Source organism: Mya arenaria, chromosome 4 (assembly GCF_026914265.1).
Source record: "Mya arenaria isolate MELC-2E11 chromosome 4, ASM2691426v1".
In the NCBI taxonomy this organism is placed as follows: Eukaryota; Metazoa; Mollusca; class Bivalvia; order Myida; family Myidae; genus Mya; species Mya arenaria.
Genome location: NC_069125.1, coordinates 56486323 through 56774680, shown reverse-complemented (window position 1 = coordinate 56774680; position 288358 = coordinate 56486323). Strand labels below are relative to the sequence as shown.

The 288358-nt window shown below is 35.3% G+C and overlaps 10 protein-coding genes and 1 long non-coding RNA gene across 32 annotated transcripts; 5 read left to right on the top strand and 6 right to left on the bottom strand.

Moving 5' to 3' along the window:
* The first annotated feature begins 34070 nt into the window (after window positions 1-34070).
* On the top strand, window positions 34071-42577 carry LOC128232694 (leucine-rich repeat-containing protein 47-like). The gene is made up of 5 exons (XM_052946394.1): window positions 34071-35054; window positions 35243-35359; window positions 35618-35736; window positions 36721-36823; window positions 40449-42577. The coding sequence occupies exons 1-5, from the start codon at window positions 34077-34079 to the stop codon at window positions 40797-40799; spliced, it is 1668 nt and encodes a 555-aa protein (XP_052802354.1). The 5' UTR covers window positions 34071-34076; the 3' UTR covers window positions 40800-42577.
* Window positions 42578-48738: 6161 nt separating this feature from the next.
* On the top strand, window positions 48739-76734 carry LOC128230931 (serine-rich adhesin for platelets-like). The gene is made up of 14 exons (XM_052943359.1): window positions 48739-48796; window positions 49480-49602; window positions 49851-50002; window positions 51061-51208; window positions 51473-51924; window positions 55558-55686; window positions 56084-56271; window positions 56798-56927; window positions 57598-57752; window positions 58102-58238; window positions 59372-59494; window positions 59718-59887; window positions 61239-61410; window positions 61651-76734. The coding sequence occupies exons 1-14, from the start codon at window positions 48739-48741 to the stop codon at window positions 75387-75389; spliced, it is 15876 nt and encodes a 5291-aa protein (XP_052799319.1). The 3' UTR covers window positions 75390-76734.
* A 1717-nt stretch (window positions 76735-78451) lies between these two features.
* LOC128232206 (uncharacterized) lies at window positions 78452-86760 on the bottom strand. Of its 5 annotated transcripts, none has more exons than XM_052945623.1 (2): window positions 86657-86760; window positions 78452-82120 (listed from the first exon to the last, which is right to left on the bottom strand). In XM_052945623.1, the coding sequence occupies exon 2, from the start codon at window positions 82114-82116 to the stop codon at window positions 79366-79368; it is 2751 nt and encodes a 916-aa protein (XP_052801583.1). In that variant the 5' UTR covers window positions 82117-82120; window positions 86657-86760; the 3' UTR covers window positions 78452-79365. The 5 variants fall into 5 exon arrangements, with proteins under 5 accessions (XP_052801583.1, XP_052801581.1, XP_052801580.1 ...); XM_052945621.1 differs by lacking the exon at window positions 86657-86760 and adding an exon at window positions 83642-83759; XM_052945620.1 differs by lacking the exon at window positions 86657-86760 and adding an exon at window positions 83450-83729.
* Window positions 86761-92898: 6138 nt separating this feature from the next.
* Window positions 92899-102173, bottom strand: LOC128231250 (uncharacterized). 3 transcript variants are annotated; one of them, XM_052943811.1, is made up of 2 exons: window positions 102105-102153; window positions 92899-96480 (listed from the first exon to the last, which is right to left on the bottom strand). In XM_052943811.1, exons 1-2 carry the CDS (start codon window positions 102116-102118, stop codon window positions 93717-93719), a joined length of 2778 nt encoding a protein of 925 aa, XP_052799771.1. In that variant the 5' UTR covers window positions 102119-102153; the 3' UTR covers window positions 92899-93716. The 3 variants fall into 3 exon arrangements, with proteins under 3 accessions (XP_052799771.1, XP_052799772.1, XP_052799773.1); XM_052943812.1 differs by having other exon boundaries at window positions 92900-96480; window positions 101967-102173; XM_052943813.1 differs by lacking the exon at window positions 102105-102153 and adding an exon at window positions 101440-101555 and having other exon boundaries at window positions 92900-96480.
* A 100-nt stretch (window positions 102174-102273) lies between these two features.
* Window positions 102274-120325, bottom strand: LOC128231249 (inactive hydroxysteroid dehydrogenase-like protein 1). Of its 7 annotated transcripts, none has more exons than XM_052943809.1 (10): window positions 120110-120325; window positions 119216-119338; window positions 117537-117647; window positions 115779-115837; window positions 115251-115295; window positions 113565-113599; window positions 112958-113039; window positions 112422-112649; window positions 109713-111572; window positions 102274-107322 (listed from the first exon to the last, which is right to left on the bottom strand). In XM_052943809.1, exons 1-9 carry the CDS (start codon window positions 120318-120320, stop codon window positions 111396-111398), a joined length of 1071 nt encoding a protein of 356 aa, XP_052799769.1. In that variant the 5' UTR covers window positions 120321-120325; the 3' UTR covers window positions 102274-107322; window positions 109713-111395. The 7 variants fall into 7 exon arrangements, with proteins under 7 accessions (XP_052799769.1, XP_052799770.1, XP_052799768.1 ...); XM_052943810.1 differs by lacking the exon at window positions 119216-119338 and adding an exon at window positions 119052-119174; XM_052943808.1 differs by lacking the exons at window positions 112422-112649; window positions 112958-113039; window positions 113565-113599; ... (3 more) ...; window positions 119216-119338; window positions 120110-120325 and having other exon boundaries at window positions 102274-105244; window positions 105814-107322; window positions 109713-111384.
* A 1855-nt stretch (window positions 120326-122180) lies between these two features.
* On the top strand, window positions 122181-146889 carry LOC128232965 (uncharacterized). The gene is made up of 21 exons (XM_052946782.1): window positions 122181-122498; window positions 123134-123300; window positions 124296-124388; window positions 125031-126464; window positions 132915-133025; window positions 134173-134301; window positions 134618-134749; window positions 134958-135018; window positions 135319-135449; window positions 135821-135943; window positions 137339-137485; window positions 137655-137786; window positions 139908-140033; window positions 140196-140262; window positions 140380-140532; window positions 140884-141022; window positions 141265-142756; window positions 143535-143663; window positions 144299-144558; window positions 144758-144973; window positions 145277-146889. The coding sequence occupies exons 4-21, from the start codon at window positions 126443-126445 to the stop codon at window positions 145487-145489; spliced, it is 3783 nt and encodes a 1260-aa protein (XP_052802742.1). The 5' UTR covers window positions 122181-122498; window positions 123134-123300; window positions 124296-124388; window positions 125031-126442; the 3' UTR covers window positions 145490-146889.
* A 1539-nt stretch (window positions 146890-148428) lies between these two features.
* LOC128231511 (acyl-CoA synthetase short-chain family member 3, mitochondrial-like) lies at window positions 148429-170172 on the bottom strand. Of its 2 annotated transcripts, XM_052944441.1 has the most exons (18): window positions 169860-170172; window positions 164952-165096; window positions 164341-164529; window positions 163722-163853; window positions 163324-163467; window positions 162995-163075; window positions 162433-162528; window positions 160251-160361; window positions 160033-160076; window positions 159764-159867; window positions 159477-159572; window positions 155985-156051; window positions 155298-155379; window positions 154683-154805; window positions 153816-153915; window positions 152591-152766; window positions 151945-152032; window positions 148429-150334 (listed from the first exon to the last, which is right to left on the bottom strand). In XM_052944441.1, exons 1-17 carry the CDS (start codon window positions 170132-170134, stop codon window positions 151946-151948), a joined length of 2052 nt encoding a protein of 683 aa, XP_052800401.1. In that variant the 5' UTR covers window positions 170135-170172; the 3' UTR covers window positions 148429-150334; window position 151945. The 2 variants fall into 2 exon arrangements, with proteins under 2 accessions (XP_052800401.1, XP_052800400.1); XM_052944440.1 differs by lacking the exon at window positions 151945-152032.
* Window positions 170173-170186: 14 nt separating this feature from the next.
* Window positions 170187-177655, top strand: LOC128231510 (RING finger protein 141-like). Its single transcript, XM_052944439.1, has 6 exons — window positions 170187-170305; window positions 173533-173699; window positions 175123-175231; window positions 175618-175781; window positions 176108-176221; window positions 176736-177655. Exons 2-6 carry the CDS (start codon window positions 173533-173535, stop codon window positions 176899-176901), a joined length of 720 nt encoding a protein of 239 aa, XP_052800399.1. The 5' UTR covers window positions 170187-170305; the 3' UTR covers window positions 176902-177655.
* A 138-nt stretch (window positions 177656-177793) lies between these two features.
* LOC128230930 (uncharacterized) lies at window positions 177794-192504 on the bottom strand. The gene is made up of 12 exons (XM_052943358.1): window positions 192428-192504; window positions 191796-191911; window positions 190988-191123; window positions 190514-190622; window positions 181753-181974; window positions 181099-181211; window positions 180694-180820; window positions 180356-180474; window positions 179459-179679; window positions 178854-178997; window positions 178405-178566; window positions 177794-178278 (listed from the first exon to the last, which is right to left on the bottom strand). The coding sequence occupies exons 1-12, from the start codon at window positions 192502-192504 to the stop codon at window positions 178151-178153; spliced, it is 1674 nt and encodes a 557-aa protein (XP_052799318.1). The 3' UTR covers window positions 177794-178150.
* Window positions 192505-194361: 1857 nt separating this feature from the next.
* On the top strand, window positions 194362-284416 carry LOC128231129 (protein cycle-like). 8 transcript variants are annotated; one of them, XM_052943554.1, is made up of 20 exons: window positions 206365-206409; window positions 207420-207863; window positions 210057-210164; window positions 231264-231489; window positions 232000-232071; window positions 233939-233983; window positions 234696-234853; window positions 236201-236280; window positions 240029-240121; window positions 248501-248618; window positions 249261-249431; window positions 249965-250241; window positions 261443-261549; window positions 262922-263072; window positions 266535-266623; window positions 271445-271553; window positions 272271-272331; window positions 273583-273628; window positions 274116-274208; window positions 279497-284416. In XM_052943554.1, the coding sequence occupies exons 3-20, from the start codon at window positions 210158-210160 to the stop codon at window positions 279682-279684; spliced, it is 2091 nt and encodes a 696-aa protein (XP_052799514.1). In that variant the 5' UTR covers window positions 206365-206409; window positions 207420-207863; window positions 210057-210157; the 3' UTR covers window positions 279685-284416. The 8 variants fall into 8 exon arrangements, with proteins under 8 accessions (XP_052799508.1, XP_052799513.1, XP_052799514.1 ...); XM_052943549.1 differs by lacking the exon at window positions 210057-210164; XM_052943552.1 differs by lacking the exons at window positions 206365-206409; window positions 210057-210164 and adding an exon at window positions 206615-206712.
* Window positions 219505-230506, bottom strand: LOC128231130 (uncharacterized). Of its 2 annotated transcripts, none has more exons than XR_008260295.1 (6): window positions 229973-230500; window positions 226018-226112; window positions 225423-225553; window positions 224850-224957; window positions 220239-220282; window positions 219505-219551 (listed from the first exon to the last, which is right to left on the bottom strand). It is a non-coding gene; the product is annotated as an uncharacterized LOC128231130 (long non-coding RNA). The 2 variants fall into 2 exon arrangements; XR_008260296.1 differs by lacking the exon at window positions 219505-219551 and adding an exon at window positions 221135-221227 and having other exon boundaries at window positions 220248-220282; window positions 229973-230506.
* Window positions 284417-288358: the final 3942 nt, after the last annotated feature.

Sequence of the window (288358 nt, the reverse complement as noted above, 5' to 3'; positions counted from 1 at the left end):
TGTTCATTATTTAAAATACCTTGACACTGTTAATGTGTACTTCTCACAAATTTTAAGGATAAGCCACTGTATCCAAGTACGATATGCCAATAGTTTGCGCATTGTATCACCTTTGGTTGTGAAATATGGGCTTTTGGAAACAAGAAAAGAAATTTGAATGAGTTAATTTCAAGTTTTAAAAGCCATACTGCATGTTTATCAGTCCATACGATGAAACTTGTCGGTATACTGTACGATATACAAGAAAAAAGATGTGTATTAAAGAATTTTCTAATTAAGTTAGTATATTGAAAACGTTGCTGGATACAGCTGTTTTTTAATATGTTTGGATACATTCTAACAGTGTCGATTTGAAATCTTCTTTCAAAATTCTCTTTGTATTTCGAAATATCGAATTCCTTTAACTAAACTGATACTTCCGTCTCTCCAGTTACGTATTCGGTATAACAGGTCGTTATGTTAACAATAAAGTTACTTATATCCAATGACATTGCACCATTTGAATAATGATAGTTTAAAAGTTGAATTTTATTTCATTTGTGTTCTTAAATTATTTGTCGATCTACGTAGAAATTGGTGAAATAGAAAATACTTAATAAGGCATAATGGCATAATATATAATTATCATATATGTGTTTGATAGTCCATCCTCGTTGTTCATATATATGAATTTAAGCTCAATATAAATTCAGTATTAGAATTACTGTTTTTATTGCTACTATTATAAAGAATTTAGTTTTTATTTCATACCAGTCATGTTACCATTGTTTGTATGATTATATTGTATAACAATTACTATTAAGAGAAAAACCTATGTATTTAAATCACTGAATGAAGGTGTTGTATCTTCAATATTGCATTTTTCTGAAACCAGGTGGTTACTAAATTTTGCTCGCAAATAATGATAATCACTCTAAACCAGTTCATTCCGCAAAATGTAAAACCATAATGACTAATGCCGGCAATTGAACGTTATGTAAATGCACGTGGATCGAAAACCAACATGACTCTTTGATAGTGTGTAAAATTTACTTGAGTTGTGATCAGGCATAGACAAACAATGATACGGTAAGTACTACCTAGTATCTATCATATTGTGATGAACATATACAACTTTTTTTTCTGACGTTTGAAAATATACATATAAGTATTTGTTTCTCGTTTTTCAGGTTATATATATAAGTTCAAACAAACTTACGCATTTCACTAATGACAAATAATGTTATTGAAGGTAGAAAAGCCATTTGTTTCCATTTAGTTCACTATTGTTCAACAATATCCGAACATAATCTTTTTAAACTATTTAGAAAGTTTTAGATTTAATCTGATTCCTTTTAATTCAGTTCCAATTTGTCGCCATGTTTTGGCATGTTGTTTCAAAAGTTCAGACTTTTCTTTATGTCTTTTTAAGTACAAATGGCTAAAATGGTATTATTTTTAGTGAAGTGTAATCCTAAAAGTGTACGAACGACAGACATAAATTATCTCGTAAGCCATTTTCTTTACACCATTTTAGTTTGGGTAAAACCCATGCAAGTAAACAAATTTAAAAATTCTCAAACTCCAATGCTTCCAGCTATGTTTGATTTTATTTTCTAGATTTAAGAACGAATATAATCGATCTTTGCTACACTATGAGTTGCTTTGTTACAAAATGAATTATTTGTTTCACTTTGTTTTACAGGTAGATGTAATATAATATATTGATTTGATGGTTCCAAATTGCAATATTTTTTCAGCTTTCAGTTTTTACTGGCGGGTAAAATTTGTCAGTTTGTTCATATAATCCTCAATATGCATGATTATAATATTCTGAGCCGTAAAAATGTTGCCAATTTTGAAATTTTAATATGCTTAGGCTCATTTTCACCCATATATGCTCATTTTACTTAGTGATATGTTATAATACGTTTATGGTATTTTAAATAAATGCTCAGTTTCAATCAACGCGATGTGTTTGTTTTTCCCTGCATTCATATGAATTCAACTTGGTCTATGACCTTGCGACCTTGACCACCGACATAACATCAACATACATACGTATTATACATACCACTCTTTTATTCAATGTTCGTGACATGGCAATATTAAGTATAAATGTCAAATACACAAGCATGCAATTACAAGGTTGTCGGGGCAAAAGTATTAGAAATCATAAGAATATTTCTAAATATGTCTGCAGTGGGTGAAAAGCAGTCTTCTTTTATTTTTCTCTAAACACAGAGAATATTTGATATTTTCCACATTAGAAGGTAACTATTTCAGAAACTTATATTTGTTTATTTGAGTCTTCATAGTTTAACATTTTCAAAATCATATTTCAAAAAAAAGTAATGTTGTTTTTTGTTGTTGGGTTTTTTGTGTTTTTTTTGTTTGTTTTTTTATGTACGAGATGTTTGATCAAAAAGCAGGTATTCGTAGAAAAATGTTTTTGCACTAAATCTTAATTCTTATATAAATAACATCTGGGAGTTTTGAGTAGTTCATAGGGATTAATTTCTTATAACAATAAATATTGTGCATGACAACAAATAATGAAATTCGTAATCGATATTTCTTTAGTAATTATATTTCCTTAGATAAGACTAATATTTGTGTATCTTTCTGTTTTTACTAGACACTTAATGTGAAATCGTAAATTAGAGCCAAGGATGGATCACAAAAAGGTAAAAACTGATCATACCATTTTATTTACATCCATATATACGTGTATCTGATTTCAGTAATGTGAACTTTCAACTAGTTTGGTATCCTTTAAAAGGTCGCATAGTGCAGAGGACGAATATGTAAATATTTTTCCGGATAAAAATATTCCTACCTTTAAACACTTTCGATTTCAGTCGAAATAAAGTTTAAAAACACAAACTGCAATACTTATATCTGTTATATTGGTATATCAGAATTGCATTGTGTCGTCAGGTAATGATATAAAAATCTTATTTGTACATGGGATACCTTTATGCCTAAATGACGTCTGCACAATCAAACTCTTGAACAGTTAATAATTCCGTAGTCGCTTATAACCATCAACCTATGATTACTGATATTCAGTAAATTACACATACTTGTATTCGACATAAGCAGAAACAAGAAAGGTTTACTTCTTTTACTCATGTTTAGACAAAAAAAAACATGTTGGTATGCATGCAAGAAGGAGGCTCTGTTTAAACAAATTACTGAAATCAACGGTTTTTTCTAGGTTTAACTCTTATTTAATGCAAAATGGAGACATTGACTTTTTGATTTGATATAAATTGTCAAACTCAGTTTTGTAAGTGTATTTATTTGCCTTTAAATCAAATTGTTTATCATTCGTTTTATTTTTTATTTTTACGTTCTCAATGCCATTTCAGAGTTGTGATCGTCTTAGATTATTCCTGTTTTGCTGAAACAGAACTTAAAGGAAAAATTAACGGAACAATGCATTTGTATATATCTTCTAAATAGAAACATATCAATGCATTTCCATCAAGAAAATTTCAGCTGAGATACTCTGTATCCATAACATGGCAACACTCAGGGACAGATTACGTCATAGATTTTGATCCAAGCAAAACGGCAATTTATATTTTATATTAACATCAACTCCTTTAAGATATTTCTTGTCTCATAGAAACTATTTTATTACGACCGACGCTGGACATTTTTTCTCATGTGTATGATTTACATAACAAACTAATTCCTCTGAAGCCGATTCTCGAAATGAGTTTTCTTGCAATGATTGTTTTCACCCTCTCTATTAATTTTTCGTATAAAAGGGAATGGTAGCGCCATCGATTGTACAGAATTGACCCTTTTGCTTAAGTATTGCTGATTTGTTTTCCATAATTTATTATCATGACCCTTACAAGCACATGTCAGTTATTTTATAAACGAAATATGAGACACACAAATCAATACTTAAATAGATCAGTCACACAAAGAAGCAGATGCTAATCAATTTTAGAATAAAGAACTAGATGCGCAATTTGTGAAAAAAATTGTTAACCAATTACAGGTACATCCCGTTCTGTTCAAAGATCAGATAGGACATGCAAATATTAACAAAATCAAAGTTGAAGTTAAAACATATGTTGGCGCATTTACTACACGGAGGAGCAAGAACACTATTCAATAGCAGTATACAAACAGCAAATTGCCATCTTCTTCAGAATGTAATTTCATTATTGCGCATTTACAAAGGCAACCTGGTATATTTCAAGCTTATGGCTTATAGGGACAGTCAAAGCGATTATCCGTTATTGTTTTCTAAGCATGCAATTTTTAAACATCATAAGCTATTAAAATGACAATATATAGGCTTTTCTTCGACCTGGAATTATTGAATAAACTGTTGAATTGTATGGCCATATAAATCCAAAAACGTAAAGTGGAACCAAAATGATTTATTTTTTAGATTGATAGGAAAATAATTACATGCAACAACAAGGAAGATGTCAAAATTGATTCGGATCTAAAAAGAACCGAACGGCTCTCTTACCGTCATGCAATTTGATTGTTATCAGTATCCAGTATAAATAATGTTACAAAACCTTAATGTTTGAATCAAATAATTCCCACTGATGACAATTTATGATGTTGGCTGTTATCAAAGAAGTAGCCAGTTATCACAACGGTTGTTTGAAGTTATACAATTTTTATACCAAATTTCATACTTCTTTTTAAGACATATACTGTATATACTGTGTATACTGTATATCAATGGTTAGAACGCGTACGAGATATGCTCTATTTGACCTTCGAACGTTTTACATAAATGTATTTCAACTTCACATGGTCGACTATTTTAAACATTGTTATTGTAAGATTATTAGAAAATGGAATTAACTTGATTATTTCCTGGAAGTACAATATGTATTTTTTCTGACACATTGGTTTTATGCGATCTAACACAAGGCATCCCTGATGGACAGCAACATTAATAAGCTGCAAAAGTTGTTTGTCATGACGCCCTAACGTCTAACTCTCTGAAAAGAACAGGCATACTTGGTATTGAAGGAGAAAACGAGAGGTCAGCCAGGGCAGTCGATAATTATGTGTTTGAAGCTTGTTTTCCTAGTAAAGAGACCAGTGGTGCCTTATTAAAGAAACATTTCAAGTAAAAAGTGTACCTTTCAATTAAAATCAATCATTTCCTTCACTGTTTTATTTCAATAAAAATGTGATATGCTGAATTTATATTCTGAAATTAAAATATAAAACATTCAGCTTAAAAAAATTAAAACACCCTTTAATGCATTATTTTTAGAAAATAAATATAGCATTTTCAAAACTTAAAATATTTTAAAATATTCTTAAGATGCTTCAGTAATACGGCCGTTGGCAGCTGGGCTGGAGTGTTAAATCTTTTTTGTAAATAAACTGACTTTCTTCTTTTTTTAAACTCGCTTTCGGATCGCATGATAAAAGTACTCTATATGTGGTCCATAATCTCCTTTAGGTTACCCCATATAAGGTTGGTATTTTTTGTAGAATTTAAGGTGTACCTTAAACTTTAATTTCAGTAAACTTTATCACGCACAAAAAAACTGAAGGCAATTAGTTTAATAGTTCCCAATGTTGTCGACTTAAGGTTTGTAAATAACAATGTTATAATGTGTTTTATAAAAATATTTTGACCGTGCCCTTTACATCAACATTCTTTTAATCGCGTAGAATTATCCATTAAAATATTTCTAAAATGTTGCGCGTTGTTTCACGTGATGTGACTTACCGAGGACGAAGAAGATTTCCAGTCTTAAAACGCGGAAACGCATGTGTGTTTTGCAAAAATTATAAAATTATAATGGATATCGCGGAAACACATGTGAGTTTGATTTGTGGTCACCAAGCCGGATAAGTTGTTTTTCTCCCGGGTATTCCGGTCCTAACAAAACAAGACCACACTCTCGCGTAAAATCGTTCCAAAGCGAGTGATTAATATAATGTTGTAATAACTTGTTTCACAATCGTTGTTAAATATATAAGTTTAAACTAAATAATGAAAATTCAATTATTCTCACGATGTCTCGACTGATCGATGTTCTTTGTGAAAGTGCATAGAACTGAATGATTTGATAAATGCGTCTATAGTGTATCGAGGTGCTAATGCCACAACAATATATCACTTGGCATATGCTGAAGTAAATGGTGTTACCAACTAAGCTAAATACTTTTGACATCGGCACTTCTAAGACATCAACGTAAATTTAAAAACAAGTATCTATTTACTAAGATGTCCTATCTGACAGTGATTGATTGCAAATTTTTCACAACCGTCAAATTTACGTCTTTGCACTAGTAACCATTGCCCAAGGAGATAAAATCACCACGGTATTACACCTGCAAATATCTAAAAGAATATAGGCTAGGTGAGCAATCATAAAACATACTGTTATCAGTTGAAAGATCACCATTTAGCAGCAGTTTCTTGGATTAAAAACATAATGAAGATAAAAGCCTTATTACCAAGAATTTAATTGTTGTCATCAAACAGGTGCTATACTTAAGAGGAAGAGATGATTGGTACTAGATTGTCTCATTCTGTTTTGCTAAGAGACCAATCAGTATACAGGTGTCCATATAGAAAGGATTCAAAAACATGTGAATTGTATTCACCATGGCGCATGAACGCTTTTCGTTTAACGATTTTAAGCAAATGGCAGTAAGTTACGCTTTTCAAAAAGAAATTATAAGCAACGAAATAGCACATAACATTTTTTTTTTATCGAAGACCAATTCTTTTTAATATAATTGACTGTTGACTGATTCATCTTGCATAAGACTTATTAAGCGTTATATGTGAGGGGTTTTTTTGGTCACCACGCCGGACAATTGGATTTCCTGCGGGAACTCCGTTTTCCCCCACAACACAAGACCACACTCAAGCATAACATCGTGCAAACGAGAGTTATACATATAATAATGTAATTACTTGTTTCATAAACGTTTCATAAACGTTGTAAACAAAATAAGTTTAAACTAGCATATATGTGTATTTAAACTCAATCTTAACTTAAGAATGAGAAGTACTTTTTGTATTCATACCATTATCAAGAAAATAGTTCCAAATTCATACCAATACTGTATTATTATCATTGTACGTATGTCTAAATCGTATAACAATTTATATTATGAGAAACAGATAAATAGCTAAATTATTCAATGGATGTGATGTATCTTAAATAGTATAAGGCATCAAGGTTCGAGGCCGCATTTTTTCCGAAAGCAAATGGTTAATAGGAATTGCTCTCAACTTAAGGCAATGACTCCAAACCTGATCGTTCCGCAAAATTATAAAGCAATCATGACCAATGCCGGCAATGGAATGTGACTTAAGAACACATGGATCGAAAACGAAAATGGCAGGCACTAGCACTTTCACTTTGATAGTGTGTACTTGGTTTGTGATCAGTCACACATACCAAGAAGTGTTCGCATTGTGATGAACATGAACTACTTTTTTCTAATGTTTTGATATAAATCCATATATATATATATATATATATATATACGTATTTGTTTTGGTTTGTTTAGTTTGGATGTTAGACCAACAAACTTACGTTATTGACATTACAGCATCTGAAGACTTGTTTTCAATGTCTGCTAATTTTATTGAATGTAAAAAAGACTTTTTTTCCAATCAGTTCACACTTTTTGGCTCAAATCCGTAAATTATGTTTTTAAGCTATCAACAAAATATTTTTAGAATTAAATTGATACGTTTTAATAAAGTGCCACTACTTTTCCAATAGTTAAGACTTTTCTTAATGTCTCTTTAAGTACAAATGTTTAAAAAGTGTTTTATACATGAACATAAAAAAATGTATGACTTGTACAAATAACTATTATTTTTAGTGGAGTTAAAGTGAACGAGAATTGACGAAAGAGATAAATTATCTTGTCAGCCATTCATTTTACATCATCTTTAGCGTGTGTACAACCCATGTAAGTTACTTACTAAAGTTAAAAACACTCATAAGCCTCTTCCTATAATTTAAATTATTTAAGCTAGAGAATGAATTTAATCGATCTACATCTGTGCTGAACTATGTATTGTTTTTACATATAAAATGATTTGTTTCAGTTTGTTTTACAGGCAAATGCAATATAATATATTGATTTGTTGATTCCAAATTGCTATATATTTAGTCTTGTCTGTTTGGTACAAATTGGTCGATTTTTTCATAAATTACTAAATCTGCGTAATTTAAATATTCTTAGGCGTAAAAATGTTGCCAATATTGTTACATTACTATGCATAGGCTGATTTTATCACCTAGATATGTGAATTTCCCTCAGTGATATCTTATAACATTATTCTATGGTATGTTAAATAAATGCTCATTTTTCATTCATGTGTTGTTTTACCTTTTATTCATATGAATTCATTATTGTCTCTGACTTTGCGACCTTGACCTTGGACAAAACATAAATAAACTACACATCAAGTCAATGTACGTGATATGGCAATGTTAAGTATAAGTGTCAACTAAACAAGAAGGCAATAAAAACGTTGTGGGGGCGCATAACATAGTCGTAACTGCATGTAAATGTGAATGATCAGCAGCATATTCCTTTAGTATCTGCAGTCAGGCATTTATCTAGAACACAGAGAATATTTTATAATTTCAAAATTTGAAGGTATCCATTTTCAGAAAGTTACGTATATCTATTTGGGTCTTAATGGTTTAACATTTTCAAAGCGTATTTTACAAAAGTTATGATTTTAATTTATTTAAGAGATATTTGATGAAAAGGTGAAGTTTTCTTAGAAATTTTAAAGTTTTTCTTTGCATTACATCTCTATTCTTATAACTTTCGGATGGTTATAGTAGTTCAAAAGGATGAGTTTCTTTTAACAGTTCTAGGCATGACAAATATAATGAAATTCGTTACCGATATCTCTATTATGGTAATCACATTTCTTAAGATGAGATCAATATGTGTGTATCTTCTTGTGTTACTGGAAACCTATTGTGAAATCTTGAAGAGCCTCTCGTGGATCACAAAAACTGGAACGAACTTTTAAATGAAACATACTTGCATTGTGTCACCCGATTATGATATTAAAAGCTTTTTGTACTTTGGGTACCTTTATACCTAAATGGCATCAGCCATTGAACAAGGAATACTTCCCAAGAAGCTTATAACCATTTACCTATGAGTACTGTTTATCATAATAGTACACATTATATTATTCGACATTAGCAGAATCAAAAAATGTCTCCGTAATTGCGCTAAATTCTTTTACCTATGTTTGGATAAAAAATATTTAAGTTTTCAATTTGGTGGCACTGCTTTAGCAAATTACTATTCAACGGCTGTTTTCCTCATTCTCGGTTTAACTCTCATGTTATGAGTAAAGGAGACATTGACTTTCTGGTTTAATTTAAATTGCCAAACTCAGTTTTTTTAGTATATTAGCTTTTCAATTGACTTTTGCCATACTCTTATTTTCTGTTTGCACTTATATTGCATATGTAATTAAACACGTTCTAAATTTCGGAATGCCATTTCAGATTTGTAATCCTCAAAGATCATGCCTGTTTTGCTGTAACAGAAGTAAAAGGAAACTATAACCGAACAATTCATTTATATATTACTTCTTCATAGAAACATTCGCAATGTATACCTATTTGCACCAAAAAAAGCTGATATATTGTATCCTTTACATGGCACAAACGGATGGACATATTACGTCATCGATTTCTGATCAACGGATAATGTCAAACGGTGATTAATATAAACATCAATTGATTTAAGATGTTTCTTTCCTCATAGCAAATATTGAATTACGACCAACGCTGTTCATCTTTTTCTCATGTGGATCCTTTACATACCAAACTAATTCCGCTGAAGCCGATTCTTGAAATCAGTTTTCTTGCAATAATTGTTTTCACCCTCTCTATTCATTTCTCCTACAGAATGGATTGATAGCGCCATCGATTGCTCAGAAATGACCCATTTGTTCAAGAATGTACCTTTTCACATCAGGCAATTTTAAAACATCAAGTGAAAAAAATACAAATTATTCTCTCTAACCAAGAATTATTGAATAAAGTGTTGAATAACTCTGAATTATATGTAAATATAAAAAAGTAATGTTAAATCAAAACGCACAAATTTAATTTATACGAAAACATGTGCTCTTACGGTCATTTAAATCAAACTCCAAGACTAAAACTTATGTAACAAATTATTACCGTTTGAATCAACTGATACTCTGATAGCTATGAAAACGATGGCAGTTATTGAAGAAGTAGCCTATCATCACAGCGGTTGTTTAAAGTAATACATTTGTTTACAAAATATCATTCTACTTTTTTGTGACAGTCAATTAATATCTATCAGAGAGATATGCTTTATTTATTTATTTTGACATGTTTTTCCACGGAACGTTCAGAACATCCAGTATGAACAAAGTAAATTCAATCCATTTATTATGTTCGACAAACTTACACATCGTACTTGTTAAATTATAAGTAAATGAGATCATTTTGATTATTTCCTGGAAACACAAAATGGCTTTTTCTAACACATTGGTTTTATGCGATATAGCACAATTCATCCGTGATGGACAGCAACATTAATACGTTGCAAAGGTTGTTGTTATGACGCCCTAATGTCTAAATCTCTGAATAGAACAGGCACACTTGCTATTGAAGGAGAAAAGAGAAGTCAGCCGGGGCAGTCGATACGAAATTGTTTCTTATACGTCGCTTTGAATTCTTTGTAGCGCTTTTGTCGATAACAAGAAACCTTTGACTTTAAACTTGTTTTGTTACTTGTTTTCCTAGTGAAGAGACCAGTGGTGCCGTATTAAAGAAGCATCATAAGTTCAAAGTGTACCTTTTCCCTACAATGAACTGTTTCCTTTACTATTATATTCAACTGATAGTAAGTGCTATGCTTGATATTAATTCTGAAATTAAAGTATAAAAACTTAAGATTATAAAAAATAAAAAAACACCCCTTTTATAGCATTCAATTGTAGCAGAATTATAACAATTCGAAACTTAAATATACATGTATATAGAGAGATGTTTCTGTAATACGGTCCTAGTGGGTAGGCAGTTGTGTTTTTAAACAAACTTTTTTTTTTTTCTCCTTTCGTAAAACTTGAAATCGGATCGAATGATATTCGTACTCAATCTGTTGTCCATAATACCATTTTGGTAACCCCATATAAGTTTGTATTATTTGTTGAATTTTAGGATTTAAGAATAACATATATAAATATTTACCAAAAGCTTGTTTAATACAAGCTAACTTTTTAGCAAAAAAAGATCATTTCAGTTGAAATATAGAGAAAACTAATAGCCCTCTCCTAAACAATCAAGTACTTCTTGGTAATTAAATCTATTTATGTTACAAAAATTATAAATATACCTGGTTCCCATTTGGATTGATTTGATCGCTGGTAAACCGGTTTAACCATCAATGACCCTATGTTTGCCTTGATGTTTCCTATGTGTTCATACGTGTTGTCTTCTTTTTGTTCCCTGTTGTTGTTCGATTTTTATCTTTGTGCCATTAATGGTCATTTGAAAGTGTAACTTTGAAAACATGTCAAGCACGTCAAATTGTATGTAAAAGCACATTGTTTTAGTTTTATTCACATAAGTATTGGTAATAATATAAGTATATTTAATGTGTTTTCAGGGCGAATGGACACTTCCGACGCGAGGTCAGAACGCGGCTTGCTGAGTTACCAGTCCGACAACGGGCCATATGGTTGGATTTATTGAGCCGAACCAAAATACACGTACACGAGAATTACATTTTTCATGCGTACCTACAACATTATTTTTAGTCAACTTCATTACGCGAATTATATTGAAATAAACCGAGCCCTTTACGATACCATTTTTTAATCGCGTACCATTAAGATATTTCTGTGAAATAGCGCGTTATTTCACGTGATTTGTCTTACCCGTGGATGAGAAGACAGAGATTCCCAAACCGTAAATTGCAGAAACGCATGTGAGTTATGCAATAATGATAACAAATCAATTATTTCCATGGTCATTACTATGTCTGCTCGATGTAGTTTGTATCAGCGCATAGAACTGAATAATTTTATAAATGCGTTTAGAGTATACCGAGGTGTTAATACCACAACAATTTTTGTCTTGTTAAATGCTGAAGTAAATGGTGTTACCTTCTACGCTAAATGCTTTTACCCTCGGCACTTCTAATGCACCAACGTCAATTTGAAAACAAGTTATCTTGCTACAAGATGTCCCTGCAAAAAGTGTTTGATTTCAAATTTTCCACAGCCGTCAAATTTACGTCTAAGCACTTGTAAGTATTGCCAAAAGAGAAATAATCGTCAGTAAAATCAAGTAGCAGCTGTAATTTAATCATTACTATGACATAAATTAGATAGACAACATATGGTATAGCACATAGAAACAACACTAAAATAATACAGGTGTACTAGATGATCTTAAAATATCTAAAATCAACAACAATTATTCTCGCAAATCAACTGATTAGCAGCTGCTTCTTGGAGTAAAAACAGGCACAAGATATACAATGTATATATAGAGAGAGAAAAAAACAGTATCAACAAGGAATACAAATGCTGTCAATGTTTAAACAGATGTAACACTTCAAAGCACAGTTGAATGATACTTGGACTAAATAACCTGATTCATTTTCACAAAAAGGCCCTTCCTTATGCATGTGAACATATAGCAAGCAATAAAAATAAAATATCAATTTTATTCATCATGGCACATTCGCGCTTTTAGTGGAATCATTTAAATCAAATGACATTGTGTCAGGCTTTTAAAGATGCACTCTTACTCCCCGGTAAAATTTACCGCAATAAAATGTTGTTTTAATATTCCAAAAAGGATGAATAAATGTCGAAAACAATGGTTCTTATGACGGATACCGAGTTTTATTTGAAAGAAATGAGCATTAAACACGGTATTTCTACCTTATGACACTAAAGCAGACCACAGTAAATCTTTTGGCATTCGCAAATCATTTAATATTTTTGCACTTTCTTCTATTAAATACGCGGATACAATCTTGTTATCAGTAGTTAATATTTTCAATAAAATCATTATTTAGTAAGTAGTGAAAGGTTTTGCAGTCAAAATTGATGTATGTAATATATATGTATGTATTGATTTTGAATAAGAGTGTCACTTTAAGAGAGAAATCATAAGCAGCGAGACAGCCATTAACAATTATTAATCTAAGGCCACTTTTAAATCTAGCATCTTACTTTAGCATTAAGCGTAAGTATTTTCCAACATATGTGACCATAGTTAAAATTAAGACCCTTTCGTCCCCAGTCTGCTATTTTAGGACGTTACGCAATCTTATCGAAGGTATTTTTCTCACATTTTCGTATTAATATAATTCAGAATTTTCTTAACACTTTCGGCTTTGGTCAATATATTTGTTTAGAATCACGGACAAATAAGCAATTACTAGATGCACTAAGCATCAAGAACACTTCTTATCAAACATCTGCCTGTTAGCGAAAGGTGTTGACCAAAAACGATATTTCAAAATATACACACTAATCTATAAAGCATTAACATAAACATATGAATCGTGAAGCTTTGTGCTGCAATGTTGACTTTTTCCGATATAAGCAAGCATTGTACTTATAGTATAACAAGTGTAGTCTCAGTGGCTAACACCTCGTCTGTCACCAAAAACGATTCTTCAAAATATCTACACTTAACCTATAAAGCAATAACATTTTAATTTGACAACTTTTACTGCAATGTTGACTTATTCCGATATAAGCAAGCATTGTGCTTATAGAGTTACATGTGTTATTAATATAAATATGTTTAATGTTAAATATTTGATATAATAACTTCAACCCGCAGCCAATATGGCTTTACGAATATCAGATGTGGTAGTGTTTGCAGCTTTCATACTTACCAATAAGTGAAACTTGAAATAATTACGCAGCGGTGGTAATTACTGAAACCACATTCCCTTGTATGCTATGTCACCGGGGATGAGCAAAAAAGTCACGTGACCACAAATGCAAACGCCAGTAGTATTTTGGCTCGATTGATCGTCAATCAAGGTAAGTTTCTTATCGATATTTTTGTTATACGAAAAAGTTCGTTCAAATGACATAGCGCAAAAAAGAATGCATTGTTTTGTCTTTCGATCGGTGTATTGGTCACCATTCATGTCTGCATAGTTTCCGAGAACACTTCGATACAAATTGTGTCCATGAATGCAAACGCACGTAGGTAGTGTTTTAATGTCACATACTTTGATAAATTGCCACATTTTATTCAAATGTTTGTTTTTCAGTTGTTCAATAATTGTTTTTAATTGCTTTATGAATACTTTGTGCGATGCAATATGTACAAAAATGCATTTTCTGAAGTATTTCAAATTTGGCAAACGTACGTAGTCTACCTAAAATGGCAAACGCACGTAGGCATCTTATATAATAATAATAATGAGTTATCGTATATGTCGAAAGCTTTTAAAACGTTTTATTCTTTCTATATCCATAACTATTGCAGTAAGATTTTTGAATTTATATTTAATTATTATTATGATCATAATGCTTATGGTCATATGCATAAGGGAAAGTAAAACGCTTTATGTCGTTTTACTTAGCTAGATAAGCCATCTTTTAAGATTTCAATAAGCGTTTGTTTGCACGAGACGTTTTTTTATGAAAATGCCTTTACAGATGATATTCTTTTAACAAACTACAATTTGTGTAAAATACTTTGCGATGTAAATCAAGTGGCGCTTAATTAATGAATGACAGTGTCTGTTTCAGTGATGTCATTTGTTTGCCACGTTTGTGGGAATGCGTTGAAAACGACATGGGGGCTGAAATTGCGTGAGCGCCGCCATGACGGTGTAAAAGCATTTACATGCTGTTAGAAACAGTTGTACACCATGGAGAGCTTGACGCGGCATATGTAAGTGTATTCTAGTATTCTGTTTTATTCTATATTATTCTATAATTAAGCAATTATCTACCAGTCACAAGCTCAGGCGTTTTTATTAAAGGTTACCAAAATATTGCAATTACAAGTATTTTAATTGCATACTTTTAAAGGCATACATGTATTTATACAGGTGCACCACACATGGATCCAATAAGCAGTTTCTGTGCCCGAAATGCATGCAGGAGGTCACCACACATACGTACCTGAAAAGGCATTGGCAAGGAGAAGATGGCACGACAAGTTATACGTGCGACATGTGTGGGATTTCAATGGAGGAGAAATAGACCTGAAGGCCCATATGGACGGCCATACTGGCGAGAAATCATACCAGTGCGCTGAATGTGGGAAATGTTATCGGCATAGAAGTAGATTGTGCAAGCAAATGTTATTAAACACACCAAATAAAACATCAACTTTTAGATAATAAGTATCTTTCATGGCCGAGAGTGCAAGGTTCATCCCAACCCGAACATAGAGTGTATTGCGGAAGCGGGGTTTACCGTGTTTCCGCAAAACACACTGCGAGAGGGGTGGGATAAACCTTACACGAGCGGCGATGATCCTGGAAAAACCAGGAAATCTTTTGTACGAAGTGAATATAATGCGCGTATAGATTTGTAATAATTCGTGGTTGTTATGGATATGCGTGCAGTGATTCAGATTATGTTTATGTTATGATTAAATATTTATAGTTCTAAAAAGAGGACAGCGTTATTTCTTGAATGGAGCGCGAAAACTTTTCTATTGCTCCATTTGAAGCGAGAGATAATCAATTTTGATTTTTAAAATTGCCACGAGACAATGTTTCCATGATGCTACAGACGACAGTCGTCTACAAGGGAGGTAATTGTGTGATGACGATTGAAAAAAAATGAATTCCATACGGGTACTTGTTTTATCTTGGCCCTTGCCAAATTTTTAGGTCAACTTATCTGATGTGGAAGAAAGTAGAATCTCAGGCAGATCATAACAAAAGTATTGTTTATTAATTAATCGTTATGTTATTTGATTACTTATCTTTGATTTTATCTGATTATCTGTGATCGCTTTTATTGTCAATCATTTTATCCAATGTATAAAACTAATCTAAGATATACAGTTATAGAATAAATGAAGAACATTTCCATTATAATGTCTTTATTTCTGTAAAACAGCACTAATACATACAGTTCAAAGAGTATTTTCAGTGATATAAACATTGTTCCGGGTAGAGCATACATTGTCATTGTATCATCGCAATATCATTTTATGGTTATCATTATCACAATATCTGTCATTAACAATTATCATGACAGTATTATCATCACAACATAAAGAATGGTTAAATAAACGGTTCATTAAAAATGTTTAAATTATGTTCAAATGAAACGTTTATCCCCATGCGATCTGTTACAAGCATCTTAGAATCGTTGCGTCTGGCCCGCTCCCAGCACACACCAATGGTTCCCTTCTGGAATGCATTTCTGTTTATCAAAACAGTCCCGTACTGTGCTGTACTCCGACTCTTTGTATCAAACGTGTGGTTCCTGAAATGTGACATTACAACAGCTGTTCTAAATGTTCGAGATAAACATTTAACAAGCATTGTTAAGTTAGTTAAGTTTGTATACCACCGGTATGGCCGGATGAGAGTTTGTTCGAGAACTCATATTTCCCACAACACTCCCGCATAATATCGTGTCAATGTTTGTTACGTATCATAAATTTATAAAACTTTCATTATGATGGATATTTAATAATAAAGCGGATAAATATCTTCAATATCTTGAACACATTTTCAGTTTTTAAAGGCTAACGAAATATTCGTTTGCTCCTTATTATAAGATGCCTACGTGCGTTTGCCATTTTAAGTAGACTACGTTCGTTTGCCAAATTTGAAATACTTCAGAAAATGCATTTTTGTACATATTGCATCGCACAAAGTATTCATAAAGCAATTAAAAACAATTATTGAACAACTGAAAAACAAACATTTGAATAAAATGTGGCAATTTATCAAAGTATGTGACATTAAAACACTACCTACGTGCGTTTGCATTCATGGACACAATTTGTATCGAAGTGTTCTCGGAAACTATGCAGACATGAATGGTGACCAATACACCGATCGAAAGACAAAACAATGCATTCTTTTTTGCGCTATGTCATTTGAACGAACTCTCGCGTATAACAAAAATATCGGTAAGAAACTTACCTTGATTGACGATCAATCGAGCCAAAATACTACTGGCGTTTGCATTTGTGGTCACGTGACTTTTTTTTGCTCATCCCCGGTGTATGTCATCTGCCCATTTCACCCACACCTAAAATGAGTATGAGTATTGTTTCTTTTTTCAATACATTGCATCTAGGTCAAGATAGAAACGAATGGTAAGATATGGGGGGGGGCAATTATATTCCCGATGAGATGATGAGGAAAGCAATGCCGAGGTTTAAATCCATTTTCTTGCTGAATTCTTAAGGACGATGTGGTTCCGTGTATCAACGCTGTGTTACTTTAGTACTCATTCCATACTCCGACAAAACGCAAAAAAAGTGTACTGACCGTTGTTGCTTTTTTTGCTTTCAAAATGAAGTTCTTACACAATTGATATAACTCGCATGATCTGTATAACTATATACACCGTAAAGACAGAGTATATCGCCCTTAGTAGTTTCCGGTAAATGTCATGATAGAAAGCATTAGGCACCGGAGATTCCGTTTTGACCCCGGGGTAATATTCTTTTCTATACAACTATAAATGGATGTTTTAAGGATGAAAAAAGATATCACTCTGTGTAAATGCCTATCACAGTTTCCGGCACAACGGCCTACATTCGGTAGACATTTTGTCTTGAAAGACTGCTGAATGAAATGGAGTTATCATATATAATTATTTTAACACGCACATCCTGTATATCTAATCCATTTTGACAGTATCTCGCCATTGGTAATTCCGGTACAAGAAATCATTAAGCCCGAGAAATTCCGTGTTGACCCCATGAGGTAGGATGACCACACATTGTTTCTCGTCATATATTTCTAATTGATTAATTTATAAATTAGAAAATAATTAGTTTAATCCAAGGACATATAACACCCTAGTTTCACCAGATATGGTTCATAAAATGTTTCTTATTTCCAAAACGACTCAGAAATATATATTGATACATCGTTTTCCTTACACATTCCACTTGCCTTTTACGTTAGCCCCCTGGTTTGTATTGTGTCTTGCATCTGTTTGCCAAACGCCATATCTTATAGATAATGGTATTTTAAAATGAATGTAATGTATGCAGCTGAAAGGCAGCACAACCTCTATAAAAGTATATTTTATGGTATGTGGATCATTCGCCTTTTACAACACGAGTGCGTTTGAAAACGCTGTAAAGTCTTATCCAATACACGAATAGTCACAATACGTATATGTTTATTGTGCGCATAATAAAATGCATGAGCATTATGCAAAAAAGATCAAAGCTGTGTCCCATGAACTATTAATATTGACTGGAAAGGAAGTTCCCAAAGAATTGTCTGCACATTATCTTCGTGGGCATGTATCGCATATAGTCAACACATATAATAATGGTAAAATATAAAACTTTGCTAAGCATTTATATCAGTAATACCAGAGGTATTGCTTTTTTGTCCAAATTAGTGTAACATTTTACATATCCATTGTTCGGTTTTAGCCTGCTCGTTGGTCGTCGTCGTCAAAATGTAGGTTTTTAATGCTCACGCAGTTTCTTTTTCTAACAAACTTTCCCGAAACTTAGCATGTGTGTCTCTGTATAAAATGTGAGTGAAGTTATGGGCAATCTCACGTCTAAAGGTAGATGACTCGGCTAGAGGAAAACTATTCTAACAGTGCGAAATATTATAATGTATATATGAAGTGAAATACTTTTTAAGTGTGAAATGGTACAGTGTATGTGCATACATGTGTGCTAGCTTATGTGCAAGCGAACGTGAGTGCTAGCGTTCGTGCGGGCGGGATAACACTAAACGTGAAAATTTAAACGCGGGGTCACGGATTTAAATATACTGCCAAGCATAGACGAAAGTTTGAATACCTCACAGATCTAAGTGCATGTATTTACATTTTTGAGCAGACGTCAAAAACAGCTGGCTCCTAAGCATAAGATTAAGGCGGAAGGTTTCTCGAATTAGCGGGCGACATTATTTGCGACGGGTGTTTGATATTGCAAATATGTTAAGAATGCAACAAATGTACTTTATTAAATATTCACGTTGTTTTTCTCGTTAAATTACCAAACTATTGTCAGCGATTCTGTTCGCTGCTTATGTTATGACTATTTTTATGTTTGTGCTTGGTGTTAATACTAACAGCCTGCCGAAGATCTTTCGTTTAAATGCCTATTATTTGAAAAGTACCATATGCATGTATTAAAACATTTGCTGCTGAGAAGCATGGGTCGCCTCTTTCTTTTATAAATAAGGCTAGAATGTAAATGAAAAGATCATTAGGAACATTTTAACTGATGCATTGATATAATCGAAGTAGGTAAAGTTATGGTATTATAATTATCACTTAAATGCATTATTCACGAATGGTACCATATTAATACATAAATAAACAATTTAACGACAGATGAAACAAGGTTTGACCTGAAACGTATATCTATCCATAAAGAAATAATATACATGTATGTAAACAGTTAATCGCTTAAAATAACACCACTAAAATGTCGACTTCTTTCTGTTTAACGGACAGATCGTCAGCTTTGAAACATTTTCATAAATTTACATAATCAGAACAACCCTTGACTATGTTTCTACCTGCCGTAAGGTCATCGGAAGGATATCCTGCAAATTGTTCCTAAATGTCATCAAGGATAACGAATTTCTCCCATACTGGAGGAAGCAGAGCTTCTGAACCGTTAATGCGTTTTCGGATTGCATGACGCTTTCCAGATCACTTTCTTCTGGGTGCACTCTTTGAGTTGCCACCAAAATAACGGTAAATGGCAACATCCACGCGCGTAGCTTCGACATTGATTTGGTTGAATGCCGACAGCAATAACACATGTGCTTATAAGTTTGACATGTTGGTGGTTTTCCAAGTGCTTGGATTAACATATCCTCATCTTTCATTGTCAGGTCGCTTTATCGGAGTCGGGTAGTTGCGGTAGTGTTTAAACACCTAAATCAGGCGTTATTTCATTCAGGATGTGAGAATTTATTGCCATTTCATGTACTTACAAATATTGTTGTCAAACAATTCAGCAGTTTGGACAGATCGTCTTAAGAAACCCCGTTATAACAATTTCTTTTCAGCACTTATTAGATAAGAAATGTTCTACTTATCGAGTTTAACTTTCGTATACAAATTAGAAAATATCTTTAATTTTACGTTTTTAATTGGTGCCAAAAATCTGCGCTTTTTTCATATTTAGTACGGCAACTGAATTTTTCCAACATATTGATAACTCCTTAATTCATATGACACCAGATCAGAATCGATTTCGTCTGTAGCAACTTCCTCGGTTTTTCATTCATCAGATGTGTCTGCTGTTCCGTTGTATGATGTTTGGTCGCATACATCAAGAGAAACAATGAGTTTAATTTGCTATTTCACCAGATTTGTTCCCAACGTTGATACACGTACGATGACACTACACCTTATCATCGTTTGTTTCTTTTTCGTCATCGAGTATTCCAAAACAAGTAAGTGTATTGTTAGAAACATGCGGTTGTCAGACTCAAAAGATACAGAACCCGGTTGGGGGACTAACCGTAGTTATACCTATTTTGCTCATAATTGTTCATCCAATCTGTAGCTTGATATGCATGAGCTTCATTTAACGTATTCTTATTTCTCTTTGCTACGACGTTCCCAGCCATAAAGTCATTGTAAACTCCAGGCGCGGTTTGTGGCAGTGCTTTTATATCTGAAAGTTACTTTTTAGTCCCTACCGTGCGTAGTTGGCATGGTCATTAAAAGGTAACCAGGGCAACCTTGTAACAAAGCCCTAACGTGAATTAGCCTGGCATCTAATAAGTTGCCTTAATTAAGCTTAAAGATGCACTCTCATTCCAAGTTAAGATTAATAAAATTGTTTTAATTTATCAAAAAGGTCGAATACACGTCGAAACAATGGTTCTTATGTAGGAGTTTAATTTGAAAGGAATGAGTCTAAAACACGGTTTTTCTACCGAATGAGACTATAGAAGACCACAGTAAATCTTTTAGCATTCACCAAATATTTAGCATTCAACAAATATTTAATATTGTTTGCACTTTCTGCTATTGAATACACAGTTACAATCTTGTTATCAGTAAATAAAAATCGAAATATGCGCAAAAACTGGGAAAGATGCAGTCGTCAGCACTGTGATACATCGGTTAGTAAGATTCAATCTGTTATACACAACGATTTCAATTTTATGCAAGTTTTTTGACAAATCTTTCTGGAAATTGTACCATCTGGTGTCTAGTCCCTTTAATGTTTTTAATGTTTGGTACGTATGTCGAACTTTTCGCAATATAAGGTGTAGTGGGTCGTAAACTATTAGTAAACGGTGTTATTTTGCGTGTTAATTGGCCAATTGTCTACGGACTACATAAGAAATTTGGTTATGGCATATTCGAAATTAACTGGAGCTGTCTACCACGTAAACCACAGTAAGTGTTAAAATTGCGTTGGTATATTTATCTGTATTTTATAAAATATATTAATTGAAAAACCATAATGCGCTGTTTTGAAAGGCGGAAAAACAGATGAGACAGCAACATGATGAATGAGAAATGATGTATTATTGGCTCGTATTGACGATTCTAGGCTTGTTTTGAGGAAAAATTGTATTGGGATTTTTGCACCATCTGGCGTCTAGTCCCATTAACAAAGGGTAACGTTTCTTACCAGAAAAAGCTAGTTGAACGTAACCACTTTGTATTTAATAGAATGACAAAATCCGGTGTTGGAAGACATATAATGCCCTGAAAATGTAAACAAAATAGTAGATCAAGTAAATCCAGCACATTCCGCCTGTTTATGAAACAAACCATTCAGCTATAAAACTATAAAAGGTATCGAATGGTTTGAGATAGAATAACCATGCATTGATTCACGATCAAGAGTCAATTAAAAGAAATAAAGCAACGTATGTAACAATAAGTAGGGGCTTCCAAATTGGAGTTATTGCCCTGATTGTACAAGAGTAGTTAATTGTAGTAGAATGCAACAATGAGTTGGAATTCCTTCATTTAAATGCGACCTTGTATTTACACCGACAGTGCATAGACGGTATTTCTAGATAAATTACGTTTATCCTAACTCATATGAATAGCTTTAAAAAATACCCCGCTTAATTTCATCGACCATATTTCAGAAACTTTCTTTATATTTGTTTATGATATTACTTACTGCTTTATCTTTAAAACAGCATAATTATTGATAATAACAACCAACTGTATACTTTCAACCTGTGTTTGTTTCTATATATTGACATACTTTAAATGAATAGCTTGTTATACATTTAATTATTATATCTATAACATTCCTTACAATACAGCCTGGTAATAAGATGTTGCATTTACATGTACATGCATTACTTTGTATAATTTAGTATTCATGTGATACCTATAAGGTCATTATGTTAAAAGATCAACTGTTTCACAGAAGGATGTGTTCATACAAAAGGTATTTCCGCTAGATCTCTCTTCTCGCACATCTTTCTTTTTAACTTCTAGTATTTTATGTTTCCACTTAAAAATTCGTTATACTTTAGATATGACTATTATTTCTTTGGTTATAAAAATACTTTTGCTTGGTATTTAACGTGACGTTCTAGGAGAGGGTCGTACTTTATGTTAGCAAAACTTGTGGCCAAATCCCGCTGCATGTTTGATTTCAAATATTGTGAAAAAATCTATATTTAGATTATCACTGTAATATTTTTTTCCTGCATTAAAACATAATTAAATAACAATGTTATTAATGCAAAAATGGTCTGTGACTTATTTCTTACTAATTAAGTTTCCAGAAACTTCGGATATAAGCAAGAGCAAAAAAATTTCACAACTTTGAGGAAAGAAATAATAGAAGGATGTCTAAAAACTATTTTTCATGCAACGGCTCCAAAATTAGATCTGGTGTAAAATACAATCATTCACATCTTGAAAAGCAGTACAGATGTTTTCCGGAGAGACTTATTAGGAGAACATAATTTCAAACATATTTCGAAATCAGTAACTCCTGTCCTCTAGATTTTGCGACGTTGGAAATAATTGCGCAACTGTAATAAGCAACGGCTATTATTGAAAAGTGGCTGCAATTATTTAGACATTTTTCATCATTTACACAGAGTGATATGTCGGCTAAACAACTAAATAAAAACTGCGCTTACAGCTTTCTTGTTATCTAAGACGAGTGTTATTTATTCCACGAACAATGATTATTCTAGATGTGCTATTTGTACAGCATTGCACCGCTGGAACAGATTCGGTCCATACCGATCAGAGACAGTTGTGATTGGTTCTGCAAACAGCAGCACTGCTCTTTGAAAGAGATTACGGTGAACAAATTGAAACGTATGCCTAGCCGATAGCAATGCAACCTGTTGAACGTGTGATCTCCACACAATTATAATAAGGCTCAAGGAAAGTAACTTTATGAATGTACAGCATGTGCAAGGGTACTCTGTTATGCTCTGTTATTCTGTTATGAGTTGCGTAAATGCTTAAATTCACCACTTTGCCAAGCATTATGTCATGTAGCATAAATACACACATAGTGACTTCTGTGTTTTCGATGACCGTTTACGGTGGTGACCCTACGTCAGTTAATATTTGTAAACGATAACATTGCCGTTTTAGTGAATTAAGTTTATTTAAGTTCGATTGTGAACCGACCATCACGCTTAAACTGTGTCTTGGAAGAGAGGCAAGAAGAACGACCCCTTGGTGGGGATCGAACCCACAAATTCTTAGGTAAGAGAAAGGCAACTATGCCACTAGACAACTCTGTTAAATGTGCTGCTTTTCGTTCATGGGTGTTTGTCCGTTTGTCTTTTTTGTGTTCGATCATTGTGTCTTTAATTAAACAAGATTAGTTTCGGTAAATTTGCTTTATTTGTCACCCTAATTTCAATTTTAGTATTGAGAATCGGCTGAAAACGTGTGTTAACTGCTCTTTAGTACGTGATATCAGAAACAAAAAACAAATACTGATATATGTAAATAAAAATAAAATGTCTAAATTTCATTACCGGAGGATTCAGATGAACTTCTTGTTTATAACACACGGCTTTGTGGATGTGTGGAAAAAGTCAATATGAAGCGTGATGCCTAAAGAGACCAATAATTTTAGCATGGAGGAGAAGCATTCAACAGTCCCTGAAACTCAAATGATACAAATGTATTCAAAGTACGTCTGAAGGCGAGTCATACCTTGATGTCATCAATACACGAAAATAGACATTCTGATGCATACTTAAGATCTAGTCACAATTTACTTGAAATAGAAAGCGGTAAGTAGTTCTTCAAATTTCCTCGAAAAGTCAGATATTGCAAAATGTATAATTTAGATCAGGTTGAGACCGAACTTCACATTACACTTAATATTTGGCCAACATGTATTGATATAACATACATTATTATGTCCACAAAAATGTGTTAAAATTCAAATAATCATGAAATTTATGAATACATGTTTAGTTGCTTTATTTATATCCAGTATCACAAAGTGAACATAAACGATAAGTTTAAATGTTTAGCTGTTGAAAATACCTGAAAAGCCCCGATACAAGTTAAGAACTACTAACTGTTACATGTTGAGTACATAACTTCGAATATGCATATTAGACTGAATTGTCGAAAAAAATTACATATTTAAGTTTGAGTAATGTAATGAAGCAGACAAATAAATGTCGTTGAGAAACCAATGACATTCTTTTCTATGGCAAAACTATTCTATTATCACTGCGTTCATTCTAATTTATATTCCTTTTTATGTAAATCTGGCCATCGCAATAAAAAGAGAAAGTCTATTTTAACCAGATCAACATTTCTGGAAGAGGAACTTTTCAATTGGTGCTCTTGAGATCGTTAACCTAATAATTTTGGAAACTCAAAGACGACAAGCTCAATGGCGAGTAATATGCATACCTCTATTGTTGCGCAAATATCATCAGACATCTTTAGACGACATACAAGTCATAATATGCATAGTGTTGTGAATGCAATGACTGAAGTAATAGGAACTGGAGTCACCGCTTTTGGCACTAAAGGTTTTTTCCTAGATTTTTGCAGTGCTTCGAAATCGTATAATTATTATTTTTTTTCAATTGGTTTGCTCAACAATTGACTGATAAAGATCTACAATAATTTATTAAATCTAAGTTTTAAGACAAATTTGGTTTAAACAGTATTTATTTAAAAAAAACATTTTGAAGATATACAAAGTTTACGCATAATCAAAGGATAAACAATGGTAATAGTACGTGAAAAATAGACAAGTGATACACACATAACAAAACACAGGTTTGATTAGCATAAAATGAAAATAGAGGTAACTGCTTGCCTACGGAATATTATCATTAAATGAGAATTGTTGGCTTTTTACGAAATTATCACACTATACATGGCCAATACCGTCCATATAAATCTCATGTATTCATTTTGGGGCCAAAAAAGATTATTTGTAGTATTGACTTTGGTCATATTTTATGTCTCTAAATGGTACCAAAATAGCATGGGCTTATTACCAATTTCATACTTTTATATGGCATGAAAAAAATATTAATCACTCACCAAGACATACATCGTCTTCATCTCTTTTTTCAAAATGGTTTATGTTAGAGTTAGATCCAGACTTAAAACCTAAATGTTTAGTTAAAAAAATGTCATTCCAAAATACAAATGGAATAAGAGGATGAAGCAGACATAAGGCTGTCGTAGAAATGTCAACACTAATAAAATATACAACAAATATAATTTCAGTAGACTCCATAGAGAGAACTGTAATTACTAAGGATTATTCAGATAAAAGGAAGAAAGTGGGTTCATCTTTATGTTGCATACTCAAACCCGCTAATACTATTGACACCAAAATGACAAATGTAAAACGTACTTTAAGAGTACTACACAAACATAGAACGGTCGTTGATCGCTTGAATCCCGAAACGATACGACTAGGTTCAAAAGCTTAAGAGTCACGAGAGATACTTGTCCCTCATTTGACTTCCTTTATTTTGACACAATATACTTAACAGTTTAACAAGTCCATGTAGGCGCATCTGCTACCGTTCTGGGATATTTGTGTACATGTTATACGTGTATTACTAGTAGTTAAATCTGATATACTATTAGTATCTGAAAAGCTTACAAGCCTTGTTATGTCTCATAAGAGTTCAAATACATGATCTAAGAGTTGGGTTTATATATTCGTACATTCGCTACTTTGCCACTTAGTTTAAAGATCATAATACTCATAAGCAACATTATGTCTTGTTGCTTAAAATGTCATTTCATTTTATTTTCAGCTTTCTTAGTTTTTCGTTGTATTTACCGTTGCTGATTACGAACAGTGTATCGTTTTATGTGTGCCATTCTTTTAAAATTGGCAAAGTGCAGATTGAAAGTTGTCTTAGGGATCACTATGAAAACAGTAATAACTCTTTGGGTACAATCGTCTTTAGTCATCAGGGTTATGGTTAAGTCAAAAGTGCATATGTGCACACATTCATTAATGCGTTTGTAACAAACAGTGATCCGAATAATTCAACCACTGTTCGAAATATTCTACACTGATGGAGCTAAGCATTATTGCACATTTGGAGGGCATATTGTTTATGATATGTTTCAAAAGTCAAAAACATTAGACTTTTAAGCAATATACAACTGAAGATGAATCGGCTGAAGATATTTTGAAAATTGGTTTGCAGACGATATCAATTATTGTTTGCGTTTCTGTCATTTCAAGTTTGGCTTTAGTTTTGAAACAAAGTGGCACTCAACTTTTTATGTCTAACTTCAGACTGTATTTCTAAAATATATTCATCTTCTGTGCATTTTGAATCACTTAGCAATTTACTAAGTAGTTAGAACATTTTCTAACTACAGAGACTCCCCTGAAGCCAAAAACCTGTCGTGATAAATAATAAGTACTTATATGAAAGCTATAGGGGCTAGCCCAGCAGCTATAAACATGATGAGATTAATAATCAAAATAAGTAATTGAAAGCTACAATGATTAGACGTACTGTGATGTATTATCAATATAATAAAAAGGCCAGAGACAAGCGTGACAGTCAAAAAAGTGCTTGACAAATGATAAAAATAGTAGAATAAAGCCACACAGAAAAAAGCGTGCTGTACAGAGACTAACCCGGCATCCAAAAGGGGCTGTGATAAAATATTAACATAATAAAATATCAGCTACAGAGACTAACTCGACAGCCAAAATGTGCGGTCCGAAATTAACAAAATAGTAACATAAAAACAATAGAGACTATCCCGGAAGTCAAATGTTTAAAAACAACCTTGTATTACGAATACGAATAGAAAAATCAGCAAGAGAAACACATGCCACGCAGCTTAGATAAATTTACAAAGAATCGTTCAAGAATCGTATCATATTCGTTAAAAATCATCGCCCACAGTGGGCTGCAACATTAATACAATGTTAATGAGTATTGAGGGGAAATGTTTCTGCAAATGCCAGCGTAAAAAGTGTTTTATGTGAATAAATGCTTTTGAATTGAATGTCCTGACAGAACGCAATAACAAACAATCGACGACCAATTCTGCCTATCACACACACACACACATTGCAATGATGGACAAACGAGTAACATTTGATTACGAGTGAGTATACAAAACTTATAATGGAACCAAGCAGCGTGAATAGTGATGTTGGCATTTGCCCGAATAAGACACATCGCACCAAATAATCTGGTCAGAACTCAGGCCTTGTCCATTGCGCTGAACAAGCACTCCTCCGTCATTCACATAACGAGATGTAAGTCAATAGCTTCCACCATACATAAGGGTTTAATATCATTTCCAAGATCGGGCGCTGTATTCGGAGGAAAAATATGGACCGACAAGCATGCTACAAACGATTTGAGTATATATAGTTACATGTAAGCATGATATGATATTACAGCTTAGGTCCTTCCACCACCAAGAACTGGAAATTATATATTTGGATGACGGGGGTTTTGGTCCTCACCCAAGTAAGATCTAGCCATTTGTCTTCCGAAATGATGCATTTGGTGTTTTTATTAAATTTTTTCTCACATATTGTCTTAATGAAACTTTGACAGTTTTAGAATGTTGAAAGGTTTAGGAAAAAGAACTTCATGATTACAAATGAAAATAAATACTGGCTTCATCTTTCCATGTAAAGCGAGGATATTTTTTAGCTGTACCTTCTAAATAACTGATCGAAGTTATGAAAAGACATTATAGCCCAGGCCGGATCATGCTAAATGGTAAATGTCTGATGAAACTGATAATATCCTTATCTTAGAGACCATTATCCCATTACCAAAATAATTGTGTTCTCAAATTCAATTTTCAGGGAAATCTAACAAAGCCAAAGAGATTTTATATATGTATTTTTATGCTGGTAGTATTTAAATTGAGTCGACAAATCTGAGAAATAAGCAGTGATGTAATTTGTTATATAGATTGATGCGGTGTTTTTTCTTGGTCTGCTATTAAAGGGACCAGACACCAGATGACACATTTCCAAGAAAAAAGAAAGTTGTCAAAAACCTACATAAAATTGATACTGTTGTGTACAACGAATTGAATCTTATTTACTGATGTATCACATTGCCTATGTATGACAAATACAGCTTTCACAGATTTTGAGCATTTTTCTATTACGAAACATACTGGGTTTTCTTCCACGAAAATTCAAATAAGTTTTTAAAAAGCGTCTGTTTATTAACCTCTACTCATCACGTGACTTTCATTACTTAATATACACAATTCATGGCTTACCGGGAAAAGGGAAGCGGAATATTTCTGTGAAAAAACGTAGTCGCAGAGCCAGACAAAACAATATCGGTGATGAAATTGATCGATAGAAACTTAAGAAACATGCTAACGCTGCTGAAAATGACAGCGAGCTGCAAAAACGTTTATTGACAAGTGGATGGAACGATTACATGACTGCCAATGTTTGGAAAAAAATCCGCGCTCTTTTAAACTGGGAATCCATTATGCGCTATTTTAAAACTCAGCTAAGACAGCGACATGATTGTTGCATTTATTCTTTTAATCATGTAAAATAATGTATTATCGGCCTAAAAACAGCTTGCATTGACAATACTAGGCGTGTTTTGGGGAATAATATATTTGCCAAAACGGGACCATCTGGTGTCTTGTCCCTTTAAATCATGTCTTGGGTCATCGGGTAGAGTTGTTTTAACTGATTTAGAAGTAGAGGTAGAAAATAATAGCATATGATTTTAGTTTTCGGACAAAATAGGCGTAGCTCTTTTTGAAGCACTTATGATACTAAAAATGTTGAAGCGAAACATCAATGACGCGGCTGAATATGTTGAAGAGGGATTGAAACCATCCGCCTTTTCGGATATTGTACTGAAAATCGAGAGCCATCCGACTGTTCATCTAATGTGCTGAAAGTCACCATGTGCTGAGAGTCATTAGCCTCCCGACTGTTGACATAATCTGCTGAATGTTGGGTTCTTTATATCGAAAAATCGTGCTAAACTAATTGGCGCGAATGTTGATGCGAAACATCAATGACGCGGCTGAATATGTTGAAGTGGGAGTATATGTATATACTTATATATACCCTCATTCAAATTATGATAAATATATATATTGTTAACTTTCTTATTGGTGATTGAAATAAGCAGGGATGACACAAATTAATAGATGACATATTTAACCACCAGAGCGTCATGTAGTGAGAAACACGTTAAAGACAAAATAAAACTTGTATCACGGGGATTCACCCCACCACCCAAATGGCAGCCAATTAGTTCTTTCAGAGGTAAATGTCTTCGGGACATTTTAGGAGATATGTTAAAAATAGTACATTCACGTTAGGTTGATATGTAGGCGCAGTCTTGGAGTTAATAAAAGTCTTCCAATGCCCTGTAATGGCTGCATAATGGCTTTATGTGCGAACTCGCCTGGAATAAACCGGCTGTTTTAGTAATCCTAACATTGCGGTAATTCACAGACTTGTACCTTGTGATTCGTATCGTTAAAAATTTCCGAAAGAAATGCGCGTGAATATGTGGCGATTTATCAAGCGCAGTGCCTTCCTCTTACAAGGGGGAACAGCCACTGCTCTGATTAGCGAAGAGTCTAAATAAAATGTTTGAAGATTACCGTTATAGCCGTTTGGCTAACATTTTTTAATAAATCGATTGCTTATATATTCAAAGACATCAAAATGGTTCCGACATCTATGCGCGTGGATATTAAGCGATTTTTCAAGCACGTTTTCCCCTTCATAAAGGGAAATAGTCTCAGACCAGTGACCATTTCAAATAAAAAAGGCAATGCATGCCTAGCATAAGTTTGTATAGTCTGGCTAACATTTCTTTATATAAACATGTCATCATAGTATCGATCGCTAATCTATTCAATGACATCTATACGATTCCTTTCCAACAATGTTTAGTAAGTAAAGGTGAAAAAATGTTTTTGATAAATTTCAATAGAAAATTGCAAAATTGACCGCGACACTGAAAGAAAGATACACTGTGTGATAATATTTTCAGAACTTTACAGATTTCCATACGGTTTGTTCTTCTTGTAGCACTATGAACAGATTAATATAGTTCACATTGATTTTAAGATACGCACTTATTAGGTTTTTTCGAAGTGGGAACAAAACGTTTGATGCCCTATCAGTGCAACATAAAAAGGTGTATTAACAAAGGCTTTTGAGTTGCATAAATAATGGGGACAGATGAATTAAATTGAATTCATCTTCTAATACATAACATGAAATGTTCTATCATAATATTGTATTGCAATTTGTTTGTGCCGACCATCGGCAGTTCCATATTTCTTTTACTTACACCTGACAGATAATGATAAAATTTATAATATTCAAAAATACTCCATTACCCAGTTTTGTATTAAAAAAAAACACATCAGTTACTCCTTGTTTGAATGAAAAGATGAATAAATTAACTTCTGTGGGTTTTTCGTGTAGTTTTTGTTTTTTTTAATTTTTGATTATCGTTAAATTAATAACAACACATTTATTGCATTTCAACATATCTTACCGTCTCCATTATTATCTTCATCCAATATTTAATTACGCCCGTTTAGCTAATCATGTTTTTTAGCTCACCATGTACAAAACAATTCCTAGTTTGTGTTCTAGCTCATAATAAATCTTTACAAAATTCCATATGTACCCTTTCTAATTGTAAACTATTCTGTAATCCCCATACGTCCAGGCCATAGCTTAGAATAGGGAAAATGGGTTCATCGAATAGGTCTAATATATGCTTAACAAACATAGTATATTACTTAATTGAACAACTGTTAAGTTTAAGTTTCAACATTGCTTGAAAAGAAGCCTGGTAATGTATCAAAATTGGTGGGAAATGACCCACCTGGTGTAAAAACAATACCTAGATAAGTTAATTTATACAAAAACCTTAAATTTCTTCTCAACCTTCTTCCCTTTTAAAAAGTATGACTTTCGTTGTAACAGATGCTACAAAATTATTCTAACAGTTAAAATTCTTTCTCTGATCCTGCCTCTGATTCATAACATTACATAATCGTGTCGTCATATAATAATAACAACAACAACAACAACATCTCTTCAATATCAATTAAACACATGGAAAATAGAAAAGTAGGTAGTGATTCTCCATGTCGTACCCCATGAAAACATTCAAAGTCTTCAGTATAAGTTGAAATCCACTTTTTCACCACGGTAGAACGCATTATTCCATCCTTCTGTACATACATGTACTTGAGGCTGTATATAGTACAGAATGGCCTGATCTAAAGCCATGCTGATAAGAGCTTACCAAGTGTTTGTTTTCTATATGATCCACAGTCCGTTCCTTATTATTTTTCAATTATTGTACAACCAATCGGTGTAAAACAGATATGATGGTAATTTTCTGCAATTTTTTCTCTCACATGCTTTGGTTACTGGTGCCTCGTTCGGTTTGATCTCAAGTTTGCCATGTTCTATTGAGAGCGTTAATAGTGATGTCAAAGTTGAGTAACTGTTTTTGTTGTAAATATATATGAAGATGCTTCACAAGAGTTTATATTTTAAATTTAAAGAAAATTGATCAAATTGACGAAGTGAACAAAAATCGAAAAATATACGGAAATCGAAGTGAAATCCAAATTATGGTTAAGCAACTATTTTTTATTGTACAATTATTTAAATATTTGAATTAGCTTCATAAAGGGTTTATAACATAACATATTTTTATTAAGAATTAAGCATATGTAGCTTACATCATTTAGATGTAAATAAAACACAAATGTACACATACAAAAAAATGGCATACAACACCATTACCAAAAAAAAATGCATTTTATCTCATATAATTACACGAGAGAAGGAAATGATAAAATATTCTATTGCACAATGTTAATAATAGTATATCTTAATTATGAGGCTTTAATAATATATACAGCTATTTTATGCAGGAGCTGTTAACTCTTTACATTTAGTAGTTTAACAAATTTGAACATGCTAGGCCTGTTTGTATAATAAGGAGGGATATAGTCTCTCCTTAAGTCACTATACACATCACATACAATAATAAAATGATAGTCATCTTCAATATCGTTCCTGTTACGTAATTCACATTTTCTATACTTTCTAGGTATTCGTGTGTATTTGCCCCTTTCAATACTTAGCATATGTGAGGACAACCTCATTTTAAAAAAAAGGTTGTCTGTGGTTAAAGTTGTCTAACACTGCTAAATAATCACTTGTTTCAAAGATAGTCTTTATTTCACGATACAACGATAATCCGCTTGACGTGTTAACTGTTCCCTCCATTGGGTTATATACATGTCTTAAAACCTTAAAGCTGCACTCTCACAGATTTACCGTTTTTACAACTTGGTTTTTTTTGTCCAGGAATGAGCAAATTTTTGTGTAAATATCTGCAAACCAATGATATAAGATTGCTGACAAAAGATCAGACGGCTGATTGTCATATTTCCGTTCAAAAATCAATGTTTTATGCCTTAAACCGTTACTAACGGTTTAAGAAAAATGCAAAAAAAACATCAATTTTTGAACTTAATTATAAAAATCTGCGATTTATTTTTTTGTCAGCAGTCTTAAATAACTGGTTTCCATGCATTTTCGCAAAAATTGGCTCGTTCCAAGACAAAAATTAAAAAAAAAATGTCAAAACGTTCAACCTGTGAGAGTGCAGCTTTAATCTAAATTGAGCAATAAAGCATTTAACATTGATTACCGAGTCCCTAAATAACCACACATCATTAAAACCAGTCTGCCGCAGCATGTCTTTAATATTTGATATTTTACTTAATATTTATAGTTCAAATTTTAATTAAATTGTTCCAAACTGGAACAAAGTTAAAAAAAAAAAACGAAAAATGTACGGAAATGGAAATTAAATCCACAGTTTTGAGAAGTGAAATCAACTCGTAACTCTTTGATTTTTCACGTTTGTAATGTTCATGTATTTTCAAATGTTAATACAATTGATAAAAAAATTATATATGGAAATTATAGAAACTTTTCGCAAAATGTATGGGAATCGACATGAAATCTAATTTTGGAGAAGAGAAATGAAATTAGTCGAAATTGATGATGTTAAAGAAACTTTTCGAAAAACGTACGGAAATCGAAGTGAAATCAAACTTAACCTGTATTGCCACACACCCCAATTTATATTTTTGTATTGACTTGACTTAATATAAGGTCTAATTCATGTCTTATTCCGTTGTAGTTTCCATTGTGGTAATGTCATTTCCTTTTTGCTTGGTTTTAACTCTCGGTCTACTGATTGCAATTGTAACAATACATATTACTTTTATTATAATGTATGAGATAGTTTGTGCGCCGTGTTAGTTGTAAGGGGAGCTCACTGCATCTAAGTTTGACATTTCCTTATTTCAATTTTTCTTTGGGTTAATGTTTAAAGTACTCTTTAACAAGAAGATATCCAACATGGCCGCATGGGAAGAAATTTCACAAGCTGTGAGCGAAAATCGACGTGAATTAGTCTTACAAGGGGCAACATTTTCAAAACGAATTGAAAAATCTGGTTTAGATGAAAGATTGTATTCGTTGTCATGCCTAAATCACCTCGAAATATCTGGCACGACGTTGTCAACGCTGAAATCTGATATAGAGAAACTGACAGGTCTAACATCCCTTGTGTTGTGCAATAACCACATCACCAGTCTCCCGTCATCTGTGGGCAAATTGACCAAATTAAAACTGCTAAATGTCTCCAACAACCAACTCGAAGAAATTCCTGATGAAATAGGTCAGCTAACAGAGCTTGACACTCTCAACCTAAGCATGAATAAATTAACAGAAATTCCTTCTGTTAGTTCAATGAGAAATCTGCATGTCATAAACATTTCAAGTAATAAGCTAACAAGTCTACCAGAGGGCATTTTTGACCCAGAGTTGGTTCATTTGAGTCACATAATAGCAAGTGACAATGAAATCACCGATCTGCCTGTTGAAGTAGACAATTTACCTCATTTGAATGTGCTGGACTTGTCAAATAACAAGTTAACAGATGCACCTACATCACTCAGTGTTTGCCCAAAATTAAAAGAATTGAATTTGAAAGGAAACAAATTTAAAGATAGAAGATTTGGAAAAATGATTGAACAATGTCAGACCAAATCTGTGCTTGAATATCTTCACAATATATGGAAAAAGGAAAACCAGAAAGCAAATAAATCTGGTGGTAAAGATAAAGAAAAGAAGAAGAAAAAGAAGGGCAAGAAAGTTGATGATATTGAAGTCATTAAAAACATGATGAATATCTTGAAGTTTCATGCAGATTCTGGAATAGTTGTCACAGTGAACCCATCTGTACTTGCTGTCCGACAGTACATTGTCTGCTGTGTTGTGCGAGACCTGGACTTATCTGGAACTGGAAAGCTAAAGAGCTTTATAACTCAACAGGTATTTTCTTCTTTTATATTGGTATACAATATTTAAAAAATATAGGTACCTAACATAATGATTATCATCTCATAAATAGTCTCATAAGCTTTAGTTAAAGTTAACATATGTTCCCACCTAACATAATGTCTTGTATCATTAACAAATCTGCCTTGGCGTTTAAACAGGTTCCTATTATATGTTTACAGACAAAGTTGCATGATACCGTCTGTCAGAAGCGCCAAGCTGGAACGATTGCCACACATGATTTGAAGAACGTCAAAATGCCTTTGACATATAATGCTAGGTCTCCACAAATTCTACAGGTACTGTAGTTGATTACACATGAGCATGTAGAACATGTATGTTGCATAAACTGCATTGATACATGTATTTTGCCATTGACCAATAGATGATCCCAATGAATTTGACTTTGCATTACATTTGACAAACATCTCTTGTTACATAACCCCATACATAAACCATGAAAAATCATTTTGAAAGAAAAAAATACAAGCATATTTGAAGTATTTACAAAAAATATATAACTGTTTTTACATCTGTATTTTGTTTTTATTCTGTAGATAGTGCCCCTGTTTCATCAAAAAGAAGTAAGCGGAGAGAAACTGTTTGAGGATTTACGACGTGAGGCTGAGCAAATGAGGAAGGAGAAAAAGCGTCACAACTTTTCAGGAATTCACAAGTATGAGACATTAACCTTTCACAACCTCTCATCTCAGCTAAGGGCTTTTCCATTTAAACATATAACCCGCGGGGGAAAGGCACGTTCAAAATATACCACTCCCCTACGGAAGCAATTTTACCCTTTCGGGGTCCAAATAAGTGAAAAAAGACACCCACCCATTTACTTTTAAAATAATTGCCCTCTCCCCGGGGATATATGTTTTACTGGAATAGCCCTAAAGATACCTTTGGTGTCGATACTTAAATTGACATTGCTTTGGTATTGAACTATTTTTTGTCAGTATAACAGAGTATTTACGGCAGAATGCCTCTCAATAAGATGGCATTAATTAGAGGCAAAGAGCTACTTAGCTATATGAAGAAATTATTAAGATATGTGAATTTTGAATTTTAGTCGCAATAATTGAGAAAAAGATACCGACAAACTTTATACTTAATATGATTGGTAAAAAGGAGATTTATTGCTTTAAAGTAACAAAAGACAATAGGCTAATAACAAAGTTATTATAATGTACAACAGGTCTTTTCATGAGGCTTATTTCTGAAATTGTGACTTGAATAATTTTTAACTTAAAAAAAATGCAATTTGTTACAATGAAAAGCATAACATCTGGGCTTGCTGAAGTCATAGTTATAGTTGTTGCTTTAAAAGTTTTAATATATTAAATCCAGTGGAATTTTTTATTAATTTACCAAAAACCAGGAAGTGGATACAGCTATGATTAAGCGAATACTGATGGGCAAGTCACAGGCTTTCGACTCGGCATACTGTGTAGGTGATGGATAATTTTCACAAGCATAGTCAATGTCTGACTTTGATATCAAATTTACAGGATTTTAAACTTTGCTGAATATAGGGAAACGATTCCTATTGAGTGTGCACGGTTTGCAAAAAGTTGTGCGCCCATTGCATCTAATAGGACAGTATTGTATCATGTGTGCTAAACGTGTGTTTTATAACATTCCTTTTTGAATATTTCAGGTACCTCGAGTTGCTGGCAGACAAGACCGAGTACCCCTGTCTGGTGGATTCAGAAGGCACAGTTATCTCTTTCCCTCCCATCACAAACAGTGACAAAACAAAGGTAGCCTGCTCTTTTCAAACCAGTTTTGTTGGGAGGCCCCTTTGATAGGGGAAAATTAACATCGTGGCAAAAAGGGGAAAAAACTAACACAATTCATATAATGTACAGCTTTTTCTTCAAACCTTCTATTCAACAAACTGATCTACTTATTCATGAACGACACTAAATTGCTACATGTGCTAAATGTAAAGGGGTCGTTGCTCCTCCAAAAAAATATTTTTAACAATTTTTTTTACCTTGGGAGGGGGGGGATATTCTTCAGGTCGGCCCCAAAAAGGGCTGAAAAAACACTGAACTAAAAGGACTGTGAATCATTGTGTGTTCTCCAAATCAAGTAGAACTGTGTTTGAGTCTGGTATAGAAGTTGTACATCAACAAATAGCTTGCTTAAAAAGCTTTTTTAACCAAGTAGTGTTAGGGCGGGCAGGCGGCCGGGTGGCGTCAAACTCACCTATGAAACTGAATAATTTCAGTAATGGTTGACATATCTTGACCAAACCCGCGGTCTGTAACTAAATATAGAAAAAACTGTTGAAACTGAATAACTTAAGTTAGGGTTGAGTTATCTTAACCAAACTTTGTCTATAGGAAGAGTATATGGATACCTTTCATGTGATTGCGTTTGGGGTCTCTAGGGTCAAGGTCACTGTTACTAAAAATAGAAAAACGGTTGAAACTCAATAACTTTAGTTAGGGTCCACATATCTTGACCAAACTTGGTATAAAGGAAGAGTTTATAGGGACCTTTTATTGGATTGTGTTTGGGGTCCATAGGGTCAAGGTCACTGTTACTAAAAATAGAAAAAACAGTTTAACTGAATAACTTTAGTCAGGGTCCACATATCTTGACCAAACTTGGTATAAAGGAAGAGTTTATGGAAACCTGTCATGGGATTGTGTTTGGGATACCTAGGATCAAGGTCACTGTTACTTAAAGTAGAAGAATGGTTGAAACTGAATAACTTTAGTCAGGGTTCACATATCTTGACCAAACTGGGTCAATAGGAAGAGTTTATGGATACCTTTCATGGGGTTGCGTTGGGGTCCCTATAGTCAAGGCCAACTTGCCCAAGGTCACTTTACTAAAGATAGAAAAACTGTTGAAACTGAAGGACGAGTTTATGGAAACCTGTCATGGGATTGTGTTTGGGATACCTAGGATCAAGGTCACTGTTACTTAAAGTAGAAGAATGGTTGAAACTGAATAACTTTAGTCAGGGTTCACATATCTTGACCAAACTGGGTCTATTGGAAGAGTTTATGGATACCTTACATGGGGTTGCGTTGGGGTCCCTAGAGTTGAGGCCAACTTGTCCAAGGTCACTTTACTAAAGATAGAAAAACGGTTGAAACGGAATAACTTTAGTTAGGGTTGACATATCTTGTTTGAAGTATGCATTGCAATGTGTCACATGATCAGTGTAACATTTTGACAAAAAAGAGGATTTATGTAAGCAAAAAGAATACAGCCCTCATAGCTGATACCAATTGAAGGTATCTAGATCAATTGTTTTAATCAGTAGTAAGTAAAAAAAGTCTGGTATTGTCATAACCATGTTGTTGGGATTGTTGTGTAGGAACATTAACCTTTGACATCACTTAAATGTTTTTTTACAATTCGCCCATGTGTGTGAAGTCCTTTAACTTAGGCTTTAGTTATGATTCAGTGATGCCCATTCATCGGCAGAAAACTGGCAAGGGTTGGCATTCTCGTTTAGACTTTAGATGTCCATTGATGTGATAAAACTTAAAGTTTAAGTAAGGAAGATACCATTTATGAATATTACTTTATGTTATCCTATCCAATGTTTGCAATGGGACATATTTTTTTTAAGAAATTGATAGATTGGGAACTTAAGATTGTTATTTTGACTGTATATACTGTAAGTAACTGACACTCAATACTGGTCCATACTGCGTGCTTGCTTGCAGAACTGTTAGAACACATCTTTCACTGATAAAGAATTTTTGAACATTTGTTTTTCATCTGGGCATGATTGTATTAGTTTGACAGCAAAACCTTGCATGGAGGAAGCATATATATTAGTATTTTTCCTTGGATTGTCAGGTTTTGTTCTCTAAAATAATTGGAGCCATTGTTGATAAAGATTGATAGTCAAACATATATCAATGTTGTTCCCATTCCCATTGTGGGCCAAAAAGTTTGGCCATGTTCTTCTTTGTCCTCCTGATTAATGCCTCAATAAATATTTTCATGAATGGGGCAAGGATCGGTCCTCAACTGGTCTTCTACTCACAAAATGAAAACTTAGCGAATCATGGGAACATTCGTGATATCATCTTGAATGTACAAAATACATATAGTCTTTATAGATAAGGAAATACTGTAAATGTTTTGAACTATTAAAATAACTTCACAAGGCCTTCTAGATGGGGACTGATGGATGCAAACGTGGGACAGTAACAGGCTGACAGCCATGCTTAAATCATCCACTTCACAATGAACCTATTATTTGTGTTTATTTCTATCACCATGTTCTCCTGTTTGTTGCCATCTAAACATCTCTTACTGCATGTCCATGATTACTTTTCTTATTCACCTCTTTATGCAGACTAAAGTTATTTGGAACGAAATATGTAAAAAGTTAAAAGTATATTACAGGGTGACATGGCCACAAAATATGTGAACACATTTTATATATACTGTCTTGCAAAACTTAATGTATGGGTAATTCCTAAGAAGTACTCTAAGGCCGTGTTTTATTAAAGATCTTAGTGATAACAAAACCTGAAACCTGTGCAACACAGCTTGTAACTTATGAAATCTGAAACATGTGCATCTTAGCATGTAACTTGCACAATCTGAAACCTGTGAATTACATTTTGTAGCTTACAAAATGTAAAACCTGTACATCACAGCTGGCATCAAGGTGATGTCTTTCAGTTCCTTGACTCTGTTTTCAACTTCAAAAAGGGAAAAATGCCAATTCAAACAAATATGTGGCAAAATAACGAAGCTATTGCACTTAGATAATTTCATTTTACAACTTCAACCTTTATGGCAATGGGCCCCAACAGAGAAGGTCATCACTCTCAGGTTCAATATTGAACCTCATCTGTTATAAAGTTCATCTGACTGTAAAATCTTTACTTACTGATAGAGTTCTCTACTCAGGAATATATAAAAATGTGATTCTTTTTCTTCTACTAAGTTAATGAAGTCATACATGTGATTTCCCCAGGCATGTTTACACTTTCTTCCCGCTTTTTGTTGAACATAGGTCTTCTGTTTATCATGGTAATTGTTATGGTAATCCCCTCTCTGAGGTATTCCTGTCAGATAACCTAAAAGTGATCTCCTTATCTGAGGACATTGTTAAGAACAAAAACATAAATTCAAAGGAGATCCCAAAGAATGATCTTATATTCAATTAATTACTGACATTGAAAAAAAATAATGCTCTTTGCATATTGAAACGAATGGAAAAACTTACTGCACCAAAAAAAATAAGGACAGGCTGAAGGGAAATAACAATATTACTGATTTTATTTTAATTTATTTGGAAGTTTTACCACTATAATTATGCTACACTTAGTTAGGTCACTTTATTAACCATATCCATTCCATCTCCTTTGTTAAGCGGATGTTTCACCTGTATTTCAGATATCAATAAATACGACTGATATCCTGGTGGAGGTAACTAGTTCTACCAGTCTCGACACATGCAAGAAGATCATGGATGAAGTCCTTTACAAGATGCTTGAGCTGGGGCTGGGCAAGGACAGGGGAGACGATATGCCAACAGGAGCAGCCAAGGGTAATGACTCAGACAGTGACAGTGATGAAGGAGTTGTCTTCACTGAGGGCGGACAGGGTGAGGGGAAGAAGTCTCCGCGTAAGCTCCTGGTGGAGCAGGTTAAGGTTGTGGACCTGGATGGAGGGTTAAAGGTCCTCTACCCATCACGCACAGACCTTCCCCTGGAGACAATAGATGTTATACGTAACTTTGATTAGGAATGTTTATTGAACTTTCCTGTTTGAAAAGAAAAAACAAGAGAACTGCATGTACATTAACGGCAATAACTCTGTACTTCTTTTTTACCCCTTGTCAAACAGTATTTTTTTGATATGTTAATGTTCCTTTTAAAATTAATTAGTAAACATTGTGCTATTATTAACAAATTTGAAGGAAATCTGGAAAGAAAACCTATCAATGATTGCTATGGCAACAGTCTTTAATTATGCATAAGTTATACTTACTATCAATTTTATGAATGGTATTTGTGAACTAGTTTTTTCGGCCTGTGTGATTGTATTTTTCCCATCTACATTGTATATGCATACTCCAACAATACTACATATTGCTCCCAGATAAATAATATGATATAAACATCGACTCCCTTGAGGGGGGCGGTGCACCTTGCCAACCCGAGGGAACACAATCAACCGCAGCTTTGAAAAAGGTTAACATTGTTTGTCTAGGTTGACAAAATGCACTGTACCCCTCGAGAAAGTCAATATTGATTTTTTTTATGGAACAATTCCAAGATAAATAACCCTAATACTTCAGATTTTTTATGAAAGACTAAACTTTATAAATATTCATATATACATGTATTTTATAAAAACTTGTATATATATCTTCATTAAATTGTTCACAACAAATCTCCAAATGTGAAAGTCAGAACATAAACCACCTTAACAGTTATGATATTAATATACATATGTTCTAAAAACTTAAGAAATAAATATATTGTTTTTTGTAAAAAAAACTGCAAAGAGTCCAGGGTGATATGGACTTGATATCACCCATATTCCTACTACTAATGACATCAAGGGGGCAACATTGCAGAGGGAAACAGCAAACTAGTTGCCCACTGTAGTACACTATGTATGTCATAGAACATCCAGGAGATTAATTGTTAACTATCTTAATTTTTTGTGTCTAACATTCAAAAAAATTTAAATGCAAATATCTCATAAAGAGTAAAAATAGTAACGTACAATAATACTCTTCTGGTTTCAAACAATGACTATGGTTAACAGCTGAAGGAATGAGTTATTTCTCTTATGCCAATATAGCTTCATTACTTGTATTGTCACTTTATTGTGTGTATTGCATGTAATATCATGGTTGTAAGTGCCTATTTCTTCTTAATGGATTGAATTGTTCAGTGATAGTATTTTGATGTTATGTACCCAAAAAATGCTTCATGAATATTGAGTCACTTTGTAATGAATATTGAGTCACTTTGTAATAGATCTATAACACATGGACATGTAGTTTGAAATAACTTACAATATTTTCTCATTTTCCTTATGTATGTTACTCCAGTTGTTCTCTTTATTCCATTTCAATGCAATATTATCACCCTTGTTTGTTCGAATGGGAATTTATGCGGATTCCTTTTATTAGGAATTAATGACTTCCACCAAATACTTTTATTACCATAAAAGGACGTTGATTAATGAAATTGTTAGATGTTTCTCTGTTTTCATTTGTATGGGTTGAAAAGTTCATGCCTAATTGTAATTAAATGAAAAAAAAATCTGATATTTGCCTCTAATTTGGTGGCTATATTTAGAAACATCTGTTATTTGCCTCTAATTTGGTGGCTAGATTTAGAAACATCTGTTATTAGCCTCTAATTGGGTGGCTAGATTAAGAAACAACTCATAGAATCAGTTTGTTTTTGCACTTGAGACTGAAGTAAACTTTAAAGAAAGGTAAATTTGCATTCATGTTGTAAACAACAATGCCTGACTTTTGAATAAAATGGGAAGGAAGAAAACTTGTTACTTTGCTTTAAAACATTCCATTTACTATTTACTTACCAATATAATACCAGTAAATTCATATCTAGTCTTATAACACAAAGTTTGGTACAAAGTTGACCGATATAATATCTCACTGGAATGGTTCCCAACAGATCTCGATTTGTAGTCTGTTGTTAGTTTTATGACATAGCATTGTCCGCTTCTGAAATTTAAACAATGTTGAGCTAATGGTCACCAAACTTGTCACTACAGTTTAAAGCATAACTTTTCTGCGAACTTTAAAATCCAGCCAGATCACTATGTCAATCCCTTATCAAAAGTTTATCAAATTAACTTAGTCCGGGCTTTACCGTGAGTGGGCATTATGATTGGAATGTAGCTCAATAAGAAGTGTGGGAGTATGTATATGTCATGTATATGAAGGTATCAATCTTTAAACGAGTTTTAAGTCGAGATTGCATTAGGAACCTGGCCTTCGGTCTAGATCTATAGAAATAAATATTTCTGGGTTGAATATTTGTCATATTGGAAAAAGCACATTTGCTGACAGGCAGCAAGCAGCTGCCCGCGCAAATCTGTATTATGTTGCTCGAAATTGCAACGCGTTGGTCTTTCAAGTCTAAATGCCACTAATACTCCTATAATAGAACTATCTTAAGAGCTACTTGAAAGTGACTCGCTCATGTTTTTAGACCAAAAATTAGTTTTCCCGGTAATGCATCCGAAAACACTTATTAGCTCGACTATTCGAAGAATAGGTGGGCTATACTACTTGCCCCAGCGTCGGCGTCCGGTTAAAGTTTTAGGGCAAGTTGGGATTTTCACTTATAAGCCCAATACCCTACATTCAATTGACTTAATACTTCACGCAGTTGTTCAGGGCCATCACATGATGAGGTTAGATAACTCCATATTATTCTTTACACAGATTATGGCCCCTTTGACTATGGACCTTAGGTTAAAGTTTTAGGGCAAGTTGGAATATTTATTAATAACTTCTATATCCTTTGTTCAATTGACTTAATACTTCACACAGTTGTTCAGGACCATCACACAATGAGGTTACATAACTCCATATTATCCTAAATACAAGTTATGGCCCCTGATTGACTAAGGTTAAAGTTTTAGGGCAGGTTAAAGTTTTAGGGCAAGTTGGGATTTTCACTTAAAACACCAATACCATTCATTCAATTGACTTAATACTTCACACAGATGTTCAGAGCCATCACATAATGAGGTTAGATAACTCCATATTATCTTTTATACAAATTATGGCCCCTGATTGACTATGGAACTTAGGTTAAAGTTTTAGGGCAGGTTGGGATATTGTTTAATAACTTCTATACCCTTCATTCAATTGACTTAATACTTCACACAATTGTTCAGGACCATCACCCAATGAGGTTACATAACTCCATATCCTTAATACAAGTTATGGCCCCTGATTGACTTAGGTTAAAGTTTTAGGCAAGTAAAAGTTAAGGGCAAGTTGGGATTTTAATAAAAAAAACTTCTATACTGTTCATTAAATGCACTTTATAAAATTCAAAATTATTAACGACCATCTTACAACAAGAAACAGAACTCCGTTTTAAGCCTAAACACAAATTATGGCCCTTGAATAGTTTTTTATCTTTGATTTTTTTAATTTCCTTTGAAAGGCATATTTGTATATTCTTAACCACATTATCATAATGGGAAATCAAGTTATTTGAATGACTTGCGTCATTGTTTTGGCGGGCTGGTGGGAGGGCAGCATTAAAGTCGAATAATTTTAGTTAGGTTTGACAAAAAGAGACCAAACTTGGTATTATTACATCGTTATTGTATTCTACGTCAAAGCGGCGTAGTAGAGCGCGCTGTCTTACGACGGCTCTTGTTTTAATATTATTATACTCTATGATATCGAAATTGCAGAAAGAAATACAGATATACCATAAAAATGTATTTTGGTGTTAGTGGGGTTCAAACCCACGCCGGTCAAGTCAAGGAAAAAAGAAGAAAACAGCCGGCTAGTCCACACAGCCACTCGGACTTTTACAAAAGTGGTGGATATGTTGACCTGTTAACGATACATTGATAAAATCACGTGATAATGTCAGTCAACCGACCACGCAACACCACAGCCATAATTAATTTTCAATCGCATTACTAACGCTAATGAAAATTGTGGTCTTGAAAAAAATATTTGAGCAAATATCAACATTTGCTGAAGGTTCCAGCTTTTGGTATTTTGTTTTAACACTCCTTATGATTTGCCACACTTTATTTTGTGATTGAAAAAAAAAATCATTTGTAAACCATGAGCGAGTTTCTTTAAAGTACTTGGTGATTCCATACATGAAAAAATAAATTTAAAATATGTCAAAAGGAGTAAATAAACTGTTGGATATCTAAATACACCGTGTGGAGCGTTTTCATCACCATTAACAATTTGCACTTTTTAACAGAAAATACGATAAGGCTTTAAATAAATTATTCATACATCTGGTATTGCTTTATATTCTAGATCTTTTTTTAAATAAATGGAAACAGCTATCAGATTTTCTGTTACTAAGAATAACCAGGCCATGTATTGAAAATGTTGTTATCCCCCGCCGAATCGAACGTTTCGGGAGGGGGATATTGTTTTGGCGCTGTCCGTCCGTCCGTCCGTCCGGAACCATATCTTGGTAGGCATTGATCAGAAAATGTTCAAACTTGATCAAATCCCCACCACTTATAAAAGTGGGTCACATGGATTCAAAATATAGGTCACTAGGTCAAATCTTAGATAAATCTTTGGAACAAACTAGAGGCATTATACATGTTCAAATATTCATGAAACTTAATCAAAATGTTTTCCTTGATGAACTCTTGGACGTATATAAAACTTGGTCACATATGATCGAAAATTAGGTCACTAGGTCAAATCTTCTCAGGAACCTTTTCATGGTAGTGATTGGTAGGATTATGTTCATACATGTATGGGTGAACACATGATAATAATTCTAAACAAACTCAAACTTATATCCAACGTTCATAACGGTCCATTTCTCTGCAGCCATAGTACATGTTAATATAGGAATATTCCAGCTACTTTTCATTTCCAATCCATGAACTTTGCCCAATCAGGCGGGGGATATCAATTCAGCGAATTTGTTTGTTTTTTAAATATTGTAATAACAGTAATATATCTTAACTTAGCATACATATGATGCTATATATTTATAGTAATATTGCTTTATTTAAAAAGCTCTTATTCATATTTAGTAGCTCTTAGTAGATGAAAGCGGCTTTAAGCAGGACCTGTGATATGGTCAATCAAATAAAATCAATCAATGTAGATAATATGTGTTTATTATTATCATGTAACGTTTAAGGGTAATGAACTATTTGAAATCTACTGTTAAATAACTATGTCACTTACATTTTCTTTCAGTGCACTTAATATCTTCAGTATAAGAGTATTTAGCAGCAATTAACAACAAGTGTTTTACCGGGCTTCCGGTCCTTCCAAGTTTGATATTCCGTGTCAAGATGTATTAGGAATCAGAGAGGTCATCGTGCCACTGATGGCTAAGTCTGTGAAACAATGGTTTTCTGTGGGAGTAATAGAACTCTATTTTATACATAATTATTTGTATTTCGGTTTATTTGATAGATCTATACACACGTGAAAAGGTTATATTCATCAAAATGTCACGTATCAGGATATTTTACTTCATTCTGGAATGACGGTAAAGTTGGAAGGTAGTTGGTAGTTGGTAGTTGGGGATTCGAATAATCAACTACTTACCAGTTGCCAGTTGGGGATTCAAATATTCAACTACCTGCTAGTTGCCAGTTGGGGATTCGACAAACACTGTTTTAATTCACTTTTATTGGTATATTCGCCAGTCGGATATTCGACCATTTCCAGTCGATTATTCGCGAATGTTCAACTGCAAACCAGTCAGTAGTTGGGTATTCAGTTTATGTCTTTATGTATGGTTTTAAAGGTCACATATGGGAAAATTAATCGCCAAATGTTTCTGTATACATGTACACATATGTTTCTTTGCGACAAACACTGTTTTAGTTTACTTTTATTCGTATATTCGCCAGTCGGATATTCGACCATTTCCGGTCGATTATAGAATGTTCAACTGCAAACCAGTCAGTAGTTGGGGATTCAATTTATGTCTTTATGTATGGTATTAAAGGTCACATATGGGAAAATTAATCGCCAAATGTTTCTTTATGCATAAACACATATGTTTCTTTGCGACAAACACTGTTTTAATTTACTTTTATTCGTATATTCGCCAGTCGGATATTCGACCATTTCCAGTCGATTATTCGCGAATGTTAAACTGCAAACCAGTCAGTAGTTGGGGATTCAGATTATGTCTATATGTATGGTTTTAAAGGTCACATATGGGAAAATGAATCGCCAAATGTTTCTGTATGCATGTACACATATGTATCTTTGTGACAAACACTGTTTTAATTTACTTTTATTCGTATATTCGCCAGTCGAATATTCGACCATTTCCAGTCGATTATTTGCGAATGTTTAACTGCAAACCAGTCAGTAGTTGGGGATTCAGATTATGTCTATATGTATGGTTTTAAAGGTCACATATGGGAAAATTAATCGCCAAATGTTTCTTTTTGTATGAACACATATGTATCTTTGCGGCAAACACTGTTTTAATTTACTTTCATTCGTATATTCGCCATTCGGATATGATAATTTTCCCATATGTGACCTGTGGTTTCCCCTGTGGTTGTTTTACACAGGGACTCTTAGATTCAACATATCAGCACCTTATTAATAGACACATAATCGTGAATCATAATGGTGAAAACCCGTATAAAACCCTGTTCATGCAGCGCTACCAGCGCTTTGATGTTCCATGGCGTGATAAACAGCCAAAAACGTGGCTCTGCATCATACATTCTGGTGTCTGTGCATTATACAACACACGCTACCTAGTGCTTACTGCCTATATACTCGTACATATAACACAGTAATGACCTTGCTTGTCTTTTCGAGGCGTGATAAAGGTAAGTTTAAACGTCCAGGACGCAAAGGCGAGTGGGAGAACTCGTGGCAAAAGTGGATTACCGTTGTACAGAACGCCCACGACCTATTGGTAACGTTGAAAAATGCATACTGTCTACATAAACCTTTGTCCTGTTAGGGCGAGGTTAAGGTAAAGAAAGATTAACATTGCAAGGACAGTACAACACGCACTATGTATTAACTTCCTTATGTATGCTATTTGTCTTGTTAGTGCGTGGTAAAGGTCAAGATAGACGTACATGATCAGGACAGCGATAGCGAGTACGTAACTTTTTTGTATATCAAAGACACTAAATATCTTCAGATGTGTTGTTTATCTCATTGTTTGTAACCAAAATGGTTTTAAACAACATTTAAGTGACAAACAATGATTCAGATGCCTGTGGTTTTGCACACAGACTTAGTTTGAAGTTTGAAGAGCTCATATCATGTAATTCATTCTGTTTTCGTGAGTAATACAATTATTCACTTTTCAATTTTCTTTCAAAAGCCCAAACAAACAACACAAAACTAGGATTAAGGTGTTAGTATTATTGGCAGCAATTTTTGAGATAAGGTATATTATGGCAGCAATTTTCACATTTGAAAGATAAATACAGTCGAACCCCGTTGGCTCGAACTCGCTTGACTCGAACTCCTTGTTGGCTCGAACTAGATGTTGAGGAACAATTTTTTGGACTTGAATGTTAACAATCCCGCTTGACTCGAATTTTCCGAGGGTCGTTGTATTTTCGCCGTTCCCTGGGAGTTCGAGCCAACGGGGTTCGACTGTAGATTGAATATGTGTCTTCCTGGTTTGTCGTCTTGATAACGTCTCCAGACTTTCCGTATGTTGAGCCGGCGCCTGTCGCATTCGCTCCCTTTTGGAATCCGATAAGGAGTTATAGCTGACCTCTTTCGACACCGGTGCGGTGTTATTCCGATACCGAAGCGATACTATATTTAAATCTGAATAAAACTATCAGATATGTTTTGCATTGTAACTAATCTTAAGTCACCAAAACTGCGTTGCAAGACACGTACGTGATTATGTAAAGATAACTGAAAAAATATTTCTGGAAATAAATGTTAGCATAAAGCATCTAGGCATCTTTAATAGCCTTGAAGATATAAGAAACAACCACAATGGGAGCGTGTTCTAGCTATCACGTTGCCATTAAAACCTCGAGTGGCGGTCCAGGTGGTGTGTCAGTTTATTTATACTCGCTTTGCCCATTCGGCGAGTGCTCCGTTAAGATTGTTAGTCATTTTAGGTTTTTGGAGCATAGTGCACAGACAGAATGTAACCCTGGTTAGAGCTGCCCTGGTTCTTTAACGTGCACCAGTGTATAGAACTGTCACACGGGACCCCCATTTAACGTCATTCCCGGAAGACGATTAGTATATTTTAGTGATGCGACGGGGAATCGAACCTGCGACCCCTGGATTGATAGCAAGCGTGTTACCACTAAACCACGGACACGCCCCGTAAGCTCCTTATAAACGGAGCTTAAAACACTGAGCACGAGAAAATTTCCCGCGTAAAACATTTCTCGCCGTAACCAAACCGGTTTCTTTAACAATACAGTAGAATAAGAAATAATTTTGAAACGCGAATAATATTATTTAGTAGGAACAGAGGTTGTGTGTTCTATCCCCAACCGGGATACTTTCCCAACGCCCCTCAAAATGGACACTATGCAGTATTGGTTTTTAACCAGAAAAGGGAATCAACGTTATATAAGCTATCAGCTTTCCTATAAATCGCGGTAAAATAAATTAGTATGCACTAGTAGTAACAGGTTCTTACATGGTTTAATGGACGACGATCCTATTTTTTTTAAATTTATAACAAGAAAAAATAAAATCCACCCACTTCCCCCTCAGGCTGGCCGGGGGTCGACTGCCTTACGAACATCGACGACTGCGTGGGTCACCGCTGTGCATATGGAGCCACGTGCTTGGACGGCCACAACTTCTACAGCTGCCTCTGTCCTCCGGGCAGAACAGGTAAGGAGCGGATTTTGTATCAGTGTTTTACAGCTTCACTTCTTGAATAAACAGTTATTTTAGGGATAAATACGGTATAGATTTGTGGTTGATAAAACTGAGTAACATTTTTACAACTATGTGAAAATATACTTTATGGACTTGTTTATGCTACTGTTTTGTCCAGAACCAATTTGTCAATCTGGTAATATATCTAGAAGTGTTTCATCGAAGGAACTTCTAATTTGCATGATTAACATGCCAAGCAGAGATAAACGATTGTGCGAGCACCCCGTACAAAAACGGTGGCCAGTGCAGGGATGCATCAAACAGCTTCCGGTGCGAGTGTCCGCCAGGGTTCGCTGGCCTACTTTGCGAGGTTGAGCTGGACGAGTGCCGCTCCGGACCCTGTCTGAATAAGGTTTGGTTGTTTTTGCTCAATACAAAAAAACATTGTTGTCGTGTTTGGTTACCTTTAAACGGAGCTAGAACGTTAAAAGGTTGGCGCAGTTATATTAAGGCAATACAAAAAAATCATGCGGACTAGAAAGGATATCTATAATGCTTGGTCTTCAAAAAATCATCAGTACCCGGAGGAAACTCACTTGTCCGGCTTGATGATCACAAACCAAATTCACATGAGCCCAGGCCGGGAATCGAGCCCGAGTCGCCTAGGTGAGAAGCGAGTGCACTAACCACTGCGCTAGCCAACAACTAGCAAACGCCCCCGTCATCATCGTCCACATATTTCGCGATATTTGACTTGTACAGGTTGACTTTTTCATCCTAGTGAATTTGAACATGCAATCGTTTGCATACCTGTCGGAAGGTTAAAACAATGTGTTTGAGATAAATACCTTTGTCCGGTCGGAGAAGATATTCTCTGTTATTCCCTGGCCGGAAAACTTCATTCTCCGGCAGGAAAACTCTTCACGCAATTGTCAATCGAAATAATATCCAAACATTGCTGTGTTTCACCTAATTCACAATTCATAGAAGAGAAGTTTGTCAACCAAAGTTAACGGTTTATGATTAATCAACACTATGCAGATGAGAAATTAATTACTACGAACACTTCTTATCTTAAACATTTACTTGATTTATACATCGACCGATGTCAAATCTACTGATTCATATTTTTACAATATCGATTGAAATGTATCTCATTTTCGTGTTTGCCTCTAAAATTGTGACCCTACTTACCGTTTATGTCCATTGGCAACTCGTTGGCACTACAACGAGACACGTTTGAACAATCACACACTGTTGCAGCTCCGATGAGTGCGCGCCGTCATCATGGAAATTGAAACGTCTTCTTCTTGTACCTTGTTTACATAATACCAATTAACAACGACGAATATTACTACATGTATATCTAAGTTATTCAAATGGGGTATCTGTTGAAAAAGTCAATGCTATTTTAAGCATTCCTATTAGTTTGTTTGATAAAGATAAAACAATTCTTAAACATGTTTTCAGGGATTATGCCAAGACGGAATCGCGTCCTTCAAATGCCACTGTCCGAGTGGTTTCTATGGCGACCGTTGCCAGTATGACGTGAACGAGTGTCTGAGTAACCCGTGCGTGGAGGCGAATGGTTGCATTAACCTGCCCGGGGACTACATCTGTCCGTGCAGCCCGGGATATACAGGATAATAGCAATACAAATTGGAAATGTAGTTTCACATCGTCAGATGGCTTGAGTGGATGTCATGGACGTCTTATGTGTAACGAGATTGGAGTTTCGATATTGATATGGTCAGACACGGCTGAAATATGTTAAAGCGTTCGTTAATTGAAAATACAATAAGTGTATGATTGAAACTACTCATATAACTCTTGTGATATAAATCAAAATTAAGTTTTACACAAAGACTTAATTTCGTTTCAGGCCAAAACTGTGACGTGAATATCAACGAGTGTTCGAGCGATCCTTGTCAGAACAATGGCTGGTGTATTGACGAGCCTGGGTCCTTCACGTGTCTCTGCGAATTCGGGTTTGCCGGCCCGCTCTGCGAGGAAAGTATCGACAACTGCCAACCGAACTACTGCACCAACGGGTCTACATGCGAGAATACGGAGGATAGATTCGTCTGCCACTGTACGAATAAGACCAAGGGATTCTTATGTGACCAGGACAGAGATGAGTGCGTCGTTCACTCTGACATCTGCGGAGAGAACGGGAAGTGTGTGAACAGTGTGGGAGATTTTACATGCGCATGTGTTGCTGGGTATGAAGGCGGTCTTTGTGAACGGGAAATTGATGAATGTGAGCTTGTTGACGAGCCTTGTTTAAATGAGGGAACATGTGTGGATCTTATCGGTGAATATGAGTGTCTTTGCGTAGATGGTTTCACTGGTTCTAATTGCTCTGTGGAAATCAGTGATGTGAAATAGACCCTCGCGAATACGGAGGAACGTGCGTTGATCTGCTAAGCGGGTTCAGTTGTACATGCCCAGAAGAATATTCTGGTAAAAGATGTGAAACCATTCTAACCACGTCGAAATCAGCAGAGATTGGTACACCTACAAAATCTGTGTCGGTACAAAATTGTAAAAATTTGAAACGGTGTGAAAAAACGATTTTTCACCGTTAATGTTTGACCGCTTATACTTGATAAGGGCACTTGAGAAGATATTTGTGAAGAGAATTTAATCATATTCTTATGTTGTTAAGAAAATGTTGTTGTTTTGATTTTTGTAAATAAATTTTGCTTATGATTCTGTTATTCGTTTTAGCTCGACATTCGAATAATAAGGCGGGCTTTACTACTTGCCCCGGCGTCGGTGTCGGCGTCGTCATCGGCGTCTGGTTAAAGTTTTAGGGAAAGTTGAGAATTTCACTTATAACTCCAACACCCTTCATTCGATTCACTTAATACTTCACCCAGTTGTTCAGGGTGAGGTTAGATAATTCGTTATTACCATTTATACGGAACTATGGGACTATGAAACTTAGGTTAAAGTTTTAGGGCAGCTTGGGATATTTTATTTATTTTTAACTTCTTTCTCCTTCATTCAAATGACTTGATACTTCACACAGTTGTTCAGGACCATCACACAAAGAGGTAACATAACTCCATATTATCCTTAATACCAGTTATGGCCCCTGATTGACTGAGGAACTAAGGTTAAAGTTTAAGGGCAGGTTAACGTTTTAAAGCATGTTGGGTTTTTCACTTATTACTCAAATACTCTTCATTCAATCAACTTAATACTTCACACAGTTGTTAAAGGCCATCACATAATTAGGTTAGATAACTCCATATTATCTTTTATACAAATGATGGCCCCTGATTGACTTTGGAACTTTAGTTAAAGTTTTAGGGCAGGTTGGGATATTTATTAATAACTTTTTTATTCTTCATTCAATTGACTTTATACTTCACACAGTTGTTCGGGACTATCACACAATGAGGTTACATAACTCCATATTATCCTTAATACAAGTTATGGCTCCTGATTGACTTAGGAACTTAGGTTAAATTTTAAGGGCATGTTAAAGGTTTAGGGCATGTTGGGATTTTATAAAAAAACTTCTATATCCTTTATTTAATCAACTTAATACTTCGCACAATGATTGACGAGCATCTTACAACAAGGTTACATAACTCCATTTTTACCCTAAATACAAATTATGGCCCTTGATTGGCGTTTTTTTTATTTAATTATTTTGTTTCTTTTGACTGGCACATAGTTTTTTTAGTAATTCCACCAATCAAATATAGAGCATCTAATTATTAATCCAATTACTTAATATAACTAAATAATATTCTCTTTTTGGACAAGTTTTTTTTTGGGGGGGGGGGGGGGTGATGATAGATCAGCCAGCCGGCCACACTTAAATTGGTGTAGACATCATGCGGTATTTTTTAAGTATTTCACAGTCACTTTATAAAAATGGTTCCACACTGTAGCATTGTACGTGTGAGTTAGTTTGGTTCTTTAAGGTTATCTTTCCTGTTTGTTTCATTCCTACATGGAATTGAAGCGTGTCAGTTGTAAATTATTTCATTTTCTTATGATGTGACAACCTCTTAGTGTTTGTCTGTGTTGTAAAACTATCTTATTTGTTCTTTTTTACACTAAGAACTATTTCTATAAGCAGATAAACAAAACTTCATTTCTGATGAAGATTGGTGATTTATTTAGTATACATTTGATTTCAGAGTTTGGACAAGAAAAACATCTACTTCAACAATCATGGTAACAAAATAAAACAAAATTCCTACTTTAAAGAAATACAATGTACTACTAGTCACTCGCCTCACCTCTCTTATTCATATTTAATCATTCATTCAGTGTTTTAAATTGAGTTACTTAAAATATCTCAAGGAAAATGGGATAAAAGGTGTGCATTAAGATTATTGACTTTTCCCTCAATACACCTAAATACATTTAAATATTCTGTAAAACACAAGTGTATTGTTTATCTTTTTATAGCCACGTGGTTGCTGAAGATCTAGATGACCGTTAAGGACAAAAATGCTTCTCAAAGAATAGTCTGTCTGAAATTTTATACCGCCTCCAGAGAGTGGAAGATGTCTTTAAGTAAGAAGAGATTCTAAGCGTTTATAGTTCTGACTCCTCCAAAATGCTTCTCTGTAGTCAATGAGTCAGGGTTTACCTTGGAGTTGTTAAATACTCATTGCAAAATATCCAGACATAATATATTTCACCATTTTTGTCTCATCTTCAAAATCTTTGAATGCATAAACTATATCGAATTGATGACTACATATAGAGTTGTGTATCTGTCAAATGATTGTTAACTTGCATTTTGCATACCTTCAATGAAATTGCAAATAGGCAACCATTAAGTAGTAGATTTAATCATTATGCACCAGTCAATTGTAACCACGGCCCACCCAGGTCCGGGGAATAGCGGGGACTTTGACCTTCGGTCCAGCCAACCCCGGGTAAAATCCCCGCCCTGCGGAGACGAACTGATGGTAAAATCCCCGCCAAATGCCCCCGCACCCCAGGGACCCTAGGTAAGGCCCATTCCCCGCTATATTTAGCGCGAAGACAAAGCCACCGCATTCACCCGGCACTGCGGGGCCACCTGAAAGGTAAAAACACGGCTCATTTCCACGGCTATCCCCGGTATACCCCGGACCTTGGGGGGTGGGGGCGTGGTTACAATTGACTGATGCATTAAGAATTTTAACTTCCGCGCGTGTTTAAAGGTCCGCCTACTGCCACTTATCCGATACACACTCCCTGCGCCAGATTTTGCGTTGACAATGTATCAACCAATGAGGTTGTATTCTAAGTCAGTTAGATGAGTTGAAGTGATTTTTAAATGATATTAAGAATGACTCGTTCGCTACGCTCACTTCGCCAATTCTTAATCATTAAGAATTCGCATCATGTTATCTAACTATTACGTAGATAGTAGTTTCATTCTGTTAGAAACATTGCTTTTATGTTATTTGCAGATTCCGATGTGCCATTGATATACCCTGGTGGTGTGCTGAAAACTTTGTTTTAAATATTGTAATAACAGTAATATATCATTACTTTACATATATATATCATGTTTTATATATTTTCATTATAATTATATTTCTTAGTGCTTTAATGAGCTCTTATACATATCAAGTAGCTATAAGTAGATGGAAGCGGCTTTTAGCGGGAACCGGCGTGGGCGCATTCAATGTGTTACGTTGTTTAAAATGTTGTTCTGAAATAATCAACTGTGCAAAGTACAGTTATATCATGTAACGTTTAAGGATAATGAACTATTGTAAAATCTACAAGAGTTAAAAAAAAAGTATGTCACTTACATTTTCTTTCAGTGTACTTAATATCTTCAGTATAAGAGTATTAGCAGCAATTAACTACAAGTGTTTTACCGGGCTTCCGTTCCTTCCAAATTTGATATTCCGTGTCAAGATGTATTAGGAATCAGAGAGGTCATCGTGCCACTGATGGCTAAGTCTGTGAAACAATGGTTTTCTGTGGGAGTAATAGAACTCTATTTTATACATACTTATTTGTATTTCGGTTAATTTGATAAATATATACACACGTGAAAGGGTTATATTCATCAAAATGTCACGTATCAGGATATTTTACTTCATTCTGGAGCTTTCTACGACGGTAATCATTGTTTTTATTGAACATTACCTTTTCCGTTCGTTGTTAGTTTAAAGATTTTCATTTCCAGCAATTATGGTTATGAAAAATAAAGAATTTGCAAATGACTCTCGATCAATCATTGTGTTAATGCTTTAAATTGCGAACATTTGTCAATATTTTGTCTGGTAACCCTTCTGCACTCAGAGATTAACCCAGAAACTACATATATATAAACAACATTACGCTGTTCACAAATTATTCACAGGGCTCTTTTTAAGAGAGTGGGCGTGTTGACGTCCGTTTTTATTTTCCTTTTAACGCAACGTATTTAACTTCAAAAATCGATCTGAAGATATAATTTAAAACCGAACATGTACAAATCAATGGCTTTAACTTGTAACCTCCGAACTAACGATAGATTCTTACGGGAGTGGACGCATCGGGCTACATTGAGGTGAAGTTCCGGAAGTTTCAGAATTATGAGGGCCGGCAGTTCGACGGAAGCTGCTGTAACAAGGGGAGCTTCTGGGGCTGGGGCTCTAGCGATGACACGTGCGAGAACGAATGTGACCACACCTTTGTCGTATGCATGGGGAACGCTACACAGTACGTCATTACTATTAGCATTCAAATACAAATCATCGCATTCTTACTTGTTACTTACGTTAGTAGAACAAAACAAATATAACATTTTTCTCTGCAATAAACGAAGCTTAAATAATTGTTCATGTGTTCAAGTTTCAAGTTTACTCAAAGAACTCAGTTCATGATAACATGACAGCATGAGTTTATGAGACAAAGAAATACATTAATAAGAAACGAGGCTATTTTAGAAGAGAAAAAAATCCAAAAAACATGCAATATACACATATGCAAAGCAAAATTTAATGGAAGAGACAAGAAATGTTTGTAGCAATGAACGCAGTGTTTCAATGATCATTACGGAAATACGAGTTTACTTTCTACATATAAGTCTGTCGTATGATGCGCCTTTTTTATGTAAATTATGCAACTGCTCGAGAAAAACAACAGTTAAAAGTTTTCATTTTAAGATGTTTCTTCGTTTGTGACATTTGTTTTAAGAGCATGGGCGAACAAGTAAATGTTTGTACAAATACTGCTTTAACGTTAGGTCAAGCAGTATGACGTCATGCGAGTATGGCGTGCGGAAATTCGTGGAAGTTGGCGGTAACCGGATTGTATTTGACGGCCACGTCGGCGACAGCGACAACCCCGTCAAGTTCCCCTTCGGAGTATGGCCGGTGAGCGATAATTACCTCTAGAAGGAAAATGAATACCCACATACAACAGTGTTGTTGGCGTTTTTCTCGATAGCGGGAAAATGACGGTCGGCACAAAGAAATAAGTTTAGTTTATATAATTAGTTATAAAATACTAAAATACAAGTAAGGCCAATATAATGTTGCGTAACATTTCACATTATACCACAGACACCTGAGTGCATGATGCAGATTCGCATTTTTAGCCGTTTATCACGAGATTAGACATACAACAACACCTCAACATGCTTCCATGACAACTTTTCATATACTATCATAGTTAAATTTCTTCTTGAGTTATACTATAGTATGGTATCACTCAAGAGGATATTTTGTTTTGCTAGTATTAATGACTGCTGGTCTTGTCGAGGCGTGGTAACGGTAAATAGTAACGTCCAGGTGGGCAAAGCCAAGTGGGAACTCATGGGGAAAGTGGAATACCGTTATAACGCCCACAATTTAATGGTAACGTTGAAGACTGCATACCGTCCACATGTACCTTTGTCCTGTTAGGATGAGGTAAGGATAAAGAAAGATTAACATTGCTAGGACGGAGAGAGCGAAGCCGAAGACTTGTATGCAGCTTACGAGGAGTATCAGTACAGCATGTACGATATATAAACTTCTTTATGTATGCTATCTGTCTTGTAAGGGCGTGGTAAAGGTCAAGATAGACGTACGTGATCAGGACAGCGATAGCGAGTACGACTACGTAGATCACGTCGAGTACCAGTACAACACACACGACCTCCGCCGTGAGATTGACGCACCCGTTCATGACATCGTCCTTAAGGGAACCAGGACAAGGTATATCATCATTCTGAACCTTATTGGTGATCATGTTGTTCGATAATTCAATGTCAAGGCCCTTTCCGGCAACATTTACCTCTGCGGACAAGCAGTCTAGTAAAGAATAAAAGTTGTAGGCTCCAGATGGTAGACGTTTTGGGTTCGATCCATGTCTGATTGCTACTGGGGGGTTTCAAAACTTCTCAACGTGTAACTTGTTTCTTTCTATGCCTGATTTTGAGCTGAGAAATTAGTGTAACATATTTAGACTAACAACATTTATACTTCACAACTAGCTAACGATATCAAAAAACGTACAAGCGACTCCTCAATATCTAATTACCATCTAATTGCATGTACATGGCAGGTTTGACATGGAACTGAAGGTGTTCTGCGAGACAAACTACTACGGCCCGGCCTGTGACCTTTACTGCCGGGAAACAGACGATGATACAGGCCACTTCCGCTGTGATCCGGCTTCCGGAGACAAGATCTGCAAGCTTGGTCTGTAGAATGTTTAAAATGGCTACTGTTGTGCATTATTAATTGCACTGTATAGTGCATATAAATCCTCATCAAAATGACCGTTATTTATAGCTCCGGAATCACTTTGAAACCTTTTATAAAATATGTCTTGTTTTGCACACCGACTAAGTTTGAGGTTTGAAGAGCTCGTTTGACCATGTTACTCACTCTGTTTTCATAAGTAAAACAAAATTATTCACTTATCAAAATTATTTCCAACGCCCAAACAAACAACCAACACAACACTAGGATTAAGGTGTATTATTGGCAGCAATTTTTGAGATAAGGTGTATTATGGCAGCATTTTTCACATTTGAAAGATAAATAGATTGAATCCGTGTCTTCTTGGTTTGTCGTCTTGATAACGTCTCCAGACCTTTCGTATGTACTTGAGCCGGCTCCTGTCGCATCCGGTCCGTTCGGAATCCGATACGGAGTTAAATCTGACCCCTTCCGATACCGGAACGGTGTTATTCCGATACTGAAACGATACTTTATTCAAATCTGAATATATTTATCGGAAATGTTTTGCATTGTAACCAATCTTAAGTCACTAAAACTGCATTGCAAGAAGCGTACGTGATTCTGGAATATATGTTAGCATAAAGTATCTAAGCATCTTGAATAGCCTTGAAGATATAATAAGCAATCACAATGGGAGGGTGGGTGGGGCGACTAGCTATCACGCTGCCAATAAAATCTCGAGTGGTGGTCCACGCCCCGTAAGCTCCTTATAAACGGAGCTTAAAACACTGAGCACGAGAACATTTCCCGCGTAAATATTTTCCGCCGTAACCAAACCGGTTTCTTTAACAATACAATAGAATAAGAAATAATTTTGAAACGCGAATAATATTATTTAGTAGGAACAGAGGTTGTGTGTTCTATCCCCAACCGGGATACTTTCCCAACGCCCCTCAAAATGGACACTATGCAGTATTGGTTTTTAACCAGAAAAGGGAATCAAGGTGATATAAACTATCCGCTTTCGTATCAATCGCGGAATCAAGTATGCGCTAGTAGTTACAGTTTCTTACATGGTTTGATTGACGACGATCCTATTTTTAAAATTCATAACAAGAAAAAATAAAATCCACCCACTCCCCCCTCAGGCTGGACAGGGGTCGACTGCCTTACGAACATCGACGACTGCGTGGGTCACCGCTGTGCATATGGAGCCACGTGCTTGGACGGACACAACTTCTACAGCTGCCTCTGTCCTCCGGGCAGAACAGGTAAGGAGCGGATTATGTATCAGTGCTTTACAGATTCAGTTATTGAATAAACAGTTATTTTGGGGATAAATACGGTATAAAGTTGTGGTTTATTAAAAATTTAGTTACATTTTTCCAAACACGTGAAAATATACTTTATGGACTATGTCACTGTTTTGTCCAGAACCAATTCATCAATCAGGTAATATATCTAGAAGTGTTTCGTCGAACTTCTAATTTGCAGGATTTACATGCCAAGCAGAAATAAACGAGTGTGCGAGCATCCCGTGCAAAAACGGTGGCCAGTGCAGGGATGCATCAAACAGCTTCCGGTGCGAGTGTCCGCCAGGGTTCGCTGGCCTACTTTGCGAGGTTGAGCTGGACGAGTGCCGCTCCGGACCCTGTCTGAATAAGGTTTGGTTGTTTTTGTTCAATACAAAAAAACAAAAACGTTAAAAGGTTGGCGCAGTTATATTAAGGCAATACAAAAAAAACATGCGGACTAGAAGAGATATTTATAATGCTTGGTCTTCAAAAAATCATCAGTATCCGGAGGACACTCACTTGTCCGGCTTGATGATCACAAACCAAATTCACATGCGCCCAGGCCGGGAATCGAGCCTGAGTCGCATAGGTGAGAAGCGAGTGCGCTAACCACTGCGCTATCCAACAACTATCAAACTCCCGTCATCATCGTCCACATATTTCGCGACATCTGACTTGTGTATGCTAGAAGGTATCTTATTCTTATTTGTGGGTGGTCCAAAACAACGCACATGTTGACTTGTTCATCCTAGTGAATTTAAATATGCAATCGTTTGCGTACCTGCCGGAAGGTTAAAACAAAGTGTGTGAGATAAATAATATCTTGGTGGACTATATATCCTCCGGCCGGAAACACCTTTGTCCGGCCTGAGAAAATATTCTCTGGTATTCTCTGGCCGGAAAACTTCATTATCCGGCAGGAAAAGTCTTCACGCATTTGTTATTCGAAATAATATCCAAACATTGCTGTGTTCCACCTAATTCACAATTCATAGACAGTCTATGATAATTAATCTGAGAAGTTTGTCAACCAAAGTTTACGGTTTATGATTTAATCAACACTATGCAGATGGGAAATGTATAACTACGAACACTTCTTATATTTAATATTTACTTGATTTATACATTGACCGATGTCAAATCTACTGGTTCATAAAAATGGCGTTTTTAGCAAGTAATGCAATTTCTAGACAATCAGATTTTGGTTTTCGGTCAAAACGTTTACATTTAACACAACACATATTCAATTTCACGTCATCTTTTATTCACGAACGCTGTCATTTGCGGAAAATTGTTAGTCCGAAACAGCGCTATTCCGAAGTAATTTGTTGGGTCCCTACGATTTCAGATTAATGGTTTTCAACTGTATGTATGTAACTTCATTCCCCATTTTTCGAGTATAATCCTGTGATACGGAAAAAAAAGAAACCATACTCACCGTTTATGTCCATTGTCAACTCGTTGGCACTACAACGAGACACGTTTGAACAATCACACACTATTGCGGCTCCGATGAGTGCCCGTCGTCACCATGGAAATTGAAACGTCTTCTTCTTGTACCTTGTTAACTTTAACCTATAATACCAATTAACAATGAATGACGAATATTGCTATATCTAAGTTATTCAATTGGGGTATATGTTGAAAAAGTCAACGCTATTTTGAGCATTCCTATTATTTTGTTTGATAAAGATAAAACAATTCTTAAACATTTTTCCAGGGAGTATGCCAAGACGGAATCGCGTCCTTCAAATGCCTCTGTCCGAGTGGTTTCTATGGCGACCGTTGCCAGCATGACGTGAACGAGTGTCTGAGTAACCCGTGCGTGGAGGCGAATGGTTGCATTAACCTGCCCGGGGACTACATCTGTCCGTGCAGGCCGGGATATACAGGTTAATAGCAATACAAATTGGAAATGTAGTTTCACATCGTCAGATGGCTTCAGTGGATGTCATGGACGTCTTATGTGTAACGAGATTGGAGTTTCGATATTGATATGGTCAGACACGGCTGAAATATGTTAAAGCGTTCGTTAATTGAAAATACAATAAGTGTATGATTGAAGCTACTCATATAACTCTTGTGATATCAACCAAAATTAAGTTTTACACAAAGTCTTAATTTCGTTTCAGGCAAAAACTGTGACGTGAATATCGACGAGTGTTTGAGCGATCCTTGTCAGAACAATGGCTGGTGTATTGACGAGCCTGGGTCCTTCACGTGTCTCTGCGACTTCGGGTTTACCGGTCCGCTCTGCGAGGAAAGTATCGATAACTGCCAACCGAACTACTGCACCAACGGGTCTACATGCGAGAATACGGAGGATAGATTCGTCTGCCACTGTACGAATAAGACAAAAGGATTCTTATGTGACCAGGACATAGATGAGTGCGTCGTTCACTCTGACATCTGCGGAGAAAACGGGAAGTGTGTGAACAGTGTAGGAGATTTTACATGCACATGTGAAGTTGGGTATGAAGGCGGTCTTTGTGAACGGGAAATTGATGAATGTGAGCTTGTTGAAGAGCCTTGTTTAAATGAGGGAACATGTGTGGATCTTATCGGTGAATATGAGTGTCTTTGCGTAGATGGTTTCACTGGTTCTAATTGCTCTGTGGAAATCAATGAATGTGAAAGTTACCTTTGTGAAAACGGAGGAACGTGTGTTGATCTTCTTAGTGGGTTCAGCTGTACATGCCCAGAAGAATATTCTGGTAAAAGATGTGAAACCTTTCTTACCACGTCAAAATCAGCAGAGATTGGTACATCAACAACATCAACAACACCAACAAAACCACCAACAACAACAACACCACCAACAACAAAACCAACAACAACAACACCAACACCATCAACAAAATCAACACCAACAACAACATCCACAACAACACCAGCAACAACACCAACACCATCAACAACACCAACAACAACATTAACAACACAATCAGCAACAACACCATCAACAACAACATCAAGAGCAACACCACAAACAACAACACCATCAACAACAACCCCACCAACAACAACACAACCACCACCACCACCAACAACAACAACAACTTCAACAACATCAACACCAACAATAATATCCACAACAACACCGTCAACAACAGCAACAACAACAACACCAACACCATCAACAATGCAAACAACACCAACAACAACATTAACAACAACACCAACAACAACAACACCATCAACAACAACACCAACAACAACAACACCAAAAACAACAACACCAACAACAACAGCAACAACAACAACACCATCAACAACATCAACACCAACAACAACATCTACAACAACACCATCAACACCAGCAACAACAACAACAACAACACCATCAACAACATCAACACCAACAACAACACCGTCAACAACAGCAACAACAACATTAACAACACCATCAACAATACAAACAACACCAACAACAACATTAACAACACCATCAACAACAACACCAAAAACAACTACAACAATATCAAAAACATCAACACCAACAACAACATCCACAACAACACCATCAACAACAACACCATCCACAACAACACCATCTACAACAGCAACAACAACAACACAAACACCATCAAAAACATCAACACCAACAACAACATCCACAACAACACCATCAACACCAGCAACAACAACAACACCAACAACACCAACAACAATAACAACAACAACAACAACAACATTTACAACAACAACAACAACATCAACAACCACACCATCAACAACATCAACAATAGCAACAACACCAACAAAAACAACATCAACAACACCAACAACAACATCTACAAAAATACCAACAACCACATCGACAACAACAACACCAACAACAACAAGGACAACACCGTCGTCGTCATCATTATCACCACCATCATCATACTCTGGAGAACCGGCATCATTGTCTTTGACTTTTTCCACTTTTGCAATAACTCTTTCATCACCACTTGAAAATACGTTGCATACGTCAATATCCGATAAGTTATCAGCTCAAACATCTGAAAAATTGCCTTTGAAAGTCTTCACAACGACGCCAACATCGAAAACAGTCGCAGACATGTCTGAACAGGAAAAGGCGAGCACTGAATCTGCATCCACCCAATCAGGAACTCAATTAACTTCTTTAAAACCAGTATTGATCACAGACAATATTTTTACTATCAGTGAAATTGCCACAGCCTTCCATGATATTCAATCTTCAACTGATGCGTCCACAGATGAACGTACTACATACACTGTCGGAGACGCAGTCACAGTCACTGACTTACACGACATAAAAGAGATAACATCTGCTGACGACTGGCCCAGTGGCGAGATTATTGTAACGACCGTCTCTCCAGACAGTCAGTATATATCGAGTAGTGTTAGAGAGCACGACCTCGTGTCATCTGGGGATGTCCATGATGATCAATTTACACAGAAGGATATAAAATCAAGTAAAGAAACGAATACGGTGTCGACTAAAGGCATGTCGAGTGGTGACTTCAGTGGCTTTGATGTGTTGGAAGAGGAAAGTTCAGGGCATGAATATCACTACACTGAAAAAAAACATGCGACCACCCAGTTTCAAACATATAATGTTGAAGATACAACACCATTCACTCACTTACTTAACGTTACAGATTATTCATCTGGTGACGAATTCCCCACTGTTAAAATGCCATCAACTACTTCTTCCTCAGATAGTCATTTGATATCAAGTGGTGAGAAAGATGTTTTTTCTAAGTTTACAGAGTATGGCATGGAATTATCTGCCGAGTCGTCTAAAGACATCCCGGACAAACAATCAGCACATGATAAAGAATCAAGCGAAGAAACGGAGTTAGGGTCGACTTCCTTCTCAGGTGACACATTTTCAATCATTGATTTCGAGTCGATATCATCTGGTGATGTCACGTCTAGCGGTGACTCCAGTGGCTTTGATGTGTTCGAAGAGGAAAGTTCAGGGCATAAATATCACTACACTGAAAAAAAACATGCGACCACCCAGTTCCAAACATATAATGTTGAAGATACAACAACATTCACTCACTTACTTAACGTTACAGATTATTCATCTGGTGACGAATTCCCCACTGTTAAAATGTCATCAACTACTTCTTCCTCAGATAGTCATTTGATATCAAGTGGTGAGAAAGATGTTTTTTCTAAGTTTACAGAGTATGGCATGGAATCATCTGCCGAGTCGTCTAAAGACATCCCGGACAAACAATCAGCACATGATAAAGAATCAAGCGAAGAAACGGAGTTTGGGTCGACTTCCTTCTCAGGTGACACATTTTCAATCATTGATTTCGAGTCGATATCATCTGGTGATATCATGTCTAGCGGTGACTCCAGTGGCTTTGATGTGTTCGAAGAGGAAAGTTCAGGGCATAAATATCACTACACTGAAAAAAAACATGCGACCACCCAGTTCCAAACATATAATGTTGAAGATACAACAACATTCACTCACTTACTTAACGTTATAGATTATTCATCTGGTGACGAATTGCCCACTGTCAAAATGCCATCAACTACTTCTTCCTCATATAGTCAGTTGATATCAAGTGGTAAGAAAGATGTTTTTTCTAAGTTTACAGAGTATGGTATGGAATCATCTGCCGAGTCGTCTAAAGACATCCCGGACAAACAATCAGCACATGATAAAGAATCAAGCGAAGAAACGGAGTTAGGGTCGACTTCCTTCTCAGGTGACACATTTTCAATCATTGATTTCGAGTCGATATCATCTGGTGATGTCACGTCTAGCGGTGACTCCAGTGGCTTTGATGTGTTCGAAGAGGAAAGTTCAGGGCATAAATATCACTACACTGAAAAAAAACATGCGACCACCCAGTTCCAAACATATAATGTTGAAGATACAACAACATTCACTCACTTACTTAACGTTACAGATTATTCATCTGGTGACGAATTCCCCACTGTTAAAATGCCATCAACTTCTTCTTCTTCAGATAGTCATTTGATATCAAGTGGTGAGAAAGATGTTTTTTCTAAGTTTACAGAGTATGGTATGGAATCATCTGCCGAGTCGTCTAAAGACATCCCGGACAAACAATCAGCACATGATAAAGAATCAAGCGAAGAAACGGAGTTAGGGTCGACTTCCTTCTCAGGTGACACATTTTCAATCATTGATTTCGAGTCGATATCATCTGGTGATGTCATGTCTAGCGGTGACTCCAGTGGCTTTGATGTGTTAAAAGAGGAAAGTTCAGGGCATGAATATCACTACACTGAAAAAAAACATGCGACCACCCAGTTTCAAACATATAATGTTGAAGATACAACAGCATTCACTCACTTACTTAACGTTACAGATTATTCATCTGGTGACGAATTGCCCACTGTCAAAATGCCATCAACTACTTCTTCCTCATATAGTCAGTTGATATCAAGTGGTGAGAAAGATGTTTTTTCTAAGTTTACAGAGTATGGCATGGAATCATCTGCCGAGTCGTCTAAAGACATCCCGGACAAACAATCAGCACATGATAAAGAATCAAGCGAAGAAACGGAGTTAGGGTCGACTTCCTTCTCAGGTGACACATTTTCAATCATTGATTTCGAGTCGATATCATCTGGTGATGTCATGTCTAGCGGTGACTCCAGTGGCTTTGATGTGTTAAAAGAGGAAAGTTCAGGGCATGAATATCACTACACTGAAAAAAAACATGCGACCACCCAGTTTCAAACATATAATGTTGAAGATACAACAGCATTCACTCACTTACTTAACGTTACAGATTATTCATCTGGTGACGAATTGCCCACTGTCAAAATGCCATCAACTACTTCTTCCTCATATAGTCAGTTGATATCAAGTGGTGAGAAAGATGTGTTTTCTAAGTTTACAGAGTATGGCATGGAATCATCTGCCGAGTCGTCTAAAGACATCCCGGACAAACAATCAGCACATGATAAAGAATCAAGCAAAGAAACGGAGTTAGGGTCGACTTCCTTCTCAGGTGACACATTTTCAATCATTGATTTCGAGTCGATATCATCTGGTGATGTCATGACTAGTGGTGACTTCAGTGGCCTCGAATCATCCGACGAGAGGAGGTCGGGAGATACATATCACTACACACAAGTAATGATTGAATCAACTACACCAACAGATGAAATGATCACAAAGCCTCAAACGTATAGTGTTGGAGATTCAGCAACATTCCCTGATTTACTTGACGTAACGGACTATTTATCGGGTGATGTTTGGTCCAGTGGTCAGACACCCACTTCATTAGACAGTCAGATCATAACCAGTAGTGATGCAGATGTCATGTCTCGGGAAAAGGAATATATCATGGCATCTTCAGGAGATGCATACGGAGATATCACATATGAACAAATCACAAAGGATTTACTTTCACACGAAGCAACGGAGTACGGCGGCCATGATACATCCGGACAAGAAAGCTCAGAGGATGAATATCGCTTCATAGAACAAATTTACACATCTACAAAGAAACCAAAGGATGACAAAGAGTATGGCCCCGTATCATCAGGGGAAGCAAACAGAGACATTTCAGATAAACATTATACAAAGCAGGATAGTGTGTCAAGCGGGGAAACGGATTCGAGGTTAACTGAAGACTCGCCACCTACCTCCTCTGGCGATATGATGCAAAGCATCGACATTGCGTCTGGTGATATAATGTCTAGTGGTCACTTCGAGGGTCTTGTTGAACCCGAAGAGGAAAGTTCAGGAGATGTATATCAACTTACCGAGCAAATGTATATAGCAACTAAGAAACCAAGTGATAAAATGAGCACAGAATTCTTTGCAATTGTTGTCGGGGACACTACCTTAAGTAGTGAATCATTTGAAACAACATATTATTCAGCTGGTGACGATTGGTCTAGTGGTGAGATACCGGTATCTCCAGATAGTAAGGTAACTTCAAGTAATAAAAGAGAAGATTCGTCAGGGGAAAAGGAGAGAGGTATCTTTTCATCTCGAGAAGAATCTGTAGACACCATGGAAACACATTCTTCACAGAAAGATATTGAATCAAGCGAAGAACTAGATAACGAACTGTCTACTGGTTATATGCTACCAATAACCGCAACCGAACCTTATCCATCCGTTTATATTTTTTCAAGTGGTGAATATAGTGGCCTTGATGTCCTCGGAGAAGAAATCAAAGGTAATGAATATCAATATACAGAAGAAATATTCCCATCTCGTAGACACCCGTACACACAATCCATGGATGACATTGATAACAGTAAAGATGCTACTACTTCAATGAAATGGTCGACATTATCAACAAAACTTTTGGTGAATCCTGATGTTGAATCGGTTAGCCATGGCATGCTTGTTTCAACTGGTGGTGGAATGAAATACGTCGTTACAACATCCGGCGATAATATACAAACATATACAACGGAGGGATTCAGCGAACCAGAAGTCAAACAAAACACATACACTGATTCCACGGAATCGATAGAAATGTCTGGTGATATTGCTGCAATAATCGAAATTCTATCAGGCGATGGTATTTCTAGCGGTGACTCGGAAGATGTATCTTCTATTCAGCCTGACCATACGTTTAGCGGTTCATGGAAAATGTTTACGGAAGTTTGGTCAGATGAATTTGATGTCGTTAAAGGTCTTTCTAGTGGAAATATGGAACGGACAACTATATCCACATTAACTAAACATCCGTTTCATTCTGCAACTGGATCTAGTATTGCTACGAAAGGGTATGAAGTAACTGATAAAATAACATCGGGCGAGGATTTGACAGAATTCATTTATTCTGGTGACAGCACATATGGCGAAACTAAAGACAGCGACAGTAGTGATGAAGATTCCGATAAAAGTTTGACGAATGAGCAGAATGCAGTGGACTCATATAGCGGCGAAATGCATGTTGGTTTCCCTGAAACGAGTAAAGTTAAAGATGCGCTGGAAGCGAAGAAAGATAAGGACAAATATGTTCCCGATCATATTCATCCGTCAGGCATGAGCGCTAGTGGAGATGAAACGCTATCGATTTCAGAGTCTAGTGGACTTCATAAAATGGTTGAATCGTCAGGGGAAATAATAAATGTGGTCGAATCAACTACTGTATCGAAAAGTGGTATTGCAGGTGGAGCAATGGAAACATCCTCTGATTTTCTTGTGAAACAGTTTCAAACTGAAAAATTATCAACGATATCTTATTCATCTACAAGCAAAAGGGAAGACATTTTTCAATCCGGTGATTTCATTTCACGTCCAACATATATTGGACATGGTGAAAAAGATGTGAGTTCGAACAGAAATAAGTCCGCCATTGACAAAACAAAAACCGACAGCTGGTATGTCACAGTAGGTCAAGTCAAAGTGGATAATAAGGACCAAAACATAACTTACACGGAATATAATTTAGTTGATCCGGACGAGGAAACTTTAATTGACATTTCAAAAGAAAGTAACAGTCCAATGTCTTCAACACAGACACCAAGTGAACCAGTTTCATTTACTGAAACAACAAATAGAATGCAATCGTTTATAACTGCCGAAGTATCCGATGATCTATCCGAAAGTGGTTATATTCTACTAACTGTCCCCTCCTTTTCAGAAACTCAAAGCGATACGACTCCTTCTACGGCTATACACAAATATGATCAAAATGAAACTACTTCTTTGGAGAACGATACCTCATGGACCACATATACAAACTCATCAGTTTCATCACTTGGAACAACAATTAAACCGACAGTTGAAACAGATTCACCTCTGTATATTAAGTTAACATCTAAAACGACCAAAGCATCAACACATGACCTAGATATCACAACAAAACCCGGAATGTCTGAATCAGTAACAACAAGTAAGCAGTCAACAATAAGTGATATCCATGCGTTTGAAAGTACATATGAATCTTTCTCGGTGTCAGAAATGCATATTAAACAGTCGACCGAACCATACACAGATTACTTGGGAGAATCAACAATTGTTGTTAAACCGACTACTGAGGAAACTAAACAAACGAAGGAGGTGCCTATTGAAGAAGTTAAACGGTTACGTCCATTGTCTCCATGGATGGCAGCGCGTAAACATTTAGGTAGACGAAAACCATCGAAAAAGGAACAACATAAACAATCTTCAACTACAACAGTAACACCGACCTTCTCAACTGTCAAGAGCAGCCAAAACGCTAAGATCACGATAGAACATATGGTCACTTTAACTCCATCCGATAAGGATGTAAGTACTTCGAATGGGATGCCTGTTAGCACAAATAAAAATACAGAGTCAAACGACATTATTCATTCCATAGTCACGACGTATCAACCTGGAAAGCAAGAAACGAGTTTACCGTTTTATTCAACAGATAAAAGTAATCAACCGAATATCACTCATAATATTGAAACAAAAGAAACTACTTTCGAATCCGTATCACTCAGCTCATTTGACAAAGCATCTAACACATCGCAAGGTATCAATTTACCAAGTACGGAAAGAAATATTGTGCTAGAGCAAACAACTTTGCCATTGTCTGTAGTATATGCCACTACATTCAATGTATTGACAAAGAGTAGCACTTCAGCGCAAACAGATGTCAGCACTGATAAAAGCATTCTTTTCAACGCGTATGACGATGAAAATGTCACTGAGGTCTTTACTACAGATTTCATGAAAAACAGCTCGGTTGTCTTTGATAAAAATGATACTTCTAGTTTACAAACTATTTTAAGTAACAAGACAGTCCAAAGTTTCAATAATTTCACGTTCTTGACAGCTATAGGTGGTTATGAAAATGATACTGATAGCTTTGTTATATTGCTATCAAAATTAATTTCATTTTCTCCTAATACATCGACAGATGGGTTCAATGAATGTGCATCTGCGCCACCTCTGATAACTGAACCCCCTTTTGACTTTGAATTTAACGAACAAGATTTTGAACCATCAGCTCGATACGTTATATCTCTTTTACGATGTTTGGCGGAAAAACAACAAACAAGTAGGGAAACAAGTTCGCTTTCGTCTACAAAACATGTTACAGAAATCTTAACGGTTCGAAATTATTCGGATACCACAGAAACTAAAAATCCATACACATCTGCGGTTACAACGCTAATTTCAGGAACTATTTATCCTAACATAAACATTACAAATGATCAAAGAACGAGTAAGAACATATCTGGCAGTTCAAGCAAGGAAACCTTAACGCCGCCGACTTCAACTTATGCAGACACACCTGGCACCGAAGAGATTACATACTCAAGTATACATGAAACTTCAAACACGACTAAAAATAATCTTTTCACGACGGAATTAATACCAGCATCCATTGATAGCACAAGGGATTTACAGACAAGCCAGACACAAGTGTCGACTACTTCATCTAGCACAATAGAAATACAGATAAGCCACAAACAAGTGTCGACTGTTTCATCAAGCACAAGAGATATTCAAACGAGCCAAACACGAGTATCGACTCCTTCATCTAGCACAATAGAAATACAGACGAGCCAGGCACAAGTATCGACTCCTTCATCTAGCACAAGGGAAATACAGACAAGCAAATCACAAGTATCGTCTCCTTCATCAAGTACAATGGAAATACAGACAAACCAACCACAAGACTTAGTGTCGACTCCTTCATCTACCACAAGGAAAATACAGACAAGCCAAACACAAGTGTTGACTCCTTCATCAAGCATAATGGAAATACAGACAAGTCAAACACAAGTGTCGACTCCTTCATCAAGTACAATGGAAATACAGACAAGTCAAACACAAGTGTCGACTCCTTCATCAAGCACAATGGAAATACAGACAAGTCAAACACAAGTGTCGACTCCTTCCTCAAGTACAATGGAAATACAGACAAGTCAAACACAAGTGTCGACTCCTTCATCAAGCACAATGGAAATACAGACAAGTCAAACACAAGTGTCGACTCCTTCATCAAGTACAATGGAAATACAGACAAGTCAAACACAAGTGTCGACTCCTTCATCAAGCACAATGGAAATACAGACAAGTCAAACACAAGTGTCGACTCCTTCATCAAGCACAATGGAAATACAGACAAGTCAAACACAAGTATCGACTCCTTCATCAAGCACATTGGAAATACAGACAAGTCAAACACAAGTGTCGACTCCTTCATCAAGTACAATGAAAATACAGACAAGCCAAACACAAGTGTCGACTCCTTCATCTAGCACAAGAGAAATTCAGATAAGCCACAAACAAGTGTCGACTCCTTCATCAAGCACAAGGGAAATTCAGACGAGCCAAACACAAGTATCGACTCCTTCATCAAGCACAATAGAAATACAGACAGGCCAGACGCAAGTATCGACTTCTTCATCTAGCACAAGGGAAATACTGACAAACAAAACACAAGTATCGTCTCCTTCATCAAGTACTATGGAAATACAGACAAACCAACAACAAGTGTCGACTTCTTCATCAAGTACAAGGGAAATACAGACAAACCAACCACAAGCGTCGACTCCTTTATCTACCACAAGGGAAATACAGACAAGCCAGACACAAATGTCGACTCCTTCGTCTAACACAATGGAAATACAGACTAGCCACCAAACACAAGTGTCGACTCCTTTATCTAGCACATCGGAAATACAGACAAGCCAAACAAAAGTATCATACCCTTCGTCTAGAACAAGGGGAATACAGACAAACCAACCACAAGTGTCGACTTCTTCATCTAGCATAAGGGAAAAACAGACAAGCAAAACACAAGTATCGTCTCCTTCATCAAGTACAATGGAAATACAGACAAACCAAACGCAAGTGTTGACCCCTTCATCAAGTACAATGGAAGTGCAGAAAAGCCAAACACAAGTGTCGACTCCTTCATCTAGCACAATAGAAATACAGATAAGCCACAAACAAGTGTCGACTCCTTCATCAAGCACAAGGGAAATACAGACAAGCCAAACACAAATGTCGACCTCTTCATCTAGCACAAGGGAAATACAGACAAACCAACCACACGCGTCGACTCTTTCATCTGCCACAAGGGAAATACAGACAAGCCAGACACAAATGTCGACCTCTTCATCTAGCAAAAGGGAAATACAGACAAACCAAACACAAGTGTCAACTCCTTCATCTAGCACATCGGAAATACAGACAAATCAAACACAAGTGTCAGCTCCTTCATCAAGCACAAGGGAAATACAGACAAGCCAATTACAATCATCGACTCTTTCATCAACGGAAAAGGAAAACGTAAATCAAACATACATAGAAAGTAAGTTACTGCTTTTGTCTGCGACAAAGCTTACTAATAAAACGACGCCAATGACAATAACTGTCGGAGATTCGACATTTACATCATCGTCTGAAATTATTAAACGTGATGAACTTTCTACAACTCCGGTAATTCAACCAAAGATTTCAACCATTTCTACACTATATAACAAAATAACAATGAACTCAACTCACTCACGGGTCGGTGATGCTACCAGTCCTCAATATCTAGAAATCACAAATGGCGACCAAAGAAAAAAGCAAACAAGCACAACTTCAATGCACCCAACTATTTTTACGCAATACAATGATTCATATTCAAAAGTAACTTATAAACAACAAACGCCAATAGAAAATAAAAAAGTAAATGCAACTGAACATTATATGTTCACACTGGAGCTGATACCAACATCCATTAATCTCACAGAGGAAAAACAGACGATCCAAGCTCAGTCATCGACTATATCATCAACGGAAAAGCAACACACAGTACCAATAACTGTATCTCCCGAAGACAACACCTCTGATGAGGTTTCTACACCACAAATGAAAATTCCATCTACGACTATAAATACGGTACATGATAAAACAACGATGCCTTATTGGAAATCAACAGAGCTGCAAGTCGCTGACAGTACCAGTCTACCATATATAGAAATGACAACTGATGTTCGGGCTAAAGAGCAAACAGAATCTTCCTCAACGCATCCAACTAATAATACACACGGCCATACGACGTATTCAACATTAATGCCCAAGCAACAAAAGACAATTGCATCAAAAGAATCCCATACTTCAAACAAAACTACAACAGTCCTAAGAGATGTATTCGTGACGTCAGATAAAACTGTAAAAGTTGATGATTTTAATTCAGTTTCTACAACATCTAGTAATATTAGTTACCAGCCTTATGTTACACGTGAAAATACCCCGAAATTCACTACTGAGAAAACTTATAAAACGACGACTTATTCAAGCGCAGTATCTACTGCGAAAAGTGTACAAGAGAAAGAAAAAGCATCAGGCATCGACGGCATGAAGACGAGACCTGACTTGTTTAAAAATACACATACGACGACCAGCTTACGTTCAACAATTACCGATGTATCTTCGAGAGCATCACCTACACAACATCCTGAAACACATATGACTTCCGTTGTTGACTGGATCACAGGTGAACCAGATAAGATGCAGAAGGAAACAACATTGTATGGCACTGAAGGTAAATATTCCACCTCTAAAGAAACCGAACTGTTCCATGGGTTTACAATTAACCCAATAGAGCATACCATTGACGATTACGAATGGGTTGACTTTATTCGAGATGATTACACTCGACGACCGCCTGAAGAGATATCTACAACAAGTTATGTAACTGACTGGCTGACACTTATACAAACTGATTTTTCAACAGCCATCAGCCATGAAACAGAAACAACAAGACTACATCAAAGTGATAAGTCGTCAACAACAGACATCGGGACGGAATTGATGAAAGAAAAGGACGCATCGCGTACTTCGCCATCAACAGCCAACAAATACACATCAGATGAACTTTTGAAATTTTCAAAATTTGTATCCCAAACTGCAAATGAAAGAAGCGTATCAAGTACCACTCCTCGTGAGAAAACATCTCTCGATGTTCATCAGAAAGATGACAAAAGGAATACGCCAGACACTACAACTGCTTACTATTTGTTTACATCTTCTTCTAGGCTTCCTCAAAATACAACACATATGGACGTAACGAATGTCACAGCAAACAGAACGGATGCCTCCAGTGTATATCGTTTAAATACATCACTCAGTATTGCTACCACAAATGAAAATCCACAGCGGCTGTCTACTACTTTGCCGACGACAAGAACACTAAGTACAACATTTCTGTTGTTATCAAAAGCCACAAGTAAACACTATGTAGACTGGAATTATACTAGTAAACCGTTTAAACCAATTATAACAGTAGAGAATATCACAGCGTATCAAACGAAACATGTTGATGCTAAGTATCGTATTTCAACAACGTCATCGCCTAAAGAAGCCGAGCGAACCACAGCTGAAATAATCACCGAGGTTGGGTACCCGCATATAAGGCATAGTCAAGATCTGTTGTCGAACAATACATATCCACATCCGCGCAAAGAACAGTTTGAGTATGCCCATAATGCCAGTTTAACACATGGTAAAGCAACACTGTCAATTCAAAAAATCAAAGTAACCGTGTACAAAACATACGAGTATGGAAAACGTGTCGTTTTGCAAACGTATCAAAGAGTAAAGGATATTTCAACACAAGTTATTGTTACAACGTACACGAGATCCAGGGAACTTTTGCAGAAAGCTTTGAAGAGAGTTGAAGCATTATGGCAGTATTGTAAAGATGGTGTTGATCATTATATCGTGAAGCCGTTGTTAAATGCACAAGTGTTTATAAAAGAGAGGTTCAACAATGCCTATTATCAACTATCCAAACTGTTCGAGCGTGGACAAATAATTCTAGAAAACACAGTTGACAATGTTAGTGAAGAATCCAATACATACTTTGAAACATTGACAGATTATTACACGGGTGTTTACAGGCAATATTCGTCAGAGTTAAGAAATATATTTGATTCATTGAAAGTTCCTTAGAACCTTACTATTATCCTTGATATTCTCCATTAACAGAAGAGAACATGAATGCAAATCGGGCTAACAACGAAATACGATGAACAAAATCGGGTCAAATATTACTCTGCAGGGTCGTAACTAGACCACTTTGAGTGTACAGTCACCAAACTAGGAGGGTCCGGAGGCATGACATTCACTGGCCCCACACAACTAGTACCAAACGATTATTGACAGGAAAACTTGGCATAAAATAAAACTGCAAATCGTCTGTGTTTGGGGTAATTGTTGTTCATTCTTTAGGAAAAAAGCAATATCATGTACAAGCCCGGACCTTTTAGTCTAACGGAAGAAACGCCACTAATTTCAAGTAAATCTTATAGTTTGTCTTAATGTTTTTTTGTATTCATGTATTCGTTTATCACTACTACATTATGTATTTTAATTTGTTACAATGCAGTGTCTTTGTCTGGTAAAAAGTGCGTGTGGATACTTGTAATTAGGGTACCTACCTTAGGTATGTTTGCATAGTACAAAACTTAACTAGAATAACTAATTGTTTATAATGATCTACAAAAGATTGCGAATTTTGGTAAAGAATGTGCTTGATAGGTTGTATATTATAATGGGCATATATAAGGAAAAAACGTAAATGCTTAATTTGTTTTTGTATTGTAACATAAATATTTTAATGGTGAACAGAATAGTTGTCCAAACGATTCTTTATTGTTTACACATCTCTTTTTTAATTCTATCTTATCATGTAAGCTTAAACAGCCGCTAACTGTAATAGATACTACGTGCACACGCAGAGGGCAGAGCGATCTATGAAAATTAGACGACCATAACAAGTCACGTAGACAGACATGAAAAAAGTTGAATTCACCGATACATCTCGAGGGGTGAAAGAAAAAAGGTTCTATCTTTTTCGTTATTTAATGTCACTTAGAACATTTTCGCTTACATCCCTCGATCTGCTCTACATGATATGGAGCTACAGTAAATGGGTTAAATCCTCCATTGTTATTGGCCAACAAATAAATTCAAACGCCAAATTCTTGCAGTGCATTAATAACATAAATTAAATTTGATTATAAATAATAGCATACCATAGAACGTGAGGTTACTATATGCATTTGGATATAGCTGATGTATAAATGACTACAATATTGGTTGAGTAACCAACGATCATGAAAGCATTGCATTTTTATTTTCCTGTGTTATATTGTTTTGAGTAATTGCATATTATTTAGAATAACTTATATTACTGTATATTCATGAAATGTACAATAATCGAATAACGTGTTCATCAACTTGGTGTAAAAAGATGTTTTGCATGCATGTCTATCACTATTAGTCTAAATAAATTGTCTGTTTCGTTATGTTACTTTCTTTTGAAATATCACAGCTCGTCAAACATTTGAAATCCAATTTATCGAAACTACACCGACAAGGTCAGTAGCAAAAAGTGCCTCAGCTTAATTTAGCAAATAAGCAACAAACGTGCGTGGCTAGGAGACAAACGCGAATCGAACAACGACCAAACTAAGCAGCGCACAACGTAGCTGCATTACTGTCGGCAGTGTCCGCGTCTGCATGTGCATTGGAGGTGTTTCGGTTAAACAAGAGTGGCATTGGAACCACACAATAGCAAAAGAAATGTTGAAACCTGTTTAACATGTAAAGGTGTGGTAATAATACAACGGTAACTACAGGGATAAGCCCATTAGTTTAAAATTACACAAAGACCTGTTTAACGGCACCATACTAGGGCCTGACAGACATTTAACGAGACGCAGGGTATAAACAACGTAGAAAAATACTTATGCACACATTCATCAGACTATCTTTATCAATTATCCTTATTAAATAAGAATAGACCATGTGCTAAATAATACACAATTGATGATTCTATCAGAACAAGTTTTTATCAATTGTTTTAAATTAGTATACATTGTAGTCGTTATATGTTGCTCCGGCTCGATTCATACATTTGTGTAATACAATGGGAAAATGACATTTCATGATATGGACTCATCAGTTTACATTGGCTTAATTGAATAAAAGCTATATGTCGTTAGATCAAAGTTTTGCCGATTTATATTTAGAAAGATAATGGGCCTAAAAGAGGTTGGACATGACCAGCAGATGACGCCTACATACATGTTTTACAGACATCTGTTGTGCTATATTAATGTATATCCGTCCGACAAGGTCCAATAGGGGAAATTAGTTCACGTAACTATAAAAACTGTGATGTCTCTTGATATTTGATAAACCAATCTAAACAGAACTTCCAAAAGAAGTTTACCCGGGTGTTTTTTAGCTAAAGATATATCACTATGCAAGAAAACACTCTCAAAAGCATCCCTTATGTACATGTGTATACCATGTTTGTCATTGATATGTATATATTATAAAACAAGCACACTTTCTTACAAATATGTGAACTCGTGCACTTAAGTGGAAAAGGTTGGTCCAGCGAATATTATTTGGAAAATGCAGTTTATGTATATGTAACCTTTCGAAATAACACTTAATGCATCAACTTTTGAGTTTGAATGTACATTCGTAAACAAATAAGTTCTGTGTATTTTTCTCACTTTGCATAGCTAATTCAACAACGTAAGTACTGACAATGATGTCTGAGATATGAAGTAATGTTATCTATTGTCATGTTTTATACCAATAGTTTTGTTAGGCAGGACCTGTCATATTGGTATTATCTAGATATTTTCTAATGCCATCACCAAATTATGTATAATATAACCCCTTGAAAATAATTTAGAAGCCAGGAAGGAGAAAATTACCATCATCATTAAGTTAAGTATATAGTCGAAGCTAAAGATTCATGTAGTTCCCAAAATGAGGATGTGTTACAACGATGAATGTCATCTTAATCGTTACACAGCAGTCAGAAAAGTAGAACGGTCTTTCCTGGATGATTGGAGGGGTTGGGGGGGGGGGGGGCAACCAGACTCCGTGTGCCTCCCATTGGTTCGTTTGCAATCAGCCAAAAAGGAAGTTCAATGTTTCGAATAAGACTAGCATCCTATCCAATATGAATCAGAACAGAACTGAACAGAGCAGAAATAACAGTTTATTAGACTGAAACAGCTGTACATCGTCTCAATACATAAAGTTAAGCATATATTGATGTCGCATGTGTATACATATGGTAAACTAAAGAAACAAAATACTGGTATACAAATAAAGTAAACTACATAATCAATAGGCAAAAGATAAAATAAAGATCATTGTTAGTGTTATTATTACTTCTTAACCTTGTAAATGAGGGAGATTATCATAACTAATTTACTTTCAGTTGTGCTATTAATAGTTGAATTGTTTAGAACAAATGCCTATTTCATATATAATAAGCTCGTTCTTATCACATAATGTCAGTAATTTATGGAACTTAAAGACAGATGGATACAATTGTATGATCGTTTTAAATAAGTTTTATCTAGTGGTAGACAACATCGACATCTACATCTAAAATGCAATACATCTTCCATGTATCATTTATTACTGCATAAACAATAACGTTCGTAACGTGGTATAGTATTATGTGTGAATTCTTCTTATTGAATTCCTAAAGAATGAACAAAAACTTTAACAAAAGTTTAACAAAAGTTTAACAAAGTATTAACGTATAATCCTTGGTACTAAATTTAAATGCATTATAACAGCATTTAAATTAACAGCATCGGGGTTGTCAAAAGTATGCAAACCCACAATCATTTAATATCTTATGAACATCCAATACCCAGTTAATATTGCCTTTATCATAATCATTAAGTGTCCGGTTATGCACAGATCGCAAAACAATAAAACAAATCAATAAAAACAAAACAATAGAAAAGGGTTATGACTTTCAAGTGCAGTATATTTATATGATTTTAAATAAAAATATAGTTTCCTTTGCAACAAAACATACTACATTTTTTCAAAATAATGAAAAACAAGTTCATCGACAAATGAATATAAAATATTTATGTCAATACATATCGATATAATTGGACTCATGCCTCTCACTTTTTTTGGTTTCCTCACTGATATCTATCATCAAATCAACTATTTCCGACCGTTCCGTTGTTAGGACTTCGTTATCTACTAAGATAGCAGTTGGTTTAAATTCTTCGCATGATTTTAATTCAATGTCAAAGATCGGCCAGGATTCCTTGTAACTCTTTACGACTTCGTTGAGACAAATTTTGAAATGAATGTCACTGATATCAACTTCCGTTATCGAATGGGCTTTAATAAGGAATTTCTTCAACATAAACGGTAAAAATCCTCCTGCGACTGTTGCTAAAAGCTTGTTTGTTGCTGTCACATTGTACGCGTCATCAAATGCCAGAACAACCAACAAAACGAAAAGTAAGAAAATAATGATAGATCCAAACTCTACAAAAGCGTATAAATACTTAAGTAGGATATCACCAGGCACATTGTAGTACGGCATTTTACACGAATCAAAGAAAAACCGGCTCGGGATCATTGGCTGATCTTTCCTTGTGAGAAAGAGTAATAGGTGAGATGTAGTCCATTGGGGTATACCGTCTTCCACTTCAATACTGAGTACCCCTTTTGGTGAAGTTTTGTTTTCAACTGTGTTGTCTTGTCCTTCATATGCTTCATTGGAAGTGAAGTCTTGAAGCGGCATTTTAAATGCCAGGTTTTCTTGTTTCTCTTCGCTTTTCCGTACTTCCTCTTCTATTTCTTCCTTCAGCAATCCAGCGACAACTGAATGCATCGTCTCATTGAATTTCAAGTACGTTTGGGTTACAGTTCCGAAACTGTCATTGGCGTAGAAAAATAAAAGTAGAATGAGAGAAACGTACGTTAATGTCAACGACGCATGCAAAACCAGGCCCATGAGCGTATACACAACTACTTCGACCAAAAAGGATATCAGTTCGGATATAAGAAAAACAACGGAACATAAGGAAATCAAACAAAGCATAATGGTCATAACTTGCACAGCTCTTTTTAAAGGTGATTTCATTATAAGTCTATCTTTGTCTAAAGATTCCATTGAAGAAAGAACATCAAACTCTAAGGCAGATCGTATGCGAAGTGAACACGCACATGATGAGAAGCAACTGACGTTTGGACAAAGATATACTGCAAACTGTGCCAATAACCTACACGCAATGTTCAGTGTCGGTACCATATAAAATGCAAGCAGGCTAAATATCAAAGGCACCGATAAAGGGATCACGACAAGTCCTACACATAGGCCAATACCACCAAAGGATGTACAAGGCTTCAAGAGGTTTTTAACTAACCAGCCAAATACATACATCTTTTCTCCATCAGCCATGTCACTGAAACACTTTCTCATGACAAATTGTAAACGTTCTTTGGCTCGTTTTCTAATGATGCCGTATGTGAGAGATTCAAATATCAGCAAGCAGTAGATTGCGAGGAATAAAACGTGAATCGGAGTAAGGTATAAGGTAACACTGCCTGGAAAATAGAATTCAAGGTTACGTTCATCTGCGTCAGTTTTTCTATCATTCAATTCCTCGTGTTCATATTCAAAATAAACATACATTCTTAATAACCAAGGAAGTGCTAAGCAGAATATGACCATCACTTTCATCACTTCCTTTAACAAACGATACCAGGAACAACTTTTCTTTGTACATGCCACTGCACTGCAGACATCAGCTTTACAACAGTCTTCCGCTGACGAACGGTATCGGATTTCACATCTCACGAAGGATTCGTACAATGCTTTAATTAGACTAACGGGTGCGTAATCTTCTGGAAGCAGCCTATCACTTTTCACGCGCAAAAGAAGTTTATCTATTATCAGTGTGTATGGAGCTTCCGGCCGAAGGCTACTGAGCGCGTCCTCAAACTTAGGCATGTGTTTTAATTTCTTCGAACTTATCGTTGTTATTTGTTTGGCATTGGCTTCTTGACTTTTGTACAAATCTGGAGTCCTGGTCCGGATTACTTTGAGTTCTCTTGGATCAATTTTATGCACAAATGGTTTTGCAAAGTTTCGTAGACGGTATAATGATTGTGGAACAAACCTCGGGCTGTATAGGGCGATCAGTATTTTAAGAACTGTTACAGAAACCATCAAAATTGTTAACCAGATGTCCGACTCTAGGTAATGACAAGTGAGATACGCGTTTGCACCGCGACTACAACAAATATATTTATATCTGGCAGTGCCCGAATCATTCAACACATGTAAGTTGCAAACATTTTCTGACGCCGCCATTTCGACTGCTTCTGTGATACTTTTGTTCTGAAAATCGTTCATCACAAGTTCACGAAGCAATGTTTCTACGTCTGTGAGTGACGTATTTTGTAAGCAATCTACAGGATGTTCCTGTATACGGACGTCAAGTGTGACCACTCCGAGTTCAAGTGTAGTAAGAGAAAGAATATCATAATCGTGGCGTAAGAGCAGCAATCCAGTTCCGTGGCGACCAGTTGTCCTTACCCAGTAAAGTAGTTTGTAGGCATCACTTTTGTTCTTCCCTTCCCATTTGTGATCACTATTGTCCAGTTTTAAATGGTATTTAATCAGCTTTGTTCCCGAGCTAATTGCGTCTTTTATGTCTGCCACCACCTTTTCATCTTTCGAAAATATTTGACATCGTACCGGTGCGTTTGTTGTGTTAGGAAAAATTGTAGACACATTGCCTTCTGGAAGAAGCTCCACTTCATGTAGCATTGAGATTAAAAGTAAAGTGTAAATAAAGCGGTGTTCTTTTACATCCATCTTTCTGGAAAAAGAGAACAATGACTTCAAAAACTCTCAATAAAAAGTGTCCATTCCTGTTGGAAAAGACCGTTCAAACCGATCGTAGTCCCATGCTCATTAGCCCAACAATCTAGATTGCGCTCATGTGCCTACCTTTTGTAATGCGATCATGTGTCTATCTTTTTCAATACGGCTATATGCCTACCTTTCGCAATGCGATCATGTATCCATCTTTCTCAATACGGTTATGTGCCTACCTTTCGCAATCCGATCATATGCCTACCTTGATTATTTGCCTACCATTTCCAATACGGTTATGTGCCTACCTTTTTCGATGAGATCATGTACCTACCTTTTTAGATGCAATCATGTACCTACCTTTCTAGATGCAATCATGTACCCACCTTTCTAGATGCAATCATGTACCTACCTTTCTAGATGCAATCATGTACCCACCTTTTTAGATGCAATCATGTACCTACCTTTCTAGATGCAATCATGTACCCACCTTTTTAGATGCAATCATGTACCCACCTTTTTCGATGCAATCATGTACCCACCTTTCTAGATGCAATCATGTACCCACCTTTTTAGATGCAATCATGTACCTACCTTTCTAGATGCAATCATGTACCCAACTTTCTAGATGCAATCATGTACCTACCTTTTTAGATGCAATCATGTACCCAACTTTCTAGATGCAATCATGTACCCAACTTTCTAGATGCAATCATGTACCTACCTTTTTAGATGCAATCATGTACCTACCTTTCTAGATGCAATCATGTACCCACCTTTTTCGATGCAATCATGTACCCACCTTTCTAGATGCAATCATGTACCCACCTTTTTAGATGCAATCATGTACCTACCTTTCTAGATGCAATCATGTGCCTACCTTTCTCAGTGCTATCATGTGCCCTCCTTTCTCAATACGCTTATGTGACTTCATTTCTGAATACGACTTTGTGCCAACATTTCTCAGTACGATTATGTGCCTACTTTCTCGATGAGATCAGTTGCCTACCTTTCTCGATGAGATCAGTTGCCTACCTTTCTCGATGAGATCATTAACCGATCTTTCTCGATAAAATCGTGTGTCTACCTTTCTCGATGAGATCATGAGCTTACCTTTCTCGAGGGAATCGTGTGTCTACCTTTCTCGATGCGATTATTTCCTACCTTTTTTGGTGTTTTTTACTCCGCATTGATAAAGTTTAGAAAACTTGAGAAATACTTCATTTTCATTCGACACAAAATATTTTTGTTCACTTAACATATTTAAGTATTGACACTTTTCGTTCATGTTAAGCACTTCCCATATTGTTTAATGTTACATAACAACCCTTACATATCGATCCCTCAGTGGTCCAGTGGTTCCTTTTCTTGGAATCAATGCAGCTGCGACACTAAATCTTTACTATTGCTTCTTTTTTTATTTTAGATTTTTGGTTTGTTTGTTTTGAATCCAGAAGTTTTAAAGTTTAATATTTCATAACTTTTATGTCATAGATTAAAGGTCTTTAGATATTGAGGTTACAACCTTAAAACTGCCGTTGAAAACACAGAGACTATCCCTGTTTGTTACAGCAACTTCAAACTTAAACTTTCAAACGCTGCAACATATATATGCCTTTTACTCCAACAATTTTAAGTGGCAGCACCGGATTAAATTTGTAAAGGAAAAACAACAAAACACTTAAACTGAACTTCGTTCAAGTGATGTATGGCCTTGTGGATATTTAGTTATGTGATGAAAATATGTCTCAAATATAGTTTGTTTACTAGATGAATTGTATGCCCCTCAAATTTAAAACTGAAGGTTAGAGTCACATTTCACCGCACCTCAAAATTACAATGCTTCGTTTTAAAACAACACAATCAACAAGTATTGCAAATACTTAACGAGTATATGGAATAAATAGCATTTTTGTAAACTAGGCAGAGCCATCCTTTCCAAACATTAACTAACCATTTGGAATGATTCAGTTTTTTTCCAACAACAATCATAGTTTTAGTGTGTCATTAAGTTAACCATGCTTAGATAGCGATTTACAAAATACATGTATACTCTCGGTGGATCACCGTACACAGGATTTAGTAGTCCTGGCGAGACGTAAACAACGCGATATGTCTACAACAGGAAGAATCAGACTTGAACCAGAATTATATAATGTATCGCCAGTCCGTTCGCCTATTTGTCCAGTATGTTGTTCTGACTGTGTCACATGTACAACACTAACTGCTTTTTCTAGGATATAAATGAAAATTCATAGAAACGTTAGCATAAACTACTCAGTTCATCAGATAAAAGGTCAAAGCCCACTTTGGGAGTATATGTAACTTATCCACTACTGTTTTTCTTAGATATATGTGACAAATGAGTGTTTTATAAAGTGTTAACTTTCAACACCCGTTTGCATTCAGGTTAAAGTGTACCTGTGTCCCTGCTGTGTCGAGGCAACAATGTAACCATTCACCATGGATTGATTCCCAACCAAACAATTAAAGTAAAACGCATCTATTTGAAAGTGACCCTTCAGACATGGAATATTTTGCTCACATGATATTGATTTGATAAGCCAGTTCTGGCAAAAGTTTGATTTTGCATTTAAGAACTTCATTTAAAGATGCACTCTTTCTCCCAAATAAGACTTACAACAATTCATGCTTTTGTTTTAATATTGCAAAACGGATGAATAAATGTCGAAAACAATGGTTCTTACGAAGGAAACCAAGTTTAATTTGAAAACAATGCGCATAAACATTCTACCTTACGGGACTAAAGTAGACCACAGTTTATCTTTTAGCACTCGTCAATCATTTAATATGTTTGCGTATTCAGCTATTAAAACACAGTTATAATCTTATAATCAGTAATTAAAATTTTCCATAAATGCATTATTTAGTTAATTATCAAAGGTTTATATGTCAAAATTGATGTTTTACAAGTGTTTGTATTGATTTTGAATAAGAGTCTTTAAGATTAGTTATTGTTGTTTCTTTCCACGGCGATATTCAACATATCAGGGATAAACATTCCTGATAACCACTTGTGCTAGTAATTATAACAGGTATTATCGCATCTACAGATGACGTAAAATCTTTATACAGCTTAATTGACGAAAGAAGTCAAATGGTATCACAAAGACGATGCACATGGAACCTATAGTTTGTGCCTTGTTAGTGGGGTGAATTATCTAAATTCGGCGTAGTTTAAAATCCACTATTTTAAAATAATGGTTTCATGTAGTTTATACTCATCATGCATCACCCAACCAGGGCAAACGATGGCGAGAATTGCATCGTCATGTTCTGACATTGCCAGTAAAGTGAAACCGCACTCCAATTTCAGACGTTATATTTTTTTCTCAAAAATAGATAAGATTAGAATGCCAAATATCAACCCAGTGATTAGAATATCCTTGTCAATACCACAACTATCACCAATACATATAACGTCTATGCACCGTACAGTTTCTGCGTTAAAATATCTATACTCAGAACATTACAACTGCGAATTTAAACGAGAAATTCTGGAATGTTACTTAGTCGTTCTTAAAATGCCCTGTATCAGAGGAACTTGACTATCAGATAAAGAAACTCCTCGATTCTTGATTATGTTTTTTAACGTTAACAACCCAAATTTTATTAAAACCTGTCTTCTTCAGTAGGCTATCTACTTCACCACTAGTTGTGGTGTAATGTTTTAAAGTCATGCACCACAGTTGTGTTGATGTCTGTACACTTGGACATGTTTATACTCGATATACTGATACTTCATTGTATCAAACTTAACATACTTACAACGAAAACAGGTAAAACCCTTACTGTAACTGGGAAAATGACAATGCTTACGTCTCATAAGGGCTACTATATCCGATGTACGGTGATCCACCGGTATATGTGTCTATAGCTATAATAAGTAAAGGCAGTGTATTTAGGTAAAATAATGTAAATACTACTCAAATTCGTATACTAATATAAGCAATTATTATAAAAACGGCAAAACTTTCTTGCCTTCGCAATCTGTATTTCAGTCATAACACAACGTCATTTAGCAGTCAAAAAATATAGATATTACATGCCTGATGGGGTGTTAGTAAAATCGTCACCTTGAAGAAATATTGTCGACGGGCGAAGCAATAAAAGGGAACAATACGTTGTTAATACAAAATGAAATTTAAAACCAAGAAAAACTTTCAATTATCAATTTATCACAATGAACAAGAGAACGTTTTCGTCTGTAACTTCAAGGAACTAAAATATCAATGAACGCGCACGCCAATCGTAATAACTCGGCCATCTCCGGCAGGCTTCGATTCAATTCCTGAAGGATACTGGCCGAGGTGTTCCGATTGTGCGCACGCGTGCTGTGTCAGGTAATTTCCGTGTATTTACGTACCGGGGGACAGTATTTATTTACCTCTGGACATAAGTATATTTTGACAGTACCGATATCTACCGATACGGTATGGGAACTTTTGCACTGAGGAGGTAATTGAGGTATAATAATATTTAATACAATATTGTCTGTAAATAATAAACAAACACTTACAATTGTCATTGTTAACACACTATATCCTTAAATTGTTTATACATCGGGTATGTAAATGGGAATAAATTACAATACAAATTTAACGCATATAAACAATATCTTTGTGGTCACAATAAACAATGGCCATCTAGAGGAAACTGGTCATTATCACAAGCTGTCATTAGGCCACAACAAATTGATCATTTGTTCGTCGGATTTGCCGCACATAAAATTCGAAAAACGAAAACAAAAAACAAAAAACTTTTTTTTGCGCCCGCACATATTATTTTGCCGCGCGAATTTTTTTTTTGTATACTTCTCAATTTCCCCTATTTTCTGAATTTCTTTTACTTAAAATTTAAACCTGCAATGTCGACTTCGTCTTTTTTGAAGGTATTTCTATGCTTTACATTCTTCGCGAGCAAAGTTTCCTCGTGTCAGGACAAAATCAGGTCCGGGTAACCGCAAAACAGCTGATATATGTGGACAGTCTTTTTTAACGGGCATATTTTGCAGGATGCACCGTTGTATTCATTTCCGGTATTAATTTTCAGTTTACTAGTAAGGTGGAGGTTATATGGGAGACGTTTTCTCATTATTCAATGATAGAGGGGATTCAAAAATGGATAATGTCGTAAAATGACTTATTTGCTACATAATGGTTTAAAGCTGTCTATGGGTATAAAATAACTATATGGGAAGCAGTTTTGATATATCTTGGCCGTAATTACTAATATGATTACTATATTGAAACGAAGTGTTGACTATATGGGAGTCAGTTTTGGTAAAAAAGAAAATCCTTACTATATGGGAACCAGTTTTGGTAACTCAACGAATATATAATCATATAACATAAGACAGTTGATAAAAAGGATTCAGTGTTTGTTAAATGCAATTTATGGGTATATAATTACTATAAGAGAGTCAGTTTTGGTTAAATGCATTTTATGGGTATACAATTACTATATGGGAGTCAATTACTATAAGGGAGTCAGTTTTGGTGAACTGCAATTTATGGGTATACAATTACTATATGGGAGTCAGTTTTGGTTAACTGCAATTTATGGGTATACAATTACTATATGGGAGTCAGTTTTGGTTAACTGCAATTTATGGGTATACGATTACTATATGGGAGTCAGTTTTGGTGAACTGCAATTTATGGGTATACAATTACTATATGGGAGTCAGTTTTGGTTAACTGCAATTTATGGGTATACAATTACTATATGGGAGTCAGTTTTGGTTAACTGCAATTTATGGGTATACGATTACTATATGGGAGTCAGTTTTGGTGAACTGCAATTTATGGTTATACAATTACTATATGGGAGTCAGTTTTGGTGAACTGCAATTTATGAGTATACGATTACTATAAGGGGGTCAGTTTTGGTTAACTGCAATTTATGAGTATACGATTACTATAAGGGAGTCAGTATTGGTTAACTGCAATTTATGAGTATACGATTACTATAAGGGAGTCAGTTTTGGTTAACTGCAATTTATATGTATACGATTACTATATGGGAGTCAGTTTTGGTTAACTGCAATTTATGGGTATACAATTACTATATGGGAGTCAGTTTTGGTTAACTGCAATTTATATGTATACGATTACTATATGGGAGTCAGTTTTGGTTAACTGCAATTTATGGGTATACAATTACTATAAGGGAGTCAGTTTTGGTTAACTGCAATTTATGGGTATACAATTGTATACCCATAAATTGCAGTTCACCAAAAATGACTCCCTTATAGTAATTGTATACCTGTAAATTGCATTAAAAACCAAAACTGACTCCCATATAGTAATTGTATACCCATAAATTGCAGTTCACCAAAACTGGCTCCCATATAGCAATCGTATACCCATAAATTGCAGTTCACCAAAACTGACTCCCATATAGTAATCGTATACATATAAATTGCAGTTAACCAAAACTGACTCCCATATAGTAATTAAAGACCCATAAATTGCATTTAACCAAAACTGACTCCCATATAGTAATTGTATACCCATTAATTGCATTTATCCAAAACTGACTCCCATATAGTAATCGTATACCCATAAATTGCATTTAACCAAAACTGAATCAACTGTCTGGTGTAATATGACTTTATAATATTTTTTGAGTTATCAAAACTGAATCCCATATAGTATAGAGACTATACGGGGGTCATTTGAAAGTCATTTTCATTTTTTGTTTATTTATTTTTTATAAAATCTTTAGCCTAATTGAAGTGTGCAATTGACTAAAATGGTTCAAGTTTCGGTTTATCGCCTTATCTGCCAAAATATATAATTGGATACAATTTGGATAACTATAACCTTTGTTATCAAATGAAGGCATTTAGTTTAAAGTAAGAGCATATTCAATAATTATAACTCCACAACAGCCATCGTACTATTATAATATTAACTATAGCAGTCCTATCGGAAAGTGATTGCAAATACCGGGTACCGGTAACCGTGCTTTTGCACCGCCCTTCAGAACGATTTACGTTAACCAAAATCGAATCCCCTAAATATTCGATTTCGTTTCCCATATAACACATACCTACTAGTAATAAAGTTTTCGTAACGTAAAATACACGTTTTAAGTGAAAATCAGTGTCATAGTCAATGGATTATAGTCTTCAGTAAACAATAGCAGTTTCACTGCGTCGAAGGCAATAATTATCTATATGTGTTTTAATAATTCATTGTTTTGTACTCAAAATTTAGTGGTAAATAATAACTAAATCTGATTTTGAGTGCAAAACTTCTATTCAAATACACGCCGGACACACGACTTACAACCATTGAACATGTTCTCGTGAGTTTGTTTTTTTTAATTCTAAAATGCATTTCTCAGTATTCATATACTCAAGTGTTATTAGCTAAAGAACTTCAGCGAACACGTTATATATTACCTTTTTGGAAGTGTTTAATGTGTTGTAAACATAAAAAAATATCAACATTAAAGTTATGGAAGCCAGAACTAAAGTGTTATCAACAGATAAAAAAGTAGGACTTGTAAATGTTTTAGAAACAGTCTGTATTTACACATACAGTATTATAATAACATCAGTAAAACCAGAAAATACAACCTTTTATAAATATAATGACTGTTTTAATTTTCTAAATTCTTTGTTCTTATGCACCATTCAATTGTAGTACGGAATGAATACAATAGTTTTTCTTTTTGGTCTTCGAATAATTGCATGCTACTGTGAGGAATGCTGTCTTTACAATTGTATCCACAATTAAATTGCTGATGCAATGAATGTTTATAGTAAAGCACTGGATCTTATTGCATTTGTTAAATATTGAGACAGATTAACATGTGATACAATCAAAACCTTTTAATTATAACTGAGAACCTTTTTTTTGCAATTAAAAAGCATTTATTATCATAGTTGTATGATAAATTTGGTAAGAATTATATATACATTTTATTTTTTTTAATTTTTCGCTTTTCGCTCGCCTCTGATTTGCCTTAAATTAAAAAAAAAGTTTGTTTTTTTTCGCTCGCTCGCTCCTACTTTTTTTTGGCAAAATCCGTAGAACAAATGATCAATTTGTTGTGGCCTTATGTTGTTTTATGTAGTCCAAGGCACTTCTCATCAGTTCCGGTATTTATGAGTTAAAGTTGTTAAACAGGACAATAATACAGATGAATATCTATAAGTATGTACATCACTCTGCACTGTTATTCTAGATAATAAATAATGATTATATTATATTTCAACGTCAAAAACAAAAATAAAGAAGTAGACGAAGAAGTAGAAGAAGAAGAAGAAGAAGAAGAAGAAGAAGAAGAAGAAGAAGAAAGAGAAGAAAGTATATTCAATCATTATAACAAACAATACATGTATGAAGTAGGTCAATTTTATGAAATATGCATTGTCTTATTATCTGAACCTTCTATTCATATTTACTGCACAATTCTCAATGATTTTTAAGCAATTTAGCATGTATATCAGACCTTTACGTATAGGTGCGTGCGTGCGTGCGTGCGTGCGTGCGTTCGACCGTACGTACGACACCATCATGACTTATTAGAAAGGGAAATGGTGAAACTTTTCATCGTTACTATACCACGTAAAAATTAGTCTAATATATTTTATGGATAAATGTTGTTTAAGTATTCATGTAACTGCAAAGTGGAAATAGTAGTTTATTTAAAGGTCTTATCTTTAACAAACCCCAGTTGATCATTTTGGCCTTATTTTATTTATTTTTTAATATTGTTAAATGTTATGCTTATGCTTTTGTTATACTACCAAATATACACTGCATGAATTGAATCGAATCAAGCAAAACAAAATAAATAGTGATAGTACTTTTCATTGTTAGTCGACTAGTCGAGGCAAAAATTTCATGATAAAGAACATGCATGTATGTGTATTGATATAATCAAGTCTGGAATCCAGTGTGTTCTTTCCTTATTAGATTGTTTTTTAAACAAACTGTTCGAGTATAATTAAAAGACATCCTGATTTGAAGGGAACTCTTGGCAACAAATTGTGTTTACCACTTGTAAATTACGTTCAATCAAGATAACTCCTAAATGGCAATAGGAATATGGATGTTGCAAGGATAATGTCGTGGAATAATACTTAAGGTTAACAGACAATGAAAGAGAGTCAGACCAGTTACATTATCTCTGAAACTGCTCGAGACTCTTAAACATATACTCAAAGATTCATTGAGGCAAATATATACATTACACGATGTACATTTATGCTTTACATGTATAATATACAGCTGTAAAAAACATTTTAAGCAGTACAGCAGTATAGCACATGTACAGTACAAGGACAACATTCCTTCACAAGCTCCGTTTACAACTGAAAAACATGCAATGGTACATAATGAATGGCTAAGGTTATACAGTACCTTATTATGTTTTTCATTGGATAACTTTACTTAATATATGGTTCTGAAGCGAGTGTAAGTGAATTACGATGTATTCGTACATGGTTCTCTGTAAAAAAACATAAGCATTGTATCATTCTCATCTTACTTTGTTGGCATGATTCTTTGTACGCAAAATCTTTATAAATTGTGCGATTTGCCGCTACCACGAAATCAATGTTCAGCACATTATGTTTACAGTAGGACAATAACATGAATAGGAAAGTAGTCATTATTAATGTTATAATGCCACCCTTAAAAGAAGTTAGGCTAAAAAAATCACTTGTCTGTCTGTTCGTCGGTAGACCAGCCCTTGTCCGCTTGATAACAAGAGAAATCTTGGGGTTAAGAGTGGTTGGTCATGACCAGCAGATGACGACTTTGTGGTCAGGAGGTAAATGCCACGGTTGTGATGAACTTAGCACAAAAAGTTTATACAAAAAATGTTCTCAAACTTGAAAGTGAAGTTTGCCTTCATTACCTGAAGATGATCCCTTTTGAGTTTTACTGAGACCTTGAAGTCGAAAACCTTGCCAGGTAAATATAGAGATAATTCTAAATCATACGGTCCTCAGGCTTGAATTAACATATCGAGTATCACTTCAATTGACCTTAAACAGTTTCTGTATTATTAACATTGCCATTATTCTTATCTATATATCTACCATATGTAATATGCCCAAACGTGTAGGCATATTGGTCATAACCTTAAATTACTCAACAGACATGTAATGCGAAATGACAAACTGGCTGCCATTTGGGGAGTGGGGGATACATGTTTTACAGACATATCTTGTGCTCTAATGTATATCCTTCCGAAAAGGGTAAAATTGGGCATTTGTCATGCACGTGTCTGTGACAGCCCTTACTTCTCTTAAAATTAGATACACAAATTTAGAAAGCACTTACGAAAGAAAGTTATCTGGTGCATATTCTATAAATATGTGTATATTATCAGCTTCAAGTTTTAAATCAATTTTGTTGTTAATCAATTCTTGAACTGGCATTTGGGTATTTTCTAGGTGTTTTGTTATGTAATCATAAAATTACGTGTAATATACCCATTGACTATTGATTTAACTTGAAATGAGTTATCTTCATCATTAAATAAAGTTAATAGGCTATGAAACAATGATGAATATTATCACAAACGTAACACAATCGACATAAGAGAAGAGATGAGTAAGGGGGTGGAGGTGGACCAGGCTCGTTATGTGCGTCACCTTGTTCGGTTACGATCAGCCACAAAGGGGGCTCAAAGACTTGTCGTAAATTATCATCCTATACAATGATAAACAGAATGGTTCTATCGAATAAGCATAATCATCTTTTATTTCTTATTATTTCCGAACGATCATTATGATTTATAAATGTTTATTGTAAAAGAAACATGTAAATAAAGTGTTATGATATATCAACAAAATCTAAATTACCAACACAAAAACCGCCCTATAGAAAAAATAGAAACAAGGAAGCATATAAAATTGCTTATAGGAAAAGGAATTAAATGTTGTGATTTAAACGTTATATGTGTGTACCTGTGCATAAACTTTAGTTAAAATGAACGACAGTCAAGGTTAACCATTTGTTTGAAAAATATTTACCCTCTGCAAAGGGAAATGTGCTCTCACCTTGTCTAAATTCAAGATGTTTATTCTTCTGCGAAATTAAAAAAAAAAGAGTTATGACCAGGGGCTGATTTCTCGAAAATTCCTAAGCCTAACAGACTTAAGTAGTTTATTCTGATTTGCAAAATTTCTTGCTTTAACCTGATAAATTAACTGAGTTTTCCGTGATAATCAGATAAATAACTTCAATTAACTATAAAAATACTTTCAAAAAAAGTAAATATTTCACAAATTATAGAAGAGCAAAAATAGTGAGCTTAGCTTAATCGTGATATAAAGTAGTTTCGAGAAATCGGCCTCAGTGCAGTAGAAAATGACTGTAGTAAATAAATCAAGATTTTCGAAAGCTAAACATTTTCAATTTTCAAAAAAGCAGCTCACAGTTTCCTTTGCAACAAAACATTGATTATGACAGTAAAATATTTCTGTTAACATAACTCGAAGTGAATCATTGTAAGATTATATACCATACACGATACATTTGTTCTTACAAAAGCACATGAATGCGCACGGTGATGGGTAAGTGTTTATACATCAATCGAAACCATATGCATCACATTTCGATATAATTAGATCCATGACTCTCCCCTTGTTTTGCTTCTTCACTGATATCAATGATCAAATCAAATCTTTCGGATCGTTCCGTTGTTTGTACTTCGTTATCAGCTACTGTAGCAATTGGTTTTAAATCCTTAGGATTTCGTTCGCATGAGGTTAATTCAATGTCAAAGATCGGCCAGTATTCCTTATAATTTTTAACGACTTCATTGAGACACATTTTAAAATGAATGTCACTGGTATCAACTTCTGAAATTGAATGGGCTTTAATAAGGAATTTCTTTAACATAAAAGGTATGAATCCACCTGCGACTGTTGCTAGAAGCTTGTTTGTTGCTGAAACGTTGTACGCGTCACCAAATGCCAGAACAACCACCAAAACAAAAAGTAAGAAAATAATGACAGATCCAAACTCTACAGCAGCGTGTAAATACTTGAGTAAGATATCACCAGGCACATTGTAGTACGGCATTTTACACGAATCAAAGTAAAACCGGCTCGGGATCATTGGCTGATCCTTCCTTGTGAGAAAGAGTAATATGTGAGATGTAGTCCATTGGGGTATACCGTCTTTCACTTCAATATTGTGTCCCCCTTTTGCTGAAGTTTTGTTTTCAATTCTGTTGTCTTGTCCTTCATATGCTTCATTCGAAGTAAAATCTTGAAGCGGCATCCTAAAGGCCAGGTTTTCTTGTTTCTCTTCACTTTTCCGTACCTCCTTTTCTATTTCTTCTTTCAGCAATACAGTGACAACTGAATGCATCGTCTCATTGAATTTCAAGTACGTTTGGGTTACCGTTCCAAAACTGTCATTTGCGTAGAAAAATAAAATTAAAATGAGGGAAACGTACGTTAATGTCAACGACGCATGCAAAACCAGGCCCATGAGCGTATACACAACTACTTCAACCAAAAAGGATATCAGTTCGGATATAAGAAAAACAACGGAACATAAGGAAATCAAACAAAGCATAATGGTCATAACTTGCACAGCTCTTTTTAAAGGTGATTTCATTATAAGTCTATCTTTGTCTAAAGATTCCATTGAAGAAAGAACATCAAATTCTAAGGCAGATCGTATGCGTTTTGAACACGCCCATGAAGAGAAGCAGCTGACATTCGGACAAAGATATACTGCAAACTGTGCCAATAATCTGCACGCAATGTTCAGTGTCGGTACCATATAAAATGCAAGCAGGCTAAATATCAAAGGCACCGATAAAGGGATCACGACAAGTCCTACACATAGGCCAATACCACCAAAGGATGTACAAGGCTTCAGGAGGTTTTTAACTAACCAGCCAAATACATACATCTTTTCTCCATCAGCCATGTCACTGAAACACTTTCTCATGACAAATTTGAAACGCTCTTTGGCTCGTTTTCTAATGATGCCGTATGTGAGAGATTCAAATATCAGCAAGCAGTAGATTGCGAGGAATAAAACGTGAATCGGAGTAAGGTATAAGGTAACACTGCCTGGAAAATAGAATTCAAGGTTTCGCTCATTTGCATCAGTCTTTCTGTCATTCAATTCCTCATGTTCATACTCAAAATAAACATACATTCTTAACAGCCAAGGAAGTGCCAAGAAAAATATGATCACTGCTTTCATCATTTCCTTCAACAAACGATACCAGGAACAACTTTTCTTCGTACATGTTATGGCACTGCATACGTCAACGTTACAACAGTCTTCGACTGACGAACGATTACGGATTTCACATTTCACGAAGGATTCGTACAATGCTTTTATAAGACCTACTGGTGCGTAATCTTCTGGAAGCAGCCTATCACTCTTCACGCGCAAAAGGAGTTTTTCAAACGTCAGTGTGTATGGAGCCTCCGGACGAAGGCTTCTAAGCATGTCCTCAAACTTAGGCATATATTTAAATTTCTTAGACTTTATCGTTGTAATTTGTTCACCATTTGCGTCTGCAATTTTATACAAATCCGGAGTCCTGGTCCGAACTACTTTAATTTTCATGGGATCAATTGTATGCACAAATGGTTTTGCAAAATTTCGTAGACGGTATAATGATTGTGGAACAAATCTCGGACTGTATAAGGCAATCAGTATTTTAAGAACTGTTATAGAAACCATTAAAATGGTAAACCAGATGTCCGACTCCAAGAAATCGCAAGTGAGAATCGAGTTTGCACCGCGACTACAACAAATGTATTTATATCTGGCCGTACCCGAATCATTAAACACATGCAAGTTGCAAACATTTTCAGACGCCGCCATCTCGATTGCTTCTCCGGTGCTTTTGTTCTGAAAATCATTCATCACAAGTTCACGAAATAAAGTTTCTATGCCTGTGAGTGACGTATTTTGTAAGCAATCTGCAGGATGTTCCTGTATACGGACATCAAATGTGACCACTCCGAGTTCAAGTGTAGTAAGAGAAAGAATATCATAATCGTGGCGTAAGAGCAGCAATCCAGTTCCGTGGCGACCAGTTGTCCTTACCCAATATAATAGTTTGTAGGCATCACTTTTGTTTTTCCCTTCCCATTTGTTATCATCATTGTCTAGTTTTAAATGATACTTAATCATCTTCGTTCCCGAGTCAAGTGCGTCTTTTATGTCTGCCGCGACTTTTTCATCTTTCGAATATATTTGACACAGTACCGGTGCGTTTGTTGTGTTAGGAAAAACTGTAGAGACATTGCCTTCTGGAAGAAGCTCCACTCCATGCAGTAATGAGATTAGAAATAACGTGCGAATAAGGCGGTGTTCTTTCCAATCCATCTTTCTGAAAAGAAGAGAACAATAACTCTCAATTAAAAGTGTCAGTTCATGTTGGAAAGACCATTCAAACCGATTGCAGTCACATGCTCATTATCCCAACAATCTAGATTGCGATCATGATCCTACCTTTCTCAATGCGACCATGTTCCTACCTTTTTCGATGCGATTATCTTCCTAGCTACTTGATGCGATCATGTGCCTACCTTTCTCACTGCAATCATGTAATTAGCTTATCATTCTCTATGCGTAAATGTTCGTACCTATTCTGGTTCGCTCATTTGCCTATCTTTTCCGGGGCGATTACTCGTCTACCTGAAATGAATCAATCATGTTTCTACCTTTCTCGGTGCCATCATATACCTACGTTTTCTGGTGCGATCATGTGCCTTACTTTCTCGATGCCACCATATTCCTATATTTTATGGTGAAATCATGTGCCTATCTTTCTCGATGCCACAATATTCCTACATTTTCTTGTGCAATCATGTGCCTACCTTTCTCGATGCCACCATATTCCTACATTTTCTGACGCAATCATGTGCCTACCTTTCTCGATGCCACCGTATTCCAACGTTTTCTGGTGCGATCATTTGCCTACCTTTCTCGATGCCACCATATTCCTACATTTTCTGGTGCGATCATTTGCCTTCCTTTCTCGATACCACCATATTCCTACATTTTCTGGTGCAATCATGTGCCTACCTTTCTCGATGCCACCATATTCCTACATTTTCTGGTGCAATCATGTTCTTACCTTTCTCGATGCCACCATATTCCTACGTTTTCTGGTGAAATCACGTGCCTACCTTTCTCGGTGCAACCATATTCCTACATTTCCAGGTGCAATCATGTGCCTGCCTTTCTCGATACCACCATATTCCTACATTTTCTGGTGCAATCATGTACCTACCTTTCTCGATGCCACCATATTCCTACGTTTTCTGGTGAAATCATATTTCTTCCTTTCTCGATGCCACCATATTCCTACATTTTCTGGTGCAATCATTTGCCTACCTTTCTCGATGCCACCATATTCCTACATTTTCAGGTGCAATCATGTACCTACCATTCTCGATGCCACCATATTCCTACGTTTTCTGGTGAAATCATGTTTCTTCCTTTCTCGATGCCACCATATTCCTACATTTTCTGGTGCAATCATTTGCTTAACTCCTTGATGCCAACGTATTCCTTCATTTTCTTGTGCAATCATTTGCTTAACTCCTTGATGCCACCGTATTCCTTCATTTTCTGGTGCGATCATTTGCCTACCTTTCTCGATGTCAACATATTCCTACGTTTTCTGGTGCGATCATGTGCCTACCTTTCTCGGTGCCACCATATTCCTACATTTTCTGGTGTTATCATGTGCCTACCTTTCTCGATGCCACCATATTCCTACATTTTCTGGTGCGATCATTTGCCTACCGTTCTCGATGCCACCATATTCCTACATTTTCTGGTGCAATCACGTGGCTACCTTTGTCGATGCCACAATATTCCTACATTTTCTGGTGCGATCATTTGCCTACCTTTCTCGATGCCACCATATTCCTACATTTTCTGGTGCAATCATTTTCCTACCTTTCTCGATGCCACCATATTCCTATATTTTCTGGTGCGATCATTTGCCTACCTTTCTCGATGCCACCATATTCCTACATTTTCTGGTGCAATCATGTGCCTACCTTTCTCGATGCCATCATATTCCTACATTTTCTGGTGCAATCATTTGCCATCCTTTCTCGATGCCACCATATTCCTACATTTTCTGGTGCAATCATGTTCCTACCTTTCTCGATGCCACCATATTCCTACGTTTTCTGGTGAAATCACGTGCCTACCTTTCTCGGTGCCACCATATTCTTACATTTCCAGGTGCAATCATGTGCCTACCTTTCTCGATGCCACCATATTCCTACATTTTCAGGTGAAACCATGTACCTACCTTTCTCGATGCCACCATATTCCCACATTTTCTGGTGCAATCATGTGCCTACCTTTCTCGATGCCACCATATTCCCACATTTTCTGGTGCAATCATGTGCCTACCTTTCTCGATGCCACCATATTCCTACATTTTCTGGTGCAATCATGTGCCTACCTTTCTCGATGCCATCATATTCCTACATTTTCTGGTGCAATCATTTGCCATCCTTTCTCGATGCCACCATATTCCTACATTTTCTGGTGCAATCATGTTCCTACCTTTCTCGATGCCACCATATTCCTACGTTTTCTGGTGAAATCACGTGCCTACCTTTCTCGGTGCCACCATATTCTTACATTTCCAGGTGCAATCATGTGCCTACCTTTCTCGATGCCACCATATTCCTACATTTTCAGGTGAAACCATGTACCTACCTTTCTCGATGCCACCATATTCCCACATTTTCTGGTGCAATCATGTGCCTACCTTTCTCGATGCCACCATATTCCCACATTTTCTGGTGCAATCATGTGCCTACCTTTCTCGATGCCACCATATTCCCACATTTTCTGGTGAAACCATGTACCTACCTTTCTCGATGCCACCATATTCCTACATTTTCTGGTGCAATCATGTGCCTACCTTTCTCGATGCCACCATATTCCTACATTTTCTGGTACAATCATTTGCCTACCTTTCTCGATGCCACCATAATACTACATTTTCTGGTACAATCATGTCCCTACCATTCGCGATGCGATCATTTGGTTAACTTTATCCCTGCAATCATTTACCTACATTTATCGATGAGATCATGTGCCAACCTTTCACAATGCAATTTCTTCTTATTTTTCTCGGTGCTATCTAGTTCCTACCATTCTCGATGCCATCATGTGCCTACACTTTCAGTTACTACTATGTGCCTACCTATATTGGTGCAATTGTGGCCTACCCTTTTCGATGTTATCATGTTCCTACCCTTCTCGATGCGATAATGTGCCTACTTTTCTCGATGCCATCATGTGCTTACATTTTCTGTTGCTATAATGTTTCTACCTTTATTGGTGCAATTATGTTTCTACCTTTCTCGATGCGATCATGTGCCTACTTTTACTGTACGATCATGTTTCTACTATAACCGATGCGACCATGTGCATACAATTATTGATGCGATCATGTGGCTATCTTTCTCAGTGTGGGCATGTGCCTACCTTTGTCGATGCAGTCATGTGTCTACCTGTTCTGGTCCGATCATGTTTCTACTATTACCGATGCATGTTCATATTATTATTGATGCGGTCATGTGTCTACCTGTTCTGGTCCGATCATGTTTCTACTATTACCGATGCATGTTCATATTATTATTGATGCGATCATGTGTCTACCTTTCTTATTGTGGGCATGTGCTTACCTTTGTCGATGCGGTCATGTGTCTACCTTTCTTATTGTGGGCATGTGCCTACCTTTGTCGATGCGGTCATGTGTCTACCTTTCTTATTGTGGGCATGTGCCTACCTTTGACGATGCGGTCATGTGTCTACCTTTCTTATTGTGGGCATGTGCCTACCTTTGTCGATGCGGTCATGTGTCTACCTTTCTTATTGTGGGCATGTGCCTACCTTTGTCGATGCGGTCATGTGTCTACCTTTCTTATTGTGGGCATGTGCCTACCTTTGACGATGCGGTCATGTGTCTACCTTTCTTATTGTGGGCATGTGCCTACCTTTGTCGATGCGGTCATGTGTCTACCTTTCTTATTGTGGGCATGTGCCTACCTTTGTCGATGCGGTCATGTGTCTACCTTTCTTATTGTGGGCATGTGCCTACCTTTGTCGATGCGGTCATGTGTCTACCTTTCTTATTGTGGGCATGTGCCTACCTTTGTCGATGCAGTCATGTGTCTATCTGTTCTGGTCCGATCATGTTTCTACTATTACCGATGCATGTTCATATTATTATTGATGCGATCATGTGTCTACCTTTCTTATTGTGGGCATGTGCTTACCTTTGTCGATGCGGTCATGTGTCTACCTTTCTTATTGTGGGCATGTGCCTACCTTTGTCGATGCGGTCATGTGTCTACCTTTCTTATTGTGGGCATGTGCCTACCTTTGTCGATGCGGTCATGTGTCTACCTTTCTTATTGTGGGCATGTGCTTACCTTTGTCGATGCGGTCATGTGTCTACCTTTCTTATTGTGGGCATGTGCCTACCTTTGACGATGCGGTCATGTGTCTACCTTTCTTATTGTGGGCATGTGCCTACCTTTGTCGATGCAGTCATGTGTCTATCTGTTCTGGTCCGATCATGTTTCTACTATTACCGATGCATGTTCATATTATTATTGATGCGATCATGTGTCTACCTTTCTTATTGTGGGCATGTGCTTACCTTTGTCGATGCGATCATGTGTCTACCTTTCTTATTGTGGGCATGTGCTTACCTTTGTCGATGCGGTCATGTGTCTACCTTTCTTATTGTGGGCATGTGCCTACCTTTGTCGATGCGGTCATGTGTCTACCTTTCTTATTGTGGGCATGTGCCTACCTTTGTCGATGCGGTCATGTGTCTACCTTTCTTATTGTGGGCATGTGCTTACCTTTGTCGATGCGGTCATGTGTCTACCTTTCTTATTGTGGGCATGTGCCTACCTTTGACGATGCGGTCATGTGTCTACCTTTCTTATTGTGGGCATGTGCTTACCTTTGTCGATGCAGTCATGTGTCTATCTGTTCTGGTCCGATCATGTTTCTACTATTACCGATGCATGTTCATATTATTATTGATGCGATCATGTGGCTATCTTTCTCAGTGTGGGCATGTGCTTACCTTTGTCGATGCAGTCATGTGTCTATCTGTTCTGGTCCGATCATGTTTCTACTATTACCGATGCATGTTCATATTATTATTGATGCGATCATGTGTCTACCTTTCTCATTGTGGGCATGTGCTTACCTTTGTCGATGCAGTCATGTGTCTATCTGTTCTGGTGCGAGAACGTGCCAACCTTTCTTGAGACAATCATTATCTTACCTTTCTCATTTCATCATGTGCCTCCATTATCTGTAGCTAGTATAGGTCTTTCCCGATGTTTAAGTCGTATTTATAGTAGTTCCAGTGACTTATAAAAGTTTTTAATGTTTTTAGTTGACGAAAAACACAAATAATGACCAAACCTCAATTTCTTTATACACTGCTCAGCGATATCCAATGGCCACATAAGAATAAATGTTACACCACTCAAATTAAGTATCAAGCTGCTGTTTGCCGTCAGCTTGAGAAGCCTAAACATGTAAACGCTGATTATTAACATAGAAATCAGAGAACAACAAGGTGTTTTGTCCATCAGTAGTATATATATATAGTTAAAATGGTTTTGTCGGATTTACTTTAAATATTATACACTATTTTAAAAGCCAATCTGAAAACTAATAGAGAATATCGCTCTATAATGGCAAATGTATAAACTTGGAAACAATCAAGGTAATATTTAGAAGTCATTTTTTTTCAAAAGCAGTCTTTACAACGGAATAACAAAGGACATAACACATCATCCTTACATCAGTAGGGAAGCGCTGTCATAATATTAAAAGCGATTAACGTTATCTCAACAGTGTTTTGTAGCAAGCTGCAGCTGCTGCACATATGGCACAAACAATTATTTATTCGCTTATCAGCGCTATTCAATAACATTTTACCTTTCTGCGGTCATTTTAATTGTTTCCAGACTAACATATCCAAATCTTAAGCAAGAATATACACAGGTAAGCCTTACCTTGATGTTTATATAAATGTCCGCATATATTCACCATCTTAACTTGCATTAATTTCCATGACAATGTTGAAAGAATTGACCAGGAAACTGAAACCAGGCATTATCTTTAATGAAAATCAAAATTTTACTTTGCATAAGAAACAAATAGTATTTATTTTCCTATTTTAGGTTGAACACATTTAGTTAGATTTATATGACATAGATTGTGAAGCTACGCTGCAGAAGATCACCTTCTTCCGTGTTTAAACATATCCAAACAACCAAAAAAGGGTCATTTCCTTAAGTGATTATCTCTTAAGACACGTTTTCCATAAAAAGAATCTATAAAAAAAAAACTTGAACTTCTTTATAGATTAACGTAGGGAAATTTCCGAGATACCTTAAACGGTCGTAATGGCTGTTCAGTCATAAACTTGTGGAAAAAATCACAGTTGAGTCATTAAATCAACTTGATCATTCTTATTTAAATTTAAGTTCGCTCTCTTGCATTGTTGTGCCCCGGCAACCAAATGGGACAATTGTTATTGACAACGTTGTGGTTTAGGCTAAAAAAGCCCTATGTACATGCATCTTTACGTCCTTACAGTATTATTTCAGTTTTAACAAGAGCAGTGTGCTAGTATATCTAATATAAATTATGTGTGCAATGTCGATTGAGTAACTATTCAGACTAAGTAAGATGGCATGAATTAAAATCTTAATGATTAAGAATAGCTGGCGTGAGCGTAGCGAACGAGCCCTTCTTAACCATAAAGATTTTAATTCAGGTCATCTTACTGACGTAGAATACATCCTCATCGGCTGACTCATTGTCAACGCAAAATCTGACGCAAGGTTTGTGTATCGGATTTGCAATGTCAATGTATGTTGTATTCTAAAGCTGTTTAGAATACAACTTACATTTTCGCTACGCTTACTCCGCGCGTTCTTAATCATTAAAATGTTACTTCATGTCATCTAACTATTACATAGTTATAGCAATTGTTTAATGTTCAAATGTAACATGTATTTTGTTTAAAAGTAAAGCCACGGCTATAAAATACGGCTATACTTCTGGCACCAAAATGGAGGGCTCTACAATTATTCAACAAACCATTTGTTGCCCTCATATTTTTTAATTGATTTAGAGCTCTCTGCAATTGATATGAAGAGCTCTATAATACAATTAATGAGAGCAACAATTGAATTGTTGTTAGCAATAATAATATAATGATAGCAAAATATAATATGAGACCTCCTCAAATCAATTAAAGAGGTCTTCACTTGTTTTAAAGATGTCTTAAAATCATTTGAAGAGGTCTCTAATTATTTGAAGAGCTGTTGGAATATTTGAGTTCATGTACATTTGGCGTTACATTCCTACAGCTGGATATCTAAAAGGTACCGTTTTTATAGCTTAAGCTGCACTTTTAAATGCAGTTGTAGCTTTAAATTTTCCGCTCTAGCTATATTTTATGTATTACATTTGTTGATTGTATTATTTCGAGCCACTCGGTATGCCACACTTTAACAAGAGTATTTTGAGACATGCAGTTAATACAGATTGTATATAATGATGTACTTTTAAATTATAAAACAACGAGAGCACTGGAAACATAAGTTAATCCTCGCATGCAGTGTATACTTGGTCAAGGGTCATTACTTAGAGATTGGCTACAGTCAGCGAACTTGCTCTCCATAATTATGTTTCTTTGTATAAATAGGTATAATAAACAATAACTACGTGTTGAAGCAAAAATACTCAATACAAAATATACAAGCAAACAATGCTTACATTTATACAAAACTCTTATATCATACATCAGACAATAATATTACTAGAACAGTTATCAGTTATGTTTAAAAATGTTAAATGTATACCACAATGCGATATTTTACTTGGTACTTAGAAAACAATTCATGTAACTTAATAAGCATGCAGATAAAAACATTTTTGCGTTTAAGGGGACCTAATACCTCCTTTTATGGGCATTCATTTATTCAGCACTTTTGCCATTTCTACAAACATTTCATTTATTACAGTTTCCAAAAAAAATAATGTTAAGTTACCTAATTTAAACACACTGTTAGTTATCAAAAGCAAACATTCATTGAAATATACATAAAAAAGTATTCCATATACACCTTAGCAGTAATCTCAATACAAATTGAAGCTGCCTTATATGTTTTATGGCAGCCGTTTCAGATTGTCATAAAAAAAATCTACGATTTAAAGAAGTCACACAATGTCTTCATCTTTATAGTCTTCATGGTCAAGCATTGAAACCGAGCCGACATCCTTATTGAAGCCGTATTTAACCCGGCGATTGTCTGCGGTGTCGACATTGTCTATTCTGACTACGTGTCTTTCCTCACTTATATCAATAATCAGGTCAACTCTTACCGATGTATTAATTGCTTGCTCTTCATTTTTCCCAACGGTTTCTTCGCTTCTGGTTTTTGGTTTAATGTCCTCCGAATCCAATTCACATGATTTTACTTCAATGTCAAAGATCGGCCAAGATTCCTTGTAACTTTTGACGAGCTCATTCAAACAAATTTTAAAATGAATATCGCTTGTATCAACCTCAGCTACAGTATGTGTTTTAATCAAAATCCTTTTCAACATAAACGGTATAAATCCTCCTGCGACTGTTGCTAGAAGCTTGTTTGTGGCTGACACATTGTACGCGTCTCCAAATGCTAACACAACGACCAAAACGAAAAGCAAGAAAATAATAACAACTCCAAATTCCATTGCTGCAAACAAGTATTTAAGTAAAAGCTCACCAGGCACATTGTAGTACGGCATTTTACACGATTCAAAGAAAAACCGTCGTGGAATCATTGGCTGGTCCTTCCTGGTAAGAAAGAGTAGAAGGTGAGATGTAGTCCATTGGGGTATACCGTCAATTACTTCGATATTGAGTCCCCTTTTTGGTGAAGGTTTTTGTTCAACGTTGTTATCTTGTCCTGCATTTGTTTCTGTGGAAGTGAAATCTTGCAGCGGCATTTTAAATGCTAGATTTTCTTGTTTCTCTTCGCTTTTCCGTACCTCCTTTTCTGTCTCTTCTTTAAGTAATCCTGTGACAACAGAATGCATTGTCTCATTGAATTTCAAGTAAGTTTGGGTAACCGTTCCAAAACAGTCACTTGCGTAGAAAAACAAAATTAAAAGCAGGGAAACGTACGTTAATGTCAACGACGCATGCAAAACCAGGCCCATGAGTGTATACACAACGACTTCAACAAAAAAGGATATCAGTTCGGTTATAAGAAAAACTACGGACCATAATGAAATCAAACATAGTATGATTATCAGAACTTGAATTGCTCTTTTAGCCGGCGATTTCAGTACGTGTCTGTCCTTTTCTAAATCTTCCATTGATGATATTGCTTCAATTTGCAAAGCTGATTTAAATCGCTGTAAACATACACAGGATGACAAACACCTGCAGTTTGGACAAAGATAAAGAAACAGATGCGCTAACAGCCTACAGGATATGTTCAGTGTCGGTAGCATGTAAAATGCTAACAAAAAGAAGATAATTGGCGAAAATAGAGCAAACATGAAAAGTCCAACACATATTCCGAAACCACCAAAATGGGTACAGGGCTTCAGAAGATTTTTCATTAGCCAACCGAATACGTACATCTTCTCTTTATCCGCCATATCGCAGAAGCACTTCCTTAAGACGAATTTGAACCGCTCTCTGGCTTGCTTTCGAATGACACCGTACGTGAACGACTCAATGATAAGTAGGCAATACATTGTGAGAAACAACACGTGCAGTGGTGTCAAGTATGAAGTAAAATTGCCTGGAAAATAGAATTTCAGGTTTCGTTCATGTGCGTCCTTTCGTCTGTAGTTTAATTCGTCTTGTTCATATATAAAATACACATATGTCCTCATCAACCAGGGAAGTGCAAGACACAATATGATCAACACTTTCATCTGTTCTTTCAACAAACGATACCAGGAACACATTTTCTTTGTACATGCCACTGCACTGCAGACATCAGCTTTACAACAGTCTTCCACTGACGAACGGTTACGGATTTCACATTTCACGAAGGATTCGTACAATGCTTTTATAAGACCTACTGGTGCGTAATCTTCTGGAAGCAGTCTATCACTTTTCACGCGCAAAAGAAGCTTTTCTAACGTCACTGTATACGGAACCTCCGGGCGAAGGCTACTGAGGGTATCCTCAATCTTGGGCATAAGCCTGAATTTTTTAGACTTTATCGTTGTAACTTGTTCAGCGTTGGAGTCTGGAAGTTTGAACCGATCTGGTGTCCTGGTCCGAACAACTTTGATTCTCATTGGATCAAGTTTATGCACAAACGGTTTAGCAAAGTTTTGTAAACGATATAATGACTGTGGTACGAAACGCGGGCTGTATAAGACAATTAAAATTTTCAGAATGGTAATTGAAACCATCAGAATAGATAGCCAGATGTCCGACTCTAGAAAATGACAAGTGAGGTACCGGCTTGAGTCTCGGCTACAGCACATATATCTATAACGGGCTGTGCCAGAGTCATTAAACACATGCAAGTTGCACACATTGTCTGTGACCGCAAGCTCCAAAACCTCTCCGGAACTTTTGTTCTGAAAGTCGTTCATCACAAGTTCACGGAATAACTCTTCTATGTCTGTTAGGGACAGATTAGTTAAGCAGTTGACAGGATGTTCCTGTATAAGAACGTTCATTGTAATTACACCAAGTTCGAGTGTCGTCAGTGAAAGAATGTCATAATCATGGCGTAAGAGCAAGAGTCCGGTGCCGTGACGACCAGTTGTTCTCACCCAGTATAATAGCTTATACGCGTCACTTTTGTTCTTCCCTTCAAACGTATTGTCCCCATTTTCAAGCTTTAAATGATACTTGATCATCTTCGTATCGGAGCCTAGTGCGCTTTGTATGTCTCCAACCACGTGCTCATGTTGCGGCACGACCTTGCATTGCTTTAGTGTAGAAGACGAGACTCTGTTGACGGGGATTGCCACGGGTTGGACCGGCTCGTCAGGTGAGCTTGTAACGGTTGACACATTTTCCACAGGTGAGAGTGTCACTGTCTTCGTCATCACGATCAATAACAAAAGGCGGAATATAATGGTTATCGTGCCCGTAGTTGTCTTTGATGCCATTATTTTCCTGAAAAGATACATAAAATTCAAAACATAGTAACTCCTTTTATTGATCAACGATCTTAGTATCGTGTTCCCGTAAAATGTAACCTATTTTTCATAGCCGGTAGTGTATTAATGTCACCTACAACCTGCTTTATGTAAAAATATTTGATTTAAGGCAAGACACTAAACCGTACCTTTGTCAAATAAATCCTTGAATGCGATCGATTTAATTCCAAATCATGATTTAGATTTATATCATTAAATCACTGGCGCCTCAGTTAATACGTGAACGCAAGACCTTATAATCCACAGTTGTTACATCATGTTGTAACTATAATGCTAGCTTAAAACAGTGCACTGAATTTAACATTTTTAAATATGGAAGTTCGCTTCGGTAAAGCTGTAGTACGCGTTGGCTATTCAAGCGATATATACATATATATATGTAAGTCATTAAATAAATTAAATAAATATAATGAACGAAACATTTAACGCTCCACTAGCACAGTCTGTGAAAAGTGTATACATGTTTGAGTTAAGATACAAACTATAAGTGTACTCACATTGGTTTAAAGCGCGGTTTATAAACTTACCAACTAAATGTATACAACATTCAAAAACGATTTTTTTAGAAATAAACTTATCATATTGACCCAGTACAACGTGCTGTGCGTTTCATTTTGTATGCCATGAACTGTGTAATAGTTAGTGTTTATTTTTGATCTTCAAAGCAAGTCGACAGGCCGGGCACAACCCTACACCGACTAATTGGTTAGAAAATCAAAAATAAATGCTTACTTTTTTACGTATTCAGTGGGAGATACCAAAAATGCCTTTATATTAACCAGTGTGCATGGAAATATGGCTGTAGTTTTCGTTACTAAATTGAAATTTGGCGTCATCAGGTAATTTCAGGAAAGTCAGCAAATGGTAAATTAAGTGTGACACGGTACGTTAAACGACACATTATTATATTTGATTCAAGTGCCATGAAGATATCAACTTCCAAGTGAATGCCCTACTTCTTAATACTTCGTGGGGTTAATGCAATAAGGTACCAAAACATTCTATAGTGGTTGAATGTCGGGTTAGTACATTATGGCATTAACTCGACGGTATTGCTATGAAGGAGTTATTATTACAAAGGTTTTATTACAGGCGCTTGTAATTGATGTTATCAAGTGCTATTATACATGCGTTCTCATTATACACCAATTTGAAATACAAGTATTACAGTATATTCATATAATATTCTAGATTATGTAAAACTTCATGTAATTTATTACCCTACCAATTTATTTCTAGTGGCCTAAAATTACAGCTATTTTTTATGGCGCAATAAAATGGTATTAAAATTTAATACAAAAGGGTAAACCAACACAAGAAATGCAAGTCACCTAAATCCTTTCAAGCAGTACTTTCGGTTTTGGTCTTGTAAATGTGTTTATGTCTACGAATAAAGAAACCATTATCGGTTGCATTTGTCTCATAAACCCTTCTGTCTGACGTCAACACGTTCACAAATATGCTTACCATAAACATAAACATTTAACATCTTTCCCTAAAAAAAAATATGATCATGAATTGTGTGTATAGTATTACTCGCAAGTGAACAGTCAAGTCCTCGTCCAGTAATCAAGAAGTCCCGGTATCGAATGTAACTACGTGAATAAAACTCTTTTTTCTTGAAACTGGCTTTGAAAACATACACAAGGACTGCGTGTTAAAATGCAAATATCTGTATGAGCTGGACACTTCAAACTTTCAAATGCTGCAACACGTAATTGCCTATTACACACAGCATTGAAAGTGTCATCGCCCCATTTGGTTTCAGACGGGAAACCAAGAACGCAATAAGTTGTGTTTACATTTGAAGTGAGCTTCGTGCAAGTGCTAAGTTTTGTTAAGGAAATATACCGCATTAAAGTTTGTTGTAAAAAATTGCACAACGAATTGCATGCTCCTTAAGTTTATAAATAGTGGCTTGAGTCATACATCACCGCAACCAATTTGATATACGGATAAAATTTAAAATTCCACAAGCAACTAGTTACAGCAAATATTGTACGGTTATATGGAGTATAGAGCATATTCTTTAAACTAGGCAAAACCATCCCTTTAATACATAAGCCGTTGAAAATAAGTTTTTTTCCAACAATAACCTTACATTTAATGTCTCATGTTTAACCCAAAAAATCAACACTGTATAGTGATGTACATTATAGATGTATACTACTGTAAATGTTGTGTTTATAGCTTGAATAAGTAAAGGCAGTTTAGTTAAGGAAAATCATACAAATACTTTTAATATTCTAATTACTAAGCAATTATTATACACAACTTTCTTTTCTTCACAATCTTTATTTCAATCACAAAACAACGTCATATTACAGTATAAAATAACAATTTTACCTATAAAGTAATGTACAATACAGTTCCAATAGTCCAAACTCCTAGCTTCTATATTTTCATACACCGGACATGTGAATGTGAATAGAATGTATTACAAAGTGAAAAACAGTAAACCATCAATTGTTATAGCAAATAAACAATACATTTAAACCTTTGCGATCTTAATAAAGATAAACAATGGCCATCTAGAGGAAACTGGTCATTATCACAAGTTGTCCTCATATTGTTTTATGTACATGTAGTCCAAGGCACTTCTCATCAGTTTCGGTATTAATGAGTTAAAGTTGTTAAACAGGACAATAATACAGATGAATATCTATAAATCTATACAACAATCTTCCCTGTAACTATTTTGATATTAAGTAAAGATAAGTATCTTTTTATAAACTTCAAAAGCAAAAATATGTTTTACTATCTATCATTTGTATAAAAGAAGGAAGTTAATTCAATGAAAATATCAAACAATAATTATACATCAATGAAACGGGCCAACATGAGACCTGGTCATAATAGTGAAATATGCATTTTCTTAATTATGCACTATATATTTACACTTATTGCACAATACATTTCGATATATTAGCACTTATACATGCATTTTAAATACTCTCGTATTAGGTTTATAAGCACTTTTACATGCAATTCATCTTCTAACACATTAGAAAATCACGTAAATATCAATAAAAGAGTTATCTAAGTGCACGTGCGAGTGAGTGTGTGCGTGTGTGCTTGCCTGTGTGTGTGATAAGCGGTGTTTGTTTCAGTGGATATATCATTTCAACATCAGATGAAAGATTTTTAAAGGTAAAATTTGGCACTAATACAAGTCTAGCACAATATCTTACAATGGGCATCACAATAACAAAGCCTACTCAATAACACCACAGACCTGTAAAAAACATAGTTCTATGAGTTCATGTCATGGCACTGTATTAAGATATTGGAAGATCTAGTAAAGAAAATTGATGACCATTTAGCAAAATACACAATTATCGCTTATCTGCCTCAGTTGTGTAGCATTGCCTTAATATCTAAACTTCCCATAATTAGGTCAATATAACAACATATTACAACATGTGAACAGCGAACATGACTCAGTTCTAAAAAAGGTTATGAATACAAGACTTAATTCAAAAGACAATATAGGTTTTCACCACTTTAAAAGGTCTCAATTTTAGTATCATTATTCATTCATTATTCTTCAGAAGCAATTGGAATCAAACAAGCATTTGCAACTATTAAAACATGATATCAATAACAAAGAAAATGAAATACAAAACATATATTTCAGTCAAAATACCAAATTAGATTAATGATGAACTACTTCTGCTACTTAGATCATCCAAAACAAAAAAGGTATTGTTTCAGTGTATGGTGGTTTAGCATATCTTCATACATGTATTTTAGGGCAGTCTGTGAGGATTCAAGTCTGAGCGTTCGAATTATGGTGGAGAGTGTGGTTAAGCTGTAAATGTTAAGTTGCCTATAAAACATCAGTTATAGAGTTCCAAAAACCACATGACATTGTAGAAAGTATCTAGGCTTTTAGCCTTTGCTGTTGTGTTCACAGATTCTGCTATTGTGTTAACTATCAGTAACATCTGAAGTTGGGTGAATCTAAAATCCTGAGAACTTAAGTCGCAATACGGTAGTGGTAGGATTTAATTATGTAGAGCCATGTAGCTAGGACACTTTCTTGGAAGTATTTAGTAAGGTCTCTGATATTGTGTTCATGCTGTCGGAGGACTTGATGCGATCCTTCTTGTCCAGACGGTCAAGGGCCTGGCGCTGCAGGGCCTGGTTCAGCCTCATGGCTCCCCACATCCACAGCCACTCTGGGATCGCCTCAAACAACCACATCTGTGAAGACAGAATAAGGCAGGTGACCATTGAATTTTAACTAAAGACAAGGTAGTATTTGATATGTTGAGATGTGCATTACGCCAAACAAACACTTAGACATGAAAATGGTCAAGACAATTTCAGAAATAAGACTGACCTTAAAAAAGAAAAAAAATGTGTTAATATTATAACATTTATTGTCAGTTCTCCACAAATATGCTCTAAAATAGTAAAGAAGTTGTCGCAGTTTTCTAAAAAGGAAAATATGTTAAGTAATAAACTTGAAGTAATTTTAAGTTTTGTTATGGATTTATTGATTGATTCACAAAGCGATACATGCGACAGTCATGTGACAGAAATTTATTTTTATGTCCTGTTATAAGCAATATTTAAGGAGTGAGTATTGGAGCTACATGCAGTCAGAACAGAAGTTGGGAATATGTGTATGGTAGACATATTAAAATTGCACTGTCCATTTGTTTCATGTTCAGGTTGTAACTTCGTCATGTACAGTGTCATTTTGAAATATGTGCATGGGACAAAATATAATAAGATCAGGAATTTCAGCTAAATGTGAAGTGAGAACAAAACTAAATTGAAGGTTTTACTTGTAAACGTTTGTCAAAATAAATCAGGACAAACCTGCCACCCATGCCTTAAATTCTGGGTACAGAGAAAGGCAATCAAACAATTGCTTATTTTAGCCAAAATGGATCACATATTAGAACTTACATGGGGTCAAAAATGAGAGTTTTACATAGTTACTTGTGGCTTAATGTTTTAGACTCCTTTTTGCACATCCCAACAGTCCATAATTTTCTGTTGATCAGTTTATGATTATAATTTATGAGTAAAACTGTCCTATACCTGCAATGTATGTGGCCAGTAGCCGGCGGTTCTCCCGCTGTGACCAAGAGTTGCAACAGCGTGCCCAGCATACACCTCAGCTGTTGGCACTAAGAAACTGTGGCTGGTCAAAGTCTTACTGTAGCGGGTCATTTTTGTGTTCACATAGAAAGGACGAAGGGATTGTATCACAATGCCTTTGTCTTGATATTCATATCGCAAGCCTTGGGCAAAATAATCTAAGAAACTCTGAAATAAACAAAATATAAATACTGCAATTTTAAAACAATACAAGTTACTACATGTTAGGATTTCTTGTGTATTGTTATATCACCAAGGCAACTTGAGACACATCTGCTTATTTCATTATTCAAAATATTTCATTAAATCTAAGTAGCCTTTACTTTGAACAGATTAAATATGGTAGTGTATTCACTTGATGGAAAAGGAACTGTGTCAAAATACACATTCAGCACATTATCTTTTCATTCTCAAAGAATTTATCAATTCCACAGCTTTGACACACGAGCCAATATTAAGTAACCACCAGTACCCACCTTAGTTCCAGCATACACAGTCATCATGGGTGTAATCTGTGTACAGGCTCCTGATGAGACTATCACCACTGCTCCACGCCCTCTGCAGGGAGGTAAAGGGTCACAAGAAAATCACACTACCATTTATTATGCTTGAAATATCTTATATATAAGATATATATATAAGGCTGTATATTTTATGTGTATGTAATTCATAATGTCATCATAGACCACACCAATTTATTTTCTACTTTTTCCGGATTTTGGGCCAAAATAATTTGAGGGAGCAAGTGAAATAAAAATATTTTTTCCATTTTGTTAAAAAAAAAAGGAACAAATAAAGGCTAAGCTTTTAGTTCTATATAATTAATATCTTAAATTGACTTACCACAACCTTATCTACTTATAAGTGTAAGTTAAAGAAAATACTCCAAAAATATTCTTTACATATTCATAGCTTCATAAGGAAGCATTGTTCTGGCAGCATTTCTTTCTCTCTTTTTCAGTGAAAAATAGGAGTGGTTGCTCTTTCTTTGCATTTTTTTAGAAAAAAACAGGTGCAATTCATCCTTAGAATGAAATATCAATTTGGTGTAAAATTATAAGGGGAATACAACAAACTACAAACCTTTCAACCATTTGCGGTAAAATCATATGTGTCATCTGAAAAGTATATAATAAATATCAGAACATACATTAGAATGACATGCTAAAGTATAGTTATAAAACATCACATAAAATGTTTTTTGTTTTCAATAGAGATATTTTAAAAGTAAAAATAACAAGAGCTGTCACAGAGACAGCGCGCTCGACTATTCCGCCGCTTTTCAATGTAAGGATTGAAAAGTTTTGGCGAAACATGCATGGATCACTGTTAGATAAGATTTCAATGCAATACATGATGTGCTGGGATATTTACATAAATGTGGTTACATGCAAAATTTTAACCAGAATTTTTAAGTCTAATAATAAAGGGCCATTATTTCAAAGTACAATTATCTAACTTGGTTATTCAATTACATTGGATGGTTGAATAACATTGTATAAAGTCTCAATGCAATACATCAAGTATTTGCTGAGATATTATCCTATGTGTGCAAACATGCAAGACCTTAACCAGATATTCTAAGTCTCATAATAAAGGGGCAAAAATTATATAATATGAAAGATAGAGTTATCTTGCTTGATTAAAGAAAAAGGTTAAATGGTTGGGAGCCTGTGTGTAAAGTTTCAATGCAATACATGATGTATTTGCTGAGGTATTGACTTAAAAGACATGCAAAACCTTAACCAGAATTTCTATGTCAAAAAAGGGGCCATTATTTGAATTTAATGTAAATAAGAGTTATCTAACTTGGTTTATTAAGTAGGTTGGATGGTTGAGTACCATTGTATCCAGTCTCAATGAAATACCTCAAGTAGTTGCTGAGATATTAACCTATGTGTGCTTACACACAAAACCTTAACCAAAATTTCAAAGCGAATAATAAAGGGCAATTATTTGCATTAAATGCAAACTAGAGTTATCTAACTTGATTAATTAAGTAGGTTGGATGGTTGAGTACGATTGTATCAAGTCTTAATGCAATACCTCCAGTAGTTGCTGAGATATTAACCTATGTGTGCTTGCACGCAAAACCTTAACCAGAATTTCTAAGTCGAATAATAAAGGCCTATTTTTTTCATTAAATGCGAACTAACGTTTTCTAACTTGGTTAATTAAGTAGGTTGGATGGATGAGTACCATTGTATAAAGTCTCAATGCAATTCCTCAAGTAGTTGCTGAGATATTAACCTATGTGTGCTTGCACACAAAACCTTAACCAGAATTTCTAAGTTAAATAATAAAGGGCAATTATTTGCATTAAATGCAAACTAGAGTTATCTAACTTGGTTTATTAAGTAGGTTGGATGGTTGAGTACCATTGTATCAAGTCTTAATGCAATACCCCAAGTAGTTGCTGAGTAGGTTGGATGGTTGAGTACCATTGTATAAAGTCTCAATGCATACCTCAAGCAGTTGCTGAGATATTAACCTATGTGTGCTTGCATGCAAAACCTTAACCAAGGTGTGACGCTACGCCGACACCGAAGCTTGGGTGAGTAATATAATTCTCCATATTCTTCGAATAGTCGAGCTAAAAACTATATTAGTGAAATGTATAAATTTTGATGAATGTCAGATGTTAAAATGAATTCAATTCTGAGAGCACTTTTGCCTGACTCAACTAATACATTTCAAATACAGTATTTTGTATTTAAACAGTAACATACAGTTGTGAGCATTGCATTGGTTCTACTTCATGTATCTTACCATTGTTGCTGCTGCCACATTTATATTCACTATTTGCCACAATCTCTGAAAAAGTACAAGAAAAGTAGCATTTAAAAACATGCATGACCTAATCCTAATAAAAATAAAACTATCATTCATAACCATCAAATGTATACTGCAAAGAATTTTTAAGACTATGTACAAATAGAAACGTACATAAAGTACAGACATTCCTCTTCCAGTAATGCTTTATGTGTGTGTGTGAGTAAGTATAAAATTGCCAAGTGAAAGTGGCTGTGTAAGCCTGGACCATGTTTACGAACGGTCTCAATTCAAAGTTGAGACTGTGACAAAAACATTTCAAAATATTTAAGGGGTATTTCTGCATTCTTTTTACAAGATATGTGGGCATGATGTTGACATTTACTTGCGGTAATGGATACAGCCATCAATATTCTGAAAGACACTAATTTACAATAAACTCAAGGTATTCAGTTTTGAGTCACCAGTCTGACCTCTGGCTTTCAGACTGTTTTTATTCATGGGCCCAGTACATGTACACCTCACCTCTTCAGGGACATCCAGAAACTGCTGGGGGTAGTCATACATCACACCTACATTGTTCACTGCAACAGACAGGAAACATGATTGCATATATAACTATATGTAGTGTTACAATATTCATGATATTACGGTACATGAATAATCTTATAATATAATCTTGTCAGGCTAAGCCTATACTGATCTGCTGTATAGCAACAAAGTATGCAGCTTGTTTTTCTTTCCAAAGATAATAAACAAGAGGCCCAAAAGGGCCTATGCTCTACTGGCATGGCTTTTGTGGTCATATCAATCCAGAGCATGTATGTATGGGTAAAAGGCAACAGACATACTTTATGTTTTGTGTTTGGGTTACCTGAAAACGTAGCACGTTCAACATCTGAGCCCAGAAAGTATTGTAAGCAGATTAGTTGCATGAACTATTTTAATATGTGCCAAGTAAAAGTCATCTGACAAAAAAAAAATGCTTTCAAAACTGTACTCATAGTAAAAATTTCTGTAGTTTTAAAAGTTAAAAAAAGTTGGTCAAAAGGTCAAAGTCAAGGGCATCCTAGGACAACATTGATCAATTTGAACAAACATTCACAATCAATTGTGCTGAGATGGATGCACGAACACACAAAAAGATTTTCAAACCTTTCCAGATTTATGTTTACCAAACCTGTGAACCCTGGGTGTGGCCAGTAATGACACCAGGTGCATAACTTAAACATTCACAACCAATTTTGTTAAGATGAATGCGCAAACTACAGAACTTAAAAGCTAAAAAATGGCCTTTGGGCTTTCAACAAGAACAAGGCAGAGTAATTCACAAAATCAACTGCAGACGCAAAAAGCAAATTGTCTCTCAAAATCCTAAACTTGCAAATTGTCTCCCTAAACTCTAGACTTGAATTTAAATGTACATGTAAACTTGGCTAAAAATAGAATTTGCTCATGCAGACCTGGCTAAAAATAGAAAGCATTTCTTTAAAACTTTCATGGCCCATAATCTAGGCATTTATGGGCGGATCTGGCTGGTTTTCGAAAGGAACCGAGCTCTAATGGATATCTAGATACTGTACAAGTTTCATCGAGATACAATCAAAACCAATGAAGACCGTATCGTATTCACAATCAATTGTTTACAGACGCACGAACGCACGACCGCACGGATGCACATACTACGTACACATTACCATTGTAATGCCTTTGGCCAGTAGAGCTAAAAACCATTTACTAGAATGAAATATTAAAAAAAAATCTATCATATTTAAAGGAGATGGTAGTATTGAATAATTCTTAAATTAACATTGCATGTTCTACATTTACTTTAAACAGGCCCCAATTTCACGATAATAAAGTCAAATATCAATCTCAGTCTCAACTCATTTTCCACATAACATCAAAGGTTATTTAACATCATATATGTTTTTACACCTTCAAAAAGAGCATTATATCATTTAATATGTTCATTTAAACTCTTTGTCAAGATAACAAGGGAAAAATATTCTACAGCCAAAAATGTATTGAGTATAATTCATTGTTAATTAAAAATTACTCAAATATATTTTTGCTCAAGAACAAGTTTTCTTCAAAATATTTAGAACATCTTTTATCAACACATTCTAGAGATACCGGTAGTATGTTTTCAAAAAGTATAAAACACGCAAGCTTTTGAATCTTACTATGCTTTTATGTGGTAAAATGAGTTGAGATTGAGATTTGACTTGAGTATTTTTGTGATATTTAAGCCAGGGGTTTTCCCTCTTTGCAGTAAATCACCTAAAATTCCAATATCCTTATCTTTGATGCTATCCCAAATAAAGTTGTATGTATCCCTGCCGATGGAGAAATCTACAGCAACACAACTTGTCTTCACATGGTAATCATCCTCTGTAACACAATTGTCATTGACTGTCAGATGTGAATACTAGGTGTTAATTGATGGGTCACTGGACTGAAACTTTTTATCTTTAATTTTTGTGTATCAATTTTTTTTAATGTGCTGCCTGTTGGAGTGCCCAAAATTTTACTAGTTAAGATCACTATGACCATGACTGTTTACCCAAATCAACAGTTGTCATTTACTGACCATGACCTATGTGCATTCATTTGAAAACTCTACACCAAGTTTTTCAAAAGATGTTTATCAGAAACTAATTGAAGTGAGACGCTGACATGGATGCTGATGCAATACAAGTAACAATGTAATCTTTATATATCTGCCATGTTTTGCATGCAACACAAAAACATCAACAGAACACTGAGCAATCTTGAAAAAAGAAGAAAATAAAGCTACAATACTAAACAGAGATTTGTTGAATCAATTGAATACAAAATGCCATTTCCTTCATGCAGTTACATGACTACTTAAACTATTTGTATACACCAGAATCATATTAGACTAACTAATACAGTAAATATTTTAAACGCATTCATCAATCTGTTTCTTAGTATCCATGGAAATACAAATGAAGTAGTAGTATTTGTGAGCCTAAGGTGTAGAAAACAACTTTGGTATCTTATGTACTGCCTTGATTAAAACATGCAGTTAATTTTAAATAATTTGTTCATGTGAGAATATACAAATATTATGCAAGAGCAAGCAAATACAATGAATAGATAAATAAACAAATTAGACATACAGAATGCATTATAGTTTGTAGGTATTTCAGACTGAATTGAGAAGAAAGAGTTAAGCTTATACAAGGTCTCAGTAGTTTAATATTTCAAAGACATTATATCATTATGTATATAAATCAAAACTGTTGAATACCTTAATAAAGACATTCTATTACAATGCTATTTAATTACAACAAAAATCAAAGTCACACATCTTAAATTTAAGTATACATTACTAAACGTCATTTGTTATTCTACTAAAAATGCACAAACTGAAATATAAAATCAAGCAAACAAAAAATACATAAAGTAATGGGATATTAAAAAAATACCTTGACAACAACTTATGCTTACTACTTGGTAAATAACTTTTAATCTAGGTATAAAATGGCACCCGGAAATATGGATGATGCATATGGATTAAGTCATGGAATAAAACTTAAGCTTTACAGACAAAAGTCACAATGAAAGCCAGTCAGACCATTCAAATTAACTCTGCAAGTTCTCCAAACTCTTAAAAATACAATCACAGATTTATTAAGGCAAATATAGACAACTAATGATGTATAACAAAATTATACTTGTGTACTATATAGGTGTAATATTAACATTTGAAGCAGCACAATATCTGTACAGATACAAGCACAACAGCAATTAACAATTTTGATTGAGTACCTATTTGTTTTGCTGCACTATAAAGTCTATTTTCAGGTTTACTGATTAGGACGAGATTCATTCCCCGACTAGCTAACTCTCGAGCATAAGCCCGACCAATGCCTTCACTGCTTCCAGTCACAACTGAAAAATAGCAAAACTTTTTATCATAATGTTTCATTTACCTATGGATTTTGCAGCCTTGTTTAATTTTTCCCTGCTTCTACTAATAAGAATAATATTGACTTTGCGTTTGGCGAGTTCTCTGGCATATGCATTTCCAATTCCTTCACTGGCTCCTGTTACAACTGAAAAACAAGGGATAAAATGATCTCATATTCCTGGCACAGATTGAATGACCAAGGACAGAATAGTAACTTTATTATATATTTCATTTAATAACTTAAATTGTTATAAACACCTCCATTCGTCCAAATGTTTACAATTTCAGTAACAGGCTTCCAGCTGGCAATCGCCATTGTCGCCACTTGATACAAAATCGCAATTTTGTGAATTTATGACGACAATGTTTTTTTTTTAAATATCCGCTGGTGTGACAACAAAACCCATAATTAGGGCAAGCAGTCACGGGCCAGTCAACATCCCGTTAATTATTGTGGAATCTTTTTGCTTTCACCGATTAACATTGACATCCTCTTACTATTATGTCTCTTAATAGCAAAAACATTTTTTAATATAATTAGCTAAACAGCTTTGTTGTTGCGAAATTAACGTGATTTTTTAAATAACAATAATACTAATAGATTTAAAATGGCATTTATTGTTACCGTCTTTTGCCTAAACAAGGAGTTTGATGGACTTTTATGAGTCTCAGACTCCCTTCAGTATCAAACTGTTTATTTTGTAATGTATATAATTTGAGTTCTGGTTTACTATTCAGTTTGTTCTGAAAGTGACTTGTTCCTAATGTCTGTCACGTTATTTGAAAAATGGTAACCACAGAAAAAAAATGTATAGCATAAAAAAGGACAATAAGGACAGATTTTTTTCCATAAAATATTTATAGCAATTAAAGAAAGGTTGATATAATAATGTACGAATGTGACTATTTCACTAACCTGCCCATTGCCCAAACTTCTCTGATAAGTCACATTGACTAGAGAGTTTAGAGAACAGATGCATATTTAAACAACTGCATATTTTTGATACAATATTGTAAACTTTTCTTGCTGAATATAGAACGCCAAGAAGAGCAAAAACATCTCGAATATCGCCACAAGTGTTCAGAATCTCTCGCAGAAGGTAGTCAAACCGGTCAACGGCAGCCATTTTTAATCTAGATCAAGCGGACGCTTCATTTCTAAATACAGCTACCGAATTAACAATAAGGTTTCCGGTAAAACGGATAATTGAAATTGGCCGACAATCACAATTCATTTGACTTTATATGTATGATGTGTTCCAGATTCTACATTTATTTGCTATTATCGTTTGTACAAACAACTTTAAATATGTCTGCTCCTTTTCCGATTATAGACAAACCAAACATAATTTCGTGGAGGGTTTTGTTAGTAATAATGACAATGTTGCTTAAGTTATCATATATTGTATTGTACTTGTAATATATTTACTACACATATTTGAGAAATAGACACGCGTCCAAGGATATAAACAAAAGGTGACGTACACGCTATCCAACTACGGCGTAGGTTTGTAACGTCTATCAAGACAGTAGTCATAATGAATAAAGAATTGGTGCGGGACTATGGCCGAAAAAAAATCTGAAGTTGATGAACGGCAACCATACCGTAGCAAATAAACTTATCCAAACGTGATCTTCAATTATTTCATTATAGTAAATCACCAGAAAGCGGTCTTGTTTAAAGCCGACTAAAAAGTACCAAGAGGTACTAAAATATACTTAAAACTACTTAGAGTTCAGGCACTAGGAATGTTATAGCAAGAAATGAATTTGGGTAATGACGATATTGAAAACAATTGTTTTTTTCAGAAAGGAGGTGTTGCATGTATTTGTGTATTAATAGTTGAATTTTAATACAACATAACCCTGCTCATGTTTAGTTCAAAACATATTGCCTCTAATTGCGATAGCTGTCTGATTATATTCAATTACAGAACTTTACTACGTGTTTCAAAAAAAGCCCTGAGCTGCAAATCTATGTTTTTGATTTTGTAAGCATGAATTCGAACAAGGACAATCAAATGATAAATTATCATCAAAGTGATATGACCATAATAGAATGATATGACAGGTTGGATGGAAACATTCGTTGTCGTCCAATCTGCATATTTTTCTTTCGCCAAACTTGGTTCCGCATCCATTGCATGGACAATGATGCCACATAAAGACCAATACGAGTGATCTCCCCGCATGTTTATTGGGCGTAATGACTATGCCTTTAGGTCAATTATAGAACTGTGTTTCCAACTGAAACGGGGATATCCGGCAGTATTCCAATTCCTGGATATTATAACACTGCGAACAATTTAACGGCGGTCCCTTTCACAACGGTCGGCCGTACTTAGATGATACAACACTCCATAGCATGTCGGGCAACAAAAGGCGAGCACATCTTTACATCTCTACGATATTTCGTTGATTTCACCGGATAGAAAGATAACTCATTTAAAACAAAATTGTGTCTCATGCCATCAGTCGAACCTTCAATCTGTCTAGCATATAATATTATGAAATCTTGAGTGAACCAGTACCATCGAACGGAACATGACTACACTAATGACAATGGGTGTTCACAAAACGGAAAACAAAGTGAAAGGATACCCATCTGGATGAAATACACTGCAAACAGCGAATGAGTAAGAAAGTGATCAGGGTAAGGACATTGAAATTACTGCGCCTGTGATCGAAATGATAGCTCCACTGACACAGATGATGAAGCCCCTGTGTTCAAAAGCCGAAACACACTTTCCCGGCCGGCAATTACTTCCCGTCCCGTACATGTCCTCATGAATGTAACAAGGAGTGACTTGTCACCACAAACGAAGGCATTCGAATGGGCGCAAAAACAATATTAAAATGTGGGGCAATTTTTGGACTTTACATTTTAAGTTCATGTGTATGCACGTTTAAAACTGAGGCGTCACAAAATGTGTGTATTTGCATCTTATATATGTTTGGATATCCTATTTTATATCAAACACGATTCACGAGTTGTAATAAAATATCTTCAAACAGAAAGCAACTCGGTGAACCCTGATATGCTTTATTGATTATCCGACTACTGACTGTGTCGGATATGTTTACAAGTACCTGAGCCTTATCAGGAATGCAATATATGCAACCTTATTCAGCGACCGATTTTGAAATGTTATCCGAGTGTTGTGATTGATACATGAACTCCTAATTCGTTTACAATATATATATATATATGGATTCGTATCGTTACAACAATTACGGTAATGAAATGCAGGGATACGACCAACCATCCTACATGGGGCATCAAGTTACAAGATCACCTCAAATAGGTATACTTAATCAGTTTTCTATTGTAAGTACACACTTGGAAAAACAGCTGTTTACCTCATACGTGCATGTATGTATATAGAACTTATACTAGTTGTACTAATGTAGATATGTACTTGAATTTTAACAGTCAGGTTCACTCCAAACAATCCTGAATGCTCATTCTGATACTAATGATAAATGTTAGATACCTACACAGTGGTGAATAATAGTACACAGACTTTATAAGCTGCACAGTTGTGGTAATGTTAATACCCTAGTCGTATCAACCTTTCGAGCAGTGGTACAGTTGTGACTGCTGTTAATGAAACTCCTATCAACCTGTCGAGCAGTGGTACAGTTGTGTATGATGTAAATGATGATCCTATCAACCATTCGGGCAATGGTACGGTAGTGTCTGCTGTTAATTATTATCCTATCAATCTTTCGGGCATTGTACGGTTTAGTCTGCTGTTAATGATACTCCTATCAACCTTTCGAGCAGTGGTACAATTGTGTCTGCTGTTAATGATATTTGTATCAACCTTTCGAGCAATGGTGCAGTTATATCCGATGTTAATGATAATCCAATCAGCCGTGCTAGCAGTGGTAAAATTTGCATGCAACTACGATGACGTTCACTTTTATTGCTTTTCAGACACAGCCGTTGTGACAATAGCAGCGGAAAAACTTAAAACAATAACGTTTGTTGGGGGAATTCTTGGTTTGTTAACGTTTGTCTCAGGTGCAGCGACTCTTGGATTGGCCGGAGAAAACATTGGCTTCCCTACATTCAATTTTGGACCTCTACTTGTTGGAATAATAGTGAGTACATTCAATCTAGTTTTAACGAGTTAAATGATAGTTAAATATTATTTAAGGACTTTAAATACGATGAGACTTTCGTTTATGGAATTCTTGCGAAATACTGAATATAAGCTCGACATTATGATACTGTCCTTATTATATTTCGATTCCCGGCTTGGGCGCATGTGAGTTTGGTTTGTGGTCACCAAGCCGGACAAGTGGGTTTTCTCCGGGTTCTCTGGTATCCTCCACAACACAAGACCACACTCTCGCCTAAAATTGTGCCAGCGAGAGTGATTAATATAATGTTGTTATAACTTCTTTCACAATCGTGGTAAATAAATATGTTTAAACTAAGCTATATTTACAAAAAAATACTGCGTTATGTGGTACGAAAGTGTTGAAAATAATGCTGAATAATATTGCCACAATGAATGAAATACCGTGAAAAACTGGTAAAAAGATTGTGCTTTACTGATGTTGACCATTCATTCATTATGTTGTCGGCACTGTAACTGATAAGTTTTCAAATGATGTCTTTAAAGCTGCACTCTCACAGATTGAACGTTTTGACAACTTTTTAATTTTTTGTCTTGGAACGAGCCAATTTTTGCGAAAATCCCTGGAAACCAGTCATATTAGACTGCTGACAAAAAAAATAGATCGCAGATTTTTATATTTTAGGTAAAAAAAATGATGTTTTATGTATTTTTCTTAAACCGTTAGTAACGGTTTAAGCCATAAAACATTAATTTTCGAACGGAAATATCAAAATCTGCGATCTGATCTTTTGTCAGCAATCTTATATCATTGGTTTGCAGATGTTTACGCAAAAATTTGCTCTTTCCAAGACAAAAAATAAAAAAGTTGTAAAAATGGCAAATATGTGAGAGTGCAGCTTTAATTTGTAAACAATACTTCTGTTGTTGTTTTTTATCCAATGTTTGACATAATTGTTTTGCATTGTTTGTTTGCATATTTCTGTTTTATTTAGGCTTACTTTTGGTTTTCAGTTTGGGGTTGGAAATCTCATTGGATTCTATCAAATGAGGGTCATTTTGTCAAGAGAAATAACATCGGAAAATATTTCAGATGCTAGATGCATGGTAATGAGATTCCTCAGTAATACATCAAAAATTACTAAGAAATATTATTTTTCTTATCCAGACTCTTCTTTTAATTATTGTTATTATTATTATTATTATTATTATTATTATTATTATTATTATTATTATTATTATGTTTTAAATGTTACATGGAATATTGACTTGACTTGAGGCTTTTAAAAAAATAATAGAATTCTCAGTAATTTATATAAAAATGTGTTTCATTTTATTAAGATGCACTCTTACAGATAAGATTTACCACAATTAATACAATTGTTTTAAATATACCAAAATGATGAAGAGATGTCGAAGTCAATGGTTTTTATGAAGGATACCAAGTTTAATTTAAAAGAAAATTGCAGAAAACACGGTATTTCAACCTTATTAGACGTTAGTAGATCGCAGTAAATCTATCAGCACTCATCAATCTTTGAATATGTTTGCGTATTAAGCTATTTAATAAACGGTTACAATCTTGTTATCAGTAATTAATATTTTCCATATATGCATTAATTAGGAAGGTTAATTACTCAAAATGAATGTTTGTTTTACATGAGTTTGTATTGATTTTGAATAAAAGTCACTTTAAATATAAACTTAATCCAATCCTTTAATATTGGACATATTTTTTTTCTCTTTCAGGTTATTTTGGTGTTTGTCATATCCACAGTGTGCGTTACGCTTGCCATTATTTCTGGGGTATTTGCACTAATTTCTGGAGCAGTATGTACCGGAGCCGACATTGAGTTCAGCGTCCGCACAGGGTATTACTCCAAAAATATTGATGTAAGACAGTCCTGCCATCCATATGATACAGCAAACGCGGTTTTAGCCTTTGTCGACGGAGTGTTGTGTTTACTGATTGCAGTTTGGTGCATTTTTGGTTGCTGCTTTTTCTGTTCTTATGGTAGATACTTTGGGATAAAAACGAGACGTCGAAGATTATAGATGACATGTGGACAGCACAGGAACGAGTTAAAGGCCGAGAAAATGCATACACCGACGTCATGTTAAATGGTTGCATGTAACTACTCCCCACTACCCTCTGTTATAAATGAATGCGACATAAGAGTTAACGTGCTCAGCGGTACATAAAACTACATGGACAACTCGAGCCCAGTAGATATAACTTACTATATGTATTCTGTTTTCTTACTTGTATTTTGGAAATCGACCAAAGGCAAACATTACTACTTTAATATTGTATAAATTTGCATAATAAATTGTATAATTTTTGCATTTCTCGAATGAGCAATAAGATCATAAATAGTATTGCAAACATTAAAATAATAACACAATAATAACTTGTGGTGTACTTAAAGTATAACTTATCATTGTCATGGCTACGTCATAATGTCGAAAGCTTTGATTATGTCTTTTTTGGTCTTTATAATATTTTGTCATCGAAAAGCTCAGGCTATTTTGAGTCATATTTCAGCTTTTTGCTATTTTAAAATCATTGAACAAAAAAAAAATACGTTCATTACAGTATTTGTTTTCGACTACCCATGCTCGACAATGAATTGAAAGAGTATAATATCAGCACATATGGAAAACAAGTTGGGTCAGATTACATATACTATATTTATTCAAATTAACCAAAGTGTTTTGCATTTTCATTTGCTTTGAGCTTGATATTTGAAATATTTACAAAGTCTTTGTGCCTGTAAATGAGTTATGAATACAATTGATAAGCGTCATTCCAGGGTTTGCCACAGAATACATATCTCAGAAGCAGCAACAATATTAAGTGTATCTTGGATAAGGGGAATTCAACTTAAGTCCATTTTTTTCCTATGGAGATTTCGTAAAAACATATCATTTAAAATAATATTGATCTGAATATAATCATTATAATGTCACAATAAGGCGATACGACCGTTTCTAATTAACTTCGTTTTGTCTAAAACGATTTAGCAAACTCCTAAACGATGAAGACTAATCGTCTGCAAAACTTGATAAAACAATGAGCTGGTTAACTAAGAATTACATGTTGTTTGTGCAACTGAGGTTTTAAGCTTGTATTCAAAAATACTTGTTTCAAAACCCGCAGAATGACAGAGCAGCTTAAACCAGGTATAACCATTTATGTATCATATGAAGGAACTCGATTGTAAATTTTTTTTCTAAAGTTTACCCACAACATTCGAATGTAAGGGGGCCCTTGGTCTCATAGAATGTTTATGACTGGTTTTATTTTTTTATTTTGTCGGAGCCCGTAAAAACTGGTTCTTCTAACCAAAGGTCCTTACGTTATTGAATTATTATGAATAAAAGAAAGAAAAATAGTCAAAGCGATTCGTTCGTTAGGAAAACGTTTTATCAGTGTCGTTGAATGCATAAACAAAGCGCTTAGCCGACTGATTACCAATCACAGTACACTATATTTCCAAAATTTCTGACAGCGGTTACTTTCCTTGGACGTTCAAGTAGCATAGACGATGCAAGAAGTGTGTATATTTACTATCCCGGAACAACCTATTTTCGACCACAACCTATTTTCGACCGCCTCCTGATAATGGTTAGAACACTTCTATTTTGCGTCACTTCCGGTAAAAATAAGCTCCAATTTTTAACCATAACAGTAGAACTGTCAGAAAACTTCATTTGAAAAAGAATGGGAATGGTAGTGTTAAAAAACTTAAGTTATACTTAAAACAACACCAATTTGTCATTTTTAACTAATGCCAATTTAGACCATTCGTTTAAAATGATTTCACATGTAAAATACTTCTTTAAAATCGTGTTGTTTTTGTTTGCCAGGTCTTGCATATCTACCAAAGCCTAAAACCTATGCCTTATTGTTTTTTAAGTATAGTGCACAACATTAAAAGCGCATCAAAATATGGTATACCTGTAATACCTGTAATCTTCAGGCCGTAAATTTAGCTTTCGCTATCGTGGCCCCTCTGGTAAATGTCTTCTTTAGTGGTTTCTCGACTGAGTGCGGTTATGTTAACATAAAAACTTTTTTCTATTCCAATGTTCAATGTTAAGCATTGATTTAAACTGGTTTATGGACTTGGCAGAAACAGTCTCTTCACTAAGGGAATTCCAGTACATAATCGATCTCTGACTGAATGAATAAAGTCTTGAATTGTGTTTGCTTTTCTTCTTGACAAATTTGAGATGATGTCCTCTTAGGTCTCCAGACGAAAGAGTGAAGAGATGATCCCATTTTAACTCATCGTGGCCATACACAGACTTATAAATCTGGATCATATCCGCCCTATCTCGTCTATATTCCAGAGTTGGAAGTTCCTAAGGCTTTTAGTCTTTGCTCATATGACAAGTCAGATACATCTTTAACTAATTTGGTGGCGCGTCTCTGAACATCCTCTAGTCTTTTTATGTCCTTCTTTAGGTATGGAGACCATACACAAGAGCCATATTCTACAATTGGTCTAATAATTGACTTATAAAGGTTGAGAAACATATCTTTGTTCGTGAACTCGAAGGATCTCCATATCATTCCAGTAACTCTGTGTGCTTTGGAAGCAATTTCTGTGATGTGTTCTTCAAAAGTTAGCCTCGAATCAAAAATCACACCTAAGTCCTTTTCTGAAGCAACTGGCTCGACTTTAACGTAGTTTCCATCAATGTCCTGCATAGTGTATCTAGCACAATCATTATTAGACCCAATGTGCATGACCTTGCATTTGCTTGCATTAAAGCTAAGTTTACTTTCAGTGCTCCAGTTACATAAATTGTCAAGATCCTGCTGTAACTTTTCACATTGTTGAGGATCGCTTACGGCCGAATAAATCATGTTGCTTATTCCAAAATTAATGAAATTTATCTACAGGTAACTATATTGAATTGCATTTGGGCGCTCAGTTACCATAAAAATATACATATTGCAGCCTAGGCAGGTCATATGAGGCTCATTCAGAGTTGGACCAGTGATAACAGGGTTCATGATGGGTGAATTTATCATTTTGTACCCATGTGAAAGCCATTAGAAGGGATGATTCATTCCTTTGCCTCTCTTGTGGTGATAAGTAACTAAAAAGTGACTGTATGGCAAATATGTAAATATTTAATTACTTTTTTTAAAAATAAAATACATTAAACAGTTTAAACAAGTTATACAAATTAAAATAAAAAATATTGTGCAAAAACTTTTGTTGCAAAGTATAGTTAAAGGTCATGGTCGAAAGCATGTTGCATCTAGGTCAAATACAACATGTGACAGCCGTCATTTTGGATTCAAAATGTAAACAACAGACGATTGAAACGGATTTTATTTTTTTGTTTTTTGAAAGATGAATGATTGCTTTAAATGGTACACACAAACATTTATTTTTTATTATCACTTATTTATGATTAAAATGTAAATAATCCTTAGGCGGTTGAAAACCCGTTGTTCCGGGATAGTTCTGGCTTCCATAACTTTAATGTTGATATTTATTTTTTTGATGTTTACAACACATTAAAGTTCTGGCGTAACCCCCATATAAAAGTCAACCAGAATCGACTGAGTATGATGATGCAATTGAATGATGACGTCGCTAGATTCTATTTATAGCATCAGATTCACATTGTTCATTTAGTTGAAACCAATTGCAGTAAGGTTGAAAATACCTTTTGATAAGTAAAAACAATTATTTTATTCCAAATTTGTCATTAGTTATTTACTTATTATTCGAAATAGAAAAAATAACAGCAAAATAAACACTACATGTGTGAGGTCAAATGTAGGTCACATGGGTATTTTCTGAAAATATCAGGGTTCGAATTTAGACTCGCATACTCGCAAAATGCGAGCGACATTTACAAATTACGAGTGACTTTTATTCACGCTCGCAAAATTCTGCGAGTGGCTTTTTCTAGACCACAAAATGTTAAAAGGAAAGTAGAATAAACATGAACTTAACTCCGCTACGTGGTCGAGTGTAAACAGCCTTATAAGTGGCATGTTTACACTACCAGTATAAAGAAGACAGTACGGAGTCACGCTCTAGTAAGTTTTCAAAAATAGAACAAATACGGAAAAGGCCGAGTTCTCTCTCGAATCTTTCCGGGATGCTCCGAGGCGTGCTAATTACAAAGAATACGAATGACGTAATCACCTAGCTCAATCATTGGCTAAATTTAGCGCTTCTGCGCACTATATGTAAACCCCATCATCCTTTCGCCCAACTGTCAAAATGAATAGACTACGTCGATCGATATATTTAATGGTCCAAAGTATCCACGCTACATTTATTGTTGCTTTTTTATTTCAAATTTATTGATTTTAATACTTACAGACTGAATGAAATCTGTAGCGTGCTTGTCGAATGGGTATTAAATTACCCGATGTCGAGGGTAAATATACAAAGTGAACAATGTCAAATTATTGAACAGCTTTGTTATCAAAAAGCTGCCAGCATCAGATGAGTCTTTCGGTACCCCCCAAATAGAATAAGCCATCAACAAGTTCTAGTAATCGAGTCACTCAAGATTGATACTTTTTAATATTCATAATATGTCTGAGGTGTAAATTTCTACTTTAATTAGACAATATTATAAGGGAATAAAGCAAATAATAAAATTGCAAGTTGAATTTTCATTTTGCGAGTTGCCTCAAAATGCACTCGCAAAATTTTGCGAGTGCTCCTCAAAGTTCAATTCGAACCCTGAATATTGTTATCACGTGATTAAATTTGAACACAACTATGACCTAGTTAAGGAATGCTTATCATCGGATTTATTAAAATGATAAATTAACTATCTATAAAGCGTTTTTTGGTTTTGAAAATGTGTTTGTGAACTACATTTTACTTCATTTACCTGAGGATACAGTTATTTTGTCTGTACAATGCATACAAGTGAAATAACAGCGTGACATAAAAATGTCACGAATTCTGGTAGGGTTTGGATACGGCGTTCTCTTCAGCTAACACGTCCAAAATAATATAACATGTTCGTTGAAGTTCTTTAGCTATATATTTACAAGCTGTGACAACTTAATAAACTTAGACATTTACAACGAATTAACCCTGGTTTCCGATTACAGGTGTATTGTGAATATCTACTGGCTAAAGTCACCCTTACTGACCTTTTTACAATTATATTTGAGTTTTTATTGTGAAATGTGCGATGTCAAAGAATGAACTGATCCCTTCAGAGAAAATGATGTTCAACCCTGAAGGCGTTGACTGGTCTTTATATATGGTAAATTCATTTCTCAATCCACACGCAATCCAAATAATTACCCATCGGGATTCCGTTTAAAGCATACTGTGTCTATAAAATAACATAAAATATATAATATTACCAGTTAATGTTATCTTATATTAGTTCCGTACACATAAAATAAATATCCAATGAATTATTATGAATTTGATGTGGGGTTTTTATCATTTCATACTGTCAGATCATAAGGATATATGTACATGAAGGGCACCTGCAAGGCTGCGGTTCACAGCTTTATAACAACCGGAATTCCTCGGCCATGGCCAAGTTGTTAATATTGTATTTACATGGCCAAGTTGTTAATATTGTATTTACAAGGTCTTTCTCGAAGGATATGGCCAAGTTGTTATGATGGCTTTATTGTTGTCTGTGTCAGTAAGTTTCGTTTCATTAGAAAGGTAAATCTTGTGTTTTAATCTATTTAATGCTTGTTCTGTGCAAAACATCTTTGAACTTACATGTATGGTAAAATATGAATATAAACCTTTATTATCTCTCTAAATACAAATTCCATATTTTTCAAAACCCCCATTTTTGCACAAATCCGTTTGGGATTAGAAGAATCCTGTATAACATGTCTATTATTTTAGACTAAATCCACACGGAGCAAGTGCTTTGCTTATTTGCATATTACCAACCAAGTAAATATTCGTACTATACATTGTATATGAAGGCACATCGGCCGCCTTCAGCTGATAGTTACATTACTTTCTCCTCCGTTAAGACTCATCCCAAGTCTTGGCTTGGCAAACTCATGGGTACGGCAACTCTGATTGGGCAGTTGTTAATATCCCACCGCTGCCACCATTTGTAACGTGTGAGCCTAACAAGGCCAACAGATCCCTTCAGAGCAAAGCATGCTCAACCCGAAAGGGGTCGACTGGTATTAACATATGTAAATTCTCAATCCACCAAACAGAGACTTGGCTTTGCTAATTTGGATATTACCAGCCAAGTAAACATACATACTTTGAACGTATTTTCTTTAGAGTTGTAGTAAAATAAAATTTCCTATTCATGAAACATACAATGTATTTGGTTAATATGTCAACATCTGTCAAATTACAGATTCACAAACATATTAGTTTTAAGGACGAACATCATTTTATGGACAGTAAATCATCCTTCAATTCATGCAGTGAAGGAGGTCAAGAAGAGGTCAAAGCTCTTTAAAACAAAAAATATATATATATTAATTTACACTTTATATTAATATATTTATTGTAGCTTACTGGATGGAAATTTATTGCAGTAGATTCATTTCCCAAAAATAGGTAATTAAAATATTCAAGATGACGGACCACAGTTGGTAAACAAAGGCACCTAGATATCGATAATGGTGTTCCCTAGTATACAAAACTTACTGTTACTGACTACAAACAGTTTCTTCTTAAATATGAGTGAAATTTAAAGAAGCTTGCATATAACCTGGCATAAAATCCATTGGATTGTTTCTTAATACACCAGTAATCCGTACATCCAGGATAATCATGTGACATATAAAATTTGAATCATACAGTCATCGAAATTAGACTTTTGGATGTACAAGCCCAAATTTATATACCTGGTACTAATGCTTGCCATCATCTAATTTCAACAAGCCTAGTTATATCAAATTGAGAATTTTGAGCAAACCTCGAAAGCAGTTTTAACAGTACAGCGCTTGCAGGCTTGGCTAATATTGACCACAGACACTCATGATAGATTGAGTCAAACATCATAGCTCTTTATATTTGATAATGATTCATGTTATTTTCATTCCAAATACTGTTGATATAAATCATATTAAATAAAAATACACCAATATTCCATCAATCCTTTTCAGCACTGATTAGGAAACCTTTTGTTGCACAGTTCCAAATTGAACTCGCAGTTTTATACCATGATATTTCTGTATATTAATGTGTATTAAATGATTATTACTTTCATTTTCAAAGAGAAAATAAACTCTTAGGGTTTGAGGAGTTTTGCCAGATAGGGGCTGATTGGCTGAAACACAGGATTATTTATAGGCCAACTTTATATAGGAGTCCGTTGAAAGCACTTGTGAATCTTGTAAATATTTTTCAATTTCAAATGTGCGTCTTTAGACTGAACAACAGCCCCAACGTTTATGAATTAGATTCTGACACGCCTGAAAAATAGAACCCTATAGATAGATATAAAACATAAGCAAATTTCTGGAAGCAATCACATGTCCAATCAGAAATGATACATCCTACAAGATAACCCAGATATTTTTAATAATCTGGTTCCAATAATTATTATGACCTTCATCACTTTCATCACCTGGGATAGCTCTTGTTCTTGTTAGATACACTTGATGAATGATATTTTTTCTTACAGAACTACAGACTGATATTGAGTTGGTCCTTGAATGTTTAAACTACCAGAAGGATGATGCTGGGACAGTTAAACAGTCCCTCATTACATTGTCTGCTATCCTGCAGCAAAATGGTAAGATTTATTAATGCCATTTTAAATGCTTGTCTGTTTGAAGAAGGCAGGAAGCTCAAAAGAAAAAGGTCAAGCCATTGTCATAACTTGCGTATGTTGTCAGACAAAAACACATTACGGTAGTGATTCAGGAAGTGTGTACAGTAAAACTGCGGTCGTTAGAACAAGCGGTCGTTCGAAGAAGTGGTCATTCGAGATCCGGCGGTCCATCGAGGTCGGAGCTTGGTCCCGAACATTTTTCCTTCTTTTTTCATAAAAAATATACCTACACTGCATCGAAACCTAAATATGTCGAGGAGTCAAGCAATATAGTCGGTCCCCAGTACACAAATCGTGCACAAACCCTTTGGCTCCCTCGAGGTCATAATTTCACACTTTTTCCCCAAATGCGTGTTCTGAAATAAATAATTGCTAGGTGTTAAAAAAATTTGCATGGTGTAAAAATTGCAATAACAGTTGAAAGGCAATTTGATAAGGTGTGAAAAACCGTTTATCACTGTTAACGCATGACCAATAGTAGTTGCTATAAGAGCATTTGAGAAGTTAATGACGAGAAGTTAATTGTGAGAAATGTAAATGAGTAATAAAAATATGAATAAACACTACCATATCGATCCAACATTGGAATCTCTGAAAAGAATTCCTTCTTATCACTTTGCTTTGCAATTTGGCAATTTTGTAAAAATGAACATTTCAATCTATTCATTTATTGATATTTCTTTTACATTTTACATTTAGTATATGACAGCCTTTGAACATATGAGCGATTTCCACAACACAACACATCAACAGTGTCTTAGTAAACAGTCGGTTTGTCGACTTCAAACTTAAAATACCCTGAAGGATAAGTATTTCATAACAGACTGGAAAATTGAAATTCAGGTCGTTCGAAACATCGGTCCCCTCAAGGTTTTGGCTCGGTCCCCGGCGTCCTCGAGCGATCGCAGCTTTACTGTATTATTTTTAGAAATTAAGTTAAGGCTTCTAGATGTTTGTTGTATACTATTTCATTAAAATTCAAAAGAAAAATGCAATTTTTAACAATTGGGACCAAAGCATTGGCATGAAATAGCTCTTACATGTATTTCGCTGAATAAGGCGATGAAGATGCAGAGCTGTTCAGTTTTGATGAATTTGATTTTGATAGATGCTGCAAAAGACATATTCCGAGAATGTGGTGGCCTTGAACAGGTGATGCAGCTAGTAACAAGCACAAAGTGTAGCACAGTTGTGGAGTCTGGCCTCTACTGCCTTGGAAGTGCTGTTGCGAAAAATGGTGAGGTTTTGAGTTTTGTAATTTTTCTTGTACATTGTACGAGTTGAGTAAAATTCAATATGGTTTCACTTTTTTAATAAAAGCTTACAATCACAAGTTAAAAAAATAAAGCTTCAGTATTTTTTCCAGTGAGTACCAAACTATGCCCATACAGAAGCAACTAAATGCAATAACATTCACAAAAAAAAACTCAAGAATAAGACAGACCTTAACTTAGATGCCTTTTGCTTGTTATCCAAAATTAGTTCTATTTTCACACTACTGTAGTTAAACGTATTTATGTGAGCAAGTTTTCCATCATTTCATCCATTTACAGTTTACTCACAGAAGGCATTGAGCACTGCAGGAATGTTCTTATTTCTTCATGGAATCTTTTCATCACAAAAGAGCTCCACCAAGAAAAAACAAACTGCTACATTTCTAGCCCTCTGCCTGGTGTCAAACAATGGTAGGTAGCAAGAAAGGGGAATAGTATCAGTACATACATCCGGATTGTAGTTTTGAGTTTTGATATATATCAGTCATAATATGTTGTTGTTGTTTTCAAAGTCACATATTTGTTTATTTTTGGCTCAATTTAGAAGTGGGTTTTGTAATTCTTAAAAAGTAGTAGGAAATCATTCAAGTTAATTTATCTATTAATTGTCTATTTTCAGGATTTGGTCAGAATCTGATTCGACAGTCATCTTGTCTTCATGATATTTTAAGCTTGGTTCGGTAGGTACAAATTGGTCTGCTTACCGGTAAGCTATATGAACTGTGATTGAAATTGATTTAACAACTTTGCAATTGTTTCTAATTGATAAATCATTTAAAAGGTATGTGGTGTAATGAAAAATTGATATATACATTAATCTTGATTCAAGCCAGCATTAAAAAGGAAACTGTTTGAGCTTAGTCTGGTGAAAACTGATGTTCCATATTGTAAATTAGTGATAAAACACTACTATATATCGTTTAAATGTTGATATTTTGTTTGCAATATATAACAAAGTATTCCATGAATTCTACATTCAGTACTCTTCTACCAAAGAATGTGCGTCAGTTGGCAGCCACAGGTTTCCAGGGCGGGATGGAGGAGTCCAGTGTAGACCTCTGGTCAGCTCTTGTAAGCACTCTCTGTGCTTGTGTCAACAACCCTCTCAATGGTCAGGGTTTGCTCGCATTTTTTTTAATCTCTGATGTGTAAATTTATACAATTTATGGGGGAAAATAACTTTAAATTTTTAATTTTTAAATTCAAAACAGATTAGATTTGTTGGCACTTAGTTCTAGAATGACAAGATGGTTCTACAAAGTCCTTGCAAACATGGGAATTTACTCCCTCAATATTCATCATTAAAAATCTGAAGTGCAATTTTTTACTTGGGAGACACAGCATCTTTGTTACCATGCATAAATATTTTCATTGTATAATATGTATGGAGCCAGAATTGTTGATAAGTCACACTTGTTTTTAAATATGACTTGGGTAAATGTCCCGGTACTATTAATTTTTCATGTTTCCCTTGGTGTGTAGAGGAGAACCAGAAGATCTGTGCATCACTATTCCCATACTTATTCAACCTGTTGGGAAACGGGACTGATGGACGCATTGTCACCCCTCTCCTATCACTGCTAGGCCTTTCTGTCAGCGGCAATGGTAAGCTTGTCATTGCAATAACTTTAATTAATTGTATGATATAATATGATCTAATGAGTCAAATGAAACCAAAAATGAATAAAGGTGATTTCTGGTGATCTTTGGGGTATATAACTTCAAAAGTATTTGCATACAACAGAAGTTGCTGAAGTTGTGCTGTGTTCCAGATTGGCACAACATCATTTCAGCTGATCTATAAAAATGCATGATCATGAGAGGGTAGGTTAAAAATTATCTTTAAAGTTACACTTAACCCTTTAGCGCATGTATACGAGATAGGCCGACATAGCTCATTACCAGATGTATACGCATTTGGCCGACCGTATCCATTACTGGATGTAAACGCATGGCCCGCATATTTCAATAGGGTCATTTCAATTTTGCATCTTTCTTTTTGTAAACAATATCCCGGATGTTTATAAAATTAAAGTTTAACCTTTTGTGTATTGATTTTCCCTTGAAAATATCGTCTGCTAAATTGAGAAGGTGTTTATACTCCCAATCGCAGGTGTGATATCCCATTGTGACGTAATAAGACCACGAGCTAAGTACTGTATGGAATTTCCCCCAAATTCATTGATGCGTAAATCATTAAATATATTACGTCAGTTCAGTTTACCATTAAAATCAATTGAGATTATATTTACTTAAAGGTAATATTTTGTTTACAAACAAAAGAAACAATTAGTAAATGAGAAAATGATGGGTAAATTTTCTGTGAAGCTTATATAATGTCCATCATAGTTTTGGCTGTAAAATAGGTCATGTGCAAGCGTTTTGTTTGATCTAGATCTTTTTATTCATACCGGAAAATCATTTATCGGCTTTCTTTTTTTGTAAACAATTTTATGAGGGGGTAATAAAGTTAAACAGACACATTGGACTGGATCTCTCAGCTGGATGACACCGGATATTCCTGACATATTTCTGTGTATTAATACACAAGAACATAAATTGTCGGCTTTTTAATCCAGATGGGTCTTTTTATGATAGGGGTAATAAAAATTAGATCGATCCCAGCATTTTATTACCCTTTGATTTTATGCAATTATGACATTTCAAAGAAATGTTACAAATCCATCTTGAAAATACATTCACAGCTGAAATAAAATAATTTAATATTTCATCATTGACACCATTTATTAGATAATTTAATTATCTATAAAAAATGAATTCACATAAAAAAGATTTGGACACAATTATTTGGAGTAACATTGATTTTAAGGTCATACTGCTGTATTCATTTTCTCATTTTCAAATATCCAGAAAAGTACCTATGCAGATAAGGACTGCTTATCAGTAAGATGGCTATTGACTGGGAGGTGTAATCTGGCCACTTGTCTATGTGCTAAAGGGTTAAGGGGGGCTGATAAGCCTATGAGTTGTATTTTGCAGCATTCAATCAAGACAGGGTTAGGAAGTGCGGAGGATTTGAAATCTTTATCAAGAAATTGAACCACATCGTGGCGCTGGGAGAAAAAGCTGGGTCACGAGTTCTCTGTCAGCTTCTCGGTACAGTAGATGCCAGTATCACAGAGAATGGTAAGATCTTAATGTTTGAGTCTAACAGTTTTATACAGCACATAGCCAATACATTTTTAACATGTTATATGAATTGTTTTATGACATTGCCTTGTATTTGAATTGATACTGATACTGATTGTTCATGTGAAAAAATCAGTTTCAAGCCCGATATGTTTCCCTTTAACAGAGCTAAGTGCCAAAAGGTTCGGACAGCTGGGAGGATTGAAAACAGTGTGTCAGCTGTTGTCCAGGCGTCCAATGACAGACAGTGACAAAACACAGGCTGCACTCACCCTTGCTCATGCAGTTGAGGCTTGTGGTAAAGCTACCTTAACCTATTGCAAAACAGAACCAAATTTAGTCTTTAAATTTGAAGATATTCTGGAATTCGAAAATTATGCATATACTGTGACATCATTAATATCCGTAGGACATTAATTTTCGTGGTTTTTGAAGGTTGAATTCAAGCTCCCATCAACAATTGGACTTTTATTTCTCAAATACTGCTTCTGTAAAAGTCAGTTGAAATATGCATTGTCGCAATATACAGTACAAGTACCTAAATCAATAAAAAAAATTATATTACTATTAAAATGTACTGATTAACTAATTTTATTATTGCATTCAATGTTTTTAGCTCACCTCAGTCTGTATGAAAGTCCGTCGGACCTCGGCTCCCGCCGGTTATAAATGGCTAGGTCCGGCAATCGCATGTATATTGTAGGCCCGCGTGTCCAGCAATAATTTTAGGGAAAAATTTGTTGTTTATTAATGATGTGTCAAAAGTGTTTCTTGTTAATTTAATTAACTAACCTATGTTTACAACATAAATTCAGGGCTTTCAATTGACCTGGGTTTTGACGCACAGTAATCGTAAATGACCTGGAATTGACGTACCGGTATCATTAATTTGTGCAATGCGTCAGGATAATTTCAGTGCAAGAGTCGGTATCATTTGAAAGGAGCAGCAAGGCAAGCTCTAAATGTTTGTTTAATCAATTAAAGTCAAAAGCAATTAACTGCCGAAGTGACAAGTGATTATCAATCTGGAATCTGACCGTTAACAACTCTAATGACGTAATTATAAACTCCGCCCATTATGCAAATTAACAGGTATCTTCGGCTTTTTCGCTAAGTACGATGGTTTAAAAAACAACAATGCTAAAATATATTTTGTTTTTATATATCTTGTCTTACATGAAATTAATGAAATTTGTATTCGTTCTTAATGTGTAACAGAAAGGAATAAAGATTTTTCGTAGCACATGATCTAAAAAGCGCGGGAAACAGGTGCACGCTTACTTCCTGTCAATTTTAATGAAAGTGAAAGAAGAACTGCGTAAATCGTTGTCAGTGTAAAGATCTATAACAAAAGAGTTTTATTGTTATGCGATTAATGAAAAATAAAAAACAATGTTGCAATATTGACAATAGGAACGTTGAATGTTTTTGTTTACTTCAGGAAAAAATATGAAAAACTTGAAAGTGAAACCGAAAGTACAAATATGTTGTTGCAACTAGAAAACAATCGATGGTGCATATAGGAGTCTGACAAGGATGCATAGGTTACATAACGAGTAATACATGCATAATTCCTGTTTCACTGAACATGCATTAAATAAATAATACGCACATTCATAGGAGTCAGAACATAATTTTCCAAGTTTTGACTCTTAGAATTTGTTTACCACCCAACAGAATGAGAAGGAAATAAGACAATAAGGTATTCTATAAGATTATATTTCTTATTCCTTTAATTTTTTCTTGAATTGAAAGTGGATTAATACCGCTGATCTTTATAGAAAATAGAAATTGTATTCGGAAGCTATTAAACCAAGTATAGATAATCATAACCTTGCAATGCCATCTTATAACAGATAATAACTATTATTTATGAAGAACGACCAAGAATTTAGAAATAAAACGGACAATGACTCTTAAAAGATCTGATTTTGACTCTTGAAAATCAGACCTCATTCATCAGAGGTTTGATAATGATAAGTCTAACAGTATGGTACGCTTAGCATCATCACTCTGGTTTTATATTACGAGAATGACTAAAATATACATAAAATTTTCGGACCTGCAAAAACTGGTCCGGTCCTGCAATGCAGACAGTATTGCAGGACCTCGTGTCCTGCAATGTGATAATGACTTTCATACAGACTGTCACCTGAGCACATAGTGCTCAGAGTGATCTTTTCCCATTCCCGGTCCTGCAATGCAGACAGTATTGCAGGACCATTGCCTGGCGTCCACTGGTGTGAATTACATTGGTGTGGTTATTAAAGTGGAAACAAGCTCTTTTTATTGGACAAAAGTGCTAAGAAAGACCCTGTTGGTTAAGGATCATATATCATGTGATATCAGGTTACCGTTCACATGTAAATAACTATGTATTTCTAGTCATATGTCCATGTGTTTATTAATTTCCTCACAGGAGACAATGTTGAACAGATCCTTGAGGGAGGTGGCATGACTGTCCTTATTCAACAGTTGACCAAGACCATGGACGAAGAGCTGTCAAAGACCATTAAATACCTTCTACACTTGTGTGTGCCTCAAGGTACATTTCTTGTGATATTTAAATACTATATATATAACAAAATGAATTCTACAATTATCAGACTCATTTCTTATGCCAATTTTATATTCAAAGAAGCTAGAGAATCATGCAATTTGCAAATGTTTTGGCTAATTTTGTGATAGATTTCAATTTTTCTTGAAGGGGAATCGAATATTGGAGAAACTGAAAATCACAATACTGATGTTTCAAGTGAAGAAGCTTTAAAAAGGTATATATCCCTTTTTTATGTTATCTGCAGTATGGACAGGTTTATATGTCAAGAATGTTGATGGCAATTAAATCATTATAGCCTTGGTGTTCTTGTTTACTTTCATTTCATTTACAGGAGAAGTGACATGGAAATGCTCAGAAAAATCCAGGAGTTGGATGATAAGTTGAAATCTTTAGAGAAAGGCAAGGAGTTGGATGATAAGTTGAAATCTTTAGAGAAAGGCAGATCAGAATGTGATATGGCACTCACTTCACCAGAGCCTATGAGGTAGTCTTTCCTCTGTATTGGTACCAAACATTTATATTTTTTAAGTATATTTTATATTATTTTTAGCTTACGTTGTTTGATGAAAAATTATTTTATATGTAGTATGAAATGGTTGAGAAACAAAGTTGAAGGTATTTTGTGGTGTCTTTTGAATTGTTGCCTACTTGCTCGAACTGAAGCAATTTTCAAACAGATTTCCAATACTTACAGGAATATATAAGCATCTAAACACGGTTGTTTTATGTGAAAGCCTCTACTCCAGTAATTTATAGCTTACTTGTTACAAATTTGTATCGGTAGCTGAAGCTGGCACCATTGCAGTAACATTGATAATACATGTCTATTTCACAGGGTTGGAAGATCCAGATCAGCCGTACAGGTGTCCCCATATGCAGAGCTTGAACATTCAGCAGCCTCACTCTACAGTGGCCACTCCCACCAGGACTGCCCCACCCCTAGGGAACAGTCCCTGCTTCAGCAGCTTATTACGGTAGTTAACATAATTTGGCTGTCAAAGTGACACATTCAGTGTATGAAATAAGCACAAGCAACAATTCATTGGTAAAATGTTTGCCAGGCTTATTTAAAATCTGAAATGTATATAGCAGAGCTTTTTGCAAGTGTTCAAGCCCTGAAGTTGTGTAAGAATTCTGGTTTGTTGATCCGTTGCTTCCCTTAGATAGGCATTTTTTTGAGTTGTGTGTCATGTCATTTTAGTTCGGTGTTTTTCAGGAGAAACTTGAGAGAGAGAAACTTGAGAAGTTGAACCATATGCTACAGGAAAGTATCTGCATGACAAGGACAGCTATGACTGGGTCAATGAATTCTTCTGTGGATGCTAATAACAATTCTACGGAAACACTGAAAAATGTTGGAATTACAGAAAAATCAACCCTGAATTGCACAGTACCCTATGTTGACATGAACAGTAATTTAGTCACAGTTCAATCATGTTCCACAGAAAGTGAAAGACGAAAGTGTGGTCGTGAAACCAGTGTCCCCTTATTTTACTCAAATGACTTGAAGCAAAACATTAATAGTGTCAACTCTGATTTACTAAAGAAGTATTTGGGGATGAATGCAATTGACGCTATAAATAACAACTGTGAGAAAATGAATGCTGAGCGTGTTTCTTCAAGAAAAGATATACAGGCATTAGATGAAACTGAACAGAATGACTTGGTCAAAACTGATAATAGGAACAAACAAGTTGCAACAAAATACTGTGATGCCTCCATACAGTACACACAAAATGAAAATGACAAAATGAAAAATAATGAAAATAAATCTTCCAGCTTAAATAATTCTCAAAAACTGAAAGAGAAGGAGACACTTATTGCACCCAAACAGAAAAGACCAAGAACCACACTAAACAGACATGCTGAAATTCAGTGTGGAACACCGTTTGTATCAGTCAGTGAGCAAGAAAAAGAGGATCAAAGAATGACTGCTAAATTCTGTAATGAAAGTTGTCAAACTGACTTTCGTAAAACTCCACAAGTGGTCCTAAAGCCATTAGAAGAGACTGAGACAGTTAAAATTGTTAACCAATTTAATAAAAATGAACCTGGTACCAATTCTTTAACTCAAAATGCAGCTGGTGACAGAAGTGAATGTTCAGAAAAAAAGTTATCACCATGCAAAGCAAACCAGTTCAAGAACATATCTAATGACAAAATTGTTTTTTTTGTTAAGCCAACTGCTTTACCACCACGAAGTAAGGTGCGTATCACTCCTATCCGACATACGGCACTACCCATCAGAGCAGAGGAGAGTAGACGTGAGAACATGAACAATTCAGCTAATGGATATGAATCCGATGCAACCTTCAAATCTGACTTTGATATGTCCTTAGTGAGAAACATAAGAAGAGCTCCAAAATCTAAAAGAATGGTTACTTCAAGACCTGATCCTATTGTGAAAGCTATTGGAAAACCATCTCAAGTGATAAAATCTCAGAACAATACTGCAAGCATTGACCGGCATGTGGAAGGCAGGGAGAGAAATGTTGCTGACAAATGGGATGTTTCCCTTTTATCCCCCGACCTTAAACAACCTACAGTCCCTCCCAGGCCAGCATTCAGTGACTGTGGGATGAGGAGACATGTTCTCAGGTCACCTAGCAGTGTCCATCCACACGAGAGGAGGTCAATAGATGACAGTGGTATACACTCGCCCCATGTGTTCATGCGAAGGACCAGTCCACAGACAAGTCCCGTTGATAGTAGGTTTTGTGTGGGAAATTCTAGAATTTACGATGGTTAAATTTCTTGAAAAAAAATCGTATAAATGTTTCCATTAATTCTCAAATGATGGATAGATTAAGACGATGAACTGCAAATGAGATTGAATCATCATCTTAATTATCATGACTGATACAATTTAGTTGAACTACAAAAACAGGCTAATTAGCTCACTTGAGCACATACATGCTCAGGGAGAACTTTTCCTATGGCCCAGCATCCGTCAGTCTGTCCGTTTGTCGTCCGTCAACAATTGCTTCAAACGACGTCTTTTCCTAAAATGTCTGGCCAATGGTAGTAAATATTTCACTGGGATGTTTCTTTGATTGTGCCCTTTCAAAATAATTCAGAAAAATGAATTCCATGCAGAACTCTGATTGCCATGGCAAATGAAAGGAAAACCTAAAAAATCTTCTTGACAAAAAACTATGAGGCCTGGAGCTTAGATATTTGCTGTGTTACATTGTCTAGTGGTCTTTTCCCAAGTTTAAACAAATTATGCCCCTGATGTCAAAACTGGTTCAGCCCTGGGGCTCTCAAGTTTCTTACATACTTATATGGGAAATCTTGATATTTTGTATGTTACATCATATTGCAGTCGTCTACAGACTTTGTTCAAATTGTGCCCCTGGGGTCAAAACAGGCCCTGCCCAAGGGATCAAAGGTTTAAAACTATCACTCACATGAGTAATTTAGGGTCATTATTGCCCTCTTGTTTTGAAAGTGGGATTTAGTATACTGGTAGATTTCTATTTATAGGTAATGTTGATGGGCTCCGTAGCAGTAGTGATGTATCTGATGATAATGAAGCCGCTGTGCCCAACATAAGTGCTGCTGTCCTCCGCAGCAGCAAGAAACTCACATACACACCTGCTGAAATCTGTCTAGGTAAACAAGAATTTACGAACAGTTTTCTCATATCACCATATAACAAGTAAAACATGATCGAGTGTTTGCTACTTGGCTGGTCTCCTTCATTTTCATTTCATACCAATATGTTTATAGTTGTGTTTCTTAGTCTGCATACATTGTATATACTCAATAGTGTTATTAAATCTGGACAAGCTTAGAACAGCTTTTTTAAACACAAGACTGTACTTAATATGGATTCACTTAAGCAGGTGCTTGGGTGGCTTCCTGTTAGTTGTCCATTCTTCAACTGGAGAACCTTCCATCTGTTCATCTCCAAACTTGGACAATGTAAGAAAAAATATATCGGTCAAGAGTGATGAGCAGTCATGGGGCCCCAATTACTGAAGAGTAATGGCCCTTTAACTGCTTAAATTTAACAAACTTTGTTGTCCGCACTGGTACTCAAAAAGCTTTTGATCAACCATCACCAAACTTTGACAATATGTGTATGTCCAGAATATCTGAGGCGGGATGTATAATCAGCCATGTCGCCACTGTCACATTAGAGTTATGGCCCATGAATTGCTTAAAGTTCACAAACATAAAAAACATTTATGATTTTGAGGGATCTTGTGACATGTGGCAACTCATCTTTAGCTTCCTTTTTTCAGGTTGTCCGGGCAACATGGCATGTAAGGGCAAGATACTGAATTCAAGAACATATAACATTGCCTTAGAAACAGATCCCAACACTTGCCCCTTCCACAGGAAACTGCGCCAGATTGAACGCCTCCATGTGCATAAGATGAAACGGAACAAGATTCAGCAACTAAATCTCAGAGCAAAACTGGAGAGACAGATAGGTGTAGGAAGAGGAAAGGAATACTCCAAGGAATCTGTGTTTAATTTTACATCAGATTCGACTGAGGAAGTATGTCCTTTACTTAATTTGAGCCAATTTGATATGTAATTGCAATTAAGTTTTTAGTGTGGCCATACTGATATTAATATGTCTTCATTAATATTAAGCATGCTCCTATCTGTTTTCTGATGAATGTAATAAATAAATATTTGAAAATGAAAAATTGATAAATCTTAAGATGAACTTTATACAAGGCTTAAATCTTTAGGTGTCAGATGATTGTATGTCAGAGCATAGGGTAACACAAGCACCCTGCAGATCACAGCGGCGTAGACAGAGGCTTGACTATACAGAGGAGGAAGTGAGTAACCTGCGGGAAGGGGTCAGTGTGATGGGCAAAAACTGGAATAGCATATTGACAACCTTCAACTTCCATCCCACCAGGACAAATGTGGACCTGAAGGACAAGTACAAAAGACTCATGGTACATTGTGTTGGGGTTGTACCAGATACATTTACACTTTTAAATGTCCTGTTTCTTCACTTGATTTGATCGTACATATCATTAGTCACCAAAGTTAGATTTCATGGTCAGCAAGCCCAAATTCTTATTGATTATTGAACTAACTGATCGTAACGAGCCAATTATGTTAAATTCCAATTTTGGAAAACCTGACAAACATTTGACTTTATTATGGCTTGCACTAATTTCAAACACTGATTGGAAAAAAGTTTATGCATTTGAAATGTAATCAATAATGTAATAAAAAAAATGTTAATACTGCAGGCAGCTGAACGAGAGGGCACCAGTATGGGTGTATCAACCCGTGCCTCAAGGCAGCCAAAGCCTTTCTCCATGTGTGAGGAGCGAAGACTAAGAAGAGGGGTGCTTAAGTTTGGATACCACTGGAAAACCATCCTCACCTCCTACACATTTGCCAAGGGACGCTCTAGTGAAGATCTCAGGAACAAATGGAGGAATATGCACAGGAAGAAATAAGCCACTCAATGGTGGAAAACATAGTTCACTTTGATCACTTCCTTGATCAGATGAACTATTTTTAGCTCACCTGAGCACGTAGTGCTTTCCCCATCCCCCACAATCTGTCCATAATCTGTCAACAATTGCTTCGAACAACATCCCCTTCTTAACTGCCTGGCCAATATAAATGAAACTTCACTGGGATGTTCCTTTTATGGTGCCTTTTCAAAATTGTTCATAAAATGAATTCCATGCAGAACTCTGGACACCATTGCAACCAAAAGGAAAAGCTTTAAAAATCTCCTTGACAAAAATCATGAGGCCCTGAGCTTAGATATTTAGTGAGTGACACTGTCTAGTGGTCCTCCTCATAAGTTTGTTATTATGCCCCTTAGGTTAAAACTGGCAACCCGGCAGGTCACAAGTTTCTTACATACTTATACTGGGAAATCTTTATAAATCTTTTTTGTCTGAAACCTCTAGGCCCAGACCCTCAATATTTTGCATGTAGTATCAGAATTTGTCCTCTTTCAAGGTACTTCAGATAGTACCCTTGAGGTCAATACTGGCCCTGCCAGGGGGCTTACAAGTTTGGTATTGACTTGTATAAGAAAAACTTTCAAAATCTTCTCCTCTGAAAAGGCTAGGCCCAGTCCCTTTTTAGTATGTAGTATAATACAGTGGCATCCATAAAGTTTGTTCATTTGCTTGTGTACAGTTTTTAAAACAAATGTCAATGTTGTGCTTTGATAACCTTAACCACTAAAACATTTGACAATACACAATCATAGTTTACCATAATCCCTAGATGCATTGCCATAAACCGAATAACTCATTCATCTCATAAAAAAACAAAGGTTTAAAACTTTTACTTTGGTGAGTGATTTAGAGCCATCATCATCATGGCCCTCTTGTTTAATTGTTTGGAAAAAGGCTATCCTACTTTCTGTGTATACAAGTTGCACTACAATGTTTCAATAAATTAATTTGTGTGCTTTGTATGGCTACACTTATAATTTTATAGAAGTTTTGCTGCAATTTCTTTTGCAACTTAAAATGTTAATATTATTGCTGTTGTATATTTTGATCTTGATATTATGCAATGTGATAAACAGTTGTCATCAAAGTGACCAGGGTGATCAAGTTTTATATTGTTAAAAACATTACAATTATTATGACAAATTATGTCAGCGCTGTGATTTTTACAATGTTGTGTTGCTTGAAGCTTTAGTTTTCCTTTTTTGCTTGTTGGACAATTCTTGTTAGATATTCTAAAACTGTTGATTCTTAAATATCAAAGATTTGCAATTGAAACTAGTTTGATGATTTATTCATTTGTTAATAAGGTATGTGCAGTATCAACATAACTATGTGATATATTCATTATTTGCACTGTGTATTTGCATGTCATTATTGAATTGAGAAATAAAGTTCTCTTATTTGAAATCTCCAAAAATTGTTGCCTTCTGTGTTTACAAATTGATCAGATTTGTTTATGATAAAAAAAATGCCTAGATCAGAATGTATTTGATGACACATGATTGTTAAGTTTTCATTTATCTGGTTCGAGTTGTAAAAACGTTTTGTCAGAAACTGCTATATATCCTATATTTTAAAATAATTGAAACATTACAAAATTGGGTAAGGTCAAACAACTGTCTTTACATTGTCTTTATGGGGATTTGACAATTCTATTGTACATTGTATTAGCAATGCATATTGCGAGTTCCTGAAATTCCTGTTTTTTTTATAGTGAGTTGAGTCAAAGGTCGGACCAAAGATAGTACCGTATTTATTGGCATTATATTCCAGTCAAGTCTGAAGGTCAGAAAAACTCTCCAGTAACACACGAGTTATTCCTTTTTTATGTCAAAAGACAGATTTATTGCTTGTAAAGACAATTATCCACACATACAATATGTGAAAAGAGGTATCACTGTGAAGCTTCTTTATGTAGTTCATAGTTGTGATGTCCAAGTCAGATAAGACTTCCTACTGTGACCTTGAAGGTAGGGACACGGGTCTTGTGGGCGACACATCATGCTATGGTGGTCACTTCTGCCGAATAATTTTAAAATCAGACCAGAAATGAAAAAGATATGGATATCATCAAATTTTGGATAGGACAAAAACGGGACCAACCAACCGGCAGACAGGCATGATGATGATGTGCCAGATATCTGTATTTTGTGAAGCAGGGGTATAAAAAATCATTAAAATGAATTGCTGCAAACTATATCAAAAGAATGATTTTTTTCATGGCATGTTTTTATTTCCATCTCTTGACTACACTGGATCAAGCTTGTCTTGTATAATGACAGTGAAAAATATAAAAATATTCTTATAAACTCTATAAAAATAAGAAGTTAGTAAATATTAAAAATAATTAACATCTATTTTGACTTAAAAAGTAAACAAAAACAAATATACATAATCAAATTCATGAAACAAGGTAAAAATGGCACATGCATTGGTAGACATTCCAAAATGTTCAATTAGTTGAGTAAAGAAACAAAGTATTATATACAATACTATTCATACTCTTATGGTACGAAATTATTACCATGGTAACATGCAACTTGGGCAAAATAGATGAGATTATCCATGCAGTATATTACAATATGCACATGTATAAGATAATGTCAAGAGTTTATCAAATACAAAGAAATGGCTGCATAAACAATAGTTTGGATACACTTACTTTCTAAGGCATTCCAGAAACAAATATGTTTAGTAAAACAATCATGAAGCAGTTATATTTTTTTATTTCAAACATGACATACATAGAACATGTGTTACTAGTACCTAAACTAAAACTACAGACTTTTTTTTATAAGCGTATAAAATCTACTGAAAGTGCTTTACATAGGCAATTCTTATATCCTTGGCAAAAATATTTACACTAATTATTGAAATTATACACAACAAGCATGTGTGCCAGTTTTGTATAATTTCTCTCATTGTAGGAAATATATTGCACCATATTGTAAATCAAACTTTTTAAGCTGCAATATCATGCAATATGTAGCTTGTGTATGTATAAATAACGTAAATTATCGGCACGCTTACAATTGCATAGGTAGTTTCTGATCTGATAGTTAATGCATGTACATGAAATAATAAAACAGTATGGTAGAATCAATTAATTTAAGTAGATGAAACATTTACATGTATTTTAATATTATAGTTTATAATGTTTTGTATCATTTTTTATGTACATATGCATTCATGTAAAGGAAAATTAAATTTCACAATATTTGTGTAAATCCATTTACCAAAATAATTTCTGAACCTCTGCTTGAACATTCTGTTAAACTGATTACATGTGTCACAGTCTACATGAGCAACATTTAATCCATTAATACCCTGAAACTAGAACTCCGCGAGTCGGATGTTAATGCATGTACATGAAATAATAAAACAGTATGGTAGAATCAATTAATTTAAGTAGATGAAACATTTACATGTATTTTAATATTATAGTTTATAATGTTTTGTATCATTTTTTTATGTACATATGCATTCATGTAAAGGAAAATTAAATTTCACAATATTTGTGTAAATCCATTTACCAAAATAATTTCTGAACCTCTGCTTGAACATTCTGTTAAACTGATTACATGTGTCACAGTCTACATGAGCAACATTTAATCCATTAATACCCTGAAACTAGAACTTCGCGAGTCGGATGTGTCGCCTGACGAATTATTTACTGTCGACATTATAGCTGTTAGATTGGCATTTTATTCATTTATAGACAATGATGTTGCCATTTAACTTTCAAGTGTAGGTGGCATTTGAACCCTCAATCAGATATACCTACGGAATAAGTTTCAGACTGAAACCTCCTATAGTTTACGAGATATGCCACGGACAAAACCTAAGCAAGAAAATTAACAAAGGGCAATAACTCTAAAAATATGGCAGCAAGAGTAACGGTTCTTGTGCACTGCACTTGCCCTCAATGAGATATATCTAGCTATGAAGTTTCAAGTTGATACCTCTTATATTCTTCAAGATATGCCCCGGACAAAACTTTAAGCATTAAAATTAACAAAGGGCAATAACTTTAAAACTAAGAAAGCAAGAGTTACTGTTATTGTGCACTGCACTTGCCCTCAATGAGATCTGTCCAGCTATGAAGTTTCAAGTTGATACCTCTTATATTCTTCAAGATATGCCCCGGACAAAACTTTAAGCATGAAATTTAACAAAGGGCAATAATTTTAAAACTAAGAAAGCAAGAGTTACTGTTATTGTGCAATGCACTTGCCCTCCATGAGATCTATCTACATATGAAGTTTCAAGTTGATAACTCTTATATTCTACAAGATATGCCCCAGACAAAACTTTAAGCATGAAAAATAACAAAGGGCAAAACTCTAAAAATATGGAAGCAAGAGTAACAGTTCTTGTGCACTGCACTTGCCCTCAATTAGATCTATGTACATATGAAGTTTCAAGTTGATACCACTAATAGTTTAGGAGATATACCCCGGACAAGCGAAAATGTGACGCGGACGCCGCCGACAAAAGTAACCCCTATATGTCGTCTTTTCAGGCGACACAAAAATCATCGACAACATTTGAAATGCTGAATAGTAATGTACAACCATAACAATGCCTCCTACAAATTGGTACAAATTTGAACACAGAAACAGATGAAAGATTTTTATGTATTGTCAACATCTCTAATGCAATATTGCAGTATATTCATTTTATAATACAAGCAATCACAATCCAACTCTAATGCTAGTGTTAATCTGTTGGGACAATTTCTGGTTTTCCTGTAGTAAATCCAGCTTTCTCAAGCTGATTGCGGATTTCTTCATACACACTGGCATCCTCAATGGCTGGAGGGATCTGAAATAGATGATCACAGCAAAGTTGAAAATACCCAACATTAAAAAGATTACAATACATTAAGTTACATATATATATACAGGTACAATTTTTAAAGTGTTTTTTTTTTGTGGTCACATGGAAATTAATGCTATATGGCCCATGTTCAAATTCTTTTTTATATAAAAGTGTTTAACAACAAACACCATCTAAATGACAGTTATTCTGTATTAAAACTGGAATTCCGGGTATTGTCAACAAAAAAATCCTTGATATTTCAAGTTAAGGTCACTATGACCTTTTGACCCCATAATCAACAGAGGTCATTAATAATATTCTGTATTAAAACTGGAATTCTGGGTATTGTCAACAAAAACATCCTTGATATTTCAAGTTAAGGTCACTATGTCCTTTTGACCCAATAATCAACAGAGGTCATTTACCCGCCATGACCAATTACCAAACCAAGACTACATGTACACCAAAGTGTTAAAATGTTATTGAATGGAACCAAAGTTTGAGGCCAATGACCAGACTGAAGTCATTAAAAAGTCATGATCCGAAATAACTAAATTTGTCCTGTGTTCTATTGTCCAAAAATCATTTATTGACCATGACCAATGTCTCTACCCAATTTTAAGACGATACCATGTTGTTCAAAATGTATTCAAAGTTACCAAAGTATGGCAATGAAGCCCAGCATAGAAATCGGTGTGTCGGTCAAAAACTTGTTAGAAATAGAGATATTTTTACTGAAAAAGCGTTTGTCTCCCCATTGTATGGTCGAAGGTGAGGAATAATCAATGATGGTCATGAAATGTGTACCTTTTTGACTAGAGACAACCAGCATAAGCGTTATCTATTGGTCATGACCAAACTGCATACCAGGTATAAAGTTCCTGGGACCAAAGGATCTTCAGTTATTGAGCAGAAACAATTTTTATCACCTCAAGGTCACCACGACCTTGACCTACTGATCATTTTCTGGTCATGACTAACCTGCATACCAAGTATGAAGTTCTTGGATTTTAGCGTACTCAAGTTATTGAGCGGAAACGCAGTGTGACGTACGAAAGACGGACTGACTGTCTGATGGACTTGGCAAAAACAATATGTCTTCCCCATTAATAAGGGGTGACATAATTACTGTGGTTGAAAATGAACTTTCCATTAAAGACATCCAAAACACTCAGGTGTCTTTAAACAATTACTCAGTTTAACATGAAACCAATTTCAATATGTGATGCATCGTTCTTATATTAATATATAAAGATGTCATGTCAATAGATATGTTCTCACTTCATCTGCTACCACAATATTGGATCAAACCTCAACCTGTATATATCACAGGAAAAGAATCACAACATGTTATATTAGTAAACTGTTAAAATCAAGAGATGCATTATAGGGAAGCCACAAGAAGAGTTAGTAACACAATCCAGTATGTAATTCCTGCAATATTGGATCATATCTCAACCGGTCTATATCACAGATTAAGAATCACATGTTACATTAGTAAAGTGTTAAATATAGGGGATGCAGTGAAGTTATAAAGTCACAGGAAGAGTTAGTTACACAATCTAGTATGTGAGTCATGCAGTACAACACAGCTAGTGAACACTCAACGAGACCTTAAGGGAGTTCCTTGGGATATCCAATCTGCTTGAGAGCAAGCTTTATAGCTGGATACACACTCGCATCCTCTATTGTCACTGGAATCTACAGACACAAGACAGTTTGTACATACTGACATGTCTCTACCACAACTCTGGCAAATAATCAGGATCATTGTGGTATCTTGCTGAAATGACTATTTCCTTAAAAAAACAGAGGCTTATAAAAATCGGAAAATTAATTGTCAGACAGTTATGAAACATAGTTTAATTTTTGTGGTGTGTATATAGTATTAAGAGCATACAAAATTTAAGTGAATATTTCTACATCTTTTAATTATATATCTACATGTTTTTCTTAACTTGGGCGGGGCCGTATTCAATAAGCAACTTAAGATTGATTGATTTAAGATTAGAAACTAAGGTAAGTGTTTTGATTGGCCTGTATATTTAGCTGACCAATAGGCTGAATGGAATCACTAAGGCATGTCTCAGGATAAGGTTAAGATCAATATTGAATACTGGCCCAGATGATCAAGAAATGCTCTTTGAAATCACAAGAATTGGACAATGACATTTCTATGTCACTTTACTTTTGTTTGAAATCAATAGATTTTGAATAACATTACATTTATCCAAATTGAAGCCTGTTGTTACTGCTTACCTGAAAGGCTTTCCCAGCAGCCATAGAAGCTATGGTGTTGCGTGCAATTTTTCCTGAGCGGGTTTTGGGCAGTTTAGGCACTAGAATGGCCAGCTTGAAACTGGCCACTGGACCGATACTATCTCGTACATGACGTATAATGTCAGCCTTGATCTCATCATCCGACACATGCATACCTGTTTGAAACATGAAGCAAGTGAGAAATGAAATTGGTACCAGTAAATCATGCTTTGAAAAAAAATTATGTGAGTAAACCCTTACTCTAGTATCAATGAACTAGATTAAAGTACTTTACTGGAACAAGAAGCCTTTTTATTTTTTAGAAAACAGGAACATAACAAAGCAATGGTTTTTTTTATATTTTGTAGCTATACTACATACAATTCCGTACAATTATAAACTTTGAACGAATAAAATGTACTTAGTTTATGGAAAAAGATGGTATTTCATACATTGCATTAAACTCAAATTATTTTATCACTACTATTTATGAATCTAGAACTAATATGACAGTGACTATTTATTTTCAGAAATACTTTCCACTATTAATGCCATTATTTTTACTTTTGTAGAATGACAAACAAATTATGTTCATCTACAATGTCTGGATGTCAGATCTCAAAATGATCTATAACCAGCTCAAAGGTATAACAAAGCAATAGAACAAACCTGCCCAACACTCAAGCAAATATTTCTACATTCATGTACCAAAAATATATAAACACACACTGGATTGCAGCCAAAATGTATCAATGGAATAACTGGATGTTGGGTTTACATTTTAAAGTTGGGTGATTGAACCATATCAAGAATGCTGCCACAAAATTTGGCATTAACAACTATTTTCCCAAAATTAAAATAACATTTCTAGTAGCAAAATAGCTAACATACACCAAACAACTTGCATGCTAAAAGCTTATCGAATAAGCATAAATCACTTAATAGCAAAGCCACTTGCTCAACTATATACACCTTACCAGAATCTTAAGTTCATACATGAAAAAGTAAATGAAATCTATTGAATACATCTTTATACAATTCACACGGTTTCCTGTAAAGGCAAAAAAAATGTAAATCGATACCTAAACATTCACATCACATTTAAACTTAATTTGCAAGATTAGTATTTAGTTTGGATTGTTTTCATAACGTTAACAATGAAAACCACTAATTCTCATTTAGTAAATAAACTATAATTTAAACTCCAGTTCCCCACCAATCTCACCATGTTTTGGTACACAGAGACCGAGAGGAACCTGTCCCTTCAGCTCATCCGGCACTCCAATCACCGCCGCCTCCGCAATATACTGGCTGTCTATGATTGCCTGAAATGCACACATGTAATCATGCAGCCTTATTGCATTTAAAAGAGCATCAACGTGCTCTAGAAATTGAGTCAGAAATGTCCATGTCCACCTAACAGCACTAATTAGACTTACTTCAAATTAGAATTGCTTGTTTCGATGAGTACTCATTAGTTTTAATGTAGCCCGATAGTAAAGTCACCGGTTAGCTGCAATGAATCATGCTCAATTCTGTTTCCTAGGTTAAACCCAGTTCCTGTGTCCTTACTGAGAGTCCATACGATTGTGCCTTTGCCAGGACTGAGTGGTGGAATCTACACCACTACACCACTCTCAGTAAAAATTGTGATTATGTGCATCCCAAAACTATGAAACACCGTAATCATAATGGTGTACTTGGTGAAAATTCCATTCTTGCACCAATAATAGCCATTTTTTATATCATATGATGTCGCCATCATGAAATAACCTCATTATATATTTTTGATATGTAGTTAGTATAACAAATATCCAAATAATTTGACATTACATCATTAATTAGTAACGTTGAAATTGTCCATGCTATATAGCAATGTTTCATGTAAAAAGCCCTGCAAATCGGCACATAAATATTTATTATATAAATAGAATCTCACATTCATGGTCATACAATACAAAAATTATTAAACTCATTCACTAGAATTGCCAAAAAACTTGCCATAGCTTTTTTTTTCAAATTAAGAAAACTCGTTAAATAAATTATGAATTAACTGATGTGAGAGCCTCTTTATCCCAGATAGCCTGCTCACCTCCTCGAGGGCGCCTGTTGAGAGTCGGTGGCCTGCGACATTGATGACATCATCACTACGTGACATCACTGCCACATACCCCTCCTTGTCTCGGTAACCAGAGTCCATCGTGTTGTAGAAGGCCTGGTTATTTATAACAGGTTTTTCATTTCAGATAAGTTTTTGTGCACAATGCAAGAATCAAACATTCTTTTACCAAAATAAAGTCAATGTATAATTACAACTTTACTGTTTACAAGATCATCCATCAAACTTCCATAAGTAAACTGCAAACTGCTGAACGAACACTTAATAAATCCAGTAAATTACTAAATGAAACTTTGCTTTCTATACTATTAAATCAGAATCCGTTCAGCAATCCCATTGGTGGAGACATGAGGTTACAATAAGTGTTTTCATTAGTGTTAACATCTATCAATCAATTTACAATAGCAAGAGTTACAACCACTATTCATTCTATTTACTGGAAGTTTAAAAGAATTTAAAGATAAACCAATAAGACACACTCTTCATTTGTCATGGTGACAATTGCTTAATTAAGCTTTTTCCCCTACTAATCATTTTTACAATTTTTTATTAATGTTAGCAAGTTAATATTTTTGTTATTACATATACCTTCTTTGAATCAAAGTATGTGGTCTTAAATCTGTAGTCATTCTCCCACAGTGTGCTGAAGGACCCTGGGGGTAGGGGCAACCTGGAAATATGACAATAACTGCATTCATTATCAGAGTATTGTCAAGAAATGCTTCTTAATTATAATTCTAAAATATATAATAAATATAATATACTGGCAAATGATTGAGAAACCGATCCAGCATGTTTGTAATTGAAACCAACCCGATACTGCAGGCATATTACATAAATAGTCCAATTGTTATACACATGTTCTGTGTTTATATTGGAAATTTGAGTGAAAAACATAAGGGAACCAATATCTATAAGATCAGTGAAAATGTCAAAAATAATATTTTCACTACAGTGAAAATAAGGAGGATATTGCATGAACAGTCATCCAAAATGGAATTCATTGAACAAATGTATTACGACATTATTTTATGGAGGCAACGGAATTTATTTATAAATAGACATTCATTGCTGATTACATCCTTAAGTTCACAATATATTTCACTTTTTAAGCACCGAAAGCTAGATCCCAGCACTGACATATTGAAACAGTGAATTAACATTTTTATTTCACCAATTTATCATTACGAACCAACAGAAAGTATATAATACAATATCATATTACACCAAAAAGCATTAATTAAAGTTGTTGTTTTTTAAACAATGTATCCTTACTTGACAATGATCTGCCCCAGCTCCATGTCTTTGGTTTCTGTTGTGTAGTCATCCTTCATAACCTTCACTGAAGAACAGACAAGTTTCTAACATAATAAGTAAGCCTAATACACTAGAAACAGTCCTCCAATCCTAAGATGGTATCTTTTAAAACAATTTCATGGTTAAGGATAATGAAAGGGTGAGTGTGTTTTAGTGGTAAAGGTGTCCGAGGTGTCTCAACCAAGAGGTTGGAGGTTTAACCCCCACCAGGTGGGAGTGGTCAAGTGGAAATGGTGCATTACGTTGCCAGTTCAATCCCTACCAGGGGTTCTTACTGGTTCCTACCCTGGAAGACTCCAAAGTAATTCTATAAGCTTCCATCACAATCAAGCAATAAAGAATACTTTGTATAAACTTACTAAGGGTAATTACGCTTCTGGAAAAAAAAATGAGTAAAAAAGCTATTTCTTTAATAAAGGGTCACAATTCAAAATTTACCAAAGCTATGTTATAAACCTTGCTGTACACTTTAAAGGACAGAATAATTGGGTATTGAGGTTTAGCAGTGTATGAACAAGTTTGGTCAGTGAACATTTACAGACTTCACAATCATCTGTTATTATCCATGCACTGAACAAATATTTTGTACACAGATTAACAACAATACTTAGATATTCCATGTTTATATTGATCTCATTTGCTAATTTTCTATGGGATGATTCAAGTGCAAAGGTGTAAATATCGCTTCCATGACTAATTTAAACATAATTCTGCTGTTTGAACAGTGTTTATGCCATTCAGAAATCCTCGGCAATTTCTCATCAAAAACAACCTCGGATGTATGCCGGTGCATCAGTTGAAGTAGTTTGTAAAAATTAAAATAACAGTCTTGATTAAAAGAAGAGTTTTTACGTGTATTTTGTACTACTTAGCTTAAATTGATTGCCAGTAAAAGGTATAATTGCATGAATAATTAAGATTCCCAAGAGTTAAGTCATAAAGTTTAACAGCTAAATTGAAATTACTACGCGATTTACTTGTAGCGTAGTTAAACTGTATAGATTTCTGACACTGTAAACCGTCCATAAACATCTGAGGTTGTTTTCGATAGAAAGGGTTTGCCTTCATGTAAGGAAGTGTGATCGCAGTGTTGTCACTGCTTCAATGTGTAATCCTGTAAAATTTGAGAATGAAATTAAGGTTTTGACAACACCAAATCCAACAGATTTGTTTAAAATACATACCAGGTAATAAATGACACCACATTAAGCATCAGTGAAGCATGTTGACTAAACAAGAGCTGTCACAGAGACAGCGCGCTCGACTATTCCGCCGCTTTTCAGTGTAAGGATTGAAAAGTTTTGGCGAAACTGGCATGGATCACTGTTAGATTAGATTTCAAAGCAATACATGATGTGCTGAGATATTAACATAAATATGGTTACATGGAAAATTTTAACCAGAATTTTTAAGTCTAACAAGAGATGTTAGTGAAACATTTATGCCCCCTTGGGAGCCAAATTGTTAGTAGGATTTGGACACTTAAATAAAATATGGACAATCAGAAAACCTTTTTTCAGCTTACAGTCACACTGACCTTGACCTTTGACCCACTGACCTCAAAATCAATAGGGTTCATCTGCTGGTCATGACCAATAAGCCTACCTAGTATGAGGTCCCTGGGTCAAAGCGTTCTCAAGTTATTGATCGGAAACCGTTTTTCATGTTAAGGTCACACTGACCTTGACCTTTGACCCACTGACCTCAAAATCAATAGGGTTCATCTGCTGGTCATGACCAATACACCTACCAAGTATGAGGTTCCTGGGTCAAAGCGTTCTCAAGTTATTGATCGGAAACCGTTTTTCATGTAAAGGTCACACTGACCTTGACCTTTGACCCACTGACCTCAAAATCAATAGGGTTCATCTGCTGGTGATGACCAATACACATACCAAGTATGAGGTCCCTCGGTCAAAGCGTTCTCAAGTTATTGATCGGAAACCATTTGGTATTCCGACCGACCGACAGACAGACAGACCGACCGACCGACCGACCGACCGACATGTGCAAAACAATATACCCCACTTTTTTCAAAAGGGGGCATAATAATAAAGGGCCATTATTTGCAAAATACATTTATCTAACTTGGTTATTCAATTAGGTTGGGTGGTTGAATACCATTGTATAAAGTCTCAGTGCAATACATCAAGTAGTTGCTGCGATATTATCCGATGTGTGCTAACATGCAAGACCTTAACCAGAATTTCTAATTCTCATTATAAAGGGGCAAAAATTATATAATATGAAAGATAGAGTTATCTTACTTGATTAAAGAAGAAGGTTAAATGGTTGGGAGCCTGTGTGTAAAGTTTCAATGCAATACATGATGTATTCGCTGAGGTATTGACTTAAAAGTGGTAACATGCAAAACCTTAACCAGAATTTCTATGTCAAAAAAAGGGGCCATTATTTGAATTTAATGCAAACTAGAGTTATCTAACTTAGTAAATTAAGTAGGTTGGATGGTTGAGTACCATTGTATAAAGTCTCAATGCAATACCTCAAGTACTTGCTGAGATATTAACCTATGTGTGCTTGCACGCAAAACCTTAATCAGAATTTCTAAGTCGAATAATAAAGGCCTATTATTTGCATTAAATGCAAACTAGAGTTATCTAAATTGGTTAATTAAGTAGGTTGGATGGTTGAGTACCATTGTATAAAGTCTCAATGCAATACCTCATGTAGTTGCTGAGATATTAACCTATGTGTGCTTGCATGCAAAACCTTAACCAAGGTGTGAGGCCGACGCTTTGGTGAGTAGCATAGCTCTCCATATTCTTTGAATAGTCGAGCTAAAAAGATGGACAATTAAGAAATGAATTGCGGGGTTGATGTCATTATCGGAGTATGAACGCAATTGGGTTGGTCAATGTGTGTGGAGTCCGAAGGACTCCACGCATACTTTGACCAACCCAATTGCGTTCATATCCCCGATAATGACATCAACCCCGCAGTTCATTCCTTATATTTACACCAATAGTCCATTCTTTAATTCAAGAAACGTTAAAAAATACTTCATTTCATTTAAGAAAACCTTTCAGTACTCCGTTCTTACCCATTCTGTAAATAGAACGACCCGACTATAACCGGAAACATTTTTTTCAAATGACGTCACAATAACGCGGGAAAAGATCAACCACTTGAAATCACTTTAAAACGTAAAATTGAAACACTTCTGGTACCAATATATTTAAAATATAATAAACTAACACTTTTAAAAATGTTGATCTATATTTTACGGGACCTGCAGACACAATACAACCAATAACAAGATTGATCGCTTTCAGGTATATTGTTATGCAATGAATTACGATCCGAACATATCCGAAGATGTTGCGTTCATCGATTGATGAACGCAATTGCCGAAAGGCAGTTCATTTAAGGAATGGAAGTTGAGGTGTAAATATTAATGATGTGAAAGCTGAAACTTAAACAACCACCTACCATTCCAGCCAGGTACAGGTCTTCCTGTCACCCCAGGAGTTGGGTGGAGGGGCATCCCAAGACCAACACATGTTGAAGTGATAGCCCATCCAGTCTCTGAAAAATATTAAAAGCCTCAAAGAAATGTCACAACCCTTCATAAACTTAAACTATATTCAAAACAAAATTACAGGTACCTATGACTAACAGTAACTGCATCAGAGTATTAATAAAAACTATTTCACGCATTATGTTTCTTAAACCATCATCATAAATAAGTCTCATCCCATAAAACAATCAAATATTACCAGTCTGCCACCAGTTGTCAAGTACTGGGCAGTCAAACACCTGCTTGGTCCACTCCATCGTCTCCCGGTCACAGTGCTCCCCCGCAACAAACATGTTTCGAAAACTGGGGAAATAATCGACTTATATGTTATGTTTCACTGAAGGCTAACATTCTTGATACAGTATATTTCGCTTGGTTCATGCTTTCAAAAAAAAAGATTACTTTAAACTGTATAAATGATTCACTTTATCTGAATCTATTCTATTTTTCTGCACTAATATTTCGTACCTTCGTAAAGGCATGAATTTCTTGCCAAAAAGTCCCTCTGGATCCTGAAAGTACAAAATGTGCATAGGTACAAGCCTTATGGCATATACAGCTAGAATAATTAATAGAATTATCTTTTTAGTTGAAGATCTCTGTTTATACTATACTATACTATATACTCAATAAAAAAATCTTATAATTAACCAAATCAGAATATAAACACAATGAACTACACCTACATCTCTGCGTATTGCCCTTAGAGCAGTAGGGGCCACAAACAGCCCTGCCACCTGGTGCTCCTTAATGATGCGAAAATACACGCCCGGGTCCGGAGTCCCAACCGGCTTACCCTGAGGTAAACAAGCATGTTCGTGATGATATTCAATGTTATTCAGAACAGAATGAATTTTCTTAAATTTTTAAAGTATCTTATTAAAGACAGTGATAACTTACACATAAAGTGCTGTTCATCAGATCAGTATAAATATAACAAAAAACAAGAGCGGTCACAGACAGTTATATCCCCTGCCTCATGGGGGCATTTTTTGTAACGAAAGCCAATCAATGGTAAGGGTAGTTTCTCAGGAACATAAGAAATGCGTAAAATTAAGAAAGGGCAATAACTTTTTCAAAAAAGGTCAAATTGCAAAAGCATGACATTAAGCGCTGCGTCACTATAAAGTCATAAACGTAAGAGAAGTTGTGAAGAAACCAATTTTAAATGTAAAATAAAGAAAGGGCAATAACTCTTTCAAAAATGGTCGAATCGCGAAAGCCCGACAATATGCACTGCGTCACTATATAGTCATCAAACTGTGAAAGTTTGGTAGAAATCGCATGAAAAACGTAAGAGGAGTTGCGAAGAAACCAATTTTAAATGTAAAATAAACAAAGGCCAATAACTCTTTCAAAAATGGTTGAATCGCAAAAGCCCAACAATATGCACTGCGTCACCATATAGTCATCAATCTGTGAAAGTTTGGTAGATATTGCATGAAAAATGTAAGAGGAGTTGTGAAGAAACCAATTTTAAAAAAAGGGCAATAACTCTTTAAAAAATGGCCGAATCGCAAAAGCCCGACAATATGCGCTGCTTCACTATATAGTCATCAATCTGTGAAAGTTTGGTAGAAATCACATAAAAAACATAACAGGAGTTGCAAAGAAACCAATTTTAAATGTAAAATAAACAAAGGGCAATAACTTTTTCAAAAATGGTCAAATCGCAAAAGCCAGACAATTTGCCCTCCTTAATTTTATGATCATCAATCTGTGAAAGTTTGGTAGAAATCGCATGAAAAACGTAAGAGAAGTTGTGAAGAAACCAATTTTAAATGTAAAATAAGCAAAGGGCAATAACTATTTTAAAAATGGTCGAATCGGGAAAGCCGGACAATATGCTCTGCTTCACTTTATGATCATCAATCTGTGAAAGTTTGGTAGAAATCACATAAAAAACGTAGGAGGAGTTGCGAAGAAACCAATTTTAAATGTAAAATAAACAAAGGGCAATAACTCTTTCAAAAATGGTCAAATCGGGAAAGCCCGACAATATGCCCTGCTTCACATTATGATCATTAATCTGTGAAAGTTCGGTAGAAATCGCATGAGAAATGTAAGAGGAGATGCAAATAAATGAATGTGGGACGGCCGGATGCACACATGCACGCACAGAAGCACGCCTACCATTACTATATCCCCACACCTTTTCAAGGCGGGGGATAAAAAACAACAAGAAGTGCCGCAATGCGACGAAACCAGGTTTTTAATGATCGACAGAAGAACTTCAGTCTGTGTCTGTCTTTCTATTTTTAGTAACAGTGACATTGACCCTAGGGACCCCAAACGCAATCCCATGAAAGGTCTGCATAAACCCTTCCTATAGACCAAGTTTAGTCAAGATATGTCATCCCTAACTAAAGTTATTCAGTTTCAACCGTTTTTATATTTTTAGTAACAGTGACCTTGACCTTGACCCTAGGGACCCCAAACGCAATCCCATGGAAGGTATCCATAAACTCTTCCTATAGACCAAGTTTAGTAAAGATATGTCATCCCAACTAAAGTTATTCAGTTTCAACAGTTTTTCTATTTTTAGTAACAGTGACCTTGACCTTGACTCTAGGGACCCCAAACGCAATCCCATGAAAGGTACCCATAAACTCTTTCTATAGACCAAGTTTGGTCAAGATATGTTAACCCTTACTAAAGTTATTCAGTTTCATAGGTGAGTCTGACTATGTGAAAACCTGGTTAATAAACCCGTAATAGTTATATATCTATAAAAATTAATAACAGTTTGTTTTTGTTTTTAATTTGAATCACCAAATTAATAAGTATTTGTTATTGTGTTCATTATCTGACAAGAATAAGTTATCAATGTGATCCTTATTCAAGGCAAGGTTAACAAACCAATCTTACCTCAAACAGCACCGTTGTGTTCCCATTGAGAAGAGGAGCATAAGTAATGTATGAGTGACCGACCACCCAGCCAAGGTCAGACGCTGCCCACCATACCTGTAGGAACAATACACTGTGGTGATGATCGGACTAAGTATTCTTACGGTAACATATTGATCCGTTTAAGGTAATTTCTATGACCAAAGGGCAATAACTCTTCTGCCAGTGACTATAGCGATTGTTGAATGTGTCCAAGATATTATGCATGTACACATTCTGGCCAAAATGTGGCTGCAGGCAATGTTTATGTCTTTATCCCAGAGAGTTTACATTCTGGCCAAAATGTGGCTGCAGGCAATGTTTATGTCTTTATCCCAGAGAGTTTACATTCTGGCCAAAATGTGGCTGCAGGCAATGTTTATGTCTTTATCCCAGAGAGTTTACATTCTGGCCAAAATGTGGCTGCAGACAATATGTTTATGTCTTTATCCCAGAGAGTTCTTAGCCCTCTTGCGACATTCACACTCCTTTGGATAAAGAAGAGCTATTCAAGTACCAGAAAAACACAAATCTAAATACTCACCTCACCAGGCCTGATACCATAGATGTTCCACATAGACCACTTCAGCACAACCGCGTGTCCTCCACTAGGTCGCACTACTGCCTGCAAAATCAGAGCAGAAACATCATGTTACAATGAATGGGAAAATATATTATAAAATAGTAAAAAAAACTGGCTGAAATATACATGGAAGACAGGGAAGCTTCAATACAAACAGAAGTTCAAATACATTTTTTCTGAGGCTATCACTGCAATTGAAACGATCTAACAGGTATGCTGAAAGGACCATACATTTGTATATAAACACCTATAGATAGCTCAACTTCACTCTTTAGTCTGTGATCTCTTACCTTGGGCAGGCCTGTGGTACCAGATGTGTACAGCAGGTATAGAGGGTCAGTGGCCGGCACAGGAACACAATCTGTCATGTAGCTGTTCGCCATCTCAAAGTCATAGTCAACATCACGGTTCTTCACCAGCGGAGTGAACTCAAACTGGGTTCACAAATATGCAAGTAATAAATAGTGAATAGAATAGATCTTTGAAACCGTCAAATTTAAAGTTGTTGTTTTTCTGTTGTAGTTTTTTTTTCTTTGAGAATGTTATGAATATGATTTCATATTTTACAAGTTCAAATGGTACTGGATTTAAAGAATAAGTCAAAAAACTCTCTTCCAATTATTGCAAACAATTTGTTGAAACATCATATGAATCATGTATGTGAATAGTTCTATATTTAAGTACACACCCCAGGCCTGTTGTAGATGATACACTTATTGGGCTTGAAGCTGATCATGTTCAGTGCTCCATCCAGCAGGGGCTTGTACGGGATGATCTTGCCCGGCTCCACACCATAGTTTGCACTCACTATCACCTTAGGCTGGAACAGAGAGAAGGCATCCATAAAACATCATATTTCATCCTTACAATACAGCCTGCTTCTCTATTTATATTGATTTTGATTACCATGAGCTAAATATGTACTTCTGATTGGAACTTACCAGAGTTTCTCGTTTCAAAATCAATTTTAGTCAATTGGTAAAGATAACTGAATAGAATAAAAATATGTGGAAAATTAAGGTCAGATTTTATTTATGTTGCAATGGTGAACAAGAAACATAAGCTCTAAGAAGCCATGACAAAAAATGTACAAATTGGCAATAAGAATGTGCTAAAGAACTGTTTACCATTCCTCATGATAACCAACACCAATCATTGGCAAAGCTTAGAGCACAGATCAAACTCAGGAACCTCTGAACCACTCAACCACTTCCACAGTTAAGAATTGTGGAACTGTTGTCTGTTGAAAATAAAATGTGGCAGTAGCAGCAGCAAACATCACTTAAATGAAAAGGATCTGCACTCACTTTAGCATGATCTATTCTTGTTGAGAGTTCCTTGGAGGCAAATCCTCCGAACACAAGGGAGTGAATTGCACCAAGCCGGACAGTGGCTAACATGGCTATAATGGCCTCAGGGATCATAGGCATGTAGATGAGCACTCGATCTCCAATCTTCACACCTTGCTTCTCCAGGACTCCGGCAAACAGGGACACCTGTGAGGGGGAAAATAACAAATTTGTTTCATCTTTTTACATACCGGTAATATGACTTTGATATTACTTTTCAATCACAAGCCAACTAGTCAAACTTTACTTTAGTTTTTTATACAGTCAAAACCCATCGTCTCAATATCCTTCACTCTGGACTAATACTTTCAGTCTCGTGAATATCAAGCAAAGCAGGGAATGCTTACAAAGAGTCAAACAAATTCAGTAATGTACATCTAGTTTGAGCCAACGAGGAAATCCAGCCAAGCGATATCAAGCGAATGGGTTTTGACTGTATATTATAATCTTAACATGAACATTAATGAACTTTGTAAATTTATCTATCCTCTACACTCTAACATTTTTTTAAAAAACATCTACTTTCTTCTTCTTACTACCATTGTCTTTTCCACATAAGCCTCATGTACCTGTTCCCACAGCTCCCTGTAAGTGATTTTCTTGATCTGCTTGGTGACAGGGCTATCATAGATGATGGCAATCTGGCCTCCATTACCCTCTGCAACATGACGGTCAACTGCATTGTAGCATGTGTTTAGCTCACCACCAACAAACCTGTATCATATTATATATCATTATTCATGTGTGATAGACACTTAGGATTCAATACCCTTACCGATATAAAATAAATTATCAGGGATCTTACGGGCACCTTTAATTTTCAAAAGACCATGATTTAATATATAAATGATGAATGTCTTCTCAATGCATGGCAATGATTTTGACAAATATTAAGGATCACAATATTTTATAAGGTTGATGCATTTTTCTTGTTTTTAATTCAAATGCATTATTATGTTTAACTCATATGCATTTAATGATCAAAACAATAGAGCATATAATTTGTGTACAGATAAAAACAAGCTAGCAATAAAAAGACTCGTATGTTTTAACTGTACACAAATCATAAGCCAAATATCACATAAGTTTGATGATGAGGTTATATAATATCATAGATATGAATCAGTTTTCATGAAAAACATTTGTGTACACACGTAATATTGTATAAGTTGACAAAGTGCAGTTGGGTTAGCCCAAATTTGAACTGATAGTACAGCTTTTAAACATAGTTTGGATTTTTATTTATATATGCCATTAATGACCATGTGTATGCTATTGATTACAATGTTGTTGATCTATGAATTTCTAAAAAAAATGTGTAACATTACAGCTTAGGTTTTTTAAAAGAACTTTATTCTTATTATTAACCAGAAAGCTCGGATTGGTAACACCAAAATTTTCCATTACTTAGACAGGGGTCACCCTCCCAAGACCATCCCCTCTGCTGCCCAAATGTTAATCTGCTTCTGCACCCCTGAATGCTGGGGCCAAACATATCATGTTAACAACATTTGTGTTGCACCTACCATTCAATAATATGACCTACATATGAACACATATTTTAGGATAAAAATAACTATAAATACATATTATCTTTTACAGGCACTACTTTTATCATGAGATTGCACACAATACACTTAACATGATCACATTACCAGAGTAAAATTCACACATTCACCAAAAAAATTTATTAAAATGATGATTTTTCTTAATTAATATGCTGCTTTTTGCTAAAACAAATGTTATGATGTATGCCTCTCAAAACTGAAAAACCTAATTATGATAGTATGACTATTACAGGCAGTGCCACTGCTAATAACCGTTACAATCGCAACTTTATGGCAGAATTAGAACATAGGTTGAAGTTTCAGGGGTATTTCTTTTAATAATTGTAATTACTTTTAACAATCATAATTTCTATATTGATTATAGCTTGATGTTTAATATCAATGTATGGTGAACATGTCAAAATATCTCATTCCTGGAAAAAAGTCTTGAGATATTTTTTCTTGATTTGACCCGCGTGGGTTCGCCTCCCACTAAAACAAACATACTTTTTTTATTCTATAACAGTATTTTTTCTGCAAATTCCATTTTGTAGAGTAAAGTAATGATAAAATAATTGTTTTCAGATGCAAAACTGGGTAAACTTTTAAACCCAAGACTTCTTAGTTAAACAAGAGCCGTCGTAAGACAGCGCGCTCGACTTCGCCGCTTTGACTTAGAAGTGAATACAATAACAATGTAATATTACCAAGTTTGGTCTATTTATGTCAAACCTAACTAAAATAATTCAATACATAAGGTGACTTTGATGCTGCCCTCCCACCACCCGAAAAATGATGCAAGTCATTCAAATAACTTGATCTCCCATTATGAAAATGTGGTAAAGAATAAACAAATATGCCTTTCAAAAGAAATTAAAATAAAATTAAAAAAAAAAATCATAATAAAAAAAAATCAATGACCATATAGTATAGCCCTCCTTGTTTTCCCTTGGTAAAAAACTGGTTAAAAATGTAAAAATGTGCCTGTCAAAAGAAACAAAAAAATAAAAAATAAAAATATTCAAGGGACATAATTTGTCTTCAGGGTTAAAATAGAGTTATGTTTCTTGTTGTAAGATGGTCGTAAATAATTTTGAATTTTATTAAGTGCATTGAATGAATTGAATGAAAGGTATAGAAGTTTTTTTATTAAAATCCCAACTTGCCCTTAACTTTTACTTGCCTAAAACTTTAACCTAAGTCAATCAGGGGCCATAACTTGTATTAAGGATATGGAGTTATGTAACCGTTGTGACCATACTGAATATTTATATGTGTGTTTATATTTTCTATATTTTGTCAAGAAACTGTTACATAACATGTTTACGACAATAAACATTTCTGTCTGTCTGTCTGTAACCTCATTGGGTGATGATCCTGAACAATTGTGTGAAGTATTAAGTCAATTGAACAAAGGGTATAGAAGTTATTAATAAATATCCCAACCTGCCCTAAAACTTGAACCTGAGTTTCAAAGTCAATCAGGGGCCATAATCTGTGTAAAGAATAATATGGAGTTATCAAACCATATAATCTATACCATAAGTAACTTTCGGTTTTGTTCATTTTGTAATTGCGATATATATATATATATTTAGAGGGTTTAAATGTAAAAAAGGTTAAGAGAAGTAATTTGGATTCACATACAAACAAATAAGTTTACATTACTAAAACATAATGGACCTTTAAATATTTCTAAGAATGCACACACATAAATGAGTACCGGGTATTCGGGTATTCGTAGAAATTGTTCATGAAGTTTATGATCGTACAATCTACATGTTTCAGACAGATCAGTGATAAGTATTTTGTAAAAATATTGCTATGAAAAAATATATTCTAAACATAATTAAAACAAATATTGCACAGATATTTTCTCAAGAGAGTTTATCATCTGATTTTTAAATGAGATGATTTGATAAAAGCTAGGGACATCAATCGAAAATCCAACTCATGTACAGCTGGGACAGTACATGTACCTCTGTTAGTGTTTATCATACCATACTCTAAAACCTCGGCTTTGAAATATTTTAATAAAACATAATTATGTTTTTGATAGAGATGGTACATCAAAAGATCACTGAACTCTATTTTAAAAGACCAAGATATCATGATAGTTTTGGAAAAGAGTCAGTCATGCGACAACATCTGAAACAATTTCAGTCTGAAAGAAAATTTGCAAGTCTGACAAATTACTTCTAAAACAAAAATTTTTAAGACCCATGCTGCAGTCTTCATTCAAAATAGCTTATTATTATGCCTGGAACAAACTATTCAAAGAAATTCAATGTAAAAGAGGCAACAATGTGGTTAAAAAGTTATAGTTTAAAAAAAACAAAAACATAAATTATATGACTTGTGCAGTTTTTGGAAATAAAGAACTGGAATATTAATCTGACTGCTTACTCCTTTTTCTTTCTTAGTTTATATCCATAGAGCATAATATATTTCCAACCTAAATAAAACAATGTAATTCAAGATTTTCAAAAAAATATATAAATAAAATTTCCTCAAAAGTAGCTAATTCGACTTATTTTTATATATATATAAAAGAAATATTTCCCATTCAAAATGCTTGGCATGACAATCAGGCTACATATTATAATTTAAAACAAAAATTCATAAATAATTGTTCTAAGACTGATGGTGACAGACAAAAAGGTATATGAAAGGTTGTTTTTTTTTTTTTTTGTTCATTTATTAATCCTAAAATCAGAACAGTGTCCAGGCAAAGCTCTAACCATGCAATAAGTTCCATGCAGATAAATAACAGCAATATTGGATCATTTTGCTCGGACATTACCATTAAAAGTAAACTAGGACAATTAATTAGAAAAAGCATAGGGGAATCATACCGGATGCCTCACCCCACAACATAAAACGCACTACTAATCAGTTGAAACACCTGGGCCATCTCGGATATTCAACAAGTTTCAGGAGTATGCCGATGCATAAGTAGAAGTAATTCATAAAATAAATAATAATATTAATTATTTTTCTTTTTTTAATGTGTAATTTAATTGTTAAGTTTAAATTGATTCCCAGAAAGTGAAGTGAAGTGTATTATTGTATAAACCATTTCAAGAGTAAATTAAAATGACTATGCAATCTACTTGCAGCATAACTATTAATATACATGTACATCAGATGTTGTTTCCCTTAATATGCCTTAGTGTAAACAATCATGTCTCCATTAAATTAATTGACGGACAGATTAAGAAAACCTCTGATGAAAATAACCGCCTAGTTAATTTATTGGTTATATACAATATCTACTCTAGCAGTTGCACATGCGCGCCGGCTAGTAACGAGACATTTTTGTCATTCTTCAGTTTTCATTCTTGATATATCGATACCAGGATATCCATTCAAAATTTCACAAGCTTCACTAGGCTCTGACTTATTGCAGATATAATGCACCAGTCAATTGTAACCACGCCCCCCCCCCCAGGTCCGGGGAATAGCGGGGACTTTGACTTCCAGTTCAGCCAACCCCGGTTAAAATCCCCGCCCTGCGGGAACGAACAGTTGGTAAAATCCCCCCCCCCAAATACCCCCGCACCCCAAGGCCCATTTCCCGCTATATTAAAAGCGAAGACAAAACCACCACATTCACCCGGCGCTGCAGGGCCACCTGAAAGGTAAAAACATGGCCTATTTTCCCTGCTATCCCCGGTATACCCCCGGACCTGGGGGAGCCGTGGTTACAATTGACTGGTGCATAACATGTACAATAATCGGCAACGCGTTCAGTAAAGATGTTTGCTGTTTGGTTTCCCACTTAACTTTTATGTGCTGCGTTGCAACAGGGATACAAAACAAAACGTTTGCGAGCGTTTTGTAAACGCTCGCCTTACTTAACGCACTGCAGACTACGCTAAAATGACACAGCATTTTGTCTGACAATCGAATTTGATGTAGGTGTTTTACCATTGGGTGAAGGGAGGTTTTGAGTTGTCAAGCACCTTTGTCCATTTCTTATCCCACACCAACTGTTCAGCTTGTTCTGCCCAAAAATCCTCAGGATCTTCAATTGAGCGTCGAAAAACCTTATCATACTTTTTTATGGATAAATCTTGGGCTGTCTGTTTATGCTGCTGGCAACAAACACATATTCGCATGCATTGTGATGTCGACGCATGGAAATGACGCGCAGGTACACGATAGATAGATTTGACAATGTTTTTAAAAGCCTTTGAGGCCATACTGAATTGTTGTGGTAGACCTGTGACACCGGGTGAGTGCAAAGGTCAAGGACACCATGCTGCCAATGACACGCTTCGTTTATTTCCGTAAACCTTTTCGGTAAATTCCGGCTAATGTTGTTATATGAACTTCCGGCAACAATTCGACCCATAATTTGGCCATAATTATAAGTATGTATCTTTTAAAAATCCACCCACTATAGCCTATTAGCTATACTTTTATACGTATTTCATTCATGTATCATTTTTTTTGACTGGTGGGTTTTTCATCCAAATACCGTAGAAATTCGATTAATAAATTTATCCCATTTTCGTACTCATACACGTTCATCCCAAACACACCTAGGTTATGACACCTGCTGCCTTCAGGATAAACAACTATATATATAACGTTTTTAGTTTCAGTTATTTTAATAGTTTGCATCTAAGCCAAGCATTGTTCATTTTCCATCTATGTTAACACCATCTTGTAAAACTGAAACATTGAACACTGCAGAAAACTTCCCTCATCCTACACTGTGTCTCACTGACTTGTGATTATCTAAAAACCTAAAACATGTTATCTGCCGCCTTATGTTAGACTACCAAGACAAGCTAGTGTTTTAGCTAAAGCGGAATGGAAGGGCGGCACGCCCTGCCCTTTTTTGACCCGCCCCTTTTTACACGCCCTGCCATATTTTTCCCGCCCCCCTTGCGCCCTTCTGGCCATTCAGATCGTTGTTTATCACAAAGTTACGCCCTAAAAGTATTTCATTGGTCAATGTCGCCGTTTTCTAATCTGTCACAGATCAGTGCGTGCTAAGGCATACAACCGGCATCACCGCGGGTCTGATGCCGATGTTGTTACAATTTAATTAATTTAGCCACTTATAATCGTTAATCTCCTAATCACATAATTGGGTCGTCTATCATCCAATTATCGAAACGTCCCATGTTAACCAATCAGAGAAGACACTGGTCAAATGATAAAGTTTGTGAAAAGAAATGATGAAAAATGTTGTCAAGCATTAGTAAACAATTGATACTTGCAGTGTAAAAACAAGGCACACTTTTCAGAACATTGTTTCGTTTGAAGCAGACGGTCATTAAAAAACAGACGGCGGCGCTAAGAAAATCAAATACTTGACTTTATGACCAATATTTGATAGTTTTAATATTGAATGTTCATAATGAAAATTTGTTTTGTAATGTCAAAACTTTCTTATTTGCTTTATATAGCGTTTACTAACAGTATTTTCCTCATTTGTACGATGTTTAAAAGTAGAAAATTCGGCGAGTCACCGCCATTTTGTCATAACATTTTTCGGAGTTTATTTCTCGATTTTTAAGTTCTATTATTAAGTATTAGTGAGTTTTTCATGAGGGATAGAGATTTTAAATGTCATTTTGTTTTAAAATGTCAGCATATTGAAAACCTATCCTGATCGTACCAAAACAAGATTCGCCCCAGCACTTAAATGTTTTTAACAGCTCATATATAAGGCCATTCTAATTGTTTCAAATGGTATTTTTTTAATGTCTTTATTTTTATTTTAGACAATTTTTGGAGGTAAATTATACATTGCAAAAAGGAGACTATAGACAAGTACACTTTTGATATGCCAAAAAAGAACACTTTTTTTAACATTCCATCTTGTAAAAGCAATCAAAGTAAATGTGAATTTAATTAGTTTTGTGGCATGGCACAATATTTATCTCAGGTTTTACGATAAGTATCTCTTCTCCTTAAAATCTCCCCACTTCCTAATTTGACTGGTGGGAGAAGTGACATATCCCAAAAAAATCAGCCTTGTGACTTGTGAGAGCCCTGGTGACAACAACCCGAGATGGTAAAGAAAGTGTCGATAGTGAAAATGAATAAGAAAGTAGAATTAAGAGTATTCTGTAGGGATATTACTGCAATGTGTGCATGAACATGCATGTACTTTGATAAGGTACATGGTTGTTTTACACCAAAACAAAGCAAATATTGTGCACATTGTTTTCCCATTTCAGAAAGCATCATGCCCCTATTTTGGACCACCCTGCCCTTTTTTTGGCCAATCCTGCCCCTTTTTTGGCCCACCCTGCCCTTTTTAATTCCTGGCTAAAACACTACAAGCATTCGTTTCATATCCTTATACCTGGTAACCACGGCTGAAGAACAGGCGTCTCCTGTGAAACACAACTTATTGTAACAACAAATGAACTGAGTGACTTCATAATTATTATAGAGAAAATTAACTAGTTGACATTGCTCTACTGGTCTTTAGTAAAGCACTTCATACAATGCCATACTAAAAGCCCCTCAGAAATCTTATACAGAATAAGAGGCTCTACATTGCCGAAGATACAAAGAGACAGATGTGTGTCGTGGTTGAAGGGGAGCAATCTCTACATGAACAAGTGGAATTGAGAGTCCCACAGGGCAAAGTCCTTGGGCTGCTTTCTCTGCCACATCAATGACTTACCAGATAGTCAAATCCAATGTAAGACTTTTTTCAGCAGACTGCCGCCTTTACAGAGCCATCAACAACACTGCTGATCACCGCCAATTACAACAACGTTACAAGACCTTGATAATCTACAGTCTTGGGCTGACAACTGGGTCATGCAGTTCAATGCCAAAAAACGTTACATATTAATACATTGCCAGTGAACGCAATATAGTCTTCAGTTTTGATTTATCTTAATCAAACTACAGTTTTAAGATATCCATGAGAACTCAATTATTTTCTTAAAGCAGCCAGATCTGCCCATTCATGACTTAATTAATCCGATCATGGCGCTAATTAAAATTATGTTTGTATCATTAAATTGAGAAAAAAAAGTCTAAGGGAGACAACCTGTTTTCAGAGAGTGCAGTTTTGTTTTTTCCCTCCCCTGTTTCGTTAAAGATACCACCTGTACTCAGTGCAGTTGATTTTGTCCCTTGTGTTGATTGCTTTTCACTAAACTTATTCATTAGTTAGATATTGAGCCTTGAAAAAGTTGATAAAGTTGCCATAATACAGCTTGTGAACACAATAGAGCATCCATTTCTTTCAATTCATGATCTTCACCAAATTTGCCCAGTTGTTAAATATTGATGAGACCTCGTTTCCTTTTGAAAACCAGCCAGATCTGCCCATGCATGAATTGATTATTGCCTTTGAATATGTCAAAATTGCTATCATTTTACTTGTGAACACAATTGAGCTTCAGTTTATTACCTGATGTTCACAGTAGTTTAATATGGTCTTAATCACTGTTCCTTCCCAAAACAAGGCAGATCCCTCGTGTATGACTAGATTATAGTCGTTTGGAATTGATCAAATTGAAAATGACCAATAAGCTATGCCATAAGAGCATACATGTATGCCTCTTGTGTTATTACCCAATTACAATCCATTTATATAAATAAGTCATGTTTGTTTCAGATGGTGATGGGACAACAGGAAAGTGCTCAGTTTGAACAAGCTACAACAGGGAGTAACAGTGTGGATATTGTGCATGGAAAACTCAGACATCATACAGACATTCTTAAACGCATTGCTCGTTTATCTTATAAAGAATTTGTAGATTCTTTGTCTGAGCTAAACAGAATGTAAGTACATGTACTTAAATCAAAATGCCATTTATCATACCCCTGACAAACAAAAATTAAGACGATATGTTGGAGTCACCCTGTGGTCGGTCGGTTGCAGTGTCGGTCCATTACATTTTTTCTTATCCATAGCATAACTTGAAAACAACTGGATGGAAGTTAATTGAACTTCATATGATTGTAAAGCACACTGAGGGGTAGGGCAGTGTACAAGAAGCATACCTCTATTCAGCTTATTATATTGACCTTTTTTGTTTTTCTTGACCAAGGCATAACTAAAAAACTACTGTATGGAATTCAATAAAAAATCATACCATAATAATGAAACATAATGAGAGGAAGTGCAGTATGCAAGAACCATTACTCTATTTTAGAGTATTACATAATTGCCCTTTGTTACTTTTTCTTGTCCCAAGCAGAACTTGAAAACTTTTGGATCAAATTTAATTGAACTGCAGACACTGGTTAAGCACAATGAAAGGAATTGCAGTGTATAAGAACCATAACTATATTCTACCTTATTACAGAGTAATTGCCCTTTGTTACTTTTTTTGTCCGGAGCATAACTTGAAAACTAAATGGATGGACTTTAATTAAACCTTTAACAATGGTAAGGCACAATGAGAGAAAGTACAGTGTATAAGAACCATAAATCTTTTACAGCTAATCACAGAAATATTGCCCTTTGTTACTTTTTCTTGTCAGGAGCATTACTTAAAAACTGGATGGAATTTAATATTTAAGTTCATACTATGGTAAAGCACAGTGATATGAATTGCAGTGTACAAGAAAAACAATAACTCTTTATCAGCTAATGACAGAATTACATTTGATGCACTTTGCTACTTTTTCTTGTCAGCAGCTCAATTTATTAATTACTCAATTGATTTTGATTTAACAACATACTTTGGTTAGCATAAAAAGTGGAAATGCAGTGTACAAAAACCTTGGAGTTTTGGTCTCCTTTCAAAGAAAAATTCCTGTGTCCAGGCGCCATTCGGAGTATTCGTAACTCCTGTGTCATCTATAGTTTACATTAAAGTAATGAAATATATATATAAAACATTATTCATAGTTTGTTCAAAGTAATAAACTTTTTTCTCATTTATGCTCTTCTTAACCATTAAATTGACATAATGATATTTGTTTTTTGTCAGAAGCTTTCTAAAGGATAACATGAGAATCAGTCCGCACGCTAGTGATCCCTCTTGCAGAGACATGAGCATAAACACTTAAAGAATTCTGTCTTCACTGTTAGAGAACAAGAATAAATGATACACTTTAAGATAATGTGGCATTTTATTTATTGTAGTATTTTTTTCTGCCATTGATGATTAGGAGGTCCATTTTACTAAGTTTTATTTTTACATTTAAATCTTAAGTTAATTTTTTATTTTCATAAGCTTCTCTTTCTTCACTGCAGAACTTCAACCTTCACAGACCAGCGTGGAAAGCAGTTACAGTTTTCTATAAAACCTGGATCAGATGACACCATTTTTTGGAAGGGGATTGTTCAAATTGAGTGTAGAAAAGTAAATATTCTTTAAGCATTGCCTCATTTCCTTCTTACCTCTCTCTTAGGGTAGTTTGAAATTTGATTGTACATAAATAATGCCATGCTTTGTTATGTAAAAATGCTCAATAGATGTTACTGTTTGTTGCTGTTGTTGTTGTTTTAATAATTTCATATCTATTATTCATACAGTATTGCTCACATGCACTAGTACTAGTGAGTAGTACATGTAACAGTAATTGTGCATGCAGCGAAAACTTCCACTTGACTATATATATAATTCATAATTTGCTCATATAATTTATATTCTACCAAATAATTGCCCAACACAAAGTGTATACCCATAAATATTCCTTGATAGATTGTCTTACATAAAGTGTAGTACCCTTACATCTTCTCTTCCAGGTTATAGCAGCAACTCAACGTGTATGTTCAATGCGACACTTAAGTCTGCGCCAATACATCTCTGTTTACAAGGAGATTACAGACCAGGTGAACAATCTAGCGCCTGCCTCTCCTGGCGGCACTGCAGCTCCCCTTAACCTGTGTGCATCCATCATCCTACATGAGTAAGTACCTGCTGTCTTCTGTCTTCTATTTTAAGATTTATTGGGTTGATCTCTTATAAAAACTTGAAGCATTCTTAGTCTGCACTCTGTAAAGTCAGGTGGTATGCAGGTGGTCTCAACTTTGTAGCTAGTTTAAGTGTATTTTTTATGCGATAAAATATAACTATTTTCTATTAGAAAAACTCTGGTAATATTGTATTGGGTCATTCTTCATCATGGCAGTGGTGTTATATTACTATTGTCAAATGGGATTTATGCCTTATGCATCTATGCATACAAGTATACATGAAAACTGTACAATGTCTTAACTGTGCTTATTGTTTCAGAGCTGAGCAGAAGAGCCTACCTCTAGAGGACGAGTGTTGTATCTGTATGCAAAATGAGGCCAAGACCATCATGCCATGTACTCACAAGTTTTGTGAAAACTGCTGCAGAGAATGGTAGGCAGGGCTTAGCAGTAAAATTTGCACAATTATGATTTTAGGCTCTTACATTTTGAACAGATCTTAAATATTTTATGAATTTATCTGTTTGACTGAGTACAGATAGAATAGCAGACAAGAGGTTATACATTGATTCAAAACTAATATTACGTGTACAATAACTATAAATGTTCTGTCAGGTATTAAATAAATAAAGCTTGGTTAGGAAAATAAATTGGTCAGTTATTAGACACTCATATTCTGGTAGCATGTTATATTATATTGCTTATACTTCTGTATACTTTTTTGAATGGCAAGTTACATAATTGTCCTGACGGTGAGAGATTGACTCCGCAGGGTCAGTTGTCTGAGGTGGTCAATGTAATCTCTTGGTTTATACAACCATGTTCTATTATTTATTAACAAATGTAAGTTAACTATTGGTCAATAGAATGGTTGTGTGACAACCATTGTTATGGTAGTAATCATGAGGATACATTGATTGCTTTTAATTACTATACTTGCTTTTCAGGACGGACACCCATAATTCCTGTCCAATATGCAGAGCAAAGTGTAAAGGGTCGTCCGAGGCCTGGGAACTTACCGACGCTCCAGATAGTTCTGAGTTTACTTCCGAGATGAAGGACGTCCTGGTCGGAATTGCAGATAGAAAATCTCGAAGGACATTTGACACTTAGGAAAATCATTTTCTGTTATTATCATTTTCTCTATGTGCAAACTAACAATCTTGTGATATGTTTATTTAATTTCTGTCCATTTATTATGGTAAAACCGGTGGTTTTATAAGGATTTGCTTTCAGACAAAGGAAGAGAGCTTTCTGATAATGCACTCATGTATTGATAGAAATCCATTTTACTTGTTAACTATTAGTTTAAACATATTTTATTTTACAACGATTGTGAAACAAGTAATTACAACATTATATTAATCACTCTCGTTGGCACGATTTTATGCGAGAGTGTGGTCTTGTGTTGTGGGGGAACCCGGAGGAAACCCACTTGTCCGGCTTGGTGACCACAAACCAAACATGCGCCCAGGCCGGGAATCGAACCCGGGTCGCCTAGGTGAGAAGCGAGTGCGCTAACCACTGCGCTGTTAACTATTGAACCACCAGTATGTTTTTCAGTATTTTTTTTTGCATTTTATTCAATATAATTATAATTTGGTTTAATATTTTTTTACTGAGAATCAAAAAAATCACACATAATCTGTTAAAAATGTGTATACTTATTTTTACTGTTGTGAATTTGTTTTTCATATGCAACTATGTGTAAAGTGTTTGTAATTGTAAAAAGTATTTTACAAATCATAAGCAGAAGTTGTATTTTTTTTATTTCAAGTCTATGAAACATAATAGAATTTACAGTTGTAAAATGATTCATTGATTTTTAGCTCGCCTGTTTTCTTTTAAAATAAAATCAATATACTGGCATGGCCTTCGCATCTTTTTTGGGCATGCATAAACCTTAGCCTTGGCTATAACTCAACAACCATTCAAGATATTTATATGAAATATTGTACCTATGTTGCCATATTTAATATGCACATGAAAAGCAAGACCCATAACCCTTATTAAATTTTTTTGTTTCAGTTGTGGTCCTTTTTTGACAAAAAACAATAGCCAAGCATTTGTCTTCGCTCCATGGCGCTCTTGTTTGTAATAAAAGATTAAGAATTTCAATGGGAATTAAATTGAAATGCCTCGTAGTATAAACTATAGTTACCAAAAGCATGCTGCTAAATGACACAATAATTAAAAACCAAACAGTCGTATTACAAGACTATGTTTAACAGAGGGAGAAACAACCACCCATGTACTGCTGTGTATAATCTTTTATTAGAAATAGGATGAAACAACTACTCATATACTGCTGTGTATAATCCTTAAATAGAAATGAATTGTATGTTTTAAGTTTGATTCATTTTCATTTCATTGCTTTGACTAGACTGGGTCGATAATACCCGTATATTTTGCGGCTCATTCTGTTTTCCCGTGTCCAACCGTAGCACATTCCTGTCTCGTCAACACCACGCTTCTGCCTAAAAGTCTGACCTGAAATATGATGAAACGTGTGGTTACTCAATACCGGTACATAAAACATATTCCATTAAAAAGTTGATTAATCTATTATACAAAATATGATAACATAGGATAACTGGATAAGTATCACCTCCATACCTGCTTTGAATGGCAACTCGTTTGATCCTGGGGCAGGGTAATTGTCCTGTATGGCTACGACCTTAACATCAAACACGTTGGCCATCGCACTGTCGCTGGTGACGTCACAACCGCTCTCACTATTTTCGACGTCAGCGTCAAAACGTCTCATCTGGCTGTACTCTGTTAAAGTCGTGTATATTTGATTGCGGTGTAACTGATGCTTGAAAAATGTTAAACACTCAATAATCGGTCATGATTTCATTGAAAATAAACTAACTTTTAATCGCAAGTCAAAGAAAGAACACCAAATGGGTATATGACGTAAAGTTTTCCAATACCCACAGCTGTTCTGTATGGTGAAATTGGGAACAAACTGATATGCACAAAACAAGAACAGAAGCAAACAACTTTCCCTATGACAAATTTCAGAAAGTTGAAAATAATACTTCTACGCAATGGTACTATACCGGTGATTTGCGCTGTGGGCACGGGCTCTGGTTCCTGGCTCCCAGCTAGCTTCATACGTGTCCTGTACTGCCGGTAAGGGTCGATCTTGGTGATGTTTGCCACACAGCGGGTTTCTGGGGGCAGATCCAGACTCTCAATCGAATCTGCAACCACGTTTGATAACGTGTTTTACTTCTAACGCACTTGCATATTTAAACAATGATACAAAACGTTTCATTGTTGTTTTTTCTTCACGAAATATTTGATATACACAGCTTGCATGTCCTATATACGGGGTTGATTTCTGTCAGCTTTTTCTGAACGACACCTACTGTGTTTGTCATATTGGCACACTTAATTTGCCGTTTTTGTCACCCATGCTTTAGAATGATAAAATAAAGCGCGCCATTACGACAATTTTTTACGACAATTACATGAATGAAGCCAAACTACTTACATGTATAAGGACAACATAAGAATGACAACATATCATTTACAAGGCCCCAGAACAATTAATTTAAGTGTCATGGTGTGTATAAACATGTATTGACTCCCTAATTGTTTCGTGTTGGCCGAATATGTTATGGCAGAAATCAGCCACCAAATTTTAGTTTTCTAACCATACCTTTCGACTTTGTTGCCATAGCCACAATTTGCCTGCTAGACCCAAACGCACCGCGGCTGGCGGATTGAGCGGTCGCCACTTCTGTTTCCACGGACGAGCCTGAAGACGATAACCGGGAGCTGAGATGGCTCAGGATGCTGTGTGTGCTTTCCAGCTCGTCACTTGTAAGGTTAATCGCAGGGCGGCAGAATGTCCGTCTATCTATTTCTCTGTTTCCCTCACTGAAATCATGAAAACATATTGCTAAACAAGAGCTGTAACAATAAGTGAAGAATGCCCCCGAATCGACACATAGGTCATACGAATATTCAATTACAACTATACCTAGATCAAAGAATAGCTTGTATAAACTATAAGCATATAACAGAACCCACGATGGTTGAATTCAGGTTGGGGGAGTGATGAAGAAATAGGTATGGACGGACACGTCGTCTTTATGTACCGAAGACATGTGCCATATACTTTTACAATCCCTATATACATGACAAAGTTACAGCCCGGACATTACCATCTATATCTGTGTGCATATATGCAGCATTCTATAATGATTTAACTCAATTGTGAACTTGAACTTTGTTTGGATCTTGCATGTTTAACGTCGTCTTTATGTATTGAACACATGTGCTTAAAATTTTTAATATCCCTCCATCCCAGACACGACCAGCTATCATATATCTGCATATATTCTGCATTCCATAATGATAAAACTGTAACTGTGACCTTGACCGTTGGCGTAGGGACGTAGAAAATTCTTTTTTTTTAAATTGGTTAAAGAAAATTACGCTATGACTAGCATCAGTTTTAAAGTGGATTTGTACAAAAGTCAAAGTGAACCGAACCAACATTGGGGGTATTATTTAATCTATATCAAGTTATGGAAATATAGCCGTATTAAACCTTCCAAGCCCCTTGGATATGGCTCCTTTCTGTACGGACTCCGGCCTCGAGTCCGCTTTTCTCAGGTTGCTGTGCTGGCTAGCTTGCTTCCGACGAAGCGGGTCAACCGAAAACATCTCCTGGAAGTAAAAGACAAACCGTTTGATCATAGCGTTTATCAATGACACCGCGTGCATGAATGCTCCATTAATGTCAATCTGTACATATTTAGTTTAATTGTTTCCTCCTTATTGAAGGCCATGATAATCTCGTATTTTGTTCATCAGAACTACTGTGTACAAACACGTATGCCATCGCGGGCGCCATTTACATGTTGTATCGCTAAATTAGGTTCGTACTGTGTATTTGACGTCCTCTCCTCGTTCGGCGCGTCTAGCATTGGTTCTTACGTCACACCAGTGCACGTCCAACAGACCCAATACGGAATCCAGATTGGGAAGTCGGCTGTCTCCCTTCGTCACCATTCTAAAGAATAAAACGTAATACTAGTAGATGTATTGGACATTTCTGAACATCATACATGACGCGCATAGCAATGAATTAAATTGATCAAACTTGCATCGTAATCGTTAATGAGTTGTGAAGAAACCGTGTTACGTTTGCAATGCCGGAGTAAATCTCGTTATAACTGTCCATTTAATCAACAACATTCACCAGACCATGACCATGTTTGCAAGTGATTGGATATCAGGTACATGTATTTATAATATCAACTCTTGTAAAATTTACAAATGGCGGCGTACCCCCTGTGAAGCGCCTCTGTGGCGTGCTTTAGGAAGACGTTGACGCAGTTGACGACAGCGCGTATCCGGTCCGCCTCCAGCTCCTGCAGCTGGCTGTCCATCTCCATCAACGTCTGAAAACACAGGGGCGTACAAGAGGCGTACAAAAGGCGTGTATATAAACTAAAAAGAGACAGGAAACACAGTGCAACATGAGACTTGTTGTTGGGAAATTGATCGGAATGTTAAATAAATGTATAAAAATAATATAGTTGCCTATTTCACAACATATCTCTTTTTTCAAGGCGGAATATAACCCGTTTAATTATTCGGTAATGAGCACGTCATCATCGCTAGTGTGTTATGTGACCACCTATCGGGTAAAAACTATCCTTAACAGGCTTACAAAGGTCTTGAACTCTTCACAATACGGCGTTTTTATTTGATTAAAGTACTTATTGATGACATTTGACATGGTTTCAGACTATTTTAGCATAAAAAACATCTTTATAAGTATTTCGGCCACCACCAAATTGAAAGTTTTGTAAGCTTACTTAAAGGATGGCACTCATTCACATGCACATATTAAACGCTTGACAATAACAAAGCTAATATGAAAGGATGGCCGTCAATTGATTCTACTATTACTCATAATAATTAAGTGCTCTCAGATACCTGGCAGTATTCCTTGTCCTTATCCACAAGTTGATCCCGGGACAGTCCCGCCCGCTCGCTCTCCGTCTCATTCTGCTTTCGGAGCGCAGACAGCTGCTCTATCAGCTCATCAACCTTACGGGTACCCGCACGCGTTGACGGCCGCCGCGTGGTGATCACGTGACTCCGATTGCTTACCTTTGCCTCGATCGTTTCAATCTTATTGTTCGTGTGTTCGACCATCTGTAGATGGTAAAACATGCCGTTTAACCGTATCATACATAATACACGTGATAATAGGCGTCATATATTCGGTCGGCTTAAGGCTTTTCAATTACCGTTTGGATGCGCCTTTCGACGTTATTACCGCACCTACAATTTAAGAAACCGCTTCTTCTTTTTTTATAAAAATAAATAAATAGAAAAACTAGTGTAAAATAAATGTTATGTAAAGGAAATTGCAAAAAAACATGTTTTAATTGGCCTCTGTTAAATCCCAGATGACTGAAACAGTAACATAAATTGAATACCCCCGTACGGTATTTACTTAAAATAACACATTAACTAAAAAGGAGAAAGATGAATGATTGTACACTCATTCAGGATGATGATATTCATGTTGGAACAAAATTAATTCGACCGCTCGTGTTTTAATATTGATATGGTGGTGGTGGTGGTGGTGGTGTGTGTGTGTGTGGGGGTGTATTCTAAATTGCTCGCTCGCTTTATTTTCATTTGGCTAAAGTCCGTACAACACAACATTAAATTGATGTGACCTGTTTGTATAACTGTCACCAATATTGCCACACTCATCTGCTACATAGTTTGTCCGTGTGATAAAACCTCCCATATTGCCACACTAAACTAATATATAGTTTGCTCATGTGCTAGAATCTCCAATATTGCCAAAATCAACTGATTGCCACACTCACCTACTACATAGTTTGTCCGTGTGCTAGAATTTCCCATATTGCCACACTCGCCCGATACATAGTATGTCCGTGTGCTAGAATCTCCCATATTGCCACACTCACCTGATTCATAGTTTGTCCGTCTGCTTGAAGTTTGCCCGTGTGCTAGAATCTCCCATATTGCCACACTCAACTAATACATAGTTTGCTCGTGTGCTAGAATCTCCCATATTGCCACACTCAACTAATACTAAGTTTGCCCGTGTGCTAGAATCTCCCATATTGCCACACTCAACTAATACTTAGTTTATCCGTGTGCTAGAATCTCCCATATTGCCACACTCAACTAATACATAGTTTGCCCGTGTGCTAGAATCTCTCATATTGCCACACTCAACAAATACATAGTTTGCCCGCGTGCTAGAATCTCCCATATTGCCACACTCAACTAATACTTAGTTTGCCCGCGTGCTAGAATCTCCCATATTGCCACACTCACCTGATATATAGTTTGCCCGTGTGCTAGAATCTCCCATATTGCCACACTCACCTGATACATAGTTTGCTCGTGTGCTAGAATCTCCCATATTGCCACACTCAACTAATACATAGTTTGCTCGTGTGCTAGAATCTCCCATATTGCAACACTCAACTAATACTTAGTTTGCCCGCGCGCTAGAATCTCCCATATTGCCACACTCAACTGATACATAGTTTGCCCTTGTACTAGAATCTCCCATATTGCCACACTCAACTAATACATAGTTTGCCCGTATACTAGAATCTCTCATATTGCCACACTCAACTAATACATAGTTTGCCCGTATACTAGAATCTCTCATATTGCCGCACTCAACTAATACATAGTTTGCCCGTGTGCTAGAATCTCCCATATTGCCACACTCAACTAATACATAGTTTGCCCGCGTGCTAGAATCTCCCATATTGCCACACTCAACTAATACATAGTTTGCCCGTGTGCTAGAATCTCCCATATTGCCACACTCAACTAATACATAGTTTGCCCGTGTGCTAGAATCTCCCATATTGCCACACTCCACTAATACTTAGTTTGCCCGTGTGCTAGAATCTCCCATATTGCCACACTCAACTGATACATAGTTTGCTCGTGTGCTAGAATCTCCCATACTGCCATACTCAACTAATACATAGTTTGCCCGTGTGCTAGAATCTCCCATATTGCCACCATCAACTAATACATAGTTTGCCCGCGCGCTAGAATCTCCCATATTGCCACACTCAACTAATACATGGTTTGCCCTTATACTAGAATCTCCCATATTGCCACACTCAACTAATACATACTTTGCACGCGTGCTAGAATCTCCCATATTGCCACACTCAACTAATACATAGTTTGCCCGCGCGCTAGAATCTCCCATATTGCCACACTCAACTAATACTTAGTTTGCTTTTGTGCTAGAATCTCCCATATTGCCACACTCAACTCATACATAGTTTGCCCGTGTGCTAGAATCTCCCATGTTGCCACACTCACCTGATATATAGTTTGCCCGTGTGCTAGAATCTCTCATATTGCCACACTCAACTGATACATAGTTGGCCCGTGTGCTAGAATCTCTCATATTGCCACCATCAACTAATTCTTAGTTTGCTCGTGTGCTAGAATCTCCCATATTGCCACACTCAACTAATACTTAGTTTGCTCGTGTGCTAGAATCTCCAATATTGCCACACTCAACTAATACATAGTTTGTCCTGGTGCTAGAATCTCCCATATTGCCACACTCAACTAATACTTAGTTTGCCCGCGCGCTAGAATCTCCCATATTGCCACACTCAACTAATACATAGTTTGCCCGTGCGCTAGAATCTCCCATATTGCCACACTCAACTGATACATAGTTTGCCCGTGTGCTAGAATCTCTCATATTGCCACCATCAACTAATACATAGTTTGCCCGTGTGCTAGAATCTCCCATATTGCCACCATCAACTAATACATAGTTTGCCCGTGTGCTAGAATCTCCCATATTGCCACACTCAACTAATACTTAGTTTGCTCGTGTGCTAGAACCTCCCATATTGCCACACTCAACTAATACATAGTTTGCCCGTGTGCTAGAATCTCCCATATTGCCACACTCAACTAATACATAGTTTGCCCGTGTGCTAGAATCTCCCATATTGCCACACTCAACTAATACATAGTTTGCCCGTGTGCTAGAATCTCCCATATTGCCACACTCAACTAATACATAGTTTGCCCGCGCGCTAGAATCTCCCATATTGCCACACTCACCTGATATATAGTTTGCTCGTGCGCTAGAATCTCTCATATTGCCACACTCACCTGATATATAGTTTGCTCGTGCGCTAGAATCTCTCATATTGCCACACTCACCTGATATATAGTTTGCTCGTGTGCTAGAATCTCTAATATTGCCACACTCACCTGATATATAGTTTGCTCGTGTGCTAGAATCTCTCATATTGCCACACTCACCTGATATATAGTTTGCTCGTGTGCTAGAATCTCCCATATTGCCACACTCAACTAATACATAGTTTGCTCGTGTGCTAGAATCTCCCATATTGCCACACTCAACTAATACATAGTTTGCCCGCGTGCTAGAATCTCCCATATTGCCACACTCAACTAATACTTAGTTTGCTCGTGTGCTAGAATCTCCCATATTGCCACACTCAACTAATACTTAGTTTGCTCGTGTGCTAGAATCTCCCATATTGCCACACTCAACTAATACTTAGTTTGCCCGCGTGCTAGAATCTCCCATATTGCCACACTCAACTAATACATAGTTTGCCCGTGTGCTAGAATCTCCCATATTGCCACACTCAACTAATACATAGTTTGCCCGTGTGCTAGAATCTCCCATATTGCCACACTCAACTAATACATAGTTTGCCCGCGCGCTAGAATCTCCCATATTGCCACACTCAACTAATACTTAGTTTGCTTTTGTGCTAGAATCTCCCATATTGCCACACTCAACTCATACATAGTTTGCCCGTGTGCTAGAATCTCCCATGTTGCCACACTCACCTGATATATAGTTTGCCCGTGTGCTAGAATCTCTCATATTGCCACACTCAACTGATACATAGTTGGCCCGTGTGCTAGAATCTCTCATATTGCCACCATCAACTAATTCTTAGTTTGCTCGTGTGCTAGAATCTCCCATATTGCCACACTCAACTAATACTTAGTTTGCTCGTGTGCTAGAATCTCCCATATTGCCACACTCAACTAATACATAGTTTGTCCTGGTGCTAGAATCTCCCATATTGCCACACTCAACTAATACTTAGTTTGCCCGCGCGCTAGAATCTCCCATATTGCCACACTCAACTGATACATAGTTTGCCCGTGTGCTAGAATCTCTCATATTGCCACCATCAACTAATACATAGTTTGCCCGTGTGCTAGAATCTCCCATATTGCCACCATCAACTAATACATAGTTTGCCCGTGTGCTAGAATCTCCCATATTGCCACACTCAACTAATACTTAGTTTGCTCGTGTGCTAGAACCTCCCATATTGCCACACTCAACTAATACATAGTTTGCCCGTGTGCTAGAATCTCCCATATTGCCACACTCAACTAATACATAGTTTGCCCGTGTGCTAGAATCTCCCATATTGCCACACTCAACTAATACATAGTTTGCCCGTGTGCTAGAATCTCCCATATTGCCACACTCAACTAATACATAGTTTGCCCGCGCGCTAGAATCTCCCATATTGCCACACTCACCTGATATATAGTTTGCTCGTGCGCTAGAATCTCTCATATTGCCACACTCACCTGATATATAGTTTGCTCGTGCGCTAGAATCTCTCATATTGCCACACTCACCTGATATATAGTTTGCTCGTGCGCTAGAATCTCTCATATTGCCACACTCACCTGATATATAGTTTGCTCGTGTGCTAGAATCTCTAATATTGCCACACTCACCTGATATATAGTTTGCTCGTGTGCTAGAATCTCTCATATTGCCACAGTCACCTGATATATAGTTTGCTCGTGTGCTAGAATCTCCCATATTGCCACACTCAACTACACTCAACTAATACTTAGTTTGCTCGTGTGCTAGAATCTCCCATATTGCCACACTCAACTAATACTTAGTTTGCCCGCGTGCTAGAATCTCCCATATTGCCACACTCAACTAATACATAGTTTGCCCGCGTGCTAGAATCTCCCATATTGCCACACTCAACTAATACATAGTTTGCCCGCGCGCTAGAATCTCCCATATTGCCACACTCAACTAATACATAGTTTGCCCGCGCGCTAGAATCTCCCATATTGCCACACTCAACTAATACATAGTTTGCCCGCGCGCTAGAATCTCCCATATTGCCACACTCAACTCATACATAGTTTGCCCGTGCGCTAGAATCTCCCATATTGCCACACTCAACTGATACATAGTTTGCCCGCGTGCTAGAATCTCCAATATTGCCACACTCAACTAATACATAGTTTGCCCGCGTGCTAGAATCTCCCATATTGCCACACTCAACTGATACATAGTTTTCCCGCGTGCTAGAATCTCCCATATTGCCACACTCAACTGATACATAGTTTGCCCGTGTGCTAGAATCTCCCATATTGCCACACTCAACTGATACATAGTTTGCCCGTGTGCTAGAATCTCCCATATTGCCACACTCAACTGATACATAGTTTGCCCGTGTGCTAGAATCTCCCATATTGCCACACTCAACTGATACATAGTTTGCCCGTGTACTAGAATCTCCCATATTGCCACACTCAACTGATACATAGTTTGCCCGTGTACTAGAATCTCCCATATTGCCACACTCAACTGATACATAGTTTGCCCGCGTGCTAGAATCTCCCATATTGCCACACTCAACTGATACATAGTTTGCCCGCGTGCTAGAATCTCCCATATTGCCACACTAAACTGATACATAGTTTGCCCGTGTGCTAGAATCTCCCATATTGCCACACTCAACTGATACATAGTTTGCCCGTGTGCTAGAATCTCCCATATTGCCACACTCAACTGATACATAGTTTGCCCGTGTGCTAGAATCTCCCATATTGCCACACTCAACTGATACATAGTTTGCCCGTGTGCTAGAATCTCCCATATTTGCCACACTCAACTGATACATAGTTTTCCCGTGCGCTAGAATCTCCCATATTGCCACACTCAACTGATACATAGTTTTCCCGTGCGCTAGAATCTCCCATATTGCCACACTCAACTGATACATAGTTTGCCCGCGCGCTAGAATCTCCCATATTGCCACACTCAACTGATACATAGTTTGCCAGCGTGCTAGAATCTCCCATATTGCCACACTCAACTAATACTTAGTTTGCCCGCGCGCTAGAATCTCCCATATTGCCCCACTCAACTAATACATAGTTTGCCCGCGCGCTAGAATCTCCCATATTGCCCCACTCAACTAATACATAGTTTGCCCGTGCGCTATAATCTCCCATATTGCCACACTCAACTAATACATAGTTTGCCCGTGTGCTAGAATCTCCCATATTGCCACACTCAACTGATGAATAGTTTGCCTCCAATATTGCCACACTCAACTGATACATAGTTTGCCCGTGTGCTAAAATCTCCCATATTGCCACACTCACCTGATATATAGTTTGCCCGTGTGCTAGAATCTCCCATATTGCCACACTCAACTGATACATAGTTTGCCCGCGTGCTACAATCTCCAATATTGCCACACTCAACTGATACATAGTTTGCCCGTGTGCTAGAATCTCCCATATTGCCACACTCAACTAATACATAGTTTGCCCGTGTGCTAGAATCTCCCATATTGCAACACTCAACTAATACATAGTTTGCCCGTGTGCTAGAATCTCCCATATTGCCACACTTAACTGATACATAGTTTGCCCGTGTACTAGAATCTCCAATATTGCCACACTCAACTGATACATAGTTTGCCCGCGTGCTAGAATCTCCAATATTGCCACACTCAACTGATACATAGTTTGCCCGTGTGCTAGAATCTCTCATATTGCCACACTCAACTCATACTTAGTTTGCCCGCGCGCTAGAATCTCCCATATTGCCACACGCTAGAATCTCCCATATTGCCACACTCAACTGATACATAGTTTGCTCGTGTGCTAGAATCTCCCATATTGCCACACTGAACTAATACTTAGTTTGCCCGCGCGCTAGAATCTCCCATATTGCCACACTCAACTGATACATAGTTTGCCCGCGTGCTAGAATCTCCAATATTGCCACACTCAACTAATACTTAGTTTCCCGCGCGCTAGAATCTCCCATATTGCCACACTCAACTAATACATAGTTTGCCCGTGCGCTAGAATCTCCCATATTGCCACACTCAACTAATACTTAGTTTGCCCGTGTGCTAGAATCTCCCATATTGCCACACTCAACTGATACATAGTTTGCTCGTGTGCTAGAATCTCTCATATTGCCACACTCACCTGATATATAGTTTGCCCGTGTGCTAGAATCTCCCATATTGCCACACTCAACTGATACATAGTTTGTTCGTGTGCTAGAATCTCCCATATTGCCACACTCAACTGATACATAGTTTGCCCGTGTGCTAGAATCTCCCATATTGCCACTCTCAACTGATACATAGTTTGCCCGTGTGCTAGAATCTCCCATATTGCCACCCTTAACTAATACATCGTTTGCCCGTGTGCTAGAATCTCCCATATTGCCACACTCAACTAATACATAGTTTGCCCGCGTGCTAGAATCTCCCATATTGCCACACTCAACTGATACATAGTTTGCCCGTGTGCTAGAATCTCCCATATTGCCACACTCAACTGATACATAGTTTGCCCGTGTGCTAAAATCTCCCATATTGCCACACTCACCTGATATATAGTTTGCCCGTGTGCTAGAATCTCCCATATTGCCACACTCAACTGATACATACTTTGCCCGCGTGCTAGAATCTCCAATATTGCCACATTCAACTGATACATAGTTTGCCCGTGTGCTAGAATCTCCCATATTGCCACACTCAACTGATACATAGTTTGCTCGTGTGCTAGAATCTCCCATATTGCCACACTCAACTGATACATAGTTTGCCCGTGTGCTAGAATCTCCCATATTGCCACACTCAACTGATACATAGTTTGCCCGTGTGCTAGAATCTCTCATATTGCCACACTCAACTGATACATAGTTTGCCCGTGTGCTAGAATCTCCCATATTGCCACACTCAACTGATACATAGTTTGCCCGTGTGCTAGAATCTCCCATATTGCCACACTCACCTGATACATAGTTTGCCCGTGTGCTAGAATCTCCCATATTGCCACACTCAACTGATACATAGTTTGCCCGTGTGCTAGAATCTCCCATATTGCCACACTCAACTGATACATAGTTTGCCCGTGTGCTAGAATCTCCCATATTGCCACACTCACCTGATACATAGTTTGCCTATGTGCTAGAATATCCCATATTGCCACACTCAACTGATACATAGTTTGCCCGTGTGCTAGAATATCCCATATTGCCACACTCAACTGATACATAGTTTGCCCGTGTGCTAGAATCTCCCATATTGCCACACTCAACTGATACATAGTTTGCCCGTGTGCTAGAATCTCCCATATTGCCACCCTTAACTAATACATCGTTTGCCCATGTGAAAGGATCTTCCATATGTGCATATTTTTATTGTTAACAACATATTTTCTTACCGATACATTAACATGCAAATAACGACCCGGCTACAGCAAAGACGAAACAACGGCAATACCCCGACATTGCTGAAGCAATAATACCTGTTTAAACTACTTCACAACGTTCCCAAATCATTACCAAAAGATATCTTACGTCTTTGTGTCGATTATACTCTCGCTCCATCTCTTTCCGCTTCTTGAACATCTCCGAGAATTCCTCGTCAATCTTGGTCAGTGCGTGGGCCGCCTCGTCCGCATCCAACCTACAAACAAGCACATGATCAGCGATTCCAACGGCGTGAATGCTTTGAATGAGGCTACATACATTAGCAAAGCAAACGTAAGTCGTTGGTACTCATTCTGCATTGACCCCATTATAAACATGGTATGGTTGTAAGGGAAATTTCAATATGAAAATTCTGAAACTACGGAGCACACAATACGATGTTACAAACTGTCGGACACATTTATGAACATTAAAAACACTTTCCTCCTACAACAAAGATGGTCCCGCTTAATACAACGATGCAACACATACAATACTAGTTGATTATCTAATATAAGTATTATAATAATTGCATATTATACTTACTGGCAACGGTATAGGTAAAGAGGCTTTGCATCCTACCTTTGTAGTGCGGCGTAAGGTCCCTGCTCGGCCATGATCTGGTTGTAGACGTGCTGCCTGGCGTCCAGGGCTGACTGCGCCTCGAGCCTGAACGCTCCCATGAGCCGCCGTGTCACCTCCGTGTCGAGGTAACAGTCTGTCCGCGAGAATTAAGCCAATGTGATATACATGATTATATAATAGAGTATTTAGCAAACAGTCCAAATAGAGAGATAGATTACATGACTCCTTGGTATTAAAATCATGATTAACGATGATCGTAAAACAGGAACTTGTTTGAAGTACCCATATTGCTCTTCATATATTTTCTTCTGGAGGTAATTGGTTATTTAAACTTATTTAGTATATTATGTTAAAGCTGCACTCTCATAGATTTACCATTTTTACAACTTTTTTTTATTTTTTTGTCTTGGAAAGAGCAATTTTTGCGTAAATATCTGCAAACCAATGATAAATATTGCTGACAAAAGATCAGATCACAGGTTTTCATATTTCCGTTAAAAAAAATATAAAAATCTGCGATCTAATTTTTTGTCAGCAGTCTTATATGGTTTCCATGGATTTTCGCAAATATTGGCTCGTTCCAAGACAGAAATTTGAAAAAGTTCAATCTGTGAGATGTAGCTTTAACAGAAACTATCAACTAGAAAGAAAAAAATTTGACCCAAAATGTGAGTGATATGGTCAAATATTGGTTTCAGAATTCACTTTGCTGATGGCAATGATGTCTATGATCTGAAGCATTTGAGCAAATTTGGAAAAAGTAGATATACACTTATGAGCAGCCATTATTACATATATAACTTACTTGATGTGCCGTCAATGAGTGGACGGAGGTCATCTAGCCAGTCCTGGAGCTGCCGGATGTAACTAAGTTCCATTTCCGCTCGTTTCGCGATCTTTCCACACAGATACTTCCGTAATCTTGAGGGTGAAAAACAACACAAGTTGGTTGATAATCTTTAGATATATGGATTTTGTTTAAAAAATAGTATTTTAATATTTCTTAGAGAAAACTACAACAAGTGCGTGTGCAATGCCTCTATGTATAGAGCAGTCAATGCCACACACGACACGTGCGAAATTTAGCAGAATGTCATAAATCGCCAGATTGGCTGTTGTCACGCGTAGATTTTTTTAATGTTTGTCTTATGATAGTAAGATCGTTTCACTATTGTCTGGAGTGTATCTTGGTTAGCACGAGACACCCGGTAAGCTCAGTCGACATAGCTTAGTGCTAGTGTTCCGTCGCTGGTAGTCTCTAGCCGCTCGAACCAGGCGCACATTCGGTCCCAAGTTTAATTTATGTGTAAAGTTTTGAATTAAGTGGGATTTCATTTAGACTATTTACTCTGTCATGTGCTATCAATTAATTACACATTTTATAAAGCTTCTAACTGATCAATTATGTACGTTATAATTTATAAGACTTTGATGCACCTGTCGGACGAGTGGTTCTTCTTCAGCCCCTCATCCACGAGCAAATACGGGTAGCAGTTTCCGGCACTCTTTACCATCATTCAAACAATTTTACCAACGCGAATGGTGAAATGGTATCACTGTATATTACATAAAACGCGTCCTATCTTTTTTATAACTGTCAGCCTTTGGAAACGATACAAGTTGTCAACAGCGACCGCGGGTTATTGTGACGTCATTAAGGTGACGCCGGCGTAAGCACGATTGGTCCGACGTCATTCAAGCTGAAGTCCTAACATTTCTAGGCTCAAGCACATTTTGGCCGTATTGATATTTTTAGAGTTGTGTCAGGTGAGAGGTGGGATATGAAGCGAGTGACATAAACGTATATTAATATTTTTGTGAAACGTTTAATATGAGATGGTCAATGAAATAGCGAACATATTGCCCGAGCTGCACACTCTTTGCGTACATCCGTTCTTTCGGGACGTCATAAAATAATAATAAAAGATCAAAGAAGTAAAAAAGAAAATTTATGCATAACTTTTATTGAGTTTTATTGTCAATTCATACAGTCGGGGTCCACTCTCACTTTTTTTTGTTTCGAAAAGGCAGATAGATAGCGGAATTTAGGAAACCGTGATACCGATGGCTGTTTGTCCCCGCGCAGTCCGGTGCACCGGTCGGGCATTTAATTTAAAACTTACATAAGTTTTCATTAAATGTTAATATCCATATCAAATCAATAGATACGCATGCATTAAATAACTGCAGACAAGTCAAATCAATAGTTCTTTCCAGCCGGATGTCATATTCACGTGCACTGAGCCGTGTGACGGTACAGATCATGACCGTTGATATATATAATAATAGCTTAATATAACTGAGCTACGCAACATTGTACAGTTTTCAACCGAGTTTTGCCATACAAATATGAGTGTTTATTATCTAATATATAGATTTTAGTTTAATAATTCAAATGACAAAACGCTTTTTTCACAACCCAAAGGCGCAGAACCGGTTGAACTGAATGTCGGCCGCCACATTAATTGGCGACGGTGTGAAACGGACGGACCATGTTTGAAACTATTTTGCCTTGCCGACATCATTGCTCAACCTGAATAATTGCCGCAACTGGAAAATGAGAAACTGACAATATTGAACGTTTATCGTACTAGCTCATCCGTTGTCAGAAAGTCACTGCAAAACTGCCCTCACTACGCCATCGGAGGATGCTGCACACGTCTGATTACATGTCATCTGTCATTTGATTTTCACATATTTGATTTTGAAATGAAATTGCTGAAAGTTTAAATGATACCTTTAATGTGAATACCCTATGTGCATAAATGACCTTAAGCGACCAATCTGTACATAATTTATATATACAATAGCCAGTATGTGTTGATTTGCCTTACAAGTGACGTTTTGTCTTAAATATTTAACTGATATTCATGTACTGTATATACACAGAGCTGAAGGTGAAGGCCACTTGCGGTCAGCGCTGTCCAACGTTTTCCGTTGCAACCCATGATAGCTCGTTTTAGAACGGTAGGTTCAGTGTAACAAATCGCAAGTATATTGAATAAATCACAATAAACAAATTCTCATTCATACTTTGTTTAAAAGCTGTCATGCAAACTGGAGCATTGGTAGTTTAATACTGCAATCCAGAAATGACATCGGAATTGGGTCAAACACGTGATAATGTAAACATTGGTACAAAATCTTCCAAGACGCGGCAGTATTTTTATTTACCACTCGTATATGTTTAACCATTTCAATATGATGATTTGGTTCAAATCAAATAAGCCTGGTGGTCATGATTATATATTACTACCATGTAAAACGATCTTATTTTGAAATCGTTACATAACTTGTTATAAACTTGACATTGGTACTGAATAACATGATGTACTAATGGTTAAGCTGGTTAAGTAATGTTAAATGTTTTAACGTATGGCATTGGATTATGAGTGTAGTATATGACCAAACGAATATTAAGAGTGTGACAAGGCAGGATTTTAAAGGTAAAATTTTGAAAACCAGCGCTTTGTACATTGACATAAATATAATGCTTACACTATGGCTCAACCTGGTGCAAGTAAAATATTGCTGATTTTTTATTTTCAATTTTTTTACCTGATTTCTTCTTTGAACTCACAATATCATTTGTATGAGAAACCACCATACTGGATTAACTAAACAAGTATTATACAGGGTGTTCAAATAGTTAGTATGGTTGAAAAGTGGTACAAATCAAAGCACTGAAAGTGCTGAGGGAGGGTGCCTCTGGTGTATGTGCAGAAAAATATACAGGGAGAGCTGCCTGGTTTCAAAATCGTCGTTGTTATCAACTATTGACAGTTTGGTTATTACAAGAGCCAACTTTCGTCATGCATAACTATTTTTTATGAATGCATGTTAAGCAAGCGTTCACTTCGTATGAAGTTGCATACAATGATTTCTGCGACCGTTTGATTAACGCTTTCGTACGTAATTACTCTTCAAAAGGGGGAAGAATCAGACTAAAAATGTAAACAAACCGTAGATGTGAGTATACTAAAAAAAATAATCTCAAATAGTGATTTGATCTGCTTCGCTTTTCGAATAATCAAAATAGATATTTACTATTTATTTTAATAAATATAGTGGGTGGTAACCTTTTGTCGACTACGGTTGCTACGGCCAGGTTTGACCCGTTTAAACAGCTGTTTCTGTGTCACATTGCAATGTTTTCAGGTTATGACACATTTCGATACCAACTATATTCATTTCTTATCGCTTGTACTGTGTATAATAATTGTTATGGCGTTAACATGTTAAATAATCACATCCCAAAAGGTAAATGTACTATTACGTTCGTTAATTCTTTGTTCTATTGGATTGAAAACCCCGGAAGTACAAATTTAAGAAAGAGTTTAGTTAGCGAATATTATTTGAACTGTATCTTAAGGTATGTAAGTTTACACACTCAAATATGTTTTAATATACAATTCTATATACTAACCAGTTTACAAATGGCATTTGTCATTACAAATAGGTATACCTATTGTCAATTACAGTATCCTCTTTGTTTGTTGTTGATTGCAATCTTTTGAAAGAAAAGCTCAGTCATCTGAGATGCAGTGTTGCATCACTGAAAAGCATTGGGTATGACTGTATATCTCAGCGTATGATTAAACCAACTATTGCAAAAACTATGCAAACAGTAATCGGGGAGTAGGATTATTATTAGATTTTTTATTGTTATAAGACCCAGTCTTTCAAAAACAGATGCAATTGCCATTAAAACATTGTATGAAATAAGAAAATACTTGCTACTGCTTCTTGCAAACTACCGAATTTTTACCAATATATGTAAGTCCCCGGTCCAAGACTGACAAAAAAATGTAGTTTGGGACAAACAAGTCTCCCAACTGTGACCAATAGAGCTTATGCTTACCTTCTGGCTGCTCTGGATATTTTAAAAATACTTTTTGACTAGCTACAATAATGAGCAATCAACGATACTTTTTTTTATTATTTTGACATTTCTTATGTATCCCTGTAACGCTAAAACTCTCTACCATTTAACACTGAGCGAAAGAATAAATAGTTATATTATGCATCGATGTTGAATAATAATGACAAAGTTGTTCAATATATACCCGAGAGTGATCTTAACTGGATTTAATTTGTCATTAGAGTCGTTATTTTCACATAAATATATTCTTGGTCACGAATACCGTTATACATGTACACAACCTGTCAGATTTGTCCCAGATTTACAGATATCGGGACACTTGATAAAATAATGAGCAGTAGCCGGCAGTTTTTGCATGTTTTTGAAGATTTTCTCAGTAGATCGAAATGTAACGGAAATAATACTTACATTTTATTAAACTAGGGGTCAAGGTCTACTAACTTTACAATATTAAAATTTGTGTCGTCACGAAGCGCGTGCCTAATTGGGGCCACAAAGGGGGTAATCAATTAGTGCCAATTTACGGATTATGAGAAGCAGTACCCGGCAGTTTTATTTCAGTACCGCTCCTTGACTATAAAACTGATATTTATCACCTTATTAAGTATAATTTCCCCATGGGGCGCCTCTATTGAACAGGGAAGTAATACTGGTAACCAAGCGCTGGAGTAGTCTCGCTTTAACAATGCGTCTAAAACCACACCATGGATACATAAAATTTTGAATATGTCTCAATATTGTTTGAAAGCGATTGACGGGCAATATGAAAATATCATTTCAACAGGCTTTTTTAAAAATACATTTTGCTGTGATTCATCGACAAATAATCGTTCATAACCAACACTTGACTGTCGGTAAATGCTAGTGCTATAATTAGATATGCAAATTTATTCAATTGCGCATGCGCAGTAAGTAACATTCACGTTATCATCCCCCACGAGAAAGTTGGCAAACTTTTTGACATTTCTAATACTTTTTGTAAATCAAATGTTTAAACGTATGCTTTGTATTGGATTCGATGCAAATGGTGTTGCTTGGATTTACCATTCTCACCTTTTTTAAGAAGGTTTAAAAAAAACACGAATAAAAAGCGATTGCCGGCTACTGCTTTCCGCCAGCTACTGCTCTCAAACCAGTATACCTGAACATGTTTTTTGGCATAGTGACATAAATAAATATGTGTTTAAAAGTAGGCAATAATATTTTCGTAGAAATTTGAATTTATAACTGAGATAATTTCAAAATTGTGGCCGCGAAGATTCTCTGCGCAAGGACCGTTCGGTACTTTTTGTTGGGATGGTGGACGTCACGAATCTGCCATAGTAAAACAACATCGTCAAAAGACTCGTTGACGGCCATTTAAGTGGACTAACTTTTTGACCCCCCCCCCCCCCCCCCCCCCCCCCCCCCCCCCCCCCCCCCCCCCCCCCCGCATCCCCACCCCCAGGCAACTATTAAATTTATAAGCTTCAATGTTGATTTAGAATTTCGGAACTCTATTAGACACATGATAATCTTGTAAATATAAGTCAAAGCAAGTTATAGAAAAATGATAAAAACTTTGACAGATGAAAACACTGTCATAAAATCAGTCTGTTTTTAGCTTGTTTGTTTTACTTAAAACACAGTAAAATTCATATACCATGAGTCTAATGGTTGGATAGTATTTCAGTCTATATTCCAGTGTTTTTATCACAACAAAACTCTTGAAATGCATCGAAATAAGAGCATTTTGTTTTTCAGTTGGCGCGAGGTTGTGTCCCCTGAAAATTTAGTCAAAACGGTGTCGTAACGATTTGTTAACTTACTCACCGGGTTGCAGATTCCACAGAGTCGTCTTCTATCTTGAAATTTGGCAGTTGGTTTTGTTAAAATACGCCATAATTAATGAAAGGTCGCCAATATAGAATATTTCTGTTGTTGTGGCGGCCATTTTTTAGTCTACGAAGTTCGTACTCCACCCTAAGAGCTTTCGTAGATCTCCGAAGAAACAGGTGCTTGTGCGTACGAAAATCTTTATAAAATGGCCAAACAGCCTGAGATACATCGTACGAAGTTCGTACGCAAAACAGACTTCGTACGAAGTTTAATAAAACTTGCCCTTATTCTAGTAAAGCTTGGAGTCCAGATTTATTTTTTTAGCAAGTAATTTGGTTGGTGCCAAAAAAAGGAAAAAGTCCAATGTCATTAAATGTAACGGTCAGCTCGCGCACAGGCATCTGAATCATTGTTTGTCACTAAAATATTGTTTAAAACCATTTTGGGTACATCCAATGAGATTGATAATGAATGACAAGAACAGTTCAAGTAGAAAAACACAGCCAAACAACTTCTGATTCTAGATTTATTGTACAAAGTGTGTATGATTACAAGACAATGAACATGACAGCACCCTAAAAATAAACACTTTTCAGCCTATTGCTAGATCTATTGTTGTCAATGTAGGCATTGATTTGTAACTTGTACAAAGCCTTTACTTTGCCCATGATAAAAAAACAGGACAAGTATGTAATAACATCTGCTAACAGAGCTTTTGTGTTCTCTTAAACTTTTTCATGAACTTTTTATCTGCTTCTGTTAATTGCTTGCTGACTTCTATCTTTTGGTTAACAAACCTTTTAACAGAAATGCCCACTTCAATATGTGTAAAGGATGTTCAAAGATTTCACATGATTATTAAGTATATGTGAAGAAAATGAGCTAGCAATTCCATAGACTAATCATAGATAACTGCAGCTCCAGTTGGCAAACATTTTTTCTGCAGCATTGATTATTGGCTGCTAATAACTAGTCATGATTACTGTAAATGACAATTCATCTTGTACATTTTAAGTATGTGAAATGATATTCTTTTTTTAAGATTTATTGCATCTATTGAGTGAAACCTATCATTAAAACCAATATGCATTTTTACACAATCATAGTTTATAATTATGAATAGTTTGGCACATGAAACTACGTAAGTCGGAACTTGTGAAATGTAAGCAGAGGTGGGTCCAGGATTTAAAGTTGGATGTAACTAAGGAGTCATAACTGTTTGACTTGCACACAGCCTCCCTCCCAACCAAAATCTTGGTTTAAAGTGTTGGCAGGTTTTTTTGTGGGACTACCCTTAGAACATTGTAACAATTTCTAGTCTGAAATGTTACATTTGGGGCATATTTTATCACTTTATCATTTTATATTGAAATCCCGCTGGTGGTAAGACTATAAATGATACATAATCGTGAAGAAAATATTATATTAGGGTCTAAATCATTTTTGAACCGATGGCAGGGCAGTAAAATGGCCTTTCACAGTGAAGTTGAAACAACATAATTTGACTTTTTGTTGTGATGTAATACCGCCATCACACTAGACGTAGTCCATGAAGACCGCACTATGTCCTCGAAATATTAACGAATGCAGTGAGGATGCCGCAAATTCTTAAAAAATGCTTTACTCAAGTTTTTACCTCGTCCTTACAGCGTCCCAGCCAGGCATTTACTGTGTCTCACACGTTTCAAATTCTTTGTTACTGCATGCAACTTGCTGTGCACACTAGTCTAAGACGTGTTAAGCACCGAAAAAACATATTAATAATTGAACAAGGTCTTCTACAACATGGCAAGAAAATACTATAGTTGTAGTACAAGCATGGAAAGGTTATGGTAAGAACTCCATTGATGTAGCAAGAACGCAGTGACAACCTAGAGACAACGTGATAAGAATGCCATTCAATATTTCACTTCCAGTACCACCATTGCACTACGTCAATAAAGTTCCTACTAGGTTTTAGTTATGCCGTAACTATGTCCATGCTGTAGTTAATACGTTCTTAATAAGTTCTTACTACGTCCTGATTCGACCACATCCTCACTACGTTGTTTTTTTTACAAGTTTCAAAGACAGCTACTTCAATAAAGTCCATAAAACGCCCTAATCTGCTGCATTAGTTTTACGTTGACCAAGTTCTGACTGCATCCTGCCAGATTTTTGAGGACATTGGTAACATGGCCTAGTGTGATTGGAGCATAAGTGTCAAACTTCGGGGGGCTTAAGTGCCAAACTCCTATAACAGTGCTGAAAGGATAACACAGGTAGGGTTTTAGTGGTTCTGCTGCAAAACTATTTTTCAATACTATGTTAGATCACCAAAAAAGCAAGAATAAATCTATAGGCAGTTTTCCAAACAATTGAAATCTGTTCTATCAAGTGTTATCTTGCAAAACTAAATTGAAGGCATTGATGCAAAAAAAACCTGATTTTGAGGCACTTTTTTTAATGTCAAAACTGTCAATATGTTATGTTGCAGCTCTCAGCTAAAGGGCCTTGTCTGTACACAAAAACACTTTCAACCATTGTAAACCTAATCATTTGTTTGGAGGTCTATTTGAAAATAAAATGTGTGCCTAGCAGCTCTAGACTTGAATGTTTAATTTCCATAAAGACTTCCAAAGAAACAAAACTTGCATACATGACTCATTTATCATACATGGTAATCTTCTCTCTCTATATATATATATGCTGTAGCTAACCTTGAGACTGACCCAGCTGTATGGTAGGCTTACACCAGGTTTGACCTTTCAACAGATAAAGCCTGACCAGATCACTTGTTTGACTGACCACACTCTTAACCGTGTGTAAATAGCTCATATATATTAGAATGCTGTGGAGGTATACTTGACTGGACTTTAACTTTATAGTGTTGATAACTGCAAATCATTAGACTTAAGTTTGATAATTAATTGTCATAATAGGTGCTGTAAGTGTACTGAAATTTTGCAGTTAATATTATAACAGTGGGTAGGTGCTTTATGATGACTGGGTTATTTGTTAAGAACTAGTTCTGAAAGCTGATTCATATTTGGTTATGGTCCATCAGCTGAGCTGTTTTTGAGTAACACTGCTGCGTGGTAGAAGTATGCTTAAGTGGTGACAAAAATATGGTAAGCATGGTAATTGCTGATTTATTATACCAGTAAATAATCATACGTCCAATTGGCAGTTAAATATTATAAATATCTGCCTAAAGTCAGTTTAACTGTAATTAGTTGGTCATTTGCCTTTCGGTTGAAGGAATTAAAGGCTGTATATGGTCATTCTGTTCACATACTTTCTCTGGCTATTTCAGTCATTTTTCGGTCATTTTTGTCATGGATGTTATAAATTTATCAAAAATTCCCATGCTTGTATACATGCGCATTATCATTAAAAAGTAAATGTCTTTCTACTATGACTCCTGACATTGTCAGAAACGTCAACAGAATTTCTATGGACCTTGAAAAGCATTTGAATGGGATAGCAACTATTTCAAGAGATGACTGAAGTTGTAGCACCAACAGTGAGGGGGAAAAGGGCAAAGACAGGAGTCAGTTGTAGAAACAATGTTAAATAAGTCTCTGAAAGTGGCATTTGGAAACATTACGTGGGCTACGGGATGTTGTTGTTCTAATATTTGAATGTCAAGAACAGTGAAATTGAAAAATGAACAAAGCCAGATGGGTCTGGAATGACACAGCAAAGACAGATTATAAAAACCTTGACATATTTTGCCCCAAGTGAAAAGAAGCAACATCGTCTGGAAAAGGTTGAAGAAAGCAGAAAAATTAAACAAAAAGTGTGCACTAGTTAAAACACATCGAGTTTAATATATGGCTTGCATTCAAAATAAAAAAAAAGATAGAAATATACAGGAAAAATCAACCTAGGTAATGGTATCAGACTCTGGAGTAATTGAAGCTTGACCACGGTGAACTTAAACACATCTTTTAGGTGTAATCAAGTAAAAGATAGTAGACAAAAACCAGCTGAATGCAGTAATACGAACCCAGGGTAAAAGTTTTTTGAAGTATCAGTGTGAAAGGGCACGGGTGAGAAACAGTGGCTCCAGCTCTTTTAGGAGCTGTGTATAAAAAGGAGCCAACGACACTTCCGAGCTAGAGCAAAAGAACGGATATCATCGTAAAACGTAAGTATGACTCATTATTTTATCTAATATCACAATTATGAGGGCTTATTTGAGAAATCGGGGAATGCAGTGCCATATAAATATGTTTGATCTTCACACGTATTTGGGTTATTTTGTAAACATATTGTTTATGGAGTTACAAAACCGATTCTCCCATCAAACACATCAATGTTTACAAACGAAAGTAGAACATTTTCACCAATTTTCAGCTGAATTTCACTCAAGAAGCTTACATTTAAGATAAAGCCAGTATTATCGAGTGTTTTTGTGTTGTCGGGAATAAAAATGACCGTCTGATTACCGGAATAAGCATTTTTATACTCCTTTTCTGAGTTGAGCTGGAGCCAAAGCCAGGGAGCTGGAGCCAAAGCGTGGAGGCTGAGCCAATACGCTGTATGATAATGCCTGTTTTGATGAGAAATATCGGCAAATTCCGAATGATAAATTCTTTATTAATAACGATTATTGCATAAAATGTGTGTTTTCGGTCCACTATCGTGGTGTGTTAAAACGCAATTACCCGGGCGTTATAGGTAAAAAAAAGTGCTTTATTCAGTAAATTCACGTGCCGTTAATTCCCGGCATTTTTGTTTAACATAAGCTCTATCAGGGCCCGCATCATAACAATGGAGACTGAGCGACCTGGTTTCTTACCGAAAGTGGGTCAATGATGCAAATATTGCACTTAAACATATTTCAGCATATACAAATGTATAGCTGTATACAAACATTAAAGAAATTAAATAAACCACATATAACTTACATATTTCCTTTTGAAATACCTTTTCTTGGCAAGCTGATGTATGTTTACTAGATAGTACTTCCTGCAGTTGTTTTGACTATTTGTTTGCTCTTAAAGCACTAAATTAAGTCTAAAACGTTTATCTCCTCCCAACTTTAGTCATTTCTGTTGATTTTATTCAGAACAAACGACTTATATGGACATGATTCCATTACTTCGTATGCAATGAACAAAGAGTTTTCAAATATATTTTTCTCTGTTAGATGCTGAAGATGCTGAACATTTTGTCCAGAACATTTTAACAATTTTTCCCGGTTTAAATTAGTTGCCAAAACATATAAATATTGAAGTAGGAATATATCGGTAATTATTCGATTACCCAATATGTATTGTGTGTAAATAATCCAGGTAATCCAGTAAATTACGAAAAAAGAAAACACTTTCCAATCGACTGAACACTGAAAAAAATGGCGTTGAAATAAAAATGAAACTGTCGATTTTTTTTGCAGCCCTATTTGAGCTTAATGTAAAACTTTTTCAGTGACGTCACACAAGTACATATTCTGAACTAACTGTTTCTCTTTTTTCGTGACATTAAACAGCTTTTCAACAAAAAAGTTACTCATGGTGTGTAATTTTATGCAATAATGGTTAATACATCTTTTTGCGGTTAATTGTTACCATCTGCAAAGGCCCTTCAAATGGTTTAAAACCCTCGCGCTACTCATCGGGCTGTAAACCATTTTGCGGGCCTTTGCAGATGGTAACGACCTCAAAAAGGTGTAATTACCCTATATTAATTAATAAAAAAAATGTTAATATGTTATCGTAATAATAAAGCAAACCTGTGTTGTGTTATATTTTGACAAAAAAATAAAAAAGTTGTAATAACGGTTTATCTGTGAGAGTGCAGCTTTAATATCGTGTGCTTACTTATGCTGTATAGACACCTGCAGGTCCAGGAAACAATGAATTATTGTAAGAATTCACACTAGTTTTCGCTTAATCTAAGCCAAGCTCGCGTTTAATGTCGGTAAAAAGGGTATCTCATTTTTTTATATATAGCAAATTTAAAAATTTAAATCAAATGTACAGAAAAATAAGAAAATTAATACTTACACGTATTCAATCCGATTGATGTACTAGCAGTCAGTTAATGTAATTTAGCACATAGTTTACCAGTTGTTCGTCTATCTAATCTTTGTTAAATGACACACTTTTCTTTCATCCACTACTATTGATTTATTTTGGAATCTGATTGGAGTTAGAAGACTGTTCAAGAAACAGTAAGCATATAATTATACAGATGTTGTGAAGGATTGTTTAGCTCCATCGGCATTTCTGAGATTGCAACGCCCTTTATCAGATGAATTGCATTAAATAATCATAAATAATTATATATTTAAAAAAATACAACACTATCTTAATACTAGTTATAAATAAAAAACTGCAACTATTCCAAACATGACCAGTTGAATGCATTATTATACAGCGTATTGGCTCAGCCTCCACGCTTTGGCTCCAGCTCCCTGGCTTTGGCTCCAGCTCAACCCAGAAAAGGAGTATAAACATGCTTATTCCGGTAATCAGGCGGTCATTTTTATTCCCAACAAAATAAAAGCACTCGATAATACTGGCTTTATCTTAAATGTAAGCTTCTTGAGTGAAATTGGTGAAAATGTTCTACTTTCGTTTGTAAACATTGATGTGTTTGATAGGAGAATCGGTTTTATAACTCTATCAACAATATGTTTACAAAATAAACCAAATACGTGTGAAGATTAAACATATTTATATGCCACTGCATTCCCCGATTTCTCAAATAAGCCCTCATAATTGTGATATTAGATAAAATAACGAGTCATACTTACGTTTTACGATGATATCTGTTCTTTTGCTCTAGCTCGGAAGTGTCATTGGCTCCTTTTTATACACAGCTCCTAAAAGAGCTGGAGCCACTGTTTCGCACCCGTGAAGGGGCAATCGTCCATTTATTATGGGTTTATAGACCATCCTCAAATAATTTTTATATATGTTTTAATTTTTTTTTTTATTGAATGTGTATAAGCTGAAAGATTGTTTGTTAAAAAATTAAAAAAAAGAAAATTGACAGAAACATGACTTGAAACAAAGCTTTAATATTTATATTACAATAACACAATGGATATATATAATATCTACTTTCAAGTTATAAAAATCCTTTGAAAATACAAAAATAGCCAAAGAATCTTTCATTTTTTCCCTCATTCAACATGTCCCTCACTTAGAATTCTACATGGATAATTGAAGTTGGACCTCCTAGCTAGTTAATCGTTCAGGCACAAGTGGGTTAATAATACAGACACATGTACATCACTTGCAACCTGCAGTGCACGTCAGGGTATTCATCATTTCCAGTGATAGCCCTAGCCGACTGTTGAACTGTTGTTCTAAAATGCCATGTGTTAATAGATGAGATTTAAAAGAATCATTTCTCATGCAAACTAGTCGTTGCATGTTGAGCATGTAGGAGCAGTATATGGATCATAAAGGGATGGGTCAAACTGTGCAAAAAATGCTCTTCCAATCCTTGCTGCAGTTTATCTTTTCGAAGCTCTTCAGCATGATTATAATGTGATCAAAAATAATTCCTGAAAAGGTTTTCTACCTTATTATATTGTTCAGGATTGTCCATATTAAATTGGTGTGAATTGTTCAAAAAACTGTCTTGGCTCCAATACTAACAGTGATGTTTTCATAGAATTTATGAAGAAGTATGAAATCTAGCTGTTGACAGGTGAAAACAAACTGTGATATCAAACTGTCCTTGCTAGAGTGAGTGTGGAAGTATTGGACAGCCTCTGGTCAAAAATAGTATTTTTTTGCCCATTGGAATATATATACTCTGATCTTCAGTTTGAACGTGTCTGGCTGGTACTGCATAGTCAACCTGTAATGTGACAGTGTTTCATCTGGAACTGCCCAGTGTGGCTGTGAAGGATAAAAGTTTCAATATTAAATTTCGGGAATTGTGCTTATGTTAAAAGTTTCAATCAAACAGATTGGAATTGTTAAAACCAACTATAATGTGAATATTTGGATTTACTTAAAATTGGACAAGCTTGTTTATATTATCATAATGTTATATTTTTAACTCTTCTGTGGTTATAATTTGTATTATTTACAACAACTATGTTCAACGAATAACAAACATATTTAGTGAATAATATATAGAATTTGTTGGAAACAATGTATAACTGCTAATCATTCTTTAGAACATAAATATAGTATTATGTATATTTGTGTTATTGGTTGCTTTTCATGCCAGTTAAAAAGGTTAATTTCCATTCACCATTTTTGAAGACATTAATGTTTTTGTTTTCTAATTAAATTTGTTGAATAATTTTGAAAGTCTTCATTTTAAGAAAATCATAAATCTTTGATGAGTGTTTAATTAACCCTTTAGCGCATGTATACGAGATAGGCCGACATAGCTCATTACCAGATGTATACGCATTTGGCCGACCGTATCCATTACTGGATGTAAACGCATGGCCCGCATATTTCAATAGGGTCATTTCAATATTTCAATTTTGCATCTTTCTTTTTGTAAACAATATCCCGGATGTTTATAAAATTAAAGTTTAACCTTTTGTGTATTGATTTTCCCTTGAAAATATCGTCTGCTTAATTGAGAAGGTGTTTATACTCCCAATCGCAGGTGTGATATCCCATTGTGACGTAATAAGACCACGAGCTAAGTACTGTATGGAATTTCCCCCAAATTCATTGATGCGTAAATCATTAAATATATTACGTCAGTTCAGTTTACCATTAAAATCAATTGAGATTATATTTACTTAAAGGTAATATTTTGTTTACAAACAAAAGAAACAATTAGTAAATGAGAAAATGATGGGTAAATTTTCTGTGAAGCTTATATAATGTCCATCATAGTTTTGGCTGTAAAATAGGTCATGTGCAAGCGTTTTGTTTGATCTAGATCTTTTTACTCATACCGGAAAATCATTTATCGGCTTTCTTTTTTTGTAAACAATTTTATGAGGGGGTAATAAAGTTAAACAGACACATTGGACTGGATCTCTCAGCTGGATGACACCGGATATTCTTGACATATTTCTGTGTATTAATACACAAGAACATAAATTGTCGGCTTTTTAATCCAGATGGGTTTTTTTTATGATAGGGGTAATAAAAATTAGATCGATCTCAGCATTTTATTACCCTTTGATTTAATGCAATTATGACATTTCAAAGAAATGTTACAAATCCATCTTGAAAATACATTCACAGCTGAAATAAAATAATTTAATATTTCATCATTGACACCATTTATTAGATAATTTAATTATCTATAAAAAAATGAATTCACATAAAAAAGATTTGGACACAATTATTTGGAGTAACATTGATTTTAAGGTCATACTGCTGTATTCATTTTCTCATTTTCAAATATCCAGAAAAGTACCTATGCAGATAAGGACTGCTTATCAGTAAGATGGCTATTGACTGGGAGGTGTAATCTGGCCACTTGTCTATGTGCTAAAGGGTTAACAGATTCTGTGTTTTTACAACACAGATATCATTATAAAGGAAATGTTTGATGAAACAAACTTCCTCAACGTTTATTTTAAGAAAGTAGTATATTTTTGATGAGTGTTTTATAAACAAAACAAATATCGTAAAAAGGGAAATGTTTGATGAAACTATTAAAGTTCCTCAATGTTGCTTCAGCATATTTAGCTTTAAAGGATAGTTGCATTGTTAAAAAAAATACTTTTTCTGAATTTACTAATGTCCTTAATGGTTACACATGTACATTATGTCCAATTGATTATTTTTTTTACAACTGCAGACTAAGGAAAGTTGAATCATAAACCAATATTAGAGAAAGGAATCTGAGAAAAGTTTGTAACCTTACTGCCTCTGACTGTGACAATTGTCAGGTGCGTTCGGCACATTGAACTTTTTTTTATATTAGTGCAAAGTCAGACTATGGATACTTCGAGAATAAGATGAAGTTTATTCATGTCTATCGTGAGCTGTGAATCTTTAAAATGCCTTTTGTTAAAAGACTTGCAGAATTTGGAACTTGACATTAAACTTGAAGAATGCAGGAAGTTTTTTTTTTTTTAAATTGACCTCAAATTGTGTTAATTTAAAGTGAAAGTATTATGTGATGACAAAAAAAAGTGGGAAATACCAGTAAGCACGGGCAGTTTTGTAGTGGACATTTAAAATGGTGCGTTAATGTGTGAAAACGGACCTGACGTGATGTCAGAGGATTGCTGTTTCTCTGGTAAGGCTCTCGGCATGTTTCATACATTTAATTTGTTGTTATTTGTAACAGAAACATTTGTTCACAATGGGTAATGGGGTTGAAGTGATAAAAAATTTGCCTTATTTTTTCTGGGATCATTGCAGCCCCAAAATGTTAACTGGATATTTATTATACATGCTGATGTGTTTTAGAGGTATCATTTAACTCTAGTCTGATGCTTGCCAAAAGGGCCGGGATGAAATTTTACTATGAAACAAGAAGGTTGATATATAAGTTAGATTTAAGTTTGTTGTTTATGTCAGAGCTCCATTTTGGCAATCTATAGAAAATGGATTGAGCGCAGCGAGGAGCCCTGCAAGAAGTTGAGTTTATTTGCAAGTCAAAATAGTAAACAACATTATAAGTTTTATTTATTGGGCTCATTTAAGGTGACTATATATTTTTTGTCAATTTATTTGGTTTACATAGTAATAGACCACTCCTATTTTGTCTGTATTTATTGATTAAGTAAAAAAAATGCTTTGTTTCACAATATTGGATCTGGTTGACTTGAAAGTTTAAAACCAAATGTAAGTGTTGTTTTTATCAGAGGTAGGATTGTGGTGGTCACTGCTCGCTCCTTCCATCTTGGTCATCAATCATCATGGTACTCTTTGAGCTGTACATCACGTATTATATAGAGGATAATTATTTGTTTCAGTGTAAGATCATTATATATTTCACTGAGTGAGCACCGAGAGCTATATTTCATGAGTGGCAATTTTGTTTTTTACGAGGTTAAATATATTGCAATCTTACACTGAAACAAACATGTCTTTTTTATGCCTATAAAGGATTTTAAATGACTATTTTTTTAAGTTTTTCTGAAAAGATGCCAAATTGTATACAAATGTAACGTCATTTCGGAAATGACCTAGTTGAATTTGTGTCCCAGCCCTGTGCGCACTGATGTTTTATTTGGAATTGAGACCGGGCTAAAGTTTCAAAACAGTTAAACATATCTAAATGTTATTTCACTGTTGGTAACAGTGAAATATCATTATTGTTTCATTAATAAATCTCTATAAACCACCAAAAAGCATAAAAAATAGGTTGTTGTTTAAAAGTAAAGAGACTCTGGAGTTGATAGAGTTATCTGGCTGTTGCTTGAATTCATATCTGGATATTATACCAATAATGTTTATTTTAGTACATTCTGCTTCTGTACACTTGACCTAGAATTAGTACATTCTGCTACTGTGCACTTGTCTTAGGATTTGTACATTCTGCTTCTGTGCATTTGACTTTATTTTAGTACATTCTGCTTCTGTACACTTGACCTAGAATTAGTACATTCTGCTACTGTGCACTTGTCTTAGGATTTGTACATTCTGCTTCTGTGCATTTGACTTTATTTTAGTACATTCTGCTTCTGTACACTTGACCTAGAATTAGTACATTCTGCTACTGTGCACTTGACTTAGGATTTGTAAATTCTGCTTCTGCGCACTTGACTTAATTTTAGTACATTCTGCTTGTGTGCACTTGACCTAGAACTAGTACATTCTGCTACTGTGCACTTGTCTTTGAATTTGTATATTCTGCTTCTGTACACTTGACTAACATTTAGTACATTCTGCTTATGTACACTTGACTTTGAATAAGTAAATTCTGCTTCTGTGCACTTGTCTTTTAATTTGTACCTTCCGCTTCTGTACATTTGACTTAGAATTAGTACATTCTGCTATTGTGCATTTGTCTTTGATTTTGCACATTCTGCTTCTGTACACTTGACTTTGAATAAGTACATTCCGCTACTGTGCACTTGTCTTTAAATTTGTACATTATACTTCTGTACACATGTCTTTGAACAAGTACATTCTGCTTCTGTACACTTGACTTACAATAATTCTTCTTCTGTGTACTTGACCTGGAATTTGTACATTTTCCTTTTATACACTCAACTTTGTTATAACACAACACAGTCTGTTACTTTTAAAATTTACTTCAGAGTAATATTTCTCTGGTAGTGTTGGTGCTTTGGACTGTATAGTTTTGTTTTGTATAAAAAAATGAAGGTCTGTAATTAATATTGAAATATATTATGGTATTAGCTCTAAACTTATATTACATGTTGTAAAAATGCAACGAAACCCAAGAATCAATTTTGTAATAAGTATGTGGGATATAAAATTAACAGCATTTTATAGTGCAGTCTTTTGATCGATACAGTTTTACCTTCACATCAAGTTTGCTTCATCACGAATGTTCTAACAGTTTGTCCGTCATAATGGTCATCTCTAAGTGTGAACCTATCAGACAAAGACTCCAAAATGAAATGTAAGTGGAACAAATTTAGCATTTGTCTTATGAGTGGTAAAAAATAGATATTTGGAATGCACTCACAATATATAATGCTTCTGCCAACTGCACTACAATATTTATAGCAAGTACTTTTAAAGGGTATGGAAATGTGTAGGCAGCCATCATAATGTTACATATTTATTCAGTTTAATGTATGTTTTTATATATTTAAGATTTTACATACATAATGTATTATTTTGTACTGGAATCGAACCTTTTTTTATGGTGGTGAACTTGTCCATTTCATAAAAAGGTTTTCACTTGAAGCAAGTTGTTACTATTGTTTTAATTGTTAAAGATGCACTCTTACTCCCAAATAGGATTTTTCACAATTAATACAATATGATTTAATAAACCAAAAAGGATGAATAAAGGTTGAAAACAATGGTTCTTATAAAGAATATCGAGTTTAATTTGAAAGAAATGTTCAGAAAACACGGTATTTCTACCTTATGAGACTATAGTAGATCACAGTAAATATTTTAGCACTCACCAATCATTTAATATTTTTTTGTGTTTTCAGCTATTAAATACATGGTTACAATCTCAGTGCATTTTCAATTAGAAAAATAAGCATGATAGGTCCCAAAGTTTTTATTCCATGTCATAAAGTCAATAGTTTTTATCCAGTTGTTATGAAACTTTTGACTATTTACTTGTCTATATGTTGTCTTGAACATTTGTGAATATGTGTCGCCTCAGGTAAAAAACTAGGTCACTAGGTCAAATCTTAGGGAAAAAATCCAATGTCATAAATTCATTTTTATCCCCCTGCCGAATCGAAGGTTTCGGGAGAGGAATATTGTTTTGGCATTGTCCGTCCGTCCTTTCGTCCGTTCAGAACCATATCTTGGTAGGCATTGATCAGAAAATGTACAAACTTGGTCAGAATGTTCCCCTTGGTCAAATCTCGACCACTTGTAAAAGTGGGTCACATGGGGTAAAAAACTAGGTCACTAGGTCAAATCTTAAAAAAATCTTTGGAACAAATTAGAGGCATTATACATGGTCAAATATTCATGAAACTTAAACAAAATGATTTCCTTGATGAACTCTTGGACGTATATAAAACTGGGTCACATATGATCGGAAATTTGGTCACTAGGTCAAATCTAAAAAAATTATTGTCAGGAACCATATCATGGTAATGATTGGTCAGATTATGTTTAAACTTGGTCATGATGAACCCCTTGATGAAATATGTACCACTTGTAAAAGTGGGTTACATGGTGTCAAAAACTAGGTCAGTAGCTCAAATCTTAGAAAAATCTTTGTAACACATTAGAAGCATTATGTATGGTCTAATATTCATGATACGTGATCAGAATGTCTTTGACATGTTTAAAACTGGATCACATGTGATAAAAAATTAGAAAACTGGGTCACATGTGATAAAAAATTAGGTCACTAGGTCAAATCTTACAAAAATCTTGTCCAAAACTATTTCATGGTAGTGATTGGTCGGATTATGTTCACACATGTATGACTGAACACATGATAATAAGTATATGTATTTTATGATGATTTACTTTTATCAACTTCCATTATAATCGATGATGATAGGTTATAATCAATCATCACCAACATGAAGCTCCTATTCATGATTTGTTTATCCCCCGCTGAATCGAAGCTTTCGGGAGGGGGATATTGTTATGGAGTTGGAGATACACTAGACTTCCTTATTAGCCTGTTTCAAAATCTCCACACAGTCAACAAACCCCTACCATACACTGATCACCACTTGGTAGCAGTGAAACTTGATGAGCTTGAAAATAACACACAGTGAACATGATCAACAGGTACCGTAAAATGTCATTTTCCACTATTTACTGTTATCACTTCAAACATATCTGAATTTTCACTTTGAAATCATTCAAATTCATAGAAACTATTACAAATGTTACTCTACATACAAAACTTTTATTTCAAATAATTCCAAAGAAACTCAAACTTATATCCAACGTTCATAACGGTCCATTTCTCTGCAGCCATATTATATGTTTATATAGGAATATTCCACCTACTTTTTATTTACAAGTCATGAACTTTGCCTTATCAGGCGGGGGATATCAATTCAACGAATTTGCTTGTTTTTTCTTAAAGTCAATACCGCTAGTTTTTATCTAGATGTTAGGAAAATTAATCAGAAAACTTGATCATTTGTAAACATGTGTCACATCAGGTAACAACTGGGTTACTAGGTCAAATCTATTGAAATATTTTCTCCTTGTCATAAATGCATTTTTTTCATGAAACTTTCATTTTGAAAAAAAATCTCCAATTTTTATGACATTTGGTTAGTTTACGTACACACACGCACACACGCACACTCACACACGTACACACACACACACACACACACACACACGCATACTTGCAAGCACCGCCAACTGAGGACACGCAACATTTCACATCCAAATGAGGACACCATTTTCCAGGGTGTCATTTCGAAAAATAATTACGTCAATGTGTTAAACGGACTTAAAGCTATCTGGGTAGAGGTTTAAATACGTAATCATTTTTTAACAAAACACCGCCAACCAGGGACATTGACACACCCAAAAAATGCGAACGAAACACCTCCAACCAAGGACATTCTGCCTCCGACCTCCAAATGAGGACAATTTATTACCAGGCAAATTTGAAGAAAAAAACAAAGCGGTTGTTCGGGAAACGTTATACGTCAACCTGTTCGTTGTGTGATTTGACTGTAAACCCTCATTTAAGAAAAAAAAATATACTCGGACAACGAAGAACCCAACGGGGGTCACACCGACCTCATTGGTTCATTTGTTTAACATTCTGCATGGCGTTTTTTATCAGATTCCGTCTGTCATTCTTACATGTTTGCTTCCTTGATCCACATATATCCCTCGATATTCTTTGTTTACGACAAATAACAACTTCTAAATCTCAGAATCTGTCCAGGATGCACATTATCAAGACTGTTCATTCTAGATGGACCTTCGATTTCGATTTCATTATTCTGTCAAAGTCGACATTGTTTCTCCGTTGTGTTTTTTTCACTGGTCCATGGGACTCGTTTCGTGGCCGTTGGAGCGCTAGATGGCAGAGTTGGTGTCATGGACGTTGAAACACAGGCTCGCGGCCTTGGAGTCATGGTAGTTCCGGCGCTGGGTCGCGTGACGAGATACGTAGTCGTTTGAGCGCTAGGTTGCGGGGTTAGAGTCAGAGTAGTTACAGCGCTGGGTTGTTTGATGAGAGACGTGGTCATTAGAGCGCTAGGTCGCGGGATAGGAGTCAATGTCGTTGAAACCATCGGCTTGTGATGAGACACGTTTTCGTTAGAGCGCTAGGTCGCGGGAATGAAGTCATGGTTGTTGAAACGCTGAGTCGTGTGATGATAGACGTGGTCGTTAGAGCGCTAGGTCGAAGGAAAGGAGTCATGGTCGTTGAAATGATGGGTCGTGCATTGAGAGACGTGGTCGTTAGAGCGCTAGGTCGCGGGAATGGAGTCATGGTTGTTGAAACGCTGAGTCGTGTGATGAGAGACGTGGTCGTTAGAGCGCTAGGTCGCGGGAATGGAGTCATGGTCGTTGAAACGCTGGGTCGTGCATTTAGAGACGTGGTCGTTGGAGCGCTAGGACACTGGAATGGAGTTATGGTCGTTGAAATGCTGGGTCGTGCATTGAGAGACGTGGTCGTTGAAATGTTGGGTCGTGCATTGAGAGACGTGGTCGTTAGAGCGCTAGGACACTGGAATGGAGTCATGGTTGTTGAAACGCTGGGTCGTGTGATGGGAGACGTGGTCGTTAGAGCGCTAGGTTGCGAAATTGGAGTCATGGTCGTTGAAACACTGGATCGTGTAATGAGATACGTGGTCGTTGGAGCTCTAGGACGTGGGAATGGAGTCATGGTCGTTGAAATGCTGGGTCGTGTGAAGAGAGACATTGTCTTTAAAGCATAAGATCGCGGGATTGGAGTCATGGTCGTTGAAACGCCGGGTCGTGTGATGAGAGACGTGGTCGTTGGAGCGCTAGGATCCGGAAATGTAGTCATGGTCGCGGAAACGTTTGGTCGTGTGATGAGTGACGTTGTTGTTGGAGCGCTAGGTCGCGGGATTGGAGTCATGATCGTTGAAACATAGGCTCGTGGGGTTTGAGTCATGTTCGTTCCAGCGCCTAGTCGTGTGAAGACAGACTTGGTCGTTGAAGAGCTGTATCACTGGTTGGGGTCGTGGTCTTTGAAGCGCTTGGTCAGACTATGCTGTCAATATACAAGATAACACTGGGCGGACACTTATTCTTAGTAAATCAATTAGGTAATTGTCCAGATAAGGCGTTGTACGTATGTAAATCAAACAGTTCAATGGAATTTCGCTAGATTTCGCTTATGTTTATTTTATTTAATCAAGTTCTGCCCGTAATCATTAGCTGCATTATGACTTTGAACTGCCATGATGCTATCACTACATGTGTTGTGGTTAATGAACTTAGTAAGATTAGATAGCAGTGACTGCACTTCTCAGTCAATTTATATGAACATTTGAAGAAACAGAGTGATCCGTGACAAGAGATCCGTGTGCGAAGCATGCAACCGCTTGGTTCTTTAAAGCACCGGCACTTTCCTTTGTATCACCAGAACAAGGCAAGAAATGTTTATTTGTAATACACGTGTGTTAACAAATGAGCTATTTTCCGACACGTTTAACATCATAATAAGCAACATCATAAAAAAGTGCACAGCGGGAAAGAAATACAAGATATTAAATTTAATGCCGAAAATAGAACGACACAAAGGCAATCATAAAATTGATTCCTAAATAGTGGGTGATTAGGAATTAATTGATTCACACAAATAGAAAAATTATCATTTTGGGCCAAGGCATAAGAATAGCTAGCATAAATATAGCCGTGATCCATGACAACTTTATAAATATTCTTATATATGGTTGACTTCGCCAGCATTCTACGATTTTGAATAATATATTTCCTTAACTTTTTTCTTAATTTCGAAAATAAATTTAGATAAAACAAATAGGACCATGGGATATTCATTTGAAAAACTTTGTCGCCAAAGACTGTGAAATCTACGGTCATTTTTCAAACTTGCATATTTTAAAGCATTTTAATACTGTACTTTGATAGCTGTATTGGTAGGGAATTTCTTATGCATTGTTTTTTTTCTTTTTCATAAGCCGAACTTCAATGAATAAAGATTTTTTTTTCAATATATCTATAGAGTCGTATATCACCCAATAGGGCGGTGTTTTACCCTATACAGTTATTCACACTATTACCAAATAAGTTTACGGTCGGAACGCTCGAACGAAATTTAACAATGAATTAAGAAATAATAAACATTTTACATGATCCCCGCAAGGGCCGTGTTTTCCGTATACAAATATCATAGGGCCTTACTTGGGCCGCATTTTACACTAGTTTACAATCGGAACACCCTGACCATCTCCGCCATAAAACGACGGCCGAGGTGTTCCGATTGATTACTGTAAAAGGTTGCGTTGCACTAAATTTGTGATGGTTGGCTTATACCATATTTATCGAGTACCGCGATTGATTTGTGTTTATATACGAAGTCGATACATGTGTATTTATTGCAAATATTTACACCATAATAATAACTTAAAAGGTATAAGTTTTAGGTAGGCAAACAAGCTCTGTCTCCGGTCACCTGCCTTAAAGTGACACTCTTATTCAAAATCAACTCATACCCATGTATAAGAAACATACATTTTAAGCGATAAACCTTTAACTACTTACTGAATAATACATACATGGAAAGTATAACTTACTGATAGCACGATTGTTATCGTGTATTTAATGGCTAAAAACGCAAAAATATTAAATGATTGGTGAATGCTAAAAGATTTCCTGTGATTAACAATAGTCGTATCAGGTTGGAATACCGTGTTTTCTGCAACTTTCTTTCAAATATAACTCGGTATCCTTCATAAGAACCATTGTTTTGACATTTATTCATCCTTTTTGGTATTTTTAAACAATCGTATTAGTTATGGTAAATCTTACATGGGTATAAGAGTGCATCTTTAAAAAAGGGTAGGTTTGACGCCAAATCTTTTTTCAAGTTATTATTTTTATTACCAAAATTTACCCTTTGTGACCCAAAACCATAGATTCTGTGCTTCAAAACATCAGAAATTCCAGCATTAGAATCTTTGACATTATCTTAAGCCTAAAATACTTCAGTGTCCTACTTATGGTGAACCCAAGCATAAATGTATAATGAAACTATGTACAATCCTCCAATGTATATCATTGTCATGGCAAAGGGTTACTTCATTTAATGGAGCGATATCTTGGTAAATCATCGTCAGGGTGCATGTAATGTAAATTCATTCATATAATTATGTATGATTTTTAAATTAATGCAAATTAATAACCAGTTCTCTTCATTATAATAGCAGGGTTGCAGACCCTTTAATGCTAAGAAATATCAGCCTCGACTATAGGCAGATAAATTACCCATTTTTTACTTTCAAAAATCCATTGTTCGAGTGCTCTACACTTATTCGAAAAATCATGTAATGTTTGTTCGAGATTTTCTCAGTTTGTTCAGGCGCGTAGGAGCTGGTACCACATGGGCCGTGGCCGCGGTCCAAATATTCTAGCTAGTAACGGCAATTGGGCCGCCAAATTTGATACCATTTTTTTTTTAAATTGTATTTCAAATGAAGCTACGCGCATATAGATTAATACATGTCTGACACGATATTGAATATACAGGTCACCATGGCATGATTACTCTAATTGATTAAAATGAATTTAATGTGTTTGTGATTTATTAATTTGTGACTATTTATGACTGTTTGTATTTGGTACAGAAATAGAAAATACTAGTATTAGATGTGTGCTTACAAACGTGTCCATAACATGTGTATTACTGTTTTATCATATTAGCATTTTCTTTCTCAGTGAATAAATGTTACCAAACGATATTAGTTTTAGATCTAACACCTATTTGAAATGTAAAAAGGTTTAGAGAAAAAAAACATGAAAACAAAACCTGAACTCACTGGAAATCGAGTCTTTCAATGCTTACAATTGAAAAAAATCACCAGAGCGTGACACGAGCCCACCCCTTCCGCGGACCAAATGTCATTTGGAGTCCTTTGCGCCTGATGTGTTCGTTTCGAAAGATACCCCGCTTGGTATTTTCCTGTAAACTTTATTTCTATTTTTGTTCCTAGATATGATCGTAAGAAGAACACATGGATTGATTTGTTCGGCCCCTACTCACCCCCCCCCCCCCACCACGCCCTTCCATCCGGACTAGTCAGAGCCATTCATGTATCTTAGTTCTGGTCCATAAACGAAATTCAATCCACCAGTGTTAAGTAATGTTGAGGCTCTTTGCTACTTGAAATATTTTTTGTCTTCGGCGAGTAGGATCTGGCTGCCTTCAAATGGATGGAACTTGGAAAGGGTGTTTGAATGTATTTGTGAAATGCTTTTATTATGTTGTTGTTGCTATTCATTGAATATATGATCAGACCATACTTTTTGCATTTTTGATGCATGAAAAATGCCTAATTTAGCGACGCCGACGGGTATCAATCCAGCGAATTCGTACGGTACTACAGAACAGAAATGTTGTCGGTGCGTTTATAGGTCAAGCTGGTAAAATCTTTCTCACTGTTTCTTTCTAAAAAAAGTAACACCTCTGCATATTGTAACTCTTATATGGAAGTAAAACAGATAGTCATACTAACTGCCCTTAATTTCAATGGCTATTTCAGCGTGTGATAACGACTGCGTTGAAACAACTGAATCACCCAGTGTGTTACATGGGACTAATACTGTAATGTAATGCGAACAACGCATCATCTTGTGGAACTAAAATGACTCCTTTGCACTTTATGGATGTGACACAGATATCTGTTTGCATATACATCAAGGATAATGTCAGCAAGTCAGTAAAGTTTTCAGAAGAATTTTATTGGTCTGATTGTAATACTGTAATAGTGTCAATTAACAGAAACTTCAGATGGATGGATATATTTATATAGCTGATCATTACAAGACAGGTATTAAATACGAATATATCAATACTAAGTAATCAGTATAATGTAGACAAATGGATACAAATACATGTCAAAAGAACCTCGGATACATAACATGCTCGGATATGTGAAATAAGTACATAATTATCAATAGCCGGAAAGTAGATGATTTTTATCTCCAAAGAGCAGAATTCATACTTTTATTTATATGATAAAATATGTTGAAAGTCCACTTTACACAACAATCACTATTAAAGCTATTAAAGTCTAAACTTGATTGTCAGACTTTCCCCTGTTAGTTAAAATAACTTACAAGGCATATCTTATTTCAACATTGAACCTTGATCTTGCCAAGGTCAACAAGAGCGCCATGAAGAGAACACCAGCGCTCGTCTGTTTTTTTCTCCTTCGAAAATGAGGCACAACTCAATACAAACTAAAGCCAGAGTTATGCCCCTTGATGTACACATGCATATTGTCCCTGGCAACATCTTAACCAAGTTTTATTTAAATATGAAGTGATTTAGTTACTGTCCTAGGTAAAATACTGCATGATGCCCACAGCCCTGACAGGTGCCAAGGCATATCACAATACCAAGATACTTTTTTCTGAAAATTTTTCTTTTACAAAAATTAATGCATATCAAATTTCAGAAATAAACAAATCTTCATTCATTGGCTCTAGATACAATTCAACCAAACAAATACTAAACGTTTTGATAGCAAACAGAAGAAAGTTAATACATTTTTGTTTGACATGTTCATACATGATGATATTTCATTTGCATTTCATCAATTTATTCAACAACACGAAAAACATCACATCACTGAGAAGTGACAGAAGCATTCAATACAAAGCAATACCACACACCATTATTTACCATGGAACAAAAAAAACAATTGAATACACTGCAGTGTAAATGACCACAAACATCATGGACAATTCTAGCAAAATCACCTCCAATTGAGGACAAGTTATTACCATATTCAATTTCAAATTTTTAATTGTTAAAAAATAAATAAAAATAGAACAATATCCAAAGAAAATGTCAATCACTGATGGTATTCAGATATAAAGCTTAAATCAAAATGCAATCTAGTCTATTCTATAATTTAAAGTATCTATTTGTTTAATTGTTTGCTTTTTGATGAGCCTATTGCAAGGCCAGTTGCACCATTTCACCATTGTCCTTGATCGCCTGGCAAGAATTGGATACTTCTTTATAAGTTCTTTATAAGTTCAAGACATTCTAACTTATTTTTGGTGGAGTATTAAGCTTAAAACACTTTTTAAGGCCATTTTCTACCACGTCTTCTTCAGCCTAGCTCCAAGGTGTTCTGACTGTGGCTGTTCGTTTTTCCTAAAACACAGAAATACAGGCTATTTTATAGACAAAAAAAATCACTATATTTTCATCTATTTGAGCACTAAAATATGAAAGTGTGTTCTTGATAGTCCTCTTTAGGACAAATAACCATAAAATCCTATATTAAAACATGTTTTATCAATTGAAGTTGTCTAGGAATTAGCAACAGTGCCTCTGCAAGTCAATATATAAATATGACCTGTATTCAAGATGATGTGTTTTCACTGATAACCTTTATATTATTTGATTTCTTAATTTGTACAATAAAATGGGCACGGTAAGCAAACTCATTTTTCTGTAGCAATGACCTGAGCAACAGTCTTACAGTGCTATATAATATACATTGTTGTCCATGTTAAACATGTTTGACTTCAGGATTTTATTTGATATGTAGAAATTCAATTCAAGGCCTTTCTGTTAAATACAATTATATATTTTCACTGTAACTTTTTACACTGATCAGTAACATGACACACATTCTGGCTAATTTAAACACTGAATAGGTTTTTTTAAGATTACAAGTATGGTTGTTACACAAAATTAATTGTACACTAAGGAAGACAACAGAAAAGCCTGATCACAAAAGTGCACTTACTCCTTTACAGAAACAACACTTTTTAAATCAAATTTGCTTTAAGAATAGAAATTTCTAATTGTTACAAATTTCAATATGATTCTTACATGGTTTGTGCCAATCCCAGCATTTACGACTGCTTCGAGTTGACCTATGGAGACAAAAACATATTATATATGCAAATAGGTCTGCTATGTTTCTTAACGCTAACAATTAATGCTATTTATAATAATGAAACAGGTGTCTCTCGACAAGTATTATTTGAATGAAATTGATGTACATTAACAAAACCTCTTTCAGAGGACTTTTCTAAAAATATCACCTCCAATGGAGGCCAGTTACTTTTATTAGACACCATGCCTGTATTGAGATCACAGGTATTTCAAATTTCCTTGATGCCTATTATTTAAAATGCAGTACTGGTTCTGAAATATTGAAGGTGTAGTGTTTTTAATACAGGAGATAATTTACCTCAAACACACACACACAACTATCTCTACACAACTAGGCTAAAAGAGACATGTTGCAACAAAATGACATAGTATTTTGTCTTTTGAACCTCTGGTATTTTGATTTTGTTCTGTGGTAAGCATAATACTGAAAAGAAGTATTCAGCTTTACTGATTGTAAGCACATACAGGTACATATATTAAACATTTCGGTTAATGATAATGTTATTTACATACAATGATGTACAACCAAGATTGTGAAATGACCTTCAACCTACGACTAGAATGATGTCAAACTGATTTTAATATCTCTGGTGGTTTGAATTTCTTATTTGTTAAGCAAATTTCTACATGTAGTCATCACCTCAAAAGACAATGAATTTGGTCGAACACCCATTGATGTCCAAATGAAGACACTTCATTCCAATCACTTTTAACCCATTATGAAAACTACATTCCAAGACTAATTCTTTTACAACAAGGGCAAATCTATACATGAAAACATCAAATATCAGGCACCCGTTCATCTTATATTATAAAAACGATAAGTGTACCTATTTCAGTCCCTGGTTGATCAACGGAGGCATCAACATTATCAACATCCACATCATTAGTATCAACAGTATTCACATCATGGCACTGTCCAGCTGCAATACAAAAACATCACATCACTGAAAAGTGACAAAAGCATCAAAAACAGAACAAGATTATACATTATGGTATTTACCATAGAAGAAAAACTACTGAATATAGTGCAGTGTGAATGACCTCCAACTGAGGACAATTCAAGCACAAACACCTCCAATTGAGGACAAATTATTACCTTTGGACAACACATAAAACTATTTCATAAATATCTCTTGTTTCAAATATCATCCTAATCTAGGCACTTCAAACAATTTAGTCTTTAAGACAGGAGGCACGTTTAAAGAAAGTATTTTAAAGAAAACCCACTGACAACCAATATAAAAAAAACTTCTGCAACTTCTAGTTAGGAAACAAGAGCTGTTATAAGACAGCGCGCTTGACTACGCCGCTTTGACTTAGAAGTGAAAACAATAACAATGTTATATGTGCCTGTCAAACACAATAAAACAATCAAATTAAAAAAGTGAACAAGAAGCGGGATGTGACAAAACCAGGTTTTTAATGATTGGCAGAAGAGATTCAGTTTCAACTGCTTTCTTCTATCTTTAGTAGCAGTGACCTTGATGACATGGGCCCCAAACACAATCCCATGGAAGTCCTCCATAAACTCTTCCTACATATTAAGTTTGGTCACAGTATGTCAAACATAACTGAAACAGTAATCTATTTTTAGTAACAGTGACTTTGACCCAAGAAGGCCGAAAGGCAATCCATCAAAGCTCTGCATATTGTCCTATATTCCAAGTTTGGTCACACTATGTCAACCCTTACTTGAGATATTCAGTACCGGTACTTAGCATATTTCTATTTTTAGTAGCAGTGACCTTGATTCCATGGGCCCCAAACACAATCCAATGGAAGTCCTCCATAAACTCTCCCTACATATTAAGTTTGGTCAAAGTATGTCAACCATAACTGAAACAGTAATCTATTTTAGTAACAGTGACTCTGACCCAAGGGGGCCGAAAGGCAATCCATGAAAGCTCTGCATAAACTTGTCCTATATACCAAGTTTGGTCACACTATGTCAACCCTTACTTGAGATATTCAGTACTAAGCATATTTTTATTTTTAGTAGCAGTGACCTTGATTCGATTGGCCCCAAACACAATCCAATGGAAGTCCTCTATAAACTCTTCCTACATATTAAGTTTGGTCAAAGTATGTCAACCATAACTGTTACTACATTTTCCTGTTCTACAGAAGTTCATTACTTTTATTTGGATTGGTTTTTCTTACTGCTTAAAGACCGACTGAATTAGTTTCAGTAAGTTATCTGTCCTCTGAAGGTACCTTCACCATTTTTACTTTCCTGGGCTCTGTTAAGGTAGTGCGTGGATTCCCTGTGGGCCACTCACATTTTTTCATATAGGTTTTCCAATTTAAAAACTTGATTATTGTACCTGAGATGTTAAATTTCTCTGATTTTTGATAGTTAGAAATAAGTTACTTGGAGTTTATTTTTTTATACTGTGTTTGTCAATTTTTGACACTCGACAGAATTGTTTCAAACTTACAGCCTAAAGTTGAATTATGGCTTGCCTGAGCAGCTAGGTATATCTAAGGCATTTATTAATTTCATAGTTAGTTTGGTTTTTACAGTGTTATTTCCATTTGTATTTAATTAATGAACTTGAATAGATTGTATAAAAAAATGCAAACATCTCAGTTGTTCTTCACACCCAACCTCCCTGCCTTTGCCCTGTGTCGAACCTGAGGGTTCTTGTAACCGCCCGTGTGGCTTACTACCACTTGTTGAGGTTAGGTTACACAGTAATCTATTTTTAGTAACAGTGACATTGACCCTAGGCGAGCGAAGTCAATCCGTGAAAGCTCTGCATAAACTTGTCCTATATACCAAGTTTGGTCACACTATGTCAACCTTTACTTGAGTTATTTAGTATAAGCATATTTCTATTTTTAGCAACAGTGACATTGACCTAGACCATAACTCTAGGGGCCCAAAACACAATCTCAGAAAAGGTCTCTATAAACTCTTCCTATATACCAAGTTTGGTCTATTTATTTCAAACCTAGCTAAAATTATTCCATTCATAAGGTGACTTTGACGCTGCCTCCCACCAGCCGCCCGAACAATGACGCAAGTTGACATTCAAATAACTGGTTTTCCCTTTATGAAAATGTGGTTAAGAATATATATAAAAATGTGCCTTTCAAAAAATATAAAAAGAAAAATTGAAAAAAAAAATCATTCCCATAATTTGTATTAAGGGTTAAAATGGAGTTATGTTCCTTGTTCTAAGATGGTCGTCAATAATTATGCAAAGTATTAAGGGCATTGAATGAAGGGTATAGACGTTTTTTTTATTAAAATCCCAACTTGCCCTACAACTTTAACCTGCCCTTTAACTTTAACCTGCCCTAAAACTTTAACCTAAGTCAATCAGGGGCCATAACTTGTATTAAGGTTAATATGGAGTTATGTAACCTCATTGTGTGATAGTCCTTAACAATTGTGTGAAGTATTAAGTCAATTGAATGAAGGGTATTGGACTAATAAGTGAAAATCCCAACTTGCCCTAAAACTTTAACTTGCCCTAAAAGTTTAACCCAAGTCAATCAGGGGCCATAACTTGTATTAAGGATAATATGGAGTTATGTAACCTCAAAGGGGTGATGGTCCTGAACATTTGTGTGAAGTATTAAGTCAATTGAACAAAGGGTATAGAAGTTGTTAATAAATATCCCAACCTGTCCTAAATCTTTAACCGCAGTTCAATAGTCAATCAGGGGTCATAATTTGTAAAAAGGATAATATGGAGTTATCTAACCTCATTGTTTGATGGTCATGAACAACTATGTTAAGTATTAAGTTAATTGAATGAATGTATTGGACTTCTCTAAGTGAAAATCCCAACTTGCCCTAAATTGCAATTTCTAACCGGACGCTGACACTGGGGTGAGTAGTATAGCTCTCCTAATTCTTCGAATAATCGAGCTAAAAACTATATTCCAAGGCTTATCATAAAACAATTTTGCTCAAATATCAGGCACAAATTTATCTCATATTATAAGAAAGATAAGTGTACCTATTTCAGTCCCTGGTTGATCAACAGAGGCATCCACATCATCAGCATCCACATCATCAGCATCCACATCATCAGTATCCACATCATCAGTATCAACAGTATTCACATGGCACTGTCCAGCTGCAATACAAAAACATCACATCACTGAAAAGTGACAGAAGCATCAAAAACAAAACAAGACTATACATTATGGTATTTACCATGGAAGAAAAACTACTGAATACAGTGCAGTGTGAATGACCTCCAACTGAGGACAATTCAAGCACAAACACCTCCAATTGAGGACAAGTTAATACCTTTGGACAACACATAAAACTATTTCGTAAAAGTCTCTAGTATCTAATTCCTTTAACTCTAGGCACTTCAAACAGTTCTGTCTCATAAGATAGTAGGGACCTCTACTGAAAGTATTTGATAGAAACCCCACTGAAGACCAATATCAAAACACTGCAACCTCTAGTTAAGAAAAAAACTATATTCCTCTAGGCTTATACTAGAACAAAAAATAATTGAAATATTACTTTAATTACAGGCACCCATTCATCTTATATTTTAAGAAAGATTAAAGAACCTATTTCAGTCCCTGGTTGATCAACGGAGGCATCAACATTATCAACATCCACATCATCAGCATCCCCATCATCAGTATCATCAGTATTCACATCATGGCACTGTCCAGCTGCAATACAAAAACATCACATCACTGAAAAGTGACAAAAGCATCAAAAACAGAACAAGATTATACATTATGGTATTTACCATGGAAGAAAAACTACTGAATACAGTGCAGTGTAAATGACCTCCAACTGAGGACAATTCTAGCACAAACACCTCCAATTGAGGACAAATTAATACCTTTGGACAACACATAAAACTATTTCGTAAAAGTCTCTAGTATCTAATTCCTTTACTGCTAGGAACTTCAAAGTCAGTTCCATTTCATAAGACTGGAGACACCTCTACTTAAAGTGTTTTATAGCAAACCCACTGACGACCAATATTTAACACTTTGCAACTGTTAGACCTTTAAGAAAAAAAACTAAATTTCAAGGCTTATAATGGAACAAAATTAAATTGCAATTTTACTTAAATATCAGGCAACCATTCATCTCATATAAGTAGAAAGGTAAGTGAAAAAGCGTACCTCTATTAGTCCCTGGTTGATCATCCGGGGCATCTACATCATCAATATCCACATTATCAGCATTATATCATCAGTATGAACAGTATCCACATCATCAGTATCAACAGTATTCACATCATGGCACTGTCCAGCTGCAATACAAAAAATCACATCACTGAAAAGTGACAGAAGCATCAAAAACAGAGCAAGATTATACATTATGGTATTTACCATAGAAGAAAAACTACTGAATATAGTGCAGTGTGAATGACCTCCAACTGAGGACAATTCTAGCACAAACACCTCCAATTGAGGACAAGTTAATACCTTTGGACAACACATAAAACTATTTCGTATAAGTCTCTAGTATCTAATTCCTTTAACTCTAGGCACTTCAAACAGTTCTGTCTCATAAGATAGTAGGGACCTCTACTGAAAGTATTTGATAGAAACCCCACTGAAGACCAATATCAAAACACTGCAACTTAAACACTGCAACTTCTAGTTAAGAAAAAAACTATATTCCTCTAGGCTTATACTAGAACAAAAAATAATTGCAATTTTACTCCAATAACAGGCACCCATTCATCTTATATTATAAGAAAAATTAAAGTACCTATTTCAGTCCGGAGGCATCCACATTATCATCATCCACATCATCAGCATCCACATCATCAGTATCAACAGTATTCACATCATGGCACTGTCCAGCTGCAATACAAAAACATCACATCACTGAAAAGTGACAGAAGCATCAAAAACAGAACAAGACTATACATTATGGTATTTAACATGGAAGAAAAACTACTGAATACAGTGCAGTGTGAATGACCTCCAACTGAGGACAATTCAAGCACAAACACCTCCAATTGAGGACAAGTTTACCCTTGAACAACACATACAAAACTATTTCTTAAATATCTCTGGTATAAAATTTCATTTAAGCTAAGCACTTCAACCAGTTTTGTCTCATAAAACTTGAGGCACGTTTACTGGAAGTTCTTTATAGCACACCCACTGACAACCAATATTATAACACTTTGCAACTCCTAGTTAAGAAAAACACACCATATTTCAAGCGTATCAAAGACAACAAAAATCTTCAATCACTTATGCTTTCTCAAACCAGGGGACAATTCAATACAATTTAACAGAGCAACCTTGGAGTTTACCAATTGCACTGACGGCAAATAAAAACTTTCTAGTAATTTTAATTGTAAACAAAACATGTACGTTATACCAAAGAATTATCTCGGGGCATGATGGTGAACAAGCATGCAAAGTTTCAAAGCCAGATGTCAATGGACTTTGAAAATATTTGAGGTGGTACGTAAACTTTAACGTTAATTCTAAGAAGAAAAAGGGGCATAATTTTCTCAAAATGCTTGATCAAGTTACCTCTTCCTGTGTACAGGTTGGGGGAATGATGGTGAACAAGCGTGCAAAGTTTCGAAGCCATATGTCAATGGACTTTGAAAATATTTGAGGTGGTACACAAACTTTAATATAAGTGGTCACGCCGACGCTGCTGCCGACACTGCTGCCGACACTCGGGTGACTAGGATAGCTCTCCTTATTCTTTGAATAGTCCAGCTAAAAAATCATTGGTTAACACCTTATGCTGGGGCCTGAACTATAACTTTCTGCCAACAAAGTTATGTCCTGTTATACATGTAAAATAGGTGAGTATGTATTTTCCCCAATTCTGCGACAATATTTTCCTTTAGATTGTCCTATTTATGAAAAAAACATTTGATAGAAATCAGGTAAGAATTGGCCAAGAAAAAAACTTTGTCTGCAATAAAATAATTAATTATGCCTCCACTAGAATATGTGAATGCAAATGTTTATATGGCACATTATCACTTACATTCATTTCTACTTTGATAATAATTATATTTTGCATTTTTTTTTAATTATGCTTCCTTGTTTTAAACAGTATTCTATTTTACAATCAATTATTGGTTACAATCAATTGATTAGATATTGGCTGTAATTGGAAAGCTGTTGCTATTTATATACTGTTTAACTGTTATATATAACAGTAAGTCACTCTAAGATGAATTTTATGTATTTTATCGGATATACATGGTAAAGACTGATTTAGACTCTTAGATTGTTTTTTAAAAGAAATAAAAAATAAACATTATATCATATCTTGCTTTCAACCGGCTAGTAGTAACATTCAATCGTATTTGGAGTTTTTTTATAAAGATGAAATTAAACAAAATGTACGCCGTTAAATATGATATTGTTTTGGACTTCTGCTACATTAACAATAAATCTGACTGCAAAACAACCATGTATCTTAAAGATAAGTGTTTAACATCACATCAGTTCACATACAACTTCTGAGCATAAGCGACAGTAAATTTTGGACATACAGATCTATATTATTTTTGATTTTGATTGTTTTAATTCCTTATGACCACACTTGACTTAAACATTAACATTAGAAAGTTAAGGTTAGTCACTGTACCCTAAACAGAATAATTTTGCATTCACAGTCACCTTAACATAAAAAAACATAATCGGGTCATGATTCTTTGTCGGTAGGGTTTGGTTGTCTTGAAAACCTATTCAAATCATATTGTAGTTTATTTTTCAGAGGGCTACAAGTTTGCTAACAGAAGTCGTACCAACACAAACTCGCACCAATACGAGTCGTGCAATATACGGACAGGTCGCCCCACATATGTATTATATAGGCGGTATGGGTAGATTCATATAAGTAGCTTGTCATATAGACTTTATATTAATTTACCATCATCAATTATCAATAAAATACCTTTAAAAAAGATATCCAATAAATATTGTAAAATTTGACAGAAATAATATGTACTACCGTATATAATCCATATGCGGGGCGACTTCTCTCTATATATGGGGAGACTTCATAGAAGTACTAGATTGTGTTGGTACGACGGCTCTTGTAATCACCTGTTTGATGAAGTTCATGCATGGTTGTTAGCTATACAAGCATGATTGTATGCTAGTCTAAAAAAATAGACGTGTTATACAGGATTCTTCCAATACCTAACGTCTAAACGGGTTTGTGCAAAAACAGGGGGTTTTTGACACATATTGAAATTTTATTTCGAGAAGAATTTTATGTTTGAAATAGGTAATAAAGGTTTATATTCATATTTTACCATGTAACTTAATTGTGCAAATATATTTTGCACAAAAAAGCATTAAATTGCAATAAAACGAAACTTGACTAACACAGACTACAATTATGCCAAGCTTAACAACAATGCGTTGTTAAATTAAACCACAAAGGTTACACTTGAATTATTTTTAGACAATACCATTCTCTTATTACACTTAATGCACCAGTCAATTGTAACCTCGCCCCCCCCCCCCCCCAGGTCCGGGGGTATACCGGGGATAGCCGGGGAAAAGGGTTGTGTTTTTATTTTCCAGGTGCCCCCGCAGGGCCGGGTGATCGCGATGGTTTAGTCATAACGGCAAATTTAGCGGAGATTGGGCCTTATATAGAGTCTCTGGGGTGCGGGGGCATTTGGTCGGCGTGTAACAATCAGTTCGTCCCCGCGCAAGGCGGGGATTTTACCCGGGGTTTGCTGGAATGAAAGTCAAAGTCCCGGCTATTCCATTGGACCTGGGGGGGGGGGGGGGGGGGGGGGGGGGAGGGGGGACCGTGGTTACAATTGGCTGGTGCATAAGTGTTTCATGAAACCAGTCATCAATATTAGACTTTTGGATGAACAAGCCTGGATTCTTAAACTTTTGCTTGGCATCAATTTTTTTTAACAAGCCCTGCGCCCTGTATATAAAATTCAGAATTCTAACAAGCCCGGAAGACATTTTTCCAATGCAGGGGTTGCTAATTCATATTGATCTGTCAACAAAGCATCACCAATTTAAACTACCTAGCAGGTGCCCTTTATCTTTCCGCTCAATAAACTTAGCGCTGGGCTCTGTCATTCTTGGCTAGGAAAACAACAGGTGGGACATGGACGCTTAGAGTCGCCAAATAAAAACCGTCTCTGAAGACTGAAGCTATCATTCATCAACGACAACGTACAATTATTTGGACTAAGATGTATGCTATTAAGCATAATGCTTTAATGCACTGCTTTTGTAGATACATAAGCTTTAATAAATTAAACCATTCAAAAATAACTACTGGCGAATAGCTGGTGTTTTAAACATAACAGCTGACCAACTTAAATCTTGTTTTGTTCATTTTTACAAGAATACTGTACACTGAATGTCTCCGAAAACTCGTCGTGTTGACATAATTCTTTAAATTAGCATAAAAAATGTAATACATTTCTATTTCAAAGAAAAGTATATAGTTTCTTATATAAACAGCTAATGGGCACATCATAATTGTAGAAACCATCACTGTATCTTCATTTTAATGAAATTTTCCGTTTCCGGGTCAGACATCGCGAAAACATATGACATTCTCAAAAATCAATCGAAGTAAACAACGTCTGGTCATGACCGTATCATACTGATAAGATAACACCTTTAAACATATATTTTACGATAAAATATTGTTATAAAGTAAATTAACAATTGAAAACAGATGTTTCACTCACTTGATGATGCGCGTAACACCGCCAATCGAGACCACTGGAGTGTGACCAAAAAAGAGGCAAAAAATGGAAATTTACGGACGGTCACGCACTTCCCATACACTTGACCCTTCTGACCTCCAACTGAGGACAGTCCATTTTTATGATATTATTTTTCGTTTCAAGTCATAAAACGAACTTTGAGACTACCTTAAAAAAATGCCAAATGAGACCGTCCTCAGTTGGCGGTAATGGTCTCAATCGTTGCTGTTATTTCTAAGGATTGTCCTCAGTTGGCGGTGTGTGCAAACACACGTACACACACACACACACACACCATTTACCCGTCAGCACAACAGTCAATGATTGTATTTTTTAGGATTTTTTTAATTTGCTTTTCGTCATCTTGGTTTAAAAAATAAGGTTTCTGGGACTTATGAAAAGCTGATGTATTTATTAAATGTTCATTTTTCCTCATACAAATGGAATAGTTTCTGAAATTATCTGTAGTATACAATGATAGTGCTGAACGGCTTGAGCAAATATTCCTTCTTCTATTAGATATTCAAATTAATTGATATAAATGATAGCATGGCACTCACCTCCACCACCACCACCACCACCACCACCACCACCACCACCATGTTGTAGACAAACATCTTTAAGTTTTTTAATTTTGGATGACAATATCAATTTGATTCAGTGTATTCTATGAGTCAGAAATGTTATATTGTAGACGTATAGCAGAAATAAAAAGACATCATAGCAAAAGGTGGTATTCAGATTCAAATCAAACATGTTATTCTGTTATGCTTAACAACTTCAATTTCAAGACAATGTGAGCACAATTTTAGTGTTGGTAATATTGTTTCTGTTTAAACATTATTAAGCTAAAACAAAGAGAATATTATAATTTATTTACATATAAGACCAATTATCCATAGCAATGCTATTTGGAAATAAAAGTAATTTAAATTTTCATTACCACATAATATTAAAAAAGCAAGGGTGGATAATTTTTTAACTTAAACAAAAATACATACCGGTAGCAATGCAGAGGAAATATAGCCCTGTTTACCAAGAAGTAAAAGTATGAACCCCAATATATCTTTGCAAAATCTGAAGTACCGGTATATGGTCTATTGCAAAAAGCCTAAAAAATGGTAAGTTAAATGTTAAGATATAAACTCAGCTACCATATGTTATACTGAGTGCTGAACAAAAATCTGTTACTGTGACATTTATCGAAGTGCAACAACAATAATAACACAGCTTTGTCTTTGAAAGTCAATGTTTTGTATTTGTTTATTTTCAGATTTTTTCAGTCAGCAACATGACTGGATACTGCCCATTATTGAGCAGCCAGATATGCCGGCCCTGGGCTTTGCTGATGTAGGGTACTGCTCCGGCGTAGGTGAACATAATCCCAACATGAACTCCTACCCGGGGCCCTCGCCTGCCTCAATAGCAAGCCCGAGTACCCCGGGAACCGTTGGCGATGGATCCCACCAAGGGCAACGCAAACGCAAGAGTCAAACTGAGTATGTTCAATTGGAATATCAAATATGTATTCTATATACCTCTTTGGCAAACAATTATATAGTTTTTAATATACAGCTTCTATTTGAAAACAAATTTCCATTTAATTAGATATAATAGGCGGGATTGTGCACAAACTTAGGTGTCATTTATATCAATTTCTGGTAAGTCCTTAAATTTCTTGTGGTTTGTTTCATCTGTCGCTTGAATGCCTTGAGACCCTCTGTCATGTTTTCAATTCCTTTGATTGTAATATTAAGTTTAGAATTAGAAACAAAGTTTTATTCATAAAGCAATAAAAAGTTTGTGTGAGTCAGGTAAGTAAATTACCTTTTACCCAACAAAAAGATATATGATGTAGGATGTGGAGCATGGCTGGTAAATTTTAGACATATGAAAATTGTCAGTATTATGTCAAAAGACCATTTTTATTATGAAGACAACTTTTTTTCTTTTAACACAACATTGCTTCTCTGTTTCAACAAATATTGATGTAATTCCATACTTTTCAGTGTGTGTTCGTCTTTTGAAGGCGAGGATGAGGATGATGGAGTGGATTCGGAACACATGAAAAAGTTTGCAAGGTATGCCTTTTTCATTTTATATTTTATCTTGTCTATTTTAGATGAAAAAAGTTAGCTTTTGTCATAGCCTTGGTATGGGCTGCATCTAACTTATGCTTTAACATAAGCCATTACTCAAAACCGCTCAAAATATTCCCATGAAACTTGTTATGCATGTTGCCAGTGACAATACACTGACAAAGTAAGAAAAACAGATTACCATTGCGTCCATTTGTGTGGTGCTGTTGTTCCACTTTGACTCAAAGCAATGCTTCAGTTACACATTAGAGCTGTGCCTTTTCATTTCAGTTACTCGTCAGATTTGTTATTATTCAAACTTTTGTCACGTTATGCATGAATGATTATAAACTGTGTCTTCCAGACATATATAATATTCTGATCGTTTGGATTTCTGAATGTTGCCATTTATCCCATAGGTTACATTTGAACTCATATTTCTTGTCATAGAGAAGATGCCACTAAGAAAAAGTACTAGTAAATCTTGTGACTTATTGAAAATATTACATTCGATGCCACTGTAATCTTGTTATAGTTATTGTCTTGTTACACTTCATTACTATTTTACTGACATCCTTATATTATGTGAATCTTTACTTTCATCTATGAACATAGAATACGCTATCATTGACTTTCATATTTCCGTGCAGAGCAGTAGTTAAATATTAAAAAAGCTTTACACATCCACTCCTTATGTTCCTCAGAGGAAAATCAATGTCTTCTTTAGTTTTCATGAAATAACAAGGTTGTTAAAATGTAGAAAATAGATCCTGATTACGTATGTGTCAGTTGAGCTAAAAAATAGATCCTGACTATGTATGTGTCAGTTGAGCTACAAAATAGATCCTGACTACGTATGTGTCAGTTGAGATACAAAAAATAGATCCTGACTACGTATGTGTCAGTTGAGATAGGAAATAGATCCTGATTACGTATGTGTCAGTTGAGATAGAAAAAATAGATCCTGACTATGTATGTGTCAGTTGAGATAGAAAATAGATCATGATTAAGTATGTGTCAGTGGAGAAAGAAAATAGATCCTGATTACGTATGTGTCAGTTGAGATAGAAAAAATATATCCTGACTACGTATGTGTCAGTTGAGATAGGAAATAGATCCTGATTACATATGTGTCAGTTGAGATAGAAAATAGATCATGATTAAGTATGTGTCAGTGGAGAAAGAAAATAGATCCTGATTACGTATGTGTCAGTTGAGATAGAAAATAGATCCTGACTATGTATGTGTCTTACACAGAAAAACAATTCTGATTATGCATGTGTCAGTGGAGATAGAAAATAGATCCTGACTGTGCATGGGTCTTACACAGAAAAACAATTCTGATTATGCACGTGTCAGTGGAGATAGAAAATAGATCCTGATTATGCATGTGTCAGCTAAAATAGAAAATAGGTCCTGGTTCTGTAGATATCAGTTAAGATAGAAAATAGATCTTGATTAAATATGTGTCAGTTAAGATAAAAAAGTAAAGCCTGATTATCCCTGTTAGAAGCCAAACTAAAATTAGTATAAACCAATCTTTTGGTTTAGTAAAAGTTAGCCAAAATGTTTATTGATTGCCCAATATTTATCCAGAAATAACTATTAACCAATCCAATCATTTAAACGTGCCAACTTTTTGAAAATAACCTTTGGGTAATTTCTCTTGCTTTGTACATTTGACTGTATATGGCCATATTTTGATATAAAAAAACCCCCATATGGTAATGGTCCTTACAAGTTACAAGACCCAAACTGTATCAAAAATGTTCAAATCCTTGTGGTATGTCAAGAACATTGCTGCAAGGTTCAGGGCTGGTTTACCTTTATACATGTAGCTATTGTAAATATTTAAAAATCTTATTTTCAGAAACCGATGGTCAGATTTTGATCAAAATTCACAGGGATGTTCAAGGTATTTTCATAGACTGGGTGTTGTTAGAATCTTAGAATTTGATGAAACTCTTCTATACTGGATATACAAGATATTTGACTGAAACTGTGATCACAGATGATAACACATGTGTGCCAAAGGTTGTATCACTCAACCTGAAAATTCTACTTATTTGGCGGTAACATTAAATATGTTATTTCTTTCAAAGTTTCTTGATATATCTTTTATCAGTTATCATTCTCTTCATTGATTACATTGGGATGACACATAATGGGTTCAGCTTCAATAACACATTTTGTTGTTAATGTTTTGTTTTATTTTAAGCTTTTCTGTTTGTTTAGGGAAATAACTCCGGGTATTGTGATAGCTCTGTGTCACTGATGGTGCTGTCATGCAAATACTTAGCCATAGCACAAAAAACATTCAATATATTCATATGAAACTTTGTACACGTCAGGCAAGAGACAATTCACACATGTAAAGCAAGGCCCATAACTCTGGCATCAAAAAAATATTGATTTTTTTTTTAGAAATTGACATTTGCTCTGAAGCACTCATGTTAGATACTGGTGTCTTAATGTTTTGCAGAGTTTCCAAATTAGCTATAGTGGTGAATATTAAGACCTATGGTTGTTTTGTCTCTCAGCTTAGCTTTCACAGGATGTATGGAGATTTTATACTATTCCAAAATTGAGCGAATTTCCTGAGCTATTTTAATATTATATTCTTACAGACAGAACCACAGCGAGATTGAGAAGCGTCGTCGTGACAAAATGAACACATACATCGTGCAGCTCTCCTCGATGTTACCTATGTGTAATGCAATGAACCGTAAATGTGACAAGCTTACTGTCTTACGAATGGCCGTCCAGCATATGAAGTCCTTGCGGAGTAAGTTGTGGTGCTTTTTTACTTGTTTACTGTTCTGACAGGATGAACTATATTTCTTCTTAAACGAAACAATGATTTGTGTCGTATAATTTAAACTCCTACCTGATGGAAAAGAAGTTCAAAGGATTTAATGGAGACACATTTTTCTCACAAAGTTAAAAACATTCCCAGCATGGAGTTTTCATTGGACTTTAATGTGTTATTTCCGACCACAAACCAGATATTTAAAACAGATAAAATAACTTTGTTTAATTACAAGAGCCTTTATGGGCAAATTTTCAGGAAAAATATCAGCTGACTTAGGTGCTTCAAAACAAATGTGTCTGGATGGTTTTGCTAGAACTTCTTTTAAACGGATTGGTTTGAAAAAAAATATTTCAGAGAAATTTAAAAAGGGAGATATGACATGAACAGGAAGCTTAAGATTCCAACCTGATTATACCCTGGTTTCACGAAGTGAAGTTGGGGCTATATAGGAATCATGTCGGTCCATCCCATCTGTCTGTCCTGCCTTTCATAACAACATTGTCACTCGTAGTTGGATTTGGAAATAGTTTGGCAGGAGCAAGATGGAGCAAGATGATGACATGTTGCACCATACACCTTAGTCCCTAGCTTCAAGGTCATGGTCACTGTGCGCCTCAACGTTTTGCTAAATAAGCATTACTGATCATATTGGTTCATGTCTGGTCCATCACTTTGTCATTTATGATGGCTCTTCAAGAATATTTGGCTGAAGTGACCACCATAAGATGACAACATGTCCTGTCCTTTTACCATATCCCTCGCTGCAATGTCAAAGTCACAGCACACTACAGAACTTGGTGAAATTGTCAAATAAGACTTATTGATGATAGTGGTTCATGTCCGGTCCATAATTTTGTCACTCAGAGTGGAATTTGGAAATAATTTCACATAAGGGACAACCTTAAGATGATGATGGTTGGTCCCCACCATAAGACGAGGTCACATAATATGGCTGGGTCAAGGTCTCTGCATGTGTTTGAGTAATTTGCCTTTAAAGATCAGCTTAACACTTTGGATATATTGAAGATTTTATATTGATTTTGAGGCAGAAAATAATATTTTCCTTCATATAATCTTTAAACATTTATAATGATTTTATTTTATTTTTCGCCTGAATCGAGCAGTGACATCCTATGTGAAGGCGCGTGTGTAGTTTGTAAAAATTTTTGTGATAGCTGTAGTTATAGTAATGATATATAACTTTGCTGTATAGGAAGTATTTGTGTTTGTTATTGGTGAAAAAAGTACAAAAGTATTTGAAAAAATAATAAATATAATAATATATTTGATAGTAACTGTTGACAATATTGTACATTTCAGGCTCCTCCACCTCATTCACGGAAGCTCTCCACAAGCCATCATTCTTGTCAGATGATGAACTGAAACACATTATACTGGAGGTAGACAATCAGTGTATTGTAATGTCTTTAAACCACCAAGAAATTCACTTCATTATTTGCTCATCACTTGTTGTTTGAGTTGAGGTATTGTCATAAGCCTTGGTGTTTTGTCTGCAGCTATATTTCGGACTGCAAAAGCTTTAACCTTGACCATAACTCCATTGAAGGTGTTCACATGCAACTTTGTGTACATGTTACCAGTGACAACAAGCACATGTGTATTCAACATTTGTCAAGTGTTAAAGTGAAGAAGAATAGAAGAGCGTCGGGAAATGCTTGCGGTTCTTGTGTTCATTTTTAATTTCATACTTTTATGTGCCTATTTTTTAACTGCAAGTTCAGTAAGTTTTTCTTTGGCACATGCTTCACAGAGCTTCAAATTTGCAAATACAGCAGTCCATTTAATTTCCTGGAAACAGCAAGTGAAAATGATCTTCACAAGTGAGTTAAGTTCTGTTTGGTATCTGTTATCAGCTTGTATATCACATGGTTTCAATAAGGAGACTTGGTCACATGTCTATTTGTACAACGTTTATTGAATAGAAATGGATTCAGATGACATTTTTATGTCTGTTTCTTTCTGAACTGTCTGCCTTCATACATACACATTAATTTTAATACCTTATCTCTTGTAAGTGTTTTATCTTGAACGCCATAGAACGTAAACATAAACTATTTAAATTAATCAAGATCAATTAAAAAAATACTGTAGGATTTTTAGAAAAAATATTTTAAAATCTTGGTAGTTTCTCTGTCGCGCAGTGACTGAAGCAGCAAAGCTGACATCATGTAATATTACTTGTGCTTAATTCTATCACAACGCGTAAAATATCCATGTATGAAGAGTGCTTTATATGAAGAGCAATAAGTATCAAGCACAAACATTTTTTCGTTTTTACCTCAAAAAGTTAAGTATAAATTACCGTAACCATTCCATTCCATCATTCCTTTGCCTTATTTTTCATACATCCAGTGGCAAAAGTGGTGTTTAAAATTCTAGGCCAATAATCATAAATTTTCTCCATGCTTTGTATAATTAACACAAGATTGAAAGAGGGACATGATCTATTGCAACTGCATGATTATTGTGGCTTTTTTTCCGTACTTTTACAAATTTCAGCATGGCTGATTAATTTCTCAGTAAACAAAACTATTATGTTTCCAAAATAGATCATTATAGATTAATGCTCACAAATATAAAAGGAATAAGCAATTATGTCAAGAAAATACATGTATTCAACGGACGGCATTCAAGATAATGTAAAACATAAAAAAGGGAGGAGTAATGGGACATATATATAATAATAAAGTACACTGATGGCAATGATGGGAGCCTGGACTAACATACCATCGATATGGAATGTTGACAGGGGCTTTTAGATTCTATGGAAATAACTATATAAACAAAGACGGACACTGAATAGCTTGGAAGATTGCTGAAAGGAACATTGGCAGACACAGTAATGTTATGAAAACTGCAGACACAAGAATCGATGGTGAAGTAAGATGAGTTGAACATTGACCTACAAAACAGTGAAATTAAATATGATGATCAGAGCATTGATGTACACAGCAGTGACATGAAGTACAATACAGAATTACAGATGTACACAACGGTGCTTTGTAATGTGCTGACAGGAGTATTGATGGACACAGCAGTGACATGAACTGCAATACAGAAATACAGACGTACACAACGGTGCTATGTAATGTGCTGACAGGAGTATTGATGGACACAGCAGTGACATGAAGTACAATACAGAAATACAGACGTACACAACGGTGCTATGTAATGTGCTGACAGGAGTATTGATGGACACAGCAGTGACATGAAGTACAATACAGAAATACAGACGTACACAACGGTGCTATGTAATGTGCTGACAAGAGTATTGATGGACACAGCAGTGACATGAACTGCAATACAGAAATACAGACGTACACAACGGTGCTATGTAATGTGCTGACAGGAGTATTGATGGACACAGCAGTGACATGAAGTACAATACAGAAATACAGACGTACACAACAGTGCTATGTAATGTGCTGACAGGAGTATTGATGGACACAGCAGTGACATGAAGTACAATACAGAAATACAGACGTACACAACAGTGCTATGTAATGTGCTGACAGGAGTATTGATGGACACAGCAGTGACATGAAGTACAATACAGAAATACAGACGTACACAACGGTGCTATGTAATGTGCTATCAGGAGTATTGATGGACACAGCAGTGACAGGAACTGCAATACAGAAATACAGACGTACACAATGGTGCTATGTAATGTGCTGACAGGAGTATTGATGGACACAGCAGTGACATGAAGTACAATACAGAAATACAGACGTACACAACGGTGCTATGTAATGTGCTGACCGGAGTATTGATGGACACAGCAGTGATATGAAGTACAATACCGAAATACAGACGTACACAACGGTGCTATGTAATGTGCTGACAGGAGTATTGATGGACACAGCAGTGACATGAAGTACAATACAGAAATACAGACTTACACAACGGTGCTATGTAATGTGCTGACAGGAGTATTGATGGACACAGCAGTGACATGAAGTACAATACAGAAATACAGACTTACACAACAGTGCTATGTAATGTGCTGACAGGAGTATTGATGGACACAGCAGTGACATGAAGTACAAAACCGAAATACAGACGTACACAACGGTGCTATGTAATGTGCTGACAGGAGTATTGATGGACACAGCAGTGACATTAAGTACAATACAGAAATACAGACGTACACAACGGTGCTATGTAATGTGCTGACAGGAGTATTGATGGACCCAGCAGTGACATGAAGTACAATACAGAAATACAAATGTACACAACGGTGCTATGTAATGTGCTGACAGGAGTATTGATGGACACAGCAGTGACATGAAGTACAATACAGAAATACAGACGTACACAACGGTGCTATGTAATGTGCTGACAGGAGTATTGATGGACACAGCAGTGACATGAAGTACAATACCGAAATACAGACGTACACAACGGTGCTATGTAATGTGCTGACAGGAGTATTGATGGACACAGCAGTGACATGAAGTACAATACAGAAATACAGATGTACACAACGGTGCTATGTAATGTGCTGACAGGAGTATTGATGGACACAGCAGTGACATGAAGTACAATACAGAAATGATGTACACAACGGTGCTATGTAATGTGCTGACAGGAGTATTGATGGACACAGCAGTGACATGAAGTACAATACAGAAATACAGACGTACACAACAGTGCTATGTAATGTGCTGACAGGTGTATTAATGGACACAGCAGTGACATGAAGTACAATACAGAAACACCAATGTACAGGACAGTGCTATGTAATGTGCTGACAGGAGTATTGATGGACACAGCAGTGACATGAAGTACAATACAGAAATACAGACGTACACAACAGTGCTATGTAATGTGCTGACAGGAGTATTGAAGGACACAGCAGCGACATGAAGTACGCCGACTTGATGCCAATGAATATGACTGTCCCATGAAATATATCAACGAGTGCACTAACCAATGGAAATGCCAGCAACATTTAAAAAATGGGAATAAAGCATTGAGGGACACAAAACTTTTCAATACGCGATTTTTAATACATAGGAAAAATTTCTGTCATAACTCAATTTCTATAATATAATTCCCTACCTACCGAATCACTTTTTTTAAGCAATACAGTACATGTATTTACTTTATCCTTCATTTTTCTAGGCAGCTGATGGGTTTCTGTTTGTTGTTGGATGTGACAGAGCCAGAATCCTGTTTGTCTCCGAATCTGTCAGCAATATTCTTCAATACACGAGGGTGCGTATAAAGATGTCTTAAAAACATTTGTCAGGTCTAGTCATGTGATACAGCCTCGTGAACGTGCAGGGGGAATTTGTTTTTATAAATTGTGTTGTGTGTTTATATCAGCTATTGGATGTGATAATTTGACTGATGTAATTTCTCGGGCCAACTGTTTGTTGTCAGCATCACGTTTTGATTTATCCTTACAGTTTGATAAAACAAACCCTTTTCTGTTGCTAAACAAACATAACAAGCCTTTGTTTTTCTCACATTACATTCTGTTATGGTTAAAATCAATGACTTTTCTGGTTTGTTTTATCATTTACTCGCAAGTACGTACACATGTTTGGCTGCACCTTAAAAAATGGGGTATTCTGTTAGGAATGTTTTGTTGAGCGTCCCCACGTCCAGCTACAATTGAATCTGATGTGAGGCATATAGGCAAATGGCAGCCTTGATTCAGCATAAAACACTTGAGCTCATGGATCTACTAAAACGATAGTAAAATCAGATATTGGACCTTTTTTTAACAAAGGCAACCAAAACCACAGTCCTTATCTGTATAGGTACTTTTTAGGAGATTTGAAAATGAGCAAATGAATACAGCAGTATGACCTTAAAATCAATATTACTCCAAATAATTGTGGTCAAATCTTTTTTATGTGAATACATTTTTATAGATAATTAAATTATCTAATGAATGGTGTCAATGATGAAATATTAAATTCATTTTTTTCATCTGTGAATGCATTTCCAAGATGGAATTGTAACATTTCTTTGAAATGTCATAATTGCATTAAATCAAAGCTTAATAAAATGCTGGGATGATCTAAACTTTAATACCCCTATCATTTATAATACCCATCTGGATTTATAAGCCGACAATTGATGTTCTTGTGTATAACACACAGAAATATGGCAGGAATATCTGGTGTCATCCAGCTGAGAGATCCAGTCCAGGGTGTCTGTTTAACTTTATTACCCCCTCATAAAATTGTTTACAAAAAGAAAGCCAATAAATGTTTTTCCGGTATGAATAAAAAGACCTAGATCAATCTAAAACCTTGCACAAATGTGTTTACCTGACCTATTTTACGGCCGGAACCACGCTGAACATCTATCAGCTTCACAGAAAATTTACTCATCATTTTTTCCGCTACTAATTGTTTCGATTGTTTCTAAACAAAATATTACCTTTAAATAAATATAATCTCTATTGATTTTAATGGTAAACTGAACTGACGTAATATATTTAATGATTTACGCATCAATGACTTTGGGGGATTTTCGATACAGAAATCAGCTCATGGTCTTATTACGTCACAATGGGATATCACACCGGCCATTAGGAGTATAAATACCTTCTCATTTTAGCAGACATATTTTCAAGGGAAAATCAATACACAAAAGGTTAAACTTTAATTTTATAAACATCCGGGATATTGTTTACCAAAAAAAAGATGCAAAATTGAAATATTGAAATGACCTTATTGAAATATGCGGGCGACGCATAACGTAATGGATACGGTTGGCCAGATGGGTATACATCTGCAAATGAGCTATGTCGGCCTATCTCGTATACATGCGCTAAAGGGTTAATATAAATTTAATCTTGTTACTGAGAAAGAATATATTTTTTCAATATTTTTGGTAAATTAACTCAAAAAAATAACAAGACAAGGTGAAAATAGTATGGAGGGAGGATTTTGCCCAACTATGCAAAAATTGGTGTAGCTGTTTTTGTCAGGGGGAGATTTGTCTGTCCCCAACATACAGTGTAAGAAACGAAATCTGCATGCATCCTAATGTAAGCCTAGAATATGGGTAATGTCTCAACACAGAACCACAGTCATGTCTCCCAACAATATGTGCCTGACCTCAAAACAGGAATAGACAGAACCCACAGAACTGAAGGATATTGATACCACGTTGTCCGACCGTCTTTCTTTCTGTTGATCCATCATGAGCCCCAACTATGTAATAACTGAACAGAAATTATGTTAAATTTGAAAAACCATAGTGTTTTGGTGCACATGCAATACTCTTCTGGACAGGATTGGTAACACAAGAGTTATTGCCCTTATATAAATAAAAAAGCTTGAATTTGTCCATCCATAACCATTGTTTGAATTTTATTTTTTCAAGAAAAAATAATGAAACTTATGTGGAATGTGTATACTCATAATACGATGGTGCAAGATTCATCTAGATAGGGTTGGTAATGAAATAGTTGTTGCCCTTTACTTAAAAAATTAAAATAATTTTTGGTCTGTTTGTAACTAATTGGCAGAATGCGTGTATAACTATGGCATGGTCTGGCCTGCTCAAGTAAAACAAAAGTTATTGCCCTTTAAGTATTTACAAAACAAGAGTGTCAAGGGCAGATAAAATATGAAATGTCTACAATTATACTGTGATGAATTGGTGATTAATTCAGTAACAAAAAATTAATTGTCCATTAATTAATGAGAAAATCACTCTGTTAGTCCAGAGATATTACTATGTTTGGAGACATTTATGTATAACTAATTGATAGAAGAAGCATGATGTGTGTTAAACACTGCTGCATGCGCATGGTCTGGATTGGGTCAGAACCACTAGAGTAATTGCCCTTTAATTAATAATTTTACTTGAAATTGTCCTTATGAAGCTATAACTATGATGCTGAATATAACTTTCTGAAGCAATATCAATCAAAACTATCAAGAAATAGTGATCTCTGGTCAGCAAATCTCATTCTTAGGTTTTTACTAATATTCATAAATATTTTTTTAAAGATTTTTTTCTTTGCAGGTCTTGAAATGTTTTGATCTTTGACAATGAATCATTGGCAGAGGTATTTGCTACTAGGTTTTGTTTGGTTTAGCTTTTCAATCTGTTTGAACTAATTTATGACATGAAATCAGCCATTTGCTACTCTACCGCATATTTAATAAGGCTCTGTATCCGTGTCGATTTGTTTCTGGCAAAATATGCTGTAATGACTTGTCTCATGTAGTATTATGTAAAAGTGACTCAGCGTTTAGTTACATGACATGGATTTGCAACGATACATGATATATTTTGATATTTTATACATAAAACAAGTGTTTTTTACATAAGTATCATTGACCTTCAATCTAAAGATGCCATCACATGGTAACAGATGTTGGAATGCCACACTTTTCCCGGAAAGCTCTACATCAGACACAGCTATTGCATGATATATTTTTTCTTACAAGAGAAATTGTGTTCTAGTAACCTGCCAGATATCATTTGTACTTGTAATGGTCTTGTGTTCCAGAGAAGTTTTAAATGATCTTTTGTTACACAATGAGTAAAACAGCCGAGTAGACAAGGCTGTCTAGTGGCAATGTCAAGTACGATGTTGGAGAGTATTATGTTTCATTTTCCTCTACTTGATTGTAGTCCGTGACCGAGCGCCTGTACACTTCTGGGAAACTTGACTGAATTGCTGACTGCAAGAAATATGAAGGTTTTCAATAGTTTGGTGAATTTAAATCTTTATGTAAGCCATAAGATTTGCTCGTGTTAACCTTGATAGATGGCATTTGATAGATAGTAAATGAAAATGGATTAGTTACATTACCTTAAATACTGCTTAAGGTCAGGCACATGATGTTAAATAATTCTCGTAACATTAATGTCGGTGTTTAGGAAAGAAATGGATGAAACATGTCAATAAAACCCTCGTTTTTTAATGACAATGGCCTTGTATCAATTAATAAACTGTTTTAAAGTGAGCTTGATTGTATGCTGTGCTGCAATTGTCATTGCTGTATTGATGTCAGTAAAAATGAATGTAATAAAAACATGAATTTCTTAAAATAAATATTTTCAACAAGTTTCTCTGATTTCTTTTTAATTGAAAAGCACTGTGCTGAGTATATTTATTAAAGGAAATGTATTGTAAAAAGCAATCTAATGTACATTTTTCCCTATAAAACACACAAATAAGTAATTAAAAAATTGACTGAGGGTGGAGAAAAGTATGAAATATTATTATGGCATTGTTAAAATTCTTTATTTTTTTGTTTGCTGTAGTGCCGTAAATGCCATTCATTGTATTGCCATGTCAATTACATAATTATGAAAAAGGAATGATTTTTTTTTTAATGATTTTTGTGGCATCTGAAAAGCGCCATATAGGTGCCATTGGTTTTGGTGATTGTGTCAGCATCACAGGTATCAGCTTAACTTCAAACCATGGTGAAACTTTGTGACCATGTTCAGTGTGTGTATACCATGTGATAAATTGCGTCATTAATGCTTCATCAGAAGGCAATTTTTTAGCTTTGATTGATGACTTTAAACAATGATAGCTTTACTCTTTCTTCACCTTTTTAAATAAAACATAGCGCAGTCTATGTCCCTTACAGAGCACTGCCTTCGGAGTTTGAATGAGAGTTTAGTTTCTGAAAACACTTTGACAAACCTTTTCACAAAATTGCCGCCTGATGGAGCATCGTCAAACATAAACTTGGAACAAGGTTTGTTGAACTGTTTGAGGAAACTGTTTACCTAATCAAACTCCGGTAAAAAATGAAGGTGGGGCTCTTTAAGCACTAAAGACTGCCCTTTCCTTTATTGCCTTCTGATGTAGCATATATAACATAATTTTTCACATGACTTACACACACTGATGTTTGTGGGTATTATGTATTGGTCAAATTTATCGCGGGGGAAATTGGCTCAGAAACTGGACAGTTTTGTCCCTTAAACATTTAAAAAGATAGTTGAGGAGACCACAACTGAAGTATTTGTTATTTAATCATTATAATTTTGGTTACAATTCTTATGAGCATGATATCTCGGAAAATTTTGATTGCGAGATAAATCACATTAGTAACTCCAGAGTTATTCCCCTTTTACATTAAAAAATATAATGTTCATATCTTGTAGGGACATTTAGTTATGTATTCCTTATCCGGTTATGATGAAGTTAGTGACAGTGTTAAGGTCAAGTCTGTTTTGGAGATTAATCCCCTCAGTAAATCCATATTATTAGGCTCCTTTGACATGAAAAAATGGTAAGTTTATACCTTGTTAAGCATCTTAAGTCATTTCCTAACATAAGTTGATTTCTTAAATATTTCATAGTCATATTAAAAGAAATGTATAAGTGTTTTTAACATTTAAGTATGGTTTTTTTTTCAATAAGGTAAATGAAAATAATGTATTTTGAAAATTCTTTATTCATCCATTTATTAGTAGTTATGAATACCGCCCCAGGCCTAGAAACTTCCATTTATTAGTAGTTATGAATACCGCCCTAGGCCTAGAAACATCCATTTATTAGTAGTTATGAATACCGCCCAGGTCTAGAAACATCCATTTATTAGACGTACATCATGTCCAATCATAATCATGTATATATTGTCCAACTTATAATGAAACATGGTGACATTGTTTGTGCTGCCAATGTCCAGGTAAAGTTTAATTCTCAAAGTAATGTCCCTTTTTATCAAGAACATGTCAGAAGATCATTCATGAGTTATGTCTAGGCCAGTATCTTGGTGGAATCATTTGATGCATCTAGTCGCAAAGTCAATAATTAAGCCATATTATAAGCCTACAAATATAATATGGCAAGTGCTTAAGTTTGAGGGGATTTGGAGAAAGCTATATTTGTCCTGTCGCATTTAATTTTTCCAGTCGTCAGACGAGAATCGTGAAGCATGGATTAGTTTCTCATGATCAGATTGCTCTCTAAGTAGATTGATCTTCTACTTTCCATCAGGTGATATTAATTTGTCTTTGACATCTGTTTTGTAACAGTACTGTGTCTGACATACATGCTGAGAATATCATAGTAGTTGCATTTTATTGTTGATTGATAACACTCTATTCAAAAAAAATAAAAAAAATATAGTAAATAATATAAGTGATGAGTTGGTAAGCTCTGAAGTCCATAAATACATTTAAGTACAACAATACCCATGCATCTTGCATGTTGTGTAAACCTACCTATCAATTCACATCAGAAGCTGGCTTAAGGGCAATGCTATTAAGGGGTTAATCACCAGCAGTAATAAGTGTTAGTACAGACTTCTGACTCGCCTCACATGACAAGGCGCAATTGACTCAGTTGATAAAATTGTGGTCACCATTTAAAAAAGTAATTAGAAAAGTCGGCTTCCATTTGAAACGTGAGACAAATGTCATTTCTTTTATACATTATTACAATGGCTTTCAACACATTATTGTTTAACATTATTGTATAATATAAGTAGCCTTCAATTAAAGTTCTAAGCTTCTCATTGGCATGACATTGCTTAGAACTCATCCTGTTAGCTTCCTAATGGCCACTGCTACAGAAATGCTGTTAGTCCTGTATGCTTTAACCATTTTTTCTTAACCTATATATATACATGTGGTCTTGTAAGTGCAGTTGTTAGTGACCTCCCTTCTCACCAAGGCACTTGCGAGTTTGGTTAATGGTCACCATAGTGGGTTTTCTCCGGGTACTCCAGTTACCCCAACAACACAAGACCACACTCTCGCACAACATAATGCCAACGAGAGTGACTTAAAATAAGTTATCATAACTTTCTTCACAATTTCTGTAAAATATATAATGTTTAAACTAAGTTCTATATAGACCTTTGCTTGTTTTGCAATGTTTTTGGAAATTAAAGACATTTCTAAGATACCAGATAATGCAGTTGTGCAAGCATTCTGATCATATAGACAGTGTTCATGTTAGAATTATTAGTTCCAATGTGGAGCCAAACTCTAAGCACTGCCTGTGCATTTTAGGATCAGCAAACTTATATTCATGTCTATGATGACTAACTCGAAGCTTTGCCTCAAACAAATCCATGATGTCATTAATTTTGTTTTTGACTTTAAATGGTCAGCGTTTTGGAAGAGTGTATCAGATAATTGAACAAATTGATGGTCAATATGTTTTATAAAAAAAACAATTCTAAGGAACAAAGCACAATCTAAGTAATGTGCACTTAAGAAACAAAGTGATGGACACACCTGAGTGTTATTAACTGTGGAGTTGTTTTGTTTTCTGTAAAATTAAACACTGTGAGATTCAAAACCATAACTGCTGTCATCACCGTGATGTGATTGCCATTGATGTGACGTGAAAAATCCCAACCAATTCAGCAGCTTACTGAGAATATTGTCATGTCAAAACCCTATTATGGTTATTATTTGTAAGAATGTGACTACGATGGAAAGAAAATGCAGTATCTTCTTACCTTAAGTGTTTTGTTATCAAATAATTTTCATAACTAAGTCCTTATTCAAGATCTTTAGTTGACCCATTTACTGAGTGTATCTCAGAGCTAAAATTAGAAAGAGAACTAGATATTATAAGTCTGCAATGGAAGGTCTCGGCATCAGAAGCATTTTATACACTGCTTTTAATAATCTTATCCACTAACAAGTTGAGGCAGTTATTAACACAAGATCATGTAAATAAATGATAAAATTTGGGCCTGTAAATTCATATAGCTTCTCAGTGATTTTTATACCCCCCAAAACAAAGTTTGGGGGGGTATACTGGAATCGGGTTGTCCGTCCGTCTGTCCGTCCGTTTTTTTTTTGTCCGGGATTCATCTTTGTCGTTATTGAACAAATCTTTTTCAAACTTTCAGATATTAATGGCCATGATGTAAACTTGCGCCTCTGTGAAATTGGTACGGGTCACGTGACCCTGACCAGAGTTATCTCCCCTTGATGTGTTAAAGTAGGCAAAATAAGCCCTGTCCGGGATTCATCTTTGTTATTATTCAACAAATCTTTATCAAACTTTCAGAAATTAATGGCCATGTTGTAAACTTTAGCCTCTGTGAATTTGGTACAGGTCACATGACCCTGACTGGAGTTATCTCCCCTTGATGTGTTAAAGTAGGCAAAATAAGCCCTGTCCGGGATTCATCTTTGTTATTATTCAACAAATCTTTATCAAACTTTCAGAAATTAATGGCCATGTTGTAAACTTTCGCCTCTGTGAATTTGGTACAGGTCACATGACCCTGACTGGAGTTATCTCCCCTTGTAGGCAAAATTAGCTTTGTCCGGCCTAACTCCAGGGCAAACAACCTAGACATGGAGGGGTGGGGGGTATTCGTTAGCCTATGGCTTACAGTTCTAGTTTGTAACGAGGTGACAAATGCTTGTATTCTGTGTTGAATTTAATGAAAAGTAACAAAAAATGTGAAAATAGGCAAGGAAAATATCTAATTGATATTAACGCATACAAAAAAAATTGATAAAAATAGAGGATATTTTAAATATTCTTTGTTAAAAATTTGATATGTTGAAAATGTTCACTTTAATAGAAGATTCGTGAAAACAGCCCCAAGTGTGAGCTTATTTTTTAGGTACTAACTTGCATAACTTAATTACACCTGTATGAAACCTTATGTATTTCAGAATGAGCTCATAGGGCAAAGCATGTTTGACTTTATCCACCCACGGGACATCAGCAAGGTGAAAGAACAGTTCTCTTCATCTGACCTTGCACCAAGAGAAAGACTCATTGATGCAAAAAGTAAGTTTAAATTAAACTTAAAAGGGCAAGCTCAATGTTGTAACACTAAATTTTGACAATCACATGGATTATTGTATTTCACTCATCACTTATTCCAAAAAGAATGTGGCTTTCACAGTTGATTTATCCAGATAGATTTTTTTGTTCCCGCTTGCGGTGAGCGAAACCTAGCTGTCACAATGGTGGTTTCGTGTATGTGTGTGCCTCGATGAACTTTGTCCAGGCTGTATTGTATCTTGAACATGCATTTTTTTATTTTTAATAAAAACTTCAAATGAAGGTTCACCATGATGAGGTGCTGTGTAGCCCTCAAAATCAAGGTCTGTACCTCAAAGGTCAAGGTGACAGTAGAAATGATCCTTGTCAGGGCTGTGTCTTGACCACGCATAATAAGATTTTCAAAAACCTTGCCGTGAATGTTCACCATGATGGGCTGGTGTGTCACCCAGGTCTATTCCTCAAAGGTCAAGGTCACGCTTAGAAGTCAAAGGTTCAAAGAAACCTTGTCAGGGCTGTATCTTGACCATGCATTATAGAATTTATAAAAAAAAACTTGCCTTGATGGTTCACCATGATGAGGCTTGTGTCATTCACTTGACCCTGGTCTGCGACTTAATGTGAATGTCACTCATAAAATTTTAGCATTGATGCCGGTAAAGACTGAATTACCACAACGACCAACCCACTTGTGCTCCGGAGCTCGTCGCTCATTCTACTGCCGTTTGAAATGTCGTAACGATGGTAGCGAGGCCAAGTCAGGTTTTAAATACGAGAAGGATGATATGGAATATACACATAAAAAACGTAAAACAGGTCAGTTGAGCTGATGTTATATATAATTCTAGTGAAGGTATTGAAGAGCTAGGGAATCCCACCCAGATCTCCTGTATCTTACTCTGTTCCTGCAAGTTTCTTGTATCTGGATTGGATTGGGCATTGGAGTCACTTCTATCTCATGTCACTTATGGCATTTGAACACAATTTACATCATTAATGTTCACTGGACAATTTTGGTCAAATAATCTGTTTCATTCAAAATGTCTTCTTTTTGTTCATGTGTTTTTTGTTAATGTACGTGCCATTAAATTCAATACTTGTTGATGTGGTAATTACTATCTTTTGTTGTTATGTGACATGGTCTCTGATTGGCTCCTTAAAATATTCTAATGAATGAAAATCCACTTTTATCTACTCAATTAACTTCATTGTTGATTATGTAGTTTAACAACTCTTGCAAGCACTTCATTTTGTCATTAGTTCACAAATTGAGTGCAAATAGCAATAATCGGGATTTCTTATGATCCCAAGTGTCATTCAAACTATATTTCTTACCTATTTTATTCCAGACCAAAAATCTTATACTGTGATACATTTTAACGGCTACCTGAAATCGTGGCCAACATCAAAAATAAACATTACCAGTGAAGACGACTTGGAAGATAGTTCAAACTTCCTCAGTTGTCTAGTGGCCGTGGGGCAAATACGAACTTCCATCAGTCAGACTGGTTCAGCATTTTCAGCATGTGGAGCTGGTTCTTCACTCTCATGTACGCCAAACACCCGTCCAGTGGAATACATGTTCAGGATCTCACTGGATGGAAAACTCACTTTCATCGACCAAGCGTAAGTAAAATGTGAGAGTCAAGCCATGTACTTAAGCCCATGTTCTTCAAGAAATATGCATGATATTTGAAATGTATGTGTGTATTTGTAATAATTACAATGAAACAATGATTCGATGTAACTTTATTGTGCCTGTGGGATATTCAAATAGCTTGACACCAATGATCATAAGATTGAGACAATGTATTACAATCATGCAACACCCAAATTTCCAATTGAAAGATCAAGGTCTACTTAGTCTTTGAGTTCATGCTATCTCATCCAACATTGTGCAATTCTTAACCATATTGAAACAAATGCACCTTTACAGGGAAATTCTCAGGTAACTCCAAGATTTAAATACCTTTACAGAGAAATACTTAGAGAACTCCAAGGTTGATACACCTTTACATGGAAATACTCAAATAACTCCAAGGTTGATACACCTTTGCAGAGAAATACTCAAATAACTACAAGGTTGATACACCTTTACAAGTAATACTCAAATAACTCCAAAGGTTGATACACCTTTACAGGAAAATACTCAAATAACTACAAGGTTGATTCACCTTTACATTAACGGAGAACTGCTCAGAGAACTCCAAGGTTGATACACCTTTACGGAGAAATGCTCAGAGAACTCCTAGGTTGACACACCTTTACGGAGAAATGCTCAGAGAACTCCAAGGTTGACACACCTTTACGGAGAAATGCTCAGAGAACTCCAAGGTTGATACACCTTTACGGAGAAATGCTCAGAGAACTCCAAGGTTGATACACCTTTACAGGGAAATTCTCAGATAACTCCAAGGTTGACACACCTTTACAGGGAAATACTCAAATAACTCCAAGGTTGACACCCCTTTACAGGGAAATTCTCAAATAACTCCAAGGTTGACACACCTTTACAGGGAAATTCTCAAATAACTCCAAGGTTGACACACCTTTACAGGGAAATACTCAAATAACTCCAAGGTTGACACCCCTTTACAAGGAAATACTCAAATAACTCCAAGGTTGACACACCTTTACAGGGAAATTCTCAAATAACTCCAAGGTTGACACACCTTTACAGGGAAATACTCAAATAACTCCAAGGTTGACACACCTTTACAGGGAAATTCTCAAATAACTCCAAGGTTGACACACCTTTACAGGGAAATTCTCAAATAACTCCAAGGTTGACACCCCTTTACAGGGAAATTCTCAAATAGCTCCAAGGTTGACACACCTTTACAGGGAAATTCTCAAATAGCTCCAAGGTTGACACCCCTTTACAGGGAAATTCTTAAATAACTCCAAGGTTGACACATCTTTACAGGGAAATTCTCAAATAACTCCAAGGTTGACACCCCTTTACAGGGAAATTCTTAAATAACTCCAAGGTTGACACCCCTTTACAGGGAAATTCTCAAATAACTCCAAGGTTGACACACCTTTACAGGGAAATTCTCAAATAACTCCAAGGTTGACACACCTTTACAGGGAAATTCTCAAATAACTCCAAGGTTGACACACCTTTACTGGGAAATACTCAAATAACTCCAAGGTTGACACCCCTTTACAGGGAAATTCTCAAATAACTCCAAGGTTGACACACCTTTACAGGGAAAATCTCAAATAACTCCAAGGTTGACACACCTTTACAGGGAAATACTCAAATAACTCCAAGGTTGACACACCTTTACAGGGAAATACTCAAATAACTCCAAGGTTGACACACCTTTACAGGGAAATACTCAAATAACTCCAAGGTTGACACACCTTTACTGGGAAATACTCGAATAACTCCAAGGTTGACACACCTTTACAGGGAAATTCTCAAATAACTCCAAGGTTGACACACCTTTACAGGAAATACTATATAAATCCAAATTTAATTGATATCTTTATACTATTGACATAAGATATCAAGTAATACAAAAGGAATGGGCTTATGAACTTAAGTCCAATTTACATGCTATTTAACATATTTTATAGCTTCTTTCAGTGTTGAAATGAATGTGTATTTTTGTGCCGAAAGCAAATCTATTGTATGCTTTCCAGTGGTTTGTAAAGATTTATCAGTGATATATAAATGATATCTCAATTTTCAAAGAGTGGCAATACCAATTTGATATTTTTCAATGTTTTGGAATTTTAGCCTGCAGAAAAGTACAATCAACTTTTTTATAGTATATATTTTAAGGCATGTTATAAACAGAAAATTTGTGTGTTTGAGTGTTAAGATCGCAAAACATTTCACATCATGAAAACCCAATGTAAAGATCTCACTCATGGCTACCCCAATCGTGGAATATAGCTTTTGATGATCAATAAGTATAGCTTTTCCTGCTCACTAGGTAAAATATAGCTTTTCCTGCTCACTAGGTAAAATATAGCTTTTCCTGCTCACTAGGTAAAATATAGCTTTTCCTGCTCACTAGGTAAAATATAGCTTTTCCTGCTCACTAGGTAGAATATAGCTTTTCCTGCTCACTAGGTAGAATATACCTTTTCCTGCTCACTAGGTTTTGTAATTGTAATTGTTTTGCCTTGTAAAGCTATGGTGTTATAACTTGATTCCGAATGTCAATGTCAAGGTAGTTGCTATGTGAGTGATGTATTCCATTGTATGGATGGCTGTAATAAACAGAGAAAACTGAGAAAACATTCTTATTTAAGCTCAATCTGAGGTAAGAGTACTTGTTTTCTTACATCTGTTTTTAATACATGGTTAAAAAGAATGTTAAAATAAAACACAGATTTCCTAAAAAGAAAGTTGAAATTAAACAAAGATTTGCCATTTTGAGACTCGAGTATGAACCCAGACTGGAGACTGTCCATAATCATGGAACCAGGGCATATGTTTACATAAGGTCTAACTCTGAGCTCAGTGGCTGTACCTTAAATGTTTCACTAGAGTTTTCATTGGTCATTATTTTGAGATTAGTTTCCAGTGCTGCTTGTCAAGTTCAGTTCTCTGAAAAAAAAATGTTAGTTACAATAAAGACCCATCTGTACTGATATATTATTTTTATGAGGGGATCAATTGTTACTATATCTGATGCTTCCAGTTCCATGTATGTTTCTGTTGGTCAAGTTTCATAATAGACATCTCATTGACTACCAGTGCTGCCGAAACTCAGATTCAGTGTCTACACATTTTTCATATTATAATGTAATGTCTTCCAATGTGAGAGGTGGAACCTACAATCTCTTGGGGCAAAGGGGGACACTGGTTGATTCTCAGAGTTTGAAGATCTATTGTTTCCTTTGTCAAACCAATGTCAGAAGCCTGATGATGTGGTTGTTTCATTGTACAGTATCTAATTTATGGTATCAAACTTATCTGTGTGGGCATTTCTGATAGGATTGTTTCACTGCTGATGCCTTCTCAAATGAGTCTAATTAATTACTAGGTGACTTTGTGTGCTTTGTCATGTGAGCTTATATCCAATACACAGGTTATTTTCTCAGGTGTATTGTTTGCGACTTTAAGTGCAAAAAAGTGTTGTGTTTTTGTGTGCAGAATTCTTTAGAAAATTATCCTCAGTAATGACTCATAATAGCTCATAATTCTGCACTGTTATGAAATCATTTGAATTTGTTGAGAAAACATGTAATACCATGGTTTTATAACCTGTGTACTGAATGTCAATATCCATTTTAGTGTCAAGGTTAAGATATTTGATATGTAAATACGTCAGGGAAAAATAATATGATGTATAAAATTATATGTATCCATTATATTTATGGCTGAGAAAAGTGAAAAAACACACCAGTCTTTCATTATAGAGGTACTTCAATTTTTAGCTCTACTGGCCAAAGGCCAGAAGAGCTTATGCGATGGTAATGTGTACGTAGTATGTACGTAGTATGTGCGTCCGTGAGTCCATGCGTCTGTAAACAATTTCTTGTTAACGTGATACAATCTTCAGTTTTGATTGTATCTTGATGATACTTGTACAGTATTTAGATATCAATTACAGCTCGGTTCCTTTCGAAAACCATGCGGCCATGCATGCCTAGATTATGGGCCTTGAAAGTTTAGAGAAATGCTATTTTTAGTTAACCTATTTTTAGCCAGGTCTGCATGAGCGAATTCTATTTTTAGCGAAGTTTACATGTACATGTAAAGTCAAGTCTAGGATTAAGGGAGACAATTTGCTTTTTGGTTCTGCAGTTGATTTTGTGAATTACTCTGCCTTGTTCTTGTTGAAAGCCCAAAGACCATTTTTTATCTCTAAGTGTCTGTAGTTTGCGCATTCATCTTAACAAAATTGGTTGTAAATGTTTGTTCAAGTTATGCACCTGGGGTCATTACTGGCCACGCCCAGGGTTCACAGGTTTGGTAAACTTAAATTGGGAAAGGTTTGAAAATCTGTTTGTGTATTCGTGCATCCATCTCAGCACAATTGCTTGTGAATGTTTGTTCAAATTATGCCCCTGGGGTCATTACTGGCCATCCCCCGGGGTTCACAGGTTTGGTATACTTAAATTGGGAATGTTTGAAAATCTTTTTGTTGGAACCAGCTTTGCAAACACTTCATGACTTGCTATTTTGAATAAGGCACCACAAGGCTCAAAATATGCCCTTGGGGCCAAAGCTGGCCCCACCCCTTTTGACCTTCTTTTCTATTCTTAAAGCTTCAGCAATGATATTTAGACCATGTCTACAGTTTTGCAAATGAGCATCAATGTTGTCCTCGGATGCCCTTGACTTTGACCATTTGACCAACTTTTTTTTAATTTTTAAATCTGCAGAAATTTTTACCATGAGTACAGTTTTGAAAGCATTTTTTTTTTTGTCAGATGGCCTTTACTTGGCACATATTATTTCAGATAGTTCATGAAACTAATCTGCTTACAATACTTTCTGGGTCAGATGTTGAACGTGCAACGTTTTCAGGTAACCCAAACACAAAACGTGATCTACATGTCTGTTGCCTTTTACCCATACATACATGCTCTGGATTAAAAATGCCCACAAAAGCCATGCCAGTAGAGCATAGGCACTTATGGGCCTCTTGTTTATTATTCAAATGACAAATCTGATAAAAACCAACTGATCTTGTGTGACCAAAATATGATTTATAAGGTATTATTAAAAGAAAGAACATTCGTTATAGAAAAAGAATACATGACATAAACATAAGAAATATCAACCTTGAGAGTTCTGGAAGCATTTTAAAGCTGCACTCTCACAGATTGAACGTTTTGACAAGTTTTTAATTTTTGTCTTGGAACGAGCCAATTTTTGCTAAAATCCAAGAAACCAGTTATATAAGACTTCTGTCAAAAATCAGATCGCAGATTTTTAATATATAAGTTTAAAAATTGATGTTTTATGCATTTTTCTTAAACTGTTAGTAACGGTTTAAGCCATTAAACATTAATTTTCGGAAATATGTTTTTGTGTCAGTAATCTTATATCATTGGTTTGCAGATATTTATTCAAAAATTTGCTCTTTCCAAGGAAAAAAAATTGATAAAATGGTCAATTTGTGAGAGTGCAGCTTTAAAACCAAAAAAAAACTCCAATAAATCCAATAAATATCTCTTTACAGACAATGATTTTAGTAATTATAACATGACAGCGGAGTCTCCAAAATCATTGTCCCCTGGAAGATTTGACTGAAAATTTTGATTTCAATCAACCAAATACAGTTTCTCCAGAACTTGATTAAGTTATTTCTTTTTAGCAAGTAAAATTTGTTGTTAAATCATTGAAAAAATGTAAAGCATTTGGCAATATCTTTTTATTAAATGAAAATATTTTATTGAAATTGTTCATAGATTATCTTTGCATATTTTCAACTTGTTTAACAATATATTACATTTGGGTTTTTTCCCAGAACGATGGATTGAAGGTATTATTATCGCCCTGCACAAAAAGGTTCTGAATCTTATCTTAATAATTTAATTCAGTTGTCTATTAAAAATATTTACTTCTGTTACTAAATAAGCGTATAGATAAACTACATGTATGTGGCGAATATTATATAATATCAGATGCTAAATTTGGATTTTAAAATGGGCTATCTACAATCGATGCTATTTTTATATATTATTCTTCAATTAAAAATTATTATTTGAAAATAAAAGATTATATGTCAATTTTGTCGACATCATGAAATGTTTTGATACTATCATAAGAAATGCATTTCAGTTAAAGATGTACAAATGTGGGATACCAGGAAAAGATTAAAAATTGTTTGCAACATAAATAAAAAATTCAAATCTTGTGTAAAATCAGTGTCTTCATGTATTGTTTTCTTTGGTTAAGCTGATGGCTAGCCTCAAGGGGAAGTTATGTGTCCTTTATTATTTTCATTATTTGTAGAAGATCAAGAATTATAATACCAAAATGATATTAACTCTGGTCTGCACTTATATAATAGATGATATTTCATTATTGTTATTATTTGCTGATGACATGGCCATTGTAGGCAAATCTCCGGAAGATATTCAAATTCAATGAAATAATGTATTGCAATGCATTGGAATTTAAGGTTAAGCAAAGAATATGTTTTTTCCTTAAAGAGACAGGCTTTGCCTAATGTTAGTTTGAACCAGGGACATTTGATTCGAAAAGCCAAAAAGGCCAAGAATGTTTTGTTTTTCAAATGTCATGATTTTGATTTTAAATTCAAGAGTGTATGTCAACTTTTTGGAGACTTTGTTAATGGCTCCATCTTAAATTACCCAGCAGAAATCTGGGGATTTACTTTATCTAAAAAAATAGAGAAAATTAATTTGAAATATGTAAAAGATTATTGAGAGTTATTACTAATACTTGCCATGCATGTGTATATGGGGAAAAAGGCAGATACCCTTTATATTGGCATAGATACATACATATATTAAAATTTTGGTTCAAGATTGTTTATCACTGACAATATTATAATCAAAACAGTATTAAACTGAGCTGTGTATTATTGCACTCAAAGTGGTAGCAATTGGGATTAAAATGTTTAAAGGATGTTAGCTAATTTTGGTTATAAGCCACATCGTTGATAGTGTTCTACATATTGATGTACATGTATTCATTTAAGCTTTCAAATGTCGATTATTAGATACTTTAAACAAGATTGGTTCAGAACAGTAGAAGCATATTGAATGTATTTATAGAACAGTCAAATCTTGTGACTTCATATTCAAACTGGTAGAAATGCCCGGAGAAGTAACACACCTAGAGCTCAAAGTAATTGTCAATGCTGTAATTCTTAATTGGATATCGAAGATGAGTTTTTACATATATCTGTTCTTATTTTCATAATCTTAGAAAGAAGTATATCAAGAAATACTATTTTGTAAAACCATAAAGTATGTCCAGTTATTAAATTCAACTAACAGAACAGACCTTATAAAATTATGTGTCTTTGTTAAAGAATATCTTAAAAAAATAAGATCAACTAAAATATATAATATGCTTACTAAATGTCAATACTTGATTACATTTATAAGCCATGTTCACCTTCTCGTGGATTGTTTTTCAACATGTATATTTTTTTGTAAATTATATATATTGTCATTGCTCGTACACTTTGATATATTGTATTATAAAATGTATGTGTTGTGATGATAATTATACTAAGTGCAAGTCAATAAGTCATACATGCCATATTTTCTGGAGACCATTCAGGGGGATTTGTTCAGAAAGGCTAAAAATTCAGGGGTATTTTTTGTAGTATTCAGGGGGATTTTTTAGCAGGTTTAAGTTGGCGAAATTTCAAAGTATTTAGACGCAAGTACGAAAAAATGTATTCACATATATTTTGCTATGAAAACCTCTAACTTTTTCATTATACAGAATTATTTTATGTCATGATTTTTCATATTCTTATGATACACTGTCATGTCATACTTTAAATAAATTTAACTTCCTCCAAAGTCTTTTAAAAAATTCTGCTTAATACTATCAGCTATGATGACGTTCAGACACTATGAGAACGGAATGAAAATAATTAATTTCTTCCTTTTCCAAAATAGTAATATTTCTTTCCTTTTGATCATTACTTCAAATTAATTGATCACTTGTTGTTAAGGTTTCCTTCAACCTTTTTTAAACCCTTGCGGAATTGTTTCTTTACATTCAGTTTCACTCACATACTGTGGTTTCACTTTGTCATTATTCCCTGATGTAAAATATCTAAATAAAAAAAATATATATTTTATCTCCCGCCGGGAGACTGGGGGATGGATAGAAATTCCGGGGGATTTTTCCCCCCGCCGGAGGATATGGCATGTATGATAAGTTGTCTGTCCGTCTGTCTGTCTGTCTGACATTATAAGCTCAATCTGAAATAAGAGTATTTTATAGAAATTTCTTATGGCTTTATTCAACACAATCCCAATTTACAAGGTTTTGTTTGTCAGTGTCATTGTCAAGGTAGTTGAAATGTGAGTGCTTCAAAATAAACATTGTTCAATTTTCAACGCAATTCAAGTTTACTTACTTTTGATATGTCAATGTGAATGTGAAGGTAGTTGATGCAAGACTTCTTCAAAGCTGTTTGGTTTCATGCTTGTGAGAAACTGAGAAACTGAGAAAAACATTCTGACATAAGCCCAATCTGTTATAACTTGTAAATTATAATCAACGCAATCCCAAATTATAGGGTTTTGTTTTGTCAATGTCAACGTCAATGTAGTTGATGCACGACTTCTTCAGAGCTGTTTGGTTTCATGTTTGTAAGAAACTGAGAAAAACATTCTTTCCTAAGCCCAATCTGTAATGATATTTTCAATGCAATCCTAGTTTACATTGTTTTGTTTTGTCAATGTCAAGGTAGTTGATGCACGACATCTTCAGAGCTGTTTGGTTTCGTGCCTGTGAGAAACTGAGAAAAACATTTTTTTTTATAAGCCCAATCTGTAATAAATGAACTTGTGTATCACCAGTACTTTAGAAGCAATCCCATTTTATAAGCCTTTGTTTTGTCAATGTCAAGCTTTAAGATAGTTGATACATGACTGCTTCAGAGGAAAACTCCTGTCACAAACTGAGAAAAACATGATCTATCTGTAAACATTGTACTTGTAAATATTTTTTTACCTATTGCCCATGTCTCACGTTTATTGTTTATATGTCTTCATCTGATACAGGCCTGGATGACTATTGCACCAGTCAATTGTAACCATGACCCCGCCCCTCCCCCCACTCTATTTGCAGGGATATTTTTAGCCGTTTGTGCCTAGGGTAGGGATTTTACCTGGGATTGGCTGGAAGTCAAAATCCCTGCTATTTCCTGCACAGGGGTTGGGTAGTGGGGGGGGGGGGGGGCTGGGGGGTTGGGGGGGGGGGTACAATTGCCTGGTGCATAAGCAAAGGAAAAATGTATGGGCAGGCATGCAGATATGGACTTATTTTGTAGATAGCTTTATTGGAAGTCAAAGGGACTTTTGCTTGGTACTAAAATAGTATTCTTCATCTAAGTCTTCAAAACACACAGTTCGGTATTCACAGAAACTATGTCCATATCGCTGTCTTGGTGTTATTAAAAGGATTATCAGCATTGGAGATTTTGTCTTATAGAAATATAGATGATATTATCAGGGCCTAGTTATTACTTTATCTGCTCCCTTTATCTGCTCCCTTTATCTGCTCCCTTTATCTGCTCCCTTTATCTGCTCCTTTTATCTGCTCCCTTTGCATCCATGACATTTCGGTTAAAGATATTTCAACAGATATGACATCTCATCCAATATGGTATTTGGTTGAATTGTACATTTCGTCAAAAACTACAAGTTGTGTTTTCGGTCACAATGGTTGAATCTCTGAAATATTGGTAGAATTTTCTTGAAAAATACAAGGGTGTCAAACGGGAACATGCATTTATTTACATTACATGATGTTATAATGGATGACAATGTCACACATTATTTACCAAATGTTGCTGTGCTATTAAATTATTGGATTCGACCTGCTAATTGCCTGCCTTCTCACTACTTCTTTGCTTAAAATGGCATGTACCTTACACATTTTCTATTGTTAGCTCTACTGGCCAAAGGCCAGAAGAGCTTATGCAATGGTAATGTGTACGTAGTATGTGCATCCGTGCGTCCGTGCGGTCATGCGTTCGTGCGTCTGTAAACAATTGCTTGTGAACACGATACAGTCTTCAGTTTTGATGGTATCTCGATGAAACTTGTACAGTATCTAGATATCCATTAGAGCTCGGTTCCTTTCGAAAACCAGCCAGATCCGCCCATGCATGCCTAGATTATGGCCCTTGATAGTATAAAAAAATGCTATTGTGTAAACAATTGGTTGTGAACACGATACATTCTTCAGTTTTTATTGTATCTCAATGAAACTTGTACAGTATCTAGATATCCATTAGAGCTCGGTTCCTTTCGAAAACCAGCCAGATCCGCCCATGAATGCCTAGATTATGGGCCATGAAAGTTTTAAAGAAATGCTCTCTATTTTTAGCCAGGTCTGCATGAGCGAATTCTATTTTTAGCCAAGTTTACATGTACATGTAAATTCAAGTCTAGAGTTAAGGGAGACAATTTGCAAGTCTAGGATTTTGAGAGACAATTTGCTTTTTGTTTCTGCAGCTGATTTTGTCAATTTCTCTGCCTTGTTCTTGTTGAAAGCCCAAAGGCCATTTTTTAGCTTTAAGTTCTGTAGTTTGTGCATTCATCTTAACAAAATTGGTTGTGAATGTTTAAGTTATGCACCTGGTGTCATTACTGGCCACACCCAGGGTTCACAGGTTTGGTAAACATAAATCTGGAAAGGTTTGAAAATCTTTTTGTGTGTTCGTGCATCCATCTCAGCACAATTGATTGTGAATGTTTGTTCAAATTGATCAATGTTGTCCTAGGATGCCCTTGACTTTGACCTTTTGACCAACTTTTTTTAACTTTTAAAACTACAGAAATTTTTACTATGAGTACAGTTTTGAAAGCATTTTTTTTTTGTCAGATGACTTTTACTTGGCACATATTAAAATAGTTCATGCAACTACTCTGCTTACAATACTTTGTGGGCTCAGATGTTGAACGTGCTACGTTTTCAGGTAAGCCAAACACAAAACATAAACCATATGTCTGTTGCCTTTTACCCATACATACATGTTCTGGATTGATATGACCACAAAAGCCATGCCAGTAGAGCATAGGCCCTTTTGGGCCTCTTGTTTTGTTATTGCCAGATGATTATTTGATTAATGCTGTGATAAGTACACTACCATACACTCCATATTGAATTGCTTCTGTGTGTATTACAGGACTACGATGGTGCTTGGTTATCTTCCTCAGGAATTAATTGGGACGTCTGTGTATGAGTACTACCATCAGGATGACCTCACACGGATGGCAGAAGTACACCGCAAAGGTACCAACTCAATGGTTATTGCCATTATTATTTACCAATCCGAAGGACGAGTGGCTGGCCATTCCTAGACAGTGTGTCACATCACTAGACCGATGTGTCCTAATTGAAGGTTGTGTCCTTTTTGGCTTATCTTGGCTGTAACTTTGCCATGCATTGGAGGATTTTAAAACAACTTGAAACCAACATTCACCATGAAAAGCCGGCATGTCACGTTCAATCCATGTCAGAAGGCCAAAGATCAAGGTTGCACTCAAGTGTCATAAGTCAAAATTCCTTGTATTTTTTACTGTCCAGGCTGTAACTAAGTTAAACTTTGATTTGGGAATTAACAACGTGCACCATGAGAAGCTTGGGTGTCATGAACAAGTCCTATGTCAATATTTCAAAGGTAAAGGTCATACTAAGGGTCATCGGTAAAAACTCATTGTATTTAGGCTTGTCTTGGCTGTGAATTGTCATGTTTTGGGTGATTTCAAAACTGTTTGGTTCAAATGTTCACCATGAAAGGCTGGCGTGTTACTTAAATGATCCATGCTATTAAAGGTCAGATTGAATGGTAATTGGTCAAAATTCCTTGTATTTTGCCTATTCCAGGCTTTAACTCGGCTATGCAATGATGAACTTTAAATAACTCACAAATGTTTACCAGTAACTGGCATGTTGCCTGAACAATGCCAACAAAACTGTTGGTGTTTTATTAAAAAAGCTCTAGTATTTATATAGGGAAGCATAAATAGTAACCCATGTTTATATGTAGGCCTAACCATCAGTCATTCAATTTGTCCAAACCTTCTGATTGCGCAGATTACAATACTGGTTTTCGTCACATTGCGGCATATTTAGTTATTTTATTTATGAAGACATGTATCATGAGAGATAATTGTACAATGATCACGGATCAGAGAGTTTTAGGTTCAATCCTTGGTCAGAGCTTCATAAATGAATAAGGTATGTCAGTTGTTAGGGAATTCGTGGATTTCAACGGGTCTAGGGACAAAAAAAAATGTATTAAAAAAGGTTAACTGCTTTTTGTTGTAACTTTACTTGTTGCTAGAATTAAGTCTACAGTTTGTTTATTTGTGTCAGGAGAAACCCTAAAAGGGCTACTAAAAGTTAAGTTTTTACTTATGCAGCAGGGTGTGCTTCTCTCAATTTGGCTCCCATTGTGGGCCTGATTTCCCAAAACCCAACACCAAACTATGGCACTAAGATAATTTCAAGAACCATGTAAATGCTATTTAACAAAGTGGGTCTCTCAATGCCACATGCAGTCTGTTTCTGGAATCTAATGGTCATGTTATTTGTAGATATTGTTTTAAATTTTGTTTTCGGTACATGTTTTTTTTATGTCATACTTCCAATAATCTTTCAGTTCTCAATTCTAAAGAGAAGGTACTCTCTGGTGTTTACCGGTTCAAGGCGAAGAATGGCTCATTTCTACCCATCCGATCAACAAGCTTCAGTTTTAGAAATCCATGGACCAAAGAGGTGGAATACATTGTCTCCACAAATACCTATATGCCGTAAGTGAAACTATAATGGAATCGTGACAAAACTCATTTTAAGCTCAACTTTTCAAAATAAGGAGTCTATGAGCCCTTGATCAACTTAAAAGGTTTGGTTTAAGTGTTTTGGCAACTTGCTATATAGCAAGAGTTTGTGGAGACCTTTAATGGGATTGTGTTTTGGGCACCTAGGGTCAAGGTCCCTGTTACTAAAAATAGAAAAATGGTTGGTAATGAAAAACATTAGTTCGGGTTGACATATTGTGACCAAATTGGCATATTGGAAGAGTATATAGAGACCTTTTATGGGATTGTGTTTTGAGCCCTGATAGTCATGGTCAAGATCACTGTTACTAAAAATAGAAAAATGGTTGACATATTGTGACCAAACTTGTTATACAGATAGAATTTATGGAGACCTTAGGTGGGATTGCATTTTGGGAACCTAGGGTCACTGTTACTAAAAGTAGAAAAGTTATTTACTGTTTAATTTGACTTTTTTTATTGCTTTTTACAAGCAAATAGTACATCATTATTATACCCCCACAAATGAAGTTTGAGGGGGTATATAGGAGTGAGCTTGTCAGTCAGTCTGTCGGTCGATCTGTCTGTCGGTCGGTCGGTCTGTCGGTTTTCATGGTTTCCGGACGATAACTCATGAAAGGTTGAAAAAATTTTGGTACACAGGTGTAACATCAGAAGATACAGGTCAAGTTCGATATTGGGGCTGGTGGGGCCAAGGTCAAGGTCACTGTTACTAAAAATAGAAAAACGGTTTCCGGACGATAACTCATGAAAGGCTTGACAGATTTGAACAATTTTTGGTACACAGGTGTAACATCAGAAGATACAGGTCAAGTTCGATATTGGGGCTGGTGGGGCCAAGGTCAAGGTCACTGTTACTAAAAATAGAAAAACGGTTTCCGGACGATAACTCATGAAAGGCTAGACAGATTTGAACAATTTTTGGTACACAGGTGTAACATCAGAAGATACAGGTCAAGTTCGATATTGGGGCTGGTGGGGCCAAGGTCAAGGTCACTGTTACTAAAAATAGAAAAATGGTTTCCGGACGATAACTCCTGAAAGGCTAGACAGATTTGAACAATTTTTGACGATAACTCATGAAAGGCTAGACAGATTTGAACATTTTTGGTACACAGGTGTAACATCAGAAGATACAGGTCAATTCGATATTGGGGCTGGTGGGGCCAACGTCAAGGTCACTGTTACTAAAAATAGAAAAACGGTTTCCGGACGATAACTCATGAAAGGCAAGACAGATTTGAACAATTTTTGGTACACAGGTGTAACATCAGAAGATACAGTTTGGTACACAGGTGTAACATCAGAAGATTTAGGTCAAGTTCGATATTGGGGCTGGTGGGGCCAAGGTCAAGGTCACTGTTACAAAAAATAGAAAAACGGTTTCCGGACGATAACTCATGAAAGGCTTGACAGATTTGAAAAATTTTTGGTACACAGGTGTAACATCAGAAGATACAGGTCAAGTTCGATATTGGGGCTGGTGGGGCCAAAGTCAAGGTCACTGTTACTAAAAATAGAAAAACGGTTTCCGGACGATAAATCATGAAAGGTTTGACAGATTTGAACAATTTTTGGTACACAGGTGTAACATCAGAAGATACAGGTCAAGTTCGATATTAGGGCTGGTGGGGCCAAAGTCAAGGTCACTGTTACTAAAAATAGAAAAACGGTTTCCGGACGATTACTCATGAAAGGCTAGTTTTTCTTGTCAGCAGTGTAACTTCTAAATTACTCAACAGATTTAAATAAAACAATACATGCATGATAAAAGAAGATGCAGTTTGCAGTAACCTTTGAGTTATGGCCTCTTTTCAAAGGAATGGTTTGCCATTCCTGTGTCCAGGCGGCATTTGGGGGTATTCGTCACTCCTGTGACAGCTCTAGTTGTATTCATTTCTTAAAGAAAGCAGCGTTTAGTCCAGCTCTTGTTAACCCTTTAGCGCATGTATACGAGATAGGCGGACATAGCTCATTAGCGGATATATACGCATCTGGCCAACCGTATCCATTACTGGATGTATACTCGTCGCCCGCATATTTCAATAGGGTCATTTCAATACTTCAATTTTGCATCTTTCTTTTTGTAAACAATATCTCGGATGTTTATAAAATTAAAGTTTAACCTTTTGTGTATTGATTTTCCCTTGAAAATATCATCTGCTAAAATGAGAAGGTATTTATACTCCCAATCGCAGGTGTGATATCCCATTGTGACATAATAAGACCACGAGCCGAGTACTGTATGGAAAATCCCCTAAATTCATGGATGCGTAAATCATTAAATATATTATGTCAGTTCAGTTTACCATTAAAATCAATAGAGATTATATTTATTTAAAGGTAATATTTTGTTTACAAACAATAGAAACAATAAGTAGCTGAGAAAATGATGAGTAAATTTTTTGTGAAGCTGATATATGTCCAGCATGGTTCCGGCCGTAAAATAGGTCAGGTAAACACATTTGTGCAAGCGTTTAGGATGATCTAGATCTTTTTATTCATACCAGAAATCATTTATCAGTTTTCTTTTTATAAACAATTTTATGAGGGGGTAATAAAGTTAAACAGACATCCTGGACTGGATCTCTCAGCTGGATGACATCGGATAATCCTGCCATATTTCTGTGTACTATACACAAGAACATCAATTGTCGGCTTTTTAATCCAGATGGGTCTTTTTTATGATAGGGGTAATAAAATTTAGATTGATCCTAGTATTTTATTACCCTTTGGTTTAATGCAATTATGACATTTCAAAGAAATGTTACAATTCCATCTTGGAAATGCATTCACAGATAAAAAAAAAAAAAAAAAAATATTTCATCATTGACACCATTTATTAGATAATTTAATTATCTATAAAAAATGTATTCACATAAAAAAGATTTGGCCACAATTATTTGGAGTATTATTGATTTTAAGGTCATACTGCTGTATTTATTTGCTCATTTTCAAATCTCCTAAAAGTACCTATACAGATAAGGACTGCTTATTAGTAAGTTGGCTATTGACTGGGAGGTGTAATCTGGCCACTTGTCTATGTGCTAAAGGGTTAAGATGATTTTTACATTAAGTGTTATAATTAGTGTAGGAATTACTTGCTTTTTCACATATATATATATATATATATATATCAGGAATTAAAATTTTCTTGAAATGTTGAAATGTGCAACATGATTGTAACTTTTATGACTGTAACTATCATGCCATTTAAATACATAGCATGATTTTGAAGCTTATGTGATGGTGATATATTATTACAATCACTTTCACAGTTTCTGAGTCTTCTATCAGTCATGGATGAAATTCACAATTTGTAGACATAATTATTGATTTAAACAGAAATTTGTCATTGTGATTTATCTGATTGTAGATTACCTTATTTATGAAGTGAATGATTTTTGTATTTTATAACCTTTCATGTCTCTACAGAATGGAGGAGGTCTCAAGTTCATGCCAGGGATATGACAATGTGATATCATTCGACTCCAACACTGATTGCTCAACAGAAGAATACAGTAGTGAGTAACCATGTCATATGTCTGGGTCATGGGAGATTTAAGTCAATCATATGAAACAGATTTTTAGGGCCTTGCAAAACAATTGTCATCCTATAGTAATCCCCCTGTTTGTCTGTCTGTAAGCCTGTCTGTAATTCTGTCCATTCGCATTTTTAACCAGGTTTTCAACCAGGTTATAAGAATGGGGATGCCAGTGGGAGGGTCAAACTTTGGTTTCAGCCGAATAACTTTAGCTAGCATTGATGGATAGTTATGAAAACTGGTGTATAGGTAGCTAATGTGAAGAGCTAGCTTGGGATTGCTTTAAAAGGGGGTAAGGTCATGGTCATGGTCACTGTTACTTTAAATAGAAAAATGGTTTCTGCCCAATAACTTAAGTAAGAATAGATAGTGATGAAAGTTGGTGTGTAAGTAGCTTATGTGAAGAGCTAGCTTTGGATTGGGGTCGGGGTCAAGGTCACTGTTACTAAAAGTAGAAAAATTGCTTGATTAAGCAATGGAGATTTAAAGATTAATACATGGCATTACATGTTCGACTCCTGCTCATTACAAGAACTATAACTCTCCTTCCCACTGTTTCTTAATTGACTTCCTTAAAATAAAGTGTTTTTGCAAGTGGATTTACTTGTCATTAGATCTTGAACAATTTCAGAAAGAATGTAACTAATTTTGAAGCATCCATCGATGACAATGTGATATTGTGAGTGTTATAAGGATCATATCTCAGGGACCCATTTTTACCAAAATCTCTCACTTGATATGATCTAAACTGAAATATTAAGACTTGTGCAAAAATTAAAACAAATAACTGTCCTTCTGTTCCCAAAATCCTCCATTGATAAGAATGTTGTATAAAAATATTCAAGTAAGGGATTGAAAAATTTGAATGAATTTAATGGCAATACATTTGCTATATTGTAATTTTTATAATCATTACTCTGTCATCCATATTACCAGGGTTAATCCCCCCTTAATAGAAATAATTATTGTGTTTTAGAAAAACTTTATTCAGTATCACTTTTGCTTTGGTAAGATGTGAAATGTGAACTTGTACACAAACTTATACTGGTAATCAAATTCTTGTGATTAATCTTCAAAGTAGGTACAGTAAAATGAAAATAAAATCATTGTATATAATTCAATTTAAATTCAAATATCTCAAAGAAAATGATCTAATAGCGGTATTTTACTGCATGTGCCATATTCGCATAGATATCCTGATTGACTCAAATTGTTGGATCTGTTGAATATGCTATCCTTTGGGGCCCTTAGTACAGCCTGTTGTGGGGCTCAAGTGCCCATTGTTATTTGGTAGAACCATGTTGTTTAGCCTTAGATGTAGCAGACATATTTGTATTTCATCATCTTACTGATTACGTCATAGCTGAGACAGCAAGACTACGTGAGACAGTAGGAGGAGACAGTTAAAAATGTCGTTCGCTGTAATTTATTATGAATTATGTAACAAGATAAACACGTGAGGTATAATTACCTAAATTGTCTCAATTTAATGAATTTATTTTGTTGTTTTGCTATTTACCTGCATGAAAATAGTCTGACCTATTCAAATTTAAAGATGGAATTGCACAAATTACTTTGTTTACCCATGTGAAATGAAGGCAAACTATTATTTAAAAATGGTATAAAGCAAGTCATTATTTTATCTCGTGCCAGACTGTAATTTTCATAAAAACTTACAAATTTTGAATCAGAACCCAAAAACCTTGTAGGACATCGAGCCAATATTCATTTGCTATCATGCACCTATTGTCATTTTCACAGTCTAATTACAGTGTGTGTATACCACGCGACAAATTGCATCATAAATGCTACGTCGGAAGGTAACATTTTGCTTCGAATGAAGACTTTAAACAAAGATATCTTCACTTTGTCTTCACCATTTTAAATTAAACGTTGCGCAGTCTACGCCGCTTACGGTGCCCCGCCTTCGGGCTTTTACCAGAGATTGATTGAGAGTTTAGTTTCTTTACACACTTCGACAAACCTTTTCACAGTTCGGCTGTATGACGGAGCACTGTCAAAACATTATTTTGAAATAGGTTTGTCGAAGTGTTTGATGAATCTAATCACCTTATCAAACTCCGGTAATAAAACAAAGGCGGTGCTCTAAAAGAGGCATAGACTGCCCTTTGTTTCATTTAAAATGGTATAGTAAAAGAAAAATTATCTTTGTTTTAAGTTTTCATTTTAAGCAAAATATTGCCTTCCAACGTAGCATATATGACGTAATTTATCACGTGGTATACACACACTGAATTATATCACAAGTTTCTGTACAGTTTAAGTCAAGGACTCTGGTGATTTTAACTAATTCAGTGGAATATTGCTTTCTAGTAGGGATGCAAACGAATATTCGAAAATTCAATCAAACGTTTGGTATTCGAATGTCAAAATCGGTATTCGAATATTCAATATTTTTGTTTTTGAATAAACAAAAAAATAAACCTTTTGCCTGCAACTCTTTTATTGTGTATAAAGTTCATTTGTCTTGTTTTTACAACGATTGGCCCCTAATGCCAGAGGTGTGAATGTGCTGACAATACACTAAACACGTGTCATATGTCATTTAGGGACATATTTTCAGTCACTAGAAAAAGTCTCTGTAATATGACAATAACTGGATTTTATACAAGTGATATCAGCAATTTCAATTTGTTTCTGTAAACTGTACATTATAGCGTTTTAGGATATATTTCCTCTATTAATGTACACTAGAAGACTCAAAATCCACATATTTTTTTTTTTTTTTTTTTTACTGGTTACCAAGTTAGTTTGGTTTTTCCATAGTTATATTTAGTAGAGGTCAATCCCAGAATGAGGCTGTTCGTCCTATGGCAAGACCCTCGATCCATTGGCCTATAACGCCATTTGACCAGAAATCAATCTTATTTCACATCGTTAACAAATATAATATGAAGGCAGTGGAATTGAAACTATTCAATTTTGTTTTTTGCTTGTTCAAAATGTTTTTCTGTTTTTCTTTCTGAACATGGGGAATTTCAGAGACATACTTGGGGAAATCATGGTTCGCCGCGCCTACTGGTTATGACACAGTAGGGTTAAAATGCTCCGGCTATTCCTTTAGCGAATAATAATAATAGTTTACTACAACTTCTAAAATATGTACTTGGTAATTGAATATTTGAATATTCGATCGAAAGAATATTTTTGCCATTCGTTTGCATCCTACTTTCTAGTATCATTTTTTTTCCATTTGCTTGGACACTATCCTAAAAGGGGATATTTTTAATATTTTGCTCTAGCACTTAAAAAAATGCCATGTTTTTTACCACAACAATACAATGTATATATAATAATCATAACTACCAAGACAATTTAAAATGAATATTTAAATGTAGGAATGTATTAAGCTTAAAAATGACACTTAAATTGTGATTGTTGAGTAGTTCAGAAAACAAATAAATGGTTCATTACATATTTTCTCCTGTTTGGTTTTATAAACTTTAGATCTATAACAACACAGAAATCATGATTTTGACTAAATCTTGTTTTAAACTTTTCTTTAAAGATATTGTGCAAAAGAAAAGTAAAGATTGTGTATACAAAATAGATATAACAATAAATTTTCCAATTTATCATGAATGTTTATTTATGGTTGAAGAAACTTTTCGTATGTCCATGTTGCCACATTCACATACCATATGTCAGGGCTTTTTCTGCCCATTTTGGGAAAAAGACCCTAGACATTTTGGAAAATTTTGCGTCATGAAAATGCGGAAATTGGGAAATTTTACAGTGAAAAGAAAAAGCTGTCTAGTCTCCTGTGAATTAGGAAATGATTTAATATTAGTTTATATTCCCTTTAAAAGACCCACAATGGCTGAAATATCAATCCTTGGGGTGTAAATATCTATTGCAATAAATCATGACAGATAATATTTCATATCTCTGAATGTGATGAAAATCAATGATTTCTGAGTTCAATTACCAAAAAAACTTCACATCACATAATTTATTAGGATGTTGAAAATGAACCAGTACAGGTAAAAAGAATTTCTAAAAAATAAAATAAAAAAAAATTGGGATTTTTTTCGGAAGATTGGGAAAAATATCTTATATTTTGCTTTGGGAATGGGTCCGATAGTCCGACCCGTGGGTACTATAGAAAAAGCCCTGCATGTGTAGCAAGGATCATAACTCTGGCCTCAATAATTGTTTAGTTTAATGCCACTTTTTCTATGAAAAGGAATTACTTCGGCATCTGCTTTTGGTGCTGTTGTTTTGATTAATAGCTACTACTCATTAATACCTTAAAGCTGCACTCTCACAGATTGACCATTATAACAACTTTTTTATTTTTTTGTCGTGGAAAGAGCAAATTTTTGTGTAGATTTCTGCAAACCAATGATATAATATTGTTTCCATTCGAAAATTAATGTTTTATGGCTTAAACTGTTACTAACGGAAAAAAGTATGAAACATCAATTTTTGAACTTAAATATAAAAATCTGTGATCTGATTTTTTGTCAGCAGTCTTATAATATAACTGGTTTCCATGGATTTTCGCAAAAATTGGCCTGTTCCAAGACAAAAAATAAAAAGTTGTCAAAACGTTCTATCTGTAAGAGTGCAGCTTTAAGTCCTTATTCACAGAGGCAAAACAACATTTAAAATGGTTAGATTTGTTTTATGTAGAAAAACAAACAAAAAAACGAATATTGTTGAAAGTGGTTGAGCATGGTCATCTTGAAAATAATCAGGGTGACTATAAATGTATCAGTTTGATCACATGAATTTAGTGTCATAACACACTACTAAATGACAATTTTTCCCATACAGTTAATGGAGTCCAGGACAAGTTTGTGATTCCGGGTGTACCAGGAGGGACGAAGCCTGGAGCGGGCAGGATTGGCCGAATGATTGCCGAGGAAATGTCGGACACTCAAAGGTAAATTTCTTCCTGTATATCAGCGTTGATAAAGGTCAGGATTAATCCTAAAATCAGGATCGACTGTTTCAACAATTTCAAAAGGGGCCTAAGCCCCTTAACCTTGCGTTGGGCCTGATTCACTCATACTAAAACATTTTTTTTAATGATTTTCAGGATAGAGATTTTTTACCTGCACCGCATCTATAAGTATTGCACTAACATAGTAATGGTTGTTAGTTCCCCCTTATAATTATAAATCTCAGTTTCAGAGGAATAACATAGAGTTGATACAGTGATATAAATTCACCCAGGTGACAGATGATGGATAAAACTAGACATTACCCATGGCTTCGGATCACAATAAATAGCAAAAGCAAATCAAAGAAAGTAATATGATATGTGTTGAGACAGTGGATCTGTGGCATTTTACGTTGGCCTTGGTCAGTTCATTACCTTGTATGGTCACAATGTCAGGAAAGCTTGATATTTAGTGTTAACGATTTTCATTACGGTTTCATGTGTTTAGTGTATACTTATTTATCTTTGGTTGATTTTGAAGACAGCTGAAAATAAATCACTCTCGAGTCTGGGTAGAAGCCAGTACTTGTGCTCTTTTTGAGGGGGCATGAGAAAGTACCTATGGTGGGAATCAACACTATGACTGTTTGGTGAAAGCGCACACATATACCACTAGACTACTCCCAACCCTAAATACATTATTTGTTTGTGTTTTAGACGTTCACGATCTCCAGCTCTGGTTGATAGTACCAACAGCACTGATGTTGCTGATTCACAGGTGAGGGTTCAACGTCCTGGGTGAAACATGCATAGTTTATACCTGAATATCATTGAACAGCAATTTAAAGAAATATAGTTATAATTGGGAATATTGATAAAAACAACTTATGATTGGTTCCTTTAATGTCTTGAAATAAGTCAATTAAAAGCCCCTTCTCTTTATGGAAATGATAATATCTGTCATGTGATTCCAGTCCCAATTGAAATTTTTGACCTGAGGACATGAGCGTAAGCTGGTACTGAGACCCAATCGATTTTTTTTTTTGCATTACCAAATTTATTTATACATTTGTGTAAAATTTTACAAAGACAATCTTTCTTTTTTTATCAAGAAATGTTTTAAACATTTTTAAATAATTCTAGACCAGTAATGGTTGTAAACAAATTTCTAAAAGTATAATTATAATTGAAACACATTTGCAAACTCAATTTTCCATTTATAATTTCATTTCTTTCACAGTGCATTTTATGATGAATATTTTTGCCAAAGACATGCATTTTAAAATTGACACTCAGTTATTACATAAAGTAAAACATTCCTTCTAAATAAAGATTTCAAATAGCAAAATTCACATGTCTTCCATGAGAAAAAACAACTTAAGTATGTGTATAATTTGTAAGATATTTTTTTTTGGACATGGAAAGGTGATTAATATATAAAAGATTTTTTTTTTTGGAGGGGGGGGGGGTGTTGTAAGAGCTTTAAATTATCATAATTGTGAGTTAACCTTTGATTCTGTTTATTAAAAACTAAGTTATGTCAGTACCGGCATATTTCATATAGTGAACAATTTGCGTATTGAGTGAAATTCACACATTGTTGAAAAATTCGGGTTATAGATTGGTGAAAAACGGTCTTTAGGCAGACATTATGATCCGATCTTCATGAACTTGGTCAGAATATTAACAGCATGATATTTTAAGACCAGAGTGAGTATTGGTTATCTCTGGTCAAAAGCTACGTCAATGGGTCAAATATTGAAACAAAATTTTGTGTTAATATTAATCCTTTCATAAATCTGACAGTGTTTATCCCATATTCAGAATATTTCTCAGCATGATATTTAGGACCAATGTGAAAATGGGTCACTCAGGTTAAAACTTGGACCAGTATGAATAAGGGAAGCAGCATTGACTTGTTCCTTTGTTAAAATAAATCCTGCTACAAACAAAATTTGTCAACATGAAAATTTCAGCCATAATGCATGCAGTTTCCGTATTAACCACTTGTGTTTCATCCATTTTTCAGTGGTCAGTTAACCGTTTACCGGGTGGCTCATCTCAGTCAATACACAGTAAGTACAAATAAACCTAACAGGGAGATGACTTATTAACATGTCTGTCTTGTGTTCAATGGGTTTTGACTGTTTTTTAGTTCATTGATAGCTCTACTGAATCATGGATTTGTAAGGATTAATCTTCAATTCAATGTTACTTTCCTTTTAGCAGAGAATGGATGTGAAATAAGCTAGATATATTACTATTTTAAAGTTTTATTACTATGCAAATACACTTTGCAAAATAAATGAAATCAAGAAGTTTGTTTGTAATTAAATGAAATTGTTTTTCTTAGTCTAGACTGTTTGTAACTATGCTTTAACTTAATGTGAAAACAATACAATAACATGTTCACCTAAGAACAAGAAACTATTAAAGCGACTGATTGTTAACAATGCAGACCAATTTAAAACAAGATCGAGTTCTTCCTTGATTTAAATTAATAGTCCTCATAAAAGAGAACTTGATGAGGCTTTTGTTTAGCCACATTTTCTATGTTTGTAGATCACAATCCAACGTTGAGTTCAGTGCTGGCGACATCAACAGTTACGTCAACGAAGGGTCCCAATGGTATTTCTGTCTCATCCAGGATTGAAGGTACTCCATTATAGAAACTTGAATTTAGATATTTTACTGAACAAGGAATGATGCCACTATTAATTGTGTAAGCTTTACTTCTGTTTACTGTTAGCACATCTTTTTTTTTCGAAGTAACAATATCCCAGGTATTGTCAAAGCCTTCATGTTGTTATTTTGCACATGATTCTCAGTAAGGCCCATAACTCTGGCTTAATGGTTAATAAGTTTTGCCCCATGTTAAACTAAATATAAGACAAGACATGCATTTGATCTGCTGTGCTTCTGTTTTGTTTAATTTGTTTTTGAGATGGAAATTTTTTCCACTGCTGTACACATATACTTGGCGAAAAAGGTCTGACAACATGGTACATAAATAAAAAACAATTAATTACCTTATCATATAAGCTGCCTCATGCCAGCTTGGGCCTATCATTAAAAAATGAAGAAAAAAAAAACATCTTCCAAACTTCTTTCTTTAAATGGACTGTTTGGCATTTTCTAGACATTTATGACAATTACTTCACTGATGTTTCCATGGCAACCAAGGATTTCATCCTGACTTTTTTCGACTGCAGTCAAAAATCCTTAGAGCATTATTTTCCTTGGAGAGTCTTTTAACAATAGAACTGCAGTTTTAAATCTTTCCTAGGAACAAAATTGATCCAAGAATACGTGATGAATTGGTCACTTTCAGGGGACACTCTTTTGTTTTTAAGCCTTGACTCACTAATAGTGTCTGAACCTCATCAAGTAGATAGTCAGTCATGTTAGCCATTCATCGGTCTTTAACAGCTTCATGGTATAAAATAGGTGTCAACTGTTTGCCTTTCTAACAACAATAATTCTAAATCAAGAAATAAGGTCTTTAGCTCGACTATTCGAAGAATAGGTGGGCTATACTACTTGCCCCAGCATCGGCGTCGGCGTCCGGTTAAAGTTTTAGGGCAAGTTGGGATTTTCACTTATAAGTCCAATACCTTTCATTCAATTGAGTTAATACTTCACACAGTTGTTCAGGGCCATCACATGATGAGGTTAGATAACTCCATATTATTTTTTACACAGATTATGGCCCCTGATTGACTATGAAACTTAGGTTAAAGTATTAGGGCAGGTTGGGATATTTATAAACAAGAAAAACTGTGATACAAAGTATCACAGCGGGCCCCATTCATGCCATATTTTCTGGAGACCATTCAGGGGGATTTGTTCAAAAGGCTGAAAATTCAGGGGGATTTTGGTTGTATTCAGGGGGATTTTTTTAGCAGGTCTAAGTTGGCAAAATTTTAAAGTATTTTCAGAAGCAAGTATGAAAAAATGTATTCACATATAGTTTGCTTTGAAAACCTCTTAACTTTTTCATTATACAGAATTATTTTATGTCATGATTTATCATATTCTTATGATACACTGTCATGTCATACTGTAATGCACTTGCAGAACAAAATATGTCATTGGTAAAATATGTTTTCGAGACAATTAAATTAAATTTACCTTCCTCCAAAGTCTTTTAAAAAATTGTGCTTAATTCTATCAGCTTTGATGACTTTCAGACAATGAGAGAATAGAATAAATATTATTAATTTCTTCCTTCCAAAATAGTAATATTTCTTTGCCTTTGATAATTACTACAAATTAATTGATCACTTGTTGTAAAAGTTTCCTTTTGGCATTTCACCCTTGTGGAGTTGTTTCTTTACATTCAGTTTCACTCAAATCCTGTGGTTTCACTTTGTCATTTTTGCCTGATGTAGAATTTCAAAAAAAAAAAAAAAAAAAAATTAAATTCCGGGGGATTTTTACCTCCTGCCGGGAGACCGGGGGATGGATTGAAATTCCGTTGTTTTTTTCCTTCCGCCGGGGGATATGGCATGTATGGCGGGCCCAAAAACAGATCTACCATGTAAATATTTTGAAGTTGGTGATGGCTGATGTCGAGTTAAGGCTATGAAGGAATTAAAAGAGACCTATTTTGGTAAAACATTAGTCTATGCACAGATACAGTTTATATTAAACACTTCTTCCAGGTTTCAGTACAACTATAAGTTTAACAGGGGACAAAGTTTTGTGACAGACAGACAGCACTAAATCAATATGTCTCTTGCCTACTCGGGAAAAGACATAAATAAGGCAAACCAAAGTTACAGTTCTTGCACAAGCACAGCTGTAACAATACTTTTTTTTATTTTGGTACCCATTTTTATATTCAGTAACAATTCTCGGGACATTTAGTTACTTATATTGAAAATAAGTTTCAATAACATATTAGTTAAATTACTATGTAAATTGACACTTACTTTACAATGCATCAGAGTTGAGTTCATTTCAATGAACTGCCATTTTCATTACAAATACACAAACATCCGTCTTTACGCACACTTTAAGGAGTATATAAAATAAATTAAACAAAATAAGTCTTAAAAAATCTTTAATTTCAATTTTTTTTTCCTTCTTTGTCTATATGGTCAGCAATTGGTCAGCAACTCTATTTCTATATCGGCAGCTAACTCATCACCACTTTAGTACGTGCCCAGAAACGTTCCGAAAACAAACATACGAAAGACAACTCTTTAAAAAAATAGACTGTGTCTACATTATTAATGTCAAAAGTAACACCGTTTATTTAATGACGAGACAATCATTATGGTAAGAATGACAACTCATGTATTCAAGGGAAAAATTGACTGTGTCTACATTTTCAGCTCAAAAGTACTTGATTTTTTTAGGAAAAAGAGACTCGTATTTTCAACCAAGTTCTTTAGTCTCCATAAACCTTTTACTCACCACGTATTAAATATAGCGGGCCGCTGCAGCGGCCCACAATAACTTCTATACCCTTAGTTCAATTGACTTAATACTTCACACAGTTGTTCAGGACCATCACACAATGAGGTTACATAAATCCATATTATCCTTAATACAAGTTATGGCCCCTGATTGACTTAGGTTAAAGTTTTAGGGCAGATTAAAGTTTTAGGGCAAGTTGGGATTTTCACTTAAAACTCCAATACCATTCATTCAATTGACTTAATACTTCACACAGTTGTTCAGAGCCATTACATAATGAGGTTAGATAACTCCATATTATCTTTTATACAAATCATGGCCCCTGATTGACTATGGAACTTAGGTTAAAGTTTTAGGGCAGGTTTGGATATTTATTAATAACTTCTATACCCTTCATTCAATTGACTTAATACTTCACAAAATTGTTCAGGACCATCACCCAATGAGGTTACATAACTCCATATCCTTAATACAAGTTATGGCCCCTGATTGACTTAGGTTAAAGTTTTAGGCAAGTAAAAGTTGGGATTTTAATAAAAAAAACTTCTATACCTTTCATTCAATGCACTTAATAAAATTCAAAATTATTTATGACCATCTTACAACAAGAAACATAACTCCATTTCAACCCTAAATACAAATTATGTCCCTTGAATTTTTTATTTTTTTTTTAATTTCTTTTGACAGGCACATTTTTACATTCTTAACCGTTTTTTTACCAAGGGAAAACAAGGAGGGCTATACTTTATGGCCCTTGATTTTTTGTATTATTATTTTTTTTTTTTTTTTTTTTTTAATTTCTTTTGAAACGCATTTTGTATATTCTTTACCACATTTTCATAATGGGAAATCAAGTTATTTGAATGACTTGCATCATTTTTCGGGTGGTGGGAGGGCAGCATCAAAGTCACCGTATGTATTGAATAATTTTAGTTAGGTTTGCCATAAATAGACCAAACTTGGTAATATTACATTGTTATTGTATTCACTTCTAAGTCAAAGCGGCGAAGTCGAGCGCGCTGTCTTAGTGATGTATTTTGAAAAATCTTCATTGGCTGGACTAATTGGAAATAAAAATTTGTGCACATAAAAACAATGTGTCCCCATTTGCATGACAAACAAAGTTTTCTGATTAGATTTACAATACAATTTAGTTTGATAGCCTGCTGGATGGTGAAAAGGTTTAAGTTTCAGTCACTGTGTTGATCTCCAAATAAAGATAACTCTGGGTTGCAGGGGTGAGTGAGTAGGAAAGTGTTTGAACTTTTTTTATAGATGGTAATATATCCTGAATTGATGTCATGGTCCATGGCTGACAGGTTACAATAATGTTTGATTGTTCCTCTGAATTTGCTTTCAAAATTTATGTTCTATACTAAACCTACGGTAAATAGATAAGCTGCCAATGTGAAGGTCATATATTAAATTTTAGACTATTTGAAGAACAAGGAGAACTATACTGCTATACTTAGCGTCGGTGTCAGCGATTTAAGCTGTGTATGTAAGCACCTTCAAGTCATTATTTTAGCAAATACTTTATATATTGCATTGAAACTTAAGATATGGGTTCCCAACCATCCAACCTACTTAACTAAAGTAAGATAACTCTGTCCTGCATATAATGCAAATAATTGCCCTTTATTACTTGACAAAGGAATTCTGGTTAACATTTTGCATGTAAGCACACATAGGTTAATATCTCAGCAAATACTTGATGTATTGCATTTAGGCTTTATACAAAGGTACTCAATCATCCAACCTACTAAAATAACCAAGTATGATAACTGTTTTTTTTGCATATTATGCAAATAATAGCCTTTATCGTTTGACTTATAAATTCTGGTTGAGGTTTTGCATGTATCCTCATTTAAGTTAATATCTCTGTATTGGAGCTGTATACAAGGGCTCCCAACCATCCAACCTTCTTAATTAATCCACTTAACTCTATCTTGCATATAATATAAATTTTGCCCCTTTCTTATTTGACTTAGAATTTCTGGTTAAGGTTTTGCATGTAAGCATTTATTATGAAGTCAATAATTCTGCAACTACTTCATGTATTGCTTTGAAACTTATATAATCAAGTATCATAAAAGTATCAGTAAACTCTACTTTACAGTGATCAATGCACATTTCACCAGAACTTTGCAATCCTTAAAATTTAAAGCGGCGGAATGTATTGCTTTGAAACTTTATTTAATCAAGTATGATAACTCTATCTTACAAGTTTTGCCCCTTTATTTTTTTACTGGTTAAGAATTTGCATGTTATCTAATTTTACAGTGATCAATGCACATTTCACCAGAACTTAAAATTTAAAGCAGTGGAATTGTCCGGCGCGCTATCTCTGTGACAGCTCTTGTTTATGTCATTACCAGTACTCTCTCTTTGACATGTGAACACATTTTAGTTTATTGAAACATATATAAGTTTATCAAAATTTACAATAACAGTTTACTTATTTCCTCAAAAACTGACACTCTACTGCATGTGTTATATACAACCTGTTTCTCTTTCAGACCCAGGTTGTGAAACAAACTCCCTGCTTGACTCTGTGATAGAAGAGCAGGCTGTGGATGGGTCATCCCTGGCAACAAGCACAGACGAGGGGGACGAGGCTGCCATGTCCATGATCATGTCTCTCCTAGAGGCAGACGCCGGCCTCGGTGGCCCCATTGACTTTAATGATCTCCCCTGGCCTTTGTGACAACATGTTTTCAAGTTTTGGTTTAGTACAATTTGCCCACAGCTGGCTGCTCAAGATGGGGCTGAAATGATACGCAGTCCCTGATGCATACTCAGTTATAATACGGCCTTCTGTGCCTCATGATTGAACATTGACAGTGTTTGATTTTACACCACTAAGAAATTTGTATGGCTTAAGTAATAACGCAAATAATATTTTTTGTTAAATGAGTTGTTAGAAGTTCTAGAATGTGGCTGAGTTTCAGGAAGAACATATGTCAGGGTGAATATTGCCAAAGGTTGTTTAAGGGTGAATATATATAGGTTGACATTGAGTAGTCTGGAGTTTTTACCATGTGAAGGTTGTTGGAATGCAAAAATGGTGTCAAAACAGTTATAGCTTAAAGCTTTTGCATATTTGCTAAAAGTTATACTTAAGGTCACTTTTCATAATTTTGTGTTTACATTAAATACAATCTTGGTAATGACGAAGATCTTAGTGATGTCATAAAACATGACTTGTATTATAGTGTCTTTTGTAAAAAACTGTAATAAAGATGCTCACAATGATTTTCTTGTGGAATATTAATTTCATGAATTGTTAAATCTTAGAAATATGTTGGGCAGTTAAACTTTTGAGTTTACCTGTAAAAAAAATATGCAATCTTTAAATTTTTAACTTCAATAGGAATTCCCTTGCTATTCACCTTAGTTAAATGAGAAGACTCCTTTATATTGTATTGTAAATTATTTTACAAAATTACCATTCCTGGTATATTGATTCCCTGAACAGCATTATTTTTATTGTTCTTTTATTGAATATATAAAAAGTTAGAAATCTAAAACCAGTGGAACATGCATCATCTTTAAAAATGTATATGATTAGGACTAATTTTATGTGAAGAACTGAAATACAAAAACCCCGGTAAACTAAATACAAGTGTAAAACAATCAATCATATCTTAAATCTGCCTGACTTTTTTCTTTATAAAGCATGTCAGAACACCGTATGAAAAAGTCTGGTCTGTTTAATTTTGTCATTTAAAATGTACAGTGGATTGACAGAATTCCACACATAAGAATAATCGGCGCTTAATATTCTAAAGAATCAATCAGTGATATATTATATGTTGTGGCAGCAAAAACATTTTCCCAACATGTTCATATGTAAAGTTCTCTGTCTTGTTCTAAATTAGAAAAAAATACGTATAACAATAAAGGTTTTTGATTTGGAAGAAATTTAGAGCTTATGAAATGGTTCTCGTACGAGTACATTTATGTTTGAACTACTTTTAATTTAAGTTTAATGGTCATAACATCAACATCACAAGGAAAATAAGCCAACCAGTACATAAGAATTTTTGTAAATGATTTAAGGCCAACTGCAACTGTTACTTGTATGGGAAGCTACCTATGGGTAGCAGCATGTCTGTAAGAACAGTCCATGTATATAGTCAACAATGAATTTGTTCAACCTATTTTGCTGAACTATGCTAAGTTTGAAATGACTTGCATCCTCAGCCCATATTCATGAACATCTGCAGTCCCAGTTTGAGATGCAAGACTAAAAACATCGCTCTGACAAGGATAAAAATTATCAATATTGCTGTATATGTTTAAATTACTCTTTTTAATAACAGTCACACATCTTTTGTAAAAATAGTTCCATTACAAATATTTTGAAACATTAAATAATTCCAGTTTCTGTGCCCGAGTCTTAAACTCTGACATAAGACATTTGTTTAAAATGGGCAATTAAACTTGTACAGAAATAGATTACTACATCAAGCCTGTTGTTATGCTTAGTGCTTAGAATTTGTTACATGTAAATAATATTGTAAGTTATATTTTTATGAAATAAGTTTGTAAGATTTTGTGATACACTTAAAATATACTGGTTCTAAGAACTAATGGTTGTTCCCTGGGGTGATGATGGTTTTAGTTTGATAGTCTAATGAAACTGAATGTTGAAATCAACTTCAATTTTAAACACTGTTGTTGATTTTAATTGAATGTCATGACTCTTAAAGGTACTATACACTGGATGAATCTTGCAAAAAGAAAAGAAATCTTTATCGAAAATTATCATAAAATTGACATTTTTGAGTACAACGATCTTACTTACTGATGTATCACATCATTTACGATGCATGCATCTTTCACAGTTTTTGTGCAGTTTTCCAATTAGAAATTTACTGCGGTTGTGTACCATTTAAATCGCAGTAAGTTTAAAAATAGCATCGGAATATCCATATGACTCCTAAACAGAAATAATTTAAACTGGGAGACCATTGTGTCCTTTTTTTAATGGGAATCATAGATAAGAAAACAATATGATTGTTGCACATATTATTTTAATCATGTAAAATGATGTTTTAACGGCCACCTTATAGCTTGCATTGACAATTCTAGGCTTGTTTTGTGGAAAAACTTTATTTGCCGATTTTTGGACCATCTGGTGTATTGTCCCTTTAACATGTGTAGGCCAAGCATGGTGGAATTGTTCATATATTTAACATGTGAAATCATTGTTAAATTTGTTAACATTCTTCTATTTTGTCAGCAGACCTGATTTTGTATTCAGAATAAAATATTAGATTTTTTACATGAAAATAACAAAATGTTATTATTTCACAATTCTTCCACATATGTATTTGTTGCTCTAAATTTCAACAATTTTTGTGATTTATAAACTGTGTTAAAACAGAAATACTTTATTTGTTTGTGAAATCAAGGTGACATTTTTACGTGAACTTTTTCTATGTTTGTTATTGTATGTAAAGCATTATTTGCTAACTTTATAGCTGTAATGGGGATACACTGTAAAATTTATTTCTGAAGTTACTTAGCTTATAATTGTAATTTCTCCCACTGGATATTTGTATAATTTTAACATGCTTTCTAACAATTTAAATATCAAGTTTAATTTCTATTTAAAAGGTAAATACGTCACCATGTCATGAATTTTCTAGGGTTATATACAACACAGCATTTCAGTGGGAAAAAAAATTCTTATTTCCGTTTGACTTCCACATTTAGTAACATTAACACTGTATTTGAAATACTTGTTTACCGAAATAAGTTTAATGAAGCAATCTAAGGAGTGGTAATTAATTTCTTTTGGAAGGACGTGTTTATGTGAAACTGATATCAGGGAATATTTGTACCAATGTTCGTTAGTTAACATGTAAACAATTTCTACCAACATAGAACTATTTCAGAAATATCTGAAAAAATTATTTGATTTATCTGTCATATTTTTATAACCTTGAAATTGAAGAGACAAGTAATATTTAGAAAAGATATATTTTTGTATATATATATATATTTATTGCAAAAGATTTTCTTTTGAGGTTTTCTTTTCTCATCGTAATTTGGTACAGATGTACATTTGACATTATTTAAGTTGAATGTAAATACACAGCATGCTCAAATGTTATTTATTGTAACATATTATATTGTTAAGTTGTACACGTAATGCAGTGTATACATGTTTCTATTGATTTTTATAAGTAAATGAAATTGTATGAGGAAAAACCTAAAGAGGAGCGTTGTAATAATGCTTATGAACGACACCCGGTGTAAGTCCTGTTAAAACCTGGAGCCAGTTTTTTTGTACATGTCTATACTAAAAAAGCCACGTTAATTTTGCCATCATGTTGCTTTCTGTCCAGTCTCACGAAACTACATGTTTTATCTGTGATTTACAATATCTTTGTCGCCCACCGTATAAGTCCTTATAATGATGCAGAGGGGTCATTTTGTGGGTATTTCTTTATTTAAGGACTATATACAATATTGAACAGTAATCAAAAATTCATACTTTTATCCCCCTTTATAACGTTAATATTATAGGGGTTTAGTTTATTGGATTCAATAATTAGGATTAGAATCCAAATGCCTTATATAGTGCCATTTTCACTAACATTATGTAACGACACTTCAAAGACTCAAGCCTAGCTAGTATTTGAACTTATGTGTCCTGAAACTAACATTTGTATTTAACTGTAGTCTACATACCCAGTTGAACATTTCCGGTTTAGTTGGCAATGTGTGAAAACTATCTTGAAGACCTTCTTTTTATATATATAATTACATATAGATGCAATCTTAACCATCCCTTAACTGATACTGCCATCAGGTATGGTACCATGGTAGGTTATACAAACTAATATAAACAAAAATGGTTAGTATTTTGTGAAACTGGCTCCCATTTCTTACATAAAACCTATATAATTTTCCCGGTGAATTTATATTGTAACATCACTGTTAATACATTGTAATGCAGGCACAAAGAAATTTTATAAGAAAACCTTCATTGATGCGTTGACGAGTTTTGCATGATTTGTGCCATACAAGTGCCTGCTTTAGAACAGAAGGTTCAGATGTTCACAGAGTCAGTGAGGCCATCATATCAATAAGCATATAATACGATCAAAATTTCAAACCTGTTTATTTTGGTTGTTAATAGATATATTTTGAAATATTTAAAAAAAAAATTGCGGGGTGGGGGGGGGGTGCTGGTTATATCTTTAGGATTTTCTACATTTGAAACCTTATATTTTGAATTTATTATTTCTGTCAATGACTTAGTATTCAATTGAAATTCGTAATCTGATATTTTGTCATAGGCTTGTTGATAATGTTGCCCAAATAAGAACAATTGTTTTTGATTGTAGTTTTGACATTGGACAGGTGAAATCTGACGTTGTTTGCAACTTACATGCCTGTTTTGTTAAGAATGAGAAATTAAAAAAGAAAAAAAAAATCAGCTGTTGTTTTTATGCATTTTGCAATTTCCTTCAATCTGTTTCAGACATGCTTTTGTTACTATTAATTGGACTACTGGGAGCATAGATGATTGCATTAGGAAATACCTAGCAAATACAATTTTGACATTTCCAAAAGAAGCAGAGCCTACTCTGTAACACTGATGATATAAAACATGATACCTACAAAAAAGGGTTCATAATTAATTTAAGTATGGCCTCATTTTCAATAGCTTTGAAAAAATAGAGCAAAAAAATATGAAGTGCACAATCTACGAAAGTACATTTAAACTCTATATTTAAAGCACTGTTCTGTAAAACAGTTCCATATACATAATGCACCATACAATAATTGTAACCACGGCCCCCAGTTCCTGGGAATAGCCAACCCTGGTAAAATCCCTGCCAAGCGGAGACAAACTGCTTGTAAAATCCCTGCCAAAAGCCCCGAACCACAGGGGCATCCTAGATTAGGCCAATTCCCGCTATTTTTGGCACAAAACAAAACGACCGCAGTCACTCGGCACTGCGGGGCCACCTGGAAGGTAAAAAAAAACCCGGCCCATTTCCCAGGCTAACCCCGGTATACACCCGAACCTGGGTAGGGCTGTGTTTACAAATGACTGGTGCATAAACTGCATACCATACTCCAAAGAATGTTGTTTTCCTCCACAAAAGAAAACATGTAAAACCATAAGAACATTTTGTTTGTTTACATTATGATCAATGAATAACATGGCATTGACACACAATTTCATATACATAAGCGGACGTTTTAAGTGAGTTTTCATGTATAGCAATGATTATTCAAGGAATGAATTGCGGGGTTGATGTCATTATCGGGGGAAGAATGCAATTGGACTGGTCAATGTGGGTGGAGTCCAAAGGACTCAACGCGCACTTTGACTAGCCCAGTTGCATTCATATCCCTGATATTGACATCAATCCCACTATTCATTACTTATATTTACACCAATAGTTCAAAAAAAAAAACTTCATTTCATTTAAGAACTCTTCAGTAATTCTTTCTTATTCATTCTCTAAATAAAACGACCTGACTGTAACCGGAAACATATTTTCAAGTGACGTCACAATAACGCGGGAAAAGATCAACCACTTGAAATGACTTTGAAACGTAAAATTTAAACACTTATGGCAACAATACATTTAAAATATAACGAATTAACACTTTCTAAAATTTGATTTATATTTTATGGCACCTGCTGACACAATACAAACAATAACAAGATCAATGGTGTTCATGTATATTGTTATGAATGAATTGCGATCTGAACATATCCGAAGATGTTGTGTTCATCGATTGATAAACGCAATTGCCGAAAGGCAGTTCATTTTAGGAATGGAAGTTGAGGTGTAAATATTTAGTACCGTTAATTGACACCAAAATATCATTCTTTCAGAAGTGCTATTTATAATTTATGAAATATAAAGAGAAGGCTCCTGTTTTGGATTCAAAGAACATCGAAAAATAACTTTTTACACATCGATCTCTTGATAACTCATTTGTCTTTATATGGAAAAACAAAGTTGATTGTTGCATATGATTTATAGAAAGAAAAACATCTGAAAAATAAAGAACAAATTGATTGGTAACCATTTAATTATTCAAGATCCATTTTAATTGAAATAAAGAGTTGAATTACACGAACATTTTAGGGTACATGGTAATCAAGTATATGTCCCTTGTCATGTTGTTGTACATACATTGTGCATCGTATGCATTATGTTGTTTGTCTATTTTGTCAAACTTTTTTTGCATATTTCGTAAAATATTTTGACTGAAAGGCATGATTACATTATGTTATTAGTATGTTCTCTTAATTATGCTTCCTTAACTTTGTGTTGTGGGTAAAAGTTAGATGACAATGATAATAATTAAGAATGGGCTCGTTTGCTAGGCTCACTCTGCCACGTCTGAATTATTAGCATTATATTATTACTTCAGGTCATCTAACTGACTTAGAATACAACCTCATTGGCTGATACATTGTCAACAGAAAATTTGAAGCAGGGAGTGTGTATCTGATGAGTGACAGTAGACTTTTAAACACCTGTGGAAATTGAATTCTTAATGATTGAGTCGCGTACTTAATTTATGCCTATCTACAATTTCATTGGCTAAAATGAAGGTTGTATTCTAATATTTCATAGTATACAGACTTATGTGGAAAACAACACATCTTTTATTACATGGTGTGGACATTTAAGTGTCAACTTTAGGCTACCATAGTTTGCTTATATATAAAGATTTTCTAATCCTTATAATCACACAATTGTACATTGATATGAATCACCAAAAATAAAATGCAATAAAGGTAATGCATTTTGTCTCCATTCTGCCTTTGACAAAACTATCCTAAACATATGAGCGAGATATTCACATGATATTGGTAGGAATACTGTTTTGTACATAATGCAATATATGCAAATTGCTTATATTGGTGATGTTTATGTAATTATTTTTGCTACAATCAACTTTTACATGGATGATGGTACATTGTATTCTATGGTTACATAGTTACTAATGTTATTAAATTTTGATTACTGTATTTAAATGTATATATGGTATGATAATAAAAACCTATTTCTGACTTGCTACGGCCAATGCATCAGTCAGTTAAAACAACATAATGTAATTGTCTCAAGGGGCTGTCATTCGGTAATATAGAAAAAGGGACTGATTGAAAACAAAATATTCAAATTTTATGTTTTGACATGGTTTAATAAAGCAAATCATATAAAATTAAAGATTTAAACTACAGTAAAACTGTGGTCGCTCGAACAGGTGGTCGTTCGAGAACCAGCGGTCCCTCGAGGTCGGAGCTTGGTCCCGAACATTTTTCCTTCTATTTTCATAAAAATATACTGACGCTGTATCAAAACCTAAATTAGTTGAGGAGTTGAGCACTATAGCCAGTCCCAAATACATGCACAAAACCTTATGGCTGACTCGAGGTCATATTTTCACACTTTATACCGATTGCATGTTTCAAAATAAACAAACAATTGCTAGGTGTTGTAAAAATTGCAATGACAGTTAAAAGGAAATTTGATCAGGTGTGAAAAACCATTTATCACTGTTTACACATGACCGATGATAGTTTATAAGGGCATTTGAGATGATAATTATGAGTTTAAACAGTTTCGCGATATGACAAGATGCGCCAATCATTAATCCTTGATTTTGCGAAACTTAAATCTGACTAATGCCATAATATGTACTGTCATATTTAAATGTTGCTTGTTTAGAAAATGTGCTTTTTGTAGAAATAAACATAACTATTTATTCATGTATAATTGTTTTTTCTTTTACATATCGTATACGACAGCCTTTGAACATATGAGCGATTTCCACAAGGCAACACATAATCGGTGTCATAGTAAACAGTCAGTTTGACGACTTCAAACTTAAAATACACTGAAAGATATTTTATAACAGACTGGAAAATTGAAACTCGAGTTGTTCGAAACATCGGTTCCCTTGAAGTTTCAGCTCGGACTCTCGAGCGATTGCAGTTTTACTGTAGTTTAATTATAATTAAATGTTAAATGTTAAAAAGGTGAGAATTTAAAGCTAACTGTATGCGTTATGATTATCATTGTCTAATATCATATTATTAAAAGTAACCAGTAAATTATATCAAAGTTTATAATTTTGAAAATATAATTATAATTTTGAAAATGAGTGTATTTTATTAATCATATTCAGGAAAAATGAATTGTCACCAATAATATAAGACATGAGTCAAGTAATTGTGGGCTAATCCAAAACCAATGATGCTAATATTACTGAATTACCAGGGGCATAGCTAGCTCTCTATTTATGTGGATTCATAATTGTGCTAGGCGGCACTCCCCCTAGGAAAATTTTGAAAACCATGGTGCATTCTGGCCGTTCTGAGGTGC

Excerpts from the sequence above, each read along its gene's own strand:
- LOC128232694 (XM_052946394.1), top strand. The coding sequence starts at position 34,077 with ATGGCCGCATGGGAAGAAATTTCACAAGCTGTGAGCGAAAATCGACGT. Across the intron at positions 35,737-36,720 it reads AACTTTTCAGGAATTCACAA|GTACCTCGAGTTGCTGGCAG; the intron begins GTATGAGACATT and ends TGAATATTTCAG. Across the intron at positions 36,824-40,448 it reads CAAACAGTGACAAAACAAAG|ATATCAATAAATACGACTGA; the intron begins GTAGCCTGCTCT and ends CCTGTATTTCAG.
- LOC128230931 (XM_052943359.1), top strand. The coding sequence starts at position 48,739 with ATGGGAGCGTGTTCTAGCTATCACGTTGCCATTAAAACCTCGAGTGGC. Across the intron at positions 59,495-59,717 it reads CTGTCCTCCGGGCAGAACAG|GATTTACATGCCAAGCAGAA; the intron begins GTAAGGAGCGGA and ends TCTAATTTGCAG. Across the intron at positions 59,888-61,238 it reads CCGGACCCTGTCTGAATAAG|GGAGTATGCCAAGACGGAAT; the intron begins GTTTGGTTGTTT and ends ACATTTTTCCAG.
- LOC128232206 (XM_052945619.1), bottom strand. The coding sequence starts at position 83,306 with ATGCGGAGTAAAAAACACCAAAAAAG. Across the intron at positions 82,121-83,280 it reads AGTAAAAAACACCAAAAAAG|AAAGATGGATGTAAAAGAAC; the intron begins GTAGGAAATAAT and ends CTCTTTTTCCAG.
- LOC128231249 (XM_052943803.1), bottom strand. The coding sequence starts at position 107,315 with ATGGCATCAAAGACAACTACGGGCACGATAACCATTATATTCCGCCTT.
- LOC128232965 (XM_052946782.1), top strand. The coding sequence starts at position 126,443 with ATGACAGAGCAGCTTAAACCAG. Across the intron at positions 134,302-134,617 it reads AAGTGCTGTTGCGAAAAATG|TTTACTCACAGAAGGCATTG; the intron begins GTGAGGTTTTGA and ends ATCCATTTACAG. Across the intron at positions 144,974-145,276 it reads ACAAGTACAAAAGACTCATG|GCAGCTGAACGAGAGGGCAC; the intron begins GTACATTGTGTT and ends TTAATACTGCAG.
- LOC128231511 (XM_052944440.1), bottom strand. The coding sequence starts at position 170,134 with ATGGCCTCAAAGGCTTTTAAAAACATTGTCAAATCTATCTATCGTGTA. Across the intron at positions 165,097-169,859 it reads AAACCTCCCTTCACCCAATG|GTTTGTTGGTGGTGAGCTAA; the intron begins GTAAAACACCTA and ends AATATGATACAG. Across the intron at positions 152,767-153,815 it reads TCTCTGTGTACCAAAACATG|GTATGCATGTGTCGGATGAT; the intron begins GTGAGATTGGTG and ends TGTTTCAAACAG.
- LOC128231510 (XM_052944439.1), top strand. The coding sequence starts at position 173,533 with ATGGTGATGGGACAACAGGAAAGTGCTCAGTTTGAACAAGCTACAACA. Across the intron at positions 175,232-175,617 it reads TTCAAATTGAGTGTAGAAAA|GTTATAGCAGCAACTCAACG; the intron begins GTAAATATTCTT and ends CTTCTCTTCCAG. Across the intron at positions 175,782-176,107 it reads GCATCCATCATCCTACATGA|AGCTGAGCAGAAGAGCCTAC; the intron begins GTAAGTACCTGC and ends TTATTGTTTCAG.
- LOC128230930 (XM_052943358.1), bottom strand. The coding sequence starts at position 192,504 with ATGGTAAAGAGTGCCGGAAACTGCTACCCGTATTTGCTCGTGGATGAG. Across the intron at positions 181,212-181,752 it reads AGGACAAGGAATACTGCCAG|ACGTTGATGGAGATGGACAG; the intron begins GTATCTGAGAGC and ends CTGTGTTTTCAG. Across the intron at positions 178,279-178,404 it reads CGAGTTGCCATTCAAAGCAG|GTCAGACTTTTAGGCAGAAG; the intron begins GTATGGAGGTGA and ends ATCATATTTCAG.
- LOC128231129 (XM_052943548.1), top strand. The coding sequence starts at position 194,379 with ATGAGTGTAGTATATGACCAAACGAATATTAAGAGTGTGACAAGGCAG. Across the intron at positions 249,432-249,964 it reads ACATAAAAAACGTAAAACAG|ACCAAAAATCTTATACTGTG; the intron begins GTCAGTTGAGCT and ends ATTTTATTCCAG. Across the intron at positions 266,624-271,444 it reads CTCAACAGAAGAATACAGTA|TTAATGGAGTCCAGGACAAG; the intron begins GTGAGTAACCAT and ends TTTCCCATACAG.